The sequence below is a fragment of the Microtus pennsylvanicus genome, chromosome 12, assembly GCF_037038515.1.
Source record: "Microtus pennsylvanicus isolate mMicPen1 chromosome 12, mMicPen1.hap1, whole genome shotgun sequence".
NCBI classification, from domain to species: domain Eukaryota; kingdom Metazoa; phylum Chordata; class Mammalia; order Rodentia; family Cricetidae; genus Microtus; species Microtus pennsylvanicus.
The window spans coordinates 62,909,488-63,129,707 of record NC_134590.1 but is presented as its reverse complement, the minus strand read 5'-3'; the positions used below and the strand labels follow the sequence as shown (position 1 = coordinate 63,129,707).

General features: G+C 44.4%; 5 protein-coding genes and 1 pseudogene across 8 annotated transcripts; 2 read left to right on the top strand and 4 right to left on the bottom strand.

The window, feature by feature from the left end:
* Positions 1–25,536: 25,536 nt before the first annotated feature.
* Positions 25,537–27,154, top strand: Nicol1 (NELL2 interacting cell ontogeny regulator 1). Of its 3 annotated transcripts, none has more exons than XM_075943143.1 (4): positions 25,537–25,681; positions 25,877–26,026; positions 26,203–26,291; positions 27,043–27,154. In XM_075943143.1, exons 1-4 carry the CDS (start codon positions 25,600–25,602, stop codon positions 27,106–27,108), a joined length of 387 nt encoding a protein of 128 aa, XP_075799258.1. In that variant the 5' UTR covers positions 25,537–25,599; the 3' UTR covers positions 27,109–27,154. The 3 variants fall into 3 exon arrangements, with proteins under 3 accessions (XP_075799258.1, XP_075799260.1, XP_075799259.1); XM_075943145.1 differs by having other exon boundaries at positions 25,581–25,692; XM_075943144.1 differs by having other exon boundaries at positions 25,600–25,757.
* A 6,283-nt stretch (positions 27,155–33,437) lies between these two features.
* Nat8l (N-acetyltransferase 8 like) lies at positions 33,438–41,781 on the top strand. The gene is made up of 3 exons (XM_075943939.1): positions 33,438–33,804; positions 34,934–35,098; positions 37,210–41,781. The coding sequence occupies exons 1-3, from the start codon at positions 33,438–33,440 to the stop codon at positions 37,575–37,577; spliced, it is 900 nt and encodes a 299-aa protein (XP_075800054.1). The 3' UTR covers positions 37,578–41,781.
* Positions 41,782–43,170: 1,389 nt separating this feature from the next.
* On the bottom strand, positions 43,171–194,690 carry Poln (DNA polymerase nu). The gene is made up of 25 exons (XM_075943934.1): positions 194,579–194,690; positions 182,815–182,959; positions 171,136–171,215; positions 168,250–168,750; positions 165,674–165,864; positions 162,413–162,525; positions 156,609–156,766; positions 154,027–154,095; positions 151,871–151,931; positions 151,105–151,169; positions 138,651–138,734; positions 138,126–138,221; positions 126,467–126,523; positions 125,599–125,652; positions 124,211–124,276; positions 87,232–87,289; positions 86,268–86,345; positions 85,315–85,429; positions 64,825–64,907; positions 60,493–60,624; positions 50,080–50,190; positions 48,913–48,991; positions 45,260–45,327; positions 44,443–44,504; positions 43,171–43,305 (listed from the first exon to the last, which is right to left on the bottom strand). Exons 2-25 carry the CDS (start codon positions 182,951–182,953, stop codon positions 43,246–43,248), a joined length of 2,580 nt encoding a protein of 859 aa, XP_075800049.1. The 5' UTR covers positions 182,954–182,959; positions 194,579–194,690; the 3' UTR covers positions 43,171–43,245.
* LOC142832589 (dynein light chain roadblock-type 1 pseudogene) lies at positions 142,202–142,893 on the bottom strand (annotated as a pseudogene).
* On the bottom strand, positions 184,807–194,798 carry Haus3 (HAUS augmin like complex subunit 3). Of its 2 annotated transcripts, none has more exons than XM_075943936.1 (5): positions 194,720–194,798; positions 192,606–193,656; positions 191,248–191,687; positions 188,742–188,970; positions 184,807–186,450 (listed from the first exon to the last, which is right to left on the bottom strand). In XM_075943936.1, the coding sequence occupies exons 2-5, from the start codon at positions 193,512–193,514 to the stop codon at positions 186,232–186,234; spliced, it is 1,797 nt and encodes a 598-aa protein (XP_075800051.1). In that variant the 5' UTR covers positions 193,515–193,656; positions 194,720–194,798; the 3' UTR covers positions 184,807–186,231. The 2 variants fall into 2 exon arrangements, with proteins under 2 accessions (XP_075800051.1, XP_075800050.1); XM_075943935.1 differs by lacking the exon at positions 194,720–194,798 and adding an exon at positions 194,579–194,713.
* Positions 194,799–199,265: 4,467 nt separating this feature from the next.
* Mxd4 (MAX dimerization protein 4) lies at positions 199,266–213,372 on the bottom strand. Its single transcript, XM_075943937.1, has 6 exons — positions 213,149–213,372; positions 212,968–213,067; positions 209,836–209,865; positions 204,326–204,440; positions 203,046–203,208; positions 199,266–202,576 (listed from the first exon to the last, which is right to left on the bottom strand). The coding sequence occupies exons 1-6, from the start codon at positions 213,366–213,368 to the stop codon at positions 202,419–202,421; spliced, it is 786 nt and encodes a 261-aa protein (XP_075800052.1). The 5' UTR covers positions 213,369–213,372; the 3' UTR covers positions 199,266–202,418.
* Positions 213,373–220,220: the final 6,848 nt, after the last annotated feature.

Here is a 220,220-nt window from a genome sequence, read left to right as displayed (position 1 = left end):
AGGACAGGCACCAAAAAACTACAGAGAAACCCTGTCTCGAAAATAAATAAATAAATAATATAATAATAATAAACAGCAAATAAACTTTTTCCTCCCCAACTTGTTTTTGGTCATATTTCATTACAACAATAGAAACCCTAAGACAGGTTGGTACCAGGAATGTGGGTCCGAGTACAAGACCGTTCTGTGTGTGAGACAGAGATGCCCAGGTCGAGATGCCAGTGGTTAATCAGGAGAGTTGCAGACCATCGCTTCTACCCCAGACCATCCAGTGGAGTAGGCATGCCGGAAGCCCCCACCTCCCTGATGCTGAGGTTACCAACAGACGCCCCAGCCTGGCCTGTTGCTTTTGGGAGGGGGGGTGGATTTTTCAAGACAAGGTCACACTATGTTTGTAGCTCTGGCTGTCCTGGAAGTCAGAGATCCGGCTGCCCTCTGCCTCCCAAATGCTGGGATTAAGTGTGCGCCACTATGCACTTCCACACTTCCTCTCTTTCCTTTTTATTCTTTTTTTTTATTTTTTCGAGACTGGGTTTCTCCGTAGCTTTTTGGTTCCTGTCCTGGAACTAGCTTTTCTAGACCAGGCTGGCCTTGAACTCACAGAGAGCCGCCTGCCTCTGCCTCCCGAGTTCTGGGATTAAAGGCGTGAGCCACCACCGCCCGGCTTTCTCTTTCCTTTTTAAAGGAAGTGCAGCGGAAGTGGCAGTAACACATCGCTCTGCTCACAACTACCCTTGAGATTGAGAACAGGTTGAGCCGAGGACGTAAAACCCACCCGTGCAAAGCAGTGAAACCCTATCTCTTAAAAAATTAGGTATTGGTGCTGGAGAGATGACTCAGAGGTTAAGAGCAGTGGCTGCTCTTCCAGAGGTCCTGAGTTCAATTCCCAGCAACCACATGGTGGCTCATAATCATAATAAGAGGTGTATCATAATGAAATATGGTTCCCTCTTCTGGCCTGCACGGAAAAAATGCAGGCAGCACACTGTATACATAATAAGTAAATTGTAAAAAAATAGGTATTCTGGGGGTGGTGGTCTGTTGTTTACTCTTTGCTTCTTTTGGGGGCCCCACATTCCAGCTCCTAAAGGGTCCAGGAATAGAAATAAAAACTATAAATTTGTAAGCCTTAAAGAAATGGGAGCTAACAGTCATCAGCACTGTCAGAAGCAAGGGATTAACTTTTAACAATGGCTTTTGCCTTACAGTTTACCTCTGTCAACAGCCAGGGGATGACCCTCTGCCCCTTATACCAACAACTGCCTGGACCGAGGTTAACTTTTAAGAAGTTGTTCCTCTGTGACTTTGGCTTTACATTGTTTCGTATGTCCTTCCCTACTATGGAAAACCGGTTGTGCCCAGAAGGTTGTAAAGTTCTTTACAGACACTATCAGCTGGGAAGGAGATCCGCAGGCCTCTGCAGACACCATCTTACCTGAAACCTTGTTATCGAAAGCTTTATATCTTAAAGTTTTATCTTGAAATTGTAAAAATTCCTTTGTCCATGTTTAATGTTTACTTATTACTATAAAAAAGAGGTCAGTGCCCCATTGCCACAGTTTTAGAAGCCTGAACTCTGGCTGTGGTCTCAGCTAGCTGATAAGCTTTTTGTGCTCCGTGGTGTTTTTTTTTTCTGGAATTAAGTTTGCTTCTGATTTTAAGGACGTTGATGGTCTGTCCCCATCACTGCATGACCTCAGACCCAACACTCCAAATAATCATACATAAACACCCTCTTATAAACGCCTGGCCTTAACTTGGCTTCTTTCTTTCTTTTCTGGATTTGTTTAGTTTTGATTATTCATTTTTTAAATATATTTTTATTGAGCTCTACAGTTTTCTCTGCTCCTGTCCCTGCCTTCCTCTCCCCTCCCAAGGTCCCCATGCTTCCAATTTACTCAGGAGATCTTGTCTTTTTAAACCCATGTAAATTAGACCTATGTAAGTCTCTCTTAGGGTCCTCGTTGTCTAAGTTCTCTGGGATTGTGTTTGTAGGCTGGTTTTCTTTGCTTTATGTTTAAAAGTCACTTATGAGTGAGTACATATGATAATTGTCTTTCCGGGTCTGGTTTACCTCACTCAAAATAATGTTTTCTAGCTCCATTCATTTGCCTGCAAAATTCAAAATGTTATTTTTTTCTGCTGTGTAGTACTCCATTGTGTAAATGTACCACATTTTCCTTATTCATTCTTCAGTTGAGGGGCATTTAGGTTGTTTCCAGATTCTGGCTATGACAAACAAAGCTGCTATGAACATAATTGAGCACATGTCCTTGTGGCACGATTAAGCATCCTTTGGATATATATCCAAAAGTGGTATTACTGGGTGTTGTTAATTAATTAACTCCTGGCTTGGCTGCAAAGGTAAAAGGCAAAGGCTGTTACGCGAGGAAAAGACACAGACACGCGGCGGTCCCACGTGGGTGCACTTTAATGGGGGGAGGGGCAACAGGCAGGTACGGGTGTGGGATACACTAGGAAAGCAAAAGGAAAGGGGAAGGGGAAAGGGAAAAGGGGGGAGAAGAGAGAGAGAAGAGAGAGAGAGGGTCGTAGGACCCTCGCTTTTTAACGAGGAATACAAAGGCTTCTGGGAAATGTCCGTATCCAGGAGAATGCTGGGAACTGTAGTTCAGCAAAAGAACAACATTACACCCTTTTGGTTTGATTAAAAAAGAAAAAAAATTGGGGGACCTTGAAGGGTAGGGAATGGGGGCGTAGTCCGGTCTCTCATAGCTGCTTCCTGCTGGCTTTGGGCGTTGAGGGGTCCAGGGAATGTCCCATTGGCATTTGAAGTCGCTGATCTGGTGTCTGACGTAGCTAGTTGAAGAGATCCGCTGTCATCTGAGGTAGCTGGTTGAAGAAATCTGTCTGGCTCTCCTGAGTAGCTGGGTCGTCATTAAGATGCTGGAAGGCAAAAGTTGCATTAGTGAAAGGAAGAAAATTAAAAAGGTAAAAAAGAGGTTAAAAAGTGTGGGGGAGATACTTATCATTAATGGTCCGCTTGTGCTTGATTTGTTTGGGTAGGTTGGGCTGGCATCCTGGAGCTTAAAGAAACTGTCTTAAAGGAAATAGATTCTAACCATGCATTTCTTAACATTTCAGGGGCCACTGCTGCAGTCAGTGGCTGGCCTGTTATGTTAAAGAGTTTTGTAGAGGAGAATCTGCTTACCACTTGACTCCGTATTTAATGAGGGTACCTGCAATGACAGCTAGCCGCGGAGAGGATCGCGTTGTACCTGCGATCCCGGGAACACACGTACCCAGACGCTCCGCCCCTGTCCCCCCCTGCTCGCGATGGTGCGACCCGACAGGGGAAGGCGAGCAGGGTCTATTGCGGGAGCAGGGGGAGGGCCACGGCCGGCGGCTTGCAAGCCGCAGCCGAGCGGGACCGGGCTTCTCCGGGAGCAACGCGCCCAGAGGCGACAAGGGGGAAAGGTGCAGGCGAGTAAACCTTGGGAGGAGGAGGAATGTGTGAGCCAATCGCTATCGCTCGACTGGGTGGAGCGAGAGTGAGTGGCCCCTCCAGGAGCAGTGGGGGGGGGTATGGAGTTTGAGGTTTGTCCGGGATCCATGGCGGCGGGAGCAGAGGGTCCCTGGAGGGATGGCATTGCACCAGCCTTCCAGGTGTGGGGGTTGGTTACAGAGCCCATGACTTAAAACTGAAGCCCGCCCGCTAAAAGGTACCCGAAAGATACCGCGAACACGGCAAGGCCAAGAACCTGGGCGTCCCCGGGGTTCTTGGGGCGTGCTAAGGCTTAATTGATCTGAACCCAACAACCGTACGGGGGGGAAAAAGAAACCCCGGCTGGGAGGAGACAATTAAGCTCTTTAGGGCGTACGGCCCGGAGGCACCGCACCGAAGCGGGCCGGAGACAGGAAAGTTTAGAAGAAAAGGAGAAAAAGGCCGGGAGCACCGAACTCCCAGTGCAGACTAAGGCAGGTTTTAGCCAAGGGCAAAGATCCGGGGGGAAGGGGGAGGGAGGTTGGCGACCTAGTCCAGGACGCACCAAAGAAAGCCGGCCGGACAGTCTCTGAGCGCCCCAGGGGAAGGGAAGCCAACTTAGGTTAACTCACGGATGAGGATGAGGATGAGGTGAATGGCCGTGGTAAACAGTTGGAAGTGAGTGCAGGCAGTCGGTTCAGATGAGTCAAACGGTGGCACCAATTGTTGTTAATTAATTCTGGCTGCAAAGGTAAAAGGCAAAGGCTGTTACGCGAGGAAAAGACACAGACACGCGGCGGTCCCACGTGGGTGCACTTTAATGGGGGGAGGGGCAACAGGCAGGGACAGGTGTGTAATACACTAGGAGAGCAAAAGGGGGAAGGGAAAGGGAAAAGGGGGGAGAAGAGAGAGAAAAGAGAGAGAGAGGGTCGTAGGACCCTCGCTTTTTAACGAAGAATACAAAGGCTTCTGGGAAATGTCCGTATCCAGGAGAATGCTGGGAACTGTAGTTCAGCAAAAGAACAACACTGGGTATTACAGTTGGGCGGCGGTGGCACATATCTTTAATCCCAGCACTCAGGAGGCAGAGGCAGGCAGATCTCTGTGCGTTCAAGGCCAGCCTGATCTACAAGAGCCAGTTTCAGGACAGGCACCAAAGCTACAGAGAAATCTGTCTGGAGGGGGATTGAACTTGGCTTCTTTCTAGCCACATTTTCTTAAATTATTCCATTTACCTTTTGCCTCTGGGCTTTTCTTTTTCTTACTTCTGCATATCTTACTTTCACTCTTCCCTGGCTGACTGGATGGATGGCCCCTGGCATCCTCCTCTCCTCCTTTTCTCGATCCTCAATCTCTCCTCCCAGATTTCTCCTTCTATTTATTCTCTCTGCCTGCCAGCCCCACCTATCCTTTCTCCTGGCTATTGGCTGTTCAGCTCTTTCCTGGACAAATCAGGCAGCTTACAAAAGTTAGAACTCTGGAGCACACTGCGTACGGTAAAAAGTGCCAAGGAAAAGGCACCCCACCCCTAGACCCCAGGACCAGACCACATATCTCTGAGTTTGTCCAGAGTCAGACTGCAGAATCCCAAAAATCCCTGAGGTTCCTGACCAGGAAATCCCATCAATTCCTGGTTTTATCCCAGAATCAGGCCACAAAACCCCACCAATTCTAAGCCACCCTGGAAAGCTTCACCCCTCCCCCAAGAAACCCTATATAAGCTCTGTATATATGAATGCATGCATGTATGTATGTATGTATGTTCAGTTTGCTGCTGCTTCTCATCCCAGAAGCAGCCACCCTCCTGCATTCTTCCTTCCCAATAAATCTCTTCAGTGAGGCTTGTTGTGTGGAGTGATATCCTGAGCGGTGCATCTTTTGCAGGGCTGGAGCAGGGCGGAGCTGAACTGTTAACACTTTCACTTGGGAGACTTTCCCCTAGCAGAGCAGACCTGTTACACTCCAGGGGACTGAGCAGAGCTGTAACTTTCCTGGGGAAACTCCCCTGCCTGAGTGTTGCTGTTACACTTACAAGGGGGAAATTGTTCCCTGGAGCAGGGTTGTAAATTGCTATGCTTACAGTGACCTTGTGGCATTCCCTGGGTCCTGTCAACCAGGATCTCTTTCCATCCAAGCTGCAACACTTACACGTTGCACAGCAGTCAGGCGTCTGGACAGGTTGGAGGGCGTCCTTCCCAGGTAGCTCAGCTGCTCTTTGTTTCCTTAGGCAGTTTTACTGGTGGCTGCATCTACTAGTTTTTAGGTCTCATAGACAGCTCATTTATCTAGAAATGAGCTCAATCTGGATTATAGGATTTCTGGAGTTAGATAAGGTGACATTCCTCAGAAATTTGTGAAAGCAGTCCCCACCTGCCAAAAAGAGTTATCTCCCCCACCCCCCCACCCCCACCCTGGGCAGAAGGAGCCAATGGCTGCCTGCGTTTGCACATCAAAGCACATGCTGGGCTCCAGGCTCCCTCCGCATCACAAGTACCTAGTACACATTTCAAAGTGTAGGAAGCATCCTAGCCCTTCTCACCTCCCCAGGATTCCCTCCTCCCAGACACCTGTTTGTTCTCTTTCTGATGGCAGGGTCCCCCCCACTATACTCGCTATCTCTCTCTAGCTATACCTCCCACTTGCACACTCTCTCTCTCTTTCGCACACTACGCTCTATTCTCTAACTCATGCTGTTCCACTATCTCCACTATTTCCTCCCATTCCCCCACTTCCCTAATCCTGGCCACGTCCAGCCTTCTGGCCATGGTCAGTCAGTCTACTTTCTCCTTCTGCTCTGGACTCTTCCAGATGCCCCTGACTGTTCTCTCTCTCATATCTACAATAAAAATCCTTACCCAGCCGGGCGGTGGTGGCGCATGCCTTTAATCCCAGCACTCGGGAGGTAGAGGTAGGTGAATCTCTGTGACTTCGAGGCCAGCCTGGTCTACAAGAGTTCCAGGACTGATGTGGGAGTGTCATATATCAATCTGTTAATTTCATTGGCTAAGCAATAAAGAAACTGCTAGGCCCATTGGATAGGCCCACCCTTAGGTGGGTGGAGTAAACAGAACAGAATGCCGGGAGGAAGAGGAAGTGAGCTCAGACTCGACAGCTCTCCTCTCCGGAGCAGACGCAAGAGAGACGCCATGCCCAGCTCCCAGGCAGACGCACGTGATGAAGCTCCGACCCAGGATGGACTTAGGCTAGAATCTTCCCGGTAAGACCGGTGCCAAACAGATGATAAGAAATGGGCTAGTCCAGGTGCGAGAGTTAGCCTAGAAGAGGCTAGATAGAGCTAAGGGCCAAGCAGTGTTTAAATGAATACAGTGTCTGTGTAATTATTTCGGGGCATAAGCTAGCCGAGCCGGGCAGGCGGCTGGGGTGTTGGGGGACGCAGCCCCACCGCTGCCCTATTTACTACAGATGACGCCCAGACGTGTGGCTAACTGAGTCCACAGAAAGCCTGAGAAAGCTTGGGAAAGAGTAAAGCATGTTTTCTTGATTGTGACAATTTCTCTGGTCTACTCTGCTTGCTAGAGGCAAGCAAGCGCCTCATCTAAGAGAGGCTTCCTGACTCAGCTTTAGCTGCAAAGCCTGCAGCTCATTAAGAGGTCCTGCCACAAAACACTTAAACGGTGTTGACGAAAAGCTGAACACATGCTTTTCGGTTTTCAGCTGTAGCAGGAAAAAAGCTGCGTGTTTAAAAATGCCGGCTTTCTGGGCCATCCTGCCAGGGCAAACTTCTGACTGTTAGAGGCAGGAGTGCCGGCTACTGAGAGAGGACTTGAGTGTTGTCTGTTGTAGCTTGCTGGCTGGCAGGGACCTTGAAATGCTATAAACATGGCTACAGCCAGTACCTCAGCCATGAGGCTGAAAAGCTAAGGAATGGGCTACATCTAGCCGTCAAAGCCACGCCTTTAGTCCTACTGAGTGAGATTGCTTGGTAAACTAAAGCCTCATGTGGTCAGAAAAAGAGAGAGAGATACAGTATAAAGAGAGATTCAAAGACAAAGAAAATTTCTAAATGGTTTACTGTGTGTTAAAAATATATGCAGACTAAAAGTTAAAATTCTTAAAGTAAACCTCTGTGACTTCAAGGTGTGGTAGCACACGCCTTTAATCCCAGTGCCTAGAAGGCAGAGACGAACAGATCTCTGTGAGTTCAAGGTGTAGTAGCAAACACCTTTAATCCCAATGCCTGGGAGGCAGAGACAGGCGGATCTCTGAGAGTTCAAAGACAGCTTGGTCTACAGATATTTGCTCAAAAAGCAAAAAGTTAACGTAGGAATGTCACAGCTTAGATTCTTAAGTGCCTAGTGATTTAAAGGCGCAAATCAAAAGTGCTCCTGGATAGTAAAAAATTGCAGATTCACAATAGGACAGATTCAGACCACTAAATGAGTTACACTGTTGGATGAATGTACGTAGACTTGAGAGAGAGAAGAAAAGGAATATAGAGAATAAAGTTAATGGTTAAAAAAAAGGTAAAGTCTTTAAAGAGACAGAGTACAGATAGTTAAGAGATTAAAAGAAATAAAGAAAAATAAGCTACGTAAAAAAATGGAAAATTCACAGAGAGTCTGGATTATGTACATTGTGTTTTCTTTAAAATTTTTGACTGTGAAGGAGCTAAGTACAGAGAGACATTTCATTATATGGGCTGCCCAGTGGAACCAGAACGGATATCATGAGGGTATGATTTCAGAATTTGGGTCTAAGGATATGATGCTTTGGAGAGAGTCTTCTTTTGTTTTCACAGAGGATGAGACTCTATGGATTTCTTCAATTCCGATTTGGTATGATGGACCACGTCCTCCTGAAGGTTTGCTGTGAACACCTTCAGAAAATTGCTTCGCTCAACTGCCAACTGAGATGAAACTAGCACACAGGTTATACCATGAAAGACCTAATTAACGACGCCCCGTTCAGCAGGAAGCAGTTTGGAGAGAAAAAACTGCGCCCATGTTCCCAAATATGGTTTATAAATGTTCTTTTACATTTAAAGGGGGATATGATATAGGTATGAATAATTTGCATTAGTATAGATTTTGCTTTATTGATAGAGATTTAAGGTCAATTTTGTCATATGTATATGCATATTTCTGCTATTGATTAAGATATTGTGATTGTGTAGTTCATTAAAAAATGTAATGTATAATTAAGAAATATAGATTAGTGGATAATCATCAGTAATAGTCAAGCTTGTAGTCATGTTAGTTAGATATTCTAGATATATAGAGATACATTTCAGTTAGATAGACATTCTTCATGTCTTTCAAAGATTACAGAATAGGACATTTAAATGTTTTAATAACTTAGGACTTTTCATGACAATGAGACACTCTGCTCCTGGCAGCACCAATCTACTTCAAGAAGAAGATGGGCATCGAAGAGGATCCTTATGGAGTTTGATAGCCATTTGGGCAAGAAACTGTTCTTGCCTGGACTGTTGCATAAGCTGGACAAAGAGAACCCGCAGAGAGAGGACTACTGAACTTGCCTAAAGGTGAGATAATCTTTCGGGGTTCCTGATTCATGAAAGAGTCTGCGAGACATTCTGCAGGACACAACAGATAGTGACTGAACTGACTTTGAATTTTCCTGCTTTATGGAAATGTCTGCTGGATACTATGGGCCTGAAGGCTGAAGATGGATGCCCCAACAGTACAGAGGAACTTTGGGTGACTGTCCAGGCAGTGAGATGTCTCTGTCATTTCTAGAGTTTAAAAGTTGCCTTTTTCTTGTTTGTTTATGTAGTATTGTATCTTTCTGGAGTCTTTGATGGAGTTAAGAATAGTTAGTTATAGTTATAGTTTTCCTTAGTTATGATAAAGATTATTGTAACTTTTACTTGATAACTGTTTTGTTATATGTAATTTTGCTATGTTAAGGTTAAAGCCTTCCTTTTTTTGTTTAAACAGAAAAAGGGGAAGTGATGTGGGAGTGTCATATATCAATCTGTTAATTTCATTGGCTAAGCAATAAAGAAACTGCTAGGCCCATTGGATAGGCCCACCCTTAGGTGGGTGGAGTAAACAGAACAGAATGCCGGGAGGAAGAGGAAGTGAGCTCAGACTCGACAGCTCTCCTCTCCGGAGCAGACGCAAGAGAGACGCCATGCCCAGCTCCCAGGCAGACGCACGTGATGAAGCTCCGACCCAGGATGGACTTAGGCTAGAATCTTCCCGGTAAGACCGGTGCCAAACAGATGATAAGAAATGGGCTAGTCCAGGTGCGAGAGTTAGCCTAGAAGAGGCTAGATAGAGCTAAGGGCCAAGCAGTGTTTAAATGAATACAGTGTCTGTGTAATTATTTCGGGGCATAAGCTAGCCGAGCCGGGCAGGCGGCTGGGGTGTTGGGGGACGCAGCCCCACCGCTGCCATATTACTACACAGGACAACCTCTAAAAGCTACAGAGAAACCCTGTCTCGGAAAAACAAACAAACAAACAAAAATCCTTACCCACATCATGAAGAGGTCATGCCATCAATTTCCTTTTTGTTTATTTGTTTGTTTTTGGAGACCAGGTTTCTCTGTGAAGCCCTTGCTGTCCTGGAACTCATTTTGTAGACTAGGCTGGCCCTGGAAATACCTTTCACAAGTGCTGGGATTAAAGGCATGTGCCACCACCACCCACAATGTTGTCAGTTTCTTTATGATGCTCCCTTGAAAATGCCTGGTACTGAAAGGGAGCAAAGAAGGCTTAAATATAAGAGATTTTCTGGCTAGGCATGGTGACACACACCTTTAATGCCATCACTCTGGATGACAGAGGGAAGTGAATCTCTGTGAGTTGGAGGCCAGCTTGATCTACATAGTGAGCTTTAGGACAGTCTGAACTGTGTAGAGACAGCCTGACTCAAAGAAAGAAAAAAAAAAGGAAAGAAGAAAGAAATTTTTGAGAGTGGAGAGCACAGAAAGTTTCGAGCTAAGAAGTGTTGTGTTGGGAGTATTTGATTGTACAACCACAGAAATCGTTATAATCTGCAAGTCTGGAAGCCAGTGTGCCATCTTTGACCACTGAGCTGTACTGAGTGTTTGGTTGGAACTTCTGACTTGCTCCTGCAGCTCCTGCACAGCCTAGGAAGCCCCATTTCTGTCTCTCCAAACCCTGCCTGCTCAGAGAATCTCTGAACAAAGAGAAGGCACCAAAAAAACCCAGTTCCACAGCTTCTCCCCTGAAGGTGCCAGCAGCCCAAATTCCCACCAACAAGCTATATAATCCCTCTGCTTTAGTTCGGGCATGTGGCTTCTCCAGCCTTGATTTCTGGGACTGAAGAGGCCTCCTGGGAGTTGCTTTGCTAAAGTAAATCTGTTGTTATAATTTTCCAGTTCAGCTTGGTCTGACTGCACTGGTGGAGAACCGTGTCATAGGATCCAGAAAACCTGTTACTGAAGCCAAGCCGTTTGCAGTAAGACAGTCAAGCTTTCAAGAAATCTCAGTCCGAGGCAGGAAAGAGATTAAGAGCCTATGGAGCTCAGGCTCCTGCAGGCAAGCAGGAGGGACAGGGCAAGCTCCAGGAGAGAGCTGAGAGATGTGTGGGGAGGGAGCCAGGGCAAGGCACGGAGGTAGGACAGACTTCAGGAAAGCGGGGAAAGAAAAGAGCAAGTGTCCGGTGGCAAGAATTTCAATTCAGGGTGTCCCCAAACCAAGTGGATGAGGAGACTCGTCAGAGTAAAATGTCCCAAATCACAAAGAAGAGGCTCCCCTCCCATGAGGTGGGTGTTCCGAAGGATGAGAAGCTGCCTGACTCCAGCATGGCTTTTGTAGCAGTAGTAGGCTTCAGGAACTCAAGGAGCAGAGCCAGCTACGCCAAGGTGCTACCTGAATAGATCAGGGAGGTGGAAGGAAGAAGCGCTGAGGAGGTGGACGCTCAAGTTTGGAGCTGGATATGGTAGGTGGCAGAAGCCAGCAGAAACAAAGGATCTGTGCCTTAGGAGGGTCAGATCAGCAGCCTTGTTCAGTTAGGAGAGGCTGTGTGACTGGCTAAGACAGTTCAAAGGTTTGTCCATCCACCTTGTATTCTTGCTGAGGCCATTTCAAGTTTAACTAGAATTTGATCTTCTTGACAGAGACTCCCATGGAAAATTACCCCACTCAATCCTAGGAACCCAAGGTCAGGATGGCCTAGCTAACTTATTCTAGCTTCTGTTTAACTGCCTGTTTTGGGGAGCCCCCTCCAGCTAACCTGCTTATCGTAGCTTCTGTTAAACTGCTTGCTTCTGCAGCAGCTTGCTATGGAAATAAGACTGTGTGAAGATCTGTTGCTCAAATTAGTTTAATAAAAAGTTGATTGGCCAGTAGCCAGGCAGGAGTTATAGGTGAGACAACTAAACAAGAAGAATGCTGGGAGGAAGAAGGGAGAAGTCAGGGGGTGACGCCAGCCAGCCACCGAGGAAGCAGAGCATGTAGCAAATGAGGTAACAAGCATGAGTCACGTGGCAAAGCACAGACAAGAAATATGGGTTAATTTAAATGCAAGAGTTAGCTAGTAATAAGCCTGTGCTATCGGCTGAGCTTTTATAATTTATATTAAATTTCCATGTTGGTTATTTGGGAATTGGCAGGTGGGAAAGAAATCTGCTGGAGTCCAGCTCCAGCGCTGTTCTTGTACCAGGACAGTTGTGTAAAGTCGGCGGTGAAGAATGAAGAGTCCGACCTCAGTTGTCTTTCAAACTGATGGCCCCAACTGGCTCAGGCTGTCTCTATTTATACAAGTTCTAATGCATTCAAGCATGAGCAGTTTCAAATTTATTTATTTATTTTTTTTGGTTTTTCAAGACAGGGTTTCTCTGTGGCTTTGGAATCTGTCCTGGAACTAGCTCTTGTAGACCAGGCTGGCCTCAAACTCACAGAGATCCACCTGTCTCTGCTTCCCGAATGCTGGGGTTAAAGGCCTGTGCCACCACTGCCTGGCTCAAATCATTTTTCTTTAATCATTTCCAAAAATCATTAACACTTTGGTTTCCCTTTTTCTTTCACACCCTTGACGTCATGGACCTTTACCCCATATCATTATAAAGCAAGCCAAATGTTTATATCTAGCTAGGTGCATCTTATGCATACTGTGCCCTAGCTGGCCACAAACATGCGGTTACAAAGTAAGAGATTTAAACCCTGTGATTAGTTCTTAACAATATAAAACCAGATGAGAGTATTGTCATGGTGCCTTGGATATCCTTCTCGGTTGTATACCAGTTTCTAAGAGATCTGCATGACCTTTTTGTCATATGGGCTACAGTTGTAACCCTCTTCTTTATAAGTTCTCAAAATAGCAACGATTAACACCCAACTCTTTAGTTGTTGGTGTTACGATTCCGTCTCTGGCATTTTCCAAGTGGCACAGTAGCGGGACACACACTGGCCGCCCACCCCAGACTCTGCGCGCGCACAGTCCCCGGAGCTGCCTGCGGTGAACTGTAGCCATCCCGGATCTGTGCGCGCACTGAGGGGGGCCGCCTTGCATTTCCTTCCCTGATCCCTGCCCTCCCTAGTAAACACCTAGGTGGGTTTGCTGAACTCTGCAGCTTACCTCTCGTGGCCGTAGAATCAACAGTATTCTTCCTGGCAGCTTCTGTGTGTACTTCTCTTTTAAGGGAACTGGGATTTTTAGATGCCTTTATTGATGTATTAGAAAAATATCTGAGTGCGCATGTCCTGGCGCCAGGGAAATGTCTGACCTTTCATGTCCTATATCTTTTCCTTATGTGTGCCTATAAGTTTTTAATGTCATCTTTTAAGAAGCCATTTTCCAAGTTCTTAAGTTCTTTGTGGCATATTATCTCCTTTTTGAATTTAATAAGCAATAATCATTAACCTTACCGAGTTCCTCCTGCTTACTCAGGATGGCCACAAAGGCAGCCAGGGGTGACCTGAGAAACTGGTTTCTGTAAGAGTCCAGAGAAATTTAATTTTTCTGTGGGGGATTTTGTTCCCAATAAACACAGGCACAATCGTGACCAATAAAGCAAAACTAAGAATTACCATAAGAATAAGCATGGGAAAGAACAAAGGCCTGAAGTCCGTGAGTTCTCTGGGATTAGTGCAAGGGTTTGCAGTACTGTTTCCATGGGCCTTGCCAAACAGATGGGTTTCTCCAGAGGGCCTTGCTGTCTAAAAAGCTCCATTTGCAAAATATTTATGCACCATTCCCAGCATGGTTTCTGCCTGAAACATCCACCTATAGCAGCTGAGATGCCAGGATATGGATTCTGGCTTCAAAATCCCTGTCCTCTGGGTACTTGGGAATATATGTGGTCCCCAAATACTTGGGTGTAGTCCCAGCTTGCTAGAATAATTGTTAGCTCCTCTAGGCACACAAGTAGAAGCCCCCCCAGGACCTCCAACTGCTGGGTTCTATCAACAGAACACTCACTGTCCTAACAGCTGGACCCTGCCCCCACCCTACAGAGTAAAAAGCCCAAGCCCTGGACTTGAAATCTCCCAATCACCACCCTGGAAAGCTTCACCGTGAAGAGTTCCACTCTCCCCACGAGAAACCCTATATAAGCCCTGCCTTCTGTTCAGCTCTGCTGTTTCTCACCCAAGCAGAGGCAGCCACCCTCCTGGTTTTCTCCCTCCCAATAAATCTCCTATGTAAGGTTTGCTGTGCAGTGTGACTTTGTGGTGTTCCTTGGCTCCTGACTGCCAGGAGACCTTTCCATCTGAGCTGTAACTCACGCAATAAAGATGTTCACTTGCCTATAAACTGTGTCTGAGTGGTCACCTTTGTGGGCTCCCTGTAACAGCTGGGTTTGTTTGGAAAGGGGTCTATTGCACCCTTTCCTGGTATTCAGCACCAAATGTATGTGAGGGGGTGCGGTAAAAAATTTGCTGGCAATCACTCTATGATGAGGCATCTGGAAGAGTCCAGAGCAGAGGGAGAAAGAAGTAGATTGAGCAGGGCCAGCAGACTGGACCTGGCCAGGAATAGGAAGTGGGGGATGGGAGAGAATAGTGGAGACAGTGGGACAGCAAGAGATAGAATAGGGAGTGAAAGAGAGAGAGGGACAGTGTTGTAGAATATTATTTTATGATGTGTTACATTTGTTTGTGCTGTGGAACATTTGTTTAAACGATGTAAAGATGTGTTGCATTCTTTTTGTTGTCGTTGTTGTTTTTCAAGACAGGGTTTCTCTGTAGCTTTGGAGCCTGTCCTGGAACTAGCTCTTGTAGACCAGGCTGGCCTCGAACTCACAGAGATCCACCTGCCTCTGCCTCCCAAGTGCTGGGATTAAAGGCGTGCGCCACCACCACTGCCTGGCTGTGTTGCATTCTTTTATGTTATATATATATTTAAACTGTGAAGCTGTGATTCTTTGCCTGTCTGAAACATCTGATGGTCTAATAAAGAGCTGAATAGCCAATAGTGAGGCAGAAGAAAGAATAGGCGGGGCTGGGGGGAAGAGAGTATAAAAAGATGGAGAAGTGTGGAAGAGAGAGAGGAGCAAGATAGAACAGGGAGAGGAGGATATCAGGGGCCAGCCACCCAGCTACACAGCAAGCAATGGAGAAAGAAGTAAAGAAAGATATACAGAAATAGAGAAAGATAAAAGCCCAGAGGCAAAAGAGAGATGGGATAATTTAAGACAGGAAAAGCTGGCTAGAAACAAACCAAGCTAAGGCTGGGCGTTTATAAGAAATAATAAGATTCCATGTGTGACGAATTTGGGAACTGGGTGGTGTTCACCCCCCCCCCCAAAAAAAGCCAAAAGAGTAAAATAACAACTACATTTTGGCACCCAATGTGGGGCTAGAGTAAAAGAAAATCAACGAGAGAGAGAGAGAGAGAGAGAGAGAGAGAGAGAGAGAGAGAGAGAGAGAGAGAGAATAGTGTGTCTGTGGGAACACCCCCCCCCCCCACGCGCTATCATAAAGAGAACAAACAGGTGTCTGGGAGGAGGGAATCCTGGGGAGGTGAGAAGGGCTAGGATGCTGTCCTACACTTTGAAATGTATGCTAGGTACTTGTGATGCGGAGGGAGCCTGGAGCCCAGCATGTGCTTTGATGTGCAAACGCAGGCAGCCATTGGCTCCTTCTGCCCAGAGTGTGGGAAATAAATCCTTTTGGCAGGTGGGGGACTGGTTTTACAAGTTCCTAAGGAATGTCGCCTTATCTAACCCCAGAAATCATATATATATATATATATATATATATATATATATATATATATATATATATACTGTTTTCTGCTATTTGGAGAATTGGAGCTCCCTTTGGATCAGACACCAGGCAGATGTGCTGGTTTGAGAATGACTCTGGGCCATCTTTATTACGTATGTACTCTATTTGGAGGGGTACGGGATAGCGAACAGCTTCACCTTGGAGCTCCTTTATTAAGTTGGGCTATGCTAGTCAGTGTGCCCCAAGTTCTTATGCCAATCCTGGGATGGCAGGCACACACCGCTCCACCCAGGGTGTTATAAGGAGCTAGACATCAAACCCTGGTTCTTGGGTTCACATGGCAAGCACTTTATTTAATGAAACATCTTCCGAGCTTTTTTGAATCCATTTTAAATGTTAAGTTTAATGTTTGTTGAGCAGGGCTCAGTTACCCTAGTGATTTAACTTAGCTTTAATTCCTCAGTGTAGCTAATCCAGGTATGTAGGCTATACAACTTCGTTCCATGCCCCACGTGAACTACACAGATATGCCACAGTGACCATGCCCAGCCACACAGTTTGTCTCTCCCTTCTCCCCTCCACTGATGTCCATGGGGCTGGCATCCGGTGTGCTATTCCAGGGACCTGTGAGGCACACAGTCTGTATGTCAGTGGCTCTAAGCCCTGGGTGCTCACTATTTATCTCAGGCACTAAACTTCAACCGTTTTGCTCCACAGCCTGTGACAGTTTCACCCAGGGCAAACCTGAATTCAAGGGCAAGCCGTGGCTCAGGTTTTCCTCCCCTTGGCTTTCACAGTCCCAGCAGAAAACTGCAGGCAATTTGATAGCCAGAGGAAATGCCTTTAGGTGCCCTTCTTTGGGAAGTATGTTCAGGAGATAACTCTGAGCCCTTACAATCTCCAAAGTTTTAGATAAGGACCCATCCTCCTACTACCCCCTCCCAAACATACCAAACCACAGAGAGCAGAAAGGATACAGACACTGCCTCAGGGGCTGTGAGGGTGAATTTAGGACTCACTGAGGGGGCTTGGCCCTTGTGAGAAGCCCCGTCTTCTGTGGAAAAACTTGACAGAGTGTTGTGAAATATTACTTTAAGATGTGTTACATTTGTTTGTGCTGTGGAATATGTGTTTAATGACGCAAAGATGTGCTGCATTCTTTCATGTTGCATTTGTTCACGCTGTGAAGCTGGGTTACTGTGCCTGTCTAAAACACCCGATTGGTCTAATAAGGAGCTGAATACCCACTAATGTGGCAGGAGAAGGAATAGGCAGGGCTGGCAGGCAGAGAGAATAAATAGAAGAGAACTCTGGGAGGAGAGATAGAGGACCGAGAAAAGGAGGAGAGGAGGACACCAGGAGCCAGCCACCCAGCCATCCAGTCACCCAGTCAGCCAGGGTGTCAGAGTGGAAGTAAGATATTCAGAAGGAAGAAAAGGAAACGCCCAGAGGCAAAAGGTAGATAGATTAATTTAAGAAGAGCTAGCTAGAAAGAAGCCAAGTTAAGGCCTGGCATTTATAAGAAAGGTGTTCGCGTGTTGATTATTTGGGAGTGTTGGATCCGGGTTTGCGCAATGATGGGGAAAGACCACCAAACTCTATAAAATCAGAAGCAAACTTTATTCTAGAAAAAAAAAATCACCACGGAGCACAAAAAAGCTTATCACCTAGCTGAGACCACAGCCAGAGTTCGGGCTCCTGAAACTGTGGCCATGGGGCAGGTTCTGATCTCCTTTTTATAGCAATAAGTAAACATTAAACATAGACTCCAGGGGTCAGCCACCCAGCTACACAGCAAGCCATGGAGAAAGAAACAAGGAAATGTATGCAGAAATGAGAAAGATAAAAGCCCAGAGGCAAAAGATAGATGGGATAATTTAAGTTAAGAAACGCTGGCTAGGGGCTGGAGAGATGGCTCAGTGAATAAGAATATCAGCTGCTCTTCCAGAGGACCCGGGTTCAATTCCCAGCACCCACATGGCAGCTCACAACTGCCTGTAATTCCAGTTCCAGGGTACCTGACACCCTCACACCAAAGCACATAAAAATAATATTAAATAAATTTAAAAAGAGAAACGCTGGCTAGAAACAAGCCAAGCTAAGGCCGGGCATTCTTAAGTAAGAATAAGCCTCTGTGCATCTTTTTGGGGACTGGATGGTGGCCTCCCCAAAAGAGTCAAAGAGTGAAAATCAACTACAAGAGGGAACGGGGCTCAGCAGTGTCACCTTCAACTTGGTTCTGGCTGCAGCTGGAAGGCAGTCCCCACTGCGTGGAGCACCCGAGTCCCTGACTCTGCCGGGCTAGCCACAGCTCTGGGGAGGAGGTGCACCAGGCTCTTTTCCTGTGCTGGCAGCAGTGACCTTTCCACCTTCCTCATGGCCAGCTGCTGGCAAAGCCCAGTGATCCCCCAGCTGGTGATGGAGCAGTGTTCCTTAGGCTCAGCCTCACACACAGCATGGGAGACCCACGGTCTTCCCTGAAGGTACGCTGGAGTGGGAGTGGGGACTGCCTCCTGTTTCTTCTATTTGTCCAGATTATTAACTAGCCCCTGTCTCTGTTTGGCCCTCCACTGCCTGTCCCCAGCCCATCTGCTGGACTTTGGGACTGTGTATTTTTTCCTTTTTTAAAAGCCATTTCTCGGCTGGGCGGTGGTGGCGCACGCCTTTAATCCCAGCACTTGGGAGGCAGAGGCAGGCGGATCTCTGTGAGTTCGAGACCAGCCTGGTCTACAAGAGCTAGTTCCAGGACAGGCTCCACAACCACAGAGAAACCCTGTCTTGAAAAAGAAAAAAAAAAGCCGTTTCTCTGTACAGCCTTGGCTGTCCTTGAATACAGTTGGGCTCTTCTTTGGGCTGCCAGCTCCAAAAAGTGACGCAGAGACTTATTATTAGTTATGAAAGCTCAGTCTATGGCTTAGGCTTGTCCCACTAGCTCTTAGAATTTATATTAATGAATTTTTCCTCATCTATTTGTTGCCACGTGACTCGTGGCTTTTATCTCTCCCCTGCACGGCCTGTTCTCCCTGCATCAGGCTGAAGACTCCTCCTTTCTTCTTCCCAGAACGCTCTGTCCATAAGTCCCACCTAACCGCTTCCTGCCTAGCTAATGGCCGTTCAGCTCTTTATTAAACCAACCACAGTGATACATCTTCACAGTGGAAAGGGATATTCCAGAGCACTGGAATATTGCCCTGTAGACCAGCCTGGCCTTGAACTCACAGAGATCCACCTGCCTCTGCCTCTGCCTCCCGAGTGCTGGGACTAAAGGCGTGCGCCACCACACTGTACAGCAGGACTGTGTTCTTTTGCCCTAGAATTCCTGTTTGGTTATGTTTCAAACTTAGTTGTGTTTCCTTGCTTGTTTAAGACAGGGCCTCCTGTTATCTTAGGCCGGCCTTCATTGTCCTTCTTCAGCCTTCTGGGTGCTGGGAGTCTAACAACTACACTGAGTCCTTTCTCATGTTGTCTCATCTTAGGTTTACCATTTCTTGATGTTTTCCCCTTTCTCTCCCTTTTACAAACCTCTTGGCACAGTCCCTTGAAAGCCAGCCCTCTCTTGCTTCCTGTGGGGTCCTGTTCCTGGTATGTCTAGTTCCTCTGCACACTGCTCATTGCCCAGGACAGTTACCTCTTAAACCCCAGGTCTCAGATGACCCTGCTGCCTGCAGGGTCATGGGGGCTGCTTTGGCTCATGTTTGGAAGTGGAACTGTTCTAGGACCATCACTAATATGCCTGCTATTTCACTTTTTCTTTTTCTTGTTTAAAATTTTTTAATTGATTTTTATTGAGCTCTATATTTTTCTCTGCTCCCTTCCCTGCCTCTCCCCTCCCCCCTTCAGCCCTCCCACAAGGTCCCCACGTTCCCAATTTACTCAGAAGGTCTTGTCTTTTTCTACTTCCCATGTAGATTAGATCTATGTAAATCTCTCTTAGTGTCCTCATTGTTGTCTAAATTCTCTGGGATTGTGGTTTGTGGGCTGTTTTCCTTTGCTTTATGTTTAAAAATCACCTATGAGTGAGTACATGTGATAATTGTCTTTCTGTGTCTGGGTTACCTCACTCAAAATAATGTTTTCTAGCTCCACCCATTTTCCTGCAAAATTCAAGCTGTCATTATTCTTTTCTGCTGTGTGGTACTCCATTGTGTAAATGTACCACATTTTCCTTATCCATTCTTCAACAGAGGGGCATTTAGGTTGTTTCCAGGTTCTGGTTATGACAAACAAAGCTGCTATGAACATAGTTGAGCACATGTCCTTGTGGCACGATTGAGCATCCTTTGGATATATACCCAAAAGTGGTATTACTGGGACTTGAGGAAGGTTGTTTCCCAATTTTCTGAGAAATTGCCACACTGACATCCAAAGGGGTTGCACCAGCTTGCATTCCCACCAGCAATGCAGAAGTGTTCCCTTTTCCCCACAACCTCTCCAGCATAAGTTGTCATCAGTGTTTTTGATCTTGGCCATTCTTACAGGTGGAATCTCAGAGTTGTTTTGATTTGCATTTCTCTGATGACTAAGGATGTTGAACATTTTCTTAAGTGTCTTTCAGCCATTTTAGATTCCTCTGTTGAGAATTCTCTGTTTAGGTCTGTACTCTATTTTTTTTTATTGGATTATGTGTTCTTTTGGTGTCCAATTTCTTGAGTTCTTTGTATATTTTGGAGATCAGACCTCTGTCTGATGTGGGGTTAGTGAAGATCTTTTCCCCTTCTTTAGGCTGTCGTTTTGTCTTGTTGACCGAGTTCTTTGCTTTACAGAAGCTTTTCAGTTTCAGGAGGTCCCATTTATTAATTGTTTCTCTCAGTGTCTGTGCTGCTGGGGTTCTATTTAGGAAGTGGTTCCCTATGCCAATGCACTCAAGTGTATTTCTCACTTTTTCTTCTATAAGGTTCAGTGTGGCTGGCTTTATGTTAAGGTCTTTGATCCATTTGGACTTGAGTTTTGTGCATGGTGATAGATATGAGTCTGTTTTCATTCTTTTACATGTTGATATCCAGTTATGCCAGCACCACTTGTTAAATATGCTTTCTTTTTTCCATTTGATATTTTTTGCTTCTTTGTCAAAAATCAGGTGTTCAAAGATGTGTGGATTGATATCAGGGTTTTCTATTCAGTTCTATTGGTCCTCCTGTCTGTTCTTATGCCAATACCAGGCTGTCTTCAGTACTGTAGCTGTATAGTAGAGTTTGAAGTCAGGGATTGTGATGCTTCCAGAAGTTCTTTTATTGTACAGGATTGTTTTGGCTATCCTGGGGCTTTTGCTTTTCCATATGAAGTTGAGTACCGTTCTTTCGAGGTCTTTGAAGAATTTTGCTGGGATTTTCATGGGCATTGCATTGAATCTGTAGATTGCTTTTGGTAAGATTGCCATTTTTACTATGTTAATCCTGCCTACCCAAGAGCATGGGACATCTTGCCACTTTCTGATGTCTTCTTCAATTTCTTTCTTCAAAGATTTAAAGTTCTTGTCATACAAATCTTCCACTTGTTTGGCCAGAGTTACTCCGAGATATTTTATGCTATTTGTGGCTATTGTGAAGGGTGCCGATTCTCTGACTCCTTCCCTAGGCCTTTTATCATTTGTGTACAGGAGGGCTACTGATTTTTTTTTGAGTTAATCTTGTATCCTGCTACATTACTGAAAGTGTTTATGGGTTGTAGAAGTTCCTTGGTAGAATTTTTGGGATCACTTATATAACTATCATATCATCAGCAAACAGTGAGTTTTATATTTTTTTTTTTAAAAAAATGCTACAAGATCCCCGGCAGCAGTAGGCAGCAGAAATGCTGTAGTTCCCAAATGGTGGTAGTGGGCCATGTGGTGGCAAGCCCTGAGAGCAGCCAGTCCCAGGCAGAGATGGCTGCTGGTCCCCAAGCAGTGGCTGGTCCCAGGCAGGGAAACACATGGTGGGTGGGCAGGAGACAGAGACATGGATAGACACGACTTGCAGAGTGAGGTTGGATATTTATTTAGGGAGTTATGAAGGGGGAAGGGAGAAGGGGGACAGAGAGAGAGAGAGAAGAGGAGAAAGAGACAGAGAAGGGGGAAGCAGAGAAGTGGGGAGAGAGGCAGAAGTGAAGAGGAAGATGGAAAAGAGAGTGAGCTCAGGCTGGAAGCTGAAGATCAGCCTGCCTCAGCGGATGAGGGAGGGAGTGGGCATGGCTCATCTCTTAATCCAGCGCCTTAGACCGCTCAGCCACGCTACCTTGACAAGGCTCATCTCTTAAAAAGACAGAAAACCATAACAGTGAGAGTTTGACTTCTTCTTTTCCAATTTGTATCCCCTTCATCTCCCTTTGGTGTCTTATTGCTCTAGCTAGGACCTCAAGAACTTTATTGAATAGATATGGAGAGAGTGGACAACCTGTCTTGTTCCTGATTTCAGTGGGATCGCTGTGAGTTTCTCTCCATTTAGTTTGATATTGGCTGTTGACTTGCTGTATATTGCCTCAATTATATTTAGATATGTTCATTGTATCCCTGCTCTCTCCAAGACCTTTATTGTATGCGGCGTATTAACCAGGCTAGCTTAATATGAAACAGCAAATTTTAATGAAGGGATAGCTTACAACACCAGGGATCCAGCGATGGGCAGGAAATACAAAAAAAAAGGACCAGCGGGGTTCACACCCGCCAGATTTATATGTAAATATTAGCCCGAGGCGAACACGCCCCCCATTGGGCTGGGCGTACCCTACACTTTATCATGAAGGGACGTTGTATTTTGTCAAAAGCTTTTTCAGCATCTAATGAGATGATCATGTGGTTTTTATTTTTCAGCTTGTTTATATGGTGAATTACGTTGACAGATTTCATATGTTGAACCATCCCTGCATCTCTGGGATGAAGCTGACTTGGTCATGGTGGATGATGGTTCTGATGTGTTCTTGGATTCGATCTGCCAGTATTTTATTTAGTATTTTTATATCAATGTTCATGAGTGAAACTGGTCTGTAATTCTCTTTCTTAGTAATGTCTTTCTGTGGTTTGGGTATCAGGGTAATTGTAGCCTCATAAAAAGAGTTTGGCAATGTTCCTTCTGTTTCTATTGTGTGGAATAATTTGAGAAGTATTGGTATTATTAGTTCCTCTTTGAAAGTCTTGTAGAATTTTGAGCTGAAACCATCTGGTCCTGGGCTTTTTTTGGTTGGGAGACTTTTGATGACTGTTTCTATTTCTTCAGCAGTTATAGGTCTGTTTAATTTGCTTATCTGGTCTTGATTTAATTTTGGTAAGTATTTCACTTTTTCTTGACCACTCTGTGGTCATGATTTGGTCACAGCTGCAAACCAAATGCGTGCTTGCCATGAAACCACCAGAGGTATGTTTCCCCTTCTTTGGTCCCAACATCAAAAAGACACGCCTCTGGGCATGTCGGTGTGGGTGGGAAGAGGCTGCATTTACTCTTTATGCCCCCAGTTCTGTTCAGTGCAGGGAGTGACAGTGGAGACACCAGACACCTGGGATTTGCCACAGGGATTTTTAGGTCAGAAGTCCCCACCCTAGCTCTCATTTCCCTTCCCTTCCCTTCCCTTCCTATTGTCTGCCAGGAGCCAATGCATGAGTCCCTGTCCCCTACTCTACCCTACCCGTTTTAGCCTCAACCTGAAAAAAAAATTGTTTTTTGAGACAGGTGTTCACCATGTAGTCCTGATCTGGAGCCCTGACCTGGACCTCTCTATGCCAGACAGGAGATAGCAATCTCCCTGTCTCTGCCTCCTAAGTGTGGGAATTAAAGGTATGTACCACTAAACCCCTGTCAAATCTTTAAAAAAAATTTTTTAATTGTGTTTAGGATTATTTTATGTACTTAGGTGTTTTGCCTGCATGTACATTTGTAAACGATGTGCAGGTTGGTGCCCACAGGGGCCAGAAGAAGACATTGGATCCCCTAGAACTGGAGTCACAGATGGGTGTGAGCTGCCATGTGGATGCTGGGAATTGAACCTGGGTCCTCTGGAAGAGCTACAAATGCTCTTAACAACTGAGCCATCTGTCCAGCCCCCAATTCCTGCCAAATCTCGATTCCAGGTAATTTCCGCAGACATACCAGGACCCTCGAGGAAAGCTGATTCGGAGAGGTTGTGGGACAAGATCCCGAGACAGAGCTGGAGCAAGGTGGTGTGTGTGCGTGCGTGTGCGCGTGTGTGAGAGAGCTTATGCATGTGCACATGCAAGCGTGAGTGGGCACCTGAACAGTATGTTCAAAGTCCAGGGTCACAGTCCCTGACAGAGCCCAAAGCAAGTATGCAGCAGTTGGTCTGGCTAAGCGAAGGTCTCCAGAGCAGATGCCCCAAATCTTACCCGGCCGTGAGAGGTAGAAGCCTTTCTGAGTGAGGAAGGCTGTTAGGCTTTACTTTTCAGGCAGGACCCATTTCCAGAGCTCTCTGGGGTACCTTAGGCAGCATGCTTCCCAGATTCACACACCACATCCTGCAGCCAGACAGGCACAGCCAATGGGGCAGCTTCCTGAATGTCACTACACCTGTATCTCTTCGCTCCCAGGACACCACACTATGGTTACCTCTCTCTAAGTAGGTGGCCCCCACCCACACTCAGTCCCTAGAGATTCCAAGACAGTCCTGCATGCCCTAGATACTGGCAAACATCCTGACGGCCAAACTGTCTCTGCTACAAATCCCACCACCCCCAACCTCCAGGCCTCGAGAGCTACTGGACACAACTGTCAGCTTACTCCATAAAATGTAAGGGGATATGGGCATAGGGGTATAGGCCTTTATCATGTACTTGGAGAGGCAGAGGCGGGCAGAAGTTCCAGGCCAGTCTCACTACATAGTGAGACTCTGTCCGAAAACAAATGAAAAAGATGAGGGGAGTTGAAAAAGATAGAGGCCACTGATGCTATGGGATATTTATGACCGCCAAACTACTATACTTTGGCCTTGGCCCTCAGTGTGGCAGAATGCAGATTAACAGAAACAGGTTAATTTAAGTTATGAGCTATGAAGGTCTCTGAGGATACTGCCTCAGCTGATGACTGCAACAGTCATGGAGTCCGGTGGTAACTGTAGGGCCCGAGAGCCAAAATGACCTCAGGCTTACTTAAGTCCTCTGATGGTTACTCTAACTTGGCTGTCTGACTTGGCATCCCGGTGACTAATATGTTTCTCAGAATGTATCACCAGTGTCCCCCAACTATAAAACCAGAGCGACCAGATACCGTTTATAGAAGTGGTCCCGCCTGCCAGATGCAGCACCAATTTGTCCAGCATCTGCATTTCCAACATTGGCATTCACTTGGCTTAGAACAAACTAGGCTTTTCTTGAAGGGCACATTCCTTCCTGTTACCGGTGACCTTTGGGGTCACTTTTGTATGGTTTGAATAGCAATCTCAGCGGGTTTTCTGAAGAGTGTGTGTACCGTGCTTGGGCGAGAAGGAAATGGCTCTCTTGGACCCCCCCCCCCCCCCCCGCGTGGCTACTGGTCATGGTCAGCTTAGATCCTGGAATGAAACAGACTGGAAGGGGACTCCACCCCACCACAGTGCTCACTTGGGCCAATCCCACAAGATGCAAGTCTAACTAGAGCCTTGTTTTACGAGGGAAGGCGAGCTCCTCTCCTCGACACCGTGAGGACACGAAGCGCAGGGCACTACAGTGACAAACCAGTGTGGTGTGGCTCTTTCCTGACTGCAGGCTTGCCCGCACCCATCGTGAGGCGCTAAAGCTCCAGTTAGGACACTCCTTCAGCTTGGGTGTGCGGTTCCTGGCCGGCTCTGGACTGGTTCCCACGCTAGTCTCCCACACGCGTGGGTCCCGGAGAGCGGGAAATCAAATTCGGCGGCGGTCAGCATTTGATCACCGCAGGTGCTGGGCGAGCACGGAGCGTGCGGCCAGAATGGGGAGGTCGCGGTAGGAGCCCTGCAGCCCGGCTCCCGTGTCCTCCGCTGCGCTTCTGCGCTAATAAGCTTCGCGCAGAGTGGGAGCAGCCTGCGCCAGGCGCGCGCGGCCGCGGTGTTTCCATGACGACGACGTCGGGGTCCCGGGTGGGGTCGGCTTGGGCGCATGCGCGCGTGCGGGTCGCGGTGCGTATTCCGTCCTCCTTCCCGAGTCGCCCGCGCTGCTGGTCGCGGTTCCGTGAACCGCGGTAAGAGCGAGGTGGGGGTCCGCGAGGCCCGGGGAAGGGTGGTACCGGGCTAAGCGTACCCGAGTTCGCAGGACGCGTGAGTGGGGCTGGGCTGTGGGTCGCGAGCCGGGGGTAGGCGGGGCCGGTGTCGTCGCCTGTGGAACCGATCGGGTGTAGCCTGGTGCGCGGCGTCAGTGACCGTGCTGCTCGCTGCAGGGCGGCCCCGGGCTCCCTCCTCGGCCATGGCCCCCGCGCCCAGGTTCTTGCTGTCGCCGCCGACTTTGCTGCTGCTGCTGTTGCTGCTGAGCCTGGCACTGCTAGGCGCCCGCGCCGAGTCCGCCGCCGGGAGCGCTGTCCCCGCGCAGAGTAGGTGCTGGAGGAGGGGGCGTGCGGGAGGCGTCTTTGTTTCCTGCGCGGGTCACTTCTTGGGTGGGAACTAGAGGGCAGGCGACGGGGACTGGGACGCCGCTAGGTAATTGGCTAGGACCTGGCTGGGGCTCTGTGTGTCTACCCTCACATGATGCTGACCCCCGTCCTTGCAGGCCGTCCGTGTGTGGACTGCCACGCGTTTGAATTCATGCAGCGCGCCCTTCAGGACCTACGGAAAACGGCCTACAGCCTGGACGCGCGGGTGAGTACAGAAGGCCAGGGAGGACTGGCTTTGGTTTGTAAGCATCCCAAGACCTAGCCACTCTAGGGATCTGGGAGATCTCACCTGGAAACGCCCCCACGCCCAGCTCACTGTCTAACCTCCGCCGAGGCCTCAGGGCACTCTGTCCTGTAACTTGTGGTAGATAGTGTATTCCACGGCTGTGTACTAAACTCGGATCTCCCTTGAGAAAGGAGCCCAGAGTAGGAAGAAGAAACTGAGGCTGGGCATAGAGGCTATGGTGTGTGAGGAATGGAAAGCTAGGTAGGACCAGAGATCTGGGTGTGTGTCCTGGAGTCTTAGGTCCTCACGGGTTGGGTGAACTTGTAGCTCTCCAGCCCTGGGAAGTTGACTTCTGTAAAGAGAATTCCTGGAAATAGGAGGAAGGAGAGGGCCCTTTCTGGATAGTCAGGGGCACAGTCCCAACGCGGGGGTTTCTCCCCACTTTCCAGTGAGGCCTCTACTCCTCTTGTGGATTGTGAAGAGAGGGTGCATGATGGAGGAGCTTTGAGTGATGGGTGTGAGTTGAAGACTAGAGTGGGGATGGGTATAAGAAGGGACCCCAGCATCGGCAGCCACTCTGGAGGGAATGGGGGTGATAAGGCACCTGAGGGGCCAGGTGAGGAGACCTGAAGTCCCAGCAGGGCAGTGGTGACAGTGAAGAAGCCAGGAAGGCCCAGGAAGGTGTCCATTAAGAACTCTGTCCTACCCGCATGTTCTGGTTCTTTTGCAGACGGAGACCCTTCTGCTGCAGGCTGAGCGCCGGGCTCTGTGTGCCTGCTGGCCGGCTGGACGCTGAAGATCCTCGGCCAGTGATGTTCCCTGTCAATAAATGCCTGCTAGCATGCCTGTGTCCCGTGTCCCTGCTCTGGCCATCAGAGCCGCTCCTGTTGCCCTGTTGGAACCCTCTCTGGGTCTTGGTTTCCCTGTCCCCCAGCAGTACCCGTGCCAAGGGGCACTTGGGTGTCCATCCAAACATGTGGCCCTACTGACATTGTCACTGCAGTGAATTAGACTTCTCAGACCTGTGCCAGCCAGCCTGCCCTTGTTTGCAGGCCAGGGGATCTTGATAATGCCCACCTCCTCTGAGTTCCCCAGGTTCTGTCCTAGGGTGGGCATGGCTTTCTGGAAGCTGAGCTCTGGGTCCCTAACCTGGGGCTTCTAGAGAAGGGAGCAGCAGTGGACAGCAGGCAATGGGTAAATGCCGTTTCCAGGAGGGGAAGCTGAGATGGGTCCATCTACAGACTCGCCCTTGGCCCCTGGGTACCAAGGACTTCTGGATGGGAGTTAGTGGCCCCTCTTACATCTGCGCAAGTGTGCTAAATGCTTAGCAGGCAAAGCTCAGGCAAAGTGAGTATAGCTCTCTACTTTTATTGGAAACTTTGTGCAAAGGTTTTTATGTTTTGTTTTCTACGGGTTTCTCTGTAGCTTTGGAGCTTGTCCTGGAACTCGCTCTGTAGACCAGGCTGGCCTTGAACTTACAGAGATCTGCCTGCCTCTGCCTCCGGAGTGCTGGGATTAAAGGCGGGTGCCACCAAAGGTTCTTCCCCCACCCTTGGACTGCCTCACCCTAGGCACAGCACTGGCTTGTCTGGGTGTTGGTTCCTTGATTAGCACCCCACCCCATCGTGGAGGGTGTTGGAGGAGAGCTGAGACCACAGTCCAGGGGTGCTGCACCAGCCAGGTCTCTGGGTTCTCCCAGAGCAGAGGACGAAGAAGTATACTTCTGTCCCATTGGCTGCTCTCACCCCTGGCCATTCCTAGTTGTAGGAGAGCCAGAAGTGTAACCTTGTTCTAGGTGCAGGTTGCCAGATTTAGCAAGTCAAATACAGAAACACTTTTTATACAACGTTTGTGGGATGTACTTACACCAAAAGTATTGTTTACCCTAAATTCAAGATTAACTGTCCTGTATTTTATGGAGGCTATTAGCCCTTGATACAAATAGCAGAGAAAGGATGGAGTAGGGTCCCCTTAGGGACATGCCTATGGGACAAAGGGATATCGTCCAGGAAGGTGGGATGGAGGGGTCTGGAGGTTGGTAGGCATGATCCAGCCCGTCCTGCAGGAGTCTGGGGGCTGCAGCAAGCAAGGGAATGGAAGAGTAGAGGCAGCTTGGCAGGTGAGTATCCTGGGAGCTTTGTGGTATCTTTAAAATGTAAAATGTATGTGTGTATGTGTGTGTGCGCGCACATGTGCGTGTGCATGCACAGACACATGTGCATGTGCACAGAAGACAATTGGGGAGATAACTGTCTCCTTCCACTGTGGGTTCCAGGGATTGAATTCAGTTTGGTAGGCTTGCCTTGCAGGCACTTTTAGCCACTGATCTCTCTGGCCTTCGCTTGGTTTTGAGCCAGCAGAATTTAGGTCTATGTGAACAGGGTGCTTATGGTTGCTAGAACCTCTAGATGACTGTGGAAGATAATACAGGCCCTTGGAGAAATGGCCACACCCACCATGGAGAACAGCTGGAAAGAAGTGGCTGGATTCCAGATGACTTGAAAACAGAGGTGGAGCATAGTGACATGTGACACATAACTTTAGTCCTGGCACACAGGAGGGAGAGGCAAGCAGATCTCTGGGTTTAAGGCCAGCTTGGTCTACAGAGAGGACAGTCAGGGCCACACAGAGAAACCCTGTCCCAAAAAAGAAAAGAAGCGAATGAAAAGACGAAAACAGGAGGATTTGGGATGGGGCAGGTCACTGCAGCTGTAAGGCTATACCTGGACAAGCACCAAGGAAAGAAGGGTGGGACAGCTAACTGTTGAGATCTCCGTGCCTGAGTGTGGACGATGAGAGGAGCGGAGGAGACAGATACAGTGAGGGACCTCAGAGTAGGAGGAGCAGCCAAGAAGTGGGAAGAAGGGGACCTCATGCTGTTGAGGTTAGCAAACACCAAGACTACCAACAGATTTGGCATTTTTGGGCTCTGGTGATCTTGAGCAACGATCGTGAGTGAGCTTGCCCTGGGTTTCTGAGAAGGAGCAGAGATGGAGGGGTCCACAGCACAGACATCCGGCAAGTTTAGGCTTGCATAAGGCCAATGGCCTCTGCACCGTCCTGGAGCTCCGGTGCCGCTTTCCTGTTTGACATTAGCTCAATATGGCATTCGGAAGGACTAATCATAGCTCAGCATATGGCCAGGCACATGGCATGCATTTTCTTTAAGGTACCTTTCATTCTCCTGGATTTAGTGTTGGACTAACTGATCCTTGTTGGCTGCTTATGTCCGGCACTGAGCCCAAGCCATGGGCACAGGATATCTCTTATTTGCCTGGATTTCTGTTCCTGGTCCCAGACAGTTGTGCATCCCCACGCTGGCTGCCCTCTCGGGAGCAGAGGCAGTCCGGAGAGAATGTGTGGAGTTTGTGTGGAGTGTTGATAATGATTCGCAGACGTGTGTAAGCCTAGCAGCTTCAGCCTGAAACTATGACCTGCAGACAGCTCCGACAGGGACTTGCTGCCCCCTGTGCTGTACCTAATAAACACGCCGAGGTTCCCGGTTCCAGGGCAAGTGACGAAGGACCCCACCTGATCCAGCTTTACCGTCCTTCATTCTCTTGCTACCCCTAGCTAACTTCTGCGACCCAAGCCACCAGACATAACACTATCTACCTTTCTCTCTTCTGGCAGAGTCACCTTTTTCTAGGTTTCAGGCCCTCCACCCTTTGCCGCCTGTGTAGAAAGGTGTTCAGGAAGGAAATTCTGAGTCAATCTGTCTGAAAATAATTCTATTGAATTACTCCATCTGTAATGTCACCCCCACCCCTCAAAGACTTTGCATGCACTGTTTGCTGTCCTAAGCTACCCCCTTGTCTTCTGTGGCCTGCTTCACAATTCAGTCCTTATCACTCCTCCTTTTTTTTGGGGGGGGGAAAGGGCCTCATGTTGCTCTGGCTGTTCACCTCCTTGTTGGGTAGCTAAGGACACCCTTGAACTCCTGGTCTTTCTGTCTTCACCTCTCAAGTGCCTGGAGCCACTATGCCTGTCCCTCCCCCCACTTTGGTAGAGGTGGCTCCTAAAGGATACTAGACTATTTTCTTTTCCTCCTTTCTTTTGATTGTTCGTTTGTTTTTTCGAGACTGGGCTTGTCTGTGTAGCCTTGGCTGCCCTGGAACTCATTCTGTAGACCGGGCTGGCCTTGTACTCACAGAGAGAAATCTGCCTGCCTCTGCCTCCTGAATGCTAGGATCAAAGGCAGGTGCCACCCGCTGCCCCGTTTTATTTTTCTTTTTATTAGCATATGTCCTCACCCTAGCGCATGGCTGGGTGTGACTGAATTCGTCAGGCCCAACACAGTGTGGGGACTCTCAGATTACATTTAGAAGGATGCTTGGCGGAGTAGGTATGGTTTTCTAAGTATGCTCACTTTGCCGCCGCAGTGATGCCATGTGGCTCTTGAGAGGGGGAGTTCTGGGGTGGCTTTCCTAAGAGGCAGCCCCTGAGGTTGTTTGGAGACCGTTTTACAGCAGAGTGCTAGGCAGGTTGAGTCTGGGACTCCAGGACCTCTGACCTCGAGACGTCATTGCAGAATTCCCATTTGGTGACATCTGTTAGTGGCATGCTGGGCTTGTTTTTCTTCTTTTTTTTTGGGGGGGGACTCTTCTACTCTCTTAAGGCTTCTGTCCTCCCCCAGGCCTCAGCAGCTTATACCATTTTCCAGGACTACTTTGGCTGTGTCTTTCCAGTGTCTGGCTCATCTTCCCCCCACATAGACCCTGGGGCAGCCATGCCAGGCAAGGATAAGTTCTCTGTCCCCAACATCATTAGAGGACACACCCTCGGTGGAGGGTGGCCCAATTAAGGAAACATCCCTACCCGCGATGTTGAGGTGTAAGGGCTTAGGGCGCCCGCCCCCACTTCTGTCTCTGAAATTGGGCAGAGGTCTTCAACCCTGCCTAGCTGTAGGCAGGCCCTTCTGGGCTCCTGGAAGGATTATTCATCAGCAGGGCGTGAGGAAGTCAATTTGCATCTCCAGAGTCTTCCTGGAGACCCAGACAGAGGAGGGTGCAGGGAGTTCAGGAGAGGTAGTGGCTCCAGGCTGGGTCTTTATCAGAAAGGGCCTTGATGCCACCCGGGAATGCCCTAAGGGATACCGGCAGAGGGCGCCCCACGACAGAGGAGGAACCAGGCTAACCAGGGCCACTGACTGCCCCGCTGTCTGTGCAACCCAAAGTCTTTGGGTCTCCGAGCCCTTCTAAATGGCTGTGCCTGGACCCCAGTCCTGGCCCCTCTACACTTCCAGACGGTTATGATGTGTTCTAGTTGGTCACAGCACAGGCCTCCACCATGGCCACCGGGGATGGGGTGTGCACATGGTTAAAGGAAGATTGGGGTACTGAAGGGCGTAGTCAGTCCGACCAGCGGAGGGGACCTCTGCAGAACAGGAAGGGCTATCAAGGTCGCGTTGCTGCGAGCCTTGGCCCCTGGGCCTGCGGTGTAGAACAGCGAAGGAGAAGCTGGGTTCGGGGTTTGGAATGAGCCCCTACAGAGGCTAGACTATTTTGTTACCTCTAAGGCTTCAGCGTCCCCAGTGACCCTCAAGTCAGACCTACCCGGCTTCACCTAATTTCTCCTCAATGCCCAGTCTCCTCTTCTCCCAGCTTGCCCGAACCTCCTCACAGGCCGGCACAGTTCCTGCACACCACCCAGCCAAACTCAGGACCCAGAAGAGGCCAGTGTTGCTGGTCAGGGGTCTCAGCCTGTTCAGGTACCATTAGTGAGTCCCTTTGAAATTTCTAGAGATTTAGCTTCAGGGCTCTGGAAGGTCACAGCCGGGACCCAGATAGGCACCTGTGTTTTGAAAACCCACTGAGGCAAATCCTCCTTAGCCTGTCCCTCTCCTCCCCAGCACTCTCGCGCTGAGGACCCTGGGTGGTGGATTCTCCACACCCTGCTCCCAGGTTTTGGTTGCGGGCCAGGTCCCTCCAGTATCTAAGTGATCTTAGTCACTATGCTGTCTAACTCTGGTGCGGTACGACGGAGACTGAGGGTTCTCAGGCCCAGAGACGTCAGGGTCTCGGCGATCATGTGGGAGAATTCGGCTTCGGGGGTGCCCAACCCTGTGACCCAGGAAAGAGAATATGCCACTACGCGCTCCCCAACCTCGATACTAGACCCCACCTCATGCGTGCTTAGTCTGCTGCGTCTGCACGTCTTGCTCTTGGGGACCACGAGACGCGGTTCAGATGCGAGCCCCCGCTGCACCTGCACCAAGGCCACGGGGCGCATGCGCGGGCCGCGGAAGGCGGGGGCCGAGCCGGGAGGGGTCCTGCAATCCAGCTTGCCTGCTGCCGGGAGCGGTCGGGTGTCAGATTGGAGTAGGGTGGGGTGCGGCGCTGCGTCAAGAGGCGCGAGCATCATACCCCACTTCAACTTCGTCCTCACTGCCTCAGTCCGTTCGGCCCCGACCACAGGCTCGCAGGGCACCGGCCCAGGGATCACGATGCCCCTCAAGAGGACTTCGGCCGGGCACTGCGTTCAGACAAAGGGGTGGGAGATGGAGACACTTCCGTGACTGCTGCTAGCGGCCGCGGAGGAGGAGGACGCGCTGCTGTAGGCACCGAGGCCCGAGCGCAGCGGCAGCTTTGCGGGTGCTCAGGGGCGGGGTGGGAGGCGTCCATCACTCGCTGTCCTCCGGGCGAGCCTCAAGCCCCCCACACAGCGCCTCTCCGAGCGCCCTGTCCTCGCTGCCGCTCGCCCGCGCGCTCACTGAGGACCACTGGCCTAGCCGATTTCTCGCACTCTCGTCGCCCGGCCCCACCGTGCTCCCGCGGTCCGCCCGCCGCGCAGCCCAAGTGTGCCATCGGGCTGGCGCGGAGGCGGCGTCAGCTCCCACCCCCGAGATCACATGGTGACCCTCGGCAGCCAATGCAGTGGACGCTAGGACCCTGCGGGACCCCGGGCGCCTCGACTGCACCGGCGCCGCTGCATTATAAATACTTCTCCAAAATGCGGCGCAGCTCCCTGCGCGCGCCCCGGCCGCCCGCCACCTCCGCCCTGCGCCCCTGAGCTGCCGCTGCCGCCGCTGTCGCGGGTCCGAGGGCGCCGCGCCCTTGCCCTGGGCCCGGGGTCTGCCCTCCGCCGCCGGCCCGCGTCCCTGCGCTGCGCCGCCCGGCCGGGTGCATGCATTGTGGGCCTCCCGACATGGTCTGCGAGACGAAGATCGTGGCTGCGGAGGACCATGAGGCACTGCCGGGGGCCAAGAAGGACGCGCTGCTCGCCGCCGCCGGAGCCATGTGGCCCCCGCTACCTGCCGCGCCCGGGCCGGCCGTCGCGCCCCCACCCTCGCCAGGTCCCCAGCCCCACGGAGGCACGGGGGGCGCGGGGCCGCCGGAGGGGCGCGGCGTGTGCATCCGCGAGTTCCGCGCAGCCGAACAGGAGGCGGCGCGCCGCATCTTCTACGACGGCATCTTGGAGCGCATCCCCAACACGGCTTTCCGCGGCCTGCGGCAGCACCCGCGCACCCAGCTGCTCTACGCCCTGCTGGCGGGTCAGTGCGCCGCGGGGGGCGGGGGACCGGCGGGTCTGCCGCAGTCCCGGGCCGGGCCCGGCTCCAGCGGACCCCTCCGGGGACCGTCGCGCTTTGCCCCGCCTTCTCCTGGGTCCCCATCTGGAAGCCCGGGTGCCGCATCCGTCCGTGGGACCGGCGGGGAGGAGACCCACTCGAACCCGCGGCGCAGTGCTGCGGGCTTACGGCCAAGACGCCCGGGCCGGGCGTGGGAATCGGTGCGGGCTGAGTGCGGGCGCTGCGGACCGGGAAGCACTGGGTCAGCAACTCAGTCCGCGGTGCCCGTTCTCCCCGTCGCGGGGCATCCCGGGTGGGGGCGGCGTGACAGGGCAGGTAGCGCTGCAGCTGCGGCCCGGCGCGACAACTATATATAATCTGCGGGCGGGGGAGGCCGCCTGAGGCTCAAGTGCTAATTTATGACGGGAAGACAGCCAGCTCCGCGGGGAGCCAGGGAGGCTGTTCGCCAGAGCCAGGGCCACAGGGAGGATATCCTGTGCGGTCCTAAGCACACCCTTCCCCCCAACATTCAAGTCAACCCATTCTGCGGATGAGGAGCTTGAGGCGACTCTCCCAAGGTCATTCAAGGGAGGCAACTTTTGCTCTAGTGCCTCTTCCTCCTCCACAGAATAAATGAATCTGGAAGCGGTGTGGTGCTTGTCGCCTGACCCTGTGGGCCTAGCGGACCCAGAAACTGCCCAGGGATGGCTCTGACTGGGGCCCTTCACACCCCAGCGTGGGATGACCTGCTTGGTTAGGCAGTGCCCTGGTGTCTTTGTCCAGCTGTTTGACTTAGCACCAGGCTAGGTGGAGTAGGCAAGAGCCCTCTTGGAAACTGGGGCACCGAGGGCTGACCAGCACTGGCCTGGCCCTGGCTGTATTGTGGACCTTTGTTTCAGGTTGTGAAGGTAGCAGGTGTTTACGCCAGAGAGCTTGGAAGTGAGGAAGCGTAGAAAGGGACCGCGGCCATGACTGCTCCTACACAGAGAAACAGTCCCTGGTGGGGCGCATCCCTAAGCACTGATTTACCAAGGTGGTTTGGACTCCCGGTGCTGTGGGGCCCACCCATGTCCTCTCTGCACCTGCCACCTCACCTGTGCCTCCTTGCCTGCAGCCCTCTGCTTTGCTGTGACCCGCTCACTGCTGCTGACGTGCCTGGTGCCAGCGGGGCTCCTGGCCCTGCGCTACTACTACAGCCGAAAGGTGATTCTGGCCTACCTGGAGTGTGCGCTGCACACGGACATGGCTGACATAGAGCAGTACTACATGAAGCCACCTGGTGAGTTCTGAAATTCCAGCCCTAACCGCCCCCTCCCTCTTCCCTTTCAGGTACTAGAGGGCTGGGCTGAGGGATCCTGATGTTCTGAATGACTGAGGCCTCTAGCTAAGTGTAGAGTCAGCTGGGGAGGCCAGAGCGAGTCCTTTCCTTGGTGGCCTGGCTCCACTGTGCCCGCTGACAGACGCTTTTTCCTGGTACCTGCCTTGTGTGTGTGTGTGTGTGTGTTGGGGAGGTAAGTCCTGACTGGACCCTGAGCCAGCCCAGAGTGCCTTGGGTGGAGGAAGCCTATGTGGCACAGGAAAGGTCCAGGGAGCAGTGTGGGAAGAGGTCCCAGCCTTATCCTTGGCATCCTGACCAGTGAACCTCCTAGTGAATCATAAGGAATTACCACAGACCTAGGGCTGCTCTCTCCCCCAAACAAGCCCTGAAGCAGAATAGGTCTTGAGAACCAGAAGAAGGAGACATTTGGGATATGAGGGGCTGAGGGTAGTGCTGGCCAGCAGGAGTTGGGTCTGTTTCAAGGAAGGGCAGCCGCTCTGGCTCTGCCAGGTATCGTTTTTGCCAGCTCCTCCCCAGCTGCCCTACCTCGCGCCCCAACCTCCTGCCCAGCTAGCTGGCCTTGGTGCCTGCTGTTCTCCTTGGCCCTTCTCACGTTCAAGTGTAGCTTCCTGGCCTCTGCAGGGCCCTCAACCTACCTGGCATTGCTTGGGAAGAAAAGGGGGGAAATGGCCGGAGTGGGCTTGGGTAGATGGCATGGGTGCGGCCAGAGGTGCCTGTCGTGTGCTCTGTCTGAGCTTCAGTTACCCTGGGGGTTTGAGTGTGGCAGTCTTTGCTAACCCTTAGACATCTGCTGAGTTTACGGGATCCCACAAGAGCAAATGCTGGACAACAGCTAATGGAGCTATGTGGATTTATGAGTTCTCATGCAGATGGGGAACGAGACCTGGGGGAGTGCCGGCAGTCAGTGCTGGAGGCTGTTCTGATCTCTGGTCTGGCTTGGGTGGGTGGGCGTGCAGCAGTTGGTAAGAGCGGGACTGGCCCATAGGGTCCCCTTCGGGTGGGGGAAGTCCTAGAGGCTCTGGCATGCGGGCCCTCCTGAGCTGTTGACTTTCTCTGCTACCCTGGAGCTGGGCAAGCAGCACCCTTAGCTACAGAGCTCTGAGTCTCCCCCCGGCCCCCAAGAGGTGAGAAGTGAAGGTAGGGGTGCTTCCTACTGCTTGCTGGGGACAGGTTACAGGTGCAGAGCCTTTGAGGGAAGTATGACCCTTTGAGGGAAGGCCAGGTCACCCACAGCACGGGCACTCTCTTGGCCAGTCAGACGCTCTCCCCTGCTGTCCCTCAACCTTTGTCTTTCAAGAAAAGGTATCCCTTGACCATGGACCTCTGGTTCCCGATGGTGACTGGGTTCCCGGTGGCCTGTGCCCTTTAGCATCCTTCCCATCCCAACTCCTTATTCCCTCCTTTCCCCTTCTTGTAGAAGTGAGGCTGGGATTGGCTTTGCTATAGGTGGAGATAGCTGGCTTGGTCATCAGGCTCCTTGTCCAGTCACCGGGGCTTGGGGGTGTCTGTGGCGGTCTGTGGTCTCTCACTGGTAGATCTAAAACATTCTTCTGGGTTATCACTCAGTTCTATCCCTGCAAGGATTGTGGAGGAGGAGGATGGCAGGCCAGGGGCTGGGATTCTGAGTAGGTCAGCTGCAACTGAGGCCTTGACTCTGGTTTTTCAGGTGGTCTGGGGGTAGGAATCTGCTTCATCAAGGCCTGCCCGGCTCCTAGGCACCTCCAACTACTATTCTGGCCAGGACATACAGACTCCGGCCTGAGTTGATTGTGCCTGCCTGTGTTGTGGGATCCAGTCACGCAAAATTGGGCAGGTCAGCCGGACTAAGGCCACTGGAGTGTTTTTGTTGCATAGGGGGTCTGGAGGAGGCACCTTACCTGCTTATCCCGAATTATGGCCGCCCTTGCTGTTCCAAAAGCGGAAAGGAGGACCAGGGCCCTGGATGATTGGGCGTCATTGTAATGCTCTGACTTGGTGCCCAGCAGGAATGGGCAGCTGAAGTCTCTCCAGCCTTCCCTGCAAAATGTCCCTGACTGTCCTGTCCTTCCTAGGATCCTGTTTCTGGGTGGCCGTGCTGGATGGCAATGTTGTGGGCATCGTGGCCGCTCGGGCCCATCAAGAGGACAATACGGTGGAGCTGCTCCGCATGTCCGTGGACTCACGCTTCCGCGGCAAAGGCATCGCCAAGGCTCTGGGCCGGAGGGTGCTGGAGTTTGCCATGCTGCACAACTACTCTGCAGTGGTACTGGGCACCACAGCCGTTAAGGTGGCCGCCCACAAGCTCTATGAATCACTGGGCTTCAGACACATGGGCGCAACTGATCACTACGTGCTGCCTGGCATGACCCTCTCGCTGGCCGAGCGCCTCTTCTTCCAGGTCCGCTACCACCGCTACCGCCTGCAGCTACGCGAGGAGTGACCACCACCACCTGCCCACCACCCTGTCTGCCCCTGTTCACCTCTGCCCTCCTGCTCGCTGCCCAGTGCGGCCCTGCTTTCCAATGCTCACCTTGGCGTTAGTTTGGATTTTCCTTTCTCAGCATCACCTGGCTGGTTCTGGGGGACACAGGGCGTTGCTCCTCGGCAACACTCTGGTGGGGTAGATTGTCTGCAGCCCCGGCCCTTGCCCCCCCAGCCCAGCAGAGTGGCTCGTCATGCCTTGAAGAGCAGCATTGTGGACCACCTGGACTATCCACAAAGCTGCCCAGCCTGCCTCCATCAGGGGAGGACTAGCCTTGCCCGTCGAGCACAGAACCTCTACAACAAGCCCCACAAGGAGCAGACCCCTGGCCCCCAGCCAGGCTAAGGCTCAGCCAATGGCCTCTGGAAGAGTGGCCTGCTGGGCTGGCCAGCCACTGCCCTGTGGGAGGCCAAGCTGGCCCCAGGCCCTGCTTTGCCCTGTGCATGCTGAGGACATGGCCTGGCTGCAGCATGCCGCATGCCACAGCCCCCTGCCCCGCTGCCCTGCCTAGTCTGAACCTCAGGTCCGAGCTGGTGAGCTCACCTGTCCTGTCCTGAGCTGGCCTCTGGAGGGCCCACCTGCCTGATCCTGTCTCTCTGGTGGGGCCGGGCCTGGCCTAACCCGGCCCTAGCCATTCCTGCTTTGCTTCAGAATCATCTTACCTCTTTCCCTGTGGTCCCCGTGCCTCTTTGCTCTGGCTGACTTGGCTGGGCACCCGGGTTCGGTTCCTGTAGCAATCCACTGCACAGCATGGTGGGGATTTCAGGGGGGTGGGGGGATACCTCCCCCAACACCTGTTAGATCAGGTGGCCCCCTCCCAGCCGCCCGAGGCCCTGTGGACTCATGCTGTTTGTGGGGTCTGCCCTGTGAATGTAACTAGCTCAGGCTGTTGTTGGCGATGCCTGCCACAGCTTCTCCCAGCCTGAAACAACCCATTCTCTAATAAGTTACGTAGACAGAATAGCACTCTGCATGACTTTAATTCCCGGGACAAAATGGTAGTTTGAGCCTCCAGACACACGTCTGTGTGGTGCTAGCATACACGTGGTCTCTGGCCCCATTTGATGGGGGTGGGTGGCCGGGTAGGTGGAAGGTTTCAGTTTGGAGAATGGAAGGAAATTCTAGGTTAGTGGAACTGCCCTCAAAGTGCATTCCTGGTCTGTGAGGCCTCAGGCTGCCTCTTGAACCCCTGTGTGTAGGCCTGAGGGGACTGGAGGGTCCTAAAGCCTCATGGGAAGGGCTGGGCACTGCCTGGGACTTGGGAGTTGTTTTTTTGTTGGGGTGGGTCCAGCCATCTCACTATAGAGTATACTGCTGGGCCAACTGCTCCTGGCCTCTCCTTTTTGAGGTCCCACTTAGAGTCCAGCCTGAATTGGGGGGTAGCCTGGGACAGAGGAAGGAAGGCAGTGGCTGGCAGTACTCATGTGGCCACCTGAAACCTGGACTTAGCTTCAGTGCAGGGTGGGGGTGGGGCTTGGGGACAAGGAGTGGCAGGTCGGGTAGGCTGTAGAGCTGGCCCCTGGCACCATGGCGCCATTCTTAGAAAGGCTTAGAGGGAATGAATGGTGGAACAAGCCCAGCTTCCTGAGGGGCCTTTTGTCCTGTTAGCAATTGAGGCATTTGCAGAACACTGTACAGACCCCGCTCTCCCCTGTACATTCCTCCCTGGTGGTGCCCGGTCCCCTCTCGGGATGGGAGTTTTGTAGACTGTACAGAAATCGGCACCCTATTTTCTTGCAGCTCTCAGATTTTGTTAATCTGGATTATACAGACAGACGTAAAGTGTTTTAGCAAAATGGAAAACAAACAGTTGTGCCTTTTCCTCTTTTCTGTTTGGATTGGTCTCGGCTCGGGGCTAGTCTTAGTTGCTGTGGGTGTAGGGACTGCTGGTGTCTGAGGATGGGGGGTCTGAGGTCTGGGTGGGCCTGAGTGGGAGTCAGGTCTGCTGGACACCACCAGCTGCCAAGGCTTCTCTGATCCTGTGCCTTTGGGGCCTGCAGTCTTTGGGGTTAGAAGGGCACTGGGATTGTTCGGGCCAGGGCAGAGCTTGGGGATCCCTCAGCCACCCATGTCTCCTTGATACTGACCTGGGATGAGCTCATAGTAGATTCTCCCTTCCTAGGAGCCTGGGGGGAAGGTGTGGCCCTTCTGGCTTATTGGCACCTATCTGCCTAAGGGGACCCCTTCCTGCCAAACAGCCCATGGGTGAAGGAAAGCTTGCCGGGCTCTTCATTATTCGTTGTCTGCTTTCGGTTGCTACCAAGACTTGGTCGAGATGTCAGGAATGGGTGGTGGGGTAGGTCCAGCTGCACCAGGATGGAGCTTCACTGGGCAGCGTGCAGCTTGGCAGGCCCGAGGCCCTGGGCTGGAGGGAGCTGAGCTTGCTGATGACTGGGCCTGGCCCTGTCCTCTTCATCCCACCAGGGCTGGGCGAGCTCTGCACATGTGCACTGATGTGAATTTTCTGTTTGTTGAGATTCTGTTTTTTCTACCTCTGTGGAGGCCCTTCTCCCTGCTCCACCTGGTGGCCATGTGCTTGGGGCAGCTCCTCTGAGTTTGCTGGCCATCTCTCCTCCCTTGGGCCTCCGGCCTGGGGTCTGACCTGAACTCAAGATCCTGTGGCTTCCAGGAGTCCTGTTTGTGTGGAAGCCTCTGCTTTAGTAGGGAGGGAGGTGGGAGAGGTGGTGGGGTGCACCTACAGCAGAGACCTGGTGTCGGCGGCAGCCTCTCCCCTGTGCTCCCATCCTTCATCAGGGAAGGGGACACACCTGAGGTGAGCTTTGGCTTTGGCCCGATGCCTGGGACTCTTTAAGCCACAGGATTCTCACTTGCTGCTGGAAAGCACCCTGGTCAGTCCACTTGCCTCTGCCAGTCCCAGGTGGCCCCACAGTCAACAGCTTCCTGGAGCTGGCTTCCAGGGCTGTGCCTGTGGCTAGAGGCCTGGGGACAAAAGTTTCTGGGTCTTTTGCTGGTGCCTGGGGCTTCTTGGGGGCTGGGCATGGCTTCCTAGCTGGGTAGGAGCTGTGCGGCACCCTTGAGGCTACCTTCCCACCAAGCCCCAAGGGGCGGCCTGAGAGAGCTGACCTGAGGTGGCTGTGTCTCCCTGTCTGTGGTAGCACTGCTGCCCGAACCTGTTGCTACCTGTTCTCTTGGTCAGTGCTGGCCTCAGTCATGGTCCTGTCCCTGGCTCTTGGCTACACTGCTGGGTATGGGGCAGACCCTGGGCTGTGCTGCTCTTTGGTGCTGCCATCACTGTGCTTCCAGCAGGGGAGGGGTCCATGGGAGGTGGGCACAGCTTGCCTGGGTCTGGGTAGAAGATGAGCCTTGACTTAACCACTATTGGATGTATTTTTTTTAAAGAAAAAAAAACAGCAATAATTAGCCATTTTAAAGAAGGGGTATACCTGCGTAATGTGCATACCCATCTGTGTTGTGCATTTGTGCACACGTGTGAGCATGTGCACCTGGAGTATGTGTATGCATGTGTGAGCATCTGTATGACTGCGTGTGTGTATGCACAAGCACATGCCATTTGTAATCATGTGCTCATGTGACTATATGTGCCCAAGAAATCACATTCATGTGTTGCATGTGTGTGCATGTGTGTATGCGTGGGCAGCTCCATATGTGTATGGATGTGTGAAGTGTGTGTTTGTATGTGCACATGTGTAGCAGTGGGAGGGAACCAGTGGGAACAGTCTCTGATCTGGGAGCACTTTCTTTGTGGTAAGAAGCAGGGTCTTGTGGTTGTCTCTCACTGTGCCCATTCTCTCCTCTGCCCTGCCCAGCTCCATGTGAATGTAGCACAACCCCACCAGGCTAGCTGAGCCTCCGCCGGCCCTGACTTCTGTCCATCTCCCCCTTGGCTGAGGTAGGGTAGAGGAGCTGGAGGCCCCTTGGACAGGACAGACTGGGTTTGGTCAGGGTGTGAGGGTGTGACACAGGGGTAGATCTCACTGTTGGGGTTTGTTCTTGAATTTGTACTGTGAGCCCATGATGGGGGTGGGGTGTTCTGAGACCCCAGGATGTGCCAAAATAGCCCCTAGGGCCAGGTGATGAGCCGAGTTCCCAAGAAGACAGGCTGGGGGCCCAAGTGGGTGTGTGCCCCTGCCTGCACGGCCCCCAATGCTGCTGTTTTTCAATAAAACCAGAACTGAAGGAACCCGGCTCTGTGCTTTTTTGAGGCACCTCCTGGGGTGGGTATTCTGGGTTTGTGCCTGTGTTTGGCTGAGCTGGACCCTGGAGCAGGAGCAGAATCAGTGAGGCAAGGGTAGGGCTCCGGTGTCCCTGTTGGGAAGAGACCCCTTTCCCCAACTGGTCCCAAGCCATGATGTTTTCTTCCCGACCAGGGAAGAGATGCCTGGATTTCTCTTTGGCCAGAGATGGTTAGGGGCTCTACAGCCCTTCACACTTTCCTAAGTGTGGTAGATACAGAGGCAGCAGCCAGTGTGTGGGACAACTTAGCTGTGGGTGTGGAGGGGTAGGAATTGATTGACTCAGGCCCAGCAACAACTTGAAGGTTTTACTCTCTTCCTATGCTGGTTCCCAGTTCTTGGGTGTCAGGCATAGCTAAGACACTTTTAGTATGGTCTCCTGGCTACCAAGCCCCACTGTCCTGGCCTGTTTCTGGGGTCTGGGTATTTACAAGGCCGAGACTCCTGGGTTTATGGGGGTTGGGTCCATGAAGAGCTTCACTCTTCTCCTGAAGGTGAACCCTGATGGTGCTGACAGCCTCCTGCTGGGTGGCTCCGCCACAGGCTGCGGCTCCTGCTGTTGTCTGCCTGTCTACCCATAAGCATTTTATAAGAAGGTAGGTATCTGTTGGCCAGATCGAGGGGTAGACATGAAGACATTTCCCATCCACCCCAGTGCAGGCTATCAGTCAGCATTGTCAGGAGGGGACCCTTGGAGGATGGGGGAGATTTCTATCACTCAGACACTGTGCCCAGCTCCTGGATAGTTTTCTAGGAGTTTCCTTCCCACATCCCTTCTTTCCTGCCCAAAAGCCAGGAGGAATGAAACCACGGCATGGTCAGGGCTGTGCTTCTCAGCCAGCAGGAAGGGCTGGTGACTTTTCCTGGACTTGGGTGACATGTCAAAGCCCATCTCTGAGACATCTTAAGTGAAACAGCCAGTGTGCTGCCTGCCATGGTGCTGGGCCTTTTATCTTTTACCCGGTGGTGCCCTCACTGGTGCCCGCTGTTGGCTTCCTTATGGACATGCTCCATGCTGGCTTATGTTCATCACAGGGAAGAGCGAGGACTGAGAGGACACTTATCAAGGGTCAAGTTGGGTTGAGGCACCCACAGGAAGAATCCCCTTAGACAAGGAGAAGACAGCGTCTCATTAGGCATTTACAGGTAGTGACCCAGTTGTTCCACAAAAGGTCAGTGTGGTCTGTATCTGTCTCGCCCTCACAGAGTGCAAGCTGATGACCTGGGCCTGGGGAAGGGCTGCAGGATGGACTGGTAGAAACCAACTCTCTCCTCCCACTGTTGTACAGGGCTACAGACAAACTTAAGATGAAAAAATTTACTTGATTGGGGTAGGAACTGAAGAGGGACCTCATTGGTAGCTGGGCTGTTGCAGGGAAATTTGCTGTGGCTCAGGTGGAGTCCAGGGTCTCCTATAGTGGGACCAAGTGTCCCCATGAGCGTCCAACACTCAAATTCACCTTTAGGGGCACCTGTGGGGTGACAAACAGAAACTCAGCCACCTCCCAGGCTCTCACGCAGGTTGAAGAGGTAGCAGTTGCACAGGGACACATCCTTCCAGAGAGAGCAGCCACATAACAGGCGAACACATGGGTACACATATACTCATATTTGCCCTCTGCACGCTCACATCACATGCACCTACCATGGTGGAATACCCTATCCACCAGGCCTCAGGCAGTGTCTGCAGGGCTCCCAGGCATGGTGACTTAGGGTAGGAATGTCTTAGTGCAATATGTGCTCACCCAGCCAGGGCTGTATCTCGGAGAGATGCTAGGGGACAGAAGACCCTTACTTGAGTGGGCTTTTCCCCAAGGCACTAGACAAAGCCACCATGTCTGAAGAAGGGCTGACTCCCAATTTTCCATTGTTTTCTGCCTCATGAGGGCCCTCTGATGGCAGCTAAGTTTAGTTTCCTGGGCTCCAGGCTCCTCCCCTAGTACCTACTTCTTTGCCCACAACAGGCATAGGCTGTGTGGACAACCTCAGGGGGCAGGATCCTGCCAAGTGGGTAAACACATGTGTGGCTCCTTAGCCCTGCAAAGCTGCCACCTGTGCAGAGAGCGCACTGCCCTTTCTCAGGGAAGCCTCTGAGCCTGTGAGCGGAGCCAGGGCTGCTCTGGAAGATGGTCAGCAGTTTCTGTGGCTCTGGTTAGTTCTGAAGTGCCCACAGGGCAAGCTGTGTTTCTGGTTCCACCTGGGTCACCCACCTTGTTACTTCCTTCCCAGTTGTCCACACTGCTCTGGGGAGCCTATGCTGAAACATCCAGCGCTCTTTTCCTGGCAAGAACCCAGAGCTGCTTCCAGGCTGTGTTCAGAAGGTACAGAGTGGGCCTGTGTTTAGACGTGCCCACTTGTGTACTGGGTTATATGGGACATAGTGCCCACATCCTCAGTGCGGGTGAGCCTCAGGGCGGGGTTGAGCCAGAGGCTGGTAGGAGCAGCGGTAGATACCCATGGTGGTGGCTTCTTGCCAGGGACCAACTGAGTCATCCAGCAGGGAAAGGGTTCCTCATCAGAGGATAAGTGGAGGCTTGGAGGGCAGCAGCCCTGGTGCCCACCCTGGGTTGACCCCAGCTGTAATGCTGGGCGGATGTGGGTCTCCTCACCTGCAGTTGCAGTTCCAGAGTCTGTACCTGCTGTAAGGACTCCATGATCCTTCTGACAAGAGCTAGAACGGGAAAACAGCTGCTTACAGCTGTGTGGGTCCAGGGCTGGCCAGCCTTCTGGCTCCCAGGCCCCACGAGTTGAGGACTGAGGAACCTTCAGGCTCAGTCCTGCCTGATCCAAGTCACCTGGTTATTTCTTGGATCTACAAGCCACTCAAACCAATTGGTCAGGGCCCTTGATCCTCTCATGTAACCTCATAGCTGGTACAACAAACACCCAATGTCTACATCCACAGCTCAGGATTTAGCTTAGAGGATCCTCAGCCCACCCTTCTGGCCACCGTACTGACTGAGCTGGTCTCCTTCCACCCCAGCTCTTCCCAGCAGAGGCAGGCCAGCTGAGGTGGTAGATACTGTGCCCCTTCTACTGGTTCTGGCTATGGTACTAGGGCTAGGAGAAGGTACCAGTCAAGATAGTCTGGGCATGGAAGACCACAGTTTCTGATGCTTCTGGCAAAGGTATGAGATGCTCTTGTCACGCCTCTGAAGGTAGCTTTGTGGCCCTGACTGTGTGATCTATCTTGTGAGCTACTATCATCATCTCTACAGACTGCCCTGAATGGAGGCCCAGCCATGGATGTCTGTGCATAGAAGCTTCATGGCTGTTCTGGAGCACTAGACATGTATCTCCCGGTACTAGGGTCATCGAACGAGCTGCCAGCTGGGAGAGTCCTTGAGGGACAGGGGAGGAGCTTCAAAGAGATGGCAAATTTCCTGACTGTGGGTAACACCACCCCCTATGCTCCCCTGGACGCACCTGCAAACTCAGGGACCTGAGTGTCTTCTACTTCGAACAGCAGCTCGTCATGAATCTGGGCAACTAACCTGGAGAGGAAGGAGGGCATTTGTGAGTGTGGGTGCTTCCACACGGGACCTCAGGTTAGCACTCACAGTTCCTGGTAGGTTGTTTGGCATCTGGTTTATGAACGAGTGTGGAATAGGTATGGCCATCCTGGCGCTGTGGCCTGGGGCTGCTCACCATCAGAAGGGCAGCTCCAGGGAGTGGGCAGAAGGGGTCAGGAGAGAGAGATAAATAGCTTCTGGAGAGCTGTCCAGCCCCCAGCAGGCTGAGCATTTCACAGGCATGGGAGACTGGAAGGCTGGAGGAAGAGCTTCCTAGGAGCAGAGCGACCTCTTCATGTGCCCTAGCCTCCACCGGTTGTGGGATGTGATGAGAGCGTGGAAGGGGCAGGGGAGCCGCTCCTGCTGTGAGGAGGGAGGCTAAATGGAGAACGTGGGGGGAGCATACCCTTTAGTTTAGAGGAAGTGATGGGCAATATTTTTTAAAATTTGCTTTTTAAAGTCATATAAATATTTAACAGAACTTGAAGAATGCAAAAATTCAAAGGTACAAAATTACATCAGCTATGGGATATTTTGGATGGCCCATACAGGACTCAGCATGTACTTTGGGGCAGTAAACCATAGTTCTAGGTGAACTTGGCTTCATGGACACTTCAGGTTCCGTTTCTCTAACAGTCCTGTGTGGCCCCTGAGCCCCTTCTGGCATCAGTAGTAAGAGGAGTCTAGGAAGCAGTGCTCTGTTGGGTAAGTGTTGGGCAGAGCAAACAGATTCGACCAGGTGAGTGGGGGAACAGCACATATGTGCACAGGATGAGACATGGACTGCTGGGGACATGAGTTCTCAACCCATAGATCTGTCAGCACATGTGACAGCTTGTCACAAACCACAGGCTCCTTGGAGGCTCCAGGGAGATGTCACTTCAAAATCCTTATAGATATGTAGTTCCCAGACCTGGTACCCAGCACCTTTGTGAGTGCACAGGGTAGCTGCTCCTGCACTGCCAGGGATGAAGTGTGTAGCACGGGGGATAAGGATGGTCACAAGCACCCACAGTCCCCAGGGAAGGGTCGAGGGCATAGAGGGGCCTTTGCTGTCTCTTGGATGGAACTCTGAAGCGCAATAATCACATGCTATATGCCCCCCACTGCTGTTTGCCCTGGGTTCCCCTGTGGCACTGGAAGCTGAGGCTTCACAGGGAAGTTGTGTTAACCCTCCCCACTTAACCCCAGCAGTGGTAATGGATCTGATGGTGAACCCTGGCTGGAAGGAAGAAGCAGCCTTAAAATGCCTGACTAGAGTGGCCACGATGGTTCCTGATAGCAGAGTTCTATGGTGAACTACCCATCAGTCTTCTCTAACACCCTTTGTTACTGGGCGGGAAGAGAAGGGGCTATGTTCCTAGCATGCACGCCATCTCCTCTAAGACGAGTGACCCAGAAGTCATCTGTTTCCAACTCTCAGGAAGGTTGCGAAGGGTTGCCTTGACCATCACGACCTTCTCTTGCCTGGAAGGTGTTGAGATGGTCAGAGCAGCTACCTCAATCATGACACTAAAGGGAAAGGGCCTGAACTTCTAAAACAAAGTCAGCAACCTCTGTGCCTTGGCACTCACAGGACTTGGCAGGAAAACGATACACCTTTTGAGCTCAGACTACTGTAGCCAGGCCACTGTCACTAGAGGCCAACAAATGCACATTCTAAAGACTGTGCAGGCAGTGGACATATCATGCTGGGTCCAGACTATGGAAGAGTGGAGTATACATTCTCAGGGACATTCACAGAGGCATTTCCTTGTGTTTTATATACTGCCCCTGGCTAGGGCATCAGCACTCCCTTCCAGAAGCCAGACTGTGGTAGGACATGGCAGGCACTAAGCTGTAGCACTGGCATGTTTTCTTAAACTAGTACCAGGGTGTCTGGCAGGCCTTGGCTTCCAAAGGGTTTACTTTTCAAATGGACAGAAACCTCAGAAGAGGCACTTGCAACTCTTTCCAGATTTAGCAGAAGTGCCTTCACACTTCTTGAAATCACACCATGCAGTCTGAGCTGCCAGTGTGGCAGGACCTAATAGGTGTGACTGTTAGTCACTCACACATCACCATCACAGCCACAGAGACATCACACTTCTCTCTGGAAGCTGGGGCACAAGAACAAGCAGGAGAAGCAGACGAATGCAGGCTTAGACCACCCAGACTCCCAGGGGACCATGCCCTCTGCTCCACAGAGGACACAGAACTACTGGATTTGCATCTGGCTGGCCTGACACAGGCAGACAAATCCTGGCCCTTTGAGAGAACTTTCCAGAAGGGCCTAACCTCATCCCTTTGCCAATAGTTTGCCAGGAAGTTCCCTCTTATGGAGCACCCTAGCCATGCTGAATTCTTTGTGGGTTCCTCTTAGAAGTGCATTTGTGTGGTGGCACAAGATAGGAGACTCTGCAGTTCTGGGAGGACACCCAGCCCTAGCTTGTCTTCTCCTGAATTTGGACAAGGTGCACGCAGCTTGTTGCCTCAGTTTCCTTTTCTCTGTATCTCCGAGTCAGATTTCCTGTGCTTATCTTTTGGAAAGACATCGCAACCAAGGAGAGACCCTAAGCCTTAATATGCCAATATCTTTCACCAATTCGAAAAACAGCAACAGAAGAAGCAACTCGCTAGCCTTGCGTGTGGCAGATGCAGAGTGCAGTGTGTTTTCAGCGGCCACCAGGACGGGCCGACACAGGCTGTGCACAGCCCACATGAAGCGAGAGGTTATCACAGGAACAGTGGGAGTGGGCACGTGTACAGAGTCCATCAGTTACAGGAACTGGGAGGAAATCGTTGTGAGTACCGGGCAGAAGACAGAGAGAGGTGACAGGAGAAACCAGCTTGGCCCACCTTTGCACAGTCTGCTCCCAACCCTCGGGCATGCCTGGGGCAGGGCTCAGCTACAGTCTCTGCACCTTCCTCTGGTATTCTTCCCAGAGAGCTTGCAGCTTCCCAACCTATTTCTTTTCCGTAAGAAAGTACCTGGAACAGGGCTGTAAAAAGCAGGAGACGACAGGGCGTAGAACTGAGCCTCCTGCCCTTGGCTCTGTATGACATTAATCTACAGAGCACACTTCTGTTCAGAGGTGTGAAAACCACCCAAGAACACAGGTAAAAGGTAAAAATGGGCAGGGGAAATATTCGAAGAGATAAAAGTTTTCTAAAGAAATATGAGCAATTGCTGATAAAGGAAAACTCATACCTTGAGCATGAATTATATTACTGGCCAAGAGAAAACTGTAAGTTTGGTAAGGAATGCCCAAAGGGAAGCAGGTTTACATGTCTCCACAGCCCTCTTGGGGCTGCAGTACAGGGGCCCATGGGACCCATTTCACATTTTGGGATCTAGGGAAGCTGTCATCTTCCTGTAGATTTCCTCCCAGGACTAGAATTGCTGACCCACTTAGGCAGTGGTATGGGCACTCTGGTATGTAGAGGCCCATGGGAGGATCTTGGGGTCCTTAGGGTAGGATGGAAAAACATGTGGTGGGTACAAGGAGCAATGCCATTTTGGCATCCAACAGATCTCTTTGGCAGGAGTTCAATGTTGGGCCCTGGAAAAATGACTAATTCACTGACCTGGCTGTCAGGGTTGGGGATGTGGCCACTGCAGCAAAGATGTGGATCATGGCTAGCTTACAGAGGTCTGCGGCTGAACCTGTGGAGACAAGGGTTCAATTTTAGGACTTGAGGTGTGGCTCATAGTGCCTGAGCTGTTATAGAGACATTTTCCATGGACACTGCTGATTCCACTGGCTAACGATGAAGGAGTTTTTGCAACTGGAAGCAAACCATGGATCCTTAATACAATAGAGCTGCTTCCTTCCCAGTGCTGTGGGGATGTGGTTTGGATGCCTTACTGAGAAAACCTGACCCCAGTCAGATACTCAGGGTGTGAGAGAAGGGTCCTATCCCATGTCAAGTAACCCATCTCTAGGACTGGCTCTTGCTGTGGGACAATGATCTTGTACACTGTAAAGATTTGTCACTTGTATTTATTTATTTATTTTTTGGTTTTTCGAGATAGGGTTTCTCTATGGCTTTGGAGCCTGTCCTGGAATTAGCTCTGTAGACCAGGCTGGTCTCGAACTACTTGTATTGATTTAATAAAATGCTGATTAGCTAATAACCAGGCAGGAAGTATGGACAGGGCAACCAGAACAGGAGAATTCTGGGAAGAGGAAAGGTTCAGTCTACCGTTGTCACCCATACACAGAGGAAGCAAGATGAGAATGCCTTACTGATAAAAGGTACCAAGCCACGTGGCTAACACAGACAAGAATTATGGGTTAATGTAAGATGTAAGAGTTAATTAATAGGAAACCAGAGATAATAGGCCAACCAGTTTATAATTAATGTAAGCCCCTGTGTGTTTCTTTGGGATTGAATGGCTGAGGGACTGGGTGGGATCCTGGGGACTCAGGCTCTTACTTTTAGAGGGGAACAGAATGGCCTCCAAGGGTCTTGGAGAGGCCATCTCTTTATTTCATTTTTTAAAGGTCTGGCTATGTAGCTCAAGATGACTTTAGCCTTCCAAGGGTTGGTATTACAGGTATGCCTCACCATGTCCTTCCAAAAATGCCTGAAACTTAAAGATGGCCCTGCCACATCAGCAGCTGTGACACTCAGGCAGGATGGGTGAGGGCCGTGAGACCTCAGACAGAGCAATCTGCCAAATACCCAAGGAGCAGGGGACATGGGCCTTCTGGGAAGGAGCCACAAACAGTGGTAGGCTGGGGCTAGTACCTTGTACCACAAAGTTTACTGCCTGTCGCTCTGCTTGTGCCCGAAGCTTCTGGTCCTGTGCAGAGATCCTTGGCAGAGGCCTCCTTCTACCCAAGATGGATGTCACATAGCCTAGGGTAGAGGAAGGAGAAGCAGACAAGAAACAGGTACAAGTGGCATAGCACCAAGCGGCCACTGCCTCCTTATACTGCCCTGCACTTCTCACAGAACTATCCGATATATTCCAGGGACGATGGCGTCTATACAGTAGGGCCTGTACCGGGATGTCTTCTGTTGGCCATGTGTCAAACTTCTACTCTTTTCTGGCTTCTAGCTGCACTGAGATCTTACACAGAACAAGGACATTTTTATTCTATAGAAATCGAAAGCCATATGTAGGCTTGGGCACAGGAGTCATTCTGGGGTATGTGGCAGCTGAAATATAGAACAAGGAATGGAAGGTATGTCCACACACGAAGGTAGAATGAGACCTTCTGGGGTCTGATGCTTACATGTCTTGGGGCTCTTAGGAAATGGATAAGGGTCTAGAGAGATGGCTTAGTGCTCAAGAGCACTAATCCTTCCAGAGGACTTGGTGTTTGCTTCTTGGCATCCACATGGCAGCTACCATCTGTAACTCTAGTTACAGAGGATCTGATGCCCTCTTCTGGTCTCTGCAGGCACTGCTTGCTTGTGGTGCACAGACATATATACAGGCAAAACACTCAAAACCAAAAACAAGTGAATAAACACTCAAACCAAAAACAAGTGAATAAATAAATAAAATGCACATAAACCCTCTATGTTGTCAGGAGATGGTGGTGCACACCTTTAATACCAGCACTCAGGAGGCAGAGGCAGGTGGATCTCTGTGAGTTCAAGGCCAGCCTGGAATACAAAGTGAATTCCAGGATAGCCAGAGCTGTCTCAAAAACATCCCCACACACACTATATTGGTGTATTAGTAAGGGTTTTCTAGAGTAACAGAACTTATAACATGAATCTCTCTCTCTCTCTCTCTCTCTCTCTCTCTCTATATATATATATATATATATATATATATATATATGTATATATATATATATGTATATGTATACACACACACACACATATATATATATGATTTATTAGAATGACTTATAGTCTGCAGTCCAGCTAATCCAGCAATGGCTGGCTGTGAATGGAAAATCCAGAAATCCACCAGTTGCTCAGTCCATTAGACCGGATGTCTCAACTGGTCTTCAGTACGCTGGAATCCAGAAGAAGCAGGCTCCAACGCCAGTGAAGGGACAGTCTTGCTAGCAAGGCCAGAGTAAGCATACAAAGAACAAAAGCTTCCTCCTTCCATGTCCTTACACAGACTTCCAGCAGGTGTAGCCTGGATTAGAGGTGGGGTCTCTCAGATCAAATGGTCTGCATTGAAGGAGTTGTCTTCCTACCTCAGAGATCTGGATTAGAAGTGGCTCTTCCGGGGGAGGGAAATGGGAGGAGAGGAGGAGGTGGAAATTTTTAATAATAATAATAATAATAAAAGAAAAAATGAAGCCGGGCGGTGGTGGCGCACGCCTTTAATCCCAGCACTCGGGAGGCAGAGGCAGGCGGATCTCTGTGAGTTCGAGACCAGCTTGGTCTACAAGAGCTAGTTCCAGGACAGGCTCCAAAACCACAGAGAAACCCTGTCTCAAAAAACCAAAAAAAAAAAAAAAAAAAAAAAGAAAGAAAGAAAGAAAGAAAAAATGAATAAAGTATAGCTAAATCAGTAAAAAAAAAAAAAGAAGTGGCTCTTCCTATTAAAGCAAAAATCGCTCACAACTCTGCCCTCCATTTTTGGGTTTTAGTTAATTCCAGATGTAGTCAAGTTGGCAACCATGAATAGCTCTCACAAGCCCACTCTTTGTCAATTTGACAAATAATCATAGCTCCTTATGTTGTGATTAATTTCCAAAGGAAGAATAACCAGGTCATAATAATGCCTAAGCATGAGATAAATATCCAATGTACAATCATAAGTGCATTATAAATTTACCAGGTCAGGATTATACCTAACTGATGACAAACTATCCCTCGCACAATTACAAACACATTATAAATCTAGAATAGGTGACAATGTCCCTTGAGGAATATTCTTTTACTATCTTAAACTTAAATATGATAACCACTGATACTCTTAATTGATGTTACAGTCCATGATAAAGTAATTGAGGAAAGAAAACACAAATATATGTACAAACACATTCTGGTTTTTTTGTTTATTTTTGTTTTTTTTCTTTTCTTTTCTTTTCTTTCTTTTTTTTTTTTTTTTTTTGAGACAGGGTTTCTCTGTAGCTTTGGATCCTGTCCTGGAACTAGCTCTTGTAGACCAGGCTGGCCTCGAACTCACAGAGATCCACCTGCCTCTGCCTCATGAGTGCTGGGATTAAAGGCGCGCCACCACCGTCCAGCTCACATTCTTTTTTATTTTATTTTTTTTGTTCATTTTATATACTAACCACAGTTCCCTCTCCATCCCTTCCTTCCACTTCCCCCCACGCACCTCCATTCACTCCTCAGAAAGGGTAAGGCCTCCCATAGGGAGTCATCAAAGCCTGGCACATGAAGTTGAGACAGGACCAAACCTCCTGCATCAAGGCTAAGCAAGGCTTCCCACCATAGGGAATAGGCTCCAAAAAGCCAGCTCATATACCAGGGATAGATCCTGGTCTCATCGCCAGGAGCCCCACAAACAGACCAAACCACACAACTGTTACCCGCATGCAGAGAGCCTTCTCCGTTCCAGGTCCCATACAAAGCTAGCAGCTTTTGGTGTATGGGCCGGATCACCACAGCAAATGGGGAATGTGCTGTCTCCAGACTCCAAACAGGGCAACTAAACATTGTGCTTCTGTCTTGGTGAAAGGGTCAGGTGCAATAACTTATCCTTTATCTTGAAAGGAATGTCTCTGCATGCCCCACACCACTGAACTCCTAAGAATTTCACTAAAGTGAAAGACCCTTGAATTTTGGTTAGATTTATTCCCCACCTTCTGATGTGCATATGTGTTACCTATGAGTTAAAAGTGGTTGCTAGTTCTTGGTCCAATCAGAATAATGTTAATATAGAGCACCAAAGTAATATTTTATTGAAGAGACAGACAGTCAAGATCCCTTATGTCACAGGGCAGGAGAGTTAATATATCCTTGAAGCTAAACTGTAAGGGCCTTACAAACTGTAAGCAAATTGCTTCTGGTGATCCTTATGGACAGGTACCAGGAAAAGGCATTTGCTAGATCAATAGCTGCATGCCACATACCAGGAGATGTGTTGATCTGTTCAAGTAAGGACATCACATCTGTACAGCAGCTACAATTGGAGTCACTACCTGGTTGAGTTTTGATCCATCTGTCTTCTGCACTGGCCAGATAGGAGAGTTAAAGGGAGATGTGGTGGGAACTCCACCCCTGCATCTTTCAAGTCCTTGATGGAGGCACCAACTTCTGTAGTTCCTCCAGGGATGAGATATGTTTTTGACTGACTGTTTTCTTTGGCACAGGCAACTCTAAAGGCTTCCATTTAGCTTTTCCAATCATGATAACCCTCACTCCACAGGGTCAGGGAGCCAATGTGAGAATTCTGCCAACTTCTAAGTATATCTAGTCCAATTAGATATTCTGAGACCGGGGAAATAACTACAGGATGAGTTTGAGGCCCCACTGGACCTACTGTGAATCAGCCTTCAACCAAAACTCACCTGACCTCCATAAGCTCTTACTTTAACAGGAACGTCACAGGATTTCCTGGGATCTCCCAGAATCAGAGTCAATTCAGAACCAGTAACCAAAAGACCCCAGAAAGTCTGATTGCTTCCTTTCCCCCAGTGTACAGTTCCCCTTGTAAAAGGCTGTAGGTCCCTCTGGGGAAGGAATGGAGAAAGGCTAACCATAAAACCTATAGGCATTTTATCAAGTCCTACCTTAGGGGAACCTGGATGGCCATTCAAGGGGTCTGCAAACTAGTTCAAGTCTGGAAATTGATTCATGGGCTGAGATTGCCTTTTGCTACTATCCTTTGAACCCTTTCTTTCATTTGTTTACAAATTTTTTCTGCTTATACAGATCAAACAAAAACTTAGTGGGTTTCTTACGTATTTCATGCCTGGAAATATCATGACTGATTAGCCAGCAGCACAGGTCCATATGAGTCATGCCACCATGAAATTCACTTTGCTTGTGCTGACCAATAATGGGTTAGGCCATTATGGGCATTACTTGTCTGTGCTGCCCTTTGCATTAACTATGATCACCGTCTTAGGGTTTCTATTGCTCTGAAGAGACATCATGACCACAGCAACTCTTGTAAAGAAAAACATTTAATTGAGGTGGTTGCTTACATTTTCAGAGGTTTAATCCATTATTATCACGATGGGGAGCATGGCAGCCTGCAGACAGACATGGTGCTGGAGAAGGAGCTGCTACATGTTGCTATGCAGGCAGTAGGAAATAGACTGTCTCATTGGGCATGGTTTGATTATATATGACCCCTCAAAGCCTGCCTCCACAATGACACACTTCCTCCAACAAGACCACAACTACTCCAACAAAGCCGCACCTTCTAATAGTGCCACTCCCTTTGGGGACAATTTTCTTTTAAACCACCACAATCACCTTGCCTTGGGTGATTCACTGTTGCCACCTGGCCCCTGCTACCTTGGGTCCCAATTAAACCCAACTGAACAGCATCATCTCTGACCTAAGGCCTAGCACAAGAAAAAGGGCGACAATGAAGCTCTTCAAATATGCTGGTGCCCCCTCACCATTTTGTGTCTTATAGGGCATATCTCCTAGGCCTCTCCATTGTGGAGGATTAGGTTTTACATAGTGTACCTGCTCCAGCATTGCTATTCTCCTGAGCCTTTAAATCCATTCATCAACACTAAGCCAAAGGATATCAGGAATCTCTAGCTCTTTTTAGGAGGCCATCTCTTGACAAATGCTTCAGCCAATCATTCAAGCAAACTTTTAACACCCTTTAAAAAACCGTGTGAACTTTCATATTAAACCTAGAATCTCCATTCAGAGAGCCATAAACTCAGCCTGAACCAGTTCATGTTCCTTCCACCATTATCCTACACCTTTCAAATCCATCCCTACACATAGTGCCCAGACTTCTGCTTGAATGAATTAGCACACTCAGTAAGCTATTTAGTAATGTAACACACCTCTTCATGGACTGCACTTTCTACCTCACCTCTAAGAGCCTGCTCCAAGTCTGGTTCTAGGTCTAAAGTAATGGTTCTCAACTTGTGTGTCAACGACCCTCTCACAAAAGTCCCCCAAGACCACTGGAAAACACAGAGATTTACTTTATGATTCCTAACAGTAGCAAAGTTACAGCCATGAAGTAGCAACAAAAGCAGTTTTATGGTGAGCAGTCGTCACAACACGAGGATCTGTGTTAAAGGACTGCAGCATTAGGAAGGCTGGGAACCACTGATCTAGAGGCAATTATTGGTGGGTACTGAGGGACACCAGTATTGTTTCGCCTGGCATCTCTTTCAGAAGAAGTCCCGTTGGTTCAGCAGCAGACAATGAGAGACTTATTTCCTTGGTCAAAGGCGAAAATGGCAATATTTCAAGGGGTGGAGCTAAAGACAGAGAGAGACTACTTCTTCAGGAAAGATAAACTCTAGAGAAGCCGAGGACTCAAAGTTTTCAGCTTCAAAAGGTTCCTCGCAGACAGCCCTGGCCCACATTACAGGGTCTACTCTTTACCAGTTAGTGGCCTTACTCTGAGGACACCATCTGAGGCTGGGACTTAAATTTTGCTGTAATTCAGCCAGCCTTGTATGAGGGCTTTGGTTTGGTCTTCTGCAATTTGAGCTCTGTGGCTACCGAAGAGAGGATTCTCTTCCAGGGCACACTTAGACACTTTTACACTGCTTGTACAATTCAGGAGCCCTTCAGTTTTATCACTAAGCTCTTTGTCATCTTCCACCGTATTTTGAGATGCAAGAAGTTGGTTGATTTTTATCATGGAGCTCAACCTTATTCTTTGTCAATTTATCCAGAGATGCTGACCAGCATCATCGTTTTCCTTATTTTTCCCCAAACTGTCAAAAGTTTCAGATACAGGGTCACCAAATCCATTGTCACTTACAATTGATGAATCAGGATAATCTAATGCATTTGTCTCCTTAAGTTAGTAAAATAGTTTACACCGTGGGCTTTCAGTACTCTCCAAGCTCCCAGGAGAAGAGCTTCTAGAGGATTCGATAACCATAGGTGTTGGCAAGTTGAAAAGCCTATTCATCTTTATATGTCTGTTGTTCTAGAACCAACTCTGGTACCAAAATCTGTATTAGTCAGGATTCTCTAGAGTTACAAAGAACTTATAGGATGGGTCTCTATAGAAAGGGGATTTACTAGAATGACTTGCAAGCTGCGAATTCAATGGCTGACTGCGAATGGAAAATCCAGGAATCCAGTAGTTAAGGTGTAGCCCGGATTAGAGGTGAGGTCTCCCCTAAGCAATAGAGGAGAGGGTGTCTGAACTGACCTTACCTTGTAGTCAGACTGATGATTATCTTAAATATCACCATGGAACCTTTGTCCAACAACAGATGGGGAACACAGGCAATGACCCACATTGGAGCACTGGACTGAGCTCCCAAGATCCAGTTGAAGAGTGGAGGGAGTGCGAGTATGAGCAAGGAACTCAAGACCATGAGGGGGTCATCCACTGAGACAGCTTTCTTGAGCTAATAGAAGCTCACCAACTCCAACTGGACTGGGAGTGAATGAGCATAGGGACAACCATGCCCCCTGAAGTGGGCTGACAGCTGGGGCAGACTGAGGGGCCACTGATAGTGACACTGGGATGTGTCTCTATGCCATATACCAGCTTCTTGGGATCCTATTCTCTTTGGATGTAAACCTTGCTCAACCTAGACATAGTAGGGAGGGCCTTGGACTTTCCAAAGGGCAGGGTGCATGGCACTCCCTTAGGGTTGGGAGGGTGAGGGGAGGGTCTGTGGAGGGAGAGGGAGGGTTTTGGGAGGAGGGGAGGGAGTGGGAATTTGGATTGGTATTTTTTTAAGTAATAAAAAAAGAAAACAACAACAACAACAACAACAAAAAAGAGGTGGGGTCTCTCAGATCAAATGGTCTGGATTGAAGGATATGTCTTCCTACCTCAAAGATCCAGATTAGAAGTAGATCTTCCTACTTCAAATAAAGCAAATATCCCTCACAACTCTGCCCTCCATTTTTGGGTTTTAGTTAATTCCAGATGTAGTCAAGCTGACAACCAAGAATAGCTCTCATAGTTGGTTACACATGTTCCTGAGCAGAGAGGACTTCTTTTTTAACTTGATGTGGGTCAGAAGCATATGTTTCACTGGTGAGTTCATAGGTCCAAGGATCAGAAGAACTCTTTACATATAGAACCTATAACTTTTTGTTGTTGTTGGTAGGGTAAGTACTGAGATCTAGCTAATGCACTGAGCTGTCCTCCAGCCCCAAGGCAATTGTCATGGAGCGACAAGGTTCTGCGTACCACTTCATGGGTGATCTGTGAAACTAGGACAGGGCACCGAGCTTCTGACTCAGCACATTTGGTTACCATGTCTATAGCTTCTGACTGGATGTTGGGTACCATTGATGTTATGTTGTTGAGTATAAGTGTCTTTGCGCTCTATGACTCTCTTGGCAGGTCTTCATCACTTGTATATCTCCCTGATTTTTTTTTTTGTGTGTGTGTGGTTTTTCAAAACAGGGTTTCTCCTGGCTGTCCTGGAACTCGCTCTGTAGACCAGGCTGGCCTCAAACTCACAAAGATCTGCCTGCCTCTGCCTCCCAAGTGCTGGGATTAAAGGTGTGCAGCACCACCGCCCGGCTACAAATATTTCTTTTAAAAATACTCTTAGGGGCTGGAGAGATGTCTCAGAGGGTAAGAGCACTGGCTGCTCTTCCAGAGGTCCTGAGTTCAATTCCCAGCAACCACATGGTGGCTCACAACCATCTGTAATGAGATCTGGTGCCCTCTTCTAGCTTGCAGGCATACACACAGACAGAATGTTGTATATATAATAAATAAATCTTTATATAAAAAAACAAAAAACCCACTCTTGGTTTGGAGAGATGTCTCAGTGGTTAAGAACACTGACTGTTCTTGCAGAACCCGAGTTTGGTTTCCATTCACATGGTGCCCCACAACCATTTGTAATTCTAGTTCCAGGGAGATCCAATGCCTGTTCTGGCTTCCACAACACCAACCACACACACCATACATGCAAGCAAAAACACTTATGCGCATGAAAATTAAATAAATATATATTTTAAAAAATAAATAAAAATATTATTTTATCTCCAAATAAAGCAGATACATAGGTAAATCTCACTTTTTGATGAGACTTGCTTTATTGGAATAAACACACACACACACACACACACATGCACATGCAAATATACAAAATATAAAGTTACAAAGGATTTTAATGCATTTCCAAACAAATAGAGGACAGATGGCATCTCACAGAGTATATAAAGCTACATCCTTATTGTGCTGTGTTCACAGATATATCTTATTTGTGGAGATACTGTATAAATGAGTTACAAGCCTTTCACAGGAATATATGTTCCACTTTCAGGGTCTTTTTTTTTTTTTTGAGGGAGAGTTTCTTTGTGTAAGTCCTGGCTCTCCTGGAACTCCCTGTGTAGACCAGGTGATCCTCCAACTCACAGAGATCCACCTACCTCTGCCTCCTGAGTGCTGAGATAAAGGTGTGCGCCACCAAGTCCAGCAGGCTTTAAGGCATAGGGCTTTACCTGCCTAGTTTTACCTATATGTGTAGTTATCATGTTAATTCAAGCTTGTTTATTTTTTGCTACAGGCAGAACCTAGTTGCCGTGGGCCCTACCAGAGGGGCCGTGAGTTGCAATTGAAGTCCCAGGTGTCAGCCAGCAGAAGGAATCTAGCATGGTGTGAGCTGACATGGGGAGATGGCCGCTGCCTGTAATATAGTGTGTTTAGATCTTGGAAATACCCCATTCTACTGGGCATTTTTACCTGTGGACTGTAAGAAGGTGACCCCTCCCTGAGCTGTACTGTCTAATTTGATAAAAAATGATAGCTTATATCATGTTCTGATAAATAAAAGCAAATACAAAACTATGTTTCGTAGCTGTGACTCATGAGCCCACTTCAGAAGGTGCTCAGGCTAATGATGCAAAGGAAAACACCGGAGTCCAGGAACCAGCTGCTCTAACTCTCTTAAAGCTAAAAGGAGACAGTCATGTACCATTAGCTAAAACAAAGTGTCATTATAGCTTCAGGTTAGACCAGATGTCTTGCTAATAGTTTTAAAATAAGTAACTCCAAAACAAGCTAAGGTTCACAAAGACACATAGCTGAACTGTCTGACTCATATGCTAGGGTCAAAAACATAAAACAGCCTGATTGTTACTAGCTCCCCTTGCTAAATCTGGTTAATAAACTAAGGTGAGGATTGATTTCTTGCATGGATTCCTGACCTCAACCCTTTGTTATTGCTAAATGGGTGTGCACCCTGAAAACTAGAAGTTCAGCTGACTGTTTTTGTGTACAAAATTTTGTTTTGTAACTCTCTCAAAATTCCTTATAAATAAGATCACCTTTTTTTTTTTTTGGTTTTTAGAAACAGGGTTCCTCTGTAGCTTTGGAGCCTGTCCTGGAGCTAGCTCTTGTAGACCAGGCTGGCCTCGAACTCACAGAAATCCGCCTGCCTTTGCCTCCTGAATGCTGGGATTAAAGGCGTGTGCCACCACCGCCTGGCTTAAGATCACCTTTCATAATTAAGTAATTGACTCTTTCTTTGTAACCACAATTTGCATGCTGTCAGTGAAAAAGGTTGACTGAAAACAATGCCTCTTGCTTGCTTGCTATCTAGATACATTGTACGTGGGTTATGGGAATGACTTTAATCACGTGAGGGAGATGGTAAGCATGTTTTCACCTATAAGCATTCACTTGAGAAATGGAATGCAACTGTTTTGATTCCTGTACTGCTTGGAAGATTCTTTTGGGGTGTAAAAGCTGTAAAACAACATGAGATAAGACAGAGAGGAAAAAGAGAGAGAGAGAAAAAAGAATAGGAATAAAGAAGGAAAACATGAAAAGAGTTTGTGCCTTTCTCCCTAACTCCCCTCAGAGAGAAAAGTTTAGCCTTGCCGACTCTGCGGATTCCTGTCAAAGCCCTGTGCTGATGGAGGCTGGTCCCTCTAACCCCTTCCTTTCCACATGGAGTCTTTTAGCCCTGTTGATCCAGGGGCTGATGACTCTCCCATCCACCTCCACCCAACTTCAGTAACCCATACACAAGCCAGACAGACACTCACTTGTCTATGCACACAGCCAGAGAATGAGAATCTGTGGACACCACCGTCTACTGCAGGAGGAGGGCTTCGGTGCAGCTGGCTTACCTGCATGGTGACACTGGGCAATAACCGTCTGGGAAAAGTCCTTGATTTTCTTATACTTCTGCAAAAATCTCTCCAAAAAGTGGGTGGCTTCTGAAACAGTGACGCCAAGGCAAGCAGCAAGCCGCTCTTTCCCTGTGAATCAGGAAGACATGCCACCAGAGCTCAGGCCTAACCCACATTAGGTAAGAACAGTATGTGGAAATGAGCTAACTGCACGCCTCGGGGACAAAGCAGCCAATAAGGGCCCAGTGGTGGTGTGGGTCTTATGTGGCTGGTTTGGATAATACTGGTTTGGGGCTTTACACACTAGGTGCTGGGTGGCAGCTGACCCGAAGAGGACCTTTGCAGTCTTGAAGGCCTTCCAGGAGCTGCATGTGAAGCTGGGCTCAGGCAGACTTAGTACTGCTCTCATTGAGTCAATGAAAGATCTGAATGTAGGACTGGGGGAAGCAGCAGGGCCCACAGGAACAAGGAAGGCAGAGTTGATTAGCAAGTGTGGAGATATGGCATTCAGGAGCCCCTATGCTTAGCATCCTTATTTTAGAGTACATGCTTTTGCCCTAGATCAGTGTTTTGCTCCTGAAAGAGGCAAAGTTGGGGAAGCTGTGAAGGTCTCTGGTGGAGGTGGTTCAGCACAGCACAGCACAGCACAGCAGCCTCAAGTTGGCTGGGTGCAGGTACTGGATACACAGGCCTGGGTCTGACTTCAGCTCTGTCACCCACAGGAGGTTCTGGTGGTCTTGGGAAAGTTGCTTAACTCTCAATAAATCTGTTTCTTCATTCATGAAGCCTAAGCCTTAGCCCTAGGTCAGTCAGGGAATCCTATGAAGCAAACTCTTAGCCAAGTGTGGCTTCTATTTGGTGCTTACATGTAATTGTTTTCTTTTATTTCCCCCCAGGAATAGGTACCAGGACCTTTGCTTAACAGTTTTATTGGGGGGAAAGTCCTGGGCTCTGGGGGTGACCAGAGTTGATTTTGAGGGATTCCAAGAGTTGATTTCTGGGAAGGTCATTACTAGGGCAAGAGGAAACCACATTGAGCTTTGAACTGGCAACACAAAGGACACCTAAGAGGCTTTCAGATACTTGTCCTAGAAACCATGGCTCAGGGCTTGAGTTCTGTGTCTGTGAAGACAGGGAAGGATCCTTAGAAGAGGAACTGTCTAACCTCTCAGAATCGCTTTTTGATTCCCTCTTTAGTGAGGCCTCTCCTGGCCTTAGTCAGTCAAAACCTTTAGGATTTTTAATGACAGCTTTTGTTTTGTTTTTGAAAGAACATTTACATATAAAAATTGTTTTTGTCTTTATAGAAGCTTATAGTTACGAAAATTTAAAATAGATTTTGGACTTTTGGAGTGCTGGAATTTTTGAGGACTTTCAGAGGTTTTTGGAATTGGATTGTATAAAATTAATATGAGGGCTGGAGAGAGATCTCAGCAGTTGGGAACACTGGCTGCTCTTCCAGAGAACGGAGGTTCATTTCCAAGCACCCACACGGCAGCTCACAACTGTCTATGACTCCAGTTTCAAGGGATCCAACACTATGTTGGATATATGCAAGCATAACACCAATGCACTCCAGGTAAAGGAGTGGAAAGTTACAACACTTACATGCCAAGTTGAGGGGAAGATTGTGCTCCTTAGTTTTGATTGTTAACTTGACACAAAGTAGAGCCACCTGGGAAGAGAGCCTCAGCTGAGGACTTATCTAAGCTCATGCTGGTCTTTGAGCATGTCCATAGGGAATAGTTTTGACTGATGTAGGAAGGCCCAGCTCACTGTGGGCAGCACTCTTCCAGAGACAAGGCTTCTGTAGGGTCTAAGAGAACAGCCAGCCAGCAGCAAGGAAGGATCCATGTGTTTCATCTCTTTCTGCTCTTGACTGTGGATGTGATGCCTAAGTTCCTGCCTTAACTTCCCTACAACAATAACGGACTGCAGCCTGGAATTATAAGTATAATTAAACCTTTCTTCCCTAAGCTGCTTTCCAGCAGGTTTTTTTTTTCAACAGAAATATAACTAGGGCACTTCTGTTTCAAGGGCTGAGCAAGTGCCTAGCTACAGAGAGCCCCAGGAATGCTGTCTGGCCTACTTGAACAGAACTTCCCGTACAGTCCAGGTGTTGCTGCTCTGGGCTCCATCATAAATACAATTCCTTGGGCACTCAGTATGAGGCTTGGTTTCTCCTGACAGAGTCAGGTGCTTGGAGCAGTCTGAGCCCTTATCCACTGTCTTCCTGGCGCAGGGTGGTGTGTCTGGCATTCTGCATGCATCCAGTAAGCACCAGTGGATTATACAGCTGAATATGGAGTTCACTGAGGAATCATGGTGAGGACTCAGCACTAGGCTAACCCCTAGAAAGCACAAGCCCAGCAAGCCTTGGGGTTAGGAATGACTTCCAGCCGGGCGGTGGTGGCGCACGCCTTTAATCCCAGCACTCGGGAGGCAGAGGCAGGTGGATCTCTGTGAGTTTGAGACCAGCCTGGTCTACAAGAGGTAGTTCCAGGACAGGCTCCAAAACCACAGAGAAACCCTGTCTCGAAAAACCAAAAAAAAAAAAAAAAAAAAAAAAAAAAAAGGGAATGACTTCCAGAAGACACTAAGGTCCTGCTGACCTCAGGATAGTGTCTTAGCTGGGGTTTCTATTGCAGGCCCAGTAAGATGAGGAGGTGCCCAGTAAGTTGGCAGATGCTGAATTCAGCTGGCTACAGGAGAGGTAGTGGACTTGTGAGCCAGCTTGGGTCGAGATCCCAGATAACACAGGGGTACATGAATTTGAGGTCCTAGGAGGTCAGGCAGGCAGTCGTATTACATGCTGCAGGTGGTTGGGCATGCACACCCACATCTCATAGACCTGTGGCTTCCCCTTCTGTGCTCATCGCAGTCCTCACAGTGATCACATAACTGATTTCTGAAGGTTGCACTCGAATTGTTTCTCCCTGGCTCTGCACTACTATGGCAGCTGCTGGGTTGTTCAGAGATGGCTTCTGTGGACACACTCCTGTATGCTAGCACAAGTTGTCTGTCCAAAGCTCCTCCACTGGGTTTCCCAAGGCCCTAGCAGCACTAGGACCTGGTGATTCACTTATGCCCTCAGCCTGCTCATCAGCAAGGTTCTGGCTCAAATAAAGGGGGTGGGATAGAGACAGCACGAACTGAACAGCAGACACACAGTAATTCCAGCTGTCAGGTGGAGCAGGAACAATGGAGCAACAGAGATAGAAGCTCAGGGTGGGAGCCCCTGTCACCACAGGGCTAAAAGCAGCAAATTACCCCTCACCAGCATCACAGCTAATGACTCACGCTTATTTACAGTGCGGTGCTCTTCCTCTCCAGAAAACACAAAGCGAAACTCGGAAGGAGCCAGTGGGTGCTGTGAAGCCATCTTTCTCTGTGATACAACTATTGTGGTGAGGGGTGACCCTGGTACTAGAGGGGCAAGGGCCAGGCAAAACTCAGGAGAATCACACATTCATCCTGCAACCCTTCTTCGCTACTGAGCTAGCTCCAGCTTGGAGGGTCAAGAGACCTCTAGAAGCTTAGCAACATAGCTCACCCTTGAAACAGGACCCAGACAATCAGGAAGCAGATGACGGTGGTGTGAGTTAAGTGTGCCAGCTGTAGCTCCAGCAACCCTATGAGAGCCTTGATGGCAAAGGGGATGGGCAAAGAGGTACAGGGCTTCTTGTGACATTAGCAGGTCAAGAGTTGGCAGGATTGACTGGGATTTGAGCCTGGGTAGGGGTGGCGGCAGCGTTAGACCTGTAGCATAGACCTGGGGTTTATGGCAGATCTGCAGGAGCATCCAAGGTACCAAGTTCTAATCTGTCTGGAAGAAGGCAGCTTTCTTCCAGGGCAGAAACCCCTGAGGTCTGGAGGAGGGGTAGTAAGGGGGAGGCTAAGGAGGAAATGGGACAGGAGACCACCAGTGCATGACTGTCCCCTCCCCCTAGGTTGGATTACTGGCTTCCACGTCATATGATCTGATGTTCTCGAAGGATTATTGCTTGTTCAGTGGGTGCTCTGTGCTTCTCTGCACTAGTTAGCAGGCAGAACTGATGAGCACTCCTAGCTTCTTGGGCTCGTGCTCAGGATGGGCATTTTACCCTAACAGATGAGCAGTACTCAGGTGGTACTGTGCAGCCAGCGGCTTTGACATGTGAAGTGGTGCCAGTGCAGGCTGTTTATGCCAGAGGCCCATGGGGCCAGCAGGAAACAGAAGCTGAGGAAAGTGGAATACCAGCAGAGCCTCAGTGATTTCTCTGAAGCATGGCCCACTTAAATGTAGGCATACAGTCATTGGCAAGAACCCAGCCCTTCCCTATGGCTCACCTGCTCCATAGACCACAGAGTACACCACTTTTTTGGTCTGTTCTCTGTCCACGTGTGTCACATGCTCCATGGGAATGCCCTTCCTGCATGGAAAAATGGCATATTATCCATCATTGTCGGCACCGTCTGCAGAGGGACAGAGCTCAAATTACATGCACACTGCCTCCCCTGGAGCCAACCACCATTTAAAGCCCGGCCTGTCCAGTGGGCAGCAGAGACTTGCAATGTGTGCAGCATCCACCTAAGACTCCCAAACAGACACCACCAGTGAGGCCGTGGCCCTCAAATTCTGGTGTGCCCATAAATCAAAACCAAACGCTGCTTTTATAAAAGAATGTCCATCCAACTTTAGGGGAGCCTGTGTTTGCCAGGGCCTGGGCCACAACTGTGGTCACTACAGAGGTGAGCTGGTTTGAGTCCTTTGAAGTCCCTCACAGAATTGGACAACCAGCTGCTGCTTTGATCTCCCACAGAGAGCAGGGTGAGGCCTACATCGGACTGCCTGTGAACCAGCGTCTCAGAGATTAAAGCTGAAATCGCTGAGAAGCTCAGAGCCCCAAGAGTTTCTCTTCCCTGCTGTGCATTTCCTAAGAAGAGCTTCCCTTGACTGCTGCTCTTGAAAACATCCTTAGCATCTACACCAGCCTCAGTGACAGAATAAGCACAGATCCAAGCACCGAAAAGACAGAAGGCTCTCTCAGCGTTTGTGATTGTGCTTCTGTGTTGGGCTCCTGTGGTCACGGTATTCCCAACTGTCTTAGCCTTCACTTCCTGTTTACACTGCACATCACGGTGAGGGCTCAGCCTTTCTTAGGCCTTTTCCTAGCACATCACCTGCCCTGGGATGCCTGAGGCTTTCTAGATTTCCTAGCTTACAAGGTGATTTGGAATGACCTGACTTCACGAGGCATCTCTTTCCCAGATACCCCAGTCTTGCGTGCTCTTGTTTACCTCAACTGTTATTTTTGCCCCAGACAGCTGCAGGTTGTTTGTTTGCCTTATGATGCGGTTGTGATGCCCACTGCTTCTCTGCACCGGGCTCTGTATCAGGCACACACACCCTTGTCAGTCAGTCCTTCGGGTAGTTCCAGTAAGCGAGAATGGAAAGCACTACACTTCTTTGCAAATGAGGTGCACACTGCTCCCTTCAGAACCAGGACCAGGTTCTATGCAGGAGGAAAACATGCAGTTGCCACAGGGGGTTGACTGAGGCAAAGCAAGGGCAGAATAGACCACAAATCTCTCCTTCCATTCTCAAGATGCCTTTTCCAGCATTTGTCTGGTGGGAGTAAACCATTGCCTATTCTCCAGGGTTCTGGCAAAGTTGGTTTTAGCAGGCGTTGCTTGAGTTTTCAGTGTGTCTGTGGGGGATGGCTCCAGGGTGCTGCCTCCCCCAGCACTTCCACTGACATGTTAGATGTCATTCATTTTGATCACCCAATTTTTATCTAAGTAACAACACATCTGTAGCTTCCCCTTTTCCTGTTGTGCTGTTTTATATACTTGTTTATCTCATCCTTAAACTTGATTTTATAAAGAGCTGTGGGGCCATTGAGATAAGCTTCTATGCCTATAGATTACTAGGATTTACAATAATAGATATTGTAAAAATGGTCATCTTATCAAAAGCAATCTACAGATTCAATGCAATCTATATAAAATTCCAACTCATTTTTCACAGAAATTGAAAAAATAATCTTAAATTTCATATGGAAATACAAAAGACTCATGATATCTAAAAGAATCCTGAATTAAAAAAACAAAACCGCTGGAGGTATCACCATCCTTGATCTCAAGTTATACCACAGAGCTATAGAAAACAACAACAGCAACACAAAAGCAGCATGGTCCTGGTATAAAAACACACACCAAACTGACCAAAGGAATGAAGTTGAAGACCCACATATAAGCCCATATTTCTACAGTCACCTGATTTTTCCATAAAGAGGTTCATGATACACACTGGAGAAAACACAACCACTTCAGCAAACGGTGCTGGTCAACTGGATAGCTACATGTAGAGGATGAAACTAGATCCGTATCTCTTGCCTTGCACAGGATTCAACTCAAAACGAATCAAGGATCTCAACATAAAACCTGATACCCTGAACCTGGCAGAGGAGAAAGTAAGAAATTCCCTTGAACTTACAGGCCTAGGAAAGGGCTTTCTGAACAGGATCCTGATAGCACGGGCATTAATACCAACAATTTTCAAAGTAAAGCATTTTCTATGAATGGAAATAAAAACAGAAATGACATAGTTTCCAGTGGCAATAATTTATATCTACTAATGGGTTATATAGGAAACAGCGATGAAAATTCATAGCCCTAAATCCCTCTATAAATAATTAAAGTTTTAAAATATTTTCAGTACAAAACACAATAAAAAATAAGAAAGCTAACCGAAACAATGTGAAAGGAAATTATAAAGATGGCATATTAGTGCACATTAAGCAAATAATCTATTAAGTAGGCTACACTGCCAGCATGAAGAATAAACAATTTCATTACTTCCTTGTACCCACAAAACACCAAATCTTTGCATGGCATGAGATACCACATGTAAAGCCAAATTAACCACATAGTGGGAAAAATCTTTAACACATTTCACAGAGGAAGAGCTTGTATCCCTAGCAAACAAAGAACTTAAATATTAAGGAAACGAGGGCAAAAAAATCTTTTGCAAGAATGGGGCAAAGATGATTACCAAAAGAAACAGTATAACAAACTGTATCTCTCAAGCATATAAACTCCAACTTTCTACCAGAACATTATATAAGTTTTATAGAATTACAGAAAGAAAATTCTAGGTCAACAATTACAATTGGACATTAAAATTTGTGTGTGTTTGCATAGGTGTTTTGGCTGCATGAGTCTGTGCACCATTTGCATGCAGTACCTGCAAAAGCCAGAAGAGGGCATTTGATCCTCCTCTGAATCTGGCATTACCAACAGTTGAGAATTCTGTGTGGGTGCTTGGAACTGAACCTGGATTCTCAGCAAGAGCAACAAGTGCTCTTAACTCCTACCCATCACTCCAGGCCCATAACAAACATTATAACATACTCTTCTTAAAAATTTATATAGATTAAGTGAGGAAGCAAACAAAAATCAGAGAAAAAGAACTAAACAAAGAAATGAAGCTCAAGCTATTAGTAACCAGAAACCCATAAACTAAAACTACCCTCTCAGTCACTGAAACTTCATTAAGTATCAACAGATAGGGCTGGACAGGGCTGGGATAGGGCTGGACAAGGCTGGACAGGGCTTGACAAGGCTGGACAGGATAGGGCTGGACAGGGCTGGGATGGGGCTGGACAGAACAAGGCTAGATAGGGCTGGACAGGACAGGGCTGGACAGGACAGGACAGGGCTGGACATGGCTGGACATGGCAGGGCTGGACAGGACAGGGCTGGACAGGACAGGGCTGGACAGGACAGGGCTGGACAGAGTTGGACAGGACAGGGCTGGGCAGGGCTGGGATGGGGCTGGACAGAACAGGGCTAGATAGGGCTGGACAGGACAGGGCTGGACAGGACAGGGCTGGACATGGCTGGACAGGACAGGGCTGGACAAGGCTGGGATGGGGCTGGGACAGAGCTGGACAGGACTGGACAGGACAGGGCTGGGACGGGGCTGGGACAGGGCTGGGATAGGGCTGGGGCTAGTATAGGATAGATCTGTGGATAGGCAGGTAGAACAAATGTTTAAAATGTATTGTATTCAATTTTAGTTCCAAAACAAATGATCCATATACTTGATTAGGAAACAATAACTTAGAAACTAAGGACAAGGATAAAAATAAGTACTTAAATGTATTATTTTTTATGCCATCCTTGATTTGTGTCTGGTCTCTATAATTAATAGATCGGGAACGCTCCTCCAACGGCCATGTGTCAGAAGCTTCCTGCTAGCCTTGGTGTGACTTTGTCAAAGATTAGAAACATTATACGCATGTGCACGTGTGAGATCAGCTGCATCAGAGTCAGGGCAGGGCACTGGGCCCCTGGAGCTGGAGCTATAGTTGACTACAAGCCACTTAATAACTGAACTTGGATCCTCTGCAAGAGCAGCTCTAACTGCTGTGCCCTCCCTGCAGCCCCTGTGGTGAGACTGGGGGCTCTGGTCCCGTCTGCTTTGCCTTCTTGTCGTGAAGCCAATGATGCTGATCCACCTCATGCTTCCATCATGATGTGCTGCCAGCCTACAGCAGTCAGACCAGGGGGTGAACCTCTGACCCTGCGAGCCAAAACAAACCTTCCTCTGTAGAAGTTGGGTCTCAGCTTTTGTGACAATTACATAACACTAACACAGATGCCTTCTTGTCTGTTTGCTCCTTGCCTGTCAACTTACTGAGCTGAAACTTCTCATGCCTGCTTTTAATTTTTCTGAAATACAAACTTCACTGTAGACACTGATTTTACTTTGCCTCATATATATTGATACACAGCTTCCATTTCTGATGATTTCCTCATTTTCATTCTTTCCTGCCCAAATCTATCTACCTGGACTACACATTTAAAGAAGTACAGTTAAAGGGACACAGGAGCCAGCTGAATAACTCAAACAACAAAACAAAAGAATTTCTAGATTATAACCTAAATAGAATATTCATGAGCCCAGATGACAAATAATTAACTGAATAAATTAGTAAATAAACAAGAACAGACAATTTCCCTGTGTAGAAGAAGTATGAATTATGTTCATTCTTTGAACTAAGAAGGCAGGGCATCACTGTCTACCCCTCAGTTGTAGACTGAGCTTCATAATTCTCTCCCACAGGGTAGAGACACCTCTGTAGCCCACTAATATCAACAGTCACAAGTTCTCTTGAAGAGTGTCCTTCGGGTGAGGTCGTGAGACTGTGATCCTCCTCCTCAGTCCATAATCCTATTATAAGCATCAAGCTGAGGACATTCTACAAATGCCTGGCCAGGACTCATTGAAACTGCCATTTGAATGAATAAGACCACCATGGATACTCATTCACACATGGGTCTGGATGAGCATTTTTCATTACTCTCAGGTCACATGGTACTTTCTTTAGCTTTCAGCGGAACCGCCAGAATGTTTCTACAGTGAATTCCCCATTTGTCCACTGACAGTGGATGAATGTACTTGTTCTATCTTGTAGGAAAGCAAAATTGAAGACCCACCATTGAGTTCTCTAACAGCTCCAGGCCTGGAGCCCCTAACAAATAATAAATCTCCTACAAGGAGCCACACAGGCGACACAGTGTCTTTTTTGTGTAACTGAGAACTTCACATGGTCCCTCCTGCCCATCAGATCACATAAGCAGTGACAGTTGCATCTGTGGCCATGGGAGGAAGTGGCTGACGCACAGATTATAGCCCTCACTGTCATCTCATGTGCTGACACCCATGTGCAGATGAGAGAACCAGCACAACCACTGGCTTCCTTCAGAAGTGTGCACAGCCTGACAGCAACCATTGATACTTCTCCCCAAGATCCTTCTCTGAGCTCCCACCTTGTCACCATAGTTACCTGTCATCTCTTTGGGATGGAGCAGGAGTGGTGATGGACTCACTTCCTCACCAGTGCATGAACCCTCCCTGCACTCACACATCCAGGCCATTCCTAGCTCTTGTTGGTTCCACCTTCTAATACCACCAGAGTTTGGACCTTCCCACCATCTCTACTGACGTTTCCCTAACGCTTACTGGATGGTGACAAGAACCTCTCAGCCTTTCCCATGCTATCATACTTCTTGGCCAGAAACAACAGTGAAACACAGAGCCCCTTCCTAAAAGCCATTTGATGGACATTTGGTCAATGTCGACATTAATGGAACACACATCTATCTTTTCCGCTTCAGATACATTATTAAAATAAAGCAAAAGAGGCAGGTGGTGGTGGTGCACACCTTGAATCCAAGCCCTTGGGAGGCAGAGGCAGAAGGATCTCTGAGTTTGAAGTCAGCTTGGTCTACAGAGTGAGTTCCAGGACAGTCAGGACTGTTACATAGAGAAACACTGTCTCAAACAAACAAACAAACAAACAAACAAACAAACAAACAAACAAGCAAATAAAGCAAAGGAAAAAGTATAAATACATGCATACAAGAGAGAAGAAGGATGTTCAGCAAACAAGAGAATTCCACATACTTATGAAGAGTAAGGAATATCTGTGTGTGTGCATACATGCATGTGTGGGTTCATGTGTACCTGTGCACAATTAAGTGTACATGCCTTCAGGGTGGCAGCCATAGGGATATTTAACTTTGTAGGGCCAGGCACAATCCAAGGTAGAAGATGGGGCTGGAACTGGGAAAGGCATGAATTCAACACATATGTTAAGAGTGGTCAAGTCTTCTAACAACCTGTCACTCTATATCCCTCACCTAAAACATGGATCTAGCTAGACTTCTCCCTGACCCAAAAATGATGATGATGATCATGAAATGAGCCAGTGAGTTTTGATGGTTTTGACAAGCTTCCCCGATGAGCTTCACAGTGCTGACCCACAGCAATCACTCCACAGTCCTCTGTCTCAAAGGAAACCTTCAAGTACTGCTCATTCATGTGAGCAAACACAGTAGAATGTTTTTAGCCTCCTCCTTATTTCTTCTAGCAAGAGTGATCTCTGTGACTCTGTCTTTTGCTTTAATACTAACATAAAATTGCAGTCTGGTTTCAGAACTGAAGCTTTACTTTCACAGGCTTACACAATGGCTTCTCAGAATCTTGCAGGGTCTGACCCTGCTTGATGCAAGCCTCCATGACCCCTCACTTATGTATTCAGCGAACCAGCACCAAGGGAGGCTGCCGCCAAGTTCTATGGCCAGCTCCAGATGTAGTCTAACCCCCTTCTACCATAGCTACAGTAGTCTCTGTATGCCTTGCTAGTTGAATCAGGGAAAACACTTCCTAAGACAGTTGCTTTCCAGTAGGGAACCCCTTCGACTGCTCAGTTCACTCTCTCCTTTCTGATGGATATGCATTTTCAGAAGTTGGTGCCTTCGACTGGCAGTCTTGCCCCGAAGCATCTTTCTTATTGTTCCAATGCAGAAACTCGGATTTCTCTTCATCAGAACTCTATCAATTACAGCTGCTTTCTTTGCACTTGGCTTGTCTGCAACTTTAAACTCACTTCTTTGCTCCCCAAAGTCCATATTTTCTATACCTTCCTGCTTTGACTTCTCATTCCAAGCCCCAGTAACTGTATAGAACAAGAGCCATGCCTTAATTCAAACACTATGCTGCCTTAAAATTTCCTCCACGTGACTTAGTCTATTATTTTTGCATTCTGCCTCACTTAATTTTCAGGACACAGACAAACTAGCCAGATCATTTGCCAGAACTGTGACCTAGCAGCCTCTACCCCAGTTTCCGTTAGAGGTTTTTCCCCTCGGAAACCTTGTGAGCCAGGCTTCCACTGCCCACATTCTTTTCAGCTTTCCACTCTTCCACACTTTCACCAGAATGGCCTAGTAAATTCTGCCTACAGCATTGTAGGCTTTTCCAGTCTTCAATTCTATATTCCTCCTCATTCATCCTGCCAAATTCCAACGGCCCACAAAGCTGTACGGTGAGGTTTGCTACAGCCTCAACTCTACCTCTTTGTACTGATTTTCTGTATTATCTTGTTGTGACAAAAATCCATGACAAAATCAACTTAAGAGAGGAAGTGTTTACTTTGGCTTATGGCCTGAGGGGATAGGATCTATCATGGTTGGGAAGGCATAGGGGGGGAGCTTGAAATAAATGTCCGGTCACTTTTGTTCACAGTCGGGATGTAGAAATACATGAATGTTGATTGTCTTAGTTAGGGTTTCTATTGCTGCAATGAAACACCATGACCAAAAGTAGGTTGGGGAGGAAAGGGCTTATTTGGCTACACCATTCATTGTTTCATCACTGTTCATTACTGAAGGAAGACAGGAGAGGAACTCAAACAGATGGAGCTGATGCAGAGGCCACGACGGGTGTTGCTTACTGGCTTGCTAAACATGGCTTGCTTATTCAGCTTTCTTACAGAACCCAGGACCACCAGCCCAGGGATGGCATCTCCCACCATGGGCTGGGCCTCCCCCATCGATCACTAATTAAGAAAATGCCCTATAGGTTTACATAGAACCCAGTCTTATGAAGGCTTTTTCTCAGTCGAAGTTCCCTCCTCTCAGATGACTTTAGCTTGTGACAAGTTGACATAGAATCATTCAGCAAACTGATGCTCAGCTTGCCTTCCCCTTTCATTTAGTCTGTAATTGCAGCCGTGGATGGTATGGACACACTTAGGGTAGTCTCTCCTCAGCTAAACTACAGAAATGCCCTCACAGACACCCTCGAAGGTATGCCTCCTCAGGATTCTAGCATTCTGTCCGTTGACAGTGAAGAGTTTCCAGGTGGATTCTGTTTCTCTGATCCGACCACTTTCTCTTGAGCTCTGCACTGCTGTGTCTCCGTACCTCTTCATTCCTGCAGGTCACTGTTTCTGCAGCACTGACCTCTGAAGCTCAGCCAACAACTTACCCACAGAGTGGAGGGAGTGGGAAGCACAAGTCGAATTTCTTGCCCTTCCTGTGTAGCTATCACTGCAATCTTGCTGCCTTGAGCCTTAAGCTCTTGCCTTGCCCTTCCTGGACACGTGGCTCCCACTGGATCTGTCCGCACTTCTTACTGTACTGGCTGTCTAAATAGTCTCCTTTAAAGTGCCATGTAAGGTTTGATCTTCTTTTCTGCCAAGGTTCTTTCAGAATTCCAAATACAGGGTTAGAGAGAAAATGTTAAGAGCAATTAATGCTCTTGCACAGGACCTGAGTTCAGTTCCCAACATCTACATCAGGTGCCTCACAACCTCCTGTAACTCCAACTCCTATGGGATATAAAGGCTCTGGCCTCCACAGGTACCTTCATTCATGTGCACACATAATCATACACACACATGCACATCCATGCATGCATACATAAGTTAAAATAATAAAAATGATTTAAAAAATTTTTTTGAGACAGGTTTCTCTTTGTAGCTCTGGCTGTTCTGGAACTCACGCTGTAGACCAGGCTTGCCTCTAACTCACAGAGATCTGCCTGCCTCTGCCTCCTGAGTGCTGGGATTAAAGGTGTGTACCACCACTTCCCCGCTTAGTTTTCTCTTTTAAGAACTGAATATAAATACACAAATTTGTTATTGCTGCTATTGTTGGGTTTTGTTAACTTTTTTTTTGAGAGAGAGTCTCATGTTTCTCAACTTGGCTTCAAACTCACTACAAAGCTGAAGACAACTGAACTATTGATCTTCTTGTCTTTACTTCCTGTGTGTTGGGATTATAAGAGTAAGCCACCATACCTGATTTACTGAGGACACAGCCCAGGATTTACTGAATGCTAGGCAACTAAGCTACATATCCATAGTGCTGACGTCTTACAGTATGCGTGAGAAGTAGACGAGAACAGGTCAGACAAAGGAAGAAAGGCATCGTTCTATGAACAGAGCAGATCTTTAGCTCTGATGGAAATGATCACTGCCAGAGAATAAGCCTTCCTTCAAACCTGGCTGGCTGGCGTGGTGGGTGGGGCAATGCAGACTCCATAGGTCAGTTGAGCAGAAAGTCTCCCGACTGCCTTGTAAAGTGGGGAGTAGTGCACAGTCCTCTGAGGCCTGAGTGCCTGTCATTCCAGCAGAAAAGGGACACTGGGCCAACAAAACAGCAACCACAAGGAGTTAGGGGGAAGATTTCTTGAAAAAAGAGAAAAATGTGTTTTTATTTGCTGCTGATATTGAAAATTCCTCTATCCCCACATTTGGGAATAGGAGAAATAATTATATATTTATGATTACATGATACACATTTATTTGTGCCTTTTCAGCTTATTTATATTTAATGTTTATTGATACTATTAAGTTTAATCTTTCCATTTTAGTATTTGGTTTTTATTTATCTTATCTGCATTTTGTTCTGCTTCTTTCTGGAATCATTTTAGGTGAACCACAAGTTTTTAATACCTCTTTTTACTTCTTCCATCAATATTTTAGCTGGCTGTCCTTTAGCATTGTCTTACCTTAGAAATGACATATGCATCTTTAAGATCTGTGCCTACCTCTAAGTACCAGAACACTACTTCATGGCTATTGTAGGGCCTTTAAGATCTGTGCCTACTTCTAAGTACCATAACACTACTTCATGGCTATTGTAGGGCCTTTAAGATCTGTGCCTACCTCTAAGTACCATAACACTACTTCATGGCTATTGTAGGGCCTTTAAGCCAGCAGAATTCCACTTGTGCTCCCTACCACCCTTTTTGCTTTTGGTGTCTTTATCTTTTATTTCTGCCTGTGCTCTAAACTTAAAAAAGATATCGCAGAATTCAAATATTACAAATAACCACACATAGAGTAACATAAATCATGCAAGACAAGTTGTGTAAAGTAAAGGGGAACGTGTTTCATCTTTGTTCATTCTAGTACTCTATTCTTTTCTGAAGACGTGGTCCTCTGTGTGATCTTGCTTCTCTTCAGTCTGAAGAACTTTATGCCATCCTAGTAGTACAAAAGTACTTAGACAAACTTCCAAATGTTTGCAAGTCTGAAATGTCTTTTTTTGCTTTAATCTTTGTAACTTTCTAGATAGAGAATCCCAGACTGTTTCAGCACTCTTCGAATGCTAACCGAGTATCTTCTGCCACTGTTTTTGATGTAATTATACTGTCGTTCCTCTGTCAATGTGTCTTCCCTTCTGTTGCTAGTTTTTAAGATTTTCTTCTTGTCTTTGGTCTTTACAATTTTTACTTTAATAATTGCCCATTGTGTGACTTTCTCTGCATTGAATATTTAGGATGTTTTAAAGTTTTTTGATATGTAAATTATTATCATTAATCAATATGTGAACGTTTTCAGCCATATTTATTATACTTTGCCTTAATTCTCTCCTCTCCTCATTGATCTATTTTATTTTATCCCATGTATGGGTTTTAAGTGGTCCATGTTTTTCTTTTCTCTTTGTGCCTAATTCTTGTCTCTGTAAACCAGCATAGATTCATGGATTCTTTCCTAAGCTGCATTTTCTCCTCCTCCTCTTTTTCCTTCTTATCCTCCCTCTTCTTCCTCTTCCTTTTGAGATGGGGGTCTCACTTTGTAGTCTGGACTGGAATTCACTACGTAGACCAGGCAGGTTTTGAACTCAAAGGTCCACCTACTTCTGCCTCCTGCGTAATAGGATTAAAGGCATGCACCACCACACTTGACCTAAACTGCATTTTCTATTCTTGTTCTGATATAGTGTTTTTCATTTTAATGTCTCATCCCTTTTTACAATGTTAGTGTATCTCTTAAAGTTCGTCACATCTTAGCACTTTTCATCTAAATATCTGGTTGGGTCTTTTGAGACAGAGATTTACTAGGTAGGTCTGCTGGCCTTGAACTCACAAAGAGCCACCTGCCTCTGCTTCCTAAATGCTGGAATTAAAGCCACACACCACCATGCCAGACATATTTTTTAGTATAATATTATACATATATACTATATAATATTATACTAAATATACTATATATTGTTGGACCTTAAAGTCCAACCACTGAGGAGGAGTTGCCCCAAGAGACCACTCTCACATCGCAGTTGATGTAACAACAAGAGGATTTAATTCTGTCGTGACAGGGTCTTTAAGCATTTGAGAAGCCAAAAGACCCCAAATGACTGTCACAAGCTACTTTTAAAGTAAAAAGCTATAGAAACAACGGGGGGGGGGGGAACTCGGGGATTGTTCTTTAACTATTAGAATTGGCTTATTCAAAGGGCTATTAACAATAATTGGTCTGAGCCCAGGCTTGAGAGTGGTTACCAGATCAGCTGAGGTAAGAGGAAACATTTGAGGGTTACTTTGACCCCTTCCCAGGGACTGAGTCAAAACATCTGTGGACATCTGGGGGTATCTTGTCCCAATTCTAAGAACTAAGCTCTATTTGGAGAACATCCACAAGGACACAGGGAGATGGAGATGGAGATGGAGAGTCTCCAACTTTCCAGTACATGCATGTGTAGTTGTTAGGTTCCCAGGATGGGGAAAGCACTAGGGCTGAGAGGCCTCAGAGTTGTCCTGGAGTTTTACATATATATTTGTTTTTCAGAGCTGAGGGCTGAACCCAGGGATTTGATCTAAATCCTCAACCCCTTTTAATATAGTGTTTTACTAATTATCTGAAACTTTCATACAATGGATTTTGATCACATTTATTTCCTATTGCTCCTAGGTCCATCCTTCTACTTTTGTGCCCTCTTAAAAAAACCCACCAAGTCCAATTTGTGCTGCACATGGCTGTTGGGTTGTCCACTGGTGCATGGTCCCTCTCCCAGTGGCCATACTTTTAAACAAAACTGACTTCCCCTCTGCTCCCTGCCACCACGCCTCCAGAGGTCATCAACTGTGAAGAGCTACTCACGTTGGCATCTTTAGAACAATTTTTAAGAACACTCAATAACTTCATGTCTGGACTGTTTCTTTGGTTGATTTTACTGAATGTTTATTCTCTTGATCACAGGGCACATTTCCTGTTTCCCTTTATTTAACTTATTATATACTGCACAGTTTACAGTGCTACATTTTACAGTGCTGAGGCAATATTTATTTCCTTTAAAAGGCACACTATGGTCAGGCCACAATTTGATTAATCTGTGGTTAGGTTGGGTGTGGACTTCATTGCAATCATAGTCTGATGCAGAGCACTACTGGTTTTAATTGCTTTGTGAGTGGGCCCAGAGACTGTCCTTCTCTGAGGTCTACAGCATAGAACCCTTAGAGCTTCCCAGCAGAGCTGTCAGCTTTTCAGATTATAGGAGATCTTTCTCCCTGTGACAAACCAACTGCAGTTTTCTGGGTTTCTAAAAAGTTGTTTTGCCCTCTAGTCCCAGCCTGACTTTCTGTATCTTGATTTAAAGAGGCTGGACCACTTGAGATGGGTGGAGATCTTCTCAGTTTTTCTGCCCTGCCATTGCCCTTGGAAGTTGAGGTTCAGAATGCTTTCTGTTGATGCCATGCTAAGCCACAAGTTAATTAAAAGTTTAAGTGGTCTCTCTTCCCTCCTCTAGGGATTAGAATCACTTTTCATGGGCTCTTTTCTTTAAAAGGCTCACATTTTTTTTTTGGATTCCCATTTGATTAGCATACTTTTGTTCATCCTTTTACTCTAAGGTGGCACCTATCTTTAAAAGTAGCCCCCCCCCCCCCCCCCCGCCGAGACACCGCTTCTCTGCGTAGTCTTGATTTTCCTGGAACTTGCTCTGTAGACCAGGCTGGCCTTGAACTCATAGAGATCCATCTGTCTCTGCCTCCCAAGTGCTGGGATTAAAGGCATACACCATTACTATCCAGCTCTAAGATGTCTTTCTTGGAGGCAGCAGATAGATAATTTTTGTTTCTTGATCTATTTAGTCAGTGTCTTTTGATTGGAGAATTGAGGAGAGTGATATTTAAAATTATTACTGAAATGTGCTAGTTGTGTTGATTGTGTTATTTGTGATGTTGTTTGTGTTCTCAATGACATTTTGTGTTTTAATAATTATGACTTTGTACTTCTTTCTACAGTCTTTCTTCTGTCCCAAATACTGCTTCTTGTATTTTTCTTAGGTTTGGTTTGTTGGGTATAGTTTTTTAAGACTGTTTATGTCATGGGGAATTTTTCTTTCTCCTTAAATCATAGAAGATAGTTTTGATGGATATATTATTTTAGTTTGGCTGTCAGAGTCTTTTAAGACTTGGAGTTCAATTGCTCCAGGCTCTTCTGGCTTTTAAAGTTTCCAATGAGAAATAAATTGTTATTCTGATGGGGTTTCCTTTATATGTGACTTACCTTTTATTCTCTTGCAGTTTTCAATACATTTTCTTTGTTATATATACTTAGTGTTTTAAATATGATATACTGTGGCAATTTTCTTTCCTGGTCTTGTCTGTTTGTGTTGTGTGTGGTTTTTCATTTGTATGAGTGTGTCTTTCCATAGTTTAGGGACGTTTTCTATGATCTTGTTGAAGATGTGCTCTATGCTGTTAACTTGGGATTCTTCTCCCTCATCTATGACTATAATTTGAAGTTTTTTTAAATAGTGACTAATATTTCCTGTTTTTTCCTAATTTTTTGTGTTCCTTATTTGGCTTAGATCTTCTATTTTATCTTCAAGACCTGATATTCTGTCTTCTGCTTGATTCATTCTGTTTGTAAGGTGTTCCTTTGATTTTCTAGTTGGGCTACTGGGCTTTTCAATTCCATCTTCATTTCAGCTTGAGTCTTCTTCAGTGTTTCTTATTCTGAATTCTCCTTATTCAATTCTGTTCTTATATCCTGAATTGTCTTCACCATTTCTATCAGCCTTATGTTTGTATTTTCTTGGGCATCAGTCAGGTATTTATTCTCATTAAGTTCTTTATCCTTGATTTCATTGAGCTGTTTCTTTGTATCTTCTTTAAACTTGAATTTTTGAGGATATTTATCACTTTTCCTTTAACATATATATATATATATATATATACACACTATATACTATTTACTAGTAGATATTGGAGAGAAGATGCTGGCTTCATCTTTAATATTGCTGGTATTCCTTTAACGAGATCTGGGCATGTGGACTTCCTTTGCTAGTTTTGAGTTCGTTATGGATATATCAGGATGGGGGAAAGAATGTGGGGGTTGGGTCGGATCTAGAGGTTGGAAGTGTCTTGGGTGGAATGTAGTCAGGTGGGCAGAGGGAACTGAATTGGTTTACAGGATGTGCTTCCTGTTCTGACCTGGGGAGTGTGGGGACTGAAAGTCTGTGTGGAAAGGTTGAACACGACATGGGAAAATCCCTTGGTCTCAGGGATAGGTAGGCAGGATACTTGCCCCAGGTCAGAGCTCCTCTGCAGCGAAGGCAGAAAAGCCCAGACTGGGCTGCTACACTGGTTGTGGGACCCAGGTTAAATCTGGCAGATTGTGGAAAAGGCATGGATGAGGAGGTCAGGGGTACTCAGCAGGCTAGATTCTGGAGGAGGAAATGAGAAGTCTGGTTATAGAATGGGGTGGTGCAGACAGTGTAAAGGGTCCTGTGGGTCAATACAGGTCTTGATGGAAGCCGAGCTATTAATTAACTGTGGTGCAGGAGGAGGTAGTGGGACTAGGCAGGAGCACAGGATGTGGGACCCAGGCTAGATCTTGCAGGTTGCAGAAAAACAAGTATCGGGTACTGGTGGGCATCAGCAGGCTAGGCCCTAGAGGAAGACATGGGATGTCTAGGGATGGAGTAGGGTGGGAGAGCTCAGTTTGCTTCTTGCCCATAGACAACTAGAAGCTCAAGGATTATGTCTCAAATAATCACAGAATATTTTGGCCAGCATTAGTGTTTTTATAGGAAGTGCAGCTCTCAAAAATGTTATCAGCTCCTTCCCTTTAACTCCAGTCTTCTCTATTCCCAAAAAACACTCACAACTTAAGAGATGTGTCTTCTTTTTACATATTCTGGGCACCACAAGGAATTGAGGATTTGTGGGAGAGCTGTAGAAGTTTACTCTTTACTGTCCTGTTTCCAGAGTCGTGTCTCCCAGTTTTTCCCCATTTACTAGTAGTAAGCATCAGGAGTATACCTTTGATTTATATTTTTAGTCCACAGGCCTTTTAAGGCTTATCTTTCACTGGCTTTATATGTACTCAGATCACAGCGATCTCTATGACTTCTTCTAAACCCTGTCTTTATATGTACTCAGCCTCCAAAGTTTTCCTAGGAAACTGTTACTTCTTTGAAAAATGTTATTACATATTTTTGATTACTTGCTTTTTTGCTTGTTGCTTTTGGAACAACAGAGCATTTATAAGCTGCCGGCATTCTTAAGTACGTTTGATCTGCATTTTTACCATGTGCTATTCTGGTCCTCTGTTTGGAACATAAAAATCATTTCCACAGCAACTAATTATAGTATAAGTCACAAATGCCACATTACTACTGCTGTGGAGGCTGGAAGCAAACATCATGCAAATTCTAAAAGCCTCTTATTTTGGAAATTCTTCACTAAACTCTTACAAGCTAATAAAATACAGAAAAGACACATAATATCCAATGCAGACATGAACTTTTCACATCAGCTCTATGTGTGATAAGCTTGACACAAATCTGGAGAGGAAGATTTTCTGTCTCATGTTAAACCTTTGCTAAAAATCAGTTGAGCATGCCTGTGAGGGACTGTTCTGTGCCTCATTCCTGCTTTGCTGGTCTGTGTCTCCAGCCCTCTACAACATCACTATCTGTTCATCACTGTACACTAAATTTCATCAGGTAAAGTGACCATTGTAGCTGGTCTAGCATTTCCCCCCATGCTTTCCATATACATATTAGATAAGCTCCTCTATGTGTATAAACATACTACTCGGACTTTAAAAGGATTGCTCTCTCCCTCTCTCCCTCTCATATCTATCTATCTATCTATCTATCTATCTATCTATCTATCTATCTATCTATCTATCTATCTATCTATCTATCCATCTATCATATCTAAACATATGGACCTATTTAGGAGAACTGATATATGTATACTGAGTACAAACACAGTATGTTTCTTGATTTATTATATCTTTGATTCTTTCCTTAGCATTTCCTAATTGTATTCATAAAATGTTTGCTGACTGAATAATTAACAAGAGATACTCCCTGACTTATGAGTGGGTTTTATCTTGCAAGCCCACTGAGCTGAAAATGAACTTAGTGCAGCTAAACTCCTGCACACCCTAATTTGATGGAGGAGGGTCATTTGTCTATGTGTTACTTTCATTGGTTAATAAAGAAACTGCCTTGGCTTTTGATAGGACAGCAGCTTAGATAGGCGGAGTAGACAGAACAGAATGCTGGGAGAAAGAAGGCAGTGAGGCAGATGCCATGGAGCCAGCCGCCAGGTCAGACATGCTGAATCTTTCCCGGTAATCCACCACCTCGTGGTGTTACACAGATTATTAGAAATGGGTTAATCAAGATGTGAGAGTTAGCCAATAAGAGGCTAGGTATAATGGGCCAGGCAGTGTTTAAATGAATACAATTTGAGTGTTGTTATTTCGGGTGTAAAGCTAGCTGTGCAGGAGCTGAGCAGGATGAAAAGCAGGCCTGCTCGCCTCATCACTACACTAGTGTAGCAGCACAGCACAGGGCAGAGCACTGCTTCTCCCTTTGACTGCCTGTCTGAGGATGGCATCTCACCAGCACGGCCGAGTGTGGAGAGAGCACCATACTGCATACCACCAGCATAGAAAGTGATCCGGCTCCACGTGGGGGTGTGCCGTCTCTCTAGAGAGGCCATAAACGGTGTTGGGCTTTAGTTTCACCTTCTACATGTTTGTTGTCATTTTAAAGGAATGATATTTGATTTTTGTGTATTGATTTTGAGTATTGTGACATTGCTGAACTCAATATTAGTTGTAGTAATAAAAACAAACCTGCTTGGGTTATATTGTTTGGACAACAATCATGTTATCTGCAATTAGGAAAGTTTTGTTTTTTTCTTGTCCAGTCTACCTGCTATTTCTTTACCTTTTCTTGCAGTTTTAATGAGTTATTATTCCTTCCAGGGGAAAGAAAGTATCCTATCTTTCCCCACTAACTACCACTTAGCACTGGGCAGTAGTGGCACACACTTTTAATCCCAGCACTCAGGAGGCAGAGGTAGGCAGATCTCTGAGTTAGAGGCCAGTCTGGTCTACAGAGTGAATTCCAGGACAGGCAGGACTACACAGAGAAACTCCTGTATAGAAAAACCAAAACCAACCAACCAACCCAAATAAACAAAAAACAAAACCAAAAAAACCCTAAATACCTTTTAGCTTTTTAAAAGAATTAAACAATTCTTTACCCAATTGAGGTTGTTCCCCTCTATTTATAACTTATTGGGGATTTTTGTCAAGAATGCTGAATTTACTTTACAACAACTAACATGGTCCTATTATTTTCATTCTTCAGCTTGATTTTATGACAATTTACACTGATATATTTTTGAAGTTGAAATACTGTTTAACTGCTAGGATAAATCTCTCTTGGACATGGCATATAATTTTTTATACATTGTTGGATTTGAGTTTCTATTATTTTTGTGAAATATTTTTTGCCTACATCCCACTAAATTCATAAGGAACATTAGTTTGCACTCTGTTCTAGTTTTAATTTTCTTCGTACTGATTTCACCAAATGGATTGGTGATTCACCTACTCCTGTTTTGTAAAAATTGATATCAGTTCTCTTTTCTAGACCTGGTTAAATTCTCAACAAAACTATCTAGGCGTGGAGGTTTATTTTTCAGGAGTTTTCAAGTTATAAATATAATTGTTTAGATAGTTTTAGTAGTTTGCAGAGGTTAAGACACTGTCTTCTTGAGAATGAAGTTGCTTTTTTTGAGTGCCCTTATACTCTGAGGAAAGAGCTTTGGGGACCCAGAGAACACAGCACATGAGCAGAGTGGCTTTTCAGAGCTCTAGCCTCTTAGGCAGAGGACATCCACTTCTGAGATAGAGGCAAGCAGACATCTGTGGAACGTGAGACGTCTTTGGAGAGGTTGATGCCTGGGTGTCAAGAACACAGAGATTCATATGGGCTCAATCACTCTCATTGCATGGGTTTCTCTAGTGCTCAGGATATGAGATTGAGAAGTGGCTGTGGATATCACTCAGGGCTTAAAAGAGCAACCAGAGCAGAGGGCAAAGGCACCCTCATCCCAAAGAGGACAGCCACCAGAGTTGGGCTCAGGTGAGAGAGTCTAAGTGATGCTTCATGTATATCCTGTGGACCTGGACAAAGTGTCAAGAAGAGTTAGGCCTTGAAGCTCAGTGTGGTGAAGAAAAGAGAATGACATCACCACATGTGTGACAGGTACAGGCCAGGGAAGTGCTGGACAGTGAGCATGGGAGCAGGCCAGCGAGGATCAAATGTGCATCTGGTGGCATTAAGATTCAGGAGGGAAGCATCTGAGAGAGGACCTTGGCCAGGTTCAAATATATGAGACTATCGGAGTCATTCTTACTCAAACCACCACACTGTTATTCCATCTGTATCTATTTCCCTGTTGTCCCCATCAAAAACAGTTTCCACGGTTACTTACTCTTAAGTTCAGCTTAGCATATAGTAGTACTATATTCTCACCCCAATCCTACCTCTCTTACATAAAATATTTCCTGACTTTTATTACTCAAATAAGAACCTGTGGCCCTGGTATTCTGGTGAATTCATAGGATAGCCTAGAATATCAGTCTCCACCTACCCCGTACTTATTGAGCAGATGCACTGCAAGGCCCAGGGCTTAGTAGGGTGCAGCAGGAAACAGATGGTGCTGCGTTGCGTATGTGCATCGGGCTGGGGAAAGTCAGGTTGATTTGTCAAAACAGACTTTTGAAGCCATGAGTGCAGGGCATGCTTTGTTGGGGAAGGGTCTTCCTGAGTACAAAGTAAAGAGGCTTGAGTGAAGTGGACACCAGTGTGCTGAGGACTAGCCAGAGAAGACCAGTAAGTGGGCCATAGCAGCTGGGCCTAACCTGGAGGGGAACAGTCCTGACCCCATGATGGTTACACGCCTCAGGGAAGACTGACAGCAGAAATGAGTACTTAGAGACAAGTGCAGGACCTTGTGTGTGGATCAGGGACACTCTTTCTGGAAGGCTCCTGACAGAAGCAGTTGACAGGTAAAATAAAGGTGAGGAAAAAGGAGGAAGTCACAGGGAGCAGTTTAATGGAAGAGGCATAAGTTGAGAAGCTGGCACCTGTGACAGCTGAGGCAGGCATTTCCTAGCAGCAGCTACCCTACTCCTTCTCTTCCTGACTCTGTGCTAGCACTGACATATCTATTTAAATGAGCCGCCAGTTACAGTCTCTAGCTTTTCCTCATTGGAGCAGGGCCAGTTGGTATCCCTTTAACTGGACAGCACTATTCTGCCTGGAAAGTGAGGAGCAGCAGATGATTGCAGTGGGTTCCATGAACACCCTGCTACTCCAGATCAGAAGGATATGTGAAACCAGAGCTCTGCACCTGCTTTCACCTGTCTGGCAGCTAGCTGGTCTGCTACTGGGAGGAAGAAAAGTTACTGCCCAAGAATGGTGATTCCGAAAAATAGGTAGTCTCTAAAGGCAGAGAGGCACACTTCAACAAAACCTGAAGTCTCTGGCTACTGGAATTCCCACAGAGCTGGGGGCTGCCACCTGAGGCCCATTTTTCCTGTCCTCTGAATGACAGGGGTGAGGGTAGGCACAGTGAGGACAATGGCCTTCCAATAAGAGTCCCACAGATCACACATCCAGCACCTGAGCTTCTCCTGTGACTCATACTTACTATTTTTATTCTCTTACACTTGTTTTACTGGGACAAGTCACAGTTATTTCATAATTAGGAAGCTTTGGCACCCTAGTCATCTACTCTTCTTTTCCAAACGATTAACTACTAGAGAAAAGTTTAACTTATTTTTCATGAAAATAGCTCTGGAATAACTTTAGACTTTTAAAATCACATCAGTATCCCTGCAGACCTGATAATACTGTTCCTTGTTATCTTACCACTGTGAAGTCAGGGTAGAAAATACATCATCTCTTTCAGATTCCTGGAATAACTTCAAAAGCTCTGGATCCTCAGATAAATGTGCAAGAATGCGCAATTCAATCTGTGAAAAATCTGTGAAGAAGAGTTCTCAGTTAATTTAGATTCACCCCCATCATTGGTTTACCCCAAGTCACTCTCAGACTGCCTCCCCATGAGGCTCAAGGTCAAAACATTTCTTCCCATCTGTCAGGCTCCCTTAGCCTTTGGACTATGGGCTCTTTTCTATGCCAGCAATTCTACAGACCTGCTCTTCCTCTTGCAAGGTCAGCAAAGCCTCCAGGATGGACAAAGTTCATTCATTCACCACATCCATTACAATTTTATGAAGCTCTCCTGTGTGACAGGATCCCGCTGGGATGTGTTAATAAATAATGTAGACAGAGACCCCTTCTTCCATGGAACTTACATTCTAGGAGACATTCTGATAAGTCATCTGATATGTCAGAAGAAGAGAAATGGAAGATTTGGACCAAGGTATAGTTTGGCAGAGAAACTGGTGTCATGGTAAGGTGGTCAGTTCCATTGCTTTGGTCCTCAGCAAAATCACAATGAACAAAGACAAAAGAGGGAAAAAGGAAGGGCTGTAGGGGTTTGAAGTACAGGGGCACAGTGGCTAACAGGGCTGCTTGAGTTAGCAAGGGAAGGGAATAGGGGGAGGACAATGGAGGAAGGAGCAGATTGAATGGGTTATGCCAGAAAAATGAGGGAACCCTGAAAGCCAAATGCCTGTTATTATTTAATGTGTATAATAAATCTCTGCCTTATATAAAGTTTGCTTTAGGATTTATTTGCAAGAATGAGTTCTATATCCATCTTTGCATTATTTAGTTGGTAAGCATTTGGACTGCATGAAAATGCACAAAGTGAGCTATAGTGAGAGTGATATCCCTCCACCATCCTATGCATGTACCTGCTGCCAGGAAGGTGTGGCCTTTGGAGGAAACAAACAGGGCTCTTGGGGAGATGGTGACGGTCTCCTCTTCTTTGCCTGAATTGTCATTTCAAAAGCATGTGATGAAATTCACTGTCAGATGACTTGCAGCAATTCCTCATACAAAATTATTTTAATGTCAAATACAAATAAAAGTCTAGATTTTTAGTTTTCTATTATCAAAATTATCTGTTCTGTCTAGAATTATGATAAAGAAAGGAAAAAGTCAGACATTTACACCCAACACCACACTAGTCAAGCACTAGAGAGAGAGCCTCACTAATGGGAAGCTCTATGCAGAGGCCATGCAGCTATGTGGTTCCTACTGGGTACCCCATAAAAGGGCAGCCGAGACACAGGGGCTGTGGTTTGCCTTTGTTCTTGCTCAAGGTGACTCTGTATGTTTGGAAAGAGCGCTCTTGGCTTTGGTGGTATTATTGTGCCTCCTTCATCAATGCCCACAGCACGGCGGCAGCACTGACATGGTCACGGGTTATTGGGACATCCTAGAACCCTTTACCAGACTAGAACTTTCCCTTTTTAAGAAATATGATCATAAGCATTACAGTGGGATAGCTCAAAAGAAAGGTTCTTCATATGCTTTTATAAACATCTCCAGAGTACTTGAGATTTTATTAAAAGCCAGGCTATTGTGTGTACTTTTGTTTGTTCTTTATTGGGAAGTTGGTGGGGGAAGGATGGTGGGAAGGGAGATATTTCCCTGGTATAATTACCATCTATTTTAATGTGTAAACTGCTAAAAGGGAGGTACTATATCCTTCAGCTGCTTTTTATTTTTTCAATGTAGGCTTGCACTAATCATGCAAATAGAGAGGAACACTTCAGGAAAGTATAGCAGTTACATTGTAAGAAAGTATACAGACACTTCTGGACTTTAAGAAATGCCCCCAAGAGTTCAGTGAGATAGAAAGTAATGTGTTACCTTTAAAATTCCGAGGCATAGAAATCTGAATTGGGTGCTTGGAGATACCTTGGATGTTCTGTTAATAAGATAATAGCTTTAGTTAAAATATCTACTTAACTTAATCTGTTCCATTCAAGGGCATTTAAAACACATAATATTTTATTAAATATATACTGCCAATATGCCATGCCTAAGCATGTTAACGTATAATATAACTGCCTAGTGTGAAAGTTTCAATGGAGACACCACTGCTTACAGTCAGCAAGTGTGAGAACAGCCTTGATTCTGGCGTAAATCATGAACTTTCTTAATTTTAAAAGTCCATGTAATATGCTAAAGGTAGATTTCTAGGAAATATGTATGCTATACTTTAATTTAAAAACATTCTTTTAGCTGGAATGTAGCATTTAATGATCATGTACAAGGCCCGAGGCTTCATCTTTTTATTTATTTATTTATTTGTTTGTTTGTTTATTTGGTTTTTTCGAGACAGGGTTTCTCTGTGGTTTTGGAGCCTGTCCTGGAACTAGCTCTTGTAGACCAGGCTGGTCTCGAACTCACAGAGATCCGCCTGCCTCTGCCTCCCAAGTGCTGGGATTAAAGGCATGCGCCACCACCACCCGGCCCGAGGCTTCATCTTTTGAACTACCTAAAAGCACAAACCTGGAAACAACCTAGATGCCCTTCAATGGAAGAATGGATGAAGAAAGTATAGAATTTATACATATTAGAGTACTACTCAGCAATAAAAAACAAGGACTTCTTGAATTTTGCATACAAATGGATGGAAATAGAAAACACTATCCTGAGTGAGGTAAGCCAGACCCAAAAAGAGGAACATGGGATGTACTCACTCATATTTGGTTTCTAGCCATAAACCAAGGACATTGAGCTTATAATTAGTGACCCTAGAGAAGCTAAATAAGGAGAACCCAAAGAAAAACATATAGGCATCCTCCTGAATATTAACCTTCAGCAAGCGATGAAAGGAGACAGAGACAGAGACCCAAATTGGAGCACCGGACTGAAATCTCAAGGTCCAAATCAGGAGCAGAAGGAGAGAGAGCACGAGCATGGAACTCGGGACCGCGAGGGCTGCACCCACACACTGAGACAATGGGGATGTTCTATTGGGAACTCACCAAGGCCAGCTGGCCTGGGTCTGGAAAATCCTGGGAAAAAAACGGACTCTCTGAACATAGCGGACAATGAGGACTACTGACAACTCAAGAACAATGGCAATGGGTTTCTGATCCTACTGCACGCACTGGCTTTGTGGGAGCCTAGGCAGTTTGGATGCTCAACTTACTAGACCTGGATGGAGGTGGGGGTTCCTTGGACTTCCCACAGGACAGGGAACCCTGATTGCTTTTCGGGCTGGGGGGGGGGACTTAATTGGGGGAGGGGGAGGGAAATGGGAGGCGGTGGCGGGGAAGAGACAGAAATCTTTAATAAATAAATTAATTTAAAAAAAAAGAAAGAAAACTATCTTCTGCTCCCTAAAAAAAAAAAAAGAAAAGAAAATAACCGCCATACTTCATTTATTTATTTATTGTTGTTTTTATTGAGATATATTTTTCTCCACTCCTCTCCTTCTCCTTCTACCCTCTCCCATGATCCCTACACTCCCAATTTACTCAGGAGACGTATTTTTCGACTTCCCATGTGATTAGATCCCACCATACTTGGAAATGAAAGTTCTGCTCTCAGGTTAATTGCAGCCCCTCCCCTGCTTCTGGTGTTTGGTACCTGCCTTGGCTTTAGCATATGGCTAACAGTGGGGCCTCGCTCTCACCCTCAGGGCTTTCTTGAGTGCCTGTGCTTTCCACCTCTACCAGGGAGTGATAGATGATGATGGTGGTGCTAACAGCCAAGTTCCATCCTGTGTCCGCCGTTCAGACCATGAGAGTTTCTGTCACTGCACCTTTCTGTGCTTGGCAGTAAAGTGAACAACAGGCTGTTTTGTCTGTAGTAGAATTTTCTGGGTACTAGCTGGTCTTGACCCACTGATTAGCTCTGATGAATTATACTCCAGAGGCTGACCACTGAAATCCACCTTGTAGGTGACCCTTTTAGGTCTCGCAGAAGCACAAGAGGTATGGGGCAAGCGTTTCATCTTCCTTACACACATGAACTCACAACAGCTGTGCTCATCTGCATAGGATCAACCCAGTTAAAGTTTCTAATGTGGACAGGGAGAGGCCACTGAAGCCTCACCTCCAGCTAAAGAGCTACTGAGATGGGAAGAGTCTTCTTTCTTTGTGTGGAAAGTGGACATTAGGAGGGTACTTAGGCTCCAGTGGATTGGTGTGGGACGTCCTTTTGTATATGTGTTGTTTTTATTGGTTAATGAAGAAAGAAGCTGTCTTGGGCCTGCACAGGGAAGAGTAGAGCTAGGTGAAGAAAAATAAACTGAAAGCTGAGAGAAAGAAGGCAGAGTCAGGAGAAGCCATGTAGCCGCCATTGGGGACAGATATGTCAAACCTTGCCAGTAAGCCACAGACATGTGGTGATACACAGATTAATAAAAATGGGTTAACCAAAGATATAAGAGCTACACTTAAATGATTGGCCAAGCAGTGATTTAAATAATATAGTTTCTGTGTGATTATTTCAGTTCTGGGCAACTGGAAACAAACAAGCAGCCACCCCCAACAGTAGATAACCATGTATCCATAAACATCTGGGCATCACTAATTGAACTCACTGTTTAAAAATAAAATTGGAAAAGACATGTTGGGAGGGTCTAGGAGAATCTGGATTGGTGAAGTGGGGCGTGGATATGAATAACATATTTTATATACATGCATGACTTTTTCAAAGAATAAACAAAAGCATTACTCAATTAAGATTTAAAGCAATGTAAAGAAAACCTTATATTGGAATTTTGTTTGCAAATCATATAGATGCAAAATATAAACTACTAAAGCAAACCCACAAAACAAACAAAAAAGCAGTCAGCACTAAAAGGCACTTCTAGAACAGAAGAGTGAGGAGCTTATCATATGCAATCAGTGACTCCTTGGTTACTTAAATCAGGTAGCAGAAGAAAGAAAATGCTAACCAGCATTCTTAAACATAGGCACAATAATTCTTAACAAATCATTAACAAACCAAACGCAGTAATATAGAAAAAGGATTATATATCATGACCAAGAGATAATTGTCTTAGGAAAGCATAATTTTTTTAAAAGTCCAAAACTATTAATATGTGGTATTCATGGAATAAAGGGCTTTAAAACAGTAAATCATAACAGAGTGGAAAAGGGCAACGGCAAAATGCAGCATCCATTCAGACTATGTGCCAAATATACACTGAAATTCTAAACTAACTAGGAAAGGGGGATTTTTTTCCAACATGGTAAATAGCATGTACAATGCTTACTCACTCTGAATAATTTCACTGTCTAAATCTGTACAAAATAGGCCTGTGCGCCCCATCCATCAGAGTCAGACTGCAGTTAACACACACAGCTGACGGCTCCTGGAAAGCACGGTATCAGGCCCAATTAGCAAATAGGTGCACAGGTTCTAACAGTATGTCCCACAGAACACAGCAGGGTAGTTCCAATGACAGCTGTTTTACCAAAATAAAGGGATTTATTTATATGGGTTTTCTATTAGGCCAGAGAAAGTAGGAAATTTAAGTTTATTGTGCTCAGATGAATTACAAAGGAAGATTTTGATTTTATAATATATCAAATAATAGTATGGTAGAAAATTCACCAAATATTTAATTTACATAGTGCATTTTAACCATTCCAAGCAAGATGTGTGTGGAGGGGCTTCTGGGAACTCAGCTGAACATAAACTAAAGCAGTGCCTTCAGCACTGGGAAGAAAGCCTGGGTTTCAGTACTCTGTAATCTGCGGTACCTTCTGCCTCTCCTTGACGACATTCTTCTTCTTTTCTGTTCTATACACATGGAAGATAGGTCGCTAAACAGAGTCCACAGTTAAGGAAATCACATTGTGTCAGTTGCCTCTGTGCCACTGTGACCAAAGACCAGATTTAAAAAAAGCTTATATTTTGGCTCCCAGTCTCAGAGGGCCCATTGCATCATGGCATGTTGGCGAGAGCATGGTGGATCTCAACAGTTTGCAGCATGGTTGGTCGAGAAGCTGAGAAACGGGGATGCCAACACTTGGCTGTCTTTTGTCACTTCCCCTCTTTTATTCTGCTTAGGCCTCCAACCTATGACATGGTATTATCTACACTCATGCTGGGTCCCTACAGTTAATTTCATAATTGTTCTGGGAGTAGGGCTTGTGGAGAAAGAGCATGTCCTCACTACATCTCATCAGCTCTCTACCAACATGACCCATCACCGCTATAAATAGGTATTTTCTACTTAGTCAGGGTCTCAATAGGGAGCCCAAGTTGGCTTCAACTCTCCATCTTTCTGACTTTGCCTCCCACATGCTAGGATTACAGGCAACTGCCAGCACAGCTGATTTGTTCGTTTTTTTCTTTTAATTTTCATGATTTCTTATTTTATTCTATTTGTATGAATGTTTTGCCCATCTGTGTCAGTAGAGGTCAGAAGAGATTGCTAGATTCACAAGTTACACATAGTGATGCATAGTATGAGCCACCATGTGGGTGCTGGGAACTGAACCTAGATCCTCTGCAAGAACAGCAAGTGCTCATTTTTAAATTTTATATTTTTATTGCTTTTAATTGAGCAATACATTTCACTCACTCCTCTTCTTCCTCCCCTCTCCATTCCCCCCTCATCCCGACCCCCATGCTCCAAAGTTACTCAGGAGGTTCTTGACTTTTTCTCCTTCCTAGGTGAATCCATGTATGTCTCTCTTAGGGTCTTCTTTGTTGTCTAGGTCCTCTGGGGTTGTGGACTGTAGGCTGGTTATTCTTTGCTTTATGTCTAAAATCCACTAATGAATGAGTACATATAATATTTGTCTTTTGGGATCAAGGTTACCTCACTCAGTATGTTTTTTTTCTAGTTCCTTCCATTTGCCCAGCAAGTGCTCTTAGCCACTGAGGAGGTCCAGTCCCTTGTTAATGTCTTTTTGTAGATTAACAGACTATTCATTTTTATCATTGAAAAATATTTCTCTGTATGAATAAATCACAGTTTGTTAATCCATTGAAGGAAATCTTGGCTATTTCCATGTTTTAGCAATAATTAATAAATTTGTCATCATATGTTGATGTAGGAGGGTCTATGTGTTACTTTCATTGGTTAATAAAGAGACTGCCTTGGCCTTTTGATAGGGCAGAAAATTAGTTGGGTGGAGTAGACAGAACAGAATCCTGGGAAGAAGGGAATTGAGGCAGTCGCCATGATTCTCCAACCCGAGACAGACGTAGGCTAGAATCTTTCCTGGTAAGCCACCACCTCATGGTGCTACACAGATTATTAGAAATGGGTTAAGCACGATATGAGAGTTAGCCAAGAAGAGGAAAGATATAATGGGCCAGGCAGTGTTTAAAAGAATACAATTTGAGTGTTGTTATTTCGGGTGTAAAGCTAGCTGTGCAGGAGCTGAGCAGGATGAAAAGCAGGCCTGCTCACCTCATCACTACAATATGTATCTATGCACATATTTTTGTATAGACATAAATTTTCAAGTAAATTTGATAAACTTTATAGAGTTTGATAGCTGGATGATAGCTGGTTTGTATGAACTGCTGAACTGGGTTTATACATTGACTCAGCAAGTAAAGGTGTTTACCACCAAGTCTGATAATCTGAGTTCCAATTCCTGGAGCTACATGATGGGAGAGAACCAGTGTGCTCTGGTACATGCACATACTTACAAAGAAATGTGATCAAATTTAAAATAAATCTTTCCTCCTTTAAATCAGTTATCTCAGGTATTTTTACACAGTGATGGAAAACTGACTAAAATGAAGTGAATGTTTGCTTCAATTAATGAACCAATATTAACACATTATAATTAAATTTCAGACTTTATTGCCAAACTTCAAAAGCAACTGCATTTCTCATTGTCACCAGCAATAAATGAGAATTCTATTGTTCTACACCTTCACCAGAATTTTTTTAAAATATTAAAAACATTCCCCAATATCTGCCTCTGGGTTTTCATTATTTGTGCTACAAGGTGGGCTACCCAGATGGCTCAGTAGCTAGAGCAGTGGCTACATAAGCCTGACAACCCATTCTTGATTACTGGAAGCCATGGAAAGGCGGAAGGAGAGAACAAAGTCCACAAAATTAAAAAACTAACTTTGGCTACAAGTATTGGGGAGATGGCTCAGTGGCTAAAAGGACTTGCCATAACTGAAATCTGAATTCCTAGAACTCCTATGATTAGAACCCACATAAACGCTGGGTGGTCATGTTGGCCTTTCTGTATTTCAGCTCAGAAAGCTGAGGCAGGGGATCCCCACAGCAAGCTAACTAGGGAGACTGACTAGCCTTATCAGTGAGATTGAGTAAAAGACCTTGCCTCAAAGAATAAGGTGGAAGAATGAGGAACTCCAGGTGCACGTGTGCATGAGCGCCTGAACTTATGTATGGCTATGCCTCCCACACAGATGCAGTAAAAGGCGTCTACCAATAGGGTGCAGACAAAGTTGTTTGTGGAGGGTAGCTGCAGAAGTCTCCTCCTCAGACTTTAACAGAAGCTGCACAAAGACATTTTCCCTTCATACTGGAGAGGAACTGAGCAACTGCTTCCAAGATCTGCTAGGGCCATGCAGGCAGTGACTACAAGGAATGGGCAGAGTCGCTGGGCCTGCTCCTGTGATTAGTCTTTGCCTGAAGCGAGCCCTTCCTAAAGCATCTGGCACAGGCAGGCTGAGAAATATCCTTAACTGTGTAGATCAACCTGAGTTTAGGTGTGTGAACACATAGATCAGCCGCACTTTAAATTCAGATTAGGGGCTTGAGGAAGAGCATACACTCAGTAGTTTCACACCACCATGCTCCCTCTACTTGTGCTCTTCCTTCCTAAAGTGGTATCAGTGATGGCCGGTGGTGGGAGAACTCATATAACTCCACTGCTCTAGTAGGAAGGTCCCATGCTATCAGCTTGGGACTACCCTCATCTTGCTAGCTTTGTTGCTTTCTGCCTGGGCTCCCTGCATTGTCTGCTTCTATAGGTAAAGTGCCTACACAGGATTACAGCCTGTGAGCTCACGGCCACAGTACCTGCTGTCCCTGTCTGCTATCCTGACCCTGTATTTAACCTTGGCGAAACTGCTGTGTTCTGAAACCCAGCTGTGCTTTTCTTTTGGGGCCAGCCTTAGACTGTACTAGTCACAGCTCCCTTCCAGGGTGCAGACAGAAGTGGGAAGATTGAGGGGCCTTCATTTCTACACTAGAAGCATGCAGAATCCAGGAGTTTATTGGTCTCATGGAGACTGGACAGAAGAGCATCTATAGGCCTCACTTGCAAAACACATACTTTATACTAACTTGCTGCTCCTGGAAAGACTGCTCCTCTAAACCTAGGGGTTGGGAGACAGAGTTCCAAACCCCATAGACTGCAGGTTGTATGTTCTCCTCTGGCTGTTCCCCTCACACTGGATTCTAACACCAGGGGAAGGGCTAGGATCTTTTCAGAGCTCCTTCCCTCTGCTATCCAGCTCAACTCTAAACTCCATTGTACCTTTGCTCTCAGTACCTCTCCCAGTCCAAAGGAGTGGCTACAACCCTTTCCCCAAAGGGGTCCTGCATATCCCAGTGTGTCCTTAGTTTATTGAACTGGCAAATGTCAGGCAGAGTCTGGGTGTTTTAGGCAAACTTCTGAAATTCAGCTTAAAATACAGAGTAAAACACTATTAAGTCCCTAGTGTCTGATGTTCTTCTTTCTGCTGTGCTCTCAAGTTCTGATTGAGAGCCAGAACTGAGCAGGACTCATTTATTCTCAATGGTATCTTCTCTCTCTGTGGAGAGACAGAGGCCTCAGCCCCAGTGGCTGGCAGCCTCTCAGTAGCAAGAGGGCAGGAACGAATACATATCAGATGGTATTTCAAAACCGCCTTTGTGCTGTTAAGCATTTTGTTCAGTTAAAGCTGCTTCTGTTTCCAGGAAGTGGTGTAAGCATATTTTCCCTGTTCCTGTCATACGGCACAACTGAAACCCTGGGCGCTAGGCATACAGTAAAGAAAAAGAACTCTGAAAGCTGAATAGAGGGAATACAAAGCTCACAGAATTAGACAGAACTGAGGTCCACAGTTTTTCCGTGCCTAACATGTCCTAAATTGAGTGCTAGAGAAGCCAAAAACCATAGACAAAACCAAACTAATAAACAAACAAACAAACAGAGCCTCTAACAAAAGGCTACGTTACTTGCAGTATTGTAAGACAGAAAGCTTTGAGACAAACAGCATTTTCTCCTGTCAACACCAAAGAAAAGACCTGTGGCTGAGTTTTGTTAGGCTCCTCCCACCTAGACACCAGGCCAGGCTTCTCTTTGTAATTTTCCATGCACTGGCCCCTCACCCTGCCTGTATGTGCTAAGTCCCTAGCCACCCCTGCTGTATTTGGAGTTGGGTTCAGCTTCCCTATCTTATTGCAATAATTTTGGCTTGTTTAATTATGCTTGACCCATTTTTTCTTCAACAAAACATGATGTATCAAACTGTGTTGAATGTGGCTATAGCAGCACTCAGAGGGAAGTTCACAGTGCTAAAATAAACCAGACATAGAGAAAAGAGAGAAGAAAGTCTTCGGCAATAAGCTAAACTCAAGAAACCAGAAGGAGAGCAAATAAATCCAAATCAAGCAGAAGAGTAGAAATAAGGAACAGAAACCAACCAACTGAAAATGGGGGGGGGGAAATCAATGGAGAAAGTACTTGGTTATTTGAAAAGTTCACTAGAATTATATAAACTCTTATTAGATTGACAAAGAAAAAGGAAAGAAGAAAGAAAAGATCACAGAAAAAGCAGAGAGTGCTGTCAGCAATACACATGTTCATTTCACAAGCTGGACAAAAACACACTATGAAATGGATTATAAAAGGGGCTGGAGCGATAGCTCAGCAGTTAAGAACTCTGGCTGCTCTTCTAGAGGACCCAGGTTCAATTCCCAGCACCCATCTGGCAGCTCACAACTGTCTGTAACTCCTCTTCCAGGGGATCTGACACCCTCAAACAGATATGCATGCAGGCAAAACGCCAATGCACATTAAAAAAAGAAATGGATAACAAAAAAATTTATGTTAAAGGGCAGACAGTGGTGCTGGCACTCAGGAGGCAGAGGCAGGTAGATCTCCATAAGTTTGAGGTTATCTTGGTTTACATAGTGACTTCCATGGCAGCTAGGACTACACAGTGAGATTCTACCTTAAAAGAATGTGTGTGTGTGTGTGTGTGTGTGTGTGTGTGTGTGTGTGTGTGTGTAAAGGACAACCTGTAACAAGGGTATTGACCCTAGGCCAAGATTACTTTATCAGAGGAGCCTACCAAATACTCAGAGTTACAATTTCACACAATATTGTCCAGAGACTATAGAAAGCAAGCATAGTCCCCAATTCATTTTATGACACTAATATTACCTTGATACTAAAACCAGACACAGATCAATATCCTTCATGAATGTACACATAAAAATCCATTAGAATATCAACATACAGAGTTCAGATATGTTTAAAAACACTAGATCCAACAATTGCAGCTATAGGTATTTCCCTCAGAGAAATGGAGATGTGCGCTAACATGAAAACCTGCATATTGATGTTTATATCAGATTTGTCTGTGACAGCTAGAAGCGGGAACGAGTCCAGATGTCCCACGGATGAAAACTGTCATGTGTAGATCTTCAAGTGGTGATGAAACTGCCCACAGGGACACATCATGTCAAAACTTAAGTATTTTACTACATTGTTTTGAAATATTAATTATTTTCTTAAAATTATAAGAGTCTTTTATTAAGCATATATTAGCTGTCAAAATATTCTTGGGACTTTTAACTAGAATTCATTCAGTGCATTGTGAGAATCCTGCTTTGTGTGAGCAACAGTGAAAAATGCTAGCTCTCCCTGCATTCAGCCTCCAAACAAACAACTAACACTGATGTAAGACATAAGCTGCTGGAGGAAGCCTCTTTAATAATGATTATGAGCTGTAAGAGCTAATACTAAACATTTCTCCCTAAAAATCCCTATGAGACATTGATACCATGCACCTTAAATTTAAGACCCCAGTACCCAATTCCGCTCTTCCCTCAGTGACATTGTGACATCTGACAAACACCATGCCCACTCCTGGGGCTGGGGGAGGAGGAGAGTGCTGAGTCAGGGATGCATGGAGTCAAAGGTCAGAGGAGAGCCTAGAATCAGGCCATGAAGACCAGCACTCCTGTTTGGCGAAGGACTACGAAGTGAGTCGTTGAGATAGTAGTTATAGCAAAAGTTATCCAAATGGAAAATAAGCAAATCTCTACCTCTCACATGTGCAAAAGTATGTTTTAGTGAAATTAAAGACATTGCAAAATACAGAATTTGAACATCTTTATAACTGCCATGCAAGGAAAGATTTCTTAAATGACACAAGAAAGTCAGATGTTGTGGTTCCAGCTGCATGAGAGGATGAGGAGGGAGGATCACTTGAGCTTATGCATTTGAGATCCTGTCCATACTGTGTATGAGAGTGACCCGGGGCAGCATTTAGACACTAGGAAACGCGTGCATTAATACACCCAGCAACAGCCAGGCAACAACAGTGACGAAAAGAATATTCATTAAAACTCTACATTTCTCACTCAGCACTGTATTTATTTATTCGTCTATCTATCTATCTATCTATCTATCTATCTATCTATCTATCTATCTATCTATCTATCTATCTATCTATCTATCCTCTCTCTCTGTGTGTGTGTGTGAGTGTGTGTGTGTGTGTGTGTGTGTGTGTGTGTGAGTGAGTGAGTGAGTGTAGAAGCCAGAAGATAACCTTGGGTGATGTTCTTTAGATGCTGTCCACCTTTTTATTTAATTTACTTACTTTAGTTTTTGAGAGAGAGAAGATCTCTCACTGGAACTTGTCAAGTAAGCTAGACTGGCTTGGTCAGCAAGCCCCCACCCGTCTCCACCTGCCAGTGATGGAATTAAAGCACACACCACCACACCTGAGTCCCATCTTTACCTGCTGAGTTATTTTCCTAGCACCTCAACACTGTTTTAAATACTGAAAATCTGGAAATAATCTACTATATTTGTATAATTACATTCAGTATTGCCACCAAGAAGAGAGAATTAGAGCTGCTTCTGTTAAGGATAAAGCTTAAAAACAATGCTAAATAAAAGCAGCTAGTGGTATGAGGATAAGTACTACCGGCTACTTACTACTCACATAACACGTAAAGTATCAAAGCAAATGCCTCACCTTTTATGTGGTGATACATTATTATGAAAATATTCTTACATTAAAAGAGATTCTAACTTTTGCTGGACTTTACAGCCAAAGTTAATATTACACCCTGGGGTCACTTAGGACTTAAAACTGACGTCTTACTATATACTCAGTTGGTTTAATTCACCTTTAAGAGAACATCCAATGTAACATCCAATTTTACTTGCCTTGGATTTTTTTATGTAATTAATTCTTACAACCTAAGCTAATACATAGCTGACATCTTTTTTGTTTTGTTTGTTTGTTTTGGAGACAGGGTTTCTATGTGTAGCTCTGTCTGCCCTGGAACTCACTATGTAGACCAGGCTAGCCTCAAACCCAGAGATGTGCCTGCCTCTGCCTCCCAAGTGCTGGGATTAAAAGCGTAAACCACTACCACCTGGCTCATAGCTGACATCTTAAGTTATAAATTCTTCCATGCCACTGACCCACAAGTAATGCGCAAGTATATGCAGATTGTGGCAACTGTGATGGTTAGTCGTGGTTTTCAAATTAACTACAATTCAAATGGCTGGGAACATCTATAAGGGATTTTTTTCTCAACTATATAATCTGAAGTGGGAAAGCCCACTTCCAATCCAGATCTTTGAGAGAGGAAGGGACACCTTTAATACAGATCTTTTGAGGTGGGAAGATCACCTTTAATCTTGGCCACACCTTCTGGTTCGCCTATATACAAGACACAAAAGGAGGAATCTTGCTCCCTTTGTCTGCTTCATTTCTTCACTGGCATTAGAACCTACTTCTTTGGGATTCTGAAATAAATTGAAGACCAGCTGAGACATCCAGCCTAAGGGAATGAACAATTACTGGATTCTTTGACCTTCCATTGGTAGACAGCCATTGTTAGAATAGCTGGACCACAGCTTGGGAATCATTCTAATAAAACACATATAAACACACATTCTGTAAATTCTGTTCCTCTAGAGAGCCCTAATACAGTAATATGTGTTAAAACAGCAAACATGATGAACACGATCTTTATTTAGTTGTTTTTATTGAGCTATTTTCTACATTCTCCTTTCTTCTTCCCCTCCCCTCCCTCCCGTCCCCTATGACCTCCATGCTCCCAATTTACTCAGGAGATCTTGTCTTTTTCTCCTCCCTATGTAGATCCATGTATGTCTCTCTTAGGGTCCTCTTTGTTGTCTAGGTTCTTTGGGACTGTGAATTGTAGCCTGGTTTTTCTTTGTTTTATGTCTAAAAGCAACTTATGAGTGAGTACATATTATATTTGTCTTTCTGGGTCTGGGTTACCTCACTCAATATGATGTTTTCTAGATTCATCCATTTACCTGCAAATTTTAGTACGTCATTATTTTTTTCTACTGTGTAATACTCCATTGTGCAATTGTACCACATTTTCTTTATCCATTCTTTGTTTGAGGGACATCTTTGTTGTTTCCAGGTTCTGGCTATTATGAATAATGCTGCTATGAACATAGTTGTATACAGACCTAAACAGAGAATTCTGAACAGACAAATATTTTCAAAAGGCTGAAAGACACTTAAAGAAATGCTTAACATCCTTAGTCTTCAGAGAAAAGCAAATCAAAACAACTATGAGATTCCATCTCAGTACCATACCTGTCAGAATGGCCAAGATCAAAAACATTGATGACAACTTACGCTGGAGAGGATGTGGAGCAAGGGGAACACTCCTCCATTGCTGGTGGGAGTGCAAGCTTGTACAGATGCTTTAGAAATCAGTGTGGCAGTTTCTCAGAAAATTAGGAAACAACCTATCTCAAGACCCAGCAATACAACTTTTGGGTATAAACCCAAAGGATGCTCAATCGTACCACAAGAACATGTGAACACAACCTTTTAAAGCAAATATCCACTATAAATGTTAGACGTGGCATGAATACAGGTTGATAAGTCTATTTCAGCACTGTTTTTTATGGATGTCAGTGGTGGTCAGCAAGAGTCAGTAATGTTTCATCCCTTACAAACTTTGTTAAAGATTTTTGTAAAGTATCACTCATTCCTTCTCCATGTGATGCTTTCTGTGCTGTTCAATAGATACAGAGTAAAGGTCTTTGTGAGGGACACACACAGGGACAGGGACAGAGAAGACAAGACAACATTCAGGCAGGCACAGATTCAGACTTATAAAGCAGACAGATTACAGATAGGCCAGAAACAATATGCTACAGAGAGATGACAGAAGACACAGGGAGAGAAAGAGAGAATTCAAATCTGGGCTTGTTCTTGATAAAACTACTCCAAGGGAAAGTGCTTTGACTTGTTTTCCCTAATGTGACACTGATGCATTTTGGGTACTCTGAGGTAATGACTAGTATGTTTAACCGGCACACTACTATTTAGGGAAATATATATGGGACAATAAGCACTGCCTTTGGGATAGATAAGGACACTGACTTGGGAAGAACAGAGCTGGGAAAAGATAAACAGGATTTCAGTGCCACCAAGTGACATTTAAACTCTTAAATTGAATGAGTGGCATACTTAACTATAGCAGGCTTCATTCCTTGTGTACAGGAAAAAAGGGGACCAGATAACTGAGAAAGGGACATAAAGCAAGGCTTCCTGAGGTCAGGTCTCTTGAGTGGAAATAGAATCACTGACTGGGAAAGAAGACTGGTCTGGAGGACATGTTCATGATTCAGGTAACAATTCAGTAACAAGGTAACAGGATCGGTGGCTGGTATGTAAAGGAAGTGTAGGTCATACCAAGATCACCTAATAATGACCTAGCCAGGCACTATAATCTGTACAAATATGTCGGCAGGACACTGAATACAGCCACAAAAGTAAAGAACACTAGGGAAGAAAAAGTACTCATAAAGAATGAAAGCAAAAAATCTAATTAATAATGCCTGGATGTTAATATTTTCAATTAATTCAGCTGTAGCCTTTCAAAAAAACCAGAAGAAAACCAAGAAATTGGGACACTCAAGAAAAACACAATGTGAAAGGTCAGAAAATTTGAATTTTTAACATTGTCAAATTCTGAGCCAGCATCACGAGTAATACTGCAGTGAAATAAGGACATTGACAAAAACTGGCCCTGATGGTGTAGAAACACTAGACGGGACATCTAAGCCATGTGTGATAAGAGGTATTGGATGGAATAATGTGGCTCCTGGCAAGCACAGTGAGAGCAAAGGTCCTCGGCTCCTCCCATGAGAAGGTCTTTGTGAAGAAAATAGTGGTTCTGAACAGGGAGGCCTGAGTTTGGGGAAAAGAAGAATTTAGATGAAAACTAAAGACCTCATGGCTCCTGCTGCAGGTAGGGAAGAGACATGGCCTTGTTTTTAATCACATTGAAACCCTAGTGACGACCCCAAGCCAGAGCAACAAGGGCAGGTACACATTCCATAAACAGAAAAGGAGGCTGAAAAGGCTATTCACGTGGAATTTATGATCTAGCAAGAAGAAAAACAAGTACTTAGGCTTCAGCACCATGACCTGGGGAGCAGAAGGACAGAAGGCCGAGTCCAGCAGGGTGAAGAGTGACTGACAGATTGTCTCAGGTAGAACACAAGACAGGAGCCTAGACAGTCTGAAATGTACTAGCTGGGGGCTTCTACTCCCACTTGGGACATAAACAATTGAAAGAAAATTGGTTCCCACAATGAAAAAAGACAGATAATTTTAAAAATCATCATTTTTTGAGCCCACCACCCAGCTAAGTCTTCAACAGAGAGCTGATCCTTGCACACACGCGAGGAAATTACCACCATCCGCAAGAGCCATCCAGATATCTAGAGAACAAGGGTCAACAGCTACACAGGGTCAGGAACTATATATGTTTATAGCAGCTATTTGTGAAAAACTTAGAATTTATAGACATTTAGAAGAATATTTTAAAAAGTATTTTCTCGAGGTTAAAATATAATTAGCTTTAGTTGGGACATTTCTTTGGATTGTTCAGACAACCCATGAAAACAGCATCAGAAAGAGATGAATTATTAAAAACATCTCATCCTAGGGAAAAACCCTGAAAATATCTATTACCCATTCATGTCAATTATCTTTGCTAGGGTTTCTATTGCCGTGATAAACCTCCATGACCAAAAGCAACTTGAGGAGAAAGGATTACTTTTATTTATACTTCCCCAACTTTGTCCACTGTCAAGGAAGTCAGGGCAAAACTCAAGGCAAGAAACTGGAGCAGTGGCTTGCTCTCCATGGCTTGCTCAGACAGCTTTCTTATATATCACAGAACTATCTGCCCAATGATGGCACCACCCACAGTGAACTGGGCCCTCCCACATCAATCATTAATTAAGAAAATGCACTACAGATTTGATTTGCTTATAGCCCAATTTTATGGAGGCATTTTCTCAGTTGAGAGTTCCTCTTCCCAGATGACTCTATATGTTAAATTGACATAAAAATGCCAAGACATCTATTATCCTCTAAAATTGTGAGTCAAAATAAATAGTTTCTGTTTTTAAGTTATTTATATCAGGCATTTTGTTACGGTGATGTAAAGCAAGCATACTATCCAAACTGAAACAGGAAATAAATGCAAGGAAAAGACAAAAGATGGCTCTTAGTGAGTTATGGGACAGTTAAGTGGCCTAATATAAAAGATAAGAAGGTGGATCTTTAAAAAGTGAGGCTACTCACTGTGAAAAAGTGAAATTATGAAGTTCACAGAAAATGGATGGAATTGGAAATATATGAAATTAAATAACCCAGGCCTAGACAAATTTCATATGATCTGTCTCACATACAGATTCTACCTTCAAGTTTTTAGATTTGTGCATTTAATTTGGAGTGTTTGTAGAGGTCAGAAAGCTAGAAAAGGTCCATGATGGGGGAGAGGTCTTAAGGCTGGACAAGGGTGGTAGAACATAAGCGATATGAAAGTAGATGAGGGAAATATTGGGTTTAGTGGAGATGAGGATGGAGAAACGGGAGGAGGCAGCTAAAGACATGAAAAGCCTTATGGAAAACCACTACTTTGTAAACTAATTTAGAAATATATATATTATATATTAAATAGATATGTTTAAAAGAGTGTCAGTGACTAAGGGAGCTGGCTCACAGTTAACAGTATCAGCTCTTCTTCCTGAGGACAAGGGTTTGATTTCCAGACCCACACAGTAGCTTAAAACTGTAAGTCCAGTCTCAGTGGATCTGACACCCTCTTCTGGCTTCCACAGACACTGTACCACAGACACACAGGCAGGCAAAACAACTATGCATATAAAAATAATTTTCTTAAGATCTTCACCAAACACACATCAGACAGAGGTTTGATCTCCAAAATATACAAAGAACTCAAGAAATTGGTCATCAAAAGAACAAATAATCCAATAAAAAAAATAGAGTACAGACCTAAACAGAGAACTCTCAACAGAGGAATCTAAAATGGCTGAAAGACACTTAAGGAAATGTTCAACATCCTAAGTCATCAGAGAAATGCAAATCAAAACAACTCTGGGATTCCATCTTACACCTGTAAGAACAGCCAAAATCAAAAACACTGATGACAACTTATGCTGGAAAGGTTGTGGAGGAAAAGGGAACACTTCTGCATTGCTGGCAGGAATGCAAGGTGGTACAACCCCTTTGGATGTCAGTGTGGCAATTTCTCAGAAAATTAGGAAAAAACCTTCCTCAAGATCCAGCAATACCACTTTTGGGTATATATCCAAAGGATGCTCAATTGTGCTACAAGGACATGTGTTCAACTATGTTCATAGCAGCTTTGCTTGTCATAGCCAGATCCTGGAAACAACCTAAATGCCCCTTGATTGAAGAATGGATAAAGAAAATGTGGTACATTTACACAGTGGAGTACTACACAGCAGAAAAAAATAACATCTTGAATTTTGCAAAAAAATGGATGGAGCTAGAAAACATTATTTTGAGTGAGGTAACCCAGACACAGAAAGACAATTATTACATGTACTCACTAATAGGTGGTTTTTAAACACAAAGCAAACCAGTCCACAAACCACAATCCCAGAGAACTAGACAACAATGAGGACACTAAGAAAGACATACATAGATCTAATCTACATGGGAAATAGAAAAAGACAAGATCTCCTGAGTAAATTAGGAGCATGGGGACCTTGGGAGAGGGTTGAAGGGGGGGGGGAGAGGAAGGGAGGGGAGCAGAGAAAAATATAGAGCTCAATAAAAATCAATAAAAAAGGAGAAAAAATAATTTTCTCTTTTCAAAAAAGGAGTTTCATTCTGGCTGGATAATAATACCTTTGTTGAACAGCTTTGGAACTAGACCTTTAGACTTTCGTGGTAGAAATGGGTAATGTCAACGTTCCATCTCCTAAGTGACTTTAGGGTTACCTCTTTAGAAAGGAATGTCACAGGAAATAATGGAATTCATTTCTATATGGAAACATGTCTTGTCTCCTCCTGTAAATTAATGTAGTTTGGCAAGTCAACCACTTGGCAAAGGATCGCTCCCTCCCCCTGAAGGTGTATTCATCTTAAGCCATACAAAGAGAAAGGAGCAATAATTAGTCCTTTAATGAGATAATGTACTTCTCCTCAGAGTTCTTATCCCTTAGCACAGTCATTTCGAATATGCCAGGAGCTGCTGTTGAGTCTTAACTCAGAAAGACATAACTTTCCCCTTTGCTCTCTTCTGTCTGTTTTGGATGATGGTCAGAGCCTGTCTGGTATTTTGGGTTTTCTTACATTTTCTCTGAATCTCACTCTCTGCTCGTCTACCGACTGAACTCAACGCAGGCTTAATTCAAATGATATGGCTTTTTTTTCTTAACCCCCCTCCCTTTGTTTTGAGGCAGGGATTCTTTGTGTAGCCCTGGCTGTCCAAAGAACTCACTCTGTAACCAGGCTGGCCTCACACTCAGAGATCCACTTGACTCTACCTCCCAAGTACTGGGATTAAAGGCGTGTGCTGCCAACCACCACCCGACTCTAGAAAGGTGTGGCTTCTTTCCCTACTCTACTCTCCTCCTCTGGGCAGCTGCTGAGATTTACAACTTCCCTGTACTATTTTTGTTGTTGTTTGTTTTATTTTTCTCTTAAACTATAATAAAATTAAAAGGAGTTTGTTTGGCAGTATGCTGGCATGGGTGGATGGATAATGTTGCATGCTACAGTACAGACTTGCCAGGCAAGATGGGCTAACTGGTGCAACAGTGTAGTAGCTTTGGCTTTCTAGCTGGATTTGAGGCCCACTCCACAGAAGTAATTCATGCCTAGTCATATAAATCTGGTCAAAAGTCCCTCGGCTTTAGGTAGGTGGTAGGCCACAGAAGAACCTTGATGTGGGAGGTGATGTATGCTGTGAATGTTTTATTCCCATTGACCAATGGTTTAACAGAATATAGCCAGGCTGGAGATAGAGAGAGAGAGAGTGGGCAGAGTCGAGGGAGAAGCCATGTAGCTACCACAGGAGACAGATGCCTGACGCCATACAGAACATTACTGGCAGGCCACAATCACATGGCAATACACAGATTAACAGAAATGGGTTAATTTAAGATATAATAGCTAGCCAATAAGAAGCATGAGCTAATAGGCCAAGCAGTGTTGTAATAATACAGTTTCTGTATGATTATTTCGAGTCTGGGTGGCCAGGAAATGAACGAGCAACCTCCGACTACAGAACCTACTACTGTTTTGCTAAATGGACATTCTGTCAAATTGTCTTCTAAATAGTTTCTTAGTCTATACCTAAAGGTTAGTGCTGTTGACAACCTTCATCAGGGAAGCTTCTTTTACAGTGAAGAGCAGTTACTGCAGATATTCACACTGGTTTAAGTGCTGAGAATAAGTGACTGCTGAGAGCACACCCCAAATGGGAAATCTATACAACCCCTCTTCCAGGGTCAAAGAACACCACAAAAGAAGGTGAGGAAAGTAAAGATGATAAAGCTATTGCACTCATGAACTCAGCAGCTATTGTTACTTGTACACGGTCTACACAAGATTTGAACCATCAACATTCTGGCATGAGTGGATAAAGGGCACAAGAGCCCCCACTCAATGAGGAGCCATGGCAGTAAATAGCTGCGGAAGAACACCTAAGTGCTACATGTTTTAATCCCAGATCTCAGAAGACAGAGGCAGGAGAATTTCTGTGAGTTGGAATCCAGCCTGACCTATGTAGACCAGCTAAGATATGGTGGTACCTTCTCTCAAAACATAAAGGAATGGAAACATAAGGGAAGCAGCACATACAGACCTAGTGTATGCCCCAGCTACTATTGTATTATTATATATGTATTATACATATATATGTAAAGAACATGCATGAATATATGTACTTATATCCCAAACAGGAAACAATTCTACCCGAGTCAATAAAGGAATTCATAAACAAACTGTAGTATACAGATTGACTAGAATACTGCTCAGCAGTAAAAAAGTATTAAAACACGGATCAACATGCATGAATCTCAAAAATAACTGTGCCAAAGAAGTCAGACAAAAAAGTAAACACTATGTGACTCCATCAACATAAGCTTCCTGGAAATGTAAGTGATCTACAGTGACAGAACTGGGACATACATACAAGTTGAGGGGAGATATTAAAGCGTCACAAAGATAGTTCAGGTGTTAGATATGTCTACTATTTTTATTGTGAGGGTAGTTTCATAGTTAAATGTATTCATCAAATCACAATGTAACATATGAAGTGTCTGGTATATCAATTTTGTTTCAATAAATCTGTCTAAGATGGAAAAAGTAAAGGTGACATTTTTGCTCCTGCTAAGATACAGTGAGTACTGAATACAGCTGTGAAGACTGGACACAATGCACAGGGCAGCATTCAGAAGATGCTGATAAATTAGAGCAGGACACAAACTGGAAAAACAGACCAGAAACTGAAACACTACCAGACAGACAGCAAATTGATCATTTGTCCCCCTCAATACTCCATGTTCTGTATCAGCATGTGGTTAGTAAAGAGTGTGTGCAGCAGGTTCAAATTATTAAAGCCTCAGGATTTAAGTCAGAAGACCAAGAAAAGGGATTCCTCAGTTGCTGGTTAGAAGACCCAGAAACAACATACAGTGGCACCACAGCCATTGGAGATTGTAGTCTGAGCCTAACTAGGCCAATGACCCACTAAAACAAAAGTGTTAACATTTTAGTGAATTTTAAAAATGAGACTTAGCTGGGCAGGGGTGGTGCATGCCTTTAAACCCAGCACTCATGAGGCAGAGGCAGGCGGATCTCTGTGAGTTCAAGGCCAGCCTGGTCTTCAAAGCTAGTTCCAGGACAGGCTCCAAAGCTACTCAGAGAAACCCTGTCATGAAAACCAAAAAGACTCAAACTTTCAAAACATAATATTTATAATGTTTAGTAAATAGTCCCAAATACCCCGTCACAAAGAAGTAGGAAAATCTCAAGTGAAACTGGGGGTGGGGGTGGAGACTCAAAGATGTAGCACAAGGAGTGTAATGATCTTTTTTCTTCTCTCCCTTTCCCCTTCCCTCCCTCTCTCTCTTTAGAGACATGGCCTCAATACATTGCTCTAGCTGTCCTGGATCTCACTATGAAAACTATGAGGCCTATGGCTGGCCTCAAATTCATAGAGATCTGCCTGCCTCTGCCTCTTGAGTGCTAAGATTAAAGATGTATGGCACTATGCCTGGGGATATTTTCTTTCTTTCTTTTTTTGGGGTATGCTGTGGTATTTCAAGACAGGGTGTCATTGTGTTGTGTAGCCCTAGAACTCACTTTGTAGACGAGACTGGCCTCATACATGGCAATATTTTCTAACTAAGACTTAAGCAGCTGTTGAAAAAATGTGCCAATGTGATTACTTTATATACACGGATGAAACTTCAGCACAATTGAGTAAATCAATTTTTCGTAATTTTAATAAGCCATAACCTATTATTGTTTCATCAAAATGTCAAAATGTGCAGGGAAAACAAAAGACAGAACACTTTAGTGAAGCACTATTAATATAAACTCAGAGAGAGAAATTGGGGTTCAACCTGAAGACCCAAAAAGCAAAGCAGCCAGCCACTGTCTCTTACCTTGACCTTAGTCCGAAATGGCAATCTTGCCTCCAGGAATCTCAGAATGAGCCTGTCTGAGAGCTGTCTCCTCCCTTTTTATAGTCCTCTCTAGGTCTGGGATTAAAGGCATGCACCATTGGGATTAAAGGCATGTATCACTCAGTTTCTATGGCAACTAGTGTGGCTACTAGGATTCAAGGTGTGTATTACCACTGCCCGGTCTGTAAGGCTGACCAGTGGGGTTGTTTAACTCTCTGCTCTTCAGGCAAGCTTTATTTATTAAAATACAAATGAAATATCACTACACTTTATACTTTCTATCACTTAGAAGCAGAGTAACACAGAAATAGGTGGAAGTGACTGCAGCTGGTGGTAGGGACTTTCTCTTAGGAGGGGGTATATGTGAAAAAATAGTTTTTTTGCAAATATTGCAGTATAAATACTTTTTAAAAATATTATTCAGTGCCTGGAGAATTAGCTCTGCAGTTGAGAGCAGTTGTTTGTTCCCTCAAAGTCAGAATGGCAAAGATCAGCAAACAACTGAGAAAAGATGCTGGAGAGGGTATAGAGGCGAAGAGAACCTTCATTCACTGTTGGTCGGACTTCTGGAAATCAATGTGCAGAACCCTCAAAAACTAAAGTTAATCCATCATCTGACTCAGCTATACTACTTCTTGGCAAATGCCCAAAGGATTTGACATCCTACTACTCCGCAGATAGTTGTTCATCCATGTTTGTTGTTGCTCTGTCCATGATAGCTAGGAAACAGATATAACCTAAATGCCCTTCAACTGATGAACAGATAATAAAATGTGATACATATACACCAGGAAATATTATTCAGTTGTAAAGAAAACTGAAATCATGAATTTTGCAGATAAATGGATAGAACTAGAAAAGATCACCTTAGTGATATGACTGAGACTCAAAAAGACAAATGTCACGTTTTCTCTCACCTGTGGCTTTTAGCGCCCAGTCTTCAGATGTGAGTGTATAAACTGGAGTAACTGCAGAAATGAGGAAAGTAAAAGGGGCCATGGCAGAGGGAACAGCAGAACTGGGAATAATGGAGTATTAGTGATTTGAAGAGAAAAATGTGAAAAACAGGAGGGGGCTATGATTAAGGAAAGAGACAAATACAAAAGGAAGGAGGAGGGTAAAATAACAGTAAGGATTCTGAAAAAGTCATCTACCTAAAAATTATAAATAATACAGCTAAGTCTGGGTATGCTTAGACATATATAGTTAAAATAAACCATCCCATTTGGGCTGACAATGCTTCCCCTAAGAGCCATGCACTATCTAACTAAAACTCCTGAACCAACCATGAGAAGTCGTAGGCTAATGCTGTTGCCCTTAGTTGCCTCCCAGAGGTAGAAGATAAATTGCTGTTGCTGAAAACACCATGTACTTTGATCAAAGTCTGGAGAGCATATTACTGCCACTTTAAACCAGAATAATCCCTAACTACATTCTAAATATTTATACCCATAGATAAGTATAGTTCTCACACCTATCAAGGACACTTCTCTTTGCAACAGAGACCATTACAGAAAACTGATCAAAACACAGAGACTAAGAGATTGTGTGGTGCCCAATTCCAATGGATACATCTACAACACAATTCCTGTACCTAAGACTTAGAGATCATTTCAGAAGGAGAGTCAGAGGAACAGGACATTTGTTATGAGATTGCGTCTCCTAAGAAAGTCAGAGAAACTCCACTCATGAAGTCTTATCAATATGGCTGCCTAAACAGGACCTAAATCATGACAACACCAACAGACATGCTAGCGTGGAAGGAGGAAGTCACATGGGACTGTCTACTAGACAAAGAATTACAGGCAACTAAGGAATGCCGAGAGCAGGAGAATTAGTCTTCCCAGGGAAGAGCTCCCCAAATGGTTATTCAATACCAAGTAACATTATACAGAATGTATATTTAGAAAAAATCTATATATTTAAAATAAACAAAAAAAAAGAGGTCATGAATTTGAGAGGGAGCAAGAGCAGGTACATGGAGGGACATATGGGAAGGAGGAAAAGGAAGCAGGTGAAATGATATAATCATATTACAATTTAAAAAAATAATAAAATAAGGTTCATAAGCTTTGAGGGCCTAAAAAGTGATTTAAGATGTAAATACGCTTCCCTGGTGGCAGAGCGCCTAGTGCTCAGCCTGCTTGGGCGCTGGGTCCTAACCCCAAGCGTAGGGTAAAGGGGAGCTCGGGGGCTTCTTTGTCCCCATAGCCCGCCTGCAGCAAGCAGGGTGGGCCCTTTGTCTGCGAGCGAACCAAGCAGCACGGAGTTTCGATCAGGGCACCTAGTGAGACATCATTGTGGTGAGTGAGTGCTGCGGCACCCGGGAACAGCCCGCCTACACTTCCTGATCAACCTACAGGGCTACACTGCCCGGTACCTCCTCTCTCTTCCTATCCCATCCAGCTTACATCCAGATCCCCCCACCCTCTGTTTCTCTCCCCCCTCCCTTCCCTGGTGGCAGAGCGCCTAGTGCTCAGCCTGCTTGGGCGCTGGGTCCTAACCCCAAGCGTAGGGTAAAGGGGAGCTCGGGAGCTTCTTTGTCCCCATAGCCCGCCTGCAGCAAGCAGGGTGGGCCCTTTGTCTGCGAGCGAACCAAGCAGCACGGAGTTTCGATCAGGGCACCTAGTGAGACATCATTGTGGTGAGTGAGTGCTGTGGCACCCGGGAACAGCCCGCCTACACTTCCTGATCAACCTACAGGGCTACACTGCCCGGTACCTCCTCTCTCTTCCTATCCCATCCAGCTTACATCCAGATCCCCCCACCCTCTGTTTCTCTCCCCCCTCCCTTCCCTGGTGGCAGAGCGCCTAGTGCTCAGCCTGCTTGGGCGCTGGGTCCTAACCCCAAGCGTAGGGTAAAGGGGAGCTCGGGGGCTTCTTTGTCCCCATAGCCTGCCTGCAGCAAGCAGGGTGGGCCCTTTGTCTGCGAGTGAACCAAGCAGCACGGAGTTTCGATCAGGGCACCTAGTGAGACATCATTGTGGTGAGTGAGTGCTGTGGCACCCGGGAACAGCCCGCCTACACTTCCTGATCAACCTACAGGGCTACACTGCCCGGTTCCTCCTCTCTCTTCCTATCCCATCCAGCTTACATCCAGATCCCCCTACCCTCTGTCTCCCTCCATCCCTCCCTTCTTGGGGCAGAGTGCCTCCCTGTTCAGCCTGCCTGGGCGCTGGGACTGAACCCGAAGGTGAGTGCAAAGGGGAAGGTGGTAGCTCCTTTGTCTCCATAACCTGCCTGCAGCAAGCAGGGTGGGCCTTTGTTTGCAAGCTAACCAAGCAGCAAGGAGATCGGAACTGGACTCCAGGAGAAACATCACGGGGGAGTGACATCACTTGGAAGGTACATCAGTTGGCAAGAAGACCTGATCCTGTAAAAGAAGATCCATAGGAGAATATTGGAAGGAAGAGATGGGGAGACGCCAATGCAAGAATTCACCCAACAATCTGAAAAACAACACGAAACCACCAGAAGCCAGCGACCTCACAACAGGAGGACATGAACACCTTAATCATGAAGAAGGAGAAAAAACTGACTTCATGACAGTGATTGACACCCTTAAACAGCATATAAAAAACGCCCTTATAGAAATGGATGAGAAGTATAACAGAAAGTTCGAGGAATTGAGTAAATCAGTGAATGATACCCTAGGAAAGCAAGGAAAAACAATCAAGCAGATAATGGAAACAGTTCATGATTTGAAAAATGAAATGGAGGCAAAGAAGAAAACACAAACAGAGGGCCGGCTGGACATGGAAAATCTAGGTAAACGAATAGAGACTACAGAAACAAGCATAACCAGCAGAATACAAGAGATAGAAGAAAGAATCTCAGAGTCTGAGGATAACATAGAGAAAATAAACGCACTGATCAAAGAAAACAGCAAGTCCAACAAACTCTCATCACAAAACATTCAGGAAATATGGGACACAATAAAAAGACCAAACCTAAGAATTATTGGAGTAGAAGAAGGAGAAGAAGTGCAGCTCAACGGTCCAGAAAATATACTTAACAAAATTATAGAAGAAAACTTTCCCAACCTGAAGAAGGATGTACCTATGAAGGTTCAAGAGGCATACAGAACCCCAAATAGGCTGGATCAAAAAAAAACATCCCCTCGCCATATAATAATCAAAACACAAAATATACAGAATAAAGAAAGAATATTAAGAGCCGCAAAGGAAAAAGGCCAACTTACTTATAAAGGTAAACCTATTAGACTTACACCTGACTTCTCTATGGAAACCATGAAAGCCAGAAGGTCCTGGATAGATGTACTGCAAAAACTAAGAGACCATGGATGCAAGCCCAGACTACTATATCCAGCCAAGCTTTCGTTCACCATAAATGGAGAAAACAAAATTTTCCAGGATAAAAACAAATTTAAGCAATACGTAGCCACAAATCCAGCCTTACAGAAAATAATAGAAGGAAAATCACTAACCAAGGAGTCCAACAGAGACCTCAATAACTCAGACATCTAGAGACCCTTCACCAGCGCAACTCAAAGAAGGGAAACACACAAACCCTACTACTTAAAAAGTGACCGGAGTTAACAACCACTGGTCATTAATATCACTTAATGTCAATGGACTCAACTCACCTATAAAAAGGCACAGGCTAAGAGACTGGATACGAAAACAGGATCCAACATTCTGCTGTCTACAAGAAACACACCTCAACCACAAAGACAGGCACCTACTCAGAGTAAAGGGCTGGGAAAAGGCTTATCAAGCAAATGGACCTAAGAAACAAGCAGGTGTGGCCATACTAATTTCTAACAAAGTTGACTTCAAACTTAAATCAATCAAAAGAGATGGAGAGGGACATTTTATACTCATAACAGGAAAAATTCATCAGGAAGAAATCTCAATCCTGAATATCTATGCCCCTAATATAAAAGCACCCACGTATGTAAAAGAAACATTGCTAAAATTCAAGGCAGCCATCAAACCGCACACACTAATAGTAGGAGACTTCAACACTCCTCTTTCACCAATGGACAGGTCAATCAGACAGAAACCTAACAGAGAAATTAGAGAATTAATGGAGGTAATGAAGCAAATGGACTTAACAGACATCTATAGAACATTCCACCCAAATAGGAAAGAATATACCTTTTTCTCTGCAGCTCATGGAACCTTCTCGAAAATTGACCACATACTTGGTAACAAAGCTAACTTACACAGCTACAAAAAAATATTACTAACCACCTGTGTCTTATCAGACCACCATGGATTAAAGTTAGAATTCAACAACAATGCTACCCCCAGAAAGCCTACAAACTCATGGAAACTGAACAGTCAACTACTGAACCATACCTGGATTAAGGAGGAAATAAAGAAAGAAATTAAAGTCTTCCTTGAATTCAATGAAAATAAAGAAACAACATACTCGAACTTATGGGACACCATGAAAGCAGTCCTGAGAGGAAAGTTCATAGCACTAAGTGCCCACTTAAAGAAAACAGAGAAAGCACATATTGGAGACTTAACAGCCCACCTGAAAGCTCTAGAAAAAAAAGAAGCAGACTCACCTAGGAGGAGTAGAAGACTGGAAATAATCAAACTGAGGGCTGAAATCAACAAAATAGAAACACAAAAAACAATCCAAAGAATCAATGAATCAAGAAGCTGGTTCCTGGAAAAAATCAACAAGATTGACAAACCCCTATCCAAACTAATCAAACGGCAGAGAGAAAATTTGCAAATTAATAAGATCAGAAATGAAAGGGGGGTCATAACCACAAACACAGAGGAAATTCAGAGAGTCATTAGATCTTACTACAAAAGCTTGTATGCCACTAAACTGGAAAATGTAAAAGAAATGGACACTTTCTTAGATAAATACGATTTACCAAAATTAAATCAGGACCAGGTGAACAAGCTAAACAGACCTGTCAGTCGCGAAGAACTAGAAGCTGTTATCAAAAACCTCCCTACCAAAAAAAGCCCAGGGCCAGATGGTTTCAATGCGGAATTCTACCAGAACTTCCAAGAAGACCTAATACCTATACTCCTCAATGTATTCCACAATATAGAAACAGAAGGGTCATTACCAAATTCCTTTTATGAAGCTACAGTTACTCTGATACCAAAACCACACAAAGACTCAACCAGGAAAGAGAATTACAGGCCGATCTCACTCATGAATATCGACGCAAAAATCCTCAACAAAATACTGGCAAACCGAATCCAAGAACACATCCGAAAAATTATCCATTATGATCAAGTAGGCTTCATTCCTGAGATGCAGGGCTGGTTCAACATACGAAAATCTATCAATGTAATCCATCATATAAATAAACTGAAAGAAAAAAACCATATGATCATTTCATTAGATGCTGAAAAAGCATTTGACAAAATTCAACATCCATTTATGTTAAAAGTCTTGGAGAGATTAGGGATACAAGGGTCATACCTAAATATAATAAAAGCTATATACAGCAAGCCGACAGCTAACATCAAATTAAATGGAGAGAAACTCAAAGCCATCCCGCTTAACTCAGGAACACGACAAGGCTGCCCACTTTCGCCATACCTCTTCAATATAGTGCTGGAAGTTCTAGCAATAGCAATAAGACAGCATAATGGGATCAAGGGGATTCGAATTGGAAATGAAGAAGTTAAACTTTCGTTATTCGCAGATGATATGATAGTGTACATAAGCGACCCCCAAAATTCCACCAAAGAACTTTTACAGCTGATAAACAGCTTTAGTAATGTGGCAGGATACAAGATCAACTCCAAAAAATCAGTCGCCCTCCTATACTCAAAGGATATGGAAGCAGAGAGGGAAATCAGAGAAGCTTCTCCATTCACGATAGCCACAAACAGCATAAAATATCTTGGGGTAAATCTAACCAAGGAAGTGAAAGATCTATTTGACAAGAACTTTAAGGCATTGAAGAAAGAAATTGAAGAGGATACCAAAAAATGGATGGACATCCCTTGCTCTTGGATTGGGAGGATCAACATAGTAAAAATGGCAATTCTACCAAAGGCAATTTATAGATTCAATGCAATCCCCATCAAGATCCCATCAAAATTCTTCACAGATCTGGAGAGGACAATAATCAACTTTATATGGAAAAACAAAAAACCCAGGATAGCCAAAACAATCCTATACAATAAAGGATCTTCTGGAGGCATTACCATCCCTGACTTCAAACTCTATTACAGAGCTACAGTAATGAAAACAGGGTGGTACTGGCATAAAAACAGAGAAGTCGACCAATGGAATCGTATAGAAGACCCGGACTTTATCCCACAAACCTATGAACACCTCATTTTCGATAAAGGAGCTAAAAGTTTACATTGGAAGAAAGAAAGCATCTTCAACAAATGGTGCTGGCACAACTGGATGTCAACCTGTAGAAGAATGAAAATAGACCCATATCTATCACCGTGCACAAAACTCAAGTCCAAATGGATTAAAGACCTCAATATCAGCCCGAAAACACTGAATCTGATAGAAGAGAAAGTGGGCAATACCCTACAACAGATGGGCACAGGCGATCGCTTCTTAGGTATAACCCCAGAAGCACAGACATTAAGGGCAACATTGAATAAATGGGACCTACTAAAACTGAGAAGCTTCTGTAAAGCAAAGGACACTGTCACTAAGACACAAAGGCAACCTACTGACTGGGAGAAGATCTTCACCAACCCCGCAACAGACAAAGGTCTGATCTCCAAAATATATAGAGAACTCAAGAAACTAGACTTTAAAATGCTAATTAACCCAATTAAAAAATGGGGCGCTGAACTGAACAGAGAATTCTCAACAGAAGAAGTTCAAATGGCCAAAAGACACTTAAGGTCATGCTCAACCTCCTTAGCGATCAGGGAAATGCAAATCAAAACAACTTTGAGATATCATCTTACACCTGTAAGATTGGCTAAAGTCAAAAACACCAAGGATAGCCTTTGCTGGAGAGGCTGTGGAGGAAGGGGTACCCTCATCCATTGCTGGTGGGAATGCAATCTTGTGCAACCACTGTGGAAGTCAGTGTTTCGGTTTCTCCGGAAATTCGGGATCAACCTACCCCTGGACCCAGCAATACCACTCTTGGGAATTTACCCAAGAGATGCTCTATCACATGTCAAAAGCATTTGTTCAACTATGTTCATAGCAGTATTATTTGTAATAGCCAGAACCTGGAAACAACCTAGATGCCCTTCAATGGAAGAATGGATGAAGAAAGTATGGAATATATACACACTAGAGTACTACGCTGCGGTAAAAAACAATGACTTCTCGAATTTTGCATGCAAATGGATGGAAATAGAAAACACTATCCTGAGTGAGGTATCCCAGGCCCAAAAAGACGAACATGGGATGTACTCACTCATAATTGGTTTCTAGCCATAAATAGGGTTCACGGAGTCTACAATAGGCGAATCTAAAGAAGCTAAGTAAGAAGGTGAACCCAAGGAAAAACATATAGTTATCCTCTTGGATAAGGGAAGTAGACAAAATTGCCGGGGGGGAAAGTGGGATCTTGGGGGTGGGGTGGGATGGGGGTTAGGGGAGATGGGGAGAGAAAAGGTAGAAGGGTAGGAGGGTGGACTTGGGGAAACAGGAGGATCGGGATAAAGGAAGGTTGGATAGGGGAGCACGGAACCACAATTCTTAGTTAAGGGACCCACTTTAGGGTGGGCAGGAGACTTGACCCTAGAGGGGCTCCCAGGTGCCCAAGCTGAGGTCCCCAGTTAGTTCCCTGGGCAGCTGAGGATAGGGAACCTGAAATGACCCTACCCTAGAGCAATACTGACGAATATATTGCATATCATCCTAGAACTTGCATCTGGCAATGGATGGAGATAGAGACAGAGACCCACACTGGAGCACTAGACTGAGCTCCCAAGGTCCCAATGAGGAGCAGAAGGAGTGAGAACATGAGCAAAGATGTCGGGACCACGAGGAGTGCACCCACCCACTGAGACAGTGGAGATGACCTACTGGGAGCTCACCAAGGCCAGCTGGACTGTTACCAGAAAAAGCATGGGATAAAACTGGACTCTCGGAACATGGCGAACAATGAGGGCTGATGAGACGCCAAGGACAATGGCACGCGGTTTTGATCCTACGCAATGTGCTGGCTTGGTGGGAGCCTAGCCAGTCTGGATGTTCACCTTCCTAGATATGGATGGAGGGGGGAGGACCTAGGACGTACCACAGGGCAGGGAACCCTGACAGCTCTTTGGACTGGAAAGGGAGGGGGAGAGGAGTGGGGGGAAGGGGAGAGGGGTGGGAGGAGGGGGAGAAGAGTGGGAGGAGGGGGAGAAGAATGGGAGGAGGGGGAGGGAAATGGGAGGCTGGTGGGAGGAGGTGGAAATTTGTTTTTTTTTCTTTTCTTTATCCTCCTTTTATCAATAAAAAAAAAAAAGATGTAAATACAGGTTAAGATATGGAAAATGTTTCTGATTTCTTTCCCCTTCTATGGTATAGTTCTGATAAGCTGATAGAGCAATGACTACTTACTATTTGAGTCACATGCTCAAGATTTTAGATTTATTCTGGTTGCTATTTAAGTATAAACTTAAAGGTGTTTCTCATCATTGAACTGATGCCAAAGGCATCTCTGTCCAATCCATACATGATTCTGTGAACAGCAGAAAAATATACATGCTTCTAACCAAAATCTGTTGAAGGCGTAAGTCACAAACAATCCCACACCAGTTTGGAATTATGATTAATAGAATGGTTATTTATTTAAAGGGGAAAACTTACAGATCACCATCCCAGACAACAGCCCTCTGCACAATCAGGAAGGGAGCCTTAGTCACCTGAAGCAGAGCCAGAAGCCAGAGAAAGAGCAGAGGGCAGTGGCTGCTTTTTTAAAGAAAGAGAGACCACTCCCCAATGGGCTGGTATCTCAGCCGCTATTGGCTGAAGGAACAGAAGGAGCTCCCGCAACACCTCCCCCTTTTGTTTAGGTAAGAGAGTTCTAAACCTACTACGAAATTATATACAATAAGTACAAATATCCTATTCTAATTAGCTTAAGTTTTGTGTAATAAATAACTTGGCCAAGTCATGAGAGGAAAGTAACTACATTTATATAGTCTTCAATCCCATTGAAGATCTGAGAAGGGAAATAATGTTACCTGAGTAATTAGGAAGTGCAATCAAACAACTTCCAAAACATGCAACAAATCACAGAGACAACTGGCTACCTGGGCAACCACCCAAAGTCACGTTTGCAGCGTTGAAGCAACCAACTTTGGCTAAGGCCTAACATAACTGACATACCATTTTCAAAGGCAAGAAACTTCAAAACTATCTACCCTGTCTTGGCAGGTGTTGTAATATGAGCTGCGGGGCTGCGTCCCCAGCACCCCGGCCGCCTGGCTAGCTTATGCCCGAAATAATTACACGGAAACTGTATTCTTTTAAACACTGCTTGGCCCATTAGCTCTAGCCCTTACTGGCTAATTCTGATATCCTGATCAACCCATCTCTAATAAACTTGTGTAGCACCGGTCTTACCGGGAAGGATTCAGCATGTCTGATCTGGTGGCTTGCTCCATCGTGTCTGCTTCAGAGAGCAGAGCTATCGTGCGTCTGCCCGGGAGAGGGGAGCATGGCGTCTCTGAGCTCACTTCCTCTTCCTCCCAGCATTCTGTTCTGTTTACTCCTCCCACTTATGTTTTAACCTATCAGGGCCAAGCAGTTTCTTTATTGCTTAACCAATGAAATCAACAGATTGATATATGACACTCCCACATCAGGCAGGATATGACAGTCCTGTTTTATGGGCCTGTAGGCTGAAGATGGATGCCCCAACAGTAAAAAAAAAAACTTTTGGTGACTGTCCAGACAGTGAGATGTCTCTGTCATTTCTAGAGTTTTGAAAGTTGCTTATTTCTTGTTTACTTAGGTAATATTATATCCTTCTGGAGTCTTTGATGGAGTTGAAGAATGGTTAGTTATAGTTTTCCTTAGTTATGATAAAAGATAAAATAGATATAAATATTGTAACTGTAATTCTTGCTTTATGTAATTTTGCTATGTTAAAGTTAAAGCCTTCCTTTTCATTTAAACAGAAAAAGGGGAAATGATGTAGGAGGGTCTTCTATCTATTTGTTGCTTTCATTGGTTAATTAATAAAGAAAACTGCTTGGCCTGCTAGGTCAGAACATAGGTAGGCAGGGAAGACAGAACAAAATTGTGGGAGAAAGAAAGCAGAGTCAGGCAGATGCCATGAAGCTCTGGCCCAAGATGGACGTAGGTTAGAATCTTCCCAGTAAGCCACCACCTTGTGGTGCTACACACATTAATAGAAATGGGTTAATCAAGATGTGAGAGTTAGCCAGTAAGAGGCTAGAACTAATGGACCAGGCAGTGTTTAAATGAATTAAAATAAAATAAAATAAAATATCATAAAGCCAGGCACAGAGCAGATGGATCTCTGTGAGTTTGAGGCCATCCTAGTCTACCTGGTGAATTCTGGATAGACAGAGCTACATAGTGAGACCTTGCCTTGAAATAAACAAATCAAATCATTTTTTAAAAAAGAGCACCTGGCACTCTTCAGAAATCTTAAGTTCAATACCCACCACCCACCTGGCAGCACACAATGGTCTGTAACTCTAGTTCTAGGGTATCTAATGCCCTCTGCAGGTACCAGGTACACATGGTACATAACACACATAAAATAATAAAGTAAGTCTAAAAATATTTATTGGAGATAAGAATAAAGATCAGTGGTTGTCTATCAGTGGAAAGCTCACGGTTTATTTTTTTGTTTGTTTGTTTGTTTGTTTTGGTTTTTTGAGACAGGGTTTCTCTGTAGCTTTGGAGCCTGTCCTGGAACTCCCTTTGTAGACCAGGCTGGTCTCGAACTCAGCTCATGGTTTAATCAACAGAATTTTGTTCAGTTTAAGGAAAACTATAATTCATACTCTGGCCATCTTATGGTAATGACAACTGATTAAATAATGTACAGCTGGATTCAAGTTTTATGTGTAAAAACATGAAAATACCAACATTATGGGACAACAGAGGCAAACATTCAATTAATCTTGGTCAGAGAAAAAGCTGTCTGAGAAGATCTGAAGACACAATCAGGAACTAACCCTGGGGAGAGGACCATGGACAGTGGGGATACCACTGTGCATGGCTTGTGGCAGAGTTGAGGGCCACACATAGTCATAAGACAATGGCAAAGTTATAAAAGAAAAATTTATATCCTCTGAAAGGACACATGCTCAGAGTTTTTTTGCAGTAGTGCATGAGCTCATGAAGAGAGAGCCGCAAGCTCACGATTCACTCTCACAAGTATCTGAACAACCAGAGTGACATGGGACTGTGCTCTGGAATATTGCTTTAACTATGTAAAGGTGTGTTACATTTGTTTATGTTGTGGAATATTGCTTTAACTATGTAAAGGTGTGTTACATTTGTTTATGTTGTGGAATATTTAACTATGTAAAGGTGTGTTACATTTGTTTATGTTGTGAAATATTACTTTAACTATGTAAAGGTGTGTTACATTTGTTTATGTTGTGGAATATTTAACTATGTAAAGGTGTGTTACATTTGTTTATGTTGTGAAATATTTAACTATGTAAAGGTGTGTTACATTTGTTTATGTTGTGGAATATTTAACTATGTAAAGGTGTGTTACATTTGTTATGGAATATTGCTTTAACTATGTAAAGGTGTGTTACATTTGTTTATGTTGTGGAATATTGCTTTAACTATGTAAAGGTGTGTTACATTTGTTTATGTTGTGGAATATTGCTTTAACTATGTAAAGGTGTGTTACATTTGTTTATGTTGTGGAATATTGATTTAACTATGTAAAGGTGTGTTACATTTGTTTATGTTGTGGAATATTGATTTAACTATGTAAAGGTGTGTACATTTGTTTATGTTGTGGAATATTGATTTAACTATGTAAAGGTGTGTTACATTTGTTTATGTTGTGGAATATTGATTTAACTATGTAAAGGTGTGTTACATTTGTTTATGTTATGGAATATTGATTTAACTATGTAAAGATGTGTTACAGTTGTTTATGTTGTGGAATATTGCTTTAACTATGTAAAGGTGTGTTACATTTGTTTATGCTGAATTTGTTTAATGATATAAAAATGTGTTGTTTTCCTGCCTAAGGCACCTGATTGGTCTAATAAGAAGCTGAACAGCCAATAGCTAGGCAGTAGAGGGATGGGGGGGGGGCTGGTGGGCAGAAAGAATAAGTAGGAGGGAGGGAGGAATGGAGGGGGAGAGAGAGAGAGAGAGAGAGAGAGAGAGAGAGAGAGAGAGAGAGAGAGAGAGAGAGAGAAAGAGAGAGAGAAGAATGGGGGAGAAAGAAAGGGAGATACCTGGGGCCAGCCAGTCAGGCAGCTGCCAGACAGACAGACACAGACTAGGACATACAGAATGAAAGAAAGCTAAAAAGCCCCAAGGCAAAATGTAGATGAAGAGAAACAAGAAACAGGTTAATTTAAATTATAAGAGCTAGTGGGACAGGCATAAGATAAGGTCAAGCATTCATAACTAATAATAAGTCTCAGTGTCTTTATTTGGGAGCTAGTTGGTAGTCCAAAAGAAAACCTGCTTCAAGACTGTAACAAGCAGATGATGACAGAGAAAAGCAATAAACAGAGAAAGAATCTGCCAGGACATCCACGGAGAACCTGAATCTGTAGGCAGGTACCCAGGTGGATTTAGTCTGAAAGGTAGATGCCCTCATCATTGCCTCCTAGAGCAAGTGTGAGAAGCCTGAGAGACAACAGACCCGAGAGTTTATAGTACCAAAGCAGGTTCCCTGTGCCCAAGAGAACACCCACACCAAGCTACCTGCTTTCTCCTCCTTGTACAGTCATCTGAGTTAGGTCAGCTGGTGCCTCTTCTGCCTGTGTCACTGGATGCCTAGTGTGATGGCTATTCTTGGTTGTCAACTTGACTATATTGGCAATTAACTAAACCTGTGAGTTATCATTGGAAGTAGGAATACCCACTTTTAATGTGGATCTTTTGAAGTGGGAAGATCTATCTTTAATATGGGCCACAGCTTCTGGTGGCAGTGTATATAAAGAACTTGGAAGAAGGAAGTTTACTCTTTGCCTACTTGCCCTGACTCTTTCTGGCGAGTCCATTCCTTCACTGACATTAGAGCCTACTTCTTTAGTATTGTGAAGATCAGTAGAAACTTCCAGCTTCCTAGACTGAAGACCTACTGGATTCTTGGGTTTTCCACTGATAGACAACCACTGTTGGACTAGCTGGACTAGAGTTTGTAGGTCACTCTAATGAATTATCTTTCTGTATCTCTATATAGATTCATTCTGCTAGTTCTGTTCCTCCAGAGTAGTGATTCTCAATCTGTGAGTTGCAACCCTTTTGTGGGTAGAACGACCCTTTCACAGGGTAGCCTAAAACCATCAGAAAACACAGGTATTTACATTGCAATCCATAAAGTAGCAAAATTACAGTTAGGAAGTGGCAACAGAAATAATCTTATGGTGGGGGGGTCACAGCATTAGGAAGTGTGAGAAACACCATTCTAGAGAATCCTAACTAATACACCTAGTTAATTCCTAGCTACTCTAATCAGGGACTAGTGGGAAGAACAGACAGGGAAAGATGACTTACATTCTCTTATTCTTTAAACTTCCACATTATTTCATACCAAACATTTCTAATTACATATATTATTTAGTTTATACTTGAATTATTTATATTTGTAATTCATGTATTTAAATCTAAGAGGATTCAGATTGATATAAAATAGCAAGAGATGTTAAAAGTTAAAAAAATGTAGAATAATATTTTATGCAAACATGTTTATTAGAAATTGTGACAGGAAAGATGACTTTCCAGCTTGAATAAAGCTTATATTTGTTAGATTGTATTTATTTTATATGCTTGAAGAACTTGTCTCTGAGTGATTAGTAACAAATATGTGTGCGTATATACATGTTTGCATGGGTGTGTGCATGAGAAGACCAGAAAATAACAGTGGGTAGCATTCCTCAGGAGACATCTACTTTGTTTTTTGAATTGGGGCCTCTTATTAGTCCCAAACTTACCAAATAGGCTAAGTTGGCTGCCCATCAAGGCCCAGGGACCTTTCTGTCTCCACTTCTCCAACACTGGAATTACAACCATACACTATTACACCCAACATTTTTATATGGGTGTTTGGGTGTTAGTGATTGAACTCAGGTGCTTATGCTTGTTCTACAAGCACACCAAAACTATAAAGCCATCTAGAAAGCTATCCATGAATGGTGCACACCTGTGACTTTAGCAATCAGGAGGTGGCACCTAGGCTATATACAAAGCAAGACTTTATCTTTTAAAAGGACCCAAAAGTGTTACTACAACTGCACCATAAATGAAGGGAATGTATAACTTTCCAATAAAAATAGTCTTTAGAAATTACAAAATGGATAACACACTTTTGGAAGCCACTTTCCAGGAAAAATCTGGAAAGGGCGATGGAGAGAGGCACATCACCAAACTGCCTAAGTTTCTGGGTGGAAAACTCAGCCCTTCTTGTTCTCAGAGCACCGAGTTGATGCCTCAATACCAGAGAAATAAACACACAGAGTAAAACACAATTAGCAGCATGAAATCCTGTTTTAGGAACAGTGTAGAATCAAACACACATTGGCCCACAGAAAAGAGCAAGTAACTTACAGGGTGCTTGGCTGAAAGTCTCCCCGTCACAGTTCCCGTCTGATTCCATGTAGAAGAGATGGAGCCCTTGGTCGTTTAAGAAGAATCCGTTTAAACCCAGGCAATATGGCATGAGGAAGAGCACACAGACCCTTCATCTACAACACCCACTTACTCCTCCTGAATGTTATAAAACAGTCTTGGTATCAGAGACAGATGCTCCCCTCTAACCCAAATACAAGTAACAACGGGACAAGTAGATCCATTTCTGTTAAGTCTTAAGTCTATGTGTGGGTTAAGGGGTTGTAGGGACAGCAAAAACTCAAAGTGCAGTTGTACCACAAACTGTTGCTTGTGCAGCCTTGTAAGTTACAGACATGTCTGAATGTGCTTTTCTCGTGTGCGAATTAAAACAGTAATGTCTACCTGTGATGGATATTATTGGTTGCCAACTTGACTATACCTTTAATTAACTAAAACTCAAGTGATTAGGTATACCTTTGAAGGATTTTTTCTTAATTAAATAATTTGAAGTGAAAAGACCCCCTTTGAATCTGTATCTTTTGTGGTGTGAAGATCCACCTTTAATCCAGATCTTTTTTTTTTTTTTTTAATTTTCGAGACAGGGTTTCTCCATAGCTTTTTGGTTCCTGTCCTGGAACTAGCTCTTCTAGACCAGGCTGGCCTCGAACTCACAGAGATCCGCCTGCCTCTGCCTCCCGAGTGCTGGGATTAAAGGCGTGCGCCACCACCGCCAGGCCCTAATCCAGATCTTTTGGAAAATCCACCTTTAACCTGGGCCACACCTGCTGGCAGCCTATATAAAGAACATAAAAAAAAAATAAAGCTTGCTCTGTTTTTGCCTGTTTGCTCTCAATACAAATTCACTCCTTCACTGGCATTAGAGCCGACTTCTCTGGGATTCCAGCATATACTGAAGATCATCTGAGACACCCAGCCTTGTGGACTATAACAACTCTTGATTATTGGACTTTCTGTTGATAGACAACCATTGTTGGACTAGCTGGACCACAGTCTATAATCCAGTATGACACATCTTCTTTATATATATATATATATGTATATGTATATGTATATGTATATGTATATGTGTGTGTGTGTTCATATGTATGTTCCTCTAGAGGATTCTGAGAGCCTCAAATGACTCCATAAAAAGACATGACAATAGATGTGAAAGCAGGCTAGCTGCTGAACTGCCTCATGTATGGAGAATCTAAAGGCATAATAATAACTTGCATTGTACAAAGATTGAATAATATGACCACAGTCCATAGTTCCAAGAATAATGAACTTTTCCTCCTTTATTGGGATTGTAAAAAGGGCATATGTATCTGAACTAAAATAAACCTTACTTCTAATCCCAATTTTCTTTTGTAAAGCTTTGTTACCTTTTTCATATAAGCCAGTAATCCGTCTACAAAAGTTGACTTGATCTTGTGAACCTACAGCATAAAGACAAGAATAGTTACCTTCTTAAACTTGTTTAAGAACTCAAAGACACCAACTGCAGAGCAGCAGTTTACATAGGGCTGGACATGTAGTGCAGAATCCACCTTGGACAACCTTAAGTCGTGCCAGGATGGAATAACACAGGTCCACAAAGAAAGATGCCAGTCTGTTATTCTGCAATATTTCTAAGCTACAGAGAAGTTGCAAAGCTCAAATGCTCATCTCAGTGTCCTCAGCAGTGGGCCCTTTCTAGTTCTTTCCCAACCCTTACATGACTCCAGGATGATGGCTGGTTTGGAACCAGTGTATTTCTGCAGGACAGGGACTCAGTAAATAATTACATTGTTGTTTGGTTTGTAAATGTGATTGATGGGTAACAGAAATCATGAAATAAAGGGCAGGTATGTGAACAGAGAAAACATTAATAACTAAAAGAGGAAAGGGGGCATGCCAGTAACCCCCTGGTAAACATCACTGTCTTGAAGCCTGGAAACCAGGGGGAATGATAGGACTTTGTGAGAATTAGTAAAAGTCTTATTCTCACTTGAAGGGACAGGGGAACAGGCCATCAGTCTCCTTCCACATATGACTCCTTGGGCTCCCAGGGCTGGACAAAGCAGACTCAGACATGAGTAAGATGACATCAGGATATGAAGAAGTAAGGCTGACATGAAATTGGTTGAGGAAATTTTATCTCTTTAGAACTCTGTTAACAAGCATCAGCAAATATGATTGTGAATAGAGACAGGGTTGGATAGTTTTCCTTCATCACAAACAATTTACACACAACACACAGAGTCAACTTACTTGTCTATATTCCAAAATTATCTTGGGTAATGGGTGAAGGTCTTGTAGAGAATTTAACTAAAAAATGAAAATATTTATTACCAATATAATGTCTTCATTTCAACAATTCAAATGTTTACTTTCAACTGGAGAGTGTTCTAGTAATAAATGATGTAATTTAATATATTTTCCAAAATGAAGACTCATAGCAAACTTAGATTATCAAGTGTCTTAATCCCAACCCTTTACAAAGTAATTCTGCTATCTATCCAGGAGATAAATTATTTCACATGACCTGAGAAATAAGAGTCTTCTTCAGAACTTAAATTAGCAAAATCTAAATCCTACAAAAATGAGTAAGACAGAGGCCCCCATACATAAAGCCCATACTATAGTAGCATCCAAAATTTGACTCAGAAATCTGGATGAAACTTCATGGAGGTGACACAAGCTTTGAATCCTAAAACTATAGCATTGAACTCACAGTACCGATCCTAATAAGCTGATAAGAAGTACTGGCTATGTGGGAACCTAGTCTGTTTGGATGCTCACCTTCCTAGACCTGGATGGAGGGGGAAGGACCTTGGACTTCCCACAGGGCAGGGAACCCTGACTGCTCTTTGGACTGGAGAGGGAGGGAGAGGGGAGGGGAGGAGGTGAAAATTTGTAATAATAATAATAATAATAATAAATACCATTAAAAATAAAACAAAATAGCGTGAAAAAAAAACCCCAAAAAACAAAAGGAGGAAAAAGTAGCCTATAGTGGTAGACAGAGCTTAGGGTCTGAAAAGGAGCAGGACCTACTAGGAAACTGAGATATTTATTTCTTGCCACAACAGCAGTTATATGGTACTATCACAAGCTTTCTGTCTTAGTAGATAGAAAATACCTACAAACATGCCATACAATACCAACAAAGCCACACCTCCCAATAGTGCAACTCCCTTTAGGCCCATTTTATTTCAAACCACCACATTCTACTTCCTGGTCCCAAATGCCTGTAGCCATATCATAATGCAAAAACGCATTCAGTCCAACTTCAAAAGTCCTCATAGTCTATTACAGTCTTGAACTTATTTAAAAGTCTAAAGTTCAAAGTCTCTTCTGAGATTCATACAATCTCTTTAACTGTAATCCCCTGTAAAATCAAAATCAAAAAGCAGACCACATACTTCCAATATATAATGGCCCTGGATATATATACATTACCATTCCAAATATAGGAAAGTGAGCACAGTGAGACTGAACCAAAGCAAGACCAAAAACTAGCTGGGCAAACTTTTTGCCCATCTCATGTCTGATGTCAAACAAAGCATTCTTTAGAACTCCAACTCTTTTCAGTGTGGTGTTGACTGCAATGCATTTCTTGCTCTTGGGCTGGTTCCACTCTCTGTTAGAAGCTTTCTTCAACAAGTATCCTATGACTCTCTAACATCTTGGGGTCTTCAAGAAAATCAAGGCTTGAACTTCACAGCTTCATGAAACTGCCTCTTTAGGCCCTATTCAGGGACAAGCCTGTCAATGCCTGGCCTCAACTATTTTCCTTAGGTGCAGAGAAAAATTCCATAACCTGTTTCTTCTATCCTTAACTCCAAAGCCAGAAGAACCACATGGCCAAAGTTGCCAAATTCTGCTGCTTCTGGGGCTGGAAGATGGCCCCCTCATTCAATTACATCTTTACAAGCTTTATGCTTTTGATTTTTACCTTTACTTCTTAAGCTTGGCTGTCCTGGAACTTGCTACACTGAAGACCAGGGTGGCCTCAAACCCAAAAATCTTCAGTTACATCTTCACCATCAGCTTTCTATTTTCATAGTTTTCTTCACTGCCTAAACTTGGCTGTCCTTGAACTTGCTCTGTAGAAATGGCTGGCCTTAAACTCAGAGACCCACCTGCCTCTGTCTTCTGAGTGTTTGGATTAATGGCAAGCACCACCACATTTGACTCTAAGCTTTTCTTTAATTGCTTTTCACAGATTGGAAATTTAGCTGGGAGGGATCTTGCCCTGAAGTCACCACTTCCTTTACTTATTTTCTTAATCCATTTATCTCCTTGAAAACAAAACTTAGCTCCATTACACTTCCTGGTGCTCTTTTTCTCTTCAAAAATTTTATTTTGTACCAGTTTGCATTTCCACCAGCAATGGATGAGTGGTCCCTTTACTCCACATCGTCTCCGCATAAGCTATCATTAATGGTTTTGATCTTAGGCATTCTGACAGGTGTAAGATGGAATCTCAGAGTTGTTTCGATTTGCATTTCCCTGACAGCTAAGGATGTTGAACATTTCCTTACGTATCTTTTGGCCATTTGAGATTCTTCTGTTGAGAATTCTCTGTTTAGTTCAGAACCCCATTTTTTAAATTGGGTTATTTAGAATTTTAATGTCTAATTTCTTGAGTTCTTTATATATTTTGGAGATCAGTCTTCTGTCTGATGTGGGGTTGGTGAAGATCTTTTCTCATTCAGGAGGCTGCCTTTTTGTCTTATTGACTGTGTCCTTTGCTTTTTAGGAGCTTCTCAGTTTCAGGGGGTCCCATTTATTTATTGTTGTTCTCAGTGTCTGTGCTACTGGGGTTATATTTAGGAAGTGGTCTCCTGTGCCCATGCATTGAAGGCTACTTCCCACTTTCTATTCTATCAGGTTCAGTGTGGTCGGATTCATATTGAGGTCTTTAATCCATTTGGACTTGAATTTTGTGCATGGTGATAGATATGGATCTATTTTCATTCTTCTACATGTTGACATTCAGTTATGCCAGCACCATTTGTTGAAGATGCTTTCTTTTTTCCAGTGTATAATTTTAGCTTCTTCATCAAAAATCAGGTTTTCATAGGTGTGTGGATTTATATCTGGGTCTTCAATTTGATTCCATTGGTCAACATCTCTGTGTTTATGCCAATACCAAGCTATTTTCATTACTGTAGTTCTGTAATAGAGCTTGATGTCAGAGATGGTGATGCCTCCAGAAGTTATTTTATTGTACATGATTGTTTTGGCTATCCTTGGTTTTTTGTTTTTCCATATGAAGTTTATTATTGTTCTTTTAAGGTCTGTGAAGAATTGTGCTGGGATTTTGATGGGGATTGCATTGAATCTACAGATTGCTTTTGATAGGATTGCCATTTTTACTATGTTGATCCTTCCTATCCAAGAGCATGAGAGGTCTTTCCATTTTCTTGTATCTTTTTCAATTTCTTTCTTCAAAAACTTAAAGTTTTTTTTTTGTCAAATAGGTCTTTCACTTCTTTGATTAGTGTTACCCCAAGATATTTTATGTTATTTGTGGCTACTGTGAAAGGTGATGGCTTTTCTGATTTCCCTCTCAGCTTCTTTATCATTTGCGTCTAGGAGGGCTACTGCATTTTTTTAATTGATCTTGTATCCTGCCACATCACTGAAGGTATTTATCAGCTATAGGAGTTCTATGATAGAGTTTGGGGTCACTTATATACACTATTATATCATCTGCAAATAACAAAAATTTTACTTCCTTCTTTCCAATTTGAATCCCCTTGATCTCCTTTTGTTGTCTTATTGCTATTGCTAAAACTTCAAGAACTATGTTAAAGAGATATGGAGAGAGTGGACAGCTTGTCTTGTTCCTGATTTTAGTGGAATTGCTTTGAGTTTCTCTCCATTTAATCTGATGTTAGCTGTCAGCTTGCTGTATATTGCTTTTATTACATTTAGATATGTTCCTTGTATTCATGATCTCTCCAATACCTTTATCATGAAGGGGTGCTGGATTTTGTTAATTTTTTTTAGCATCTAATGAAGTGATCATATAAGGTTTTTTTTCTTTCAGTTTATTTGTATAATGGATTACATTGATAGATTTTTGTATGTTGAACTAGCCCTGCATCTCTGGGATGAAGCCGACTTGATCATGGTGGATGATTTTTTTTTGATGTGTTCTTGGATTCAGTTTGCCAGTATTTTATTGAGAATTTTTGCACCCATGTTCATGAGTGAGATTGGTCTGTAATTCTCTTTTTTGGTTGAGTCTTTGTGTAGTTTTGGTATCAGGGTAACTATAGCCTCATAAAAAGAGTTTAGCAACATCCCTTCTGTTTCTATTATATGGAACACTTTGAGGAGTATAGGTATTAGCTCTTCTTGGAAGTTCTGGTAGAATTCTGCACTAAAACCATCCGACCCTAGGTTTTTTTGTTTGTTTGTTTTTGTTTTTTTTTTGTTTTTTTTTGTACAACTACTTTGGAAATCAGTATGGCAGTTTCTCAGAAAATTGGGACTCAACCTACCTCAGGATCCAGCAATTCCAGCAATGCCACTCTTGGGCATATACTCAAAAGATGCTCAATCATACTACAAAAGCATTTGTTCAACTATGTTCATAGCAGCATTATTTGTAATAGCCAGAACCTGGAAACAACCTAGATGCCCCTCAGCTGAGGAATGGATAAAGAAAATGTGGCACATTTACACATTAGAGTACTACTCACTGGTAAAAAAAAAATCAAAAGACAAAACAAAAAAACCCCATGACTTCTTGAATTTTGCATGCAAATGGATGGAATTAGAAAACACTATCCTGAGTGAGATAACCCAGACCCAAAAAAGATGAATATGGCATGTATTCACTCATAAGTGGATACTAGCTATAAACAAAGGACATTGAGCCTATAGTTCATGATCCTGGAGAAGCTAAGTAATAAGGTGAACCCAAAGAAAAACATATATAGACCCACCTGAAAATTAGAAACAGACAAGATCGCCTGACAAAATTGGGAGCATGGGGCACAGGGAGAAGGAAGGGTAGAAAGGAAAGAGGAGGGGAAAAGAAGAGGGTTGTGGAGAACTTGAGGGAATGAGATAGTCGAGATGGAGGATGGACAGTGATGAAAGCAAGAAAAGAGATATTTTGATTGAGGGAGCCATTATAGGGTTAGCGAAAACCTGGCTCTAGAGAAATTCTCAGGAATCCACAAGGATGACCTTGCCTAAGATCCTAAGCAATAGAGGAGAGGGGACCTGATCTTGACTTGCCTGTAGTCAGACTGATAAATATCTTATATATCACCATAGAACCTTTGTCCAACAACAGATGGAAACAGGCAGAGACCTACATCCGAACACTGGACTGAGTTCCCAAGGTCCAGTTGAAGAGTGGAAGGAGTGAGAATATGAGCAAAGAGGTCAAGACCATGGAGGGTTCATCCACTGAAACAGTTTGCCTGAGCTAATGGGAGCTCACCAACTCCAGCTGTACTGGGAAGGAACAAGCATAGGACCAAACCAGTCCCTCTGAATGTGGATGACAGTTGCATGGCTTGGGCAGACTGAGGGGCCACTGGCAGTGGCACCAGGATTTATTTCTACTGCATGTACTGGCCTTTTGGGATCCTATTCTCTTTGGATGTATACCTAGCTCAGTCTAGATATAGTAGAGGGACTTTGGACCTTTCCCAAAGCAATGTGCTTTACCCTCTCTTAGGATTAGATGAGGATGGGATGGGAGGGTGTGTGAAGGGAGTGGGAGGAGGAGAGGGAGTAGGAATTTGGATTGGTATTTTTTTTTAAAAAAAGAAATCTAATAAATTAAAAAAATTGTAATTTACCCTGCTCAGCTTGCTCCTTTTCATTATAAATCTTCACACAAGATAGAGACCATACTAGGCTGTTTTGAGATTTCTACTGCCAATGGAATTAACTCAAAACTCTTCACTTTAGCCTGAGACAGACACTTTGGACAGGGCAAAGGCACCCACTTTCTTCACCAAAATATCACAAGAACAATCTCTAGGCAATATACTTAAATTCTTCTCTGCAATCTCGAGTCAGTTCAGCCCCAGTTGACCTAACACTCAGCACCTCCGTCTTCCGCACTCCTACTGTATTGCTATAATTATATATATAATAGCAGTGCTTAAAAGCTTCCACTGCTTTCCTAACCCGAACTCCATACTTCTTCAAACAAAAACATGACCCAATCTATCACAGAAATACCCTAGAACCCAGTACCAACTTTAGTTAGGGTTTCTATTGCTGTGAAGAGATACCATGACCTCGACAACTATTTAATTTTTTTTTTCAAGACAGGGTTTCTCTGTGTAACAGCTCCGGCTGTCTTGGAACTTAGTCTGTAGACCAGGCTGGGTTTGAACTCACAGAGATCCACATGCCTCTGCCTCCTGAGTGCTGTGATTAAAGGCTAGCATCACCACTACCAAGCAATGCTTATAAAGGAAAGCTTTTAATTGGGCTCGTTTGTTTACAGTTCAAAGATTCAGTCCATTATCATTATGACAAGGAGCATGCTGGCATGCACACAATCATGGTGCTAGTTGCATCTTGATCAGAAGGCAACAGAAATTGGACTCTGTCACTGTATGTGACTTGAGCATATATGAACCCCCAAAGCCCACCTCCTTCAATAAGAACATACCTACAAACATTCCATTCCATATCAACAAAGTCACACCTTCTAATAATGCCACTCCCTTCAGTGCCCATTCTCTCTCTCTCTCTCTCTCTCTCTCTCTCTCTCTCTCTCTCTCTCTCTCTCTCTCTCTCTCTCTCTCCTTTTGTTTTTTGAGACAGGGTTTCTCTATCTAACAGCCCTAGTTGTCCTGGACTCACTTTTGTAGATCAGGCTAGTCTTGAACTCACAGAGATCCGCCTGCCTCTGCCTCCCAAGTGCTGGGATTAAAGGCATGTGTCACCACCACCCAGTGCCATTTTCTTTCAAACTACCACAATTTCCAACCGGGTAAAAACATCTAAGTAGAGCAAACACATAGGAAGTGACTTTTTCAGTGGGCAAACTGCTAGAGCTTTAGGGCACACTGCCTATCTCTCTTTTATAGAGGTAAGACCTAAAATGGCATATTGCTGCGGGAGGACCTTCCGCTCCTTCAGCCAATAGCCGCTGATGTACAAGCCCACTGTGCTGTGGGAGCGCCTTCTGCTCCTTCAGCCAATAGCTGCTGAAATACCAGCCCCCTGTGGCGTGGTCTATTTATCTTTAAAAAAAGAGCGGCAAGCCTCAGCTCGCTTTCTTGGTTCCAGTGCTTGGTTCTGGCTCCTGCTCCGGTGACTAGGCTCCTTTCCTGATGGTTGGTTTTTGTGAGTTTTACCCCCCAAAATAAATACTCCTTTAAATTCTAACTGGTGTGGGATTGTTTCGCGCATTAGAGTATCCTTGACAAGACAGGACTCAATTCTCAGGAATACCTGCTACCTTAATGCCTGATGAACAGGGATTTGAAACAGCCTCATTGGACACTAATATTAGGCTATTTTCATTCTGAAAACAAATCGAGGACTTTGACTACATTCTATGGAATAAGAAAGTAAACAGCCAAGATAAATTTAGATTTAATTTAATTTAAATTTAAATTATGGCAAGTTGTATGTAGAAAGTAAAATTAATAACACAGACACAGAAAGTGCTTATGGGCCTTACTACAGTCTGAGTATTCTTTTGTGTGTGTGTGTGGGGGGGGGTCCAAGACAGGGTTTCTCTGTGTAGCCTTGGCTGTCCTGGAACTTGCTTTGTAGACCAGGCTGGTGTTGAACTCACAGAGATCAGCCTGCCTCTGCCTCTGAAGTACTGGGATTAAAGGCATGAGCCACTACACCCAGCTATGAGGATATTCATAAAATGATATTTAAACTGACAATTATAAACTACCAGGCAAAAATCTGCTGTCAGTCTAGGGCCTCTCGAAAAAGTCTGTAGTGAAAACCAAGGGCAGTTGGTGTTCGGATAGGAGTGCCACAGCCAAAGGCTAGACCCAGACCTATGGCCTGGAGACATGGTCTAGGGCTTTGTGTGATGCTGAAAGTGATGGGATGACATGGCAAGTGTTTTCAGGGCAGCACCATGATGTTTCTATGGCTTTAACATGTACAAGTAGCAGTGGGACTCTGGGGAGGAGGTCTTGAGTGGCCTAAGCGACAGAGGACAAGGTGATAATGTAAGGATGGGAAGAAGGAGGCAGATTCACAACACAGAGATTGCTGAGAGTGAGGCGGGAAGAAGGTCAAGGATGATTTTTTTCTAGTTCCATCCATTTGCCTGCAAATTTTATGAGGTCATCATTTTTTTTTTTTTGCCTTTTGACCAGGTTTTCTTTTCTTTTCCTTTCTTTCTTTCTTTTTTTTTTAAAATCTTTTTTATTGAGAAAATGAGAAAAAAAAACAAGTTTCCACCTCTTCTCAGCATCCCATTTCCCTCCCCCTCCTCCCACCCTTCTCCCCCTCCTCCCACCCTTCTCCCCCTCCCCCCACTCCTTTCCCCCTCCCTCTCCAGTCCAAAGAGCAGTCAGGGTTCCCTGCCCTGTGGTAAGTCCTAGGTCCTCCCCCCTCCGTCCATATCTAGGAAGGTGAACATCCAAACTGGCTAGGCTCCCACAAAGCCAGCACATTACGTAGGATCAAAACCCCTTGCCATTGTCCTTGGCGTCTCATCAGCTCTCATTGTTCGCCATGTTCAGTTTTATCCCATGCTTTTTCAGTCACAGTCCAGCTGGCCTTGGTGAGCTCCCAATAGATCAGCTCCACTGTCTCAGTGGGTGGGTGCACCCCTCGTGGTCCCGACTTCTTTGCTCATGTTCTCCCTCCTTCTGCTCCTCATTGGGACCTTGGGAGCTCAGTCCAGTGCTCCAGTGTGGGTCTCTGTCTCTATCTCCATCCATCACCAGATGAAGGTTCGAATTTTGCATGCAAATGGATGGAAATAGAAAACACTATCCTGAGTGAGGTAACCCAGACCCAAAAAGATGAATATGGGATGTACTCACTCATAATTGGTTTCTAGCCATAAATAAGGGACACGGAGCCTACAATTGGTGATCCTAAAGAAGCTAAGTAAGAAGGTGAACCAAAGGAAAAACATATAGTTATCCTCTTGGCTATGGGAAGTAGACAAAGTTGCCGGGGAGAAAATTGAGATCTTGGGGGTGGGGTGGGATGGGGATAAGGGGAGATGGGGAGAGAAAAGGGAGAAGGGGAGGAAGGGGGGAACTTGGGGAAAAAGGAGGATTGGGATAAAGGAAGGTTGGATAGGGGAGCACGGAAGCACAATTCTTAGTTAAGGGAGCCACCTTAGGGTTGGCAAGAGACTTGAACCTAGAGTGGCTCCCAGGTGCCCAAGCCGAGGTCCCCAGTTAATTCCTTGGGTAGCTGGGGATAGGGAACCTGAAATGACCCTATCCTATAGCAATACTGATGAATATCTTGCATATCATCATAGAGGTCATCATTTTTTAAAACTGAGTAATATTCCCTTGTGTAAATGTACCACATTTTCCTTATTAAAAACTTAGTGCTCATATTAAAAGCTCAGAGAAATCTCAACTAAATCATTTAATAATGTACTTTAAGATACATTAGATAAGGATAAGTCAAGTCCAAAAGCAATAAATGAAAAAAAATAATAAATGAAAAGGGAACTAAAAGAACAATGTGAAATATCATCAAGATAATTTAAAAAATAAATAACATCAACAAATACTTACCAAACTAATCAAAAGAAATACAAAGAAGACCCAAAATGAATAAAATTAAATATGGAAAGGGGTGATATCTATAAGCTCCAGAAGAGCATTAGGGAATAATTTGAAAACTTACATCCCCAAACACTGGAAGCTCTTAAAATAGAGGATAAATTCCTAAATACATGCAACTTACTCGAACAAACCTAAAAGGATATAAACAAACAGCTCCATAACAAGCAGTAAGATTGAAAGAGTAATATAGAAGGAAGTGTGACTAGGGAGATGACGTAATGGGTAAGAGTGCTTCCTGTACAAGCATGAGGAACTGAACTCAAATTCCCAGCACCCACATAGAAAGCCAGGCACGGCTGTGTGTGCCTGGAATCCCAGCATTGGGGGCAGAGACAGGTGGATCCTGGGAACTTTCTGGCCAGCCAACCAAGCAGAAATGGTGAACTTTCTGGTTCAGTGAGGAAACCCTGTCTAAAGTACTAAGTTTCAGAATTATAGAGGAAGACACTTTGCATGTGCCCATGCATGTGCACACGTGGTACACACACTTGCACATTGGCATGTATGCACCATGTAATACATACTGCACACACAAAGAAAAAAAATGAAAAGCCCAAATACATTGAGTTCACTGTAGAATTTTGCCAAACCTTTAAAGAAGAGCTAATGCGTCTCAATCTGTTCTAGTAATTAGAAAAGGAACAAATACTACAAAATTCATTTTGTGAAGCTAGTATTTCCTTGATACTGAAACCAGATTAAGAACATAGCAAAAAACTACAATCAGATCCCCTGATGAATATAGTCACAAAAAATATAAAATAATTGCAAACCAAGTTTAACAACACATTGAATGAAATATCATGTTCCATGACCAAGTTGGCTTCATTCTTGGGATACAAAGATTATACAATATCACAAATAAAAACCACATGGTTATGTCAATGGATACAGAAAGTATCTTTGACAAGGCTCAAGATTTCTTCATGATAAAAGCTCTCAAGAAACTAGAAACAGAAGAAGCATACCTCAATATAATAAAGGCCATATGTAAAAAACCTATAGCTACATTATATTATATCACAACACTTCATCAGTATAGAGCCTAGTCTTACTTAGATTATTAAGACAAAAAAAAAAAAAGAATAAAAAGGAAAAGGAGACCAACAAACAGAAAAAGTCAAATTATCCCTTTGCCATGTGACTGCTTGTCTGCCATTTGGCTGCTTGCTGACCTCCATGCCTAACTCAAAAAGCCATGGTTGCAATGGGTTTTTGATCCTACTGCATGCACTGGCTTTGGGGGAGCCTAGGCAGTTTGGATGCTCACCTTACTAAACCTGGATGGAGGTGGGCGGTCCTTGGACTTCCTACAGGTCAGGGAACCCTGATTGCTCTTCAAGCTGATGAGGGAGAGGGACTTGATCGGGGGAGGGGGAGGGAAATGGGAGGCGGTGGCGGGGAGGAGGTAGAAATCCTTAATAAATAAATAAATTAAAAAAAAAGCCATGGTTTTCTCTCTTCCTCTTCTTTGGCCCCCTTCTTCTGCCAGCTTCTGAGATTTCTGGCTTATCTGCTCTGTTTTCTTCTAAACACTAGCAAAATTGTTCTTGAACTAAAAACAACAATAAAACAAAAAGCAAAACTGGGCCAAGGAGTTACCTGAATGGCTGAAAGTGCTTGTTACACAAGCCTAACAACCTGAGTTAGAGCCCCCAGAAGCTATGTAAAGAGTCAGATTCAGAAACTAAAGTGGCTAAGAGTGACTGCTGTTCTCACAAGGGACTTTAGTTTCTAGCACCCACATTGAGTGGTTCACAATTGCCTGAAACTTCAGTTCCATTAGATCCAACTTTCTCTCCAGTCTTCTATAGGCACCTACAGTCATCTGTACAGACACACAAATATGTACACACACACAAACACACATACACACTCTCTCACACACATACACTCTAACATGCATAAATACACAACACACACTCTTAAAAAGAGCAAAATTGCATCAAATTATCCTTTTCCAGAAATATAGCCAATCAGATGTTCCTGGAGGGCAGCTACCTGCCCATCTCTTAGTGCACAGCCAGGAACATAACCTTGGATGGGATCACCGTATCTACAGGGTCTGCTGCCAGCACAGAAGAAAGCTTGTACCTTGTGTAGATACATGAGCATGTTAGAAAGATAAGCTGGACTCTTACCATGGCCTCTGATGTGGACAGCTGTTTCTGTAGCCCAGTTCTGGGAAGATGCTGCCTCTGACTCAACAGGTGCAGCTTCAACTTGCCAAAGAGGATCTTCAACAAAAGCAATACACATGTATGAGAAAGATTCAGATTTGAGAAAATGAACATAACCATCACATTTAGAGCCACTGGCCTGAAGACATACACTGAAAAGAGGCTTAGCTCCTTTAGAAGGACTTTTACTTAATGTATCACAAAATGTTCATACTTGTGAGAACATAAATAACATCACTTTTAGACAATATTATAAACTCAGAATAAACCATCTTTTAATTCGTGAGTAAGACAATGTTTTGAAAGGACAAAACTTAACATTACCAGCCAGGTATGGTTGTCCTTGGCATTAATCTCACTACTTTGGAAGACGGGGCAAGAGGACTGACATGGGTTGGAGTCATGATTACAGCCTAGATTACTGAGTAAGTGTGGGCTACAGAATGAGACCCTGTCTCAAAACAAACAAATAAAATTGAGTTGTACCTCACGAAGCTGATTATTACTCATTATAAGAAACTGTTCTCCTGCAACAAAATGGGCTTCTTGCTCCAGTTCCTTGAGGCGAGCCTGAAGAATTGAAACATTATCATTCAAAGATTTTATAACTTAAAATAATTTAATCTTCTCATCAAGCAACTCTCAACTAAAGCCCTTAATTGAACAAAAAGTCCTTTACAACTTATCAAAACAATAAAGCATACATATTGACTTGTGGTGGAATTTTCAGGCTTTCCCTAAACATAGCTGAAACTAAAATAAGCAAAATCAGGGAGGGAAAGAATGTGTTTTTCAGCAATATTAGAACTAGAAATGGGATCCAGTTCCATAAGAAAGAGACAGAAAGGGGGAGGTATGGGTTACAGGCTTATACCCACAATAGATCAAGATGTTCTTTAAGTCACTAAGAAGAAACAAAAAACTTAGACAAAGGGCTGGTAATAGGTAAAAGCACAAGTCTGATAACCTGAGCTTCATCCCTGGGACTCACATGATGGAAGGAGAACTGACTCCCCAAAATTGTCCTCTTACCTCTACACACACACACACACACACACACACACACACACACTAAAAACATTTTAGAGACTTAGATAGATTGTTTCAAAGAGAAACTCTAGCCAAAAACTAGAGAAAAGCAATTCACTTCATCAGTAACCAGGAAAGCATCAAACTTATGCATGGTTATTACAGTTGCCACCTTCAAACAACCAGACGCCTCTTGACTGGGAGAGATGCCACCCATGGCAGAGTATACAAACTGAGTCATCACATCAAGGCTAAGATACAGAAGATTGAGAGTCTGTATACAAACTATTGAATTACCCACAGTTCAGTAATAAGCTAAACTATCTTGTTTAGACTCTGAAATAGAGAACACATGAAAAATAACAAGAATGAAATGTCTTCCAAGGTAGGGTAGTGATTACTTTTGGAAGCAGAACACAGTTTCTGCCAGGAAAAGCACATAAAGCTGTGGAAATTCCATGATTTGAACTGTGATGGATTCCAGAGGTATCTTGTGGGTAATTTAAATGAAATTAAAAATATTTTTATGCATCTGTATGTATCTTTCCATATTTTTCATTCTCGAGGAAATTTACCAATTCCTTGGATGAACTGTAGGGAGCAGACATCTGTTCAAGAAAAGTAGTCTTACTTAGTCTGGCCCTTGATTGCCTATTATGGCCAATTTTGATCACTCTGTGACTCTTCAGACTGCCAATAAAATTTACCTTGAATCAGGGGCAGAAACAGTGATTAGCTGGCCAGAATTAGCCATAGAGAAGCTAGCAATTTTTTAAAATCATTTAGAGTTTATAATCAATCTCTCCTGACTTGGACTTTCTGTGGTTGAATTTTCTGTAAATCTGCCTTATCCTAAATAATTAATAGATTCTCTTCTTTGTATTTTTTCAGGAGTAATTGGTAATCCCCAACAAGACAAAATTTTCTTTACTTCATCAAACATTTTTTTCTAAAGTATTTGCATCTGAATCAGCCAGTAATATATCATCAATATAATAATAAATTATAGATTGAGGAAACTGTTTACAAATTAGTTCTAATGGCTGTTATACAAAATATTGAAATAAGGTGGAGCTGTTTAGCATTCTTTGTGGAAGAATTTTACAATGGTACATTTTAACAGGCTAGAATTATTATAAGTAGGTACTGTAAAGACAAATTTTTTTCTATCCTGTTCTTGTAAAGATACTGTGAAAATAATGCAGTTTTTAAAATCAATCAGTATAATAGACCATCTCTTAGGTAATAAAAAAGGCAAGGGAACTCCAGGCTTTAAAGATCCCATTGACTGAATTGAATCACCACTTAAATCTGATAACATTCTCCATTTTCCAGATTTCTTTTTAATTACAAATATAAGAAAATTTCAAGGATTGGTCAATTTTTCAATATGTCAAACATTTAACTGATCCTGTACCAGCTGTTTTAGTTCCTGTAATTTTTTTGATATCAGAGGCCATTGCTCCACCCACACAGGTTTGTCAGTTAACCATTTTAAAGGTAGGGCTGTTGGTGCTTTTGAAAGATCAGCAGCTGTTGTGCCCTGCTCATGTACAACCTGAACAGTCTGTGGCTGTTCTCCATAATACCTTTTAATATTTCTCTCAGAAGCATTCTTTATGATTTGTTTCTGAGATTGGAGGAATGTTAATCTGTGTTTTCCATTATTGCAACAAATCACGTTGATATATTAGCCACATATGATTTTAATCTTCCCATCCTATACACTCGACCCATCTTTCACTTTGATTTAACTGAGATAAAGATCCAATCCCTAGAAGTTGATCATTTACTTCCTGAAGAGGCCAACTGGATGCTAAGATTTTGGTGAAATTATTGTTATATCTGCACCTGTGTCTATGAAACCCTCATTTTCAATGCTATTTATTTTTAGTTCTTTTATGGCACTTTGCCAAAATACTTGTTTTATGGTCTCTCCTGAGATTTTTGTTGTCTCTATTGAAGATGTTCTTTCTTTGTTCACATCCAGAGCAGTGTGGTTTTTAACAACAGGTATTAAGTTTTTTAATTGCTCTGTGGATGAGTTTCTCCAATGCTGATAGGGAATGACTGAACCAAGTTTGATGAAGGGGTTTTCTGGATGCCCCTCAGGGCATTTCCCAATAGCAAAGGGTTATCTTGCCTGTCCCTTGTTGATCTGCATTCATTAGTCCAATGCTGGCCTTTGTTACACTTTCTGTTTGAATTATCTCTAGAAAAAAATTGTTTCTAGGAACATTTTACCTATAATACCTTTTCAAATGACCTTGTTTACCACAATTAAAACATCTGACATTTTGATTTTTCTTGAAATTTTTAGAAATCATTTCTCCTAAGTATCATCATAAGTGTGAGATCCAATATCAGCTGTATTTCGGGTTCATTTATCTATGGGTACTGATCTTGCCTTTAAGGGCCTAATAACCCTTTTGCATTGTGAATTAGGATTTTCAAAATCTAAATATTCAATTAATATTTGTCTAACTTCTGAATATGGCATAGAGTCAAGGTGTTATCATCAAATGTAAACTGTCTTTGGAAATCAACATACCATCATCAAGAAGCTGGTCTTGGGAAATTTCAGTACCTCTACCCTACTTTGTTGTTCTGTGATCTTAGCTTCCTCTCTCCACCATGTTTTCTACTGTGATTGAGGACCAATATTGCTGTAGCTAAATCTTTCCAGTTTTGAGGACTAATTCTGTTCTGAGTTGCCCGTGAATTTAACATCTGCTTCACAGAGAGTGAATGCATAGCATATGAAATGACTGCTTCCTTAAATCTCTTCAAGTCTAACATTGAAACAGAATCCCAGTTAACTTCGGCATTGCATTGGGGGTGCCTATTGTCTGGTGGTTGCTCTTGTGTGGCAACTGGATAAATTAAGGTTGGTTTTCTAATAACCTTAGACCACTCCTCTTCAGTTTCATAATCCAATGGTGCAGTACATTCTGCTCTGTCTGTGTCTGAGTATTTTTCTTACTTTCATGAGTAGGTCTTTCTTTCTTTCTTTCTTTCTTTCTTTCTTTCTTTCTTTCTTTTTTGGTTTTGAAGTTATTTTTAGTAAAAGAAAAAAGCAGGCTTTTCAAAGGTGACAAAGTGAACTGAAGGTCAGAAGGAAGCTGGGTGTGGGCTTATCATAAGCTCTTATTCCCGAAGCCTGGAAATGAGATCCAAGCATTCCCAGGAACTGACCGGATGCCAGAGACATTCCATGTTGGGGTGGGCAGAGCTACCCTTGATCAATGGCATGGTCTACATGGGCTCTCAGGCAACCACCATATGCCCACAGACATGATTAACACTTATTCTGGGGGACATTAAATTAAGGAATGACATAGGAAACCGAGATGGTGGTTTATTCGGTTGGATTCTGGATCACAATCAGGAAATAGTCTTTATCTGGTGCAACCATAATTTCATTTTTCTTGGAGCAAATTCGAAGGAAGGTTAGGTCATTCTGGGGGTCAATTTCATGCACAGTGCTCCGTGCCTTCAAGATGAAGTTGTGCATGAGGTTGGCATATTGTGTAGTAGTAGGGTTGTCCATGGTGCTCTTGATGGGAATGCCTTCAGTGTTCACCACGATGATTCCCTGCACTCCTTTCTGGCTCTGAAGTCTCTTGAGTGTTTCCTCCACCTCCACCATCTCGCACCGATCCAGCAGCTCCGAGTTGCCGAGGCTCAGCGAGGTCCCTGCCCTTCTCTCATGAGTAGGTCTTTCTAAGGTTTTTATTTTATCAGTAGTAAGTCTTTCTAAATTTTGTATATCAACAGTAAGTCCTTCTAAGACTTGTATCTTATATGTCAAATTTTTAATATTTTTATTAGTAAGTTTTTTAAAGCTTGTATCTTATCAATAGTAGTCTTTCTAAGACTTGTATTTTATCAGTAAAATTTTCATATTTGGTACAATTATCAAATCACTTTTTAAGGATAAAGTATGAATTACCAGCTGGGCAGTGGTGGCACACACCTTTAATCCCAGCACTTGGGAGGCAGAGGCAGGCGGATCTCTGTGAGTTCGAGGCCAGCCTGGTCTACAAGAGCTAGTTCCAGGACAGGCACCAAAAACTACAGAGAAACCCTGTCTCGAAAAAAATCCAAAAAAAAAAAATGAATTACCAAACTGATAATAATTACAATCACCATTATGCCAATCTCAGCTAAGTGGTTCATTCTCTCATTTATTTTTTCCATTTGTAAGCCACCCATAGTAACACTATACAGAATCATAACTCCCTGCACTGTGATATTCCCGATTCTTAACATGGGAAAGATTTTTCTTTTAATATTATTTAACTCTCTCTTTAAGAACTTCCCAAGTGTCTCACCAAATCTGCTGACTTCTAAGTTTTCCCACAGCAACAGCACCATTGGGGCTCAAGACCCACATTTTCCAAGCACAAGCCTACTTTTCAGAGTCCTGGGAATGGCTCTTGGAGAGGCCCAGACAGTGACTGCGATAGTGCCAGCTGGCATGACTTCTCCATTTGTGTAGTCATGTCATGCATTGGAGCACCAAATGCAGTTTTTCTGTTGACTTAGCAGCTGCACTATATACATCTACTGATATTTTAATTATCATCTGCAGTCCCATGACCACTCAATCAATGCCCTATTAGTCACTCGGGCCACTTGTATGGGACCATGGTCTGCATTCTGTCAATTATATTTTAAATAAATGCTGATTGGCCAGTAGCCAGGCAGGAAGTATAGGCGGGACAACCAGACAGGAAGTAGAGGCAGGTCAATGAGAACAGGAGAATTCTGGAAAGGAGGAAGCTGACTCCTCAGCAGTCCTTGCCCAGCCACAGAAGAAACAAGATGTGACTGCCTCACTGAAAAAGGTACTGAGCCATGTAGCTAACATAGACAAGAATAATGGGCTTAATATAAGTTATAAGAGTTAATAAGAAACCTGAGCTGACAGGCCAATCAGTTTAGAGTTAATGTAGACCTCTGTGTGATTTCTTTGGGACTTAACAATTGCAGGAACCGGGCAGAACAGAAACTCCCGGCAACAAATCCTGACAGAGCTTGGGAAGTAATTCTAGACAGAAAAGAATAGAGTTAAGCATGTTTTATTGCTAGCAGCATTTTCTCAGGTGGGCTCAGCTTGCTAGAGGCAAGTGCTTTCATTTAAGAGAGGCTTCCTGACTCAGCTTTAGCTGAAAAACCTTGCAACTCTTTAAAGAGGTCCTGCCACAAAACACTTAAATGGTGTTGATGAAAAGCTGACCACATGCTTTCTGTTGGTGGCAGGGACCTTGAAATGCAATAGAGTTGTGGCAATAAACATGGCTCTGGCCATTACCTCAGCCATGAGGCTGGAATCTCAAAAAGCTAAGGAATGGACTGGATCCAGCCGTCAAAGCCATGGCTTTAATCCTCTCCATATTGCTTAGCAAATTAAAGACTCACATGGTCAGAAAAAGAGGGAGAGATATATACAGTAAAGAGAGATTCAAAGATGTAGAAAACCTCTAAATGGTTTACACTGTGTTAAAAATATTTGCAAGCTTGGAAGAGTAAAGAAACAGGTTGAAGTCCTTAAAACAAAAAATAAAGAGAGTAGTTGGGTTTGGTGGTACATTCCTTTAATCCCAACACTTGGAAGACAGAGGCAGGCAGACCTCTGTGAATTCAAGGTGTGGTGGTACACAACTTTAATCCCAGCACTTGGGAGGCAAAAATGGGTAGATCTCTGTGAGTTTAAGGACAGCCTGGTCTACAGAGTGAGTTTCAGGACAAAGATACACAAAAAACCCTGTCTCAAAAAGCCAAAAATTAAAGTAAAAACAAAGGAAATGGAGGTTAAAATAAAGCCACATAAAGATGGAAAATACATAGAGAATCTGGATACTGTATGTTATTATGTTCTCTTTGAATTGTTTGAATGCCGAGGAAGAAGCAACAGCTGCTAAAAGATATTTGCTTATAAACACTGCTGAATTAATCAAAGAAAGTTATTTTGAAAATACCTTGACTTCAAAATTTAAGTCAAAAGATATATTACTTTGGAAAAGAGGTTTTGTTTTTGTTTCCACAGGAAATGAGAGGCTGTGGATTCATTCTGAGTTAAGAAAAATCAGGTTTGATCGAGGAAGACCACCTGAGAAATCTCCGGTAGGAACAGATGGCCCAGATGTCAGAGTTCTACATCCAAAACAGATTCAAGATGCTGCCTGGGATGATCAAGCCTCACAGGATACTCCAGTCAGGACTTGATCATAATTCTAAATTTTCTTTAGGTCCCCATAAGATTATCAGTGCCCCCAACCAGAAGGAAGTAGCCTGGAATACTGTGCCCACATTCCCAAGAAATGGACTATGGATGTTCTTGGGTTTTTTTTGTTGTTTGTTTGTTTGTTTTTTAAAAAAGAGGGGGAAGTGGTTTGGGACCATGGTCTGTATTCTGTCAATTATATTTAAAATAAACACTGGCAGGAAGTATAGGTGGGACAACCAGACAGGAAGCAGAGATGGATCAATAAGAACAGGAGAATTCTGGGAAGAAGGAAGCCCATTCCTCTGCAGTCCTTGCCCAGCCACAGAAAAAGCAAGATGTGACTGCCTCACTGAAAAAAGTACTGAGCCATGTGGCTAACACAGATAAAAATAATGGGCTATATAAGTTATAAGAGTTAATAAGAAGCCTGAGCTGATAGGCCAATCAGTTTAGAGTTAATGTAGACCTCTGTGTGATTCCTTTGGGACTTAACAATTGCGGGAACTGGGCAGGACAGAAACCCCCGACAACAGGCCACAGCCTTGCAGAGCTTCTGGTTCCAAGGCCTGGTTTATGAAGGTTTAAGTTAAGTCTCTCTCATTCTATTTACCAACAAAGACTTGGAAGTCAGATGGTGGGGTTAAAACCCGCTAGATCAGAGAAACTGAGAAATGGCCAGCTGACCTTCATTTTTGTCTGGAGATATCACAAAAGACATATCTCCCCTCATCCCAGAACCAAAAGTAAGCTTAAACTCTAGCCCCCACCCTTTTGTTTCTGTGCATCTTCTCTATTCAAAATGCTAGCTTCTCTATGACTGATTCTAGTCAGCTAGTTTCTGGCTCTGCCCCCTGATTCAAGGTAAACTTTATTGTCAGTCTTGGGAGTGTCAGAGTGTAATCAAAATATCCTACAACAATGGCACTCTGAACTCCCCCAAGACACACACACACACACACACACACACACACACACACACACACACACTAGGTGTGATGCTTGTCCTCCCTACATGAGTCTATGTCTTAGTCACTGTTCTATTGCTGTGAAAAGCATGATCAAGCAAATCTTACAAAAGAAAGCATTTAATTTTATTTTTCAAGACAGGTTTTCTCTGTGTAGCCTTGGCTGTCCTGGAACCACTATGTAGACTGGGCTGGCCTTGAACTCAGAGATTTGCCTGCCTCTGCCTCCCAAGTGCTAGGATTAAAGGCTGAACAACTATTGCCTAGCTGAGAGTTCTAGTCTTGATCCACAAGCCAAGTTGAGAGACACTGGGCTGGGCATGGGCTTCTAAAATCTCAAAGCCCAGTGACACACTTCCCTCAACAAGGCCATAACTTGTAATACTTCTAATCCATTAAAATAGTTCCACTACCTGATGACTAAGCATTTAAATATATGAACCTATTGGGGCAATTTTTATTCAAACCACCATATTCCCCTTCCTGGTTCCCAAAGGTTTGTAGCCATATCATAATTCAAAAATCCTTTCAGTCCACCTTCAAAATTCCCCATAGTCCTTTATAATCTCAACACTGTTTAAAAGTCCAAAATTCAAAGTCTCTGAGATTCATGGAAATTTCTTAAATGTAACCCTCTATAAAATAAAAATAGAAAAGCAGATCACATACTTCTAATATACAATGGCACAGAATATACATTAGCATTCCAAAAGAGAGGAAAATGAGCACAGTAAGGAAACACTAGACCAGAGGACTGAAAACCAGTAGCACAAACTACAAATTCTGCATTTCCATGTTTGATGTCAAAGAGATCTTCAGATATCCAACTTCTCTTAGTTTTGTTGATTATGACATACTTCTGTCTTAGGCAGGTTCTACACCCAGTCCACAACTCAGTTTAGCTGGTATTCTGGTGTAGGAAGTCCTTCTGTCTATGTGTTGCTTTTATTGGTTAATGAATAAAGAAACTGTTTCTGCCAGTGACTTAGCAAAATAGAGCTAGGTGGGGAAAGCTACACTAAATGCTGGGAAAAAGAAGGCAGAGCCAGTGAGATGCCATGGAGCCACCAGAGGAGAAAGACGCAAGCTGTCAGCTGGAACCTTGCTGGTAGGTCACAAACCTCATGATAAAATATAATAGAAATAGGTTAATTTGATATGTAAGAGCTTACTAGAAATATGCTAGAGTCATTGGCCAACCAGTGTTTTAAATAATATAGTTTCTGTGTGATTATTTCAGGTCTGAGCTGCCACATGGCTGGGAAATGAATTAGCAGCCTCTTACAACAGATTGGTGCCCAGGATAATGGGCATTGAAGAGGCTCTTTATGGAGTTGGTTAACCATGTGGGCCAAGAAACTGCTCTTGCCTGAACTGCTTGATGATGTTTTGCTATATGAACTGGACATGCAGGACCCACAGAAAAATGACCGCTGAAGTTGCCTAAAGAAGGTGAGACAGTTCTTCTGGGTTCCTGCTTCATGAAAGAGTCTGCCAGACATTCTGCAGTACATGGAAGAAAGTGACTGACAAACTGCCAATATAGGCGGAACTGTCTTTAAAATTTCCTGCTTCATGGAAATGTCTGCTGGAATCTATGGGCCTGTAGACTGAAGAGGGATACGCCAATGATACAGAAGAATTTTGGGTGACTGTCCAGGCAACGAGATGTCTCTGTCAATTCTAGAGTTTTGGAAGTTGCTTACAATGCATTTTCTGTTTACTTAGGTAATATATCCTTCTGGAGTCTTTGATGGAGTCGAAGAATTGATAGTTATAGTTTTCCTTAGTTATGATAAAAGATAAAATAGATATAAATGTTGTAACTGTAATTCTTGTTTGATACCTGTTTTGTTATATGTAATTTTACTATGTTAAAGTTAAAACCTTCCTTTTTATTTAAACAGAAGAGGGAAGTGATGTGGGATTCCCCTCTGTAAGCGGTTGATACCATTGGTTAGTAAAGAAATCTATCTTGGCCTGTGATGGGGTAGAGTAGAGCTAGGCAGGGAAAACTAAACTGAATTCTGGAAGAGAAAGAAGGTGGAGTCAGCAGATGCCATGTAGCCGCTGTAGGGAGCAGATGCACGGGAACTTTGCCTGGAAAGCCACAGCCACATGTCTATACACAGATTAACTGAAATGGGTTAATTTAAGACGAGTTAACCAGAAATCTGCTTAAGATATTGGCCAAACCATCTTGCAAATAATATAGTTTCTATGTGGTTATTTCAGGGCTGAGCAGCCAGGAACAAACAGTCTCCTACAACAGTATCCCATGACTCTGGCATTTCCAGCATCTTATGGTCTCTAACACAATTCAGGCTTCACCTTCACAGGTTCAATAAATGGCCTCAATGAAGGCACTCCCCTAAAACACATCTGGCCTCAGTGGCTTTTCTTAGCTATACAGGGAGATTCCACAACCTCTTCTTGTATCCTTGACTCTAAAGCCAGAAATGCATGGCTGTGGCTGAAGCTGCCAAGTTCTGCTGCTTGCTGGGACTGGAACTTGCCCCCTTGCTCAATTGCATTTGCATCAGCTTTCTTGTGGGGGTCAAATTATGCAGGCCCGTATTCCACATTGTCTGGCAGTCAGAGAATCTGAGCAACTTACAAGGCACAATTTACACTTTCCACACAAGAGGTAGTTGCCTAGCTCTTTGATAGCAAAACAACCTGACACCATTCTAACAACTGGTGCTAGGATATGCTAATGTTGTTCTGCTCCTTCTATTGTAAATTATGAGGTCACCTGGGGAAGTGGTGTCTTTCAATCTACATGATAAAATAGGCATAGGCAAGGACATGATCTAAGTCACCCTCCTCCCTAGGAGACAATGCTAATGAAGTTTGTGTTACCTGCCCCCCATCAGTTTACCTTGATATAAAAGCTGTTTGGAAAATAAACACAGGTGATTTCAGGACTTCAGATTTCAGGCTGTGAGTGATCTCTGAAACTCCCTTCCCAATACTGCCGTGTGAATTGTGTCTTCGTTTATTCCCACACCTCCACTCTAGTACAAGAAATGATTTATGTCTGGGCTGGTCCCTGACACTTCCTGGTGTTGATGGTTTCCTTCACAGCTTAAGCTGTTCTTTAATTCCTTTTTATAAATTGGAAACTGAGCTGTATGGGGTTTTGCCCTGAGGTCACTCCTCCCTTTATTTCATTTAATTTCAGGTTTTTTTTTAAGCTCTTTAACTCCTTGAGCACAGGAATTGGCTCCAACATCACGTTTTTTTTTATGTTCTTTTTCTCCTCACACTGTACAGTTTATATTTCTCTTTGCCCATCTTGCTCCTTTCCATTATAAATCTGTATAAGAGTGATTACTAGCCAGGTGGTGGTGACACATGCCTTTAATCCCAGCACTGGGGAGGCAGAGTCAGGCAGATCTCTGCCAGTTCAAGGCCAGCCTGGTCTACAGAGTGAGTTCCAGGATATCCAGGTCTGTTACACATAGGCTACAAGCCTATGGGAGCCAGGGAATGTAATATAGATAATAACCACATGATATAGTGTCAATATTAGGCTGTCTTGAAATCTCTACTGCCAATGCCAATAATCCAAAACTCTTCAATTTAGCCTTATGCAGATTTTTTAGGACAAGAGCAAAAAGAAGCCACATTCTTTACCAAAATATTCCAAGAATGATCTCTGTTAAGTTGGGAGCATAGCCCCTAGTCCCTGGCCTGGGAGTTGCTTTGCTCTGGACTCCAAATCCCAGCATGCCAAACCACTCCCACAGGGTATTTAAGTGGGCTCCCAGAGGAGGAACACGTGGTTCCCAGTTTTCATGGGCTCCCTGCTGCCCTGTCTCCCCGCCATGCGCTTGGTCACCTGAGAGTGTCTTACTTAATAAAACTATAGGCATTTTGATTTGGTTTGATTCGACCTAATTGGATTTCTTGTGCTGGCGGAACTGCTCTTTTTCTTATCAGTCTCTAGGCCACTTGCTAATATTCTTCCCCTCTGAAACCTGAAGCTCAGCTGTTACAATTTGCACGGCTCTCACCACTGCTGTATCCCACGCTCCTATTAGAGTGGCCCATTAAACCCTGCTGAAAGCACTCAACCACTTTTCTAGTCCAAAATCTTCCATATTCTTCCAAACAAACAGCATGGCCAGGCCTGTCACATAATACCCCAGTCCTTGGCACCAACTTCTTAGACACTGTTCTATTGCTGTGAAGAGACACCATGACCAATGCAAACCTTATATAAGAAAGCATTTAATTGGGTGCTTGCTTACAATTTCAGAGGTTAGACTATTACTATCATGGTAAAGAGTATGGTAGCACGCAGGCAGACATGATGCTGGAGAAGTAGCTAACAGTTCTACATTCTGATCCATAGGCCAAGAGAGACACTGGGCTTGGCATGAGATTTTGAAACCTCAAAGCCCACTCCCAGAGACATACTTCCTCTAACAAGACCATACTTCCTAAACCTTCTAATTTTTTCCAATAGTGCCACTTCCTGGTAACTAAGCTTCAAATATGTAAGCCTATTGGAATCATTCGTATTTAAACCACTACAGTGCAATAGATGTCAATGGGTTGTAAACCCTTCAACACGTGGTCTTCCCCTCTAGGAGTCCAGGAGAAGAATGAACAGTATCCACAATACTCTAGGGCCAAATAGGGTAGGGAAGAAAATGAGAATCTAATAGTAGCAATGACAATTACAGATTTTGAAATAATAGCTTACCCCAAGGAGTGCTGAAGTCCTCTCCATTTCTTCTTTGTCAACTGGAATCTTATGGTTTTCCATCACTGTGAGTCAAAATCAAAAGCAGATCATATTTTCATTGCATTAATCAATCCTTTTCAGTAGACTGAAGAGCCCTACTCTCTGATGACCTAATGATAGCAATGCTCATTGATTCAGGCCCCACTCTAAGTCAACCGCTGTTCTGTGAGGAAACAGAAGCATAGAAAGAACTGGTTTTCTGGGGATACAGTCTAGTGACAGAGCGCTTGCCCAGCACAAGCCAGGTTCTGGGTTCAGTCACAAGGTATGAAGGATGTTGGACTGCACTGGTTCCAGCCTGGCCCTTTGCATACTCTAGATAGAAAATGACTCCTGGCCCTATAGCAAGACCTGGTCAGAGGCAAAGATGGGCAAATCCCTGGAGGGCGCCTAAAGGAAGTATCTCTTAAAGGAGAAAGAAGCACAGAGCTAGAGGACTAGCCTGAAATTGAGATAACACAGGTGGGTAAGTGTCAGTGAGACCCTCTTCTGGCTAGACAGAACAGGAGGGGTCTCCATGGCTGGATGCCAGGCCTTCAAGTCCTTCCAGACCAGGAGGTAATGTAGCCCAAACCATCTTGTTGTAGAACAGAAAATAATGTGATAGCAGCCTCTTTGGATGAAACACAGTGCCCATTCCATTAAAGGATAGAGAAGAGTCATTCTTAAACAATGTAAAGATTCTCCAGAAAGATGACTATACTTTGTTTTTATGGTAACTCACCTGCCAAAATTGGTATCAAAGGAAGCTCCAAAGTACAAAATAGTTGCCATAAGCCATAAGCCTGTTTCATAGAAGAGATAATATCAATATGGCTTCAAATTATTATCTGCATTTTGTTGAAAAGCCACTTGACTTTGTTATGTTAGGATTAGAGTGACCCATGTCTAAAGTGGCTCCTCCTACTATCTCCATTCTTTTTTAATTTATTTATTTTCACTTCATGTGCATTAGCATTTTACCTGGCTTTAGGTCTGTGTGAGTGCTGGATTCCATGGAATTGAAGTTATGGACAGTTGTGAACTACCATGTGGGTACTGGAATTGAGCCACAAGTCCTCTGGAAGAGCTGCCAAGTGCTCTTAACTGCTGAGCCATCTCTCCAGACCCTCCATTCTTTTTTAAATAAAACTTTTATTTCTAGTACAGAGAATATTTTATTACTCTCTAAACATCTGGTAGAGATATTCTAAAATTTCACAAGATCTTTATTTTCTTACTTTGAGGAATATTTGCATGATTTTAGTCTTCCATTTTAACTACAGAACGGTTCACTGAATTCCAATAATTTTACCTAGTCTTCATCAATCTTGCATTGACTCTACAGACTAGTCAGAAATGTTGGAATCGTTATATTAGGCCACCTGTTTTAAGAGTATGAAATCCGTCTACAGCAAAGCACTGGGTTGAGTTTCCGGAGACCAATCCAAGAGAGGGAGGAACAATAATACCAGCAAAGGGGTCAAGACCGTGGTGATGATACTCACAGAAACAGCTGACCTGAGCTAGTGGGAGCTCACTGACTCGGGACTGATAGCGGGGGAACCTGCACAGGACCAAACTAGGACAGCTGTGAGACTTGGGCAGTCTGTGACAGTGGAACCAGGATTTTGCCCTAGTGCTTGAACTGGTGTCTTGGAGCACACTCTCTTTGAAGAGATACCTTGCTCAGCCTAGATATAGGAGGGAGGGCCTTGGTCCTGTCTCGAAGTGATGTGTCAGACTTTGTTGACTCCCCCATGGGAAGCCTTACCCTTTCTGATAAGAGGACTGTGGGGGGGGGCAGGAGGAGGGGAGGGAGGGAGAAAGGGGCTAGCTATGTAAAATGAGAAACAATTATATTAAAAAATTCTTACATCAAAAAAGCATGAAATCCTTCCTCTTTTATTCATATCACCTTCCATGTTATTTATTTATAGGTCCTTATGTACACACATGGTGTCGTGTAGTTCAATCTGGACTCAAACTCTCTATGTAGATGAGGTTGCCACTGAATTTCTTCCTGCCTCCACTTCAACTGGGATTACAGGCCATGTCTACCACACTTGACTTTTCATGATGCTTATTGGAGTTTTTCTTATGTTCACTCTTTTCTGCTGTCATCTTAGAGTGCTGGCCTCACCTTCTAGTTCCCTTCCACTTCTCTGTCTGTCCCTGCGCCCTAAGGTAGGCTCTCCAGGACATATCACTTGGGCTCCTCTTCAACCCTTAAGACAGTTCCTTGTTTGGGCATATGCCTTATGGCACAGGAAGAGATAAATAGCTTTCATTAGAGCACAGGAATGGAAGAGTCTCCAGCTATAGCTGTCCTTGGAAGCATCTCATCTTGCCCGTCTCCTTCACCTCTGCCTCAGGACATAGTTTCTTTTCCTTCAGGTCTCAGTTGTTCCTCATTGACTACAGCTTCCCAATAAAAACCTAAGTGAAATGGTCTGTCTTGTTGCTAACAAAAATAAACCTTGGGCATCCAAAATACTCTAGTTAATTGTGACACTTTGAAACAATTATTTTCAATATACAGAACACATTTTAAAACCGTAGGAATTACCATTTTAGTCTTTCCTTTTCTGAATAAGGCACAGACTAATTTGGCATTAGGAAATCATCTCATGTCATATTGAAAACGTAAGTGTGAGTGTGGGTACAATTGAAAATACAGGTCTTATATAGCCAGAAATTACAGTATAAAAAAATGCCTTGCCAGGCGGTGGTGGCGCACGCCTTTAATCCCAGCACTCGGGAGGCAGAGGCAGGAGGATCTCTGTGAGTTCGAGACCAGCCTGGTCTACAAGAGCTAGTTCCAGGACAGGCTCCAAAACCACAGAGAAACCTTGTCTCGAAAAATAAAAAAAAAAAAGAAAAGAAAAAAAAATGCCTTACCTTCAGCTTGGAACAGAGATCCATCGTGAGGTCATAGAGTATCTTCAGGCTCACACACACATTCTGATTCTTTAAAAATGAATACACTAAAATTCAGATGAACATGGCAGCAATTCTCACCATAGTCTGGAAACTGGTGTCACCTACACAAGTGTTTCTGGTGACATGGTAGGCTGCTCCTGACAAGGTCCCTAACAGAAAAGTACCTCTGTTGTGCAAGTTAAGGTGTCCACTGGGAGATACTTTCCCAGCCCAGAATTCTCTTTCTTCATTATAAAGATAGAAAAATAGAGCTCCCAATGCCTGTTGTAATGATTATATGATTGCCAGAGCCAGAACAAGAGTTCTCAGATCCCACAGCCTCTCTTCTCTGCTCTGTCACACAGCACCACTTCATGGGTGCTACATTCCACACTAACCTATCCATAAATACCCTAGGACAGGTATAAATAAAAAAGCCCTGAGACATCACAAACATTTTCAAAGGACAGAGAGGGGAGATGGGATAAAAAACAGACCCTCAACAAACAATCTGTGTCCTTCCTAACAGGGATCTTCCACGACATTTTACTCAATATCCAACTCTACCAAAGAGCCCCAAACTCTTTATCTCTGCTAAATCCTCACATTAGAAGAAACTCAAAGTACGTGCCTATTGGTTAGATATATGCTAGCATGCTTCTTAAGTCATTTCCTGATCTTGGTTCTCCTATCAACAACTCAGGAGTTACGAGGCAGAGGACCACATCTATGCCACAACCTACAACAATCCCACATGGTTTCCTGCAGCTTTCTCAACTCCAAAGTGATCGATCATATTTTTTTTTTGTTTTTTTGTTTTTTAAGACAGGGTTGGCCGGGTGGTGGTGGCACACGCCTTTAATCCCAGCACTTGGGAGGCAAAGGCAGGCAGATCTCTGTGAGTTCGAGACCAGCCTGGTTTACAAGAGCTAGTTCCAGGACAGGCTCCAAAGCCACAGAGAAACCCTGTCTCGAAAAACCAAAAAATAAAACAAAAACAAAAACAAAAAAGACAGGGTTTCTCTATAGCATTGGAGCCTATCCTGGAACTCACTCTAGACCAGGCTGAACTTGAACTCACAGAGATCTGCCTGTCTCTGTCTCCTGAGTGCTGGGATTAAAAGTGTGTGCCACCCCCACTCAGTTTATAAACTTCCTTTTGAACCAAGCTCGACAGGCCTGTTCCTTGGTATAACACAGCCACCTTTCTCCTTTCCAAACTGCCCTGTTGTCCCCTCTAAGGAGCTAATTTTCTAGGAGGTCTTGCCGTCCCCATGCCATTCTTCTATCTGAGGTCCTTTCCATTCTGAGCAACTCAAATCACCTCTTCAGAGCAGTACAGAAGCAGATCCCGTAGACTAAAGGCCCAGTTTCCATCTCTAACTCTCATGCACTACAAGGCTCTGCACAGATACATCTCGCCAACAACGATGATTGGGATTGTACTTGAAACTGCCTCTTACCCTCACGAAGGAAGACAAAGAAAGGGGCCTCAGGAACAGAGAACAGAAGTTCTGGAGCTGGCTCAACAGCCACCCTAAGTATCTGGTCAGCATTAGAAGAATATACACTCTACAGCTGATTTCAATCCCATGCAGCTATCTTAATCATGTGGGAATCATGTGGGAATGGTAAGAAGAAACTAGACTTAAAGTCATAAATTCAAACTGAATCACGGTATCAACTGTACTTCGGGCAAGATTGAGTGCACATCTAGTATACTCTTCTGTGAACCGGGGTTGATAATACTGAAGTGGACAATTTCTTGCAGTCGTATTTCACCTTCTGTTTAGGGAATCTTTGCCTGGTGGAGTAGGATTCTAATCACTAGTGAGGGAAAAGGGTCCCTTTACAAGTGCTAAAACTACATTGCCACTGTTCCCAGACTGCCAAGGCCAAAGACTCCCATTCTTACAAGAGTTGTATCTTCTCTGACTCTGCAATCTATTTCATGACCTTCTGGTATACCTCTTTTTAAATTCAAGGATACAGTGTTTCTGTTTCTGGTATTTACAGTTATCCCTGTGGGACACAGACCCTTGCTCTACACATGATAGTTAGGAGGATGAAGGGCAGGGTGTGCAGGCTCTTACATCTGTGCCTCTGGCCATCTGAATGCTCACCTGCAGTGTTCCACCATGGTTCTGGCTGTAATCACACTGCTCCCTTACACCTCTCCTTCAGGAAAGGTAGCTCCTGGAGACCAGGGGCCTTGGGAAAATTCACCTCATCCTTTCTATGTTGACTGAGATGGCTGTCACAGAAGTCAGCCAATAAGAACTTGTCACCAGAGCTACAGATTTACAAAAGGACAGTTCTTTGCTCACAGAGGTGCTACTGACCCTGGAGAATCTATAGAATTACACTGCAAGTGAACCTTCCTGGATATCTTCACACTTTATTCACTGACCTCTACCAGAAACACCTCAGCCAAAAAATATTTGGATGGGACAAATGAGATGAAATGGGGGCTAGCAATATCTTGTTACTATTAGATTATTTATGAAGTAAACAGTCAGGGTTTCACTAAGGTAGATAGAATCTCATCTTAAACATCTTACCACAATATTTCTTGAGGTATCACCAAATGTGCTGCTTGGTTTAACTATGATGGACTTTCCTAGGTATTTTGCAACTAAGTCTTCAAATGAAAGTGCAGTGTCACTAGGATCTATGAGCCATGCAGCAACTCTGGGATCTAGTCCTACAAAACCTGCAACTGCAGAGGAAAAGGTCATTTAGTATTCCCTCAAACCACAAACAATTATTGCTTTCCCATATTTACACTAAGCAGAATGTTTTCCAAATAAGAAACACAAATGACTGAGAAACACTTATAGAAATGTTTAACATCCTTAGGCATTACAGAAATGCAAATTAAAACTCCTTTGAAATTTCATTTTATCCAAGTCAGAATGTCCAATATCAATAAAGCAAATGAGAGCATATGCTGGAAAGGGTCCCGGCAAAGGAGAAAACTTAATCATTGCTGTGGGCGCACAAATTGTACAGCCACTGTGGAAATAAGCAGGAAGTTTCCTCAGGAAGCTAGGAAGATTTCTATCTCAAGATCCAGTTATGCCACTCCTGGGCATACACCCAAAGGACTCTACATTTTACTACAGAGATACTTGCTCAGTCATGTTCACTGCTGGTCTATTCATAATAGCCAGAAATGGGAAATAACCCAGATGTCCATCAACTGATAGATGGATAATGAAAGTGTGTTATATTTACACAATGGAATATTATTCAGCTGTTAAGAAAAAAAAAGATTTTTTTCTACAAGTAAACGGATGGAACTAAAGAAAAAAAATCCTGAGTGAGGTAACCCAGACGCAAAATAGATAACTATTACATGTTTCTCATATATGTGAATATTAAACTTTAAAGCCTTTGATATGTGTTCTAAATTTAAATAACCACAGAGGTTAAGTATCTAGTAAGGGACCAGGGGGATGGAGAGGATCTTCCAAGTAAGGGAAAATAGAATATAGTATTATGGGGAGTCAGAGAGGAAGCTAGAGCAGAAGATTAAATGGGAAGGAGGATGGGAGATCAGGGTAAAGGAGGAAATCTGAGAGGGACAACTAACAATAAATGCCTCTGAAAAGCCACAGAGAAACCTACCTCCATAGAAGCTTACACACACACACATACACACACACACACTCTAAATGGAATCATCGTATAATGAGGGAGACAATGTCCCAACTAGATTTCTTTTTCTTTTTTTAAAGACGGGGTTTCTCTGTGTAACAGCTCTGGCTGTCCTGGAATTCACTTTGTAGGCCAGGCTGGCCTCACACTCACAGAGCTATGTCTTGCTTCTGCCTCCCATATGCTAGGATTAAAGATGTGCACTACTACTGCCCAATAACCCGCCCATAAGCTGTTCTGGTACAATAGTGGCACAAAAGTTATGAGAGTAACCAACCACTTTTTATTGGATTTAAGGTCCATCCCATGAGATGGAACCCAACCTGACACTGATAAAGTGCCAACTGCTGGAAACTGGATAGGCCATGGGACTAGTGAGAGACCTGTTATTCTGCTAAAGGAATGCGGCAATAAAATGACTCCTAATAGCATATTGATATATCCATAGATCACTCTCTCACTAAACACTACTCAGAGAAGCATCTTCATGCAACAGATGGAAATTATCAGAGAGAGCCACAATTGGACAATGTGCAGAGAATGAGAGACTTTGGGGCACTCAATCCTAAATGGAACATCTTCATCAAGCCCCTCTCCTCAAGGGCTCAGGGATCTATCTATGTATAAGAGGAATCAGAAAGACAGGCAGAACCAAAGGTGAGGAAAAACTCCAAAGAAACTGTGTTACAGATACAACTGGACTTACACACACATGAATTCATAGGTTGTGGCAGTATGCACAGGGCTTGCACAGATTCAATCCAGACAGTATCCTAGCACTGAGAAGGGGAAGTGGACACAGGGTCCCATCCTAACCAAGAAGCTGTCTGCAGCTGATACCTGCTGGCAAAGAGTGAATCAATTTTCTACAACGGATTGTCACTGGGTAGATCCATCACATTCTAGGGCAAGCCTTATGGGTAAGAGTAATGAGCTAATAAAAACAAAGTCCATGTGTTTTGTGAACTTTTTTGTTTCATTTTGTTTTGCAGTTTTTTATCTTATATGTTTTGTTATGATTTTCATTATGTGTTTTGTGGAAGGTTTTTTTTTTTTGAAAGAGAGAGAGAGAGAGAGTAAGTAAGGCAGTGGGGGAAGATCTTGAGGGGAAATATAATCAAAATATATTATATGAAAAAAATCAAATAAAAATAAATAGCCCCCAAAAGGTTAATTTTCCAATGACTAATACTTTTTGCTAGCCTATCAAATTACAGAACTAAGTACCCCTATAACTATTATTGCTCAATAATTTTTTTAAAAAATGTATTAAGTTAGGATGAAAGATTTATGCCATGTAATTAATAGAAAAAAACAGTCACACTTAAATATATATATAAAATGTGTTAATATCACATATGCCCTAAATAATTGTTTGATTATTGTTATAAAGTCTTGATTTAAATGATTTTTCCAGTCATTTTCAAATTTCTGAGCTAGTGACCTGTCAGGTCTAACTTACCACGGAAAAATATAAGACTTTGTGACTAAGAGGGAAAAAATTTTTCTTTTTTCTTTTCGTATGTATCTGTATGTGTGGTCTGTGTGTGCCTGTTCATGTCTGTGTGTGTGTGTGTGTGTGTGTGTGTGTGTGCACATGTGAGTATGTGAGTGCAGGTGCAGGTGCATATATGTAGAAGTCTGTGGCTGATGCCAGGAGTCTTCCTCAGGGATTCTCCATCTTATTTATTTATTTATTTATTTATTTATTTATTTATTTATTTATTTTTCCAAGACAGGGTTTCTCTGTGTAGCTCTGGAGCCTGTTCTGGAACTCACTTTGTAGAGCAGGCTGGCCAAACTGACAGAGATCCATCTGTCTCTGCCTCCCTAGTGCTGGGATTAAAGGCATGCCTGCACCGCCACCACCTGGCTCCATCTTATTTATTGAGGCAAGGTCTCTCAGTTGAACCCATAGTTCCTCAGTATGGCTCTCTAGCTGCCCAGCTTGTTCCAGAGGTCCTGTCTCTACCTTCTGAGTATACTGGAATGGTAGACATACCATAACACCTACTCAACATTTACATGGGCACTAGGGACCCAAACCTCAGTGTTCACACTCACACAGTAAGCACTTTATCTGCTGAGCCATCTCTCTAGCCCTCTTCAAGAATATCCATCCACCTTGTGGGAAGTTGGCTCAATACACCCAGGTCCTGCATGGCTGGTTGATATGGTAATCACATCAAAGAACTGGAATCCAAGCAGCTGGGAAAGGATAGGGAGTTCAAGCTCACTTGGAACATGAATCTCTCAGTAAAGTCAGAAACTTCGTCCCATGTCCATTTTTCTTTCCCCTCAACTGTCCTCTCCTGACATGGGATTTTCAGACATTATAGGTGATAGGTCTTCTTTTCTACTTTCCCCTCTATCTCCTACCTCCCAGACCACCCATAATGCTTCATCATGGTCAAAAAATCATGCCTCCTTAGTCAAGGAATAAGGGTAGTAGTTAGCTGAACCCACACAGTATCCTGTCACTGTATCAAAGTAAGCAGGTAGTGTAGGCCAGGCAGAATGGTATTTCCTGACCTAAGATAGTCCTATGAGACAACTAAAAACAAAAGGTACTGATCTTTAAATAAACTATAATCTTGGATCACATCACACTAAATGTCAGATTGCCTGGCATTCTTAAGTTATTATACTAGTCTGAGAGATTTATATTTATCACAGCACTCAGTATCAAGACTTCTCCAGATTACGGCCAAGACAACTGATGTAGAACATATTTGGAACTTTCATTTTGGATGCTTGTGCCCTCAGGACAGCAATGTTTGACTTCACATGACACTGTCGGGTAACACTGACTGATCTCTGATGTTCCAAAGGTAAGAGTTCTACAGAAAAATCTTTTGAAAAGACCTTGGGAAATTGGACAGTACCTAATGTTCTGGATGCTAATCCCTATAAACTTTTGTAACTGACAAACAGAAGTCAGACAGGACAAATCCCTATTTTTAGTTTTTTAGGTCTGTCCATAGTGCTCTCCATAGTGACCATACAGATTTACCTTTTCTTCTCTCCAGCATTTATTTCAACCTAATAGGTATGTTTTGTTCTAACACACATATCTTCGATGGTTTATAATATTGACCTTTCTTGACTTGAAGGACTTTGAGCTGCTATATACTTACCCTGAGCACTTCCTGCCCTGCACTACAGTCATTACTGTAGTAATGTACATATATAAGTCTATCTTATTTAAATATACTAATAATTAAATAAGCAATAAAACTAACCTACATGTTCACAATGACCATTGTTTAAAATATTTTTTTATCAAACTTTGCTCGATATAATTACTCTGTGGAACAAGTCATTATCTTGAAGACATAAGTAAAGAGAAATAGCCAAATTTCCATCTAGGTGTTTCCTCTCAAGTTCACTTAAGCAGAGGACGAAGGGATCCTCTCTACAGAACTAGTCTAGTTAATGAATGAGGAAAATGGACTTGGATGACAGTTCAGTGGCCAAAGTGCTTGCCTTTCAGCCCTGAGAACCAGAGCTCAAATTCTCAGACCCATGTAAATGTCAGATATGTGTGGTAGCATGCCTCTAATTCCAGCTTCAGAAGGCAAGAGATGGGGTTCCCAGAGTAAGCTGGATAGTAAGACTGTCACATCTGCCAGCTCTGGATCTGACTGAGACCTTAGTGGATAAGGTAAAAGACCAATTAAAGATAATTCCCAGCATCAACTTCAGGTTTCCACATGCAGTCCACACGTGTACGCCTCTATACATTCAAACATACACACATGAAAATGGAAAAAGGAAAAAAATGGATTTTGGATCTTGCCAGGTTGCAATTAAGGAACCTAGACAATGACAATCAACAACTTCTACCATCACAAAAAAACAAACAAAAGTGTCACAGGACAAGTGTGGGAGCTGGAATACTGTCAGGATAGCTAGTAATGCAGAAAGATTACTGCTCACACTGGGGAAGGTGATGCAATTGCCTCGAACTTAGGATGCTCGTACAATTGAAATATTAGCGCTTAACCTTGTGTTATTTGAGATTTGTTACAAAAGTCTAAGGAGCTGGTGGTTTGAAAATGAAGAAAAAAAATCAGTCAGATGTCAAATCTTGATCAGACTATGGTGAGTAATTTTGTGTGTTAGAAATTTATTACAGTAATTTTTCTCAACACTTTATTGTGAATATTTCAAAACTCAGATAACTTGGAAAACATTTTACAGTCAAAACTCAAGTTTTTTCCCCTACTCTCTGTCTCTTTGGTTTTGTTTTTTTTTTTGTTTTTTTTTTTTGTTTTGAGACAGAGTTTCTTTGTAGCCCTGGCTGTCCTGGAACTTGCTCTGTAGACCAAGCTGGTCTTGAACTCAGAGACCTGCTGGCCTCTGTTTACTAAGTACCTAGATTAAAGGCATACATCACCATGCCCAGCTACTCCCTACTCTCTTAAAGATAATAAACACCCCGCCTTGTTTGATGCTTTCTGTGTTGAAGTTTAATTTTTGCATCTATAGATACTGGAGGTAATAACAAAGCCCATTGTGACTGTGCTTGATGGATCATCCTTTCCCACTTAGGTCACCAAAGGAATATAAACCACACAGGAGGGGATGTGCCTTTTTCTGCTTTTGGCAGGTGAAGAAACAGTGTCTGTGAGGCCAGGAGCCCTGTTGCATGATGGCCTGGCGACCTTTCTAAATCTTCGGGATAATGAGAATGGTGGCTTACCATGCTTCCAACTATCATCTTCACCAAGGAGCTGCAGTACTGTTCTCACAAAGTCCTTGGCATTAAAACAAACAATGGGGCATTTACATCTAAGTGTCCAAAACAGCATGTTCCTAGACAAGGAAAAATTCATCAATTTAGACAATAATTCAAATCTTGGGAAAATACTATGATATTAAATAACTAACTATCCTTATACAACACACACATACACACACACACACACACATACATATACACCTCATTAGCTAAAGAATCCTGTGAAGTGGGCATTACTCAGGGCTTATCTCTGAGCAAAGCTTCTACTCCTGAAGCTCTTACGCAGAGTACACACACTGGACCTGGCCCAGGCTCTTCCAAATATTCTACCTCTCAGTATGCCAGGTCTTTCCTTCTGCCATTCTCTGTGCCACTTCTACCCATGCCGCTGGGTATGGCATATGTTCCTTCCTGTTTACTCTTCTCCTTCCAGAACTTGTGCAACCTGCTCGAGGACTGTTGTAGGCAAGCAGCCTATCCACACACCTATCAGAGAAGGACCCACTTGTGATGAACTACAGCATTCTTCCATCACTTCCTGAGCTTCTGGATGTGGGGTAACAGTTAGCACTTATCAGATGTGTCCAGGTACCAAGCTAACATTTCACAAGGTTACTGCACTAAAACTTTCACAGTGCTACAAGGCAGGCGCTCCATCCGGTATGCAGATGAAGGGACTTGAGTTCAGAGATGTCATATCTAATAGGTGTTAAGGTTGGTTTCTGATATTATATCTTGCTACTGCTAGGAGATAAACCCTAAACCAACAAGCCGTAAGTTCCTCTTCATGGCAGAATGCAATACTACATCCAAAGAGCTCTTTGATGGAACAAGGGATGAAGAAACCACAAGTTCAGTGAGCAAGCACACTGGGTGGTGTGTAGTTGGGTTTTGCTTGTGTGGCTCCATTGACAGCACTGTATAGTGTTTTGAAAGTTTCACGGTCTGACTTTGTTAGGACAGGAGGCTAAGATGGTAGGGAGGTCAAAGTGCCAACAAAACTGGTTCTTGGCTTAGACTTGGGAGGGAAGGGAAGGAAGAAGTGAGGAATAATGGAAAAATGGGGTGTGAGGACCTCCCTGACACATGTTGAAACACAGATCCAGGATGAAGAGCTCTAGCAGCTACACTGCCTTCTCCTAGGGAGACTCTCAGGCTGGCTGAAGTCAGTCTTGATAAGACAAACAGCAGAAGGGTTTCTTGTGGGCTGGGAGGTGGCTCAGTGGAAAAAGTACCTGCCACACAAGCATGCATGGTGATCTGAGTTCAAATTCTGTTCTAGTTTGCTTTCTGTTGCTTTGATCAAATACCATAGCCAGAAGTAACTTGGGGAGAAAAGGGTTTATTTAATTTTAGAGGTTATAGTTTATCATCAAGGAAAGTCAAGGCAGGAACCTGGGGGCAGAAACTGAAGCAGAGACCATAGAGGAATAATTGCATGCTGGCTTGCACCTAGACTCATGTTCAGATATCTTTCTTCTACAGCCCAGACCCACCTGCTCAGAGATGGTGCCATCTATAGTAGGCTGGCCCCTCTTATATCAATTAGCAATTAAGAAAATGCCTTACAGACATGGTTCAATTCCAAGCTGATCAATGCAATACTCGAGTTGAGGTTCCCTCTTCCAAGGTAACTCTAGGTTTGTGTCAAGTTGACAACTGAAGCTAACTATGACATATCCCCAGAACCCATGTAAATACTTTGTGGCCTGCCTGTAATCCCAGAACTTGGAAGGTAGCAATTCCCATGGCAAGCTGGCTAACTAGATTAGTTAGGACAGACAAGCTCCAAATTCAGCAAGAGATCTTGTCTCAATAAAATAAAACACACACAAACATACATGTGCATGTGTATAAACATGTCAACACATGCAAACACTTATATACACTATATATGCAAAATTTCTTAAAACATATTTATGTATATAATCATAAAGTATTATTTAAGTTCATTTTGAATCCTAGATATACTACTATAGATTTGGGGCTATTATTCTAGTTTTATAGTACATAAGGGACTATTTTTCCTAGAATTTAACATACTTCAAAATGATGCTGTATAAATATTCATTTGTTCTGTGGCAGTGCTTCTGAGTGTAGGATCATGAAAGAGAAGAAAAAAAATCCTGCCCTAACTGTCAGCAAGCTTAGTAGTGAACATACAATAAATAAAATAAACAATATTTATGAATGGTGGTGGTGACAGGCATTATAGAGAAATGTGAAGATGGAGATTGTACATACTGCTGGGCTAGAATATTGTTTAATCCAATAAAATAACACATGAGTAAAGATGTGATAAGTTGAACAAAGTCTAGTTGATGAAGAAAAGTTCTTCACAAAAAACTTTAATAAATGTAAAGAAGCCGGGCGATGGTGGCGCACGCCTTTAATCCCAGCACTCGGGAGGCAGAGGCAGGCGGATCTCTGTGAGTTCGAGACCAGCCTGGTCTACAGAGCTAGTTCCAGGACAGGCTCCAAAATCACAGAGAAACCCTGTCTCGAAAAACCAAAAAAAAAAATAAAATAAAATAAAAATAAATGTAAAGAAAATTAAAAAGACAGAAAAGCCACTATCATGTTAGGCACAATTAAATAAAGTCCATTTGGTTCACAATTGCAGAAGCAAAGTCTAAAAAGCATGGCACTGGCTTGGTCAGAGGCCCCTTGAAGCATCACAGCATGATGGACAGACAGAAAGGGAACCAGCCAAGGACAGAAGGGGCCAATCACATGGTGGCCTTACCTCACAACAGCCCACTAGTGTGAAAGTTCGCTCTTGAAAGACCAGCACTAGTCCATTCAAGAGGGAGGATCCCCCATGACCTACCGATCACCTGCTGAGTCTCTTCTCTTAAGGGTCTACCACCCCAAAACAGCCTCCCTGGGACCCAAGTCTATATCAGCAAGACTGTTTGTGACACAAACACACATCTTCAGACAGACATTATCCTTAGTGATACTGAAGACAACTTGGTGTTTTCAGGCAGTGATAATTTATACTGTACAGGAGGGAACTAGAACACTAGTGAAAACCACCTGGAACCCTGGTAGTGGAAGTGGGTTTTCAGAATGAGGTTTCCCCCTAACATCTCATTGCAAAGTTATTACAATACTGAAACAGGTTCTCTTGGCATCAGGATGGACCATCCATTCTGGAAACTCTGGGGGAGGAGAGCTTGGAAAGCCTTACATTTAATGTAAGCAATAAAGATTTCTTACCTGACAAATAGACTATGTGCCTCTCTGTTGGGGCCCCAGAAAGAGCAGTGCTCGGTATGTATGTAGATACAGTGATCTGCAGATGTGGAGTCCTCTCCCAGAGCACTACCTTGGGCTGGGGAAATCAGAGGGCTACTGTCTACATGGGTTTTTAGTAATAGTACAATTCCTCTAACAGGACAAGTTAAAGTCTGTGAAGACAAAGTAATATAAAGTCACAAAATTAAACAGATATATTGCTTTATGAGAGTAAGCTATAAGACAAAGGAGTAACATCTATAATACTTAAAAAAAATCTCTGCAAGTGCATGTTAAATTCAGGTCCAGAAATACCATAGCACATATGTGGATGTTAGAAGACAAACAGGTATTGATCTTCATTTTTCACCTTGTTTGAGACAGGGTCTCTAGCTGCTTGCAACTGTGTATGCCAGGCTAACTGGCCCCTGAGCTTTAGGTGATTGATTCTCTTGTATTTGCCTCTTATCTTACCATAGGAGCCCTGGGGTTACTAATACGTGCAATAGTATCCAGCTTTATATAGGTTCTGGGGACCCACACGCACGTCTTTATGCTTGAACAGCAAGCACTTTATCTACAGAGTCATCTCCCCTACCCGAACTGACTTTTCCTTTTAGGCAGAGGGTCATCTATGTAGCCCAGGCTGGCTAGAACTCCTGCTCTTCCTGCCTTAACCTGAGTGAGGATTATAGGCATGTACTATCACACCCAGGTCTCACCTGATAATATTATCTACTAAATAAGATACCTTTCACAAACAGAAATCCAAGTGTTGGGGGGGGAGGGGGGTTCTGGTCCCTTGTCTGAATACTAAATGATTCTTTCTTTCAGACAAAGGAGTGTTACAAAGGCCTTGATCAGGGCTCTGTGGAGACCCAGAGGGGAAACTATTTCCTTGGCTAGAGTAACATTCCAAACTAGACAAAACAAGAGTCAACACAATTGGGTCAGTAAATCAATCACCTGGCAAGGGACCTTCTCTCTGGAAGGCAGGTTCAGCTTAAGCTATGCTAAATACATAGAAGGAATAATTATCCTTTTAAAGAGATAGTGTACTTTTCTTCCCAGAATTCCCTCCTCCTAGTACAGTTTCTTAGAGTCACAGCCATGCAGCTTTATAAGCTGCCTGCTTTTCTTTTCTTTTCTTCCTTCCTTCCCTCCTTCCTTCCTTCCTTCCTTCCTTCCTTCCTTCCTTTCTTTTTTTTTCTTTGCTCGTTTTTCTCTGTGAAACAGTCCTCTGTACAGGAGGCTGGCCTCAAACTCACAGAGATCGGCCTGCCTCTGCCTCCCAAATTAAAGGTGTGTGCCACCACTGGCCGGCTTTTCTTTTTAAATGTTTTTACTAATTGTTTGAGAATTTCATACATGCATACCTTATATTTTGATCATACTCACCCACCCATTCCCCTAGCTCCTCCTAGACCCACTTTCATTTCATTTCCCATCTATCCTGTTCTGTTTTTTATTTTTATAACACACTGAGTCCAATATGTGTTGTCCATATACTCATGGGTGTGGACCATCTATCAGAGTATGGTCAGCCTATCAGGGTCCACACCTTGAAAGAAAAGTGCCTTTTCTTCCCTCAGTAGCCACCAACTATTAATAGTTCCTTAGCTAGGGGTGGGAGAATTGCATGCACATGAATGTGTAGTTTTTATGTGGAGGTAAGAGCAGAATGCAAGGTATCTTTTCTTCAATTAGCCTTTTTGTTACTGCTTTGAGATAGGGTCTCTCACTGAACTGAATGACCAGTCTTATCTCTGTCTCCTAATTCTGAGATTACATTCATGCAAAGCTGTGCCCTGCTTACTCTGTGACAGCTGGGGATTTGAACTCAGTCCCACATGCTGGCAAAGCAAGTGCTCTTGCCCACTGAACCATCTCAAGTCCCAAACATTCTGAATGTAATAAGAAAACCACAAGATTTTAGATTTATGGTTTTTTCTTTTGAAAAGATACGCTCAAGAAATTTGAAATGTGAATCCCCAGACTGGGGAAACTGAAAACCACATATCGCCCAAGAGAATTGAATCACATAAAAACTTATAAAGATCTCTTACATATCCAAAATAGAAAAAAATCATAAACTAGTTAAAAAATAGGCAAAAAAAAAACCCCCTTGGATTTCACCAAAGAAGATACATGAAGAGCAATAAGTGCATAAAATGCTCAGTGTCATCACTGTTGAGCAAACCACTCCGGAAGTACAACAAAATACTCACAAGAATGGCTAAAATAAGAAGACAGATACTTTCCAGCAGGTGGAGAATTTGACAGCCTCGCGCATTACTGGTAGAAGGTGGAATGGAACAGTTTGTCGGTAGCTTAGAACTGACAGGAACCCTACATTGTCAGAATCACTTACCAAAGCAAGGGTGGCAAGGCTTAAAATCTTATTTCTAGCTCTCCTATCAAAATCAGAAAGAGGATTTGTTTTGAAATGAGGTCTCACTGTGTTTCCCAGGCTGATCCCAAAATCCAGAGTTCAAGTTATCCTCCTGCCCCAGTCTGTCAAGTGCTAGTGCCACAGCATGTGACTGCTATTTACTAACCTGGTTGACTCTGAGCTGTGTAGAGCCATCCTTAAACACCAGTGTCACAGCCAGGGCTTCTGCCTGCTTGAGCACATCCATCAGCTGGACTTTTGCCAAATCATCCAAATATCTAACATCACAAAGCTGTTTTTCAAACACTGTCCTGTCCTCAGAGGTTAGCCAGGTTTCAGCCCCATCACTACCTTCTTCCAGTGTTATCTGTTTACTTGCTTTTTCTGGGGAATTGCTACATGTAATAAATTTTCTTTTAAGATTTAATCTTCTCTCATCTTCTTTAGCCATATTTTCCTCTAGGAAGTGCTTTCTTGTATACTTCATTCTTTGAAAGACTGGTGCTTCCTGATCACTCTGTGGAATTAAACAACTGGAAAGAGGCAATGAGGCGGTGCTGTTCTCCACTTGACCAAGAGAGAGATGACCTGTGAGCTGAGTCGTAGAGGACTGAGGAGAGAACTGGATGGGCCCTCTTGGTGACTGGGTTATTAATGACTTAGGGTTCTGCAGAAAAAGAGGGAAAAATATTTTATCACAGCATGTATTCACAAGACATGTCTATCAACCAAGTGAATTTCTGATACAGTTTACCAGAGATAATGAGAGGACACAAGTTTCACATAATCTATGATCTTTCTCTTTTCTTCTTCTGTGGTGTTTGCTGAACAGATGTTCTACCACTCATTGAACCACCTCTATCCTAGAACCACATTTTCCAGCAAAGCTAGACAGAGTCTTTCTAGACTGTACAGCTGGATCCTGGAGTTAGCTCAGAATGCTTCCTCTAAGCCCCTGTGCTAGAAGTCATTCATCTCAGAAGACAATGAACAAGAGTGAGGCCTGTAATTTACAACTCCAAGTAGAGGCCATAAAGAAAACAAAATTATAAAATCTACTTGGAGAATAGAATCTCCACCCATTTCATTAGATTTGTTTACAATGGTGCTTTGTGTTTTAATGTTTGTTTCCAAATTATAATTTATCTCTTGGTTTGGACAACTGCACATTAACATTATTTTAAAAGAAAATGTCTTGGGCTGGAGAGATGTCTCAGAGGTTCGGAGCATTGCCTGCTCTTCCAAAGGTCCTGAGTTCAATTCCCGGCAACCACATGGTGGCTCACAACCATCTGTAATGGGGTCTGGTGCCCTCGTCTGGCCTGCAGGCATACACATAGACAGAATATTGTACACTAAAGAAAGAAAGAAAGAAAGAAAGAAAGAAAGAAAGAAAGAAAGAAAGAAAGAAAGAAAGAAAGAAAGAAAATGTGTTAATAGTTGGTCATGTACCACAGAAAATTTAACATTTATACTTATACTTTTACTAAAGAGAAATATTTTATGGTTCCAAGAACAGACTTTTAGTCATAAAATTATATTAGTTAAAAATTCTGTGGAGGAGTATTCAAGAAAAGAAATTCAATAAGATTTCAGACTATTGAAGATCTTGCTCATGTGTTTTTTAAAGGGTGACAGTGGATATCAAATTGCCAGAGTGTACGTTATTTGAATCACAGTGGAAGTATTTTAAATTTTATGACAGTTTTTAAAATGTCAATATTAACAATATACTAGAATAGTGTTCTTTGCAACTTTAGAAACTTATGGTGAATGTTTTAAATTTCAACTTTAAAATATTTCAGGACGTATAAAACTTTTTTAAAAGCCTAGGGCCAAATAATCAGCCAGTAGTATCAGAAATAGGTCCTGAAATTATCTCTACTTTACTACAGGGAGCTTAATTTTAAATTAGGTTGGGGGCTGGCAAGATGTCTCACTTGCCACTAAGCCTAGAGAGCTAAGTTAGATCCCTGGCAGCCGCATGGTGGAAAATAATCCAACTTCTGCAAGATGTCCTCTGATCTCCACATGTACTCCATGGCATGTGCATTTTCCCAAACAAAACTAAATAAAAATGCAATAAAACTTTAAAATAGTTTTTGCTAGATATAGCACTGTATGCCTATAATTCCAGCACCTAGGAGGCAGAAACAGGCAAGTCTTCATGAGTTTGAGTCAGTCCAGTCTACAATAGTGAGCTTCATGCCAGCCAGGGCTACATCATGAGACCTTCTCAATAAATAAATGAATAAATAAATAGCATAAAAAATAGAATGCCAGTACATGGTGGCACATGCCTTTAATCCCAGCACTTGGGAGGCAGAGGCAGGTGGATCTTTTTGAGTTCAAGACCAGCCTAGTTTACATAGCAAGTTTAAGGACAGTCACAGCCGCATAGAGAAACCCTGTCTTTTAAAAAGAAAAAATAGCAAAAACCAAAATAAGCCAACCAAACAAAAACTTAGGTTAGAACCTGAACAAGTAGTTTGCACTGGAGTCCATTCTCTCCGCCGTGAGGCGACCTCCACCACTGTTTCCTAAACAAGGCCTTCAGAGACATGACCTCTTCTTCCTGTATAGCCCAAACTGGTCAGCTCAGAAAAGTTTCAAGATCTTCTTCCTTAAAAACGCTCAGTACCCTTCCCCTCCTCTCTGAAGCTGGGGTCTTCAGTTTGGCCAACCTCTAATGATCCATTACATTTCAACACAGAAACAATTTTCATGCTTCAGAAGATAACCTGCTTCAGCGTCCTGCCCCCACTACCCAGAAACGAAAAGTGCACAGAGCTTGGCTAAATATTCCTTCTCTTGGTCTCAGAGAACATGAAACTAATAGCTATCACAGCAGCACTTAATGCACACATGGAGCAGATGTGTGGGATGTTCCATCCTCCTCACCACCTGTCCAAATTAAACCACGTGCTACCAGAATAAGAACGGTTTTAAAGCATTGTATCTGCAGTTTTAGCATATACCAGGATGCTTATTAAATATTTGTTAACAAATGAGGATCCTCTGTTTAGAATTACTCATATTTGCAAAGATTTACCTTTGTTTCTGGTGATTGAGTCCTCTCATGTTCAGCTAATACTGAATAATGAACACTGGATTTTTTGGTCACTTTCAAAGCTTAAAAAACAAACAAAAAATTGAACATTGAAAAATAAATTGAACTAGGAATGGTGGTATATGACTGTAATCCCAGCACTTTGGGAGCAGAGGCAGGTAGAGCCTGTGGTTTCAAAGCCTGTCTAATCTACATAGGCAGCATAGGCAGATCTAGAAGAGCCAGGGTTGCATATAGACCCTGTCACAAACAAAACAAAATAAAATATTATAGAATTAGCTAACCATTGAAAATGATTCATTATGTTATTTAGCCACTATCAGTACAAGCAAAATACATAAGACTATTGTAGTAATTTGTTACATAAAGTGTCTTCAAATTAACAGAGGACATGTCTATATAACTATGAAATGCTTATTTGTGATTACTTGAAGTTTACATTTGAATTTTTTTTATTTTTTGCAACAAGGTTTCTTTGTGTAGTTTTGGCAGTCCCAGAACTAGCTCTGTAGACCTCGAACTCACAGAGATCTGCCTGCATCTGCCTCCCAAGTGCTGAGATTAAAGGCATGCACACTTGAATATTTTATTTTGAAAACCCAAAGTTGACATTTTGGAGACATAAGTACTAAGCGTTTGAGGAAATTATTACACTGAATAATACTGCCATAGAATAATCAGGAAGGAGTTCAGGAAAATATCACTGATACAAATACCTAAATTAGATTTTAATTTTAATAATCCTGGGCTGGAGGGCTGTGTAAATGGCTGTTTGTAAAATGCTTGCTGATCAAGAATGAAGACCTCACAGTTTGATCTCCAGAACTCATATAAAAAGCTAGGTATGATGCAAGCTTATAGTTCCAGAGCTGGTTAGTGAGGAAACAGGGTCCCTGGGTCTCATTAGCCATCTAGTCAAGTCTAAGGTGGGTCCCAGATCCCAGTGAGAGACCCTACTTTAAAAAAAGACAAATATCTGGCTCCTGAGAACATATGGCCTCCACGTGCGCACACGTGTGCACTCACACAGAAACAGATTAACTAGCTAATTAACCCGAGCTGTGCAGTAAGGAGCAGAACAAGACTCAGTCCCAAGCAGTGCAATTTAGACATCTGTGCCCACAGCTACTTTGACAGATGTTTCTGTGTACATGGGCCCACTTGCTCATTTGTTCTTCCAAGGTTCCCAGAGCACTCATGGGAAATGGAGCAGACGGAGGCACTAAGAATGGAAAAGGTGAGCCCATGCTTGGACCCTGTATTGATTTGGCTCAGATAAGTCACTGCAAAGGTAGGCATAGTAACATATATCTGTGGTCCAGTAGCTTAGGAGGCTAAGGTAGAAAGATCACCTGAGAAAGGCCAGCCTTGGCCACACAATGAGATACTAAGAGAAAAAAACCATTACTCTACCTTTCAGAACATGGAGAGTTCAGTGTTGTCAACCTGCCACCAAGTGACTACTCATAAAAGATAATGCCATTGGGGAATCTAAGCTCAGTCTCTGTTGTTGCAAAGTTGAACATCTGACAGAAAAACAGCTAAACCAGTGCTTGTTAGTGGGCCAATGCCTAATGGGCTAACCCAAGTCCTATGGTTACTAAAGTCAAAGCAACCATGTGTTAGCACTGGGACAGCATGATATAGAAGGTGGTAAGTGCCAATTGGCCAAGTCATTCTAATAGTATGGCTGTTGGTTGCAGCCTATGGTAGATGGTCATATGTAGGAAATACTTTAAGACCATACAATGGATCTAGTCATATGCCTTGCCTCAAGAACTCCCAGTGCCAGACCTCTGACTGTTCTTATTCCGGACTGGCCAACATTTGTCCATAGGTTGAAAGTTCTCTAACCTTGGTTTCCCCATTCATACAATGTGGATAGGCAAGTAAATCACCCAAAATTTTATCTTTTGGATTTATCTTCAACATGTCTTCAACATGTCACCCAGGTCGGGGTGCATGAACTGGAATATGGTGCATCTGCAGTCCATTTTCTGTTTTTTTTTAATTTTTCACGTTGAGACAACACATTATAAGCCAAGCCATGCAGGTCTGAAACCAGGCAGCCAGTTGTGCCTACTTGCCTACTTATAACCAAACCAAATAAACCATTTCCAGTATACAATAGATTGCTGCAGGCCCTCTTGATGCTCTGACAGAACAGGACAATGTTTGGCAGTTTGGAATTCAAGGTTAGTTGGATATTCTCAAGCTCCATTTCCACGAGGAGCTAGTAGCATGGCGGGGGGGGGGGGAGGCATTTTTAGTTTAATTTTACTCTTTTAAAAGATGTATGATTCTCTGATGATGATGATGATATAGCCTTGCTTCATGTTCTTGGAATCTGAATTATGATTCTCTTAAGACCCTAAAAACCACACACCTATTTTTCCCCCACCTCTAATACCAGAAGGTCTGTTGGGTTGGTAATGCATTATGACTGGGATACTTGCTTCACTGCCTGGACTTCATTGGAACCCTGTCTACTTTAGGTCCTACATAAAGCAGGTGACTTTTGTATCATTCACTGTATGAGATAGAACACATTCACAAATGTGGTATATATATACCCTTATTCTTTGAAAATTTTCCATAAGGTTCAGGTTCTGGGTCATTTCCTCTGGGTGGTAGGAGTAAAATGCTGTAATTTGTTTGTTACGTACAAGGGGGTACCCTACTACATCCCCTAAGGCTTCTAAATCATTTAGGGTTTATTTTCTACCCGTTAAACAGCAGGACCTCTGATAATGAACACTTTTTTTTTTTCAAGATAAGGTTTCTTTGTGTAGCCTTGGCTGTCCATAGACCAGTCTGGCCATGAACTCACAGTGATCCGCCTGCCTCTGTCTCCTGAGTGCTAGGATTAAAGGCGTGAGCCACCTCCACCCAGCTATAAGATGTTTTATGTTGTCCATCCTAAGTGAATGTGAACTTCGTTACTTCCCTTACTGCTTATATATTGCTGACCCTGCAAACACTTGGCACAATGCTAAACTTAGTCAGCAGAGGGTGCTGGAGGAACACTGCCAGGAGACGGACACCTTTCCTTTATCAGCACGCTACTCCAGCTTTGTGGGTGGGGGAGGTAGCTTCTCTCCTTCTGTTACTTAGATCTTTCAGTTCTCTTTATATGTCTTGGTGGCTAAAACCCATCTAGTCAATAAAGATCTAAACATTCCCTGTTCAAATTACTATGTGATTTCTATCCTGAGTGGATGAAAATACTCCCCTTAATAAGCCCAGTTCAGCTAGACTAGGAAGGAGAAAGAGAAGAAAGTTATACTATAAGAAACTTATACTTTAACAGTACATATACACTCTAAAAGTTTCAGATAAAATGTGTGAATATGTAAAACATTTTAAGAGAAAAATAGACATTGGGTTTACTTTTAGATATCCCTTAAGTATAACAAAATAAAGAGGCATGCTGTTTTAGCCCTGGCACTGCTTTCAAGCAGAAGACAGTAGGGCCTGGATCTTCAGCCGTCCAGGCAGCCTGGGCATTGATTAGTTATATGGAAAGGGCTTCTGGGTTCTTTGTATATCTGGACTCCAAAACCTCCGGAACCACTTTTAGAACCATTTGGTTTTCACCCTTTATTCAAATTGTACTTTGATAATTCACTCATCTTCCATCTCAACCTACTCTGGTTCCCACACCTCTTCCCAAAGCCTTCCCTTAAAAAATTGTATTATGAACACAAGATTAAATAGAAAATGTTTGTTTGAGTCTGACTTCTTCAACTTAATATAATTTCCAGTTTCATCATTTCCTTGCAAATGGCAGTTCATTCTGACTAAGTAAGACTACTGTGTGCATATACATTTCCTTTTCTCATCTGTTGATGAGTGTTCCCTTGAACATAAGTTCTGTTGGCCTAGAAATTTTGGTTTCCAAAGGGCCAGTGCTCCTTCCAGGAGACACAACAAAAATTCCATTGATCTGAAAGCTCAATACTTCCCCCTGGCCACTTTGAGTTTCTGATGCCCTTAAACGAATAGGATAAGAAAGGAATAACAGTGTTGGGAGGAATGGTTGATTCAGATTACAAAGGGGAAACTGGATTGTTTCTCCACAATGGTGGTAAGAAAGATTACATCTGGAATGCAGGAGATACTTTAGGGAATCTCTTGGTGCCACCATGTCTTGTGACTAAAGTTAATGGGAAACTATAACAGCCTAATCCAGGCAGGGCAGCAAAGGACACAGACCCTCCAAGAATGAAGATATGGATCACTCGTCTAGGAAAAGAGCCAAGACCTGATGAGGAGCTTGCTGAGGGTGGAAAAATACTGAGTGGATAACAGAGAAAGGTAGCTATAAATATCAGCTAAGGTCACGTAAGCAGAAATGAGGATTAAAATTGACATGTTTGTCATATTCTGTTAAGAATGTGTTTGTACAGATATTTGTTCTGTCTTTCCCCAGTTTCTTTATCACGGGCTGTAACATCAATTAAGAGAACATAAGTGGTTATCATATTTAAGTTTGAGAACGTTCCCTCAGGTGATATTGCCACCCATTCTAAAATTCATAATTTGTGGTTATATGAGGGATAGTTATATCAAATTAGGCATAATTATGACCTGGTTAAATATATAATGTGCTTGCAGTTGTGCATGGGATAATTATATCATGTTAGGGGTGATTACGAGCTGGTTGTTTTCATTTGGAAATTAAGCATGACATAAGGAGATGCAATTGTGTCAAGTTGACAAGGGGTGGACTTGTAGTGGCTGTTCTTGGTTACCAACTTGACTACATCTGGAATTGACTAGAACTCAAGCAGCTGGGTACAACTTTGAAGTTAAATTAAATTAAACATTTTTTAAATTGAACTGAATTGGATTTTTAAAATTAAATTTTTTTAATTAAACATTTGAAGTGGAAAAATACACTTTTAACCTGAATCTTTTGTGGTGCAGACATATATCTTTAATCCAGATCTTTTGAGGTGGAAAGATTCACCTTTAATCTGGGCCCCACCTCCTATTGCAGCCTATATAACCAACATAGAAAAAGGTCTTTTTTTTACCTTGCTTGTTCTTGCTCATTTCCAAGTTCATTCCTTCACTGGCATTAGAGCCTACTTCTTTGGGACTTGAGCATATACTGAAGACCAACTGAGACACTCAGCTTTGTAGACTGAACAACTACTGGATTCCGGGATCTTACATTGGAAGACAGCCATTGTTGGACTAGCTGGGCAACAATGACCTGTAAGCTATTCTACATATCTTCTATCAGTTCTGTTCATCTAGAGAAGTCTGATTAATACAATTGGGCATGTATGCTGATTCTATAACTTGGCTGTTGTCATTAGGTGTGTAGATATCTGACTTTGATTCCATTGGATATATACACAAAAGTGTACAGCTGAATCATATGTGTTTATTTGGTTTTTGGAGACAGGGTTTCTCTGTGTAGCCCTAGCAGTCCTGGAACTCAATCTGTAGAATAGGCTGGCCTTGAATTCAGATCTGTCTGCCTCGGCTTCCTGAGTGCTGGGATTAAAGGCATGTGCAATCACTACTCAGCCTATTTTTAAGAGCTTTTATACTAATTTCCAAGGTTGGTTACCTAATTTACATATTCAGTATGTATTGTGGTGTAGAAGGTCCTTCTGTCTATGTGTTGCTTTCATTGGTTAATAAAGGAACAGCTTTGGGCCTATAGCAGAGCTATAGGGGAACAGAGCTAGGCAGGGAAAACTAAATGGAATGCTAGGAAGAAGAGGCGGAGAGAGATGCCATGGATCTTCAGCCAGAGATAGATGTGCTGGAACTTTGCTAGTAGGCCATAGCCTCATGGTGATACACAGATTAATAAAAATGGTTAAATTAAGATGTAAGAGTTAGCCAATAAGAAGTTAGAGCTAATGAGCCAAGCAGTGATTTTAATTAATACAATTCCTATGTGATTATTTTGGGGGTCTGGGCAGCCAGGAAATGAACAAGTGGCCAAGCAGCTCTTTGGAACAGTATTGTTTAAGAGTTCTCCTATCCCCCACATCCTGAACGGTAAATTTTCGAAGAAACTCTTAAAATTTATTTTTAGATTTTCATTATTTATTATTTTATTATTTCAGTATTATTATGAGTGTTTTTGCCTGCATATATGCCTGTGTACTACATGCATGCCTTGTGCCTGAGGAAGTGGTAAGCCTCCATGTGGGTGCTGGGAATCAAACCCAGGTCCTTTGCAACAAGAAGTGACGTTAACCAGAGTCAACTATCCAGTCCCAAATTTGTCTTATTGATGACAGACATTATGACTAGGGTGAGACAGAATCTCAATGTAGTTTTTATTTGAATTTTCCTGACAGCTAAGACCATTAACACTTTTCATGTATTTATTGGCAGTTTATATTTCTTTTCAGAACTATTCGGTTTACCTGTCCATTACTGACTAGCTGGGTTTTTTTTTTTTTTTGAGTTTTAAAAATGTTTAGATACCCTTGGCAGTGGTGGCACACTCAGGAGGCAGAGGCAGAAGGATCTGAGTTCAAGGTCAGTCTCATCTAGTTCTAGGACAGTTAGAACTGCAGTGTTATGGGATAATCTTTTTGTACACTGTGAAGATGTATCTCTGTTAAGGCACCTTCTGATTAGTTTAATAAAAAGCTGAATGGCCAATAGCAGTAGAGGATGAGCAGGACTTCCGGCAAGAGAGAAAAACTCACGGGAGGAATCTGAGGCTGGGGGGTTTGCCAGTGAGACATGGGGAGTTGGATATACAGTATGAGTCATGTGGCAGAACGCAGATTAATATAAATAGGTTAACTTAAGGTATAAGAGCTAGTTGGGAACAAGCCTAAGCAAAGGCCAAAGTTTCATAATTAATAAGAAGTCTCCATGTCATTATGGGAGCTGGCTGTCCAAAAAAGTCCAACTACAATACAGAGAAACCCTGTCTTGAAAAATAAAACAAAAAAAGTTTAGATGCCAATGCTGTTAATGACTAGTAAGGACTTTCTCCCATTCGGTAGGCTCTCTTCTCTGATAATTATTCCCCATGATGCCCAAACTTCATTCAGTGTAATTTCATTTGTCAATTCTTGATGGTTTCTTGGACTAGAATCCTATTCAGAAAGTTCTGTGTCTGTATCTTTAAGTGTTTTTCCTGTTTTCTTCTGGTAGTTTCGGGTCTTAATTTCAGGTTTCCTAGCACCAAGTGAAGATGCTATCTTTTCTCCAACATATTTCAGCATCTTTGTTGAAAGTCAGATGTTTGTAGCTCCATGGGTCTATTTCAGGGTCCTCAATTCTAGGTCACTGTTGGTCTCTGTTTTTGTGTCAGCACCATGTTGTTTTTGTTACTACTGCTTTGTAGTATAATTTGAGATCGTGTTTTGACACCTGTAACATGCTTTTTGCTCAGGATTGCTTTGACAGCTTGAGGTCTTCTGTGCTTTCATATTAATCTTAGGAGTTTGCCATTGGAATTTTGATTGAGATTAAAGCAGTTCTGTAGATTGTTTCTGGCAATAGTCATTTTCCTTCTGCCAGTCAATGAATGTATTTTTTCCCATCTTCTAGTGACTTCAGTTTCTTCCTTTAGGGATACTGTTTTCACTGTAAAAGTCTCACACTTTGTATAGGTATATTTCTAGATTTTTCTTTTTCCTCTTCTGCAATTTTTCCTCCTTGAGACAGTGTTTGTCTAGTCCTGGAACTTGCTATGTAGGCCAGGGTGGCCTCAAACATCCTGCCCTCTTCAATTGCTGGAATTAAAGGCATGCACCACTATGCTTGCCCTGATTTTTTTCAACATGTTCATTGTCATTATATAGAAAAGCAACTGATGCTATCTTACAACTTTGATGAAAATGTTTATTTAGATCTAAGAGTTTTCTGGTGGTATCAGGGTCTTTTAAGAATAGGACCAGTCTGTAAATAGGGATAATTTGACATTTTCCTTTGCTGTGTGTACCCTCTATTTCTCTGGCTTAAGAATTCAAGGACTACAGTAGACAACAATGGAGATAATAGACATATTCTTCTTTTTAAAATTGTTATATTTATTTTGTGATGGCCCGTGCTTGTTATGGTGTGCCAATGGTCAGAGGACAACTCTCAAGAGTTAGTTCTATCCTTCTACAACATAGGTCCTAGGGATTTAACTCAGTTTCTCAGGCCCGTAGTAAGCATCTCTACCTGCTGAGCTAGCCCGATAACTAGTCAATGATTTCCTGTTCTTGAATTACAGGGAATGCTTTCAATTTTTCGCCATTAATATAGTATTTGTGATGTTTTCTGTATATAGTTTTTACTTTTAAATTTTTTATTATTTTCCATTTCCGTGTGTGATATGCAAGTGTGTGTACACACGTTTGCACATGTAGGCACAAATTTGAGTGGATGCAAGAACACATGGGTGCACATGCATGTAGAGATCCAAAGTTGATGTAAGGAATCATCTTCCATCACTCTTCTACCTTATTCATTGAGGCAGGACCTCTCAATCAAACTGAGTTCACTTATAATGCTAGTCTTACTAACTAGTAAGGAATCCCATCTTTACTTTCTGAGGCTAGAATTTTAAGTGGACCCAGATGTGCATGTGCACACACATCATTCCAAGGAATTTACATGAATTCCAGGGATCTGAACTCCAGTCCTCACACGTGTATGGTGAGTACTTTAACCATGGACCCATCTTCCTAACCCTTAGTTTTAAATTACATTTATTCTTTTTTGTGTGCATGTGTAGTCAAAAGACAACTTTCATGAGTTCTCTCTGTTGACTGGGTATATCCTGGGGGCTGAACTTATGTGGTCAAACTTGGAGGGAAATGCTGTTACCCGATGCTCTCTCTCTTACTATGGTAAGGTATGGTCTTTCTAGACATAGTCACTTCAGGACACTTGCCATGAAAGGGTTGAACTTTGTCAAATGTATGTATCTGTTGAGGTGATCATGTGATTTCTGTCCCTGATTCTATTTATGTACTAAGCTAATTTGCTGATTTGCTTATTTTGAATAATGCTTACATCTTTGGAATAAAACTAATTTGAGTGCCAGCAATAGTGGTTCACCCCTTTAATCCTAACACTTAGGAAGAAAGGCAGACGGATCTCTGAGTTCAAAGCCAGCCTGGTCTACAGCGTGAGTTCCAGGACAGTCAGAGCTACACAAAGAAATGGAACCCTGTCCTAAAAAAACATAAACAAAACCAAACAAACAACTAGCTAACTTGATCATGTTGTAAGATGTTTTTAAGGTGGTACTAAACTCAGTTTTCAAATACTTTATTGAGAGAATTTGCATCTATGTCCATACAGGAAACAGGCACTAACACACTAACAGCTGTGAAGAAAGGTCAACAGGGAACGGATGAGAAAAGTGTCACATTGTCAGGAGTCATACTTAAATCTGACTGGGACAACAAAGTGTTGGAAAATAGTGAGTAGTAGAATATAATATAAAGGGCAGACGGGAGGTAGATATTACATAGGATTACATGAAAATATCCTAGGGACAAACTTTCCAGAGAGCAAGGACAAAGAATAACCTGAAGCCATGACACAAACAACCAAAGTGGCAATAAACTGAAAATAAAAAGCAATTGGAGCCAGGCAGTGGTGGCACAGGCCTTTAATCCCAGTACTTGAGAGGCAGAGGCAGGCAGATCTCTGTGAGTTGGAGGCCAGCCAAGAGCTAGTTCCAGGACAGACCCCAAAGTCTGTCTTGAAAAAAATTAGAGGCTACCTCAAAAATATCCATGAGGCAGAGGGCAGTGGCCTTGGGAACTAAAATCTAATACCTTGCAAGGCTGTGTAAATGATTTGAAGTAATAAGGATTTTTATATTTATTTGGTACACATAAAAATGTTTACTCATTTACTCCTAATTAGAAGAAATATAATCATAGATCTATTCTGCCTTTTAGTTTTTCATTCTGTTACTGAAATTGCTAAATTATTTCTACTAGATAGTGGGAATAAAGATAAGCTTCATACTAAATGTGAATGTATTCCCCAAATACCTTTCAGAGAATCAAGCTTTTATAAATTCATTTTTATAAAAATATTTTAAATACAAAATACATCTCTAAACTCCAGCTTAAAAGTTCTAATAAATGTGTGGAATGTTTTTTCTATGAAAATAAAGATAAAATAAACATATACTGATTAAAACATGCTTAATCTCAAGATGATATAGCATCTAATCAGCTAAAAATCTTAAAAACTCCTTTGACCCCAGTAATTTCCAAACACTTTTAACAATATTACTGAACAATATAAGGCAAAACATTTATAGATGAACTCAATTCTGAATATAAAGGTAAGTTAAGGTAAAAAAAAAAAAACACCACAAAACCCTAAGCTAAAGGCACAAGAGTTAATACAATGGCTTAATGGACAAAGTGTAAGCTTAGTTCTTTCCTGTTCTGAGATAAAGGTCTCAGTTAGTGAGAGAGCTGTTGTTTCATGAAGCACTTACATGCCCAAGGTCCTTCTGACATATTATTTCATCCCCACCCCATAATACTGTTATTTAGTCTAAGAACTGAAGAGAAATGATCTTGAGTTCCAAATGGGAAGCAAGTTGGCCATCTTCAAGTATGCCTTAGAAGGGGTACTCACTATCTGATAGGACCTGATGCAATGAACCTGAGCCATGCACACACCTCTGTAACTCAGAAAGGAAGTCTGGATTACTATGGGATAGATAAGTAATCCCTGACAAAAAGGTCCTTGAAGCAATATAAAACGCTTTCATTACGAAGCAGTTGTGATAAAAGTCAGATAGTGGTGTGACCTTCGAGCAAGGAGAAGATTTTGAAAAAGACAAGATTATAGCAATTTAAATAGTAATGTTCATCTAGGCTGGGTGACCAGTGAATTCCTAAGATCTACCTGCTTCTTCTACCTCCAATGTTGTTATTAGACACAAATAGCCTTACCTCTGACTTCTTTACCTAAATACAACAGATTCAAACTCAGCTGCTCAAGCCTGTTTTTTCCCACTGAGCCATCTCTCAAGCCCCAAGTGCTACTATCTTGTAACTAAGAAATTGTGTTTATAGACAGCATTTGTGTTAATACTTGGCAATACTCTCAATGATTTTATCTCAATATCCTAATTTAATATGACTTACAACTTAGTTTTTAGAAAAAAAGAAATAAAACAAATTACTGGCTTTGCTAGTTAAAAAACCCTAACGTTACAAAACTTTCAGATATACTTGTGCCTGAGAGTATATGCCACAGCTTTTTGTTAGCATGCCATACATCATAAACCACATACACAAACCCATTCTTCTCTGATACCCAGAATTTATATATTGTACGGCAGCACATGACAGGAACATTTCTCTTGTGGCCATATATAACAGCAAGTAATTTACAAATTCAATAATCCAAGAGACATTAGGAAAGAGTTCATCTCCTTTGAAGATACTAAAGTACCCGGAACAAGGAAGAGTGCTGTATTAAAGCAAAGGGGTTAAAGGAGTTTGAATTTAGTAAGCAATTTAGTCACAAAGAATGGGGAAGGGAGGGTATTGGAAATCACTTCTTTTGTAGGCAATAGAAATTCCCTACAAAATATAAAGTTCTAGGGAATAATTTTATTACATTCATTTCACTTTTAAGTCTTAAGCTTTTAAAATAAGTAACATTTAAGACAATAAGACTCATAAAATTACTTACTCTTTGTACTCTCTCCCTCATTCTTAGAATCCATGAAATCACCTGAACGCATAGCACACATAATCTTCTGAGCAACAGTAGAGAGGGGTGTCTCACAGAGATCAAAACCTACACATGCCTCATAATTTTCCATTTTCATAAAGTCCTAAATACAAGATAAGTACCCATATATTAATTTTAAGACTTTAAAAGGACTTACATATATTTTCATTTAAAAGGTATTAATAACTACAGGAAACAGGTTTCGATTACTTAACACAAATAGGATGAAGAAAGAAGTGAGGCCTGTTGGTACAAACTGAATTAGGAAGCTGAGGCAGAAAGACATAGTTCAAGCCTGCCTAGGCTACAGAGCAAGTTCGAGGACAGCTGGGCAGATTAGTAAGACCCAGTCTCAAATATTTTTAAAGCTGTTTTATTTTTATTTTTTTAAAAGAAAACAAACTATCTTTTTTCATTTTACATACCAATCTCAGTTCCCTCTTGCTTGGTATGTATAAACCCTAGTCTTGATTCCCAGCGCTACAAATCAAATCAAACCAACCAGAGGCTCCTTTGAGAAATAAACATATAGGGGCTGGAGAGATGGCTCAGTGGTTAAGAGCATTGCCTGCTCTTCCAAAGGTCCTGAGTTCAATTCCCAGCAACCACATGGTGGCTCACAACCATCTGTAAAGAGGTCTAGTGCCCTCTTCCGGCCTGCAGGCATACACACAGACAGAATATTGTATACATAATAAATAAAATGTTTTAAAAAAAATAGAGAAATAAACATATAAAAATAATTTCTAATTAACCAACTATGAGGTAAGCAGTTTAACTCCTCCTCAGTTCTGAAAGCTGGCTGCTATTTTCAAGCATATAACTCTGCACTACGGTAATTAAACCTGACCTCGGTCATCAAGGTAGACAAATAACCTGCCACTTTGGGACTGACAAGTCTCTATTGGTCCACGGGCTGAGTAGGTGAAGGTTTAGTGGGTGGTACAGATTAATTATCTGCTTCCTAGCTAAATTATCTGGCACCCACCGGGAAAGCAGTTAACCGTTTCCCACATTATTTGAGAAAAGAAGAATTTAAATGCCTTATCTCTGGATATTAAAATGAACAGCTGACAGTTAAATTGTTTTGGGAGGGGTTGTTTTGTTTTTGAGACAGGGTTTCTGTTTAACAGCTCTGGCTGTCCTAGAATTTTATTTGTAGACCAGGCTGGCCTTGAACTCAGAGATCCACCTGCCTCTGCTTCCCAAGTGCTGGGATTAAAGGCATGAGTCAGACTGGCCTTACAGTTAAATCTTATGATAAAATTTAATGTTTTTTTAACTATATTAGGCTCACCTAACGAAAATAAATTTACGTAACATGATACAATAACTGACAGAAATGTATTTGCTTGATAGATTGTAAAAATACAGTGCATGGCCACTTTCTATCTATAGTTATACCCTGAAAATATCCATAAAACTATGTGAACCATAAGACAAAGGTAAAGAATATTCTTAGAGGTATTTCCTATAGCTGAACTTAAAATATTTATTATTTGACACAGACATATCATAAAATGAACTCTTTGGGAGCATTTGATAAAATAACCGATAGGAAATTTCGTGTGGTGGTATACACTCATAATCCCAGCACAGTCAAGTCAGGATCATAAACTGAAGACCAATATAGGCGAAAAGATTTAAGACCTTACCTTAAAAACAAAACAAAATGAATCTATAAAAAGAAAAAAATCCAACTAAAAAGCCACTTCAAATCTTAAATAATTGTCCAACATTTTCTAAGTGATTTAAATATATATCATAAACCCTTTAAGCAACCATTTGTATATAATTTTGAAACTTATATTTCAAATTTCATTATTTATGCTATAATCACAGTGGTTAAAGCTCTAGTACGGCCACCAGAACCCAGCCCCTAAAACAGAAATGCTCAAAATTTGTGGTACAAGCAGACACATTTAAACTTCCAAAGATTACAACAGAAAATTAGGGGAAAATACTTCAGCAGAATTTTACTTTAGTCAAACACAAGACTTGGCTATTGAATATACAATAGTATTACTTTACCGACAGAGGATAAAATTCCAAACCCCAATGAAACTACACATAGTATGGAAATCTATGTACCTGCTAACTATCAGGTATTGAGTGACTGGTAAAAAAGGTCAAGTATGTAGCATACATACACTAAACAAAGGTATAACACATCCTAGGTGGGAGGTTTCAGAGTCCATGACATACAACTTAAAACTTTACTTCTGAAAAAAAAACTTTACTCCTGTCATTTTTTAAAATTATTTTCAGATCACAGTTGACCTCAGATAACAGAAACCTTAAAAAACAAAACCCCAAATTCTACAAAATTTTGAAATACCCAACAGCAGAAAATGCCAATTTAAGGAAATTTAGTTATACTTAAAACATTTGTATAGCATGTTTTTTTCCTGCAAGTAAAAATTTGACAAGATAAAGTGGCACCAAGCAAACAGTGATGAGAAGCACTTGGTAGCATGCCCGATGTGAGTTCAAGTCCAGTCTGGTCAGTCCATGTTTATACAACTTCAAAACCAATGTCACAAACTGAACATCCCTTAACTTAAATGAGTGGAACTAAAGTGCTTCAGATATTTTAATTTTTGTATACAATTATACATTTTAGAGATAGAAATGAAGTCAAAATGTGAAATTCATTCATATTTCAGACAAAATTTTATACAAATAAGACTGAAGGTAGCTTTATAACTTAGTGTATGTATTTTATGACTGACAAGCCATGTAAGATCAGATGTAGAATTTTTTTTTTTTTTTTTTGGTTTTTCGAGACAGGGTTTCTCTGTGGCTTTGGAGCCTGTCCTGGAACTAGCTCTGTAGACCAGGCTGGTCTCGAACTCACGGAGATCTACCTGCCTCTGCCTCCCGAGTGCTGGGATTAAAGGCTGCGCCACCATCGCCCGGCTAGAATTTTTCATTTGAGAAACATTCCAGTTGCTTAAAAATACAGGTTCAAATTTTGGAGTATTTAAAATTTTCATATTAGGGAAGTTCAACTTGACATTGAATCTATTCAAATAAAATGTTCTGTTGATCTTAAATTTATAACCCTAGTAGCACTGAGGCTGATGACGTGGGTTAATCTCTGCCACCAAGACTGACGACCTGATTTCCATTCCCAGAGCTCTTGTGGTAGAAGAGTAACACAACTCCTCCAAGACGCTCTCACCTCCACACATGCGACATGGTGCACACTAATTACTGTACACGACTGCACATATACCCATCCCTCCCCACACACTAAGTAAATGTCAAAAGAAAAATTAGTAGTGTTTATTAGAAATAGCATCCTAATAGTTAAAAATTAAAACACAGCAGGCATAGTAAAGATTCAGTTTTAGAAATCTTCAGTCTTTAAGATCAGGTCTTAATCTTTGACTGGTTTTCTAAATTTTCCACAACATCTTTTAGATAGTCTGCATCTTTGAAAAAATATACATATAATTCTCTTTCCACTTGATGCAATTTATTAGTTGCCAAAAGTTTTCTTTTTGTCTTCACATCAGCAAGAATATCCGTAAGGAGATGATTTAGTTTATTCAACTTAGATTCAACTCGATGAACATGTTCCATTAACTCCTGAAAAGGGGAGAAAAAAAAAACCTTTATTTCAAGAACTTTATCACTAACACCAACTAGAAATTTAAAAGGAAATTCTATTAAATGAAAAACTTCTCATAATCACAATAAAAAGCCCTGTTAGTCTGGAGTGATGACACAGACTCTTAATATAAACACCTGGGAGACAGAGGCAGGACGATCTCTTAGTTCTAGGATAGCCTGATCTGCACAGTTAATTCCAAACCAGCCAGGCCTACATAGTGAGATCCTATCTTTAAACAAAGAACTAGAGAAAAACAAAAAGAGGGCTGAACAGATGGCTCAGTGGACAAAGGCACTTGTTATCAAGCCTGATGACCCAAGTTTGATCCCCCAAATCCACGTTTGAAGTAAACAGTAGACTCCCAATTGTCCTCTGATCGACAGGTGTGTGAGCCTTCACACACAAAAATAAATAAATGTAATAAAAAATTTAAAAAGAAAAAAAAAACAACACTTAACAGGCTGGGTGTGGATGGTGCTCATGTTTACAATACCAACAGTAGGAAAGGAAGGCTGGATTGCTCTAAATTTGAGGCCAAACTGGGATACACAGTTTTTTTCAGATCATAACATTCTGAAACAAAGATGCATTTTATCATGGAGGCCATTATGTGGTGGTTTCTGATGGCCAAGCACTCAGATCTGTAATCCCACCACTTGGAGGCAAAGTAAAGACTGTTACATGTCTATGTAGCAAGTTCTAGTCCAACAAGGGCTATGTGGTGAGATTCTGTTTGGAACCAAACAGTTTTCCCTAATATTCTTGATGTAGAAAAATGTGTCAATTATGAATCACAGAACAATTCAGAGCAATTAGGAATTAACCATGAGGCTTTATAAATATTCTACTCATTTTAACTGGCTTGTTTTTTCCCCTTTAAAATATACTCAAGAGTAACACAGTGATGGACCAGAGAGGCACTTCAGTAGACAATGACATCTACAGCCAAGCCTGACAACCATAGTTCAATCCTTGGAAAGATATGGTAGAAAGAAGAGAACCAACTACTATAAATGGTCCCGATTTCCACCTGTGCATCATGACACTCTCACATAACACACAAATAAATGTGATTTAAAAAAAGAATATGCTGACAATGGCACAGGGTTTTGACCCTACTTCATGTTCTGGCTTTGTGGGAGCCTAGCCAGTTTGGATGTTCACCTTCCTAAATATGAACGGAGGGGGGCAGACCTTGGACTTTCCACAGGGCAGGGAACCCTGCTCTATGGACTGGAGAGGGAGGGGGAGAGGAGTTTGGGGGAGCGGGAGAAGGGTGGGAGGAGGGGGAGGGAAATGGGAGGTTGGGAGGAGGCGGATACTTTTTTTTCCTTTTCTCAATAAAAAATAAAAATTCAAAAAAAATTCAAAAAAAAATTCAAAAAAAAAAAAGAATATGCTGAAAAAATGTCTACCAACATCTAAAAGACCAGTTACTGGGAAACATGTTTAAAACAAAAAAGTTGGGGAATTCCATTAGAAGAAGCATGTACCAATAAGTACACACAGAGATTTTAAAACTGACGAGCAATCCTCTCTTTGCTGAAATAACAAGTTTTCTTCCCTAATAAAAAAATCATATCATTTTTATAGTGGCTGAAAACTTTACTTTCAAATTATGTACACAACATTCAAAATTATCTGAATACGCATTAGTAGTTACAAAAAAACCATAAGGTTTTGTATGGTGGCATATGCCTATAATCCTAGAACCTGGGAGATTGTGAGTTGGAGACCGGCATAGGCTATACAACAAGACTCTGTACTCTAAATAAAAGCATTTATTTTCTTTTATAAGGAACATTATTTTATTTATTCATTTATTTAATTATTTTATTCATTCATTTACTTACTTACTTATTTTGGTTTTTCAAGACAGGGTTTTTCTGTGTAGCTTTGGAGCCTGTCCTGGCACTTGCTCTGTGAACCAGGCTGACCTCAAACTCACAGAGATCTGCCTGTCTTTGCCTACCAAGTGCTGGGATTATTAAAGGCATGTGCCACCACTGCCTGGCAGAACATTTTTAATGATTTTTTTTTATTTGAATAAGTATTTTTGCTTGCATGTGTATATGTATACCACATGTGTGCCTGATACCCACAAAAGCCAAGGATCTCAGAACTCCCCCCAGAGTTACAGATGGTTGTGAGCCACCATGTGGGTGCTAGGAATGAAACATGGGTCCTCTTACAAGAGCTAGCTCTCTGGCCCTTTACAATAAGCATATTTTTAACAGCATTTTAAACTTCTTAGGTAAACACTCACCTGATCACAGAGCAATAGCTGGTTCCCTCCGTGATACAAAGCATCACAAAGCATGTCCACATCATTATTCAGTTGGGACAGAAAGAAAAACTGTTCTTGAGTAGATACTGCCAATTGATCTTGTATCTGAGAAAGATCTTGTTTCAATTTCTCAGCCACTTCTTCCAAGTGTTCATGGGTTATAAACAATTCTTTTTTCTTATTGTCTCCTTCTAAAAGTTGATAAAGCCTAAAATATAAAATTAAAGAGAAAAATGTTCATGTTAGCAGTTTTCAAAATTATAACCTACCATATTGGGTCATGGATAGTGATAGCTAAGTAACAACTGAAAAGTAGTAATTTGTGTGTTTCTAATATTGAGCAACTGAAACATCACAAATATAATACTATTTCAGAAGAGAAATACCTGAATTTGAGCATATGATACAACCCTGTCATCCCAGCACTCAGGAAGCTAAGGTAGGTGCATCATAGGCTCAAGGTTACAGAGCAAATTCAAGGCCAGCAAGATACTATCTCAAAAAGATAATTCTTTAAAAGAAATATCTAAATTTCCAGTTTCTCCATCTTTCCTATTTTAGACACAAACTTCACTTTTATTAGTTTACTTCAAAGCAAGCTTCAGTGATACATCCCAAGAAAACATTTCTTTTATAGAATACACCTATGACATAGCAGCAGCAAAAATGACCAATAAATGCCTATTGGACAAGATTGTGGTAGGATTAAAAGAGAAAAACTAAAAACGTAAATATTGTAAAAGGTAAACAATTAAGAGCTATATAAATAGCCATTAACAACAAACTTCCTACTTTAATTTGTTCAGTATTTTGATTGGTAAAAATCTTGATAATTGCTGGGCAGTGGTGGTACATGCCTTTAATACCACCACTGGTATTAAATTGGGAGGCAGAGGTGTGTGGATCTTTGTGAGTTCAAGGCCAGACTGGTCTACAGAGCAAGTTCCGGGGCAGGTTCCAAAAAGCTACACAGAAAAACCCTATCTTGAAAAACAAAACAAACAAAAACAAAAACAAAACAAAAAAAATCCCTGATAATTAATAAGACCATTTCACTTAATGGCAGAAAAATCCATCAGCCTATAAGTAAGACAAAAGAAAAATCTAAAGCAACATGTCACACCTGCCTTATAAAAAGACATTATATCTTTTACTTATACATATACCAACATATAGCTTCCTCTCTTCATACACCCAAATCTTAACAGACTATAAAGGTGGTTGAAATCCAAAGTTGCCAATTACGATCTGGAGAATATAACCACACAATTACACACTAGCACGTTTACACGACTATGATGTTGATGGCAAACCGTAAAATTAAAACAATGAGGCAACCCTAAGTCATTCAATTTACTAATAAACAAAATGATTTAACGTATATTATTTCCTGCAGAAAAATGAATAGGATACAAATTATGTGTTTGTGTGTGTGTACATGTGCACAGGGAAGCCAGGGGTTGATGTTGGGACTCTTCCTCAAATACTCTGTCTCATTTTTTACCGAAGTCTCTCACAAACCTGAGTTCACTTATTCAGTGAAACTGGCTGGCCAGCAAGCACTTTCTCCTCTACCTCTCCAGTGTAGAGATGACAGGAGTGTGTCACTGCAACTGGCTTTTTTATGTAATTTCTGGGATCAAATTCAGGTTAAGTTTGTACACAAGTACTTCAGTGACTGAACTATCTCCCTAGCCCTGTCTCCCTGCCAATCCTTTCTTTCTTTAAAATACAAAGTCTCATTGTGCAACTCAGGCTGCCCTAGAATTCTTGCTATGTAGCCCAAGCTGACCTCAAATTCAAGATTCTCTTGTCCCAGCTTCCAAAAAGTATTAAGGTATAATATTAAGATATAATCCCATCACTACACAGGATTTAAAACACAGGTGTTTGCTGAACATTCATTTTCTACAGTCCACGATGGCTTCAAACATACTATCTTTCTACACCAGCCTGTTAGGTACTAGGATTACAGATATGAGTCACTACACCTTACAGAATACAGACTTTTGAAGTCTGTGTTCTTTAGTCTTTTAATTTCAGTATCTTGGTATCATCAATTATTTAGATAACCAGGAAAGGCTAGCTTTCACTTTGAGTGCTCTACCTTACCAGACAGGGAATAAAGTCTTCCGCTCTATTACCACCTTCCCCAAACACAGTCAGTATTGTGTCCGGCAAAACCTATGATATAAAGCTGTATTCAAATGTCCTGTCCCAAATCTAAAATAAAGTAAATAATGGTGTCTAAATGGGAGTAAATGTTTTATTAGTTTATTCCTACAACTCATTGACTTCAGCTCTAAAGTGGCTACATTCAGACCTAACATGAACAGAAAGGGAACCAAAATTGTTTAAGATAAAAGAAAAGCAGAAAGGCCAATCTAAGTACAAGTAATTTCTTAAACCTTTAAAAATTTCTGTTCAAATTCTCTAGTATCTTACACAAATAAAAATTATTAAGAAAGCAATGACATATGCATACCTATGAGTAGAATAATCTTTAGTGTTGATGGGAGTCCTGGAGTTTAACTGCTCAGATGCTGACGGATCCGTTAACGTTGCTAATTGCTGACAGAACACCACGTTTCTTTGACTAAGTTGTTGAACCAAATTTTCAAGTTGCCGATATGTATCCCAATGTCTTCTCAACTCAATTTCATATGATAACTGTACAAGCTCAAATGATGCCTTCTGCTTTATCAACTGATTTAAAACTAACTCTTGTCTTGCTGTATAGCAATCTTGTTTAGCAATCTGCAGATCAAAATCTCCCTTTACAACCGGCATGTTCAATAACTGGGCGTTCTCTTTTACTACAGCAGGCAAAATTTTGTCTTTCATATGAGTGATTTGTTCTTCAAGTTTTAGAATCTCACGGTTCAAGCTAGAAATTTTAGCATCCAAATTTTCTTTACCAACAGCCTACAAAAAGAAAGCAGTAACATTTTAAACTGTAGGTTTAAATTTTTATTTTAAAATTATTTTCACTTTTTTTGTTTTAAGTGGTCAGATAATATGCTCATTGAATAAAAAGTAACTTATTAGTATAATCCAAAACTAATTTTAAAAGGGAAGATATTGGACTAAGTCAAGAGAAAAACTTCAGTGCTTTCACATTAAATATGCATGCAGTAATAGCTAACTAGGAGATCTATTATCTTGATCATAACTTTATCGGCATATTAGTCATTGATAGCAAATGAAGATTTTAGTTTTTCTTACAACTATCTCAATAGGTATTAGTGTATCAGCTGATTACAGCACACACTTCTTTTATTATTTCAAATTTTCGTCTCTTGCAGTAACTAATTTAATGCAGGTATTCATTCCAATTCAGAAAAACCTACATTTTTATTCAATTATCTGATGATTATTAAGAAAGCAAGCTTCCAAAGAGTACAGATGAATAACTGTAATATATCTTCACATTCTCAACAAGAGGAATTCATTCCACTGAATCCTGTACTTTTGACTTCTCGTCAGAGAAATGAGGCAGAACACCCACAATCAAGCAAGTAGTCTCTTTGACATATATCATAAATGGAAACCCCAGTTTAGTCTATATTTGAAATGACACAAATTTCAAGTTCATAGTGCAAATTAAGGCATTTTTGTTCAGAATTAACCAGGTAGTATGACTGAAGATAAAATTACTAAGTTCTGGCAATATATTACTAAGTTCTGGTAATATGATTAATAATATTTTTGTATGAAATACACGCTGTAAATAAGTACTGAGAAAACATAAAATTAAATTTCACCTTTCTAAAGTAGTAGCAATATTAAACCTTATGTTTCTAACAATTACAATACAAATTCAATCTTATTTCTTATATTTACCTCACTGGTTAGGCTATGAAGATTCTCTTCTGCCCATTTTATACTTGACTTCATGCTCAAATTACTTGCTTTCAGGTGTAAGATCTGTTGTTGGGCACAGATGTATGCTACCTGCAGCCTAGCCATCTCCAGTTGTCTCTCCCCAAGGATTTCTTCATTTTCACAAATAGATGGTGTTTGTATATCTAAGAGTTGAAAATTTTCTTCATTTGAAGTTTCAACTACTTCATGTATACCCTGAAAGAACTGTTTTTTGGTATATAAGGTTAAGGCTGCTGTGCTTTGCTCCTCTTGGCTTATATATTTTTCCAAGGAAAGTTGAGATAAAAATACCATTGGATTTGTCCCTTGACCTAAATTAGAATTTCTGAAGAATATCATCAAATTATTAACTTCATCAGTAAGAACCTGAAGTTCATTACTAAGTTTAGTGTTCACAGCATCTAGGAATCCTTGACTTTGTTTTAGCTTCTTAGTAGCTTCCTCTTGTTTAGCATTTAATGCCAGAGATTTGTAACTAGTTTCAGAAGCCATTAACTGGTATTTATTCCGTTGCTGAATTTTTAAGTTATATAATTTCTGCAGCATTTGAACCTCATCTTCTAATTTCTGTATCTCTTTGTCATCCAGTGTAGGTGTCTTCAAATCAAAAGTTTTACAGGTTCTAAGAACTTCATCCAATGCCGTTCCTTCTAGGATGGGCTTGCCTGATCTTTGAAGAATGCTGAAAGCTTCCAATTCTTTTTCAGACAATACATTCTGTTCATTAACATTTCCACAAAACCATTTCAGAAATGACTGATCTTCACCAGCCTCAAACAGCCAGTCAAAATCTTCTCCGTTAAGAGTATCAGCTTTAGGATAACCAATTTTTTCCAATGTTTCCACAAACTCCTTTCCACAACTCATGGTTTAACTACCCTACCCCTGTTTCTTATATTTGATATGAATCTATGGGAACTGTCTTTAAGAACTAAGTTCAAACAGAAAAAAACATGTTTACACTAAGTCCATGGAAGAAGGGGGGAAATACAATCTATAGTGTCCTTTCCTAGAGGGGAAAAAAACAAGTGTTAGAGTACAAATAAGTCAAATGCACTTTAAATACAGATCATTTTATCAGATGCCATCAGGAAACTATTTAAATGAAAGGCAGATGCAAGTTCGTTATCTGATGAAAACAGAGCAAAACACACTGCAACAGTAATGAAAACCCTATTAGTGAAAATATAACAATAAAAATCTTATTTTTCCAATGACGAAATTATTTAAAATGCACTATATTTTGTAAAATAATAGTTGTTTCCCCGTCGTTTCTAGTTTAGAAATAGAAATATGCCACTTTTTAAAAGATCAACTGAATATTTACATCAATCAGCATTCATCGGGTTCAAACGACTCAATCTCCAGACATAACCAGCCTAATGCAGAGAAAACCAGGGCAAAGTGACAAGTTTCAAAGTAGCCAATCATCAAGCAAAAAGTATTATTTTCACCCAGCGCACAACGATCCAAGACTTCAGCAAACGAAGGTCAGTGGCAATGGCAGGCTGTAAAAATCTCGATAAATTTGACACTCTGATAGCAAAATCTCTGGGTTAGTTTTTGTTTGTTTCTGGAGTAACCAGTTCCGGCACTTAGGATCCCTAATAAAACACACCCACAAAACCACAGAATTGCTGTTTTTAAAATATACATAAAGGGCCGGGCAGTGGTGGCGCAGGCCTTTAATCCGAGCACTAGGGAGGCAGAGGCACGTGGATGTCTGTGAGTTCGAGGCCAGGCTGATCTATAAGAGCTAGTTCCAGGACAGGTAGGGCTGTTACACTGAGAAACCCTGACTCGAAAAGCAAAACAAGCAAACAAAAAGATGCATAAAGGAGAGGGACATATTTTGGGTTTAACGCTTGCCTAGTATGATTGAGGCCTTGGGTTTTATCCGCAGCACTCGGGAAAAAAAACAATTTACCAACCCCAGCCGGATGACTGGCCACGCAGCCTCAGGCCCGGCACGAAGCCTCAGCCTCCCGAACACCTCTATCGGCTACCCGCTCCTCAAGCTGGCTGCAGGAGGGTAGCGGCGGCCCCGCCAACGCCGAACCGGAACCCCCCACCTCCGGCTACACCAGCGGGCGCTGTCAGAGACCTCCAACCGCGCGCGTCGCAGTGCCTCACGGGAGTGCCGGGACGAGCATGCGCAGATAGCAACAGCGGTAATATCTGCGCAGGCGTGGTATCGCGGAGAGGCTGAGGAGGAACAGCTGACCTGCCCCACCCACTACCTGCATGGAGCCAAGAGCCCGCTAATTGGCTCTCCTGCCCATTAACTCCGCCCCCAGCCCGCCGACCTTCCCGTTAGGCTCAAGCGGAGCGGTTTCCTCGCTGAAGACTCCGCCCTCTCCCCGCCCCGCCCTGGAGTTGATGTTTGGGGTTCTTTGGGCTGAGCGCTGCACAGCGAGCCAGGCTTCTCTCGTTCAGTTAGGCCTCCTAGGCTAAGGATAGCTCTTAATCTTCGACACCTCTAGGGATCAGAAGCCTGAGGCCGAAAGACCCCTCCCCGCGGCACGGTGACCTAACGGGTTGCTAGCAACAGATCTCTTGCTGTGCAGGATTATTGGCTATAGATTCTTTTACAGTAGTTGTTTAGCAAAAGTTCTTAACTCCCAAGGCCTAGCTGACTTCCTCCACGATCCCATCTTCAAAATGTCAAACTGGAAAGCACGTAAGTTTGGAGTGCTGTGGAAGGAATGCATTCAACTCGAAAGTACAGACATTCTGAGGCTGCTAGGATAGCCACAGTCGTTCGATGAAAGGCAGGAAGCTGAAATACGGCTAAGTGAAGCAAGCCTGATGGCTTATGGTCCCAGAAAACTGCCCTTTGGCATTGGTAACAACGTGTTTGTATGGGACGGCATTTGTTCGTTTTTTTACCAAACTGCATTTACCAATCTCTTGTAAGATGACATATAAATTTGCAAGGTGTAAGCTTTGATCATTAGAAAACAGTACTCCCCTCCTCCGGTCACAAATGAGGTGGTTTATCAAAGTTCTAGGCTAGCTGTTACTAGGTAGAATTCTTTCTGCATTGCCCCCCCCCCCCAACTTATCTGTTAAGAGTTATTTATTTATTTATTTGAATAATGTTATGAGTGCTCTGTTTGCATGCATGCATGCCTTTATATCAGAAGAGGGCATCCTGTCATTGCTAGGGATTGATCTCAGGACCTCTGCAAGAGCACACAGTGCTCTTAACCGCTGAGCCGACTCTCCAACTCCCTGCTTGTTTGGTTTTTAAGACAAGGATTTCTGCATGGCCCAGACTGGGCTTCAATTCAAGATCCTCTTACTTTAGAATCCCCAAGTGTTATAGGTGTGAATTACGCTGCCCAGCTCTTAATGTTTTTAAGAGAGAAAAACTAACAATCTAGCAGATAATTAATTAGAGTTAAAGACATTTACTATTAATTCTTGTTTCACTTTTTAATCTTCCTTTTGAAAGCCAATAAAATCTCAGAGTAAATAAAATCAAACATTACTGGGGGAAAGTTCTCAGGATGGTGCCTAATATGGAGTTAGGAAATCAGGGAACAGGCCCAGAAGGACCCCTGGTGTCAAGCTGGAGGTAGGGGCTCAGCAGGGAGCTGGTGTTGAGTGGGTTTTGGCCAGAGGAAGTGCAGGCAGTGCTTTTGGAAAATTTTGCTGAGGAGGCAAAGACCGAGAGAAAAAGAGCCAAATGACACAAGATGGGGGGGGGGGGGGAATGCAGGGCTGAGAGGGTTTTTTGGTTTTGTTTTGTTTTAAAGTGGGAGGAACTTGGAGATATTTATAGATTGTGAGGAAGAACTCAGAGGAGACAAAATTAAAGATGGCAGAAAGACAAAAGGCCACTTTGCTCTGGATGAGGTCCCCCCAGAGCAGGAGGCACAACCCGGAACCCTGGAGACCTTCCAGGAAACCCACTTTTCTTAGTGACTCCTGGGCAGTTCCAGGCCCCCAACTCTCCATTTTGAATTACTTATCACAGCTATTTGTTTGAAAGGTGTTTGTGAGGCCATAAGAAGTCATAAGAATATAGAGATTAGAACAGGACCGGGACCCTGACTACAAACGACAAACAAAACGGGGTTAATTATACAGCTCTGGGAAGTGTTCAGGGAATTGGATTGGAAATTTAAGAAGGCAAATATGTTAAACTTATTTCCAAGACAAGCTTGTTTTCTACTCAAAATCAGTTGTGGTTTTAATGGGGTCAAAAGGTAAGGGAAGCCAGGAGCTGATCTCGCCTAAGCAAGCCTGTGAGAATGTCACTGGTGAAACAAAGCTAACTGCAGCGCCAGGAGGGACAGTCTTTGCTGCTTGTCTTTTCTACTTCTTGGCTGAAGTTTTACTCTCCTGTCATCAATATTTAAAAAGTAGTGTATGCTTTAGATAGTATATTTTCAGGCAGTTTTAAAACTTCATATACAACTGTGATGTTAAAGGTTGATTTCGGATGCAGTTTAATGGAAGTGAAGAGACCTATTCTCCAAACAACATGGAGATGGGGCTGTTTGGAAGCAAGGGAGTGACCGCCTCAGACATGTATTAACTTGATTCTACATTTTTTTTTCAAATACAAAAGGTCTGAGAAAGCTGGCACTGGACAACTCAGGAATGGGTAAAGGCAAGGGAACCCCAGGAGCTGGCAGAACCCTGGGGGCTGTCAGCCAATGAGATGTGGCCTGGCAGCTTCTTCCTATTGGTCTTGTTCTTCCAGAAGAAAGCTGACTTTCCGCAGACCGTGGAGTTGGGAAGGGGAGATTTCTTCTCATTGTGTTTACACTCATGTGAGAAAGGTGAAAACTCAGTACCAAACTGAGGAGCATTTGAGTCAGCACCACCAGGAAGGGGTAGGGGCAGGCACCTTTGAAGCTGGAAGCTGATAACAAGAGGCCTGGTGGAGTTTAGGGGCCAGAGCAGTCCAGGACCTTAGGTAGGCTGAGAGGCTCATATCTGTTGAGGGAGATTGGGATAACAGCCACTACAGCTCCCCTCCCAGGCCAGTGGTATAACTGGAAAAATCCAGAGCTCCTGTGCTCCAGCTGTCTAGCTCAAGGCTGGAAAAAGAAGCTATGCAATGTCCCGCTAGCGATTAGTCTATGAGTCCACCACCTAATTTATGCGGCCAGAATCTCAGCAACAATGTGACAGATAGGGACAAAGGACTCGGGGCTCACTTGCAGAGGAGGCTGGGCTTGAACTAACCATGAGATCCAAAATGAGATGGTAAGGACAAAGGGCTAAGTTGAAGGTAGGCTGGGCTGAGGGAAAGGGCAGGAGCTAGCAGGCATTTAATTCTAGGGATTAAGGGAGGGAAGAACAGCAGGGCCATCTTGGAGTCACTCTGACTGCCAAGAAGGAAAGTGGGCAAGTGTTCAGATTCATGCAGGGGTCTCACATGGGGGCAAGCATGAAGATATATAGGGATGGTCCTGGTGAGGTGTCTGCTGGGACTGGGTATGCCAGAAAGCTATGGAAGGAGCCTTCATTTCCTGTGAGACTGACCCAGCACGACAATAGCAGGTGCTAATCATAGCAGGTGCTAATCATGCTAAGTATTTAGCACAGACCCTGGCGCCCCCTGTCCCCAATAGAAAGTGGTAGTGGGGTAGGCTCAAAATCACAGTGTTTGGGATTTAAATGTCCATATCGACATAAACATCCAAATTGTACCAATTCTGGTGTCCCAATTGTGTTCACATGAGAAAACACCTTTTCTGAGTAACCTTCAACTGCCTCAAAGGCTGCCCAGTCCCACTCCTTCCCAAGAGAAGGCAGGGTGCACATATTCAAGAATCCAGAGCCCATTGTTGCCTGCTGGGAGGACTGATACCTCCCCAAGATTCATGGTTCCACCCTAAAACTTTCTAGAAGGTACCACTAGGCCATCCGCAATGTGTTCTACAGAGGGTTCGGTGTGGTGACATCTTGCTCTCTGGAAATCCTGATCCATTCCCTCTATGGTGTTCAAGGTGGCAAATCCTTGAAGGAGGGAGGACAGCTGAGTCCCCAAAGACAAGGGCCAGGATTCCTGCGAATGGGCTGAAGCCTCCCTATAGGAGGTGGAATGTCAGGGACATTGTCCTGTTTCCCCATCCTGTGTGTTCTAACAACCTTCCAGCTGCTTCTGTGAGGGCAGTTCAGAAGCCCAAGTCTGCATGCTAGCACCGAGCACAGCTGGCCACACTTCCACCTCAGCACAGTAGGGACTGAGGGCAGAAGCTATGCCCGAGTCACTGTGAGGATAGTGGGATGGGCCCAGGGATTGGTCCTTGAAGGTGTAGCCGGAGGGAGACCCAACAACTTCCCTGCAGAGGGCACCTCATCAGCATAGCACCCATAAGGATTGAGCTGTCTTTGGACCCACAGTGTCCTAGTCCACAAAAGGGTAAAACTACAAGACCAGCAACAAGAACACCTGGCAGAGTAGGGTGTGTGGTCCTTCTACCCAGGTCTTCACGGAGAGGCTGGTGGACTTATGGATCTGGCCAGGAAACAGCAGATGTGAAAGCTGGTTCCCAAAGGCCAGGATAAGCCAAGCTCCAGTGAGTCAGGCCCTCTAGCTGAAGCTGGAGGGAAAGAAGAAAAGCAAGGAGACAGAAAGAACTAGAAACCAGAAGATGAGGTATAAAAATCTGTATTTATATTACAATGACAGAATGACACAGCACAGCCCCATCTGTTAGACAGCTGGGATGGGGGTCCCATTCCACTTCGCAGCTCAGGTCTCATAACTCACCCACTGCACTGGCACCAGGCCCCCTGTGTAGTCACATACTCTGGCACGGAACCTGCCCTAGTGCCCTAGTTTAGAGGCCTGAGCTAACTTGCTTGCTGGCCTGGGGTCAAGACCCTCTGTGCAGACACAAGAGGTGGTAGGCTAACTGACCCAACAGAGGCAGGAAAGGCTTGGGCACACAGAAGGGTAGGGGTTGTCCAGCCACAGTTTGGTGCACAACTCCCTCTGCCTAGGAAGGCAGGCTCAAGCACCTGCAGGACAGGACTGCAGAGGCAGGCCTAGGGCCTATAAAGAGACATAACCTCTGTCTCCTCTCCTGCTAGACCAGCTGGGCCTGCAACAGGATGGTTGGTCTGATACATCTGGACCACCTCCCAGTAAGGGGACCCAAGCCTGAGCCTGGAGGTCCAGACTCTGTTATAGAGCACCACATGGCTCGCATAGTCAGGTGCAGGTGGAGGACATGAGCAGCAGCTATTTTGGTCCAGATTTCTTTCTGCAGACACACAATAGCCTTGGCTGAATCCTATGACCACTAGCAGTGGCCATACTGTGCAAACGGTAGAGAGCAGGAGGAGTAATGGATATATAACTCTTAGCACCAGCCCCCATGCCTATGGACCACCCCTCACATGTCTGCTAGTAGGAGGGGCAGCTGGCTAGCACCCCTGGGTGACTGAGAAGGCCAACTCCCAGGCTACATAGGAACCATAGCCTGAAAAGGCAAAGGGCTGAGCTGCCATAAAATTCAGCCAAGGGGGCCAGTCTGGTCACCAGGAGTGGACTCTGCTGGCAAGGGTGGAAGCAGACTCTAAGGTGCTGGAGACGGAGAAGGGAGTTGATGATATAAGAATTCATGGCACATCAGGAGCCCTGAATCAAGAGCTTTAAACATAGCTCTGCTCTGTTCTGTGCTAAGGGTGGGTGTGCTCAAAACAAGTGCCCAGGAGACATGCTTGGGTAGACACTGATGCCCAGTGGGCTGGAAATGTCGACAGGACCAGCTTACTAAGATGTGGATGTGGGCTATCCTTCTAGTCCATGGACCCTACCCAGGCCTGCTGCCCACATGTCATCGTGAGTACCCATCAGGGAACCAGCTTACTAAGATGTTGGCTATCCTTCTAGTCCATGGATTCCTACCCAGGCCTGCTCTCCACCTGTCGTCTTGACTACCCCTGGGGCAGGCTCTATACCAGAGCTGTTTCCAGGAACTCCATTCTGCCTATCAGTAGGCCACCCACCCTAGGATGCTCGCTGGCATGACTGAAGATAAACAAGGAATTTTCCCCACAGTTTGGAAATTGTTTACGAATGCACCAGAGGAGGTGGCAGGCACCGCTGTGGGCCAGCACATGGCCACGACCCAAATATTGCTATGTGGTGTCCCTTAGAGCACTTCTAGCACTGAAAGGCCAACGGGAGCCTCCTAGCCAGGTCTGCACTACCTCCAGAAGAACTGTGTTTGTCAGCTGCCCATGGCTGACGCTCCAGGTCCTTGCCAAGGCCAGAGAAAAGGCCCCAGGCCAGCAGGCCTGCTGTCCCCAAACTTTCAGGCACAGCCACCCTGCCAGTTACCAGGGAGGCACCACTGGAGGCCAGGTCATGGCCCTGCAGGATACAAAACTCAGCCACAGGAGCCACACAGGCACACCTATGTTCCTCCCAGGAGGCTGCCGCTGTGGGAAAGCAGTGAGGGGGCACCTGCCAGTAGACCTGGTGCATCCCATAAGCCACAGGAACATGCTGGTGGCAGTGGGTGGGATGAAACAGGGGACACAAGGCACACTATGACAATATGACAGAGGATGGGTCCCTGAGACGCTGGGTCGCTCCCACCCCTCAGCAAACAAGGACACAACAATGGCTAGGAAAATAGAGTACAAAAATCTCATACAGGAAATAGAGGCGGCACACACTCATGTCCCTTGGCGAGTCTTCAGAGCTTTTTTTCTCTTTTTAAAAATGTTTCTGTTTTGTGTTTTGGGTAAAGCCTCTGCCAGCTGAGGCTGCCCTGGGCAGGACTTGTGAGGCCCCTTCTGGGAGCTCCCTGTCAAATTTTTTTTTTCTTTTCTTAAGAAAGGGAGATGAGAAAGTTTGGAGGACCCAGTGGTTTCAGCTTGCCACCCAGCTTATTCCAGTCCCCTGCCAGGAAGAAAGGCCCTATCTATTTCCTGTGCAAACTAGACAGAGACGTTTGGGCTGGCACAGGTGAGCAGGGGCCTGAGTGAGAGTCAAGCACAGGCTTGGAGGCCATCATTTCCAAGTGACCTCAGGCCAACTATCTCAGGACATACATTCTCTGATGTCCATGTGTCTGTGTGTATGTGATTGTGGGTGTGAGCCTAGGCGTATGTGTATACATCTGATGGTCCTAATAGCGCATAAGCCACCCAAGTTGGTATGAGGTGGTCCAGCCAGACCCCCAAGAGCATCATCCCCCTGGCTCCTGACACCAAGGAAAAGGATCCCACCCACCTGCTCCAAATGCTCACCCAAACCCTGCCCTTCACAAATCCCTCTGTCCACACCTCAGGAGCCTGTGTGGACCAACAGGTAGATGGACAGATGAATGGATGGACAGCTGCGCCCGTCTGCCTTCTGTTCTTTCTTCCTTTCCTTCCTTCTCAGTTCACTCCTCTCTCCTGGGATCCGATGCTGGGGTTCAAGCTCCCCATGGTGGTCATTAAGGCCCCTACACGGATCCTACCGAGATTTGCAGCAATGACATTTAATACTTCTGGAATGATTAGGAATCTGAGAACAGATTGTGGGCGACTATGCTGGGCTTCAGATGTGAGAGCCTCACCCTACTTCCCTGCTTGGGCTCTTGCCCTGCGGGAAGGGGCAGGCAGTTTGAGTCCTGACCAAAGGGTGGGCAGGCAGAGGCGGGCAGACCAGGCAGCAGCTGGAGCTTCGAGAATGGCACAGCAGTAGGCTCATGACGAGGCTGGCTTCAGTTAAGGGAGGCAGGAAGGCTGAGACACTTGGCTAGGTGGGCAGGCAGGTGGGCCAAGAAGCAAAGGACATGGAGCCTACGAAAGGCCAGGGCAGCCAGGCCTCCTGCAAGGGTGCCCATAGCTGCTGTCGCTGCAGCCACTGCTCTGTAGGCTGTAGTGGTCATCGGCATCACTGCTGCTGCCAACACTGTCCAGCTCCCCCGGGCCAAATTCCATGCCCTCTATATCTACCTCTGAGAGAACAGAGAGAGGATGGGTCAGGGTGGCCCCTTCCAAAGAAGCCAGACTGGGGCTCCCTTCCAAGTTAGAGCTCATGTTTCCCTTTTATGGAAGTGGAGGCTGGGGTTGGGGAAAGATAAGGGAGGTCCTCTGAACCCTGAGGTGGAAGATGCTAGGATGGCTCCAGCCAAAGTCTTGGGTTATGAACCCAGACTCTGCAGCATGCTGACCATCTTCTCCCTTCACATAGTCAGGTCATGACCTCTGTGCCTCATTGTCTTCTTCCCACCCCTTCTTCATGCAAGGCTGGGAAATGATTGTAGGTCTGCCAGCAGTTAGTTCAGGTGGTGTGGGCACCTTGTCACCACCAACATCACTCTCTCCCTAGGTGCTTCCTTGTCCCCCTGGAACTTTGGTGATACCCATACCCAGAGGCCAGGGTTGGGCTGTCCGAGCTCCTACCTTGTATGCCTGGGCACTCACCTTGCTCTGAGTCGTCCGTGGACACAGCAGAACCAGTGCTGTCTGTGCGCACACGCTCTACACTCTGCACTGATAGTTGCTCTAGGCGTCGCTTGAGGAAGCGATGCTCCCGCTGTAGCTGCTCCTTGATGCTTAGTGCCCTGCGGTCCTGCTCCTCCAGTTTCTAGGGATAGAGGGTGGTCTGTGAGTCCATGGCCAAGATGGAATAACTGCCCTTGGGTATAAATACAGAAGCTTTACAGGCACGATCCTTACCAATAAAATGACTTGCTAGACAGAACCACAGATGCCCAAAGGCTTAATATGTCCTTCCTCACCCCAGCAAGGTGACTACTCAGCCTGGCCTTTCACTCTTGGTCTGTTAACTAGCTGTAGAATGCCCAGTGTTGCTGGCCAGCCCCAGGAAGTGGAGACACTTATGGGTCTCAAGACCTGGTACAATGCCATCCAAACTTTGGCAGGCCCCTCCCTCCAACCCTACTCATGAGAGTTCCACCTGCCCAAGATTGGGCTTTCACTAGGTATCTGCAGCATCTGAGCATGGAAGAGCAGTGGGAAAGTGGTACGGAGGACGCCTGCAAGCAGGCCTTGTGTATCTCTAAGGCACACACCTTCCTACCTTTGTAAACCTTCCTGTGTGGGGCCCACCTGAGACACTGCTGTTCTGTTAAAACCCCAGGGTCTTGGACATAACTTTCAAAGCTACTGACGCCTGACCTGTGAGTCCACACCTATAAAGCAGAGGAGCCCTTTTGACAGGAAAGACCTACCCTGGTTGACCCAAATGTCCCAAGAACACTAAATAAGCAACCGTCAGTCTGAAGGCCTTAGGAGACTGTGTCAGGTATATCCCCCTTATCCTAGTCCCACACCAACTCCCAAGTCTCTACCACTCTTCCCACTCCCTGGAGATGTTGTCTACTCCCAGTCTGACCATGAAGGCATACAATGGCACTTTGCCCCTCTCCTAACTCCACCTCTCCTTCCAGCCACTGCCCTTTCACAATCCAGTGTTCCAGAGAATTATCTATAACACTGAACCAGCCTGAGACCTGACCTGTACAGCCAACCATACTGTCTCCCTGCCAAACACCACTCAACAGAACCTAACACAAGGCATATAGCCTCCACACCACCCACCAGCTTCTGCTGGGTCTCCCCCTAAATTCCTGACAAGAACCTGCTAGGTGGCTCCACCACCCACCTCCAGGTCCTCTGAACCAATGGATGGCTTGGGGGACATCAGGGTGGCTGGAGAGCAGAGGGCACAGCATGCTTACCTTGATGTGCATCTTGGCACGCTTCAGGAGGCTCAGAGTGGTGTGGCGTGTGCTGTCAGGGCCCAGGGGTACCAGCTGCTTGAGCTGTTCCAGGTAGAGCCTGAGTTTAGCTCGTCTGAAAGAGCCAGAGACAGACTATCAAGCTAGGCAGCAAACCCCACAGAACTATGACAGATGTGGCTGGCAGAAGGTGGGAAGTGGCCAGCCAAGCCCCTCCATGGGCCCCAGTATTACTACAGGCCTGCCTCTTGACCTGGAAGTTCCCCCAGACTCTGCCTCGGGGCTCGAGTATCTATCTTCTTCTCCAGGAATTCCCTCCTGGACTGGATAACACATCCCCTCAGGAGTAGCCTGTCACAGGTACCTCTGTGGATATGGTGTCCTCGTGGTTCCATGGGCCTAAGACTCTGCCCTGCACAGTGTGCTCTAGTCACTCCTGTCCTCGTAAAACCATGAGTTGATAAGGTCAAGGGAGGCCGAGGACCAGTTCTCTCTGCTGGTTTGTGGTCTCACTGGAAATTGCACCATTCCAGACTTCCGTTCCTGTACCCATTTCTGTGGATCTCTTTTCTCACAAAGCTGGAACCATAGTCACAGTACTTGTTCACAGGCTGGAGAGCTTTGCTGCCTGGTCTGTGAGTGCAGCCAAGTTCAACTCCACAGGCTATCTCTGACATTACCGTGGTAACAGGGACTGCTGCTGCATCTGTACATCCCACCTGACAGTAGCTATAGGAAACCAGTGTTCTGTCTGAGAGATGCCCAGTTATGGCGCTAGCCAGGGCCTACTGGAAGTCAAAGTGCTTTCCAAGTCAGTATGGCTTGCTTTGGACACATTCTTACAAGAGCAACTTCAAGTCAAGGACAGAAATTATTTAGGATTGTGGAAACCTGCTGCCCAACTGGCCTGACATGGCCAGTGCCCACATATATTCCTCTTTAACAGTGTTTTGTCTTGTTTTTTAATTTGATTGTCTGTTTTCTAGAGAGAGAGAGAGAGAGAGAGAGAGAGAGAGAAGGTGTGTGTGGAGTTGGATGGTGGGGAGGTAGGGAAGATCTAGGAAGAAACGGGAGGAGAAACCATAGTTAGAATATATTGTGTAAAAAAATCTATTTTCAATTAAAAAAAGAGTGGCACATGCTGAAAGTCTACTCTTCATATCTGTTCCCCAGTCATCCCCACAGACTCCCTCAATCCTAAGAGACCTTGGAAGGCAGAATGCAGGAACAGACATCTCTTGGACAGAGAAGGGAGCCGTTGGATACAGGAAGAGACCATAGAGAGATGTTAACAGTCATACATGGGGTAGGGGGAATTCACCCATGGCCATTATGCCTTTAAAACTGTACTCATTGCTAACAAAGCACTTTCCTGTCTAGCATCCTGGCCAAGCACCCTAAGGCCTAGAGGTCCTTTTGGTGAACTGGAGTTAGACCTTTGGAAGAACTTCTTAGATACAGGACTAGAGTGGGCTTAGCTAGGAGGCCGGGTGTGCTTGTGTGTAAGCCCCTGACTCTGCCTCAAGGCTAGAGGATCTTCAATCTCACCATACATAGACAGATTCCTGGCTCCATACTACTGCATACATGGTTACCTGCCCAGAGTCCAGATCTTAGCGTCATTGCTTCCAGCACAGTGAGAATCCAACCCTAGGAACTGAAGGGACTAGAAAACAGAGCTGGGCTAAGGAGCGGAGAAGGTGTCCTGAAGCCACCATTGGGATTTGACAGGAGAAGTAGCCAAGGACCCTTCTCACCAGGTATACTTGTTACACAGCAAATAGCAATCCACACAACCCATTATCTAATCATGTCAGTGGCAATGGCTTTTTGGTAATTGATAGAAAGTGCAATCTGACAAGAAACAAGGAATTCCTAAGTCCCCTGTCCCAGAGATGACCACACTGTCATCTTTTGGTGTATCTATCTTTCCAGTTCATGAGTGTCGAGTGAAAATACTAGGATACAGAACCACATATGTGACAAGTGACCCACTTCTGTTTAAAAAATAAAAAAAGAGCAGACGCACACAGAGACTCCACAGAACACAATGAAGCACGGGAAGCAGGCATCTCCAGGGATGCGGCTGGCAACGTTTATTTCTTTAGCTTTGTGCTCTTCTGTATTTTCCAGGTTTTCTATGTTTTAAAAACCCCACATTTAGTTTTACAATCAGAGAAAGACATGTTTGTACAAGAAAGAAACACAGCTGAAAGACAAATAACAGTAGAAATGCATTTGCAATACATATAAAAGACAAAACAGTTAGTATTAGTGATATTTTGAGATCATACACATCAAAAATAAAGAGTACTGCCTTCATATAACAATGAGCAAAGGACACAAACAGGCAAGTTGCAGAAAACAAAGGGCAACTCTAACATGAAAACAGACTCCATCCCATGCGCAGTCAGGAAATGAAAACGCAAACAAGCAGATGCTCATTTTCTCCTTTGTACCAACTAGAATGTAAGGAGGTGGCTGGAACTTACTTGGACAGTACATGGGGACCTGCTACAGTTCCTGTGGGAGAATGACCATTGACTTTGGCCCATATCACTGACCGGTACTTCTACATCTAGAGTTTGGGTGCTACAGAACCATCCCTGGGCATCTGAAGACTCAGCTCAACAACACTCAGGTCAGAGGGAACCTGGGAAGTATGGCTGTGGGTCTCTACAGGCTCTGGAGTGGAGTCAGGGAGGCTAGGGGCACATGGACACAGGTCTGCAGCATTCCATGGTATTGAGTGAAGGATCCAGGTAGGGATAGTGGGTAACAAGGGCCCCTTATCATTTCAGGGGCTCTGAGCGATCAGGATAAGATCTCTGGGAGGGGGATACAGGGAATTCACGAATAATACTTTAGAAAAAGGTATTTCTTCGAGAGATGAATAAAAGTCACCTTATCATACACAAGCAATGTAAAAGTAATAAATCAACCCAAACCCAGAAGAGTGCATACCCTGGTGTAAGCCTATGGTTGTTGAGGACACGTGCAGAAGGTCCTCCCACCACCTATTCTGAGCACCACAGTCCTAGAGTCTAGGATGCTCTGGGACCTCACCAAATCCTCCCTAAAGTCACTGTAGCGCAGACTCAGCACCTCATTGTTATCTCTAAGCATCCCAAACTTGTTAAACCCCTGTGCTTCTAAAGGAGGCAGAACTGCCCCTAGAATCCCTGCGTTAGTATCAGCAATGGCCCATCTCTTCTCATAGCCACACCTAACTTCTCACTGAAAACCCCTACTCCTCAAAGGCCAAGGCTGGGGCGGGGTGGGGCGGGGGGGGCTTGGCTCTATGTCAGGACTCCCTAGCACACGTTTGTCAGAGTCTTGACTGCATAGCAGAGGTAAATTCCAGGCCAGGTTACTAGAAAAAAATGGCAGTGAGGAATTCTCCTACATTCAGTGGCGTGGGACAAGGGGACCCTACTCTCTTCTATGTATCACCATCTTCTGTTGTTGCTAACAAGCGTGTTCCTGACATGACTGCATCAGGCACTTGCTGGCTGCCATGCAAGAGCATGTCAAGGCTCAACAACCATCTCTGTGCCTAGTTTAGGGGCTAGGGGCCTACCTAAGGGTTTATACCTGCCTGTGCTCTGAGCATACTGGGACACTCAAGTGCTAAGGGTCAGGAAGAACATCTAGGGCTCTCACCAATACTAGCTAAGACCGAAGACTAGAGCTGAGCCTAGGAAGGTTGCCAGGTCCTGAGGTCAGCAGCAAGTGCTAGACTTGGCCACTCTAACAGAGCTACTGACCCACAGGGGTAGTGGGCCTACGGCTGGCTGAGTACTATTCAAAGCTCCAAAAGGGGAAGTCCCACAGGCCTACCTGAGTCTCTCTGAAGGACACTTCCAGTGAAGGCCATGTCCAGGGTATGCCTCTTATGGCCTGCTGGGCAGCTAGCCAGGTATTTCCTTCCTTCCTCGGGACAACACACAAGCCCTTCCTTCAGCCAGCAGCCAGGAACACCTGGCATCTATCTCAGGCCAACTACAGCAAGCCATGGCTGATATCCCTACCAGGGCCCAAGCCCTAAGCCTGTGGGCTACTCAGAGCTCTTTACATCTATGACCTGATTAGCTAGGTAGGCAGACCCTACCCTAAGCTTGGTGGAAGAGAGACCCAGGGTGCCCAAATCACTTTTACCCCATCTTATATTAAGGGCCTCCATGAAACCCATTCTAACTATAGGCTTGAGGAAGATGGCAGAGATCAAGGCCAAGGTCAATGGATGCCTACAGAGGCCAGAGGTCAACCCTTCCTAGAGGGTTCCATACCCTTACTACCCATGCTTCCCTCAATGACATTCCCTATCCATCCTCCCAAACACTGCTTCAGGGAAGCCCTCACTATAGGTCAGGATACTGTGCCTAGGTCTGAACAAGGCTGGCTGGTCTCTTCTGACCTAGGAGCAACCCCAAGTCTGCCTCACGCTGGCTTCCATCTCTGTGGCCTGGCCCCTTGGGAACCCCCCAACCACACACAGCCAGTGCAGGAAGTGCATCTCCTCTGGGAACATGGTGTTCTGTCCCTGCCCAGCCACCCGCCCCAACCAGAGTCCTGAATCCCGGGAGAGCGGAAGTTGGCGCTGCACTGGGCGCAGACATGGGGGAGGGGGAAGGGAAAGAACTGGCTGGGTTCCAGACCTTCCCAGTGCACCCAGGAGGGCTCATCTAGGATGCAGAGTTACACACCCCACCCCCTAAACACCAAGAAGGCAAGACAGAACTGGTCCATTCTATAGATAGGTGCAGAGGTCAGGATGGAGCTATTGCCTAGTGTCTCTCAGGGGCTATCCCTGGTCCTTGCATCGGGGCTACTGCTTATGGGCTGCCTGGCCTAAAATACCTCTACATCCTCTTGGGCTGCTGCTAGCAGTCACAAGTATCCCCTTTGCCTCTCACCTCCCAGGGCTCAGCCACACCATGTCATCATTGACAGAGGGAAGACACAAATGACATGCAGCCTCAGGGGCCACCAGCCATCCCAGGAGCTGACTGGAGCCAGGGTGCAGGGAGAGTGCCTGGGCCTGCTGCCCTCTGGATGCTCTCCCAGTCATGCAGAGCATGACACCTCCTTAGAAAGCAGGCCCCGAAGAGCACAGAGGTGAGGGGAAGGGCTGAATACGCTACAAAGGCCATTGTACTGAGAGCTGAAACAGTTACCAAAGGGGCTTAGGCACACAGAATCACACTCAAGTCCTATTCCGGGAGCAAAGTCAGAGTGCTACCAGTGCAAGGAGCTGAGCTTCGAGTCTTTGGTACCCACCAGTTCTGACCCCAGGCTAAAGGCCAAAGTACAGGGCCTGGGCCAAGCTCTTGCCTGCCAATCTAAAATGCCTGAAAACAGATCCTAGACCCCTCTATAACTGATCTTTCCAGAGCCTAGAGCATAGCCTGGCAACCCAGACAGGCCAGGACAGCGAAAGCACCCCCTCAGTGTTGGGGTTGGGGGTAGTCACATCCAGTAGCTCGCATGGGAATGGGGATGCCACTTACCTGTGCTTTTCTAGTTCGTTGTGTGAAGACCTGTTTAGAGAGATAGAAAGACAGGGCTCACTTCAAGGCCTAACAACCAGGGCACAAATAACAGAGGCTCTTTGTAGAGAGCCAGGAGCCCTCACACAGTGACTAGGAGGGTCTAGGTCCAGGATATCTCTGGATACTGAGAGCTTGGGCAGGTGCACAGCTGCCTACCAAAGGCTAGGATAACCCCATGCTAAACTGTGAGAATTGGGGCTCACAGGTGCCCAGCCACCTTCCTTCTCTGCTTCCCTTTCTCTCAGGCCAGCTGTGTCCTTATATGCAACACAAGCCATGCAGAGAACCAGTGGCAGTCTGAGCATGTGTCACAAAGGCCAGGCCCTCAGGAGACAAGATGATCCTCCCACGGCCACTCTGTCGCACAGATACGAACACCCAAGACACTTCACAGGGGCATTTGTAGGAAACTGATGCTTCTGGGCCTGTGGGTACAAGGCAGAACACAAAAGATGGCCATTCCCACTTCTCTCAGGAGCTGCATTATGGCAGAACATGTTACCCCGAGTCCAGGAGACTCCAGGGACTGACTGCTTGATGAGCCCCGCTGGCCAACCTTACCCAGATCAGAGCAGATTTCTGAACACCACAGGTGCTACTCGGGCTTCCAAGAGACTGAAAATCTAAGGGAATGCCACAAGCCAACAAGGGCTTCTAGGTCCCGGGCCTGCTGCACAAATGAGTGGAAAGCTCAGGACACACCCAGACCAAGTCCCTCCCTGTGTTTCTGCTGGCCACTGCCCACCTGTTCCTTCTGCTGCTGCTGCTCCAGATCTTGGATCTAGTATCTTTCACCAAAAAGTGTTTATTCTCTGCCTGCCCCATTGTCTACTGAAACCATTAGGGTACAAGGTCCCCATCTTCCCTCAATTCCTGCTGATTCCTGGGCTCCACTGTGCAGTTCCCAGGGTCTTCAAAGACTTGTTAGTCACTGGGGCTGGACCAGCACCTCAGGATCCCCCCCTGAGCCAACCAGAGCCAAGAAGGCTGCACAGAAGCTGCTCACTGGCCTTGGGCCTTCAGTTCACACTGCAGCCCGACTGCTACTTTGTGTAGGAGGCTGGATCAGCAGGGGCCTTCGGTGTTGAGCAGTCCCCTACCTACTGACCAAAGGATGACCCTTGTCTTGGTTCCCAACCCTGGATTGGAAGGCCACTCCTCAGCAGCATGGGGGATGGCCTTTCTTGGAACTCTCCCTGCATTCAGAGATCCTGTAGGGGAGCTTGTCACACAGGTTCTAGAAGCACCTGTGCCTGAGGAGAGGCCATGGTTGTGCCAGGTGCTGTCTGGGCACCACCTTGATCTGATCCCTCTGTTCACCTTCTCAAAGAATGAGACCCTGAAAGGCTAGCTCTAGGCCCCTCCCATGGAGTCACTGGGGGCCATCAGCGACCTACACAGAGTCCACATGTCAATCACTGAGCTGCTCTGTCCTTACCTTAGTGCGTCCCTCCTGCCCTCCTCTCGTCCTGGCCGGCTATCCACAAGCCTGCCTTTCAATGTGCCAGGGCACAGAAAGCCTTACAGGTTCAGAAATGCCTTTCCACACCTGGGATCCCAGCTTCTCAACTGAGCAGTGACTGGGGAGGGAAGGGCTATGCCTGCCACCCCTAGGGCTTTAGGCCTTGAGGGAGTACATTCTGTCCAAGGAAGCTTTAGGGAAGTGCACCCAAGTCAGGGATGCCCTCTGTATCCCCTGCCCCTTGCACCCAGGTCTCCATCCCAGCAGTAGGAGGAAGCCTAGGAACACATCCAGTAACAGGGGACAGAGGTGGTTAAGTGGGTCCTAGGTAAGTAACTCAATCTGTCTATGCCTTGGTTTCCTCTGTTGTAAAATGAAGTTCAGAATAAGGCTTCTTAGTAAATTTTTTATTTATGTGCATTGCATTGATGTTCTGTCTGCATGTGTGTCTGTGTGAGGGTGTCAGGTACCCTGGAACTGGAGTTACAGTCAGTTGTATGTTTCCATGTAGGCGCTGGAAATGGAGACCAGGTCCTCTGCTGGGTTAACTGCTGATCCATCTCTCCAGCCCCCCAAATAAGGCTTCTTTTACAAGACTAGGTCAGATTGCTTACGTGTGTATATGGCAGAAGCATTTGAGTGTCTCTGCTACAGGTCCTATTACCTGTGGTTACTCCATGCCACCTGAATTCCCGACCTAGGGTTTGGGCAGACAGAATCAGGGACCATCTCCCTGTAGAAGCCTGGGGCAGTAGGGCCTCCAACACACTTATGTCCCTCTCAACTGCCCAAAGCAGAAGACCAAGGGCTGGGACTCAGGCAGCTGGAAATCCAACCAATTACTTGCCAGGCCTAGGACACCACAAAAATGGGTCCTTGTGCCAGGCTCTCTGTTTCCCAAGAACAGGCAGGCCACAGGAATGAGCCGCACCCTCTGCCAGGGGCCCCTGAAGCCCCCAGCCTGCCAGGGAAGCTCCCAGACTGACCACACAGGAGTGGCTGGGCCAAGGCTGACCCCTAGACACTGTCAGGTGTGCCACGATCCCCACTGCAGCCAGGAGGGTGGAACCCTTAGGAGTCCTAGCCATGCCTAAACCCCAACTTCAGGGCTTCCTCCAAGTACTAGGCCAAGGCAAAGAGAGGAGTAGCTGGGCCTTGGGACTCTTGGTAGAAATAGCTCCCTGCAGCTCTTCTCCAGCCCTGCACTTGTAGTTAGGAGTTTCCCTGTCAGTTAGCTGTGCAGGACCTGTGGGTATCCAGGGAAGGGGGTAAGGTGCTGGGCCTAAGAGCAAGGCCAGCTTCAGAAGTGCAAGGGAGGGAGGAGTCCCCAGTTCGGCCCTAGGTGGGGAACAGCGGCCGACACCAACTGACAGCTCCTCTCCAGTCTGGAAAAGTCCAGAACGACTCTGGGCGAGCGCGGACGCTGTACGCGTGGCACTGTTTACGGCGGCGGGAGGCGCGGCCGCGGGAAGATGGCGACGCGCGGGCGGGGCCGGCACCTCCTCCAGGCCGGCCGCCCGGGTGCGCGCAGGACTGCGCTGGGGACGCGGAGAGGACGGGGACAGTCGGGCGGGGCCGGCCCGAGCTGGCTGGGCACAGCGCGCGGGGGTGGGGGGTGGGGGCGGTACCTGTTGTTTGGGGCCTTGCGCACCAGGCTGGCCGTCTTTGTTTTCTTCCTGGCGAAGTCGCCGTCGAAGGGCAGCACGGAGGCGTAGCCGTGCTCGGCCTCTGCGGGACAGACCGTGCGGTCAGCGGCCCCCTGCACCCGCCCGCCGCCCGCCCACCCTGGCACAAAGGGGTGCAGGCTACCTCGGTCCCTACGCTCCAGGTACTCGGCCGCCTCCAACAGCAGCAGCAGGGAATTCAGCTCCATCCTGCCGCCCGCGCACGGGACGGCGGCGGCAGCTGCCCGGCGCGCTCCTGCCGGCTCTGCTCGCCGCACGCCCCGCGCCTGGCGGCACACCAGTCCGACTCGCGGACTCCAGCGCTGGACCGCCACCCTCCGCCTCGGGCCCTCAAATTGACACATAAGGCGAGCGGCGGTCGCCACAACCAATCGGTGTGGGAGCTCTGACCTAGGGGGCGGGTTCTATGCCAGCCTTGGCCAATGGTGACTGGCCGAACGCCTCGGGCAGGGCTGAGAATGTTGACAGATGCGAAGCTTGGCTGGGATAGGCTGGCCCCAGTAGTAACAATTTAGAAGCCCAAGCTTAGCAACAGCACGTGGTGGCCCGGCCCCGGTGCTTGCTGACTGGCGGCCGACGTGCATGTTAAGTAGGCATTGCACACCGATTGGGCCAGATAGGTCTATGTAAATTGCGGCCGCGGACCAATGGCCGGCCACGGGGCGCGGGGCCAATGAGGGCGCCGGGGCAGGACGCGTTGCCGAGAGGAAGCACAGCGCGGTGGGACCGCTGCCCGGCCTACGCTGGGGCCAGGAGGACGTGGACCGTGTCTCGGGAGACACCCCGCAGGATGCGCTGCGGACACGCGCCCCAGCGCTTTGTCATGCCATGCACGTCGTGCGCAACGACCTGTTGCTCGGGGTCAGCTGTACCACAGTCTCGGTGGAGGACCCAGCTTGGGGCCTGATTGGAGCAGGAGCTGGGATCTTGCTAAAGGACTGCAAATGACACCTGCCCCCTGCATGAATAGTGGCTTCAGGGAAGGCTAAAACTTGGAACAGAGATGCAGACGGTTGGAATCTAAAAGCTTCTCAGAAAATGCCAAACCCAGAGTAGGAAGGAACAGTTAGTTTTCCGGTGGCCATCAGGAGTGAAAGAACGGTCACCTGACTGCTGCCACGAGCAAGGGGGATCCCGGAGTGTAGTCTGTTTGTGGTGCTTGGTCTGAGGGTAGGGCCGTTCCAATAACCAGTTGCTGGTGTCAGACAAGAAGGCGAGCTCTTCTGCAGGCTCCTGGCTGTGTGACTGACCTGAGTCCAATGACCCGGCCCCCTCTGGTTGGTCTACAGATGCACGGGGAATGGGCAGCCTAACATCCTCTGTACCTACTCCTCGCACCCCTCTCTAGTCCTCTCTGGTTTTTAAGGTTGAGGATAGACCACTAGGCTGGACAGTTCTGTGGCACAAAACCTCCTCTAAAATAGAAGGAAGCTACTGTTGCCAACAGCAAAAGTTACTAATGCTACCCTTTACTGTGGGACCAAGGTGGATGCATGATACTCACTTCCTTGTGGATCTCCCTATGCCCGATATGCAGATAAGGAAACCTGCAGAGTCCTCTTGGAATAGAAGCGTGGGGATCGGTGCTCCCACACTGGTTACTCAGGACTGTTAACAATCTGGGAATGTGGAAACCAGAGCCATTTCCCTCCCTGCCTGGGTGTGAGCCACAGATGTCTGACCTGTAGGGCGGGATTAAGAGTAACAGGTGCTGGGATGGAGCCCTGCAAGACCCAGTGAGGAACCTCATTGCCATAAACAGTCCTTTAGAGACACTAAGAGCACCCCTTGGTGTTGGCTGAGGTGCCTCTTGGACCAGCCCCACAGTCACCTCAGGGCCAGGTAGACAGAACCAGTTCGTCTGGAGGGCTGCCCAGAGTTGTGAAGGAGAAGGATGCTTTTGGAGCATTGAGAGCCATGCTGAGTTTTGGGAGCCCTGAACTTAGCAAGGGAGGTGGCAGCATCCCTTGCTTTGGCAGGCTGGTGAATTGTCTCGAAGTGCTAAGGGAAGACTTCCTAGCCTGCTGCCTCCTTCTACTGGGACGGGATGTTGCAGTGTGCTGAAGGGGAGTGCAAGGGTGACTACAGCCTCCCAGTCTGGGAAATTTTTAATCTCAACCTAGGACACTAGCTCCCACCAGCTGCACCCAGGACAAAGAACCTTCCGGTGCCAGAAGGGCTCTCCCTCTCTGAGAGAATGCAAAAGCTGGGAGAAGTGGGCAGTAGGGATCTGGTGAGCGAGGTCAGCTGTAGAGGAGTCTTAGTGGCAGCAGGCCTGCTGCGCATGGAGGCTGAAGAATGAGCTGGATCCCCAGGGGAGATCAGGAAGCCGCTGCTTAGAACAGGAACTGGCTTGCAAGTGCAAAGGGCAAGCTGGTTCCATGTAGACCAAAGGGGTCTCTATACCCACGGCCTTTACTGTGTGAAATGGGGCAGAGGCCCCAGCGGTGCCTGTATTCATCTGTATCCCAAGTTCCCAAGATTCGGGAAGAAGAGGCAGCAGGCGGGCTGACCAAGACCCTCTACCTCATCACAGGTCACTTACTGTGACCTGCCAGGCTCCCCTAGAGAAGGCCAGGGGGGAGTAAGAAGGCAGACCCCTCCACTCTCGGTAGAGCATTGCTGCCAAGTCCTCAACCCTGTCTTCCTCCACAAACTGGCGGGGAACCCAGCATCACCTAGGAGAAAGGACATGGGCCTCCCCCAGGTTTGGGTACCTGATCAGGGACTGCAAGTCATCAGTTTACCTGGCCTTTCCCTAGTGGCCTCCCTCACTTCAGTTTCTCTGACTAGGAATGAGGCTAACACCTCATTTGGAAGGTTGACCTAAGAGCTTTTGGTCTTGTGTGGAGAAGAGCTGCTTGATCCTTTTCCCCAACACAACACACACACACACACACACACACACACACACACACACACACACACACAGAGAGAGAGAGAGAGAGAGAGAGAGAGAGAGAGAGAGAGAGAGAGAGAATATGAATGAGAGAGAGAACTGAGACATGTCTAGAAGAATGGTTTTAGGTCTTTTCCCCCTTACCCTCCTCTGGCTTCCTTTCTCTGGGATCAGGTCACCGGTTTATGGTAGACAGCACTCTAACACATCCCTGCCCAGGTATGGCAATATTGCCCAGGCTTCTTAGGAACACCAGGGAGTATCCCACAGCCAGAGTAGAAAGGTTGCTGGGGCCTACACCATTTCCATCTCTGAATACCGGCCCCTGCCCCTTCTCCCACCTCTTCAGTCATTGGAGTTGACACCCAGCAGCCACTAGGCCCCAGTCCTAGCACCCTATTGCTTACCCCCCTGTCAGAACCCTGCAGCCTGCTCCTGCCTCTTCTCAGACCTTAGTGGCTAGCTCCTAGGGGAGAGACCTGGAGCTGTAGGATGGTGGGCCCAGCAGGCCCTGGAGAGCCATGATGAATTCAGTCCTCTAGAATCTGCTGCTACCTGCCCTGAGAGGCTAGTGGTGTGCCCACCGCAGGGTCCTGGGGGAGTCCATTCCTGAGAGGCTAGTGGTGTGCCCACCGCAGGGCCCTGTGAGAGTCCACTTCCGAGAGGCTAGTGGTGTGCCCACCGCAGGGCCCTGTCAGAGTCCATTCCCGAGAGGCTAGTGGTGTGCCCACCGCAGGGTCCTGTGAGAGTCCATTCCTGAGAGGCTAGTGGTGTGCCCACCGCAGGGCCCTGGGAGAGTCCATTCCCGAGAGGCTAGTGGTGCGCCCACCGCAGGGTCCTGTGAGAGTCCATTCCCGAGAGGCTAGTGGTGTGCCCACCGCAGGGCCCTGTCAGAGTCCATTCCCGAGAGGCTAGTGGTGTGCCCACCGCAGGGCCCTGGGAGAGTCCATTCCCGAGAGGCTAGTGGTGTGCCCACCGCAGGGTCCTGTGAGAGTCCATTCCCGAGAGGCTAGTGGTGTGCCCACCGCAGGGTCCTGGGAGAGTCCATTCCCGAGAGGCTAGTGGTGTGCCCACCGCAGGGTCCTGGGAGAGTCCATTCCTGAGAGGCTAGTGGTGTGCCCACCGCAGGGCCCTGGGAGAGTCCATTCCTGAGAGGCTAGTGGTGTGCCCACCGCAGGGCCCTGTGAGAGTCCATTCCCGAGAGGCATTCTGGATTCTGCTATGGCCATGAGAATTTGGCTCTCTAAGCCTCAGTTTCCCTAATTATAAAGTAAGAATGTCAACCTCTAGCGTTTGGAGGGTGCAGTGATACAGGGAAGGGTGCATGAAAAACCCAGGCAACAGCAGGAAGAGCACAAAGCTGCGCCCAGGAAACAGCAGGGATAGATGCAGCAGTGCAATGGAGGTAGCACTGCAAGCCCCTGGCCACGCCCATGGAAAAGGAGCCCATAGGGGCAGGCTTACCCAGTCTCAACCAGTCAGAACCTGGGGTGGAGCCTAGGCTGCCAGGCTGGCCAGTCACAAGCACCAGGCCTGGTCTTGGAGCACTTGGAGGCTTTCCAGAGAGTTTAACATGCAGGGAAACACTGGGTTCAGAATACAGAAAGAAGATAGGAAAACCAAGGTGCATCAAGATGTAATGAATGGGTCTACGGAAACTAATATAATGTCAATTTTTAAATTTAAAATATAACAGTTCCTTGTATTTGTAAGTGATTTGTGGGGTACTTTTTTTTCATTTCAAGTTTTTCCTACTATACTAATGGGTCATGCATAAGTTAACAATTTTTATATTAAATGAATTTTGTAGCCCCAAAGGTCCAACCAAATCTTCCAGTGCTTTCACAGAGGAGAAATAAAAATGAATGATGCATGAGGGTGAATGAAACACTAACTCACCGCCACGGGGTCTCCACAAGAAAGGGCCAGAACCCCTGGCAGCTGGACCACCAGGGCTTTGACTAAGAGGCACAGGGAGGGCCCATCCTGGCCTCACATGACTGTGGGGTCCTCCTTCCTGAAGGTTATTCCTGAACCCTAGGGGCTCTGCTGTACTCTATGTGTACTGGGGGTGGAAGTCAACAACGCCATCAAACAAGGTTCCCTTGTGAGCCTAGAAGAAAGCACTGACTCCTATTCTTTGGAGCTAGAGATGTCAGGGATAGGGTCCCCTCTTACCTCCTCCAGCTCCCTCTGCAAGTGCTGACAACTCTGACCTCTCAATTCAGCACGCTGTTAGCCCCACCCCAATCCTACCTGTGAAAGGCACCCAGTTTTAGTCTGGACTGACTCTTTCCTGGCCCTGCAGAGCTTCCAGGGCCTCTACCCTGTTGTCTGCCATCACTGTGCCGCTATAGTCTCCTCCGGCCCCTCCATGCCTCTGTGGGATCTTGAAAACTGGGGCGTGACCACTGGGTCTGTCTGTGCTGGGATTGTGTCTGGATTTAGGGTGCCAGTCACAGTGGGGTGACCCCTGTATGGAATCACACACTCACACACACACAAACACACACACACAGAGAGAGAGAGAGAGAGAGAGAGAGAGAGAGAGAGAGAGAGAGAGAGAGAGAGAGAGAGAGAGAGAGAAGCCAACTATTGCTGCAGAGGTGCAGAGGCATGGAGTGCCCCCTGGTGGCAATTAGGAGCTGCAGCCAGAATTCTGGCTAGGTCAAGGACACAAGGACACAGAGGGGAGAGGACAATCTGGCTTTACTGGGCTGCAAGAGTTATTACCACAAGGACATCAAAAGTCCTTCAGAGTCCCACGCCATGCCATACCCTTCAGGGTCACTATATGTCTGGCTGATGGCTACCTTTTCTCTGCTCAGGCCAGGACTCTGCTGAGTGTGCCTTCCAGCCAGGGCTATCCTGAGGTTCTTGGGGGAGGCAGATAGGGACTGAGGACAAGTTAGATGTACAAATGAGACACAAGAGGGATAAGCATCAAGGGAACCTTTGACACCTCAGGTGTGCAGGTGGTCTCTAGAACCACTTCTCTGAGCACTGAGTAGACTCTATGGAGGTGACAAAGTGGGACTTTATAGTGACTTAAATGAGACTGTCCCCTATAGGCTCAGATGTTTGAACACTTCGTTCCCAGATGGTAGCATTGCTTGGGAAGGTTTAGGTGTGACCTTTCTGTACGGGCTTTGGGTATTTATAGATTTAATTCATGTCCAGTTCTCTCTCTGCTTCACGCTGTGGTAAAGGGTGTAAGCTCTCAGAATTCTTTTTCTGACACCAAATCTGCCGCTTGCTGCCAGACTTTCCATACCATGATGGACTCTTACTCTTCTGGAACTGTTAAGCCCACATAAACTGTAAGTTGTTTTGGTTATGATGTTTTATCATAGCAATAAAAAAGTAGCTAATGCATGAGACATGGAGCTAGATGTGGCGCTCTCTGCCCACTACCAATGCCACCTCCCAAGACCAGGCAGAGCAATCTCTGCTCTGGACCCTTCTTCAGCTTGCCAGCTTGTCCCAGATAGAGCTGTAGGCAGTCTGGCCCCTGAGCACCTGCAGGTCACTTCAGTCTGGGCTAGAGGTGTTTGGAGAATGCTGAGGGTCCCTTCCCAGGACTATGCATAGCCAGAGAGTAGTGAGAACCCTGCTGCCAGATGCCAAGCAAGTTAGGTGGTAATGAGCTGGCACAGCTCCCAAATTCCAAGAATGGCTCCCAGCACAACTAGCTTGGACCTATCTTCCAGTTCTTCACTTCCTCGGACACTTCTGCAGCAACCTCTTCACGGTTTCTCCTTGAAGCACACAGCCCAGCTCAGCGCTGTCTGATCTTCACATGCTTTGGTTTCCCTATCCATGACAGGGAATCCTGCTCTCTTGAAGGATTGCCATGGGGATTGTTGTGAACATTTAAAATTCTGGAACAACAAAGAAGGTGATAGCAGGAAAACTAAGGCTCAGAAAGGATGACAAGAAGGAGGTCCCGAGGCTAGCTCAAAAGAGCTGATTGCATACCTGGATCTCTGAGCATGTTCCATGTCCCTGCTCCCCCAGGAGTTCCTGAAGACAAACCCCATCCATGGAAAAGGCTTCTAGAGCCTTCTTGATGTGTGTTACTCCTGACTGCTCTTGGTGTGGGACTAGCTCCACAGAAGGGTAGAGTGAGTGGACATCCTAACTTTATCATAGAAAGCCTGCAGTTCCTTCACCCTGGGTGAATGGGACAGTTGAGCATCCTTAGATAGGGGCACCTGTGGTCCCAGGCCTCAAACAGGGCAGTTCATGGAGCAGCTCTCTTTACCCAACTCACAAAGTTGGTCAAGGCTGCCTCATA

Coding starts and splice junctions, on each gene's coding strand:
- Nicol1 (XM_075943143.1), top strand. CDS start 25,600: ATGCGCGCGTGCGGGTCGCGGTGCGTATTCCGTCCTCCTTCCCGAGTC. Junction 25,682..25,876: donor TCGCGGTTCCGTGAACCGCG/GTAAGAGCGAGG, acceptor TGCTCGCTGCAG/GGCGGCCCCGGGCTCCCTCC. Junction 26,292..27,042: donor CCTACAGCCTGGACGCGCGG/GTGAGTACAGAA, acceptor GTTCTTTTGCAG/ACGGAGACCCTTCTGCTGCA.
- Nat8l (XM_075943939.1), top strand. CDS start 33,438: ATGCATTGTGGGCCTCCCGACATGGTCTGCGAGACGAAGATCGTGGCT. Junction 33,805..34,933: donor GCTCTACGCCCTGCTGGCGG/GTCAGTGCGCCG, acceptor CCTTGCCTGCAG/CCCTCTGCTTTGCTGTGACC. Junction 35,099..37,209: donor GTACTACATGAAGCCACCTG/GTGAGTTCTGAA, acceptor TGTCCTTCCTAG/GATCCTGTTTCTGGGTGGCC.
- Poln (XM_075943934.1), bottom strand. CDS start 182,953: ATGAAAATGGAAAATTATGAGGCATGTGTAGGTTTTGATCTCTGTGAG. Junction 154,096..156,608: donor ATACCTCAAGAAATATTGTG/GTAAGATGTTTA, acceptor TCATTTTTAAAG/AATCAGAATGTGTGTGTGAG. Junction 87,290..124,210: donor GACTTTCAGCCAAGCACCCT/GTAAGTTACTTG, acceptor TCTTATTAACAG/AACATCCAAGGTATCTCCAA.
- Haus3 (XM_075943936.1), bottom strand. CDS start 193,514: ATGAGTTGTGGAAAGGAGTTTGTGGAAACATTGGAAAAAATTGGTTAT. Junction 191,688..192,605: donor TTCATAGCCTAACCAGTGAG/GTAAATATAAGA, acceptor TTCTTTTTGTAG/GCTGTTGGTAAAGAAAATTT. Junction 186,451..188,741: donor AGCTATTGCTCTGTGATCAG/GTGAGTGTTTAC, acceptor TCCCCTTTTCAG/GAGTTAATGGAACATGTTCA.
- Mxd4 (XM_075943937.1), bottom strand. CDS start 213,368: ATGTGTCAATTTGAGGGCCCGAGGCGGAGGGTGGCGGTCCAGCGCTGG. Junction 204,441..209,835: donor AACGAACTAGAAAAGCACAG/GTAAGTGGCATC, acceptor TGGCTCTTTCAG/ACGAGCTAAACTCAGGCTCT. Junction 203,209..204,325: donor GTGCCAAGATGCACATCAAG/GTAAGCATGCTG, acceptor CTCTATCCCTAG/AAACTGGAGGAGCAGGACCG.